Source organism: Patella vulgata, chromosome 4 (assembly GCF_932274485.2).
Source record: "Patella vulgata chromosome 4, xgPatVulg1.2, whole genome shotgun sequence".
NCBI lineage: Eukaryota > Metazoa > Mollusca > Gastropoda > Patellidae > Patella > Patella vulgata.
The window spans coordinates 16,993,831-17,250,897 of record NC_065882.2 but is presented as its reverse complement, the minus strand read 5'-3'; the positions used below and the strand labels follow the sequence as shown (position 1 = coordinate 17,250,897).

At 36.5% G+C, this 257,067-nt stretch overlaps 10 protein-coding genes and 1 long non-coding RNA gene across 15 annotated transcripts; 5 read left to right on the top strand and 6 right to left on the bottom strand.

Annotated features, from left to right (window-relative positions):
* Positions 1-4,267: 4,267 nt before the first annotated feature.
* Positions 4,268-20,349, bottom strand: LOC126818579 (sacsin). Its single transcript, XM_050546041.2, has 3 exons — positions 12,400-20,349; positions 11,135-11,417; positions 4,268-6,317 (listed from the first exon to the last, which is right to left on the bottom strand). The coding sequence occupies exons 1-2, from the start codon at positions 20,344-20,346 to the stop codon at positions 11,136-11,138; spliced, it is 8,229 nt and encodes a 2,742-aa protein (XP_050401998.1). The 5' UTR covers positions 20,347-20,349; the 3' UTR covers positions 4,268-6,317; position 11,135.
* A 43,665-nt stretch (positions 20,350-64,014) lies between these two features.
* On the top strand, positions 64,015-83,619 carry LOC126818670 (replication protein A 32 kDa subunit-B). 2 transcript variants are annotated; one of them, XM_050546217.2, is made up of 8 exons: positions 64,015-64,071; positions 72,740-72,807; positions 74,531-74,635; positions 75,581-75,694; positions 76,220-76,423; positions 78,292-78,396; positions 82,843-82,937; positions 83,355-83,619. In XM_050546217.2, the coding sequence occupies exons 3-8, from the start codon at positions 74,627-74,629 to the stop codon at positions 83,434-83,436; spliced, it is 609 nt and encodes a 202-aa protein (XP_050402174.1). In that variant the 5' UTR covers positions 64,015-64,071; positions 72,740-72,807; positions 74,531-74,626; the 3' UTR covers positions 83,437-83,619. The 2 variants fall into 2 exon arrangements, with proteins under 2 accessions (XP_050402174.1, XP_050402173.1); XM_050546216.2 differs by lacking the exon at positions 64,015-64,071 and adding an exon at positions 68,486-68,652.
* Positions 83,620-84,626: 1,007 nt separating this feature from the next.
* LOC126818624 (histone acetyltransferase KAT8) lies at positions 84,627-86,268 on the bottom strand. The gene has a single exon (XM_050546141.2). The coding sequence runs from the start codon at positions 86,236-86,238 to the stop codon at positions 84,892-84,894; it is 1,347 nt and encodes a 448-aa protein (XP_050402098.1). The 5' UTR covers positions 86,239-86,268; the 3' UTR covers positions 84,627-84,891.
* Positions 86,269-86,545: 277 nt separating this feature from the next.
* On the top strand, positions 86,546-110,221 carry LOC126818604 (IQ motif and ankyrin repeat domain-containing protein 1). 2 transcript variants are annotated; one of them, XR_008787800.1, is made up of 16 exons: positions 86,546-86,801; positions 87,744-87,964; positions 88,307-88,471; positions 90,487-90,616; positions 91,265-91,389; positions 91,962-92,024; positions 92,512-92,651; positions 93,322-93,376; positions 94,876-94,968; positions 95,767-95,878; positions 96,683-96,788; positions 98,713-98,847; positions 100,255-100,383; positions 101,235-101,866; positions 109,388-109,487; positions 110,113-110,221. XR_008787800.1 is itself a non-coding variant. In XM_050546105.2 (14 exons), the coding sequence occupies exons 1-14, from the start codon at positions 86,690-86,692 to the stop codon at positions 101,392-101,394; spliced, it is 1,746 nt and encodes a 581-aa protein (XP_050402062.1). In that variant the 5' UTR covers positions 86,546-86,689; the 3' UTR covers positions 101,395-102,321. The 2 variants fall into 2 exon arrangements, 1 of the variants encoding a protein (XP_050402062.1); XM_050546105.2 differs by lacking the exons at positions 109,388-109,487; positions 110,113-110,221 and having other exon boundaries at positions 101,235-102,321.
* Positions 110,222-121,004: 10,783 nt separating this feature from the next.
* LOC130012364 (uncharacterized) lies at positions 121,005-130,260 on the top strand. 2 transcript variants are annotated; one of them, XR_008787801.1, is made up of 5 exons: positions 121,005-121,475; positions 127,172-127,271; positions 128,504-128,638; positions 129,354-129,482; positions 130,127-130,260. It is a non-coding gene; the product is annotated as an uncharacterized LOC130012364 (long non-coding RNA). The 2 variants fall into 2 exon arrangements; XR_008787802.1 differs by lacking the exon at positions 121,005-121,475 and adding an exon at positions 126,324-126,469.
* Positions 130,261-132,222: 1,962 nt separating this feature from the next.
* On the bottom strand, positions 132,223-166,666 carry LOC126818611 (uncharacterized peptidase C1-like protein F26E4.3). The gene is made up of 10 exons (XM_050546116.2): positions 165,799-166,666; positions 149,699-149,765; positions 149,042-149,152; positions 147,820-148,052; positions 146,879-147,029; positions 144,332-144,494; positions 138,157-138,202; positions 136,652-136,775; positions 134,725-134,770; positions 132,223-133,988 (listed from the first exon to the last, which is right to left on the bottom strand). The coding sequence occupies exons 1-10, from the start codon at positions 166,121-166,123 to the stop codon at positions 133,674-133,676; spliced, it is 1,581 nt and encodes a 526-aa protein (XP_050402073.1). The 5' UTR covers positions 166,124-166,666; the 3' UTR covers positions 132,223-133,673.
* Positions 166,667-174,688: 8,022 nt separating this feature from the next.
* LOC126818663 (ethylmalonyl-CoA decarboxylase) lies at positions 174,689-185,058 on the bottom strand. Its single transcript, XM_050546199.1, has 3 exons — positions 185,028-185,058; positions 183,516-183,701; positions 174,689-175,851 (listed from the first exon to the last, which is right to left on the bottom strand). The coding sequence occupies exons 1-3, from the start codon at positions 185,044-185,046 to the stop codon at positions 175,175-175,177; spliced, it is 882 nt and encodes a 293-aa protein (XP_050402156.1). The 5' UTR covers positions 185,047-185,058; the 3' UTR covers positions 174,689-175,174.
* Positions 185,059-197,281: 12,223 nt separating this feature from the next.
* On the top strand, positions 197,282-207,266 carry LOC130012465 (glyoxalase domain-containing protein 5-like). Its single transcript, XM_056100468.1, has 4 exons — positions 197,282-197,421; positions 203,635-203,778; positions 204,449-204,604; positions 206,934-207,266. Exons 1-4 carry the CDS (start codon positions 197,368-197,370, stop codon positions 207,066-207,068), a joined length of 489 nt encoding a protein of 162 aa, XP_055956443.1. The 5' UTR covers positions 197,282-197,367; the 3' UTR covers positions 207,069-207,266.
* A 451-nt stretch (positions 207,267-207,717) lies between these two features.
* Positions 207,718-217,578, bottom strand: LOC126818590 (uncharacterized). Its single transcript, XM_050546062.2, has 8 exons — positions 216,821-217,578; positions 212,065-213,163; positions 211,480-211,760; positions 211,034-211,231; positions 210,588-210,676; positions 209,746-210,274; positions 209,269-209,355; positions 207,718-208,996 (listed from the first exon to the last, which is right to left on the bottom strand). Exons 1-8 carry the CDS (start codon positions 216,975-216,977, stop codon positions 208,866-208,868), a joined length of 2,571 nt encoding a protein of 856 aa, XP_050402019.1. The 5' UTR covers positions 216,978-217,578; the 3' UTR covers positions 207,718-208,865.
* A 20-nt stretch (positions 217,579-217,598) lies between these two features.
* LOC126818585 (uncharacterized) lies at positions 217,599-226,589 on the top strand. Its single transcript, XM_050546056.2, has 6 exons — positions 217,599-218,026; positions 221,776-223,452; positions 223,662-223,750; positions 224,200-224,359; positions 224,615-224,820; positions 225,020-226,589. The coding sequence occupies exons 1-6, from the start codon at positions 217,858-217,860 to the stop codon at positions 225,752-225,754; spliced, it is 3,036 nt and encodes a 1,011-aa protein (XP_050402013.1). The 5' UTR covers positions 217,599-217,857; the 3' UTR covers positions 225,755-226,589.
* Positions 226,590-246,322: 19,733 nt separating this feature from the next.
* Positions 246,323-250,607, bottom strand: LOC126818614 (cis-aconitate decarboxylase). Of its 2 annotated transcripts, none has more exons than XM_050546122.2 (4): positions 250,182-250,607; positions 249,335-249,470; positions 248,130-248,625; positions 246,323-247,818 (listed from the first exon to the last, which is right to left on the bottom strand). In XM_050546122.2, the coding sequence occupies exons 1-4, from the start codon at positions 250,197-250,199 to the stop codon at positions 246,906-246,908; spliced, it is 1,563 nt and encodes a 520-aa protein (XP_050402079.1). In that variant the 5' UTR covers positions 250,200-250,607; the 3' UTR covers positions 246,323-246,905. The 2 variants fall into 2 exon arrangements, with proteins under 2 accessions (XP_050402079.1, XP_050402080.1); XM_050546123.2 differs by lacking the exon at positions 250,182-250,607 and adding an exon at positions 249,806-249,826.
* Positions 250,608-257,067: the final 6,460 nt, after the last annotated feature.

Genomic DNA, 257,067 nt, shown 5'->3' with positions numbered 1-257,067 from the left:
TATGAAATTCATATGCATCATTTAAATTAGTGAAATGAAGAAGCCTATTGAATGTCAGCAATTTCTGTCAATTGCTTCTAGAGTTAAGGCCCTTGTTTTACTTTGTTGAACCTTGTGAACGTTCGAACGACAAAAGTTATCATCCAATCTGTATGAAATTTATATGCATAATTTGAATTAGTAAAACGAAAAAGCCTGTGGAATTTCAACAATTTCTGTAGATTACTTCCAGAGTTACAGCCCTTGTTTTAGTTTTTAGAACTTTGTGAACCCTCAAACGACGAACATTATAATGTCATCTGTATGAAATTGTCTATTAAATTCCCCTAATTACCTACAAAAGAATAAATGTGTGACAACCCTTGTCGACCGCTCGGACGACTTAGCTGCTGTGGGCATATGTTTTGTTGCCTGTCAACCTATCTTTGACAGATATGTTTAGTGGTACATATGTGCATATGTGATGTGTACTTTTTGAACATGAATTAGCCTTTAATGACAGTTGACTGAATTTCACAATTTCTTGTGAAGCTCTAACGCCAAAAGTTATCATCCTATTGTTTTAAAATTGGTATATGTTGTTTACATTAGTTATGAAGAAGTCTATTTAATTTCAATAATTTCCGTTAATTACTTCTAGAATTATGTCCTTTGTTTCACTTTGTTGCACCTTGTGAACGCCCTAACATCAAGAGTTATCTGCTGATCTATATGAAATTTATATGTGTCATTTGAATTAGTAAAAAGAAGAACCCTATTGAATTTCAGCAATTTCCGTTAATTACATCTAGAGTTATGGTCCTTGTTTCACTTTGGTGAACCTTTTAACGTCAAAAATTATCATCCGTTCTTTGTGAAATTTATATGCATTATTTGAATTAGTGAAACGAAGAAGCCTATTGAATTTCAACAATTTCCGTTTATTACATCTATGGCCCATGTTTCACTTTGTTGAGCTTTGTGAACGCTCTAAGGCTAAAAGTTATCATTTGATCTGCATGAAATTTATATGCATCATTTAGATTAGTGAAACAGCCTATTGAATTTCAGCAATTTCCGTTAGTTACGTCTAGAGTTATGGCCCTTATTTCACTTTGTTCAACCTTCTCAATGCTCAACCGACAAATGTTATCATTCAATCTGTATGAAATTTATATGCATCATTTAGATTAGTGAAACGAAGAAGTCTATTTAATTTTAGCAATTTTCGTCATTTACTTCTAGGTTTATGGCTCTTGTTTTACTTTCTGAACCTTGTGAATGTTCGAATGACAAAAGTTTTCATCCGATCTGTATGCAATTTATATGCATTATTTAAATTTGTAAAACGAAAAGGCTGTAAAATTTCAACAAATTTTGTAAATTACTTCCAGAGTTAAGTCCCTTGTTTCGGTTTGTAGAACCTTGTGAGCCATCAGACAACGAAAATTATAATCAGATCTGTATGAAATTGTCTTGTAAATGCCCCCAATTGCCTACAAAAGAATACATATGCGACAACCCTTGTCGACCACCCGGGCGATTTAGCTGCTGTGGCTTTATGTTTCGTTGGTTGGCAACCTATCTTGATTAAAGTTAAAGTATATGTTTATATCCCAAAGATCTCGGTTTCTTTTGATATTGGCATGTATCAGACCTTAACTTCATGGATCACGGCCCCTGATTGTACAGTTTTTATCCGATTTTTATGAAACTTAAAATATATATGTTCTACCTTTCTGCCTATATTTGTTGATGCATGCAGGGTAATATGGTACATAATGATTTGTTTATATTCAAATATTTTATTTTACTAATATTCTGCTGTGATATTTATAAAATGTATTTATTCTTGTGCCTGTTATATATTCAGTCAGTTATAAATTTATAATATTCCAAGCGTCAAGTCATTCACAATTTCTTGTCAGTACAGGTCAGAGGTTTGGACATTTTTGTCATCCAAATTTTCAGGTATTGTTTATTTTGGGATAAAAAAAAAATGTATCGAAATTTAGAATTTTTATTTTTCGACTGCCATAATCGCAGAGTTATCTCTAAATTCTACTCAATATTTGTTAGTTTACTGATTCATTTACATGAAATATCCCATTGCTTAAAATGATTAGTGTTTTCATATTTCTGTTAAAGCAAAATTTTATTGTTTCATATGAAGCCTACTGTGATATTAATTGTTCCAATAAATATTTGTATCTTTATAGAAAACAGATTATTTTGGGATGATTTAAGTTCGCGTTCTCAATTTATCTACTTTGTGATGATAGATTTTTTAAATTCATGTTTTAAATTTATCTATTTTCATATCGGATTAAATGATTGATTTTTTAAAGATGCAGTATGTAAGAGCTAAATCTGCCTGTTCCTGGTTTTTACTTTGGCTTCCCTTGTTACATAAATTGTTATTTAGACATATAGAAAATGACAAGCCTATAATCAACTCTCTAGATCATCAGATGGCGCAGATGTAAATAGACTGAAATACAATTGCTATTTAATGATTTAATTTGAAAATGAAAAGCAAGGCTGTCTTAATTAACAAGTAACATTGCTGCGATAATAAACAATCCGTACCACATCATGTCAAAAATTCCAACCATGTTAATTTTGCTCAGAATAAAGTAATATGAATGAAATTTTGATAAATTATTAATTTTGAATTATCTATTTTTGAACTATTATAGCAAATGACCATGACCAGCTCTTATCTAAATCTTACATAATGTGTTTTTAATAAGGCTGGATACTTTAATACATAACCAAGATTTCAGGAGTATATTAATCATTATACTACTCAACTGATGTATTTGGATGAATTTTATGGGAAATTGCTGTGCAAGTATGTTGTAAATTATATGTTTAAACCTTGACCTGCAGTGTTATAGCCTTCACCTGTTTAATTATTACATGGTTTGTTGTAAAATATAGGCCATTTAGGTTTACACTAGATCTTTGAAAAAAATCTATTCTTATTGAATGATTAACAATGGATCGAAAAACCCAAACAATTTCATTCTTTTCATTGTCAGTGTTTGCATGTTGAAACAATATCTCTTATTTATGGTGATTTATGGTGGCTTTACAAGATTTATTTTGAGAAAAAAAGCTAAATAGGGCAGAAGACCATGCAATGCAAGTCAAACTTGGGGTAGACTGAGGTCAAGGCTATGGAAAATTCGAGTGATCATATGATAATCTACTAATCAAACCATTTTTTGTCTTTTTTTCATAGACCAGACCAAGGTATCAGATCCAAGATCTTCGACAGAATTGTCCATAACATCACATTGTGAATTGCCCATTAAAGAGTCTTATCTTCCTTAGGGACAGAGGTGGACTATTAATGTTTTTAAGTAGCAAACAGTACACTAAGTTTCATTAGTTAGAATCAAAGAAATCTTGTGCCAAAGCATCAACCAATGAAATTACTTAGCTCTGCTTAGCTTTAGCGCAAATTGTTTATCATTGAACTCAGTCAAGACATTCACCTAATGGACATCAATACCTCAATTAAAGTAGAGGTATGGTCCAATGTTTTGACCAAACAAAGTGCTTATTGCTACTTGGCCTAAACAAAAAATTCTTATCATCAAACTTAATGAAGATATTGATATAATGGATCTATACTTGAGTTTCATCACTCTCACCCAATTAGAACCAAAGTTGATGTGTTCCAAAGTCTCAACCAATCAAATGGCTTATATGTGCGTAGCCTTAGTGGAAAATGTGCATGGTTGAACACTGTCAAGGCATTCACCCAATACACACCAACACCAAGTTTGTACATTGAAGCTCAATTAAAAGAAGAGTTATTGTGTTCCAAAAAGTGTGACGAACGGACAGACCCATTTTAATAGTAGCCTGCTTAGTTTGAAAGGTGGGGGGCAAAAATATTAAGAGAGTAGTATGGGTCAGATGGATTTAATTTCGACCATGTATCAATATATGAAATCTAAAAAGAACTGAAGAGTCATAAGATTATTATCAGGGATCAATGGTTGCCATCCATTGTAATTAATAACTGTTTATTTAATTTAATAATTTTTTTCTCCTACATTCATCAAAATAACATTGAACAACCAAATGTGTCGAGCAATACTGCCGTTATCGCCTCACTCAACTCTAATCCTGTACATGTATGCATCTAAACGAGCAGAAATATTGTCACCACCCCAACCTCTCTTGCTCAAATTCCTGAGTACACTTTATTAATAATATATCTGTTTGTAAACTGGCATATTGACCAGTACAGCTTTTTCAAAATAAACATATCATAAATAGAATATGTTTTATTACTATAATAAAATATTCAAATTAACATAATAAACATCTTTATACGGAGTCCCACAAAATATATCAGTCAGCTTTAACTGGTCAATGTACATGGGTAATATTATAACCTACTTTTGCTTTTAAACAGTCAACAAGGGTTGTTGCATATTTTTTCTTTTGTCAGTAATGAAAACGCTAAACTCTAATTACAAGTAACAACCCATTCATTATTATCAGAATTTGTTTGGGTTCTAGTTCAGTATGCAAAATGTGTATTATCAAGAATTTAGCTGTTCAGTTTATCGGAAATCATTGAAAGTAAAATGGCTTCGTCAACCCATGACGCCAAACACTATATAAATTCAAAGTCAATCGGAGGATACCAGTAACTTTGGTCTCCAGAACATCCACAAGATTTTTCACAGGGGTCAAGGGCCATAACTCTGGAAGTAATTTTTGAATATCGTTGAAAATGAATAGGCTTATTCGTCATATGACTCTGTGAAATCAATCAGATTCGGTATTAACTTTATCTCCCCATGAGGGGCTCCATATTTTGCAGTAATTATCAGAAAACATTAAAAATCAACAGGATTTTTCATCTCATGACCATAAACACTTTGTTTTAATTTAAAGTCAACTGGATATTAGCTATGGTGGATGAAAGGAGTGACGACAATATATGACCACATTACCATATTTCAGTATTAGCGTACAAAGATCAGTACACAAATAATAACTTGTTAATATTTAGTCTGTAAAAGATATACAGGATGCAATTATTAACAGATTTGGATCCAATTTGGAATGATCCATCAATGGGTTATACCTATTTATATCGTTCCATGTCCACCCCCACCCGCCCCTCAACACCCCGGGGCAGAGCCACGCCCAATATTTGTGTTTTTTGCCTACAGGCTGGAATTCTGAATGGATCATCTTGAAACTTGGCATATTTATTCCTTATACTGTAAGGATAGCAACTATTTGTTTTGGTGGTGTGGTATCACACCCACTTTTTTTGTTAATTTTTTGTCTGTAAATACTCTACAGGTTGCAATTATGTTCAAATTCAGCATATCAATCATTTCAATAACAGGGTGGTACCTATTTATATTGTTCCATCCAACCCCCAGGGGCAGAGCCACATCCAATGTTTGTATTTATTGTCTACAGGCTGCAATTCTGAATGGATCATCTTAGCAATTGGCATATTTATACCATATACCGTAAAGACAGCAATTATTCATTGTGGTGCATGTCCCGACCCCCTGGGGCGTTGTCACAACCACTTGTTTGTTAATATTTAGTCTGTAAATTTGGCAAAACAAACCCAACAGTCATTGCAGCCATTTCATATTGCATTCTCTTCATTTTAAAAAGTACCATATGAACAAAACATATTTACTTTAAAATATTAAAACGTACAATTATAGATTTCAAAAAATGTAAAATTACATCAGAAATCTTATCTAAAAAAACCCCTTAAAAATCACAGTAATATAGTAATATAGGGAATACCTACTACAGACAGACTATAAAAATAGTAGAATGAACAAAACATATTTACTTTAAAATATTAAAACTTACAAATATAGATTTAAAAAAATGTAAAATTACATCAGAAATCTTGTCTAAAAAAAACCCTTAAAAATCAGAGTAATATAGTAATGTAGGGAATACCTACTACAGACAGACTATAAAAATAGTAGAATGAACAAAAGATATTTACTTTAAAATATTAAAACTTACAAATAGAGATTTCAAAAAATGTAAAATTACATCAGAAATCTTGTCTAAAAAAACCCTTAAAAATCACAGTAATATAGTAATATAGGGAATACCTACTACAGAAAGACTATAAAAATAGTAGAATGAACAAAACATATTTACTTTAAAGTATTAAAACTTACAAATATAGATTTCAAAAAATGTAAAATTACATCAGAAATCTTATCTAAAAAAAACCTTAAAAATCACAGTAATATAGATGCTCTCTGTCCTTTTGTCATTTAGATTTTACTCTGTTCTCCCCTCAAATCATCTGAAAACTAAAAGATTGTCAAAATTCAGAACTCTTACATATGCCGAATGAACATACATTAAACTGATAGTTTCCACAAACAAGATTTACAAACTCTTCTCTGTTGCCTTATTAATATTACACAAACCAGCAGCTTTTTGGTTTGGGTCTTGTTGTCTCTTATCCCCTCCTTATAATTAGTCAAACTAGGCCGCCGGCAAGTTGAGAATCATAAAAAACCAGCGGCTGCCAGGCAGGATACGCCCACGTTTTCCAAGAGATGGATAGAGAACAAACTTAACACAAACGCAATAATCCAGAAAGTTATGGTCTGAAATGCGCAAATATCAAAAGGGACTCAGATCTTTAGGATATAAAGATATGTTATAAGTTTCATCAAAATCGAATAAAAATTGTGACCTCTAGAGGGTCCACAACCTTCGTATTATATACTTTTACACAATTTGCGTACAAAGAGTGGCCATTTTCTTGCGCATTTTCGTTTCGAGTTTCCCGAAATTCGAATATAACCTTCATTATGGTGGAATGGTGATGTATTTAAACGGTTTTTAAAATTGGAAAAAAAATTGTGACCTCTAGAATCCGCAAGCTAAAAATGCAATTTTTCGAACAATCAGGGGCCCTATCCAGAAATTTACGTTCAGATATGTGTGATTATCAAAAGGAACCAAGTTGTGACCTCTATAGGGACCACAAGCTAAAATTGTGATTTTTTGTACAATCAAGGTCCATAATTCAGGAAGTTATGATCCGATATGCGCGAATATTGAAAGGAACCAAGATCTGTGGGTTATAAACATGTATATCAAGTTTCATCAAAATTTGGACCTCTAGAGGGTCCACAACCTTGATATACCAGATGTTTACACTATTTGCGTACGAGGGGTGGAGGGGAGCCATTTTGTCCGGCAATTTTGGCCCAATTCGAACTCAACAGACGCTACAGTGTAACGATGATATATTTGAACATTTTGTTTAAATCGGATAATAATTGTGACCTCTAGTGGGACCACAAGCTAAAAACGTGATTTTTCATACAATCAGGGGCCATAAATAAGGAAGTTAAGATCCGATATGCTTGAATATCAAAAGGAACCAAGATCTTTGGGATATAAACATGCATTTCAAGTTTCATCAAAAATCGGGTGAAATTGTGACCTCTAGAGTGTTCACAAGCGAAAAATGTGATTTTTTGTACAATCAGGGGCCATAATCCACGAAATTATGGTCCGATACATGCCAATATCGAAAGGATCCGAGACCTTTAGGAGATAGACCTATATTTTAAATTTCATCAAAATCGGATAAAAATTATGACCTGTAGAGTGTCCACAAACATATTGTGGATGGACAGATGGACAGGGGCGATGGCATAATACGTCCACATAAAAATATGTGAGTAGAGTGTTTACAGGGTTTTAGCAATAGTGGAAATAACTTAGGTCATTTTGTAACTAATATTAATAGATGATATTTTTCATTCAAGTAGTTATGTGTGCAACTTCACATACGGATCTCATTTTATGGAAAGTAGGGGATATTCAGAAACAATACAAAACTGCGGAAATGTACTGCTGTTTTTATTAGAGGTAACCAGTGTATGTTAACCCTTAACTGGTCGACGTCATTTTGACGTTATGACGTCAAGTGGTCAGGCTAAATAAGGGCTGACATGAAATATTTTGTATGCCTATTTCAATCAACTACTGCCGAATAATTATAAGTGATAGACTCTTGACACCAATAAACGAGCGGCTGCCAGGCAGGATACGCCCACATTTTCGAGAGATGGATAGAGAACAAGCTAAAAATAAAGTGATTTTTCGTATAATCAGGGCCCATAATTCAGGAAGTTATAGTTCGATATGTGCGAATATTGAAAAGAACCGAGATCTTTGGGTTATAAACTTACATTTCAAGTTTCAACAAAATCGGATAAAAATTGTGACCTCTATAGGGTCCACAACCTTGATATACCATATTTTTACGCTATTTGAGAACGAACGGCGGCCATCTTGTCTGTCAGTTTTGGGCCGATTTTCACGAAATTCGAACTCAGCCGTCCTTAGGGTTTAACAGTGATATAATAATACGTTTTTTATACGCCCACATTTTCATGTGGACGTATTATGCCGTCGCCCCTGTCCGTCCGTCAACAATTTGTTTGTGGACACTCTAGAGGTCACAATTCTTATCCGATTTTGACGAAACTTGAAATATAGGTTTATCTCCAAAAGATCTCGGCTGCTTCGATATTGGCATGTATCGGATCGAAACTTCATGGATTATTGCCCCTGTTAGTACGAAAAATCACGTTTTTAGCTTGTGGACCCTATAGGTCACAATTTTTATCCGATTTTGTTGAAACTTGAAATGTAAGTTTTTAACCCAAAGATCTTGGTTCGTTTCGATATTCGCGCATATCGGACTATAACTTCCTGAATTATGGCCCCTGATTGTATGAAAAATCGCATTTTTAGCTTGTGGACCCTATAGAAGTCATAATTTTTATCTGATTTAAAAACCCGTATTATTATATCACTGTTACACACTAAGGACGACTGAGTTCGAATTTCGAGAAAATCGGCCTAAAATTGACAGACAAAATGGCCGCCGTTCGTTCTCAAATAGCGTAAGAATATGGTATATCAAGGTTGTGGACCCTATAGAGATCACAATTTTGATCCGATTTTGTTGAAACTTGAAATGTAAGTTTTTACCCCAAAGATTTCGGTTCCTTTCGATATTCGCGCATATCGGACCATAACTTCCTGAATTATGGGCCCTGATTGTACGAAAAATCGCGTTTTTAGCTTATGGACCGTATAGAAGACATAATTTTTATCCGATTTAAAAAAACGTATTATTATATCACCGTTACACCCTAAGGACGACTGAGTTCGAATTTCGTGAAAATCGGCCCAAAATTGACAGACAAAATGGCCACCGTTCGTTCTCAAATAGCGTAAAAATATGGTATATCAAGGTTGTGGACCCTATAGAGGTCACAATTTTGATCCGTTTTTATTGAAACTCGAAATTTAAGTTTATAACCCAAAGATCTTGGTTCCTTTCGATATTCGCGCATATCGGACCGTAACTTCCTGAATTATGGCCCCTGATTGTACGAAAAATCGCATTTTTAGCTTGTGGACCCTATAGAGGTCATAATTTTTATCCGATTTAAAAAAAACATATTATTATATCACCGTTACACCCTAAGGACGGCTGCGTTTGAAATTCGTGAAAATCAGCCCAAAATTGACAGACAAAATGGCAGCCGTTCGTTCTCAAATAGCGTAAAAATATGGTATATCAAGGTTGTGGACCCTATAGAGGTCACAATTTTTATCCGATTTTGTTGAAACTTGAAATGTAAGTTTATAACCCAAAGATCGTGGTTCCTTACGATATTCGCGCATATCGGACCGTAACTTCCTAAATTATGGCCCCTGATTGTACGAAAAATCACGTTTTTAGCTTGTGGACCCTATAGAGGTCATAATTTTTATCCAATTTAAAAAACTGTATTATTATATCACTGTTACACCCTAAGGACGACTGAATTCGAATTTCGTGAAAATCAACCCAAAATTGACAGACAAAATGGCCGCCGTTCGTTCTCAAATAGCGTAAAAATACGGTATATCAAGGTTGTGGACCCTATAGACGTCACAATTTTTATCCGATTTTGTTGAAACTTGAAATGTAAGTTTATAACACAAAGATCTCAGTTCCTTTCGATATTCGCGCATATTGAATTGTAATTGCCTGAATTATGGCCCTTGATAGTAGGAAAAATCACTTTCTTGTTAGCTTGTTCTCTATCCATCTCTCGAAAATGTGGGCGTATCCTGCCTGGCAGCCGCTGGTTTAAATCGGATAAAAATCCAGAGTAAATCTGGACTCATCTGAAAACATTACACGCGGCCATCGTCAATTACCCCAATTTCTACGCTGCCTACACCATTGACGCCTGTTTGCCATGTGCTGGTGAGTTAATGGGGGCACAACTGACAACACGCAGTTGTCGCACATGCAACTCGAATTCCTGTAACTTGGTACAAGTTTACAGAAAACTGATTGGCCGTTTGTCCTTGATTTCGCAGGACCTGTGTACGAATGTATCGATCCTGGGCTTGTGTAGTGGCTCTAGACGACCTGAACGAGGTCTATCATCAGCATTGTGTGTTTGTGGGTACCGGTTCCACAGTCTGCTGATCACAGACTGTGACACATTAAGCATGTTGGCTACTGCTCGCTGTGTAGAACCCATTTGAAGCATGCCAATAGCATGTAGACGTTCATCATGTTGAAGACGTCTCATTGCAAATTGAACGTAACACACTAAAGCAAAGATATGCTAAACAGTAAATATTAGGCAAGAACTGATAGTAAAGCAAACATGGATAGGATAAACCAGCACGCGGTAGTTTTCATAAACCTTTCCTTCAAGTTTCAACCTGCATAGGTATTTGCATCTGAATATCCCCTACTTTTTTGAAGAGTATATTATAACCAATTATATGCATCACTAGTGGCACGGCACAGGTTGAAAATAGTATACCGTAACTCTAAGACCGGAAGCAGTAGGCCAACGCCACTTAGCTTATGTTACTCCCCGGTCCCAGCTACCCCTATACACCAAATTTCAGCCTCGGGACAGCCCTTGTGTAGTCGTCAACCCCGAACAGACAGACAGACAAACAAACAGACAAACCAAATTTTTAATGACAGTCACAAATATTAGTATAGATAGAATCTAACTCTTCCTCAATTGTTTCAAGTCAAAGTTAAAATCTGTGAAGTAATAGATGTACTCACTTTAATTGATTATTTCAGATGCTCCATTCACAATCTTTCTTGTTATTTCACAGCCTCTTTGGGAATGATCTTTGTTGTATACATCATTTGGAATTTGTGGGTAACTAAGTGTGTCTGGATATCGCATACGAGTATGATAACCAATCATATTTTGTAGTTCTAATGCAAGTGTTTTTAAGTTATCGTACGGTAAACCACAAGCAACTTGATACACATTGTGTTCATGTGTTACTTTATTTCCATCTATTGTATACAAAACAGCTTTCAGAGCTTTCTCAGCAGCCTACAAATTATAAAATGTACATACATATTCTAAAAGAATTTTATAATAAAAAAAATAATAACACAGCTCACTCTACAAAGAGTTAGCATAACCAGAGCCTTGAGCGAGAGAGGGGAAGAGGCAAGAATTCAAGGGTGGGGCTTCCCCACAACAGGCATCACTTATTGCAAGAACATGTTAGGCCCTGCTAACTACAGAAATGACTTTGGCATGGATTTCAAAGGCCCCTAATTTTATTTTGTGAGGGCACCCCAAACTATATTTAAACACAATCACAATCTAATTAGGGAAGGTGTACACACATATTTATTGCTGAATCCGTTGTTGATGACGGGTTGCCTCCATGACTACACTCATTGATAGCAAAGGTTCAAACAAATCACACTCGTAATCATTTAACATTTTATAATGCCAACTGAATAGGCACAGATGGCACATTGTACGATTTGGGCATGATAATGAAGGTATATTCGAAGTTTGGCCAAAATGCATCACAAATAAATTTTGAATTGCCACATAAGTATATTTCAGAGAGTTCACTTTTTCTCTCTGTACATTACTTCAAAGATAGGTTGCCAGGCAACAAAATATACGCCTACAGCAGCTTAATCGTCGGAGAAGTCCACAAGGGCTGTAACATATTTTTTTTTTTTTGTCTGTAATGAAAGCATTTACAAACCTGACTAAATCTAAAGTCAACAAGGTTCATTTTACAAAATAATCAACAGCAGTAAATCTCGGATATAATTAAACACTGTATAAATTTAAAGACAACTGGATATTAATTTTATGGACAGCGGGAAGGACAAACAGGAGTGACAACATTATACAACCTCAGTTCAATTTGGGCATATAAAAAGCTGTTACTATAGTTATGCTTATTGATAAAAAAATTTAAAGTGTTGTTTTCAGTTTCTGATTGAGAAACTGATGGCAACTATTAATTTTACTAATAGTGATACATGCTATCCTTTAAGCTTACCTGCTGGCATTTGTAGCATACCCAATTATGAAAATCATCACCAATATTCTGTTGAAAAAGTTCAGCTGCTTTTAAATCACTTACAGCTTGTTTCAGCCATCGGACAGCATGATCTGGCATCGGCCTCGGTTCAGTCCGAATCCAGGTATGGTGATGATCATAACTTTCATCTGACCAGTGATCTTGGAAGTTTCTGGCATAGCTCCTTCCTCTTGAATGCATGTTGTTGTAGAAATATCCATATGAATCATCATCTGAGTAATAGTTACTGGAACTTGTGTGGCCATCAGTTTCATCAACTTCATCTAATGAGAGACCATTTTTTAATCTATTCACATACATGAATATCTTTTGGGTAACTTCAGTTGCCATTTTTTGATCATGTAGATTTTTATCAGGATGCCATAGCAATATCAGCCGTTTTAGGATTGTTTTTCTTTCTATTTCTGGAAGTTTCCAAGCCTTCATCAAAGTCTTACGGATACCCTGCAATATGGTTGTGATATCTTGACTAGATTCAGCTAAATTATCTTCTTTCATTTTCTCACTTAATTCCAATGTTCTAGATTTACTTTTTCGTGTTCGATGGAACTTGTAGATCTTAAAAAAGTAAACTTCTATTACATCGTCGTCGTCACCAACATCTATGCTGAATGTAGCAAATTCCTCATCTGTTTCTGCTTTTACCTTTTTAACAATTTTGGCATATATATACATTGGTGAATATTCTACATCTTCAGAATTTGTTTCTTCAAGATCAGGATCAAAAACTTCAAAACCAACATATTCACCTTCATAAAACTCACTAAAACCATTGTTTAACAGAAAGTGAAGATCTGTTGGAATCTCAGTACCTAGTTCAGGAAATATACTGGTTGCTATTGCAGCATAATCAAAATGAATAATCTTTCTATTATTGAGAAATTCTGAAATTTCTGAGTGATTCATACCCCAGAGTTCACTAAAAAGCATGCTTTCAATTTGTATGGATATGTTGAGAATTCGTTTCAGAAGAGCAAATAATGTTTTTTTGAGTTCATAGTTTTCTACAGAGATTCCTTGATTGACGTATAAAATATAATCTTTTGTGGATTTGTTTTGTTGGCTCGACTCTACAAAGTATGCTAACTTTTTACATTCACTATTAGGTACCACCTTTCCTTGATAGATGAGTTCCATTGAGAGGCATTTAACTTCACATATCTTTATGTCTACTATGGTTTGGAGTTTCTTTTTCATGGTTTCTTCATCATCCAATGCTATTTCAGACTTATGTTGATCATGTTTCAGTAAACGCATTAAAGCATTAAGCATTTCATCATGTTTTAGCCTTTTACTCACTTCATTAGCCAGCTCACCGTATACTGCTCCTTGAATACAATCTTGATTTAGTCCTTCTTTTACTATTTTACTTAATCTCTTCATCTGGTATTCTTCTGGCCAGAAACGATGAATGCTGTTAGGATCAGGTACCTCCATTTCCAAACATTTGTATCCAATAAAAAAGTCAATACAAAGCTGTTTAGTTCGGTGATAAATAGAATTGTCATCTATAAAGACAAGCTCGGTTGAATTTGTTAGCACATTTTGTTGATTTGGTAAAAACAATATTGGTTTTTTCAACTCATATTTTTGATCTGCATGCTTTTTCCATAGAATGTTCAATTGTTTGATGCATTTTTGAACAGCGAGAGATTCATTTGGATCTAATTTCTCACCATTACAGTTTTCTTCAATGCAACACAAAACTTCAAGATATACGTCAGGAATGGCAGATTTTCTTACTCCAAGTGCCTCAAAGACATCAAAATATTTGCCATAATATATTGGGGCTTTAAATATGTGTCCATCGATAAAATAGTCTGGACTGCTTTCGAGAATAACTGAGGAAGCTGGAACAAGCAATCCATCATCTGGTAAAAATATAGTATGATAATCTTTAAGATCCGTAAGTTCCTCCCTTACCTTAGGTAACTTACCTTGTAGAAATTTATAATATGTTTCAAATAACTTCTTCTGGTTGTCTAAGCTAATTCTATTTGGAACTGATTTATCTGTCAGAGATGAACACACATTTTGCATATTTCTGATGAATGTGGTTGAATCCACTGTTTTTGATATTCCTAACAGTTTGAACCAATTAATATAACGCCCGTTCTGTCTTGCTAAATCGCAATTTTTTCTTTTCAGAACATTTTTCACCGACCAAATTAGATCAAAATGTGAGTAATCATATGAATTCTGGAATTCTATAAAATTTCTACAGCTGCCAAATTGTGAAGAAATTTTTATTCTGTAGTCATCATCTTGTAAACTCTCTTGTTCAAGAAATTTGATGCTTTTTATTCTCGTGCAGATACTTTGTACGTTATTAATAGATTTGTTATTAGTAGGTTTCATTTCAAACAGATAATTGACAAGTACTTGTGATTGATTTTTTAATTTGTCTGTTACACCATTAGAAAGTGCTACTTTGGCAATCGTTTCTGCAAAAAAGACAAAGTTTTCTTCTGACACTTTACATATCAGTCCAGCGTGAATCAAGAATTGTCTCCATGTAGGGTCATTAAATGGTGGTGGTGGAAAGTCAAGTAATTCATGCATCTCCTTGAATACTTCATTTTTATTATCATAGAAGGATGAGGCTACTCTTTTTACACTTCTGTATGAAATAAATTTGACTTCTGTTAGCATTTTAATTAATGCCTCTCTTTTGGGTTTAAAATCCTCTTCCATATTGGTCAACAGCTTGTCTCTAATGTACTTCAGATGATACAACGACTGGTCTTCATCCTTAAAGCCATTAAACCACTTAAGAATATATGTTAAGTAGAGGTCTGTTGGTGAAGTATCCTCTATTCCGATAGTTTTAAATAGATCATCAAGCTTGCTGTGGCGTTTTAAGATAATGACATTTGATACAGATGACCAGTGTTGAAGACCTTGTGAAGGTACTTGTGGTGGGGAAGAATCCAATAGTCTGATATATGTTTTTGGCATATCTAAGGTAATCAATTCACCATCATGTGTTTCATAAAGTTTTAGTTGTTTTAATTTATTCTGAAAAGCCAACATTTCTTTTTTAAACACATTAAAATATTGTAAAATGGCTTTTGCTTTTTCAGTGTCTATTGATTCTAAGCAATTACTGTTTGTGTATAATACTTCAATGATCCGTATTGGATGTTTCATATCTGCCACTATTTCACAGGCTCTGTACGTGAAGGTGGGATCCAAGATAAAATGGCGTAAGTTTGGAAACCTTAAGTTTTTGAGAATCTCCTCTGTGTTTTTTAATACAAGAATGCCAGGCATATCAAAGGAGGATAGATGTACATAGTCTATAACATGTTCAGCTTGACTCAATGGATACAACTGAAATGTGTTACTTGCAATTTCAACAGGAAGTATAGAAAAGGATTTAACTGGGTTCAAATGGTTTTCTAAAGATTTTGATCTGCAGTCATCTGCTGAGTTTAGTATATGATAGTTAAGAAACTTCCAGAGCATAACCAGCCATAGCTCACTTACAGGTTTTTCACCACTCCAAGACATCACTGTGCCCTGACCAATAAATCTATGTAATTCTGTACCATTACACCACCCCGCAAATTCTGCAATGCTCCATTGTTTAAGCGGTTGATATACTGAAACATAGTCTTCAAGAATAGGTAAAATATCTAGGGAAAGAAACCGGTTCGAATATTCAGGTAAAAGATCACAGAATTTTGATACAGTAACTATGCTATCCTCACTAAAAACAGATAGTTGATGATTTTGTTTTAGTAAAAGTGGTGCTCCATACAAGAAATCAATTGATTCGGACTCCTTTTGGCTTCTGTTTTGGGAGTATTCTTGATCAATGGCTTTCATCACAAACTCAAACACGATCTTCAAATTAGCTACTGTTTTAAATGTAGTTTGATTAATATATTCTGGCAGTTCTCCTAAAATACATCCATTGGGTTGCCCTTGATTTGCATGAGATTTTAGAAACTTCAATACCAACTCTGGACTAACAGTTTTAGCTCCTTCAATTTCTTGTCGAATCCAACTGGCTGATTTCAAAACTTTCATTCCCAGTGTGACCAAAATCTTCTCTAGTTCTTCCGGTTGATGTGTCAGTTCCATTTCTTCAGCATTTTTTGAGTGTGCTTTTTTGAAAGACAAGGCTGAAGACCTGAAAAAAGTAGCATCTTGAGTTGTTTTCTTGAGTTTATAGTATTGATGAAGTGTGTTAAAACAACCAGCAAAGTCATCATCTATCTGAACTGGTACCCAGTTAATTTCAAACCAATGAGAAATATTATCCATATCTAAAATAACAGGGAACAGGCTGAATCTATCTTTTGCTATTTTGTGATAAATAGATTCTACTAAATCTTTCCAATAAATATCACTAGCATTGCTCTTCTTCGGGAATAGAGATTCAAACTGTTGGATCATTTGAATTAAATCTGTGTTCTTCATACTGTATTCTCGAGCTGGCAAAGGATACAGTTTATATTCCTGTAGAGCAGATATGTAGGCTGGTACTATTAAAGATTTGCCAAGCTGCCAATTCCATAAAAACTGAACTGAGTTTTCACCTTTCCACAAGTTTCTCCTAGACTCATGATCCAACGCAAATTGCCCATTCACATGAACAGGTAAACCTGTGTTCACTGGAAGAGGTAAAGTACAATAAGCTTTACCTGTGATTTTGGGTTCTGGAGACAAAACAATAGCAACTCCACCTCTTGGTAGTTTTTGTACCTGTCCATTCTCATAAGCATTCTGGAGTTTTTCAGGAAATGGAGAATCTGTGAGGAATCCAGCTCGTTTTACAATCAAATAATCTTCTTTCTTCTTCATGTTATCAGTTATTTGTAATGTTATTGAAATCTCTTTTGGTGTTGTACTGAAAGCACCACCTTCCCTCTGTTTAATTTTCACTGCTATCGCTTTAAGGTAATCATTATAATCTTCCTGTTTGCTTACATCTTCACCAGACATTGTTGAAGCAACTTCATATTCAATTACCAATTCTTCTTCCATAATGGAACCGATTTTTACTTTCTTTATGTTTTCTAAAAAGATCATACAAGAAAAAACTTGATCTTTTAATAGTTCAATGACTTCTTCTATATGTTCTTTAGAGACTTCATCTGAAATTTTGGATGTTAATGCCATTTCTTCTGTGCGTAATGGTAAACGGAATAAAGTTCCCTGTGTCTTATCCCTAGTTAACATTGGTAGATAACCTGTGTGAAAGTCAGCAAATGTTTCATGCAGATCTTCTGCATCTATCATCATCCCTGGCTTCTCTGGAGTTGCCATGGAAACATATTTGCAATGTGGATCAAATACGCAGACAACCTCTCCTATTTCTCCACCTTTTGACCAAAATGATGGAGCATCCGTTATATGATATACTACATTAAATCCTACTCCATACTGACCAGTCTTTAATACATCATCTCTCTTAGTTCCTATGCCCAAATCTTGAATGCCTTTTAAATCCTGTTTTGTGAAATAGCTATCATTGTAAATACATAAAGCAGGTCCCTGCATATCACTCCATTCTTCATTTGGTAAGGACTTTGCAGGAAGATTCCTGAAATCCTTTATGAATATAACCTCTGTTGCTCCAGCATCATCAGCATTTTGGAGAATTTCCTTTAAAACTGATTCATCTCTTGGATAACTCTCAAGAATGCGGTGAATACGACTGGTTAAATCCTCATGTTGTCCAAACTGAAAGAATTTATCAGTTTTTGATAACGAATTCACAGTTTGATCACGTTTTGATTGGACTCCCATGGATCTTGCAACACATTTCGTAAACTTCTCATGTAATGGCTTGATGTTTTTTGACCTGTATTTCAGCCAGGGAGTATCATCAAACCATAAGTTTTTGATTGGAGTTAATTTGTTTTCATTATCTGGTAGTTTAATCAGTTGACTGTCAATTTTATTATCTGGTAGATTAATCAGCTGACTATTGACATTGTGTCTTAGTAGTTCTGGTAATGACTCAGTTAAATGCACCATACATGTTATTTCAGCATCAGATAGCTCTTCACTACCTTTATCATTAGACATGTTTACTAAAACCTCAAGTATTTTGGAGATGGTTAGTTTCTCTGTCACACCAATTAAACAGAAAAAGTATGAATACTTCTTATATCCTGGGCTTATTGTATATAAATATGGAGAAAGGTCACTGAGTAAATTTAGCACCATCTCTTGTGGTTTCTTCATTGTGGTGTCTTGTAGAATAACTGCTGCATTGCTTAATTTCTCTACAATGTAGGTATTGACTTCGTCATTTGTGTGTGATAAAATAAAGTCATACATTTTTAACACAGATTTTTCTAATGCATAAAACACATCACTGGATTTTGGTTCTGATGTAATATAGTCATGTGATATCTGCAATAAATTACCAACAACTGATTGAATATTTGTTTCTTGTCGAACACCTAACCATTTCAAAACCTCAATTAACCTTGGGATCCTATATTTGAAATCTTCTGTGTCAACAATTGGTAGTATACATCCTACAAGATCTATTAATTCAGGCAGATATCCTTCTGTTGCAGAGATAAATTCACTAGTATTTGTTTTCTTACACCATGCATATTTTTGACAAATAGACAGTCGAGGTAAAAATCTTAGAGAGGAAATTTTTTCTCGAACATGACCTGGACAAACTTGATATCTGCTAGATGTTTGGTCAACTCCTTGTCTGGTACAAGGTGATGATAAGTACCGAAGAAAATCGATGCATCGTTTCTTAATGTGTTCATAATCTCCAGATTCTAATACAACATATATTCTTTCAGAAAGTAGTTCCCAGTCACTAAATTCATCCACCTGCATCCCTAGTAATTCTAGCTGTTCAAGAGATTGTGAACTATTGAAACTTTCTGATAAAAGTTGAGTTTGTTCTGGAAAGCATTCTTCCGATTCAGAAAATAGTTTAGCCAGTTCTCCTTTTGGGTGTATGAGTTTGGATGGACGTGCTAGTTTACCATTTGGTTTAGTAGGAATACACTCATGGTTGGAAAAAAGTATCAATAAATCCTTGCTGCCATTATTAAGTCCATATAGAAGAATTTTATCTAAATCTTCCTTCAACCAGTAGCTATCTAATAAATGTGGAAATATAATTATGGAGTAGAACTCTTCTATTGAGATGACATACTCTTCTAAGAAGGGTAGGCATTCAGCATGCTCAAAATTCTCCCATATTGATGAAGGCAAGTCAATAGGATGAACTTGTCCTCTTTTTAAAGATTTTAAGAAGTTCTGCAAAGCTTTAAAAGCTATTGTTCCAACAGTGGTATCTTTCCTCAATTTTGGGTCTAGAAAAACAGACTGTTTCAAAGAAACAGCATGTAATTGTGGTGTTAAAAAAACATTGTAATTTCCTTCACATATAGTTAGGTATATATGATGAGATAATATTTGATCATGCTTATGTGTAGAAGTCATGGATGGCCATATATTATAGTAATCTTGGGGTTCAGGTCTTGTTTCCTGCCGAGCTATTCTGGTGAGCATGTGTATATATGATTGACTACCAGCATCTTCTAAAAGCACTTTATTCCATTGATCTTCTGCACTGTCCAATAAATCATCTTCATTTCGCCATGCTAGTTCTTTTCTGCTTGACAGAACAGCAAACGATGCATTGACATGCACTGGTAATTCTGACTTTACTGGTAAGGGAAGAAAACAAAAAAGATGTGACTCATGGTAAAATCCATGAACCTTTTGCTTATCTACTGACAAACTGTGGTTTTCTGATTGAATAGCTGTAGCAGCAACAGGAAGTAGTCCCTTAAAAGCAGGTTTCTCTGCTTCACTTAATGCTTTTCCAATCCCATAACCCCAACTAATCAAAAATGTCTTGGAGTTTTCAGTTTCTTTCGTTGACAACTGAATTCTTATTTCTTCCATGATCTGCGGAGTTGGCTTTCCTATGTCTTTCACCAATTCACTTTGCATATCTTTTAATTTTTTCAAAATAGTTGTTCCTGAATTATCAGACGATTTGGAAACAGTCATAAGTTTTGTAGGAACATCTGATCCTTCGTCTAAATGATACAATTCAACTTTAACAACTTTCTGAGTGAACATGAGCAAATTTCCAGCTCCTTCTTCAATTTTCTCTAAGAATTTCTCCATTTCTTCACTGGAATAAGAAAACTCCTTAATTTTACTTTTCAAAGCTTCAGATCTGTTACGGAGGGGAAACCCGGAAAAGAGTTCCATCATAGTTAACTTTACTCTTTGAGTCGCCAATTTTACAGTTAAAGACTCCCTCAAATGGAACAAATTGACCTTTCATCTTCTTCCGTAATCGTCTATTGTAAGGATGGTTTAGGTTAAGTCTCAACCCATTCTTCCCAAGATGACTTTCATGTGGATCGAACACTACATAAGTTTCCCCAGAAATAAAACTAGGGACATCTGTTAGATTGTATACTGAATTAAAACCTAAGCCAAATCTACCTATTTTCAAACTGTCTTCCATTTTTGTAGCTCCAGCTATCTTGGTGATATTTTCAAAGTCATCTGAAGAAAATTGAGCATCATTATATGCCCAAAATGCAGGCCCTTGACATGGTACCATTCCATCATGAAATAGGAATGTTTGTGCATTATCTAGTGTTCGTTCATCATACAGAAATTTGACAACTGTTGCTCCAGCATCATCAGCATTTTGTATAAGTTCTTTTGGTATTGTAAATCCATCGCTGTAGTCTTTTAACAAATTTTTAATTCTAGTTGTTAATGGTTCTTTTTGTCCAAAGTTCATATCTAAAATGTCTGTCTGGTCCAGGATTCTTTCACTTAGGAAAGGAACACAGAACTTTTTAGCTGTTGTCAATGAAATATTTGGGTGAACAAAGTATATTCGGTCTGCTTCATTTGCATCATCCTCATCATCGTAATATTCTTGAGAATCTTCGAACACTGTACACTCATGTGCAAACTTCAGTAACAAAATATCATCAGCCTTCGTGCGCACAGGCAGAAGGATTTCCCTAACATCTCCTGGAAAGTCTTCTGTTAAGTTGGTAAATTTATTAATAATCTCTAACACCAATGTAAGATCTTTCTGTACTTCTTTCTTGGAAAACATTATACTACCACAGTTGGAGTCGTATTTCCTCTTAATTTGATGCAACATACTCAGCATTAATTTATTTAAATCATCTTGTTGTGAAATCTTTTTACATCCAATAGACTCAAACCAGTTTGCCAATTTAATCATATGATTTGGTAAGGAATACATATAGGGTTCAAGACAAATCTCAATTTCAGGTGATTTCATTACCTGTATCCAGACTGTTTCTGACGTCTGAAATCTGGATTTTTCGCCTGTCCATACTACCTTTTTACACTTTAAATCTGCATAATCCTGGCGATCAAGATGGCGATAAATATCTTCAATTAAGGTCATGTATCTGTAAATTTCTTTATCACAATAGCTCTCTGACACATGTACAAGTTGTCTGGCTACTAAATTTGCTTCATTTGTTAATTGTTTTAACCTGAAACAAGGTGGTGTTGTTTCTCTTGCTATGTAAGCCACTGCTCCAATCAGATTGGCATCTTCAGAACTAAACATTTCACAGGGTTTTTTCAGTGTATAATGTTCTCCTTCTCCTATAAATTTCAAACTAACTGGATAATTGGTTGGACATTGAACAGCAATAGGAAAACAGGTACAGGATTCTAGAATACTTATTGTATCTGGTAGAAGTCTTGTATGATGCTTTGTAAGAAATTTAGAGAGGGCTAACGAAACTTCCAACAAGACAGAAGGATTTTGATTGTTTTCATGATATTGTCTTTCAATTTCCTTAGCAGTATGAATAATTTCAGGATCAGTCACATCTTTTTCATCTCGTAATCCAAGTTTTTTCAGGACTGTTAATTCATACTGACACTTTTTTGGAAATCTATCCTGTTCAATTTGAAACAGATTTTGGAGAAGTTCTGAGTCTGGATTAAATAAGTCAGACGGTCTCTTGTACTTCATAGACTCATTTTCAACAAATTCAATTTCTTTCGCTAAATTAACTAGACCTATTTGTGCCTCAAACAGATGGAAGTTTTTTGTAAAATATGCCATGAATTGCTTTTTTTCACTTAATGTATAAGAACTTAATGTATAAGAACAGTTTAAACGTATCAACACTTTTTCCACCATACTATCAAAAGATAACAATTTCACACCACACCTTTCCGCCACAATCTTGGTGTAATCATCTGAGCAATATATGACCTCATCTACTGGCTTAATAGGAATTTTTGGATGGGTATCTTCCTCAACATACATAACCTCAACTTTCTCTAAACATGTCTGTTTGTTAGAAATAGATGTAAATAATTCTAATTTTCTTATCAATCCTTTGACTTCAGCAATGTCTTGGACGGAACTTAATCTAATAACTAAACTGTGCTTCTCCTCATCTGTGCTGGAAAAATTAAAGTTTTCGATTATCTCTTCCAAATATTCTGAGCTTCGGGAAATCTGGTGTAGACATTCCATTAAGCCGGAATCAGTTGGATATTGTACAAACCAACCTGCAATACATTCAGTAATTGTTTGTGGTAATGTCTTAAATACTACAATTCCCAACTTCTCTAATGCCTTTGAAACCTCTGCATTTAAAGATCCAACTCCAGAATGTGATTCTAAAATGGAGATGCCATTTAAGGTCTTAATTTCCCCATTCCCATTTTCATTAATCCATGGCAATAAATATAAATGACTGACATTCTTTATAATCTGTTCCTTTTCTTCACCAAGGTTATTTATGTAATTCCAAACACACAGCAACCAATTACTAATTACTGGTGTCAATGTCTTGTCATCTTCCCAACCATTTTCTATCAAACAAACTTCTAGTAGCTCACATAAGTCTTCTGGTTGAAAAACCTTCAGTTGGAACTTTCCTTAAATACAAAGATAGGTTGAAAGACAATTAAACCTAGACATTATCCGAACACTCCAGAAAGGTATTCACATTTTTATTCTTTTGTAGGTAATGAGAGCAAGGTATAAGACACTAAAACCTAATAAGGACAAAAACAAATCAAGTAATTTCAGAAATTTGATGGTTTAGCCTTTATTTAGCCGAAGTAGAAAATACTCATGATCGAACTACGTTATAGACATTGTGAAACTATACACCAATTTTCATCACTATCATTTTATTAGAATCAATGTTTTCATGTCCCAATACATCAACCAATGAAATTGCTTATCCCTTCTTAGATTAAGCCAAAAATGCTCATCATCAAACTCAGTCAAGACATACACCTAATAAACACCTACAGCATACACAACGTCTGAACAATAGGTTGGATGACACTATGCGATACATTTGAATGTTGGGGGATAGCAATCTATATAATGTTCGGGTGCCCAATCCAGGCAAAATTTTCCCTACTGAAAGTTGAACTTGACATGGGGAATGTGCACGCTTCTGTGGCTTGTCTCAAAGTGATTTCTGGCTTGTCATGCGGTGCGATAACACTCAGCACAAGAGTCTAGGAGTCTATAAATAGCCACTGCACGTAACCTATTTTTTACTCAAAAGTGCCCAGATGTTACGGCCAACACTCGTAACCAGTTTTCAGTCTATTTTTTTATAGATGGTTAAATGGTCATAGCTTATTAAGTACCATATGACCGTTTATTTAGTGACTATAAATGAGCGAAACTGATTTAAGGCTTGGTATATATATAAATATTGTGGTGTAATTGTATTGATATTTGGGTGAACACACTAATAATGTTTCCAAGAAATTATTTACAGATTCTCCCCATAAACAAAACTCATTTCAAAAATGTATATGTTATCTAAAATAAACACTCATCCTACCTTCTTCAGATAATTTGAGTAACTTTCTCTCTAGGCCTTGTTGTAACCCCAATTCTACAAAGTGAGCTTCCATATTTGGGAACATTTTCTGTCTTATATCATCTCCACATATATAAATACGCTGAGCATTAGAATCTTGAGTGAAGGTAGTAAACGTTCCGTCTGCTAGAGGTAGAAGTTCTAAATCTTCTAATAATGTTGAGTTTTGGTCCAGGAAATGTAGAAGTAGGTTTAGTTTTTGGTCAGAGTTCATGTCTTGATATTTTCCTTGCTTAAGTAATTCCACTTTTAGTTCTTCTGAAGATGCATGCTTCAAATCTCCATGTTCTTTAAAACTTTCCACTATGTATTCCTCAACTTTAGCAATATTAATGTCATGCAATATATATATATCTTCAATTGTTGATGACAAACCTTGATCAGCAAACACTGCCTCTGTTGGACAGATCCATCTTCCCTGTCTATTTTTTGTGTAAATACAATTTAAGGAATAGAGATGCTGATATACAGGATAAATTATAGAAATCCAATCCTCACTAACTTTTGACTGATTTGGCAGCAATGCGTAAAACTGATCTTTATCAATATCATGGAGGTTTTCATCAGTAAGTTGTCTTATTACCTCTGCAAAGGCATATGGAAAAATTTCTTTTATCATGAGCTGATTCCATTGTACTGCTTTTTCTGTATGACTTCTATCATCTTTGGATTCAGATGTCCATTTCAGATGATGCCTATCCTGACTTAATGAAAAAAATCCATTTACATGGAATGGCAGACCTGTTTTATTTCCTTTTGTAAATGGTAGTGGAAGGAAACAAAAAATGTTTCCTGAAAGTACTGGTTTAGACAATCGTACACCAACACTAACATAAGGACTATTTAACCAATTGGGATTAGTTTGAAAGAAATTTTTTAATTCTGATGTACCAACATCACCATGGTAATAATCAACAACAACCCAATCTTCTTCTGTAGCCGAATGTTCCATCCATGCAAATCCTTTACAATGGACTCGAAATTTCAAACTCAGGGCCACTGCTGAAGGAGCCAGTTTTCCTTTAAAATTCTGAATTTCTTTTCTAAAATCTCTCTTTTTTGTATCAATGTTGATCATATCATCTTTATCACCTACGAAGCTGACTTCAAACAATTTCTGTAACTGGTTTTTCTTTTCAAAAAGTTTGATAGATTCAATTTGTTTTAGAAATAGAAGAATAGATGGAGCTAGCAATTTGAACCCATTAAAGATATCTTTGATTTTTCTCTCATCGTAAGTTTCACTGGACAACTCAGACACTTCAGAACGCAGTGGAAACCAAAACAGAGATCCTTGATAACCATTCTGAAATGTTTCCTCAGAAAATTCACAGATCCCATCCATCAGATTTAACATAGCCATCTGATTTTCTGGATCCACATCTCTAAGACCAAAGACTGGTGCTCTGTTTTTCTTTGCTTGAGGATTCATGACCATTACTTTTAATCCACTTACTATCACTGGATTATCTGTGGGATAAAATGAAATGAAATGAAATAAAAAATGGGGTTTAACGTCCTACTGTTCTGCTCCGAACTGGGCTAATGAAGACAGACATACACCATACAGTGTGCTATGAGGGAAATTTTGCCCTGGCAGCGGCGCTTTGGCCTACTCTTATATCGAATTCCAACTGCCAAGGGATTTTTCATGAGAACGCCAATGTGCACACAGGACCTTGGTTTTTCGTCCCATCCAATGGACTAGACAGCTGTCCACAAGCTTGATATACCAGACGTTTACACTATTTGCATACGGGGGGGGGGGGGGGGGGGGACATTTAGGCTGGCAATAATAATTGTGACCTCTAGAGGGCTCACAACCTAAAAACGTGATTTTTCGTACAATCAGGAGCCATAATTCAGGAAGTTACGCTCCAATATGCGCTAATATTGACAGGAACCAAGATCTTTGGGTTATAAACATGCATTTCAAGTTTCATCAAAATCGGGTGAAAATTGTGAGTCCACAACCTTGATATACCATATTTTTACACTATTAGCGTACAAGGGGCGGCCATTTTATCGGCAGTTTTGTCTGATTTTCACAGAATTCTAACTCAACCATCTTTACAGTGTAATGGTGATATACTAAAACGTTTTTTTAAATTGGATAAAAATTGCTACCTCTAGAGGTACCAGAAGCTTAAAACGTGATTTCCCATACAATCAAGGGCCAGGAAGTTACGATCCGATATGCACGAATTGCAAAAGAGACCAAGATCGTTGGGTTATAAACATGCATTGCAAGTTTCATAAAAATCGGATTTAAATTGTGACCTCTACAGGGTCCACAACCTTGATATACCATATTTTTATACTATTAGCGTACGAGGGGCGGCCATTTTGTCCGACAGTTTTGGTCTGATTTTCACGGAATTCGGACTCAACCATCATTACAGTGTAACGGTGATATATTCAAATGTTTTTTTAAAGTTGCAATTGCAAATTTTCAAGTTATATTTTTGAAATGTATTAAAATAAAGCCTTAATATAGATGGTATCCATAAACAGTCCTACCTTGTTAAAGAATAATCCTATTAATCCTATAATTCGCTATTGCCAGCTGAGAAATTGGCAAAAATATCATTTTTAACTTCGAATTCCAAAGTTGGAATGTGGCTGCCCCATGTTGTCAATAGCAAAACAGGGGAGGTAATTGTGTTGTTATTTCCTGTGTCATAGATTTCTAAGGGTGGGAAATAATGCCCATGATCGTATAATAGTGATTTGATAACCTATTGAGCAAAAGTCATAGAAATAATTATGTTTTGACTTTCTTAGAAAATTTGAAATTCTCGCTTTAAATCAGATAATAATTGTGACCTCTAGAGGGACCACAAGCTAAAAACGTGATTCTTCGTTCAATCAGGAGCCATAAATCAGGGAGTTATGATCTGATATGGGCAAATATCGAAAGGAACCAAAATCTTTGGGTTATAAACAAGCATATCAAGTTTCATCAATATCAGATAAAAATTGTGACCTCTAGAGTGTCCACAAGCCAAAAACGTGATTTTTCGTACAATCAGGAACTATAATCCATGAAGTTTCGATCCGATACATGCCAATATCTTTTGGAGATAAACCTATATTTCAAGTTTCGTCAAAATCGAATAAGTGGACACTCTAGAGGTCACTATTTTTATCGGATTTTGATGAAACTTAAAATATATGTTTATTTCCCAAATATAATATTTAAACATTTCTTAAATTGGGATAAAAATTGTGACCTCTAGAGGGTTCACAAGCTATAAACAGGATTTTTCATACAATCGGGGGCCATAATCTGTATCTGTAACTGAGATCCTTTGGTTATAAATATATATTTCAAGATTCGTCAAAATTGAATAAAATTGTGGCAATCTCGTGGGTTTTCTCCAGGTCCTCTTGTTTCCTAGCATTGCTAAAGACCCCTATACGCAAGCTAATTATTGAAATAAAATTGAACCATGTGTTACTCCCCAAATTACCTAGTTTGTGTTGAGTTGACGTAAAACCCCATCTCTATCTCACTCTGAATAAAATTGTGACCTCTAAAGAGTCAACAAGCTGAAAACATGATTTTTCGTACAATCAGGGGTAATAATTTATGAAGTTACAGTCTGATACATGCCAATGTTGAGATCTTTGAGATATAAACTATTATAAACCTACATTGTAAGTTTCGTCAAAATCAGATAAAATTGTGAACTGCACAGTGTCTACAATCAAATGTGAACAGATACACGAATGGATGTATAGTGGCGACGACAATATAAAAAGTGACCTCTAGACCATGGGTTCCATGTTGGCCATATATGCCGGTCAAGACCTAGGGCTATGGAAAATGACCGTAACTAGATCTGACCCAACGGTCATTTTGGTGTTATAGAGTTGTATACATAGTCGTCAACAGATTATACTGAGTATTGTGTTGATAATTAATGATGAGTGTCTGGTAGTAGAACAATAAAAGTTAATTGATATGTAGGAATCTAATCAATGCATGAAGAAGTCTATTGTTTATCAATCACGTATTGTCCACGTGTCGTAAGAATTTTCTACAACAAAGCCGTTTACCCCTGATATGAAGTATTGCTCTTTGAATCCAACCAACTGTCATATCAAATAAAAACAGCATAGAAATTACATTATTTCTCTCAACAACATACGTGTTGAGAGAAAAATGCATTTATGTTTTTTTATAGCAGTATTACGGCCTTGTGGGAATTGTAGAAATATAATCTAGAGATTAGTTAACTTGCTTACCAAAAACTTAAGAAAATTACGTACAGTAAACCTAGCATAATAAGTCTAATTCGTATAAGTTGGATCTTTGCTCAACTCCTAAGTCGGATTTTTGCTCAACTCGGATCAAAATGTTCGATCCATTTGATCTAATTCCGGCTTTTTTCCTTTGCGTAAGTCGGATCGGCAGTATGTTCACAACATGCCGTTAAAAATATGTCCCCCTGCGCCAAAAGGACTGGCATACGCCATTGAAATCCAAATACAGGGCAGCGCACAAAGTTGCGCAACTCGGCCATATAAGACAAAACGCAATTGGAATTTTTGAAAAAAAATTGATTGTAATTGAGCTAGGCAAAGCAATGATTAACTGAAGTTTCTCAACTTTTCAACGATTCTAATTTTTCCCCACCCCAGCCTACCTAAATTTCTAGTCGTCTTATATGGCCGAGCCACGTAAATCTGTACACCACCCCACATCTAGACCCCAATGGCATCCGCAAAAGCTGTTTAGCGTTTAGCAGAAGGGGACACATTTTTAATAGCATGTTGTGTTGCACATACTGACTCTAGCGAGGTAAGCAAGGTCTTATTTTCTCACTAAAATGTTCCTTTACATTGTGTACGCGTAGACTGACACACGATCATTTAGCAGTAAAAAGTTGCCCAGTAACCGAATTAATGGGAATCGATTTTATTTCGACAAGGATTCAAAAGGACGGTCCCTGAGCGTACAGGGCGATAATGAGACCTACGTTCTGAGCTGCACTAGGTCTTCGGCTAACACGGATCTTCGCGCAACTCGGATTTAATTGGTCAGTCCATTTAGATCCGACTTATACGAAGTTTACTGTATTCCAATTCCATTGTGCAGCAATATTTATAATTCCATGTGTAGCAAAAATGTCATGTATATACGGTTACTCTTATACACAACGATATTCTAGGGGGCGCTAGTGTCGTTAGCTGTGAAGTTAGTTATCCGTTAGTCATTTAGTTATATCAATAGGATTTACGTCAAAATTCCGTAAGAGATGCTCTAAACCCAATAAATGTGGAATATATGCCGTGGATAATTATATATTTAACTTCCTTTCAAAGTTATTGTATTACAACTCAAAATTATCCAGGTCAGCGTGTTTTCTATAGAACACATGGTAATTATGTGTTAGCTACTGAAATGGTTTTTCTATATGGCCAATTGAGCTATTTCGTTATTTAAGTAGCAAAACAGAATATTTAATGAATAAATAATTATCATAGGCCTTACTAATATTTCTATTTTTAAGTCCAATATATATTTTTTTGTGTACCCCATCACGTGAATTCACAATACCCTACCATGAATAAAAAACATGAAATATGAATTTACTTTGAAAAGTTTTCGTGCGTTATCAAAAATGACTGGCAGTGAAAATTTTTGAAGTCGAATTCCTGCTCTAGACCTTTTCATACATTCACAGGAAGCTACAGTCCAATATGTACCAAAATCCAACCTGCCCGAGATCTTTGGGATATAAACATATCAGTGATGGGATTTTGCCCGTATATTCCGGACTTGTCCGGATCTTTTTTCCAAATGCCCAAAATTGTCCGACCGGGAATGTGCCCAATCGGACATCAAGACATGGTGAATAATATTCAAAATTCCGAAATTAATATAGTTTACTGAGTGTATAAATACCACTCAACCCGATTATCGTCGATAATACGCTGGGTTTATTAGGTAATTAAGTGATCAACGTATTTATCGTGTTATACCGTCTAAACCTACCTTGATTAACTACTTAATCTGCCTTGATTGACTGACTTAATCCTTTGTCGGACAATTCATCAATCTAATCTTAAACAGAAGTCATTGCTTTCCTTTTGTCGGACTATTCATCAATTCAATAAGAATGAATATAATTTTAATCCACCTGTTTACCGCGTGGTTTCTCAATTGTCGGGCATCTTCATCGCATTGATGTGAGCCGACAGCATCTATAATAAACTAATCATAGATGTCACATATCGTAAGAGTCATTTTGTCTACGATATCTTTTACGTCTTTTAAGAATCCATATAGAAATTCTCATCCACAGTCGCACTTTCCCTTGATCTCGAGCGCGGCACGAATATTGCTTAACATAATAGTATTAGGCAGTGCTTACTATGAAGCTGTGTGATGTGAGTCACGTAGGCTATTAGTCTCTATTATCCAGAAAAATATTCTACGAATATGTTGAAGACTAGGAGTTTCTGGGTGACCGAGACTAGTACGCCGTACGCTGAAGTTGGTTGATGCTATACCGCACCCAGCAAAATAACAAAAAGGGGAGGAGCTACCAATAGCTATATGAGCAGAAATTCTAACGTATTTGTAGGCAGGAATTAAGAAGCATGTCAATCATTCTGCTGTGTTGCCTATAATGCCTGTCACTCTGTTGTGACTATGAAAGGAATATTATGGTTGTGAATTTGATGCCGAAGCAGGATCGGCAAGCTTTCATTCAACATATTACGAAAATGCTTAATTTTGTAGGACATTTACTGACATAAATTTAAATGCCGTATGGGAATTAAGTGTGAAAAATAGCGAGGTCACCAATTTTTATTACGTACAGGATTTGAATATTTTGTTGACATGTGATTTTTAATTGTGGTATGAATTGAATACTGTACGGGAATTAAATATGAAAAACAGCGAGGTTCACCTATTTTTATTATGTACGGGATTTGAATATTTTGACATGTGACTTTTAATTGTGGTACGAATTCGTCTGCTTAAATAACGATAAGAGTTATGCCCCTTTATTTTCGGTAAAATGTCCGACAAGAAAAATTTTGAAATCCCATCACTGAAACATATATATTATGCTTTATCTAAATCGAACAACAATTGTGACCTTTAGAGTGTCCACAAACAAATATGAACAGACATCCAGATGGACAGGGACGACGACATAATACCTCTAGTCGTCCATATGCAAATGTGGTATTAATACAGTGGCACTTACCAGTTATATGGAATACTGATTTAAAACCTAATCCATATCGTCCAATTTTTAGTGGATCATTTTCTTTTGGACTACATTGAAGAGATGCAATACCTTTCCAGTCAGCATTACTAAACATTCCATCATTCATAACACATAATGCAGGTCCCTTTATAAATAAATTTAAAGAGCACATAATGGTAAGGTTGTACAGCATACAAGCATAAACTATGGATCCTGTAATTTTCCCACATTGTGCCAACTAGGGTTGCGCGATAATGAAAATCAGCGGTTGCCATGCAAGGTACACCCACATTTTGCAAGAGATGGATAGAGAAGAAGCTAAATAAAATACGCAATGTTTCGTACAATCAGGGGCTATAATCCAGTAAGTTATGGTCTGAAATGTCAACAAAAATTTTCCGACTATCTCCCCATTGAAGATGAAGTCAGATTTTCAACTTCTTTCATTTTGCCTTATTTGAAAATATTTGTCAATACGAGTAGTCTATCAACTTTTTTGAGAAATCTCATCAAAAAATTCACTGGAAGTGCCATCATTTTGAAAATGTAAGTCAATCTTCAAAATCCTACTCGTCCTACAATTTTGATCCAAGTTTCAATATCGTTATATTTTTGGAAAGCATTCACAAGTCGATATTAGACCTAGATTTTTTTTAAAGTGACGTTATAGAATTGAAGTTTTTTTTTAAAAAAAAAAGTGTAAGACTCTGAATCTGAAATCAGGTAAAATATCAATGACAAACGATAAATTGAGTCATTTGGTGCATATTCTGAAAGTTTGCTCAAAATTAGTTTATAAACAATGGTTTTGTGCAACGTTTAAAAAAAGATTAATTTGATAGATTATGGCACAGCACCTTAAATATTGGTTATGTTTAATTTAAACATTTACCAAAATATGTTTTTTTGGCTTTTACACTGAAAATAAAACATTTGATATGTAATTGTTTGCCATTGAATTTATATAACACATCTTTTGTCTACATGACATGTTCATTGAATACCATAAAAACTATAGCTTTCCTGTGGCGTTGTTTTAAACTACCAGCGGCTGCCAGGCAGTATACGCCCACATTTTCGAGAGATGGATAGAGAACAAGCTAAAAAGAAAGTGATTTTTCGTACAATCAAGCCATATTTCAGGAAGTTACAGTCCGATATGTGCGAATATCGAAAGGAACGGAGATCTTTGGGTTATAAACTTACATATCAAGTTTCAACAAAATCGGATAAAACATTGTGACCTCTTTAGGGTCCACAACCTTGAGATACCATATTTTTACGCTATTTGAGAATGAAGGACGGCCATTTTGTCTGTCAGTTTTGGGCCGATTTTCACGAAATTCGAACTCAGTCGTCCTTAGGGTGTAACGGTGATATAATAATATGTTTGTTTAAATTAGATAAAAATTATGACCTCTATAAGGTCCACAAGCTAAAAACGTGATTTTTCGTACAATCAGGGGCCATAATTCAGGAAGTTACGGTCCGAAATGCGCGAATATCAAACGGAACCATGATCTTTGGGTTATAAACTTACATTTTAAGTTTCAACAAAATCGGATAAAAATTGTGACCTCTATAGGGTCCACAACCTTGATATACCATATTTTTACGCTATTTGAGAACGAACGGCGGCCATTTTGTCTGTCAGTTTTGGGCCGATTTTCATGAAATTCGAACTCAGCCATCCTTAGGGTTTAACAATGATATAATAATACGTTTTTTTAAATTGGATAAAAATTATGACCTCTATAGGGTCCACAAGCTAAAAACGCGATTTTTTGTACAATCAGGGGCCATAATTCAGGAAGTTACGTTCCGATAGGCGCGAATATCGAAAGGATCCGAGATCTTTCGGTTATAACCATACATTTCAAGTTTAAACTAAATCGGATAAAAATTGTGACCTCTACAGTGTTCACAAGATAAAAACGTGATTTTTCGTACAATCAGGGGCCATAATCCATGAAGTTACAGTCCGATACATGCCAATATCGAAAGGATTCGAGATCTTAGGGTGATAAACCTATATTTCAAGTTTCATTGAAATTGGATAAAAATTGTGACCTGTAGACTGTTCACAAACAATTGTGGATGGACAGGGGCGACGACAATATACGTCCACATGAAAATGTGGGCGTATAAAAATGATTGTATCATAGTTTGTAGATTTGCAGGTGTTGTTAAAAACATTTGGGCCTTTTTGAAAATCTAATCTTACTTTTTTTTTTTATACGCCCACATTTTAATGTGGACGTATATTGTCGTCGCCCCTGTCTGTCCGTCCATCCGTCCACAATTGTTTGTGAAACTTGAAATATAGGTTTATCGTCCTAAGATCTCGGTTCCTTTCGATATTGGGATGTATCAAACTGTAACTTCATGGATTATGGCCCTTGATTGTACGAAAAATCACGTTTTTATCTGATTTTTGAGAGGGATTTCAAGCAAACTTTTGAAAGATAAATTAGTTTTTAGTCCAAAAATATAATAAAATCAGACAATTTGTAAGAGGGCTGGCATATTTACATGTTCAAGAGACAACACAGGTATTGTATTTACCTTCATAGCATATAAAATTGGTGAATTCTTCCATTTAACCTTTTTTGGTGTGTGATGTTTCTGTACAAATACAAACTTCATTCTTGTTGCACCACCATCTTCTGCATTCTGAATCAATTCCTTTATAATCAGAAAATTTCTTTTATTTAAACGACTGCAATGTGCTACTATAATTACACCAAGTTTCATCAATCTTCGTCAATTAGAATCAAAGTTATTAGGTCCCAATATATTGACCAATGAAATTGTTAAACTCTGCGGAAAATGTAGAAAATTGAAATGAGTCAAGACATTCACCTAATAAACATCTACACCAAGTTTGAACAGTCTACCTCAGTTGTGTCCCAAAACACAATAGGCGGGGAAGACACATATTCAAAATGTAACTATATATTTCTCGAAATTTCTTTCATTTGGACAAAAAGGACCTCCTATTTTTTTGTCTACAAAAATTGCAAACTATGGTCTGTTTGATCTCTTGCATTCCCAAGCATAAACCAGTAATTTGTTTTCTCTACTCAATTACTGATCTACATGATCGGCATAAATAGTCTCACTTCACCATAATTAGTGTTGTCTGTGAAACATGTGAATCTTGTTCTTCTTTGTATACATAAGCTGCTGAACTGAATCCGAATACACTGTAAGATTATCTACCGTTAATATATTAATTTTTTTTTTTAATCAACTGATAAATAATCAATTTCAGTACATTTTGGCATAGATTAAGCCATAAAAAAATTATATAATGTCAAAAAAAAAAAGCAAATGATGATCCAATGCTTTAATTACATAACAAATAAATTTAAACAACCTGGCTTGTTGTGCCTATAACAGACACATGAGAAACCAAGTATTCATCTATTAATAAACAAGCCAACACTGAGGCTGATTTCCCCCCGCCGAATTCCCAAAATAAATAGATGACACATAATATTAATCGCACATTTATTTTTTTCAAAAGTATCAAGCAATCAAACTGATTATCAACTATACACTAAGTTTCATCACTCTCTATCAGATAGAATTCTCATCTTCAAGCACCATCAAGGCATTCACCTAATAAACACCTACACCAAGTGTGAACAATCTAGCTAAATTAGAATGAGAGTTATTATGTTCCAAAGTCTCGACCAATCAAATTGCTTATCCCTCTGCTTACCCTGAGCAGAATATGCTCATTATCGAACTTAGTCAAGGCATTGATGTAATAAATCTATACACCAAATTTCAACACTCTCACAAAGTTATCGTGTTTCAAAGCATCAACCAATCAAATTGCTTATCTCTGCTTACCTTCAGCAGAAAATCCTCATCTTCGAACTCCATCAAGGCATTGACCTAATAAACACCTACACAGACAGACAGACGGACGAACCTATTTTAATAGTCCCCTGCTTTCTTCGAAAGGCGGGGGACAATAGATCTGTAGTTACCTTCAATATCTGATCATCTGAATACTGTTCTAATAAACTGATCTATGAGACTGGGTGTTATGAAGTCATTATTTGCTGAAATATCTTTAAAAGAGAGAGAGAAATGGAGTTTTACTGTCCACTCGACACAAACTAGGATTTCCATGAGTAACGTAAGGTTTAATTTTATTTCAATAATTTGCTTGGGCATAGAGGTCTTTAGCAGTAGGAGGAAACTGGAGGACCCGGGCAGAAAACCCACAAGGTTGGACAGGCTAGAGTTGTCACGTACAACCGGGGAATCAACACCATGACAGACCTTATGATACAGCGCACATGCGCTAACCATTCGGCCATCCAACCACCTAATTTAACCAGCGGTTGCCAGGCAAGATATGTCAACATTTTGCAAGAGATGGATAGAGAATAAGTTAAAAACACGACTTTTCGTACAATCAAGGGCCATAATTCAGGAAGTTATGATCTGATATGCGAAAAAATATCGACAGGAACCAAGATCTTTGGGTTGTAAACATGGGTTATAAACAACGAAATCGGATTAAAATTGTCGCCTCTATAGGGTCCACAACCTTGATATACCAAATATTTACACTATTTGCATGTAAATAGTCATCTCTAACACATAAACAGGGGTCATGAGAGTCCTGAATGGAAGGTCATGGGACACTGAATATAGAAAGGTTTCATCCTCTCATGACCACAAGCTTCACGGTAAATTTGAAATTTATTCATTAAAAACTATAAGCTATTACGCGTTCACAAGGTTTTCGGCAAAAAGGTGGGGGGGGGTCATATGCTTATGACTCCAATGCTTGAACCAAATTCATAAAAGATAGGTTGCCAGGCAATGAAACATACACCCACAGCAGCTAAGTCGTCCGAGCAGTTAACAAGAGTTGTCGCATATTTTTTCTATTGTCGGTAATGAAACATTTATAATACACTAAAATCTGATTAAAAGTAACAAATCATTAAGTAATTATCAGAAAATCATTTGAATTTGTTTGGCTTTTATTTCTGCCCCATGCTAACGTTTAATATACGAAACATTTAATATCATGGATTTAGCTGTTCAAGTTATAAAAATTCATCGAAAATCAATATACTTCTTTGTCTCAAGACCCTTAATCTCAATCTAAAGTCAATCGGATGATAACAAGATTTTTCAAAGTGATCAAGGTCCATAACTCTGGAAGTAATTATCTGAAATCACTGACAATCACTGGGCTTCTGCATCTCACAACCTTAAATACTGTGTATAAATCTGAAGCCAATTGGATATTAACTTTAGCCTCTTGAGCATCCACAAGATATTTCAAAGTGATCAAGGGTCATAACTCTGGCAGTAATTATCGGATATCAGTAAAAATCAAAAGGATTCTTCGTCTCATGGCCTTGAACATTGTGTATAAATCTTAAGTCAATCGGATATTAACTTTAGTCTCTAGAGCGTCCACAAGATATTTCAAAGTGATCAAGGGCCATAACTCTGGCAGTGATTATCAAATATCAGTGAAAATCAATAGGCTTCTTCTTCTCATGACCTTAAACCTGGTGTATAAATTTAAAGTCAATCGGATATTAACTTTAGCCTCTAGAGCGTCTACAAGATATTTCAAAGTGATCAAGGGCCATAACTCTGGCAGTAATTATCAGATATCATTGAAAATCAATTGATGTGATGAATATACCAACCAAATTGCTAATGTCTGCTTATCCTAATCTGAAAATGCTCATCTTTGAACTTCATCAAGGCATTCACCAAATCAACGCCTACACCAAGTTTGAACATTCTACCTCAATTTGAAGAAGAGTTATTGTGTTCAAAAGTCTTGACCAATCAAATTGCTTATCGCCCTGCTTACCCTGAGCAGAAAATGCTCATTATCAAACTAAGTCAAGGTAATGATGTAATGAAACTATGCTCCAAATTTCATCACTCTCACTTAATTAGAACTAAAGTTATTGTGTCCCAACCAATCAAATTCAAATTGAATATCTCTGCTTACCCTAAGCAGAAAATGCTCAACTCCATCAAGGCATTGGCCTGCTAAACACCTTTACCAAGTTTGAACATTCTAGCTCAATTAGAAGGAAAGTTATTGTGTCCCAAAAAGTGTGATGGACAGAACAGACAGATGGACGGACGGACATGGGTGGACGTCCGGACACAGACAGAGAAAAACAGACAGACAGACAAACCCATTTTAATAGTCCCCTGCTTTCTTCGAAAGGCGGGGGACAATAAAACTCACATGTTTATATTTTCTTCAAAAAAAATATGTTTATTTGTGTCAATTATTTCCAAAAATGACTGTCGCTTTTTGATATTGTTTTCAGATTGCTTTGATAAATAAGAAAAATATTGAAATTACAGGATGTAGTGTTGTTTAGGCAACAAGTAAGGTTCCAGGTGCAGAACTTGATAATAAAAACGTACATACTAAAAGTAATCTACATTACCTATACATAAGAATGTCTAGGATTAACAAAAATCTTAAACAACGTTAAACAACAGAATTAAAATTATATTCGCATCAGATAAGGTCATCATTACACCCACTGGATGTATGGTCGTACACTCTAACTTGATAAAGGTTGGCTTAAATCGTTGTGTTAAGGGTGTAAGCTATGTTACCATCATAACACATTTATAAGTGTTGTGTCGAATGCAAACGTCACTTTTATTAGTTGTGATTCCTCTATAGTCAGGTATTCTTGGAAACTCGACAAAAGCAAAATCGGTAATCTACATAATGTAAGCTACGTTACCTCACATTACATTACATTCTGTTCACGCAAAGTGACCCCCCCTTTTGACATTAATGCTTTAAAGGTTAAATCGTCCTAGATGCTATATTGACCTTATTTTTAAAAGAGGAGAACTTCTCTATAAACCAAATTTTTGTAATTTTCAAGGTAAGATATTTCAACTTATAAAATAGACACAGAATCAACCAAATCCAACAATATCAATTCCATTTATACATTTGTTATCATGTATTACATATGTCAAAAAAGTGATCCTGACAAAATTTGTTACTAACTTACCGCTAAGTTAGCTGACTTTCTAATGGAAAATTTCTCAAGGGAAGATATGAGAAGCAATTTTTGGACATTTATATGATCGTATTGATCCAATCTATATGTCCATTGGAATTAAATATCATAATGTTAAACAAATAATAAATATAACTCACTTCAAAAAAATATTTGTTTTGAAGGCTAAAAATACAGTTTTTGCCATGATGACATTACTTCCGATGATAATGAAAATCTTAAATTACTTTTATGAAATCATAAATGACATTAAAAATCACATGGTGAAAATTTTATGAAAATAATCGAATAATAATTGACACTTTTATGGACCAAAAACCATGAGAAATGATATGTAGAAAATCGTCTATTTATCCGCAACTGTACAAGTTAGAAACTATTTTGTGATATCTATATGACAGTATGAATTCTACTGACATGTTGATTTTAAATCAAAGTTAAATTTTTTAATACATATTTAAAAAGTGTTAGTTGAAAAAATTATTGATTTTAAAGGTTAAAAATACAGTTTTTGACAAAATGGTGTCACTTCCGGTGACAGTGAAAATGATAAATTGGTTTGACCCAATCAAAAGTGACATTAGGCATCAAATGGTGTCACTTTTACGAAAATCTAATAAAAATTGATTCTTTTACAGACAAAATAACATGAAAAGAGACTCATGCAAAATTACTTATTTCTCGACAACTGCTCATATTACAAACTAATTTTCACATACATTGTCTGTGTATGGATTAATGCTACAAATTTATGAAAGTTGCAAAGAAATATTTTTAAATATGAAAAGCCTTTAAACCGAAATGGCACAAAAGCAAAACCGAAATTAAAAAAGCTGAGTTCTACTTCTTTTTGCGCCTTTTGTAGTGGCATTTTAGAATGTAATACTATTGTTGCAACCATATTTTATCTTTAACTAATTATTAGGTTCACACTTTCTATAGAGTCAAATCTCACGTAGTCAAATTAATTTGAGTGATGTATTGATGTATAAAAAACAGTGATATTTTGTTGAAGTTCATACCAATGTCAGAATATCCATCAAATACCATCTTGTCTATGACATGTTTGGCAGACCAAATAAGGTAATGTTCTCCTCCCAGTCTTTGGTGTATGGGCATCTTTATTCCATATCTGGGAAGGAAATTAACACCAAGGTCAGTCTATGACGAAAAGAAATTAGGGGGTTTATAAAAGAGGGTGTTGAGGAAAAGTCATCAGAGCTCACCCACACTTTCCGAGCAGTCATCAAGATATATACAAGTTATTGAGAAAAGGAACAATGGTGCAAAACGTTTTTTCTAATAAAGTTGTAGGAACGAACTAACATGTAGTTATATTTACGATTACAAAGGAAATGCAAAACAAAGAAGTCCAGTATTACTACATTGACTGTTGGCGAAAAATGGGTTGACTTTGCTAACATTTTATTTATTGTGGATGAGCTGATTCCAATTGGCAAAACAAGAGTTGTCGCATATTTTTAATTTTGTCGGTAATGAAACATTTATAATACACTATAATCTGATGAAGAGTAACAACTCATTAAGTAATTATCAGAAAATCATTAGAATTTGTTTGGCCCATACTAACGTTTAGTATACAAAACATTTAATATCATGGATTTAGTTGTTCAAGTTATCAAAAATCATTGAAAATCAATATACTTGTTCGTCTCAAGACCTTAAACTCTGTGTATCAATCTGTAGTCAATCAAAACGATTATATATAGGCGTAAACACAGTGTATGAATATGAAATAAATCAGATCATAACTATGGTCTCTTGAGCGTCCACAAGATTTTTCAAAGTGTTCAAGTACGGTAATTCCAAAGAGTTCTTAAAATTGAAAGATTAATGTTTCTTGTTACGTTCTTTATTGAATTTAGCAATTTAAGTTACATTATTAAAATCTCTAAAAAAAAACATGTTGCAATTAAATTTGTATTAATTAAATTTGATAAGTCTGTCTGTCCATTCATTTTATGCATTATCAATTTGTTTCTGTTCACATTTTTGGACTGTGTTTTATCTCTACGTAATATACGTTACGCTTTGGTGAAATTTACGTTACCATCTGTATAAGTTTCCCTGATGAATATAAATAGAATATTGTTTTTTTTAAAAGATTTAGTATTGAAAGAATATACCACGGGTAGTTTAAATCAATATTAAATTGTTTGTAAACCAGAATCTTTTTTGAATTACTTAGAATATTTCAGTGGCTTGAAATTTATCTGCTGCGCCAGTTGGTATACTGTATGTTTGTAGTGATGTAAGCGATCCGTTAACAGGAGTTGTCTCCCTTAAACCTTCTCTTCTCCCTCTCCACCATTTTTACGAAATGTAAACATGTTTTGTAAGATGTCATAAATATACCATCTTTATCCGTTGGGTGTTGTTGCTTATAGTTTATGTGTGGTACTGCTGACTGGCGTGGTGGCTGGAGTGATTTTGCCATACCTACGAGCTCCCGGAAATTCTCTTTGTTAATGAAACAACAAAAACAATCCAAGTCTGAACAGTCCTACACATCGTCATTTTTGACATAAGCGACCCGGTTTCTCCTCTAGCTGTGAATACACCCAGCGTTTCACCATCATACAACAAGATGGCTAATAATCGTGCTCCGAAACAGTGGACACTAACCAAACATGAAACAATCACGTCATATGAAGCATGGCGACAAAACTTACAGTACACGTTATCTCTAGATCCAAAATTTGCCGCATATCTCATCGATGGTGTCACATGGGGTAAGGCGTCTAATAATACTCCCTTGCGGGGCTTCCGTGATGATGGTCGTGATGTTCCAGAGAATAACTGACGTACTGCACAACAGAAAGTGACCCACCTCGAGTTGATGCTCGGACAAATCGCTAATTTTTGTCCCATTATTTCCCGTAATACAATTGTTAAAAACTCGACTTCTGTATCAGCTATTTGGCAAGCTATTCGCCTACATTATGGCTTCCAATCTACAGGCAGTCATTTCCTGGACTTTAATTCTATTCATCTCCAACCAGATGAGCGACCTGTCGAGGACCTTTTCCAACGATTAATGTCCTTTATTGAAGACAATCTACTTAAACGTAATGGTCACATTTCTCACCATGGTGAAGATCCTACAGTCGACGAAGAATTAACACCATCTTTAGAGAACATAGTTGTACTAACTTGGCTTCAACGTATACATCCAGACTTACCACAGTTGGTGAAGCAACGATATGGTAACGAATTGCGCTCTCGCACACTAGCATCTCTTAAACCTGAGATCTCTCTAGCTCTTGACTCGCTGTTAGATGAAGTACACGCCTTGGTCGATGCTAAAGTGCTACGATCAGCTACTAGCAAATTACTCAAAAGCGCTATACCCCAGATCCTGCTAAGAGTGACAGATTAAAGCCTAGATCAGGCCCTCTCTGCACACAAGCCAATCGCCCAAAGACCCAACATTACCTTAGTACCTGCCCTTTCTTACCTGCAGATGACAAAAAATTTCTCAATCGTGCCCGTCAAACTACTTGCCTGGATGATGGTGATCTCGACTTAACCGATGGTTTACCTACACACCCGGAGTACGATGATACATCAACGACCCATCATGTTTCCGCTTGTCGTGTTAGTACCAAACAGTCCCCTCATTTCAAAGCGTTTTATAAACATCATCTTGTGCAGCTTACTTTAGATACAGGTGCCGAAACTAATATGATCAAGGCCGCTGTTGCAAAGTATATCGCCGCTACTATATCGACCAGTTCTCAACGTGCTCTTCAGGCCGATGCTATCACACCGTTAGCTGTGATTGGGGAAACACACCTCACCCTTTCACGGAATGCTGTGGACTTATCCTTAGATGCTCTTGTTGTGGAAGACTTGGACGTTGAAATTTTAGCTGGTACACCATTCATGACTGTAAACGATGTATCTGTTCGCCCAGCCAAGCATCAAGTTACAATCAAAGACTCAGATACTATTGTATATGGGTCATCAAAGGCACCATCTCAGTACCATTCCATCCGGCGTACACAGGCTTCTGTTATTCGCTCTCCAGCTTCAGCGACAATTATTTGGCCTGGTGATTACCTGGAAGTTTCTGCTCCACCCGACTTTCACCCTGACTGTATCTTGGCTGTCGAAGCTCGTTCCGATTGCCCAAGCTCACATATTATGAAACTCTCCCAGATGTGGCCACAGCCCTCCATCTTAAAGTCTATTGCTGGTAAGGTGAGAATACCTAACACCACAGATCAACCCAGAACCATTCAGCGCAATGAACACTTCTGTCAGGTTCGACTGGTCACTGATTTCCCAACAAATGCTGATCACTGTGATACTCCAGCACCAAGTTCTGTTCCCTATAAGCTTGGTCCAGGCTTATTTTATTCTGATAAAGTAGCTCTCGATTTCGATCTTATATTATCGTCAACAACTAGAGAAGCTTTCAAAAACTTACTCCGTCAGTACGATACTGTATTTGATCCGGATATATCTGGTTACAACGGTGCAGTTGGTCCCTTTAAAGCCACTGTCAACATGGGTCCAGTTCAGCCTCCCCAACGCAAAGGTCGTGTACCCCAGTACTCAAGGGACAAACTTGTTGAACTTCAAACACGCTTTGATGAATTAGAAACAGCAGGCGTATTTAAACGTCCAGAAGATATCAACATCACTGCTGAGTACCTTAATCCCTTCTTCCTCGTTAAGAAGCCATCTGGAGGTTTCCGCTTAGTCACTGCCTTCGCTGACGTTGGAAGATATAGTAAACCACAGCCTTCACTTTTGCCTGATGTTGATTGCATCTTACGTACCATTGCTTGTTGGCAGTACATTATTGTTTCGGATCTGACAAGTGCCTTCTACCAGATTCCTTTGTCCAGAGATTCCATGAAATATTGTGGTGTAGCAACGCCCTTTCGTGGGGTACGTGTTTACACACGCTCTGCCATGGGTATGCCCGGTTCGGAAACAGCCCTTGAAGAACTGATGTGCCGTGTTTTGGGTGACCAACTACAGGCTGGCACAATTGCTAAGCTTGCTGATGATCTGTACATAGGAGGTAATTCACCAGAGGAGCTTATGACTAATTTTACGGAGACGTTGAATGCATTACGCACATGTAACCTCAAGTTATCGCCTTTGAAAACTGTCATTTGTCCGAAAACCACTACCATTTTAGGTTGGGTATGGTCACAAGGTTCCATCCATGCCAGCCCTCATCGCATATCTGCTCTTTCAACATACTCACCACCAGACACCGTTCGTGGTCTCCGATCATTTATAGGGGCTTATAAGGTTTTAGCACGTGTCTTACCTCACTGTTTTGACTTGATAAATCCATTGGATATGGTCATTGCTGGGCAACAATCAAAAGACAAGGTCAACTGGACAGACGAGCTACATCATTCCTTCTCTCATGCCAAGAAGTCTCTCATCACCAATACCGCCATATTCCTACCCAGACCATCAGACCTACTGTGGATTGTCACCGATGGTTCAGTTACAAGGCATGGCATTGGAGCAACACTTTATGTTAGCCGCAACAACAAAATATCCCTTGCGGGATTCTTTAGCTCCAAACTACGCCAACATCAGGAAACGTGGTTACCGTGTGAAATCGAAGCATTGTGTATTGCTGCAGCCATTAAACACTTTAGCCCTTTCATAATACAGTCTCACCACCAGACCTGTGTTCTCACCGACAGTAAACCATGTGTCCAGGCTATATCCAAGCTTTGTCACGGTGAATTTTCTTCCAGTCCACGTGTTACTTCCTTTTTGTCAATAGTAAGCAGATATCAGATAAGTGTCCGTCATTTAGCAGGCCAGGCAAATATCCCATCTGATTTTGCAAGTCGTAATGCTCCAGATTGTCAGGAACCGAATTGTCAGATTTGTAACTTCAACTTACAAGGTGAAAACATCAGAATGTTATATCGTACCCAACTACTTTGTTGAAAACAACTGCTTTCCCTTACGTCACAATGGAAACAGTAATGACTTTGATGAATTGGATGAAGTCCCTACACAGATAGAATGCGATACGAATACGCTCACAGAGCCCGAGGAACCACCTGCTCTACCAGTGATACAACCTGTATTAATCACCCCGGCTTCCCCATTGAAGTCTGATTCGAGCTTATCCACATTAGTGTCACCGTCATCATCATCATCCGCCCAGCCGACAGTCAATACGTCCACAGACTCCCGACCTACACGTGTACACAAGCAACCAACATATTTACAGGACTATATGACGTAAAATTCTCAGTCGTCACATTGTGTTCACCGGATCATATTAAAGCTATGGCTTAAACTCTATTTTATATGACATTCAGTTTAGACTTAATCTTTGTATTTCCATGTTATTTCCTTTCAAAAAAAAAAAAGAGAAGTTACGCCAGTTGGTATACTGTATGTTTGTAGTGATGTAAGCGATCCGTTAACAGGAGTTGTCTCCCTTAAACCTTCTCTTCTCCCTCTCCACCATTTTTACGAAATGTAAACATGTTTTGTAAGATATTCTATTCTTTAAATGGCATTTAGTAATTGGGACATAATCAAATAACACACTATTTATGGATAACAATTACTGTGGTTTATTTCACTGCGACGTTTCAACAAGATTTCACAAGTCATTATCAAGCATATAACACAAATAAATAAAATGAAAACAAAATAGCTATATATATATATACACGAGCAGTGCGAACCCTCCAATGGGATGCAAAATCAGCAAGCATGAACAACTGTCCCAAGCCGTTAAATAAACAATGTACATAGATGGTTATAAACTGTAATTGGTATAGATAAGTGCAAGAATGAAGCCAAAAGATCAAACAATTATTAGCAGGTATAATGAGTCACGAGCAACTGGTCCTGACTGTAAAAACATATTAAATAAATCTCTCTCTCTCTCTCTCTCTATATATATATATATACAGTAATTAGTTATAGATGAAAGTAATAATACCAGATACCTTGTGGAAGACCTACTCAATGATACCTCAACCTACCGACGCCTTAGGAAAGACCCTACCAATAACCATGTTAAAGATTATGCTAAGCTTTTGAAATCACTCTGTGAAGAGGAGAAGATCACCGACAACATCCATAACAGACTGAAACCAGACCACCCCTGTTCACCATACGCTAGAGCATCAATAAAGATCCACAAAGACCCAATTAAAGCCAGACTCCTGATATGCTCCATAGACTCAGTTTATTACAATACTGCCAAGTATCTTTCAAAATTACTCTCACCACTAGGGAAAATGGCAGATTCGTTCATTAAAGACTCCACTGAATTTTGCGCCCAACTCAAAGAGATAAGAAACCCAGGGAAAATGCTCTCGTACGATGTTATTGATCTATTTACCAATGTGCCAAGAGAAGATGCCCTTAAAGTCCTAGAAACCCGCATCCGCCAACTCTCTACGCCACTGGAAACATCTTTACAAGTCGATACCATCATCTGTCTAATCAAGCAATGCCTGGAATCTACATACTTCACATGGGGAGACAACTATTACCAACAGATCCATGGGTTACCAATGGGCAGTCCCTTATCCCCCCTGATAGCAGAAATTTTCATGACGTCACTGGAAGAAATAGCCATTGAAACCGCACCATTCCAACCCTTATTCTGGTCTCGTAAGGTTGACGACGTATTTGTCATGATTAAAGAACAAGATGATGCGGGTATCCTACTACACCATTTGAACAACCAACACCCAAGGATCAAGTTCACCATGGAGAATGAAACCAGCAACAGTCTTCCTTTCCTAGACATACTAGTTAAAAGAAAGGACTCTAAAATAATTACCTCAGTATACAGAAAGCCAACCCACACGGACCAGTATATTCATTATAAATCAAACCACCCTAACAGCACTAAGGCAGCCGTCGTCGCCACCCTAACAAAAAGAGCCAAAAACATTTGTGACCCTGAAACACTCCCCCACGAAGTACAACACCTTACAGACGTTTTCACCAAACACAATGGGTATCCGCTACAGATGGTCAAAAAGATTATTAATTCCACACTATCCGACCTACCAAAACCAGATAAACTAAAACCTGATAAAGCCCCTATACGAGTGTTTATACCCTTCCACGGAAACATCTCCCACCAAATTAGAAGATTATTAAAACAAGAAGCGCAGATAGAAACCACATATCTCAAAGGCAAGACAACCAAGGATTTAATAAAAGCAAATGGTAAGATAACCCCCACCAAACCCATCTCCCCAAAAGGGTGTGTTTACCAAGTCATCTGCAGCTGTGGGGAATCATACATTGGAGAATCGAAGAGGCCCTTAGACATCAGAATCAAAGAACACATGTCGAAAACACCCACCAACCAATCTGCCATTGCCGAACACCTATTTGAAAACCCGCGCCACCGAGTGAACTGGACTAACGTCAAAAAGTTAGCTGTTAATTGCCACAACAAACGAAACCGAAGAACCCATGAAGCTATTAATATACGCAGGCATGAACCAAAACTAAACAGGGACCCAGGAATTTACATTCCAAGAGCGTATGATCGCATCATTAAAATGTAGTTTACATCGTCTCTGAACTATCCTTTAATTTTAACATTTGGATTGCTTTTAACTTTGTACATCTCCTCAAATCAATTACAATTTGCTTTACTGCATACTGCCTTCACTGTTAGGATTAACTGCTTATGGCTTCAGTTTCACCCCCCATAATACTTGTCCTTTCATCTTTTATTATTACTTTCATCTATAACTAATTACTGTATATATATATATATATAGAGAGAGAGAGAGAGAGAGAGAGAGAGAGATTTATTTAATATGTTTTTACAGTCAGGACCAGTTGCTCGTGACTCATTATACCTGCTAATAATTGTTTGATCTTTTGGCTTCATTCTTGCACTTATCTATACCAATTACAGTTTATAACCATCTATGTACATTGTTCATTTAACGGCTTGGGACAGTTGTTCATGCTTGCTGATTTTGCATCCCATTGGAGGGTTCGCACTGCTCGTGTATATATATATAGCTATTTTGTTTTCATTTTATTTATTTGTGTTATATGCTTGATAACGACTTGTGAAATCTTGTTGAAACGTCGCAGTGAAATAAACCACAGTAATTGTTATCCATAAATAGTGTGTTATTTGATGTTTTGTAAGATGTCATAAATATACCATCTTTATCCGTTGGGTGTTGTTGCTTATAGTTTATGTGTGGTACTGCTGACTGGCGCTGCTTGAAATGAAAGAGTGACAAAGGGGATTATTAAGAATAAATCATTAGCAACATAGCTCCAGATGAAAATAATGTTTGAAAACTCGTATCTTAAAAAGTATATGTATCCCAGTGTTGAAAATTCACACTTTTACACAGTAAATAATCATTCATACATAAAAGATCTCAATTTTTATTTTTTGTTCTTAGTGGTTTTATTGGGTCTATTCAGAGAATAGGGGTATAGCTAGATTAAAGTGTTATGGTGACCCATGACTTTCAGAGAAATTAAGGTAATATCAAAATGGATTCATTTGCCTGTCGATGTTAAAAAGTTAAAACACAACATATATACGAAGTAGCCAAAGGCTTGGGACGAAGGATGACAACAAAAGCTGTTACCTTCTGTAAGCTTTTCAAATGAAAATCCTTTAGAGGATACTTCGTTATCACCAATTTTCCCAGAATTCACGGCTGTTTCTAAAATTTGACGCAGTTCATGTTCACTTTTTTTACCAACAGATATCATATGAAATGTGACTTCAACACAGCCCTTCCTACAAAACATGAATAATATACACGAAAGATGATTCCAAAATAGCCCTTCCTACAAACCATGAATAAATGAAATAAAAGATAGGTTCCCAGGCAACGAAACATACGACCACAGCAGCTAAAACGTCCGTGTGGTCGACAAGGGTTGTCACATGTTTATTCTTTTGTAGGCAAGTGGAGGCATTTACAAGACAATTTCATACAGATCAGATTATAATTTTTGTCGTTTGAGGGTTCACAAGGTTCTACAAACTGAAATAAGGGCCTTAACTCTAGAAGTATTTTACAGAAAATTTTGAAATTTAGACAGGCTTTTTTGTTTTACTAATTTAAATAATGCATATAAATTTCATACATACCGGATGATAACTTTTGTCATTCAAATGATCACAAGGTTCATAATGTAAAACAAGGGCCATAAATATAGAAATAATTGATGGAAATTGCTGAAATTCAATAGACCTCCATTTCACAAATTTAAATGATGCATATAAATTTCACACATATCGGATGATAACTTTCATCAATTGAGCATTAACAAGGTGGAACAAAGTAAAACAAGGGCCATAACTCTAGAGGTAATTATTGTAAATTACTTAAATTCAATAGGCTTTGTGATTTCACTAATCTAAATGATGCAGATAAATTTCATACATTATTGCGTGCACAAGGTTCAACAAAGTAAAACAAGGGCCATAACTCTAGCCGTAATAAATAGAAATTGCTGAAATTCAATAGCATTCTTCTTTTTACTAATTTAAATGAAGCATATAAATTTCATACAGATCGGCAGATAATAATAGATGTTAGAGCATTCACAAGGTTCAACAAAGTGAAAAAAGGGCCTTAACTCTAGATGTAATAAACAGAAGTTATCAAAATTAAATAGGCTTCTTCATCTTACTAATGTAAACAACATATATCAATTTTAAAACAATCGGATGATAACTTATAGCGTTAGAGCGTTCACAACAAATTATGGACGACCAACGGATATACGGATGGGGTGACGGCAATATACATCCACATTTCCATGTGAGCGTATAAAAATGGCTTCAACACAGCCCTTTCAAAGATAGGTTGCCAGCCAATGAAACATACACCCACAGCAGCTAAATCGTTCGAGCGGTCAACAAGGGTTGTCGCATATTTATTCCTTTGTAGGTAATTGGGGGCCTTTACATGACAGTTCCATACAGATCAGATTATAATTTTTGTCGTTTGAGGGTTTACAAGGTTCTACAAACTGAAACAAGGGTCCCAACTCTGGAAGTAATCTACAGAAATTATTGAAATTTGACAGGCTTTTTCGTTTTATTAATTTAAATAATGCATATAAATTTCAGACAGATCACATGATCACTTTTGTCATTCAAACGTTCACAAGGTTCACAATCGTCATAACTCTAGAAATTATTGACTGAAATTGATGAAATTCAATAGACCTCTAGTTTCACAAATTTAAATGATGCATATAAATTTCATACATATCGGATGATAACTCTAGAAGTAATAAACTGAAATTGCTGAAATTCAATAGGATTCTTCTCTTGACTAATTTAAATGACACATGTAAATTTTATACAGATCGGCAGAGCATTAGAGCATTCCCATGGTGCAACAAAGTGAAACAAGGGTCATAACTGTAGAAATAATTGACGGAAATTGCTGAAATTCAATAGGATTCTTCTCTTGACTAATTCAAATGGCACATATAAATTTCATACAGATCGGCAGTTAACTTTAGAAGTTCGAGTGTTCACAATGTGCAACAAAGTGAAACAAGGACCATAACTCTAGAAATAATAAACGGAAATTGCTGAAATTCAATAGGATTCTTCTCTTGACTAATTTAAATGACACCTGTAAATTTCATACAAACCGGCAGAGCGTTAGAGCGTTCCCATGGTGCAACAAAGTGAAACAAGGGCCATAACTCTAGAAGTAATTGACGGAAATTGCTGAAATTCAATAGACTTCTTCGTTTCACTAATTTAAATCATGCATATTAATTTCACAAAGATTGGGTGATAACTTTTGGCGTTAGAGCATTCACAAGGTTCAATAATTTAAATCATGCATATAAATTTCACAAAGATTGGGTGATAACTTTTGGCGTTAGAGCGTTCAATGTGGGCGTATAAAAAAGCATGGATAAATGTAATGAACAGAGATGGGGTTTAACGTCCTACTATTCTGTTCTGACTAGGCTTATGAAGACAGACTACGTTATACAGTGTGCTATGAGGGAAATTATGGCCAGGCAGCGGCACTAAGGCCTACTCTAATATCAAGCTCCAACTGTCAAGGGTTCTTTTATGTGCACGGCAATGTGTACACAGCACCTCGGTTTTTCGTCCCATACGACTATACGTTGTCCAAAACATGAATAATATACATGAGTTCAACAATGTTAAATTTTACGGAGTAAATCTAATGATGCAAGAAATGGCAGTGGTTATTCATCTATACTCACCTTAGCTTTTTAACTACGACTAATTCAGTAGATTCTGGATACTGTAACTCTATATCACATTCAATCATTTCAATAAATTCTTTATGCTTTGGATTGTTGTAATCTATAAATTCAAATAATTTCTGTCCGGGGTATTTTATGGTGAATTTATATACCTCTGTAAAATAATTCATTGTTAATCAATCTCCAATCCCCCCAAAAACATTATAATTCAGTACAAGACAAGGGGTAGGGTCGCCTGTCCAACCTCCTGGGTTTTCTCCAAGTCCTCCGGTTTCCTCCCACTGCTAAAGACCTCTACGCGCAAGTGAATTATTGAAATAAAAATTGAACCAAGTTAATCCCGAAATGACTTAGTTTGTGTTGAGTGGACGTTAAACCCCATTTCTCTCTCTCTCTCTGGTCATTATAATTCAAGATACACTTGGTCAGAGTTAAATCTGTCCATTTCAGGTGTTTTTAGGGGCTTCAAAATTATTATCTAAGCATTTATTCACATGACAAGCCCATATTCAATTCCTTAGGCCATTGAATGACCATGATACTATACATTAAATTACCGACCCTTGCTGCAAGCGGGAAGAGTCTAGACTACATAGCATCACTTGATCTAAAACACTGGAGTTAGTAAGCAAAGTGCACGATCTGCTAAAATGTCAAGAACAACGTGGAACGGGAAAGTAAACCCTTTGCAAATACATTTCTGAAGGCATTTAGATAAATTGTTCACCCCCAAGAAATTGACCAATATTGGACCTGGTGTAAATATTGAAACTTTGAGTGTAACAGATTGAAAACGGTTTGCGACCGACATAAACTTTGATACTGAAGAGGCCAAAGAAAATTTTGAATATAGAAGTTAGAAGAGAGGATTATTTGCCATTAGTTATTGTGGCCTTGTTGTTGTAATATGGAACAGCAAGTAGTAAAGTTAATGATTTCTTTAATAATTTGGGGGATTACCGACCAGTGTGGAAGAGCATTAAAAGGCTTACCGGTGAGGAAGCAAGGGCTTACCTATGTGGAAGCAAATTAAGGGTGCTTACCAGTGTGGAAGCAAACAATCCAACACTGAGGCTGATGTACCCCGCCGAAATCCAGAAATAAATAGATAACACATATTAATTATTTGCAGGTTTATCTTTTTCAAAAGTATTGAGCAATCAAACTGATTATCAACTATACACTAAGTTTCATCACTCTCTATCAGATAGAATCAAAGTCGAAGAAATTGCTTAGCTTTAGCGTGAAATGTTAATCATTGAACTCAGTCAAGACATTCACCTAATGAAAATCAACAACAAGTTTAAACATTCTACCTTAATTAGGAGAGTTATTGTGTTTCAAAGTCTCGACCAATCAAATTGCTTATTGCTCTGCTTACCCTCAGCAGAAAATGTTCTTTATCGAACTCAGTTATGGTATTGATGTGATGAAACTATATACACCAAATTTCATCACTCTCACTTAATTAGAACTAAAGTTATTGTGTCCCAAAGCATGAACCAATCAAATTGCTTATCTTGGCAGAAAAATCTCATTTCCAAACTCCATCAAGGCAGTCACCTAATAAACACCTACACTAAGTGTGAATATTGTTGCTCAATAGTTATGGTGTTCCAAAGTCTCGACCAATCAAATTGCTTATTGCTCTGCTTACCCTGATATTGAACTTAGTCAAGGTATTGAAAACTATACACCAAGTTTGATCACTCCACTTAATCAGAACTAAAGTTATCGTGTCCCAAAGCATCAACCAATCAAATTGCTTACCCTACACAGAAAATGCTTATCATCGAATTCCATCAAGGCATCGACCTAATAAACACCTACACCAAGTTTGAACATTGTTGCTCAATTAGAAGGAAAGTTATTCTGTCCCAAAAAGTGTGACGGACAGATAGACAGATGGACAGACAGACAGACAAACCCATTTTAATAGTCCCCTGCTTTCTTGGAAGCGAATAGTGGAGATTGCCGGTGTGAAATCAAAGAAAGGGGGCAAAGCAATTTGTGTTTACTGTAGTCATCTGAAAGAGGCATTAAAATTTAGCTATTCCTCTAAAATCATTGGGGTTAACAATTTATTGGGACTGCAACCACAAAGATACTCCAAAACGTGACCTGAATGTATAAAATTTCAAAGTTATTATGTAGGCCTACAGAATAATTGGCCAAAATGGGTTAAAAGGGAAATATGTGGTGGGATGAAGTGTGTTATGGGGCAAAGTGTGTGTTGTGGGTTGAGTTAGTAATGAGTGTTTCAGATTAAGTAAATATGCTAATAAAGTTCATATTTTTGTCATTGTCTTAGTTTTGATATTCGTAAACTGATTCTGGAGGGGAAGTACTGTGCCTGCAATATTTACATCTATAGGCAAGATGGTAATTCAGAGGAAATATACTATGTGGATTAGACAATTCCTGTCACACATGTATCTTCATGTATCTGTTTATTATTGTAGCAATGATACTTGACAATCAAGATTATTTATGTTATTTCTCGTCAGAACTTAAAACATGCACAACTTCGCTCAGAATAAAGTAATTTGTCCGACATTTTCAATTCATTTCATTATAAATTTTTAATCTTTTATAGCAAGAACGGACATCACTTTATCTAAATATTGCATGTCATTTCGAGAATGACAGGGTACAATTTTATTTAACAATTTGCTTAATAAATCTTAAAGATTTCCACCCTCGATGTCCTCTTTTTCATATTTTATGACATTAGATTTACTTTACACATAAAATATCATTTCAAAAGTCATGTTGCCCGTAAATAACGTTAATTCTTACAGTTTGATAATAACATTAACTTCATTTCTTGTAACCGAACAAAATAATTTGAGTAGCTGATAATAGAGTGATTGCTTACCACTCTCTGGTTCAAGTTTTTTTATAACATATCTATATCCAGATGTCTCTAAAACCTTTAAGAATATTTTATATGCCTTGTGTCCTCTATTCATTAACATATAGAGCATCTTTTCATTCTTCTGGTGCCTATTTGGTAAAACATCTATTTCTTCAACATCTCTCTTATCAAGCACATATTTTGAATACAGAGGTGTTTTTAAATCAATGGGATCTAATTCTTTCATGAGAAATTCCATATTACTCCGTATCCTTGAATGATCCCATGGTGCCATTGTTCCTTTTTGCTCTATCAGAGGAATTGCATCAATTATCTGACATTCATCAGTGCCTGTGTGTAAAAAAACATATTGAGTAATCATAGTAATGTGTGATGTCATAAATTCCATACATGTAGATATACATACCACCACGAATTGGCTGAACTCCATTTAGCGAGGGAACCACTGTGGCTCAGTGAGCAAGGCACTGACTCGCTGAACTGAAGGTTCTTGGTTCAGTCCTAATTCTAGACCAGAAGGTTAACCCAACATTTTCCAGAGTGGATTCCCCTTGTCAATGGTACGGCTGCCCTGGCATATCTTCCTTCATGGCACATTACAGTCGTTGATAGTTTGCCAGGCAACGAAACATACGCCAACAGCAGCTAAGTCGTCCGGGGAGTCATGTCAGAAATAACATTTACAACACACTAAAGTCTGATTACAAGTAACAACCCATTTGGCTTCTAGTTCTACCCTATTCTAACATTTAGCATACAAAACATTTAATATCAATTTCCATAATCATTGGAAATCATTGAAAATTGACAGGCTTATGACCTTATAAACACTGTGTATAAATTTAAAGTCAATCGGATATTAAACTGGAGCCTCTAGAGCATTCACAATACATTTTCAATATCGTCATACTTTTGGAAAGTATTCACAATTCTCAAGCAATCAGCACGTTTAGAATTCTGATATTTGACCTAGATTTTTTAAAGTAAGGTCACAAAAATGAAGGTTTTGTTTTAAAGGCTGTGAGACTTTGAAATCGGGTAAAATGTCAATGATAAACGATAAATTGAGTCATTTGGAACATATTCTGAAAACTTATCAAAATCAGTTTATAAACAAAGGTTCTGTACAACAAACAAGCCAATAGTGAGGCTGGTGTCCCCCGCCCAAATCTCAAAATAAATAGATGACACATATTAATTAATCAAATATTTATGTTTTTCAAAAGTATCAAGCAATATCAAACTGATTATCAACTATACACTAAGTTTCATCACTCTCTATCAGATAGAATCAAAGTTATCTTGTCCCAAAGCTGACGAAGCCCACACACGAGCGTCAAAGTAGGGAGTCCTCCCCCAGAAAATTTTGAAAAATAGACTGCCGGAAATGCTGTTTCAATTTCTGATAGAAAACCATGTGACTGCTACTGGATAAAACCATTTCCGAAGATCTACCTTGAACGGAAGTAGCCGAATTGTCGAAAACCGGAAGTCAGCCGTAGTTTTGAAAATTCTTTAGCTATCACCAAAAAAATTACACTTTTGGATAGCTTGTCTCAGGGTCTAAAAGATAGCAGTTGAAAATTTTGAAATTTCATTGCTGTCTATTTTAGTACAATTTTTTCCAATTTTTAAAATTTGACCTACATTTTTATATAATAAGTCCATTTATATCGCGCTAATTCCACATATAGTCGTGCTCATAGCGCTACAAAAAACACATAATCACTTTTGAAAATATTTTTCAAATAAGTATGTTTTCAATCTGGATTTAAAGGAGTCTAATGATGGACTGGATCAAAGATTTTCAGGTAGCGAGTTCCACATATTGGCAGCAACAACACTAAATGAGCGAGCTCCAAAGGAGCTTAGTTTATATTTTGGGACGACAAGGTTGTTCTTAGTACTTGATCTTAGATTTATTGATGGCATGTAAGGTACCACCAGTTCTTTCAGATAAGATGGCATTTCACAGTATATGCATTGATATGTGAGAGATATCAATTTAAAGTCAATTCTTGCTTGCACTGGAAGCCAGTGAAGTGACCTAAGTGCAGGGTGATACAGTCTCTCAAAGGAGTTTGTGTTACGATCCGCGCTGCCTTGTTTTGTATGCGCTGCAGTTTATAAATTGACGTTTTATTAATTCCGGCAAGTAAACTATTGCAGTAGTCCAAACAGGAAAATACAAGAGAACGGACTAGTGTTGCCGTGGCAGAAGGAGTAATTAGATTTCGGATGGAACCAATATTGCGGAGATGGAACACACATTTTGAACGAACGTCGTCAATCTGTTTATTCATAGACAAAGCTGGATCAAGAATCACTCCCAGATTTTTCACTGAGGATGAAATACAGATGCTGGAGTCAGCAATTTTAATGGGGCTGGTATTGTAATAAGACAATTTTGTTGTTGTTCCAAATGTTATGGCCTCAGTCTTGTTTTCATTTAGCTTGAGCATATTTGAATTCATCCAAGTCTTGATCTTGTGGGAACACTCTTCCAGTTGAGATAGTGTTAGGTTGAATGCAGATTTATTGGGTGGAAAACTATATAGTAACTGGGTATCGTCAGCGTACAGATGGTGTTTCGCTTGTTCATTACTTAAGAGGTTGCCTAACTGTGTAGTATACAGAGTAAACAGAATGGGACCAAGGACGGAACCCTGTGGTACACCACATGTTAATTCAGCTTCTGAGGAGTGAGATGCACGGATAACAACGGATTGATATTGGTCAGTTAAATAAGAGGCGAACCATGAGAGAACTGTACTTTCAACACCAAAGTCGAGGACGAGGCGATTTAAGAGCAGTTTGTGATCAATTGTGTCAAACGCAGCGGAGAGGTCTAACAGTAGCAACAGAGATATGTCACTAAGAACACGAATCAGAGCAGTTTCTGTACTGTGTTTAGGTCTGTAAGCAGACTGGTACCTGTGCAAAAGGTTATTTGAGTTTAAATGCTGTAACAGTTGACATTTAATCACCTTTTCAAGGACTTTTGAAAGATTGGAAACAGGACGGTAGTTTTGAAGGGTATTTGCATCAAGTGAGGGTTTTTTCAGGAGAGGTTTTACAACCGCTTGTTTAAAACATCTTGGAACTCTTACTGTTGACAGACTCAAATTTATAATATCAGTGATAATCGGAGATAAGATAGGCAAGAGTTGCAAAAATAAATTGGCAGGTAATGGATCAAGCTCACAGGACGTAGACTTAGATTCACGAATAATATTTTGAATTTCAAGTTCGGTAACGTTCTTGAATGTTGATATTTTCATGCCATTGTATTCTGGTGATGCTACAGGAGACGTTGATGTTCTGAGACTGTTGCGAATGGTATCAATCTTATTAATGAAGAAATTACTGAAATCATTTGCGAGCACTACATCATCTTTACAAACTGGAAGGACAGCATCTGAACCTTTTCCAAGTAAGGAGTAGATGAAAGAAAACAAGGCCTTGGGGTTTCTGGAGTTTTGTTCAATCTTTTCATTACAATATTTAGATTTGGTATTTTTAATCAGAACATTGACCTCATTTCGGGCGCTTTTATAGATTTGTCGATGGACTTCAAGGTGCGTCTTACGCCATCGTCTTTCAGTAACTCGTCTTTTGTTTTTAGCCTCAAGAATATCTGTTGAGTACGACAGACACTTCGGTTTCTGGCGTATTTGTTTAGTGACAGCAGAAGCATGTCGATCGAGCAGGTTGATAAGAGTTTCATGAAACAAATCAGCAAGATTATCAATGTCACTTGGTCTATTTGTGAAGATTTCAGAATTTTTAAAGTCTGTAGCAAATGATTTTAAATCTATGTTTTTAACATTTCGACAAACAACGGCTCTAAAAGCATTTGGTGCTTTCTGGAAATCTAAAGACAGAATTATCCAGTAATGATCAGAAATTTGAAAATCCACAACTTCTAAAGTTTTTATGACATTCTCTGACGGCGAGTGATAATCCAATCCAAAATGTCACCAGATTTTTGAGTAGCACAAGACGCATTTTGGTATAGGTTATTGCTCTGCAATAGACTGATTATCCACTTTACGTCAGATTTTTCAGGGCAGTCAAAATGGAAATTGAAATCACCTGTTATTAGTAATTTCCCTTTATGAATGCTGACATTTTCAATGTAGTCTGTAAATTCCTCACGAAATATAGAAACTGTAAGCTTGTTTGCTTTTGAAGGAGGAGGTCTGTAGATGCAATTTATTTTCAGAGTAGAATTTCCAAGGGTTATAGTGCATTGTAAAAGTTCAAAAGAAACATAACAATGTCGAGTTGTCGGGAAAGATAAAGACAAAGCCTCTTTGTACAGAACAGCTATTCCACCGCCCGAACCTTGTGGCCTTGGGATATGTGTACACCGATATCCAGGCGGCGTTAATTCAGCAATAGTTGGGTCATCATGTGGTTTTAACCAAGTCTCAGTTATGAACAGCAAATCTAGGTTTTGTTCAAGGATTTCGTCTGCAATGATTAATGACTTGTTTTTAGCGGATTGTGCATTCCATACAGTTAATTTCAAACTATAATCATTAGCTTTAGGGTGAACAGAGATAAGATTCTCAGACCTTTTACAAAAACTATTTATTTCATCAATAGTAGGTAATTAATAATTCTGATTTGTAGTTAACACTTGAATGTGTTTTTGTTTTTCTTGAGCCAGATGAACAACCACGTCTTGTTGGTTTGTTTTTAGCAATGTTCAGAGTTCTGAGTAATTTATACAGGCCAGGTTTCAGGTTGTCATCACTAAACGGTTGTAGAAGAGTGAGTTCACTTCTATCATAAGATATCACACCATGATGTAAACTCATTAGAAAGGATACAAATAACAATGAGAAGATAATCATTAGTCAGTTTAGGTTTTCTTAGTAACATTGACCAAAAACAATAGTGAACACAAAATCACTAAGCTAATTCACATTTGAAATTCATACTTGAAATTTTCGAATATGAATAATCCACAAATGTCTATGGAAGATAAAGTTAATCCAAGATGATCCTTGACACTTCACTAATGCATATGTAAAATGTCAATATTGTAGCTACGCTATAATCCATGAAAACTGGAGAAATATCAGAGAGCTCTAACTGTGTGCTGCTTGTCAGGCACACTACACTCGGCGATATACCAGAAGTCAATCAGATATCAGCAATATCAGTTTTGTTAGAGTTATCGCTCCTTATTTTTTTTTAATTTTCTAACCCTTGTTTTTTTTTTTTTTAAATTCCCAATTGTGATTTCTGACACTTCTAGAACACAGAGTTATATGCCCAAACCATCGGATAAAGTTATCTTGACAGTGACCCGTAAACCGGAAGTACTCGAAATGATGTCTGATATTTTGTAAAAAACACAAAAAAAGGATACTTTTGGGAAAATGTGATTACACTGTGGGATATTGCCGGGTCAAAAATAATTAAAGTCTCGCTTGGCTGCTGTTGAATGAACTACCATATGATACCCAATTAATACCGATTTGATGTTATGGGAGACAAAAGTGGTCTGCCGACAATCAAGTATTTTCCGATTTGGGATCTTTTTAGATGGTTTTATCTCGAAATCTTAGCCTACGATTTTTTTCTTAAACTTTCTCTATTGAGAGTCCCTTCGGTAATCATGTGTACGAAACATGTCAGTGGATAAAATCAACTAAAGTGTTGTTGGATAGTCCCAAGGATGGACTATCATATGGTATCCAATTGATGCCAATTCGACGGTTACAAAATAAATTATAGCAAGCCGAAAATCTTGTATTTTCCATAGTGGAGCCTTTTGAGACGCTTTTATCTTGAAAAGTACACCTATTTTTTTCTTAAATATCTGTTACTGAGAGTGCTATCGGTGGTCTAGGGTGTGCATCCAAAAGTAAAAGCCTATAAATGGTGTAAATGGCCCAAAAAGGACCTGAATTTTTGAAAAATGTTGAAAAATCATTAAATTACTGAAAAAGATCTTTTATTTTTCATTTTTTTTGAAAACTGCTAAATGGATGTTTCTGAAACTTCTGGTAGAAGTTAAGTGCCCAAACCATTTATTAAAACTGTCTCGATAATGATCCGTAAACCAGAAATAGTAAAACAAATAGTGAATATGATAGTGATAATATAGTATAGCATAAGACCAGAAAGGAGTGGAAGAACTATGACATTATGGAATCAAGCGCGGTAGGCGTTAAAAATTTTCAGAAAGCGATAAGATAGTATAAGACCTAAGACTGATGACAATGGAATCGAACTCCCTAGGCGCAAAATATATTCAGACAGCAACGTATAAAAACTGGGCTTTTAATTCTTTTTTAATTGGTCTCATGGGGCGTCCACTCCCCCTTAAATCTGCGCTTGGTAAGACCAAAGTTCAATTAGTTTATTGGAAGCTTTACATTAGGTAGGCCTACATAATTCAACTATTTAAAGTATTTCACTTTAAATATACATTTATCATTTATACACAGTTTCTATATAATATCCTATATCTTATTACAGAGCATAAGGTATTTCACCTTAATCAAGCCTCTCTGGCTAATTCATTAAAGATAGGTTGCCAGGCAACAAAACTTACACCCACAGCAGCTAAATCGTCCGAGCAGTCAACAAGTTTTGTCACATAATTTTACTTTTTCGGTAATGAAACATTTATAATACACTAAAATCTGATTAAGAGTAACAACTCACGAAGTAATTATCAGAAAACCATTAGAATTTGATTGGTTTTTATAAAGTTCTGTCCCATGCTAACATTTAGTTAATATCATGGATTTAGCTGTTCAAGTCATAAAAATTCAGTGAAAATCAATATACTTGTTCGTCTCAAGATCTTAAACTCTGTGTATCAATCGCTTAATGCAAGTACCTTTAAACCTGCTGCGAAGGAAATTCAAGATATTTTGAAGGACCAAATTGTAAATAATTATTTCACAGAACACAACATTAGATGGATATATAATCTAATGAGCGGCTTGTAAGATCCATCAAAGAGTGCCTGAGGAAAGTCTTGGCTCAAGCCAAATTAACATATGATGAACTTCACACATCAATAAGTTGAGATGATCTTGAATTCTAGACTGAAAAATCTCTTACACCTCCTCATCTCATTTGCGGTCGCAGAAATCTGCCTGATAAGTCTGATACAGATGCATTTGACCCACAGTCTACTCCTGAAGCCTTAACTAAGCTTATGAAACATGTTAAAATGGTAATGGACCAATTCTGGAACAGATGTCGGAAGGAGTATCTTATGGAATTAAGAAATTCTCATGGTCATAATCATGGAAAGTCATCTGAGGGTGCACAAGATGTTTCGGAAGGAGATATTGTTCTTGTACATGACAATCAACATCCTCGTGGATTCTGGAAACTCAGAATGATACAGGGCCTCATAACAAGTAAGGATGGAAAAGTAAGAGGAGCAATGGTTGTATTAAACCTCTTAATCGTAAGCCTATGGTTCTTCAACGACCTCTAAAATTATTATACCCCCTGGAAGTTACCTCTAATCTAATGGATAAAGGTCTGATAAATGACGATACAGAACCTACAGATCCTGATAACCTTGAAACAATTGTATCTGACAAGAATATGGAAAAGTTACAAGATGGAACAAATCGTGGACCATAGCGAATAGCAGCTACTGAAGGGGAGCGTCTTAGAAGACACATGGATAGCTGAATTAACGAACTCTTAATTGAATGTTTAATGTATTTATTGTTTACTATTATCGACACTTGTTTAATTGTATTGACTTCATTTCAAAGTCAATAGGCGGGGGAGTGTTTGTGATCCTAAAGTACAAGTCCATATTTTAGACTGTTAATATTTGTGTTTATTTAGAGAGATTGGGTAATCTAAGCTTGAGATTATGTGTTGTTACAAGACATCGGGGTGCGACAGCACAAGCGCTTGTCTAAACTCTAATTGTAATATTACGGAATTAAATCTGGAATTTTGAACCTAACGAAACGTGTTTTTGAATGTATTTGTTCAGTCTGTACATGTATATTACTTTTAAGTTTTTCAATTATTTCCTTCTGATGTTTTATTGTTTCTAGCGCAGCAGCAAGTTCTCCATTTTCTGGTTCGTCAAGAACTTGATTTTTTTGTGGTAAAGTCATTTGTGGCGATATCTAGGGTATTTGACCAGTTTCTATTTTCTGCTTTTCACTACTTTTGCCAATGAGTGATTCCATAGATTTCCTTGTCTTGTTTTGTGTATTATCTTCCCTTGCATTTTTAACCGATCCAAGTCCAGATTCCATATCAATTGGTTTATGATGTTTTGAAACTGACTGTGTCATTACAAATGGTACTAGGTCTGTGTCTGCACTAATGTTATCACTGACTGACTGCATTTTATGATTGTATTTTATGATTGTGATTGATTCTCGAAAAAGTCTTTTAATGGAGTGTCTTGAAATTGATTAATCCCAACTTTTGATCATTTTTTTTTCATATGAATATATTGCAGATTGAAAGGTGTAACAGTAGATTTAACAAAAGAAGATCCTGTGTTTTGTTTCCAATATGTATTCTCTTGCCAAGGGTTAATTTGAAACTAAGAGAATGTAGAAAAATCATTCATGTGAGCCGTATGTAGAGGTTGAAAACCACGAAAAGAATGAAAGATGATTGTTAAAAAGATCATTTAAAGGGAGAGAGAGAGAGAAATGGGGTTTAACGTCCACTCGACACAAACTAGGTCATTTCGGGACTAACATATGGTTAACTTTTATTTATATAATTCGCTTGTGCGTAGGGGTCTTTAGTAGTGGGAGGAAACCGGAGGCCCCGGAGAACACCCACGAGGTTGGACAGGCGACCCTACTCCTTGCCACGTACAACCGGGGATTCGAAACCACGCCAGTCGACTCAATGACAGACTTTATGATACAGCGCGCGCACGCTAACCATTCAGCCATCCAACCCCCCATCATTTAAAGGAGGCAAGTCGCTAACTCAATATCATCCACAGTCTTTGACATTGCAAACACGACTTAATGGTCAATTTAAATCAACATGTTGTTATCTTACCTCGAAGAACGAGGCCAGACATATTCCACAATTCATTTCAAACGGTGACATCATATTCTGATCTGGAGAGCATGCACAATAAATACTATCGGTGTAGACTGGTATAAACAGACACTAGAGATTGCCATTCAATTGAGACTTCTGGCGTATTTCACCGAACATAACTGATTTGAAATTAGAGTAAAAATGGAATTATTGAATGTAAATCAGTTTATATACATTCACATTACATTATTATATGTGTTGCAACCAATTTGTGTCAGTTTCTAGGTGTCAAATATTAGCGATTTATTTAGCTCCTTTAACAAATATTTACAAGAAAGAGAAAGAGGGATCCGATCTGTTCTAAATCATAGCTCACTCTAAATTCGATATATAGTTCTACAAAATATATATATAATAAACAATTATTATATAATCAATCAAATATTGATTCCAATATGAGCTCTAAAACCATAGTTGGTTTGTAAAGAGTTAATGACCAGTTGTTTCCATTGTTAGACGATGCTTAGTCTAAATCATTGGCTGGATTAATAAGCTCTCCTGAAATTTAGACAAAAAGGTCCTGTAGCCCAGGGGTTGATTGACAAAGAATTAGTCAAGAGTTTTACTATAAATGTTTTATAACTCATGCCAGTGTCTGTTTAATATAACATGAATCTTACGGGAGAAATAAATCTTACAGGTAAATAAAATAAATTTAAAATACATTAAAGCTGGCAAAGATATATGTTTACCCAAATGAGAAATGTGACATAGGTTTTTAACACATGAAACTCATATGACTTGTGGTTCATATTACTATGTTAATAAGCGGTTGCCATGCAAGATACACTCACATTTTGAAAGAGATGGACAGAAAACAAGCTAAAACAACGATTTTTAACACGTAACTCATATGACTTATGATGTCCTTCATATTACTATGTTAACAAGCGGTTGCCATACAAGATACGCTCACATTTTGAAAGAGACAGACAGAAAACAAGCTTAAACAACGATTTTTCGAACAATCAATTAAGGGCCCAAATTCAGAATTCTACGTACGGTCCTACATTAGTCAAAAGGAATCAAGATATTTGAGTTATAAACCTAGCTATAATATATGTTTTAAGTTTCGTAAGTGTACTCAAGGAGACGCCATTATAGACACATTAAGCAAACAACAAAATGGTCGCTAAGGAACAAATCACTTTTGTCAACAAATGGGTTGTCGAGGGGCCATGTTAAACGACTTATAACTGAACCGATGTGTCATTAAAGTTTAAACTGTTTCGGTGAGTCCATAACAACAGTTTTACACTAATAAAGTAATGTCTTACACATTTGGTGATCTAAATAAAATACACATATTTGATGTCTAATCTTACCTCACATCGCACTTTTTGTCATTATTTTTACCTGGAACTGGGATTCGTCAAAACTGTTCAAAGCGTACTTTCGCTTTCAATCGAGGTTTACAATAGCACGTGGTCGTGTTATCTGCTTGACCTAGTTAGGCTTATTGGACATTTGACATTATTCACTATGCTTTTTCTTTAATCTATTATCGCACGTGGTCGTGTTATCTGCTTGACCTAGTTAGGCTTATTGGACATTTTACATTATTCACTATATTTTTTCTTTAATCTACATATGTATACATTTCTATAAAATTATCCCATAATTAGGCTACAATATTAGATTTTGGAGGCTGTGCTATATAGCCTATAGCCTTTTCTATGCTAATTTTGTGACAACTTTTGGCGCGAAATGGTAATAGCTACAACCGTCAGGTCTTTTTGTTCAGCATGGGAAAATAAGAGTCACAGTGTGAGTTTTGTTCGGTGAAAAAGCCTATATTATACAATGCAGTTTTATATAGAAATTCTATGGAAGGCATGTCCGATTTATGATTCAATAATGTATATAATGAACGCTGGTAAATATATACAAGATGTTGCAACGTTCGTATATGAAATGTTTAAAAATAGACATTATACCATTTGCTATCTAATATATACCTTATAATACAAGCATTATAAATATAATTTAATATACTTTTAGAAAACTCTATAAACCTTATTGAATGTTCTGTTATGTTGTATTGTAATTTGTATTGTATGCTTTACAATGCAGTTGTGTAATATAGCATTATTATTATTATTATTATTATTATTATCATTATTCCACAGTTTCTATAGCGAAGGCCTAAATACTATAGTATTTCCTATTATAAAGATTGTTGGGGAAATTTATATTTGAAAATATTAAAGTATTATGTAGATTTTTATAGAGCTTTCAGTGGGAAAATTTACACTTATGATAAGGCAGGATTACAGTAGTATTCTATAGTTTGGGAAGCCATATCGTGATCGTTATAATTTAAAAAATTATCGACCTGTTTCGAATTTCTCTTTTTTTTTTTCAAATCTGCTGGAAAGGGGGATCGCCGTTCAACTCAAGGAACATTTACTGTCTGAACCGTGGTAAATTATAAACGGATTTCGTCGATTGTGAACAAACTATTGAATAATTGTTATTAAAAACTTGCCTGTGTTTGAAATCACCTCCGGTTGAATAAAATCCATTGCACAATTGAATATCCCAACGAAAAAAAAAGTTCTCTGTTGTAAAGTCAATGTTTTTGCTTGTATTTTCGACTAAGTTCATCATAACATTGCACATGTCACGTGATGAGCTGAACCATCTCAATATGTTGAAGGGGACAATGGTTGACAAATTTTGACAATCACGTGTGCTGCAATTACAACAACGCGCGACCTTTCCGATCGTTTGAGTTTGGGCAACAAAAATGACAATTGAAGACAATAAAATTAATTTGGAAACAATTGATTGTCAGTCTACTAAATTTTTATTCACAATGAATACTAGTATATCACCGATTACACAAATACGCGTAAATATTGCTTTTCACATCACCATCACCTCATAATTGTAAAAACCCTGTGTTAGTGTGTATTATATATATTTTAATAAATTATATTAGGCCCTACATCCCTGTCAAGTATTTGCAACTCTGTGGTTAACATTTATAAATAAACATACTTTATTTCATAAACTATGAAAAAAGGCCACCGCTTCTCAATAATTTATATATATAATTATGATTAAATTATTTTTGGGGGGTTTATTCGATAGATACTGAAATCGAAACATTGTTGATAAGAACAGTTCGGGGTGACTAAACATCGTTTATCGTCTTTATAAAAATGTATTTAAAACAAAAAAATCACTTGTCAAAAGAGGTATTGCAGATTGCATGTATTATTGGGTCTTGTGTGTTAATTATGCAGACCGTGGGAAAAACTCGTACAACTTTCGCGCTAAATTTAACCATTTTCACTGCATCAGTAGTAGTAGTTAGTTGTATTTTACGTCCGCTTCCACCGAGGTGATATCGCAGACAACTGCATCAGTGTAGTATACAATAACTTATATGGCATGGGACCGTTTACGGTAATAGAATTCAAAGCGTTGATTGGCTGAGGCATGATCGCGATCTACGAAATGCCATCTGAAAATTCCATGCTCTGTGGATTTCAAAATGGAGAAGTACTTGTGATTAATATAGGCCTATAGTTAATAACTGAGAGTACAATCGTATGGATACATTGCCCTGTGAATTTCAAAACGAACCCGGTATTTTCGGAAATTAATTGTGTTACCGAGACGCAAAATTCTGAACAGCTTTTGCACAATGGAAATAATATTCGAAGAGAAATAGAAAGACATGAAACTATCTGTCGATAATTAAACCGATGTGCGCTATGATTTGTTGTTGATTATAATTTTTAGTATTTATATAAAAAAAATAATAATAACGTTATACCTATTCAATGATTCAGTGACCTCGGCTATTAATTTTGCCGATGCAAATGTATTGCGGCTACAGTCGATTGCCGAGGTTAATTGACAGGACTGCTTATGTTCATCGGGAAATATTAAAGGAATGTCGTTCTTTTTTGTTCATCACCTGTGTTCAGAAGAAATAATCCCACCCAACTCTCTAACCAAATAAATAATACAAGACGGAAACAAAATAATGGACTACGGCGTATTTATGTTTGTAAACTCCCAAACTCATTGTCCGAGGGCAATAACTTATTCATACACAAAATTTGAATTGTCGTAAAAGAGCCAAACACCGCTACGATAGACAAGCCTTGCTGAGACCCCCTTATACGAAATGATCTGTCCCGATAAGTGACGTAATTAGCTTCCATTTTGATTTCTCGATGTCAAAGTATGTGATGAGTTCAATTTTACAAGAGAGAACTTTTTTATTCGCTGGGATATTTAGTTGTACAATGGATTTTATTTAACCGGAGGTAATTTCAAACACACGGGTAAGTTTATAATAACCATAGTGAAGTAGTTTGTTCATAATCGAAGAAATCCATTTATAATTTACGATGGTTCAGACAGTGGCACATTGTAATCTACTTTAACTATTTCAGTCAGCCTACAGAGAAGGACATAGTACCGAAACTTCATTAACACGCGTACACAATGACGTTTTGCAGAGTATAGATAAGAAACACACAGTTCTGTTTGTGCTGCTTGATTTGTCTGCAGCGCTTGACACGATTGACCACAGCATCCTTTTGCATCGTCCCAAATACAGATTGCTTCTGTTAGTAGTCAAGTAGTATGTGTACAAACAGTAAATCTAAACCCAGCCGTGTGCGATATGGTGTCCCTCGGGGCTCGGTTCTTGGTCCGCTCTTGTTTTCGGTCTCCACTCTTCCACTAGGAGACATTATCAGGCAGTTTGACACCAATTTTCATTTGTTTGCTGTTGATACCCAATTGTACGTCGCAGGACCTCCGTGTGCCATTCAGAATAAGCAACCCGCCATTGAAAAGTGTATATAAAAAATAAGTGAATGAGTGTGTGAAATTTTTAAAAAAAAATTAAACACATGCAAAACTGAATTTTTGACTCTTGGTTCAAAGAGGGTACTTTTATCACTACCGGGCCCGTAGCCAGCTCATATAATTTGGTGGGACTACAGAATGTTTTGGAGGGGCTGAGGATGTGGCCGGCTAAGAACGCTCCTAAGAAATCATTATTGTTGGCAAAATATTTTGGGGGGCTAATTCGATTTTTTTTGGGGGGGGGGGGCTACGGGCCCGATCACTACAAAGCAACACTCGATCTTGTTGGTAATGATATTATTACATCTTCAGATTCCGCTAGAAACCTTGGTGTAATTTTAAACAGCACTATATGGACATGGCACAACATATATTTCTTCAATCTGCAAATCTTCCTTCTATCAACTCTACAGGATCAACAGAATTCGTAAATACCTAGATACATATACAACTAGAACCATTGTAAACGCTCTGACCACAAATCGCCTGGACTTTTAAAAATAATGTTATTTTGAAAGACATGTAGTTAGATATTGTTATGCATCACAATGACAATGTGAAATATTTGTTGTAACTTCCATACTCATGCTTGTACATGTAGTTGTGAATAAACTGTTATTATTATATATAAAAAATATGTTTTAGAAATTAGAATTTAATTTGGCGGAGGAAAAAATGTTGGTGCTAATGCACTTTAATACACCTAGTACTTGCCGTGGTCCTAGAGACTTGAAATTTGCTGAGGGCATTAGCGCATTTTTGTCAAAGGGAGACAATTCTTTCTTCTTTTTTTTTACCTCAAATTTCATTGGACGACGTCACAAAAACTCCCGCCATGTTCTTTCTGAATTGTTATTGAACTTGTTGAATTTTGCACTGACGATTAATTACTTATTAGATCTACCGTCAGAACTTTATTTTAATATTATTCAAGTTTTTCTATTCACAAGGGAACATGTGGAACAATCAAGGTGGAGGTAAGAGTTACATGCCAGTTTGAGTTTTTGATCCGGTGAACTTGCCATATAATATAATGATTGATAATAATATATAAAATACTATAAGGTACAACAAAGGTTTTGATTTTATAGTTTGGTTTCGCTAAAAAGATGATAAATTACAAATAAATTAAAATAAACAAAAATGTGATGATTACGGTTTAGCCCATGTATGGCTTCAGACAAAAAGAATCTGTTTCCAGGGACATGAAATACTCTCAATAGACTATAGAGTAAACCAAGGAATAGTTCAGCTCTGAACGTAGGTCTCATTTTACACTCGACCTTTACGTTCAGGGACTGTCCTATTGAATCCTTGTCGAAAATCTAATCGCTTCCCAGTCACTTTTACTGGGCAACTTTTTACTGCTAAATGGTCGCGTGTCAGTCCCTGTGAACGCCTGAACAATATAAATGAACATCTTAGTGAGAAAATAAGGCCTTGCTTACCTGGCTAGAGTCAGTATGAGCGACACAACATGCTGTTAAAAAATATGTCTCCGTCTTCTAACCGACTTGGCGGACAACATTGAAAGGGTAACGCACAAATTTAAGAACTCGGCCATATAAGATGAAACGAAATTTAGGTAAGCCTGGTGTGAAAAAATTGGGATTTTTGAAAGAATTTGATTGTAAATTTAGCTAGGCAAAGCAATAAATCACTGAAGATTCTCAACTTTTCAAAGATTTCATTTTTTTTCCTCCCAGGCTTACCTAAATTTCGTTTCATCTTATATGGCAGAGTTCTTAAATTTGTGCGTTACCCTTTCAATGTTGTCCGCCAAGTCGGTTAGAAGACGGAGACATATTTTTTAACAGCATGTTCAATGATGTCCGCCAAGTCGGTTAGAAGACGGAGACGTATTTAGATTTTCGACAAGGATTCAATAGGACAGTCCCTGAACGTAGAGGTCGAGTGTAAAATGAGACCTCCGTTCAGAGCTTAACTATTCCTTGGTTCAGGACAGTCCCTGAACGTAGAGTAATGAGACCTACGTTCAGAGCTGAACTAACCAAGGAAGGACTCAAAAGTTACGGAAATTCGAAATAGGCCTATACCGAATTGATCGATTTGAAGGTTCCAGAATTTAATCATCTAAATCAATCGAAAATTTTTTAATGTCATTGCACCTCTGACCATATGATACTGTGTGGAATGTTCATCTTGCTGAAACGTTTGATTATCTGACGATTATGTTCAGACCATTCTACTGAAGTTAAACAAACCATGTCTTTTTTCAGGATTGGTGAAAAAAACAAAGTATTCACTAATTCAGTCAGTGCCACCTCACTTAATTGCATTCCCGTAAATTTGGAATGTGGTAAATTGACAAATGAACAACCACATAGACTTCCAAATAAAATCATCACCACTAATTAAATACACTAAACCTACTGATTCAGCCGTGAGCATGTCATGTTTGGGAGCAGGTCTTTTCATCCCAAAACTGTTTCACCCGGGCTGTTTCATCCCATAAATGTAAGTTTGTTTCATCATGTAAGGTTGTTTCATCCCATCAATAAAATCATCACTAATTAACACGTTCGCTGCCGACCCCAGTTTGAAGTGCGCGCCACATCAGCTGACCATTTCCAGTATTAACTCATATGCCAGCATACGACTCGGAGTGTGGCGCTGGCTAATGGCCATTTTTACCGCATGCCGACATACGACTCGTAGTGTGGCACTGGCCAATGCCGATTTCTACGAGATGCCGAGATACGACTCGTAGCACGGCACTGACATTGAATAGCTATATTATCGGTACTATTACAATAGCAGGACCAAAGTGAGTTAGCTATGTTAATTCCTTCAATAAGAAGTGGTGTCGGGGGGGTATTGAACCAGTAAGCATACATTGCCTCGTGTACAACACACACCAATACTTATAGATGACTGGAGCGATAGTTTAGAAGGGATTTCACAAGATTTCACTGTGCTGGTTTAACCATAAGGCAAATAAGGCACGTGCCTTAGGGCCAGCCAAAAATCCAGACCACAAAATAATAAAGTAAAACTTTTTTGATTATTATCAGGTGGTGACAAAAATGCTTGCCTTTATTTTTATGTAAATAAATTGAACCCTTCTTCATCTACGCGTTGTCCTTAAAAGCTTTCCATACTCGGGCAAAGGGTTGATATATGATGTTTCGTCCATTTATACACGTGAGGTTTGTTTACATTTGTTGTGGGAAAGAATCTCGTATGTAATTTCATATTTATTTGTAATAAATTTTCTGTTGCTAAATTCAACTTAATTCCTTTTGTCAATGAGCCCAATATATCTGTATTTTCAGGCCACCTATCAAAATGTGCCTTGGGGCCAGCAGAGTCATAATCCGGCACTGGATTTCACATTTGTTTTATTACATAGTGGGAAGGGAGTTGTAGAAAGCCTCAAATCGAGTCACAATCTTTAAAATCACCACATTGGTGTAGCACGCCACCCCAGTAGTTGCAGGAGAGGTTTTTTTATTAGGTGCGGAAAACGATTCGCGCTGTTATTGACCTTACCGCATATTCATCCATTTGGCATCACTAATGGGATTGAGGCCTATATAGATAATTAAAAATAGGTCCAGTATTGCCTTCAATTATGAACACGCTCAAAAAGTCCCATAAGCCCCCATCCCCCGTCTCTTATTTTGTTTTACAAATAATTCCGGAATCAATAAAATGGTATCAGTAGGATATAAATTGTGACTACTGGACAATTGTACTGGCATCAGTTCATTTGTATAGACAAAAATCAAGTTGGTCAAACAAATAAAAATTGAGTTATTGAATAGGTATTTTTATTGCAATGTCACACTCAGTCTGCCGTCTGTAATTGGCCAAGTTAGCCCTACATCATAACCTGAGACCTCCAGCAAACGTTCTTTTTCAGTGCCGCATCATATTATATAATACGGTTCATCACCATTGCCGAGGATTTATATTAATATACCAAGTCAATAATGTTTACTACGGGTATACTCGTTGCGGCACAGACACGGTAACCATGACTACGAGTATACTCGTAGTCGGCAGTCAACGTGTTAAAAACGGGTGCAGGCTGTTTTGTAAAAAGCGATTGAAAAATATTTATTCTGGTATTGATTATAGAGCCCATTCTGCTGGGTGAGTTGTGTTTATTGACAATGAGTTGTGATTTTGACGAAAGTACGAAACGGCTCATGTGCATGTAAAAGTTCTCTTGAAATTAACCAAGGTACGAAACGGCTCATGTGAGGTATGAATGAACTAAGTACTAAACAGCTGACATCCTTAAAAACACTAGCCTACTGATTCAGCTGTGAGCATGTCATGATTGGGAGCAGGTCTTTTCATCCTCAAACTGTTTCATCCAAAATTTACATGGGTCGCCGTTTCATCCCCGTATTATAAGGTGGTTTCATCCCATAGATTAAATTATATGAATTTTTAATATTTAATTATCTAGAAATAATAATTACAGCATATTTTTTCATATTTATTCACTTTATCCCATTGTGTCAATACAAATTGCCCGATTTTATGAGTTTGCTGTGTTTCCATTCCGTATCAAATATATAATGGTGATGTTCCTTGACCATTACTTCATTTATTTGAAATTCAGTGAATAATTTTATGGTAAAGATCTGAAATATTTTGTAAATAATTTTCCATCAGTAAATAAATTATTTTCAATAAGTATAATTCTCACATATTATATGAAAATTCATTTACTGACATGTCAGTGATCTCAGTGGTTTGGTTAATACTCCCACCTGCTCCCACGGTTATTATTAATCCATAACAATTAAGTCTTTTTAACAATAGATAATTAATTATATGTTTATTTAACAATAGATAAGTTAGTTAGATGTACAACTCAGTTAATTAATAAAACAAATGGGTTAATTAATAAAACAAATGGGATGAAACAGCCCTATCAAATAATAGGTTGGGATGAAACAGCCCGGGGTGAAGCGGTTTGGGGATGATTGATACAGTGCCGGTCAACAGATTTGATGATTTAGTGTTGTTTTTTTCTTTGAAGAATTTTGATGACAGTATTTATAATTATTTTATGAAATATTGCAGGTTTTGATGGAGGAGGTTTTCAGTCACCAGGCGGTTTTGGCACTCCTCAGCAGTCACAAGAAAAAAAGGTGTGTTAATATTCAACAGTTTAAATCAGTGTAAAGTAAAAATGTCATTTTGCCAAAAATCTGAGATGTGTTATAGGAAACACAGTGTGGGTATATCGTGAGTGTGTGTAATCTTCATATTCCTGAAGCAATGGCAGAGCGTGTCTCATCGTCCAATCAATTCTCTCCTGAGTAAAATATAATGAATTTTCATGACCTGTTTAAAACAGAATCCTAGTGTTTGTTAGTGCCGATTTCCAGAAAATTTTTACCCTATGATGCATCGGGAACAAACATCGATACTCGCAGATGTAAATTTGGCTGAAACTCGCTATTGAAACGAAAATTCTTTTGACTCAATCTCCGATATAAATTCTATAAACGACACGTGTATGGTACCAATTATTACTGCCCACCGGTAAATATTCAATAATATTTATCCTTTTTTGTAAAGAAAATCCATGAATTATTTATTTTGTCATAAAAGCACATGTCGTATTACTATCCAGTTTGTAAATCACAAACATGACAGCCCTTCTCTTTGATTTGCCGTGTGGTCCAAGAGAAGGTAAAAAGATTCCACGTGCGCAGCGATTACCAAATGTTTACACTGTAGCCATTTTGGATAGCCTCGTTTATCACACAATTAGTTTCTCTGCAACATTCTCTGCAATGTACTAGTTAATTGAGCGTAATACATTTCGTGCATTCTGATGTAATGTAGCCACTTTGTCACCAGACACTTTACTGTAAAATTTAGAGCTCTGGTTAATCCCATTTGATTTTGTTAAGTCGTTATGTACTGGTTGTTGATCGGATTGTTAACCAGTCATAATTTGGGACAGAAATTTGCGCTGAGTATGGCAGTGTTTGAGTGGGATTAGGTCTAATCAAACTAAACACTGCAAGGAGTTTGTATAATCTTAGGCATTTATTTTTTTTCAAGCGGTATAATTTTATTATGTACAATGAAGAATGACTATAACATGGCTGGCAGAGTAGTATTAAGTTAGTAAATAAATACCCTCTAGCTCTAATCAATATTATCTTCTTTAAGCGGCATGCAGCAATTGACAGAAAACAAAAACATGCATGTAATATGGAACACGATTGCTATATTTTGATTAAAGCGTAATTTCGTTGAGGGTTCTCACAATGTTTTCATTTACCTGATAATGATTATAATACATGTATATAGAAGGTTTATATACAAAAACAAGTAACAACTAATTAACCAGATTATCTTTTATTTAATTAGTGGGCATATCTTGGATTTATATGAAATTCCATGAAGAATAACTGTGGACAAGCAACCAGATTAGACTTGATTAAATTTGTCTTCATCTTCAACCCACATTCTTGTATAATCAGACCCAGCTAAAAAACAAAATACAAATAACCACTTGGTGGAAAACTGCCTCTGGTAATAAATTTATTGGCTTTCACCTAAATTCGCCTATTTATAAAAGTTGGGAGAGTAACCGTTCACTTGTCTCATCATGTTACAAGTCAATGGCTAGTATAAAAATGGTATGCTTTGTGGGCCGAGATTATTGCCCTGATTACTCACATTCAGATAATGTCAAAGTTGGACTAGTATACCACCTACAATGCAAGAGGAAAAATGAAACACTTGATTTTACATGTAAAACCTGCTACAAAAACTCTTGGTATGACTACAATCTACTGTGGATATTTGTCTATTTTGAATGGACTAGTTTGTATTTGGGAATTTATTTTTCAGGGTCGTTCAAGGGCTCAGAATGTTTTACCATGTACAGTAGCACAGGTTTTTAATGCAACACATTCTGACGAAAAATTTTATTCAGATGAAACGGAAATGTTACAGGTTTGTCATATTCATGTTTTTCTTTAAAATGGCTATGGATTTAATAAACATAGAAATATATATACTTTATTCATAGACAATTGCATGTAAAAGTTGAAAAGAGATTTCTTAAAAATATATGACAATATCAAAGGAGATCCGTATCTGCTTTAGTGGGACTTTGGAACCATTCCAGTGGATCGTTTAATCGATGTATCACGATTCACCTAATCACGATTTGCGCATTTAATCACGGGATGCTGAATCAATGTATCACGATTCTTATTTACGCTTTTTTTGTCACTTCAGTAAGTAACCTGTCACTCTTAATTATCCACGTCACACATTGCTCATAGGTAGACACTCTTAAATTGATTCTTTTTTACGCTTTCTTTGTCGCTTCAGTAAGTAACCTGTCACTCTTAATTATCCATGTCACACATTGCTCATAGGTACACACTCTTAAATTGATCCGGTCCTCTATCCTGTACCACGCGCTGTATCATACAGTCTGTCATTGAGTCAACTGTCGGGGTTTTTATTCCCCGGTTGTACGTGACAAGTAGTAGGGTCGCCTGTCCAACCTCGTGGGTTTTCTCCAGGTCCTCCAGTTTCCTCCCACTACTAAAGACCCCTACGCGCAAGCGAATTATTGAAATAAAAATGAACTATGTGTTAGTCCCGAAATGACCTAGTTTGTGTTGAGTGGACGTTAAACGCCATTTCTCTCTCTCTCTCTCTGTACCACAGACAGCACCCAGAGCTTCCTAGTTAGTGAGTTAGCACCTACTGAGCCACCATTGTTCAAATTTCTTCCAATAGTCTTGAATAACTATTTAAATTCAAATATCTGTGTGAGCGTTATTTCACTAAAACTAGATCTGATTTAGTCGTGGCGGGATGCTACTTGATGATCATTTATTTATAATTAATGAAGAATTTAAAACTATTTGTTTATATGTGTAGGTTACAATAGTTGGGTTAGTGAGAGCAGTAAAAGAAACACAAACAAGATTAGATTACGAGATAGATGATATGACTGGACCACCTATTGAAGTAAAACAGTTTGTTGATAATGATGTAGGTATATTTATATTATTTATGACCGACAATTCACTGCAGCTTTAAGCCTAGCTCACAAACTGCCATAAGTGTTTTGACACGCATGGGTAGTAGGGTTTGGTAGCTCGCAGGCCAGCTACAAGAAAACTGGGTGAAAATTTTGTATGTGCAGGACCAAAAGTATCTGCGGCCAGTCTGCGATCTTCTATGGTTCCGAACACGTGCAAGTGACGCCTCAATCCCGGGCACAAGTTTACTGCCCATAGTAGCATGTATGGCGGGTTGTGAGCTAGGCTTTACAAGTAAGCCAACAATACATGAGTACAGCACATACAGTGTAATACATGTATGTAGAAGTTTTTTTCTGGGCAGCAGAACTGTCAAGGGTTCTTTTACATGTACATGTACGTCAGTGTCTACACTGGACCTTGGTTTTTTGTACCATCTGAACAACTAGACACTAAACTTGGCAGGCACACCACAGCCAAGATTTTTGATTTGATTTCCACTGTATTTTGAAATTTTGATAACTTTTATCTGTAGGAAAGTCTTCCAGCAGAAGAAAGGGTGCCATCAATGAGAGAAAATACCTATGTTCGTATTTGTGGTCATGTAAGATCGTTTGGTGGTAAAAGAAGTGTTGTAGCCTATAATATGAGTCCTATTACTGATATGAATGAGCTGACTTGTCACATGCTAGAAATTATACACAGTCATGCATTTAATGCTTCGTCTGGCCAAAACACGGTAAGTTGTTAGTAGTGATAATCAATAGATTTAGCATTACGGTGGAATGATCATACAGGATCATTAAAATATGTCGGATTACACAGCATGATGGAATACTCAATATTGGAAGTATTATTGTACCATTGAATACCGAAAGTATAATCTTCTTCGCGGTTGTATACCGATGTTGTATTTGGTGGCAAAAATTTAATATTTATGTTGCTATAGAGCTTGCATTTTTATCACACAATGGTCGGTCTGATAATGCTCTAAAAAGATAAGGATGTAAACAGTTAACTGGTCATGGTTCGGTTGCACTGTTGAACCGGTTAAAAAAATTACTAATCGTTTTTCGTTTTCATGTGATATCCGACCTTTAAACCCAGGAATGGTAGCTACAACATTGTTTCCTTTTATTAAAGACCACATAAATACTTTAAATAGCACTTGCAGGGCTGTCGGTAATTTTTCACAGTTGATTAGCAGCACTGCTAATCAAAAAGTCCAATTTTGCCAAATTTGATTAGCAAATTTAAAAATTGATTAGCAGTTTTTCAGTTTCAACGTAAAACACCTAAATAACAAGATATTACTTTAATTCATAACAAATATGATTAGATTCCATTCTGACTATTCTTTAAATTCTTAGATTTTTTAGCACTGCCACAAGTACTTGTGACAGTAGGTGAATGTGATGTAGACATTTAGTTAGGTCTTATGTCTGAGGCCAATTCTTGACAGTGACTTCCGAAGCTCCACTCATTTTAATTGTTATTTTTTGTCACGTTAGAAATCTTCGTTAGAAAACAATTTGTCTGCTTTTTATCGTGTATTAGTAGTATTACTATTTTTGTTCAATCGGGCGCACCTCGATTAACTAGACACACGCGATATAAACAATAATATTTTACGGGAATTTTTACTTTGATTTATCATTTTACAATACGTTAACATGTATTTATTTTTTTATATTTTATTTACAATGCGTGGGGGATACACTGGATTTATTTCTTTCAAAATGAATATGATATAATTACTTGATGTCTCGCAATGTGAGTGGTACTACTTGATTCCTATTTCCGGTTTAATAGTCCCTATTCATAGAGTTATGTCCCTGTGTTATATAGTATTGTGTCTGGGGTAGTTTGAGAAGAAAATGTCACGCGGAGAATTCAGTTTTGTTTATAAAATTTTATTCAACATTTTATACACATTGGAAGTGTTGAGTAAGCCTTCTAGTCTTCAAAATGTGGATTATTCTTGTGTCAATATCCAAAATGACAGGCATATTAATGATTCGCAGTAACTGCGAATCAAAAACGTTAGATTTTAATTTTTGGTTAGCAACGGACAAAATATGTATCGCAAATTGCGCTGCGATACTGGTTGTCGGCAGCCCTGAGCACTTGTCATTTGTAATAAGTCTCAAGAAGTTATTGTCTTTAAATTCCTGCTCGAAGTTTTATACACATTATTAGCACTCGCTGCCAAGTATTAAATAGCCTCCACTGAATGACAAATTAATTGTTTTACTGTATTTATTAACCTCGTCACTCCCTAAACAAGCTCTCAAATGGAAATAAATTTGGTATGATGAAATAATATTAACCAGATTTCAACTGGTCTATACGTGACATGTCAGAGTACCGTGCAAGATGAAGAAATGAAACATCAAGGATTGTGCCTTACAAAACCTAAATTTGTGCCTAACAATGTCAAAAAGTATTTATGAAATAAAATGCAGTAGAAAGGTTGTCATGTAGCCTATTAAACAAAATCTGCTGTAATGAAATGCAGTGGAAAGGTTGTCCAGTAGCCAATTAAATACAATCTATTATGAAATGATATAAAAATTGATGTAATTGTTAGGTGGGTTTTCTTTTCAGAATCAGACAAGTTATGGGGGTGATAATAATATGTCAATGAATCAAGGATCATACAATAGTGGTGATGGTGGAAATATATTAGGATTAACTCCTTTACAAAATCAGGTAATTTATATAGCACTACTTGATACTAATGGAATAATTCTTAAATCCTTCACAAATACCGTTTGAGTCGGACTTATCTTTGCTTACCTTATTAGATTAATAGTGTTCTTTTGTATATATATATACTATTCAAAAAAAGTAGGGGATATTTGATTTTTAAGTGTTATTAAAGTCACCTAATGAAACTGACGAAGAAACAAATGACAAAATGAAATGAAGTTCACATTCATCGATTTATTCCAAATGATCGTTAGACTAAGTAAGGCACAGACTGACCATTATAAGGGTAAAATGATACCCGGGGTCAAACAGCAAAGTTACCACAGCATCACAACCAATTCAGTAACGGGTAAATCCTCCTCTGTTTGCCAACCAAGCATTGATCCGACGTGGCATACTCCTAATGAGACGTCTAAGGTCATTTTGGTCCAGATTGTCCCATTCCTGTTGCAACGCAGCAGCAAGTTATTGGACATTGGCAGGACGTTGTTGACGTTGACGTAACCTCTGTCCAAGCATGTCCCAGACATGCTCGATGGGGGAGAGGTCGGGACTCAGTGCTGGCCAAGGTAATGTGGTGATGTTCTGTTGTTGGAGGTAACCTGTAACGATCCTGGCCCTGTGACATCTTGCGTTGTCATCCTGGAAGATGAAACGACGGCCATGACGTCGTGCGAACGGCACAACATGGACTGCCAAGATGTTGTCCCGGTAGTACTGGCCTGTAACACGCCCTGCAACAACATGTAAAGCCGTTCTTCCAGCAACAGTGATGCCTCCCCACACCATAACAGAACCACCCCCAAATCGATCATGTCTGATGACGTTAACGTCTTGGAAGCGCTCGTTTCGACGACGCCACACCCTCCTACGTCTGTCCAAAAAATCAACAGTGAACCTTGACTCATCTGAAAACATCACATTGCTCCAGCGTCGATTATCCCAGTGTTGACGATCCCTACACCAACGACGTCTTGCCTGAATGTGATGATCTCTCAAACAAGGGATCACGCGAGGACGTCGGGCGCGAAGGTGACCCCTATGCAGTCGATTCCGAATCGTCTGGCCACTCACTCTCACACCAGTGTCTGTTTGAAGACGAGCGCTGATCTGATTTGCTGTGATGACACGATTTCTCAAGGCCAAGGTACGGATAAATCGATCCTGGGCTTGAGTTGTCGCCCTTGGTCGACCTGAGCGTGGTCTGTCCTGTACAGATTGTGTATCACGGTATCTGGACCATAGCCTGCTTATGACAGACTGAGAAACATTCATCGTCCGAGCCACAACCGCCTGTGTTGTGCCGATCTGTAGCATGCCAAGGACACGTAACCTTTCATTTTGGGTAAGCCGACGCATATCAAAATTTGTTTTCTGGTCACTAAAACAATTAAACTGATGTTTCCACCCTGGAATTCAATGCCACAATGACTGTAACATTCAAAGTCAGAGTCGTGCAAATCTTGGGTTGGACCCCCATGATGATCCCAAGCATCACCTGCATTCCATGCGGTAGCTATTGGTGCGTTTGGGCGTCACATGTAACTGGAAATGTTTCTTCTGTTAGGTTCTATAGTGACTTTTTTCATAGTCATTTGCATATTTTAGTATTATGCCCCCAAAATCAAATATCCCCTACTTTTTTTGAATAGTATATATCTCTCTTTAGTAAAAATGGTGTTTATTTTATTATCTCACTTGATTAACTCAAATATTGGGAGGTCAGAAATGTATGCTACTTTTGGTTTCGGAAAAGTTGCTTCCCTCCATTTTCCATCCTCGGTTACCCAGTGTACTCATTCCATTCTACTCCACTATACCCTGGGTTAATCCATAGGGTTTCCGCGATTTCGAATTATCTGCCCTGGCCTAGAATGTAGCTACAGTCTACAAACCAATCAGAAAACAGTTTACAAACCAATCGTTTCGCCTTTGTTTTTATAAGGGTAGATAACCAAATTCATGTCCATTTACTGAATGATTTATGTAAATATTGAATATATTTATAATTTATTTATAATTAATTGTATTATCAAAATCTGTAGTATGTGTTGTTGATTTCAAATATGTATAACATCTATATGTTTGACTTTTGTTATTATTATTACTGTTCGTTTTTTGTGTGAAATATGTCATTTTGTTATGTTTATTATTATTGAACCACTACTTGGCAATTTGATTCACAATAACTTGTCTATGATATCACGTGGACATAAAATTCCGGAAAGAAGGAACGATTCTAAATAAAACTAATGACCCTACATTATTATATGAACGTCTGGTCTTCATTAACATAATATATAATTGGTTGTCAATAATTACACATTAAGAATAGGCCAACTCCTAACATTGTCCGATGAGAGTTACTTACCTTTGCCAACTTCCTTTTCAAATAACAATTTATGGGATTGGTCGATAAAAATAGCACAATCATCAAGGGCGAATCACTTGAAAACATGTCTCCCCCATAGATTAACCCAGGGTATAGTGGAGTAGAACGGAATGAGTACACTGGGTAACCGAGGATGTCCATTTTCAGGAGGTCTGACATTTACGTTTAGAATAAATATTTCTGTAAAAAAATCTGCGTAATTATAGCGTGGCAACCAATTTAAAGTGATGAATCCCCATGAGATGAAGGGAAAGACTTATTAGCAATTGAAGAAAATTTTAAAAGACCTCTACAAAAATAAGAGAGCAATAGCCATTGTTTATCTCTAGTAGTAAGGGGCAGGCCTGTAGGGCAATTATTTCTACTCTGCCAATACCAATATTCTTTCTATATAATTATAATCAATAAATGTTTTTTTCAAATCCTGTGATTTTTGTAGAGGTTCATTTCACACAAATATTGTTCATTGTAGTATGCTGTTTTCATTGATTTATTTATATGTCTATGACTTTAAATTTATACACAGTGTTTAAGGTCATGGGACGAAGAAGCCTATTGATTTTCAACGATTTCCGATAATTACTGCCAGAGTTATGGCTCTTGATCACTTCAAAAATCTTGTGGACGCTTCAGAGGTCAAAGTTAATATCCGATTGACTTTAAATTTATACACAGTGTTTAAGGTCATGAGATGAGGAATCCTTTTGATTTTCAGCGATTTCCGATAATTACTGCCAGAGTTATGGCCCTTGATCACTTAAAAAAATCTTGTGGACGCTCTAGAGGTCAAAGTTAATATCCGATTGACTTTAAATTTATACACAGTGTTTAAGGTAATGAGACGATGAAGCCTATTGATTTTCAGTGATTTCAGATAATTACTGCCAGAGTTATGGCCCTTGATCACTTCAAAAAATCTTGTGGATGCTCTACAGGCCAAAGTTAATATCCGATTGACTGTAAATTTATACACAGTGTTTAAGGTCATGAGACAAAGAAGCCTATTGATTTTCAGCGATTTCCGATAATTACTGCCAGAGTTATGGCCCTTGATCACTTAAAAAAATCTTGTGGACGCTCTATAGGTCAAAGTTAATATCCGATTGACTTTAAATTTATACACAGTGTTTAAGGTAATGAGACGAAGAAGCCTATTGATTTTCAGCGATTTTCGATAATTACTTCCGGGGTTGACTTCAGATTGATACACAGAGTTTAAGAGCTTGAGACGAACAAGTATATTGATTTTCAATGAATTTTTATGACTTGAACAGCTTAATCCATGATATTAAAAGTTTTGTATACCAACGTTAGCATGGGGCAGAACTTTATAAAAACGAAACAAATTCTAATGGTTTTCTGATAATTACTTCAACAGTTGTTACTCTTAATCAGATTTTAGTGTATTATAAATGTTTCATTACCGAAAGAAGTAAAAATATGCGACAACACTTGTTGACTGCCCGGACGATTTAGCTGCTGTGGGCGTATGTTTCGTTGCCTGGCAACCTATCTTTCACATATCAATATTAAATAAACACGGAGTGAACATATCCATATTCTATTATATTGCAATACACAAGTATTATACAATACATTCTGTATTTAGTTAAGCACGTATTTGATGTTGGACTGTCTTATTATATCAGTAAATATCATGTTTTAATAAAAACAAATATATAGTACTAGCAGATGACCCGGCGCTGCATGGGTTGAAAGTAGTATAACTCGGAAAACGGAAGTCCAACGCCACCTAGCCCATGTTACTGCCCTATACATCAAATTTCACCCTCGGGACAGCCCTAGTGTAGCCCCTGAACAGACAAACAATCGACAGTCACTAACATTAGTATAGATTAGAATGGACAATATAGAAACGTTTTTCTCAAAATTTGCGTTAATGTCAATAATTATAATGTTTTTGAAAATCTTATTTAGAGAATGGATTTTCCACCGCTTTATTGCCATATCGAATGACTGAATAAAAATCATGTTGTCATGTATTGATTTATCAAAATATTTTATTTGATTGAAAATTCTAATTTTATTTGTAGATTCATCAAGTTATCAAGAATAATCCATCAGATACAGGAGCGAGTGTTGTTTCAGTCTGTCAAACATTACGAGGAATACCAGAGAAAGCAATCAAGTAAGTGTTAATTTAATTTAGTTGTCATGAGGTGCTATATCACAAACGGTAGCTGATTTGACATTTGATCTAGTATATCAGCCCCATTAGCAACTTTTAAATCAATTAGCAGCTCAAAGTTATTTATAATGCGCACAATTATGGCCATTTTAATATAAACCCTATTGAAAACGACATGATGTGGTGTTTGACATTGAAATGGCTTATCACTGTCCTGTATTCAACTGCGACTTATACCCAATGGTCAAAGAAATTTTAAATTCTGCATTTCAACTTTAAATCCACTTGGACTTCTAACCCATACCTGTTTTTGTCTTGTATTCGGCATTGACTTTTATACAACGGTCGGAAAGTTATAAAATTCAGCATTTCAACTTTATGATTCTTTTTAAATTAATATTTTTATCTTTTTTCTAGGGATGCAATCGACTTTCTGAGCAGTGAAGGACATATTTATTCTACAATAGATGAAGATCATTACAAAGCAACTGATGGTTGAACTTATTTCAAATGTGAATCATTAAATCGTTGTAAATAAACAATCACAGAGACAGTTTTAAATAAACCCCCCAAACTAGAAAGTATAGTTTGGAATATACATGATGTTATGTAATGTGAGAATAAGACATTCAATTATAAACATACACTTGTTATAAAATATCAGTAAAGATATGTACATATATATCATAGCCTCTGTTATTTTTGTTCCCAATCTTATCAAGGAAAGAAGGGGACTATTCAATTCACTCATCTGTCTGTCACCCCTCCCATTTTATTGGAAGACTGTCACCCTCAAGTAATACTTTCCAACAGATCTGCTTTGAGGAACTTATTATAGTATGAATTAAGTGTGCCCAGTATTTCGGACCTAAACATGAGTTCCATTCCCAAGAACATCTGGATTTTTAATGTACCAGTAGATGAAAATACAGCTACATGTATCCTGCCAAATGATCCTCCCACATGTAACCTTAGTAAATAAAAGATGTTTTGTCCCAGAATGATGCGCTTATGATATATTAAGTGCCACCCCATTTTGTAATATGAACATGACCTATGTATGTAGTTTGTTCAATGGTGGCCCACTAAACGTATGAATGGATTTATTTCCCCAGCCTTACAGTCTTGAGAAATAAAAGGTTATTTGATATTAATAAGAGTTCATCAACAGAATAACTAATTTCTTTGATCCATATGATTAACCAATAAAAAAAATATTTGTGTTTGGTGAGGTATGTAATGATGAATATTGACAATTCTGTCCAGCCAGTCCAGGGGAGAAAACTCCATTTTGAACTATTTGTTCACACAAACTATCAGGGTTCTATTTATCTTGTATTTGGTGCAGTATTTAATGATAAAATCATTAATGCTTTATGAAGCGGTAACAATGGTTTAAAGAATTTGAGGTAGAACTGTTTCATTTCAGGAACTCTATTACATGTACCTCTCTTTTCTCCAAAGATTGTGAAATGGGAAAATAAAGCACCCTCTGGTTCATGATGTATTATTGCAGCTCCTGTCAATATGGACCAAAAAGGCCTTAACATTTTAATCATTTATGGGAAATATCTCCTAGTTTGTGAGTCATTCATTTCCAATGTGCATCATCTATGACATAGAACCAACCCCTTGCTATGTACATGTAATACCCGGACTATTATGATTACATATTAACAACATAGGAAGTATTTTTGCACAATTTATTTTCAACTTAACAAAAGATGCACAAACTCTACTAAAGCAATGCATATTATTTATATTTACATTGTGTTAACAGACAGAAAGTCAATATACATCAACAGTACAGACTTGCTTAATTCTTACATGTACATGAATAGGAGTATAGTGGCTGCTCATACAGATTCTACTGTATTGTCCGATTGCTGTCCAATATTGTGTATCTACACGATCATACATTAACAATACATTTGTAATTTCAAAGGTTTCATATTCACTTTTTCATCATTTTAAATCCCCTCCTCGGTGGCTCCCATCTTAGACAAGAAACATCCACGGTTATAGGGGGCTTTTTATACTGAGCACTCTTTAGATGTTCCTCAACTAACTTGGGTGTTACACAGATCACATGTTGTCCTTTCCAGTATTTCACCATATTCAATGACTGTAATGTGCTAATGATATCATTTTGTGTAATGCTTGTCATTCGACTCAAATCTCGGATTGTCAAAGTTCCTCTAAAGTCTCGTAATATTTCCAGTAGCACCCACGACCAATAACTTCTGTAGCTCAGTTTGCCCAAGTCAGATAAGGGTTTTTCAGGCGAGCCCACGCTTCCATCTATCTTAGAGATTTCGTAACTGAGAGCAATTATGAATTTCCCATATCCTTTACGCTGAAATGGGGGTAGTGTAAGAATACAGGCAACGTTATTACCATCTGGCGACTCTTTCTCTTTTGAGAAGTAACCAACCAAATGACAGCCCGCTCTGTCAACTTCTGTCAAAATATAAAACAAAAAAGGTTCAACATCAAAATACAATGTCTTATGATCAAGAAACAGCTTAGCAAGCAAACACAGATTTTGACAGTAAATCTTCGCATCTTTTCCATCAACTTCAAAAACTGATATAGTTCCACGTCTGTAAACTTCCTTTCCTGGTGGATGTCTTTGGAAACATTGTGTCTGGTGATATCTGTAAGATTTTTCCAGGCGCATATATTTCAAACAATATTCACAGATCCACAACTTGCTCTGCTTTCCATATTCTTCTGGATATGGTGAAAAATACCAGGCATCTATTTCATACTTCCCAATTTGGATCTTGTCAATATATTTGACCTTTGTTATAGCTTCATGCTCCTTCTCCAAAGCAGCGGTAGTTGGGTCCATTTCAGCATAAGTTTTCTGAATGTGGTTAATTTCGTCATGTTTACGTTTTTGATTCCTTGTAATTTTCCTGTCAGTACCATCGGTTAGATCTGTCAAGGATATGGTTAATTCCTTTACTTTGGATTGTTGGTCTTCAATCTTACTGGAAAGATCAAATCTATCAATCTCAACCCATTCATCGAGACGCCGATTGAAGCCGTCATAATGAACGTAAAATTCAGGTTTCACTCCTGGACCGGAGTGATCACTTTGTCTCGTTTGAACAACTTCAGCAGCGTGCCAAGTGTCATCAGATCTTTTGATCATAAAGCGGTCCCCGATATCTGGCAGAACATCACTTCCTGAGTTAGTCGTATTTTTCTCATCCATCTTAGATATTGCTGGGTTCCGAATTTGTTGATTTACTGACGCAGTTTTAGTCAACACAATTGAGTCGTCGGCCATCATTGGCGCAATTGAAGTTTAACCAATGAAAACAGAGCCCTGCATAAACCCCGTAACGCAAATTAGTCTCGATCGTTTAGACTTTGGCTAACTTCAAGCGTAAACTAGAGTTCGTAGGTGTCAATTATGCAGCAACGATGATACTGTATGTTTTGGCCGATATTAAGTCATAATAAACTAACTACTAGCTATTTGACCTACTTAGTATTCCTCGTATTGATGTGACGAGTATTTGTTCCCAATTATCTATTTCATTACAATATTTTGGGGGGATTTGTTCCCCCTTCTTTTTCTCCAATGAGACGAGGGCATGCTTATGAATCGCTAGGTGCGGGACTATCTTGTTTACAACATGGCGTCATTTTTAATTTTCACAGGTATATGCATTACCTGCATCAATAAATTGTTCAAATAATACTATTTTAATACATGTACAGTTACTGCCAGCTTTAAAATGCCACCCAAAAAAACCGTTCCCGCAAAGGGTGTTGCAAAAACGCAGAGTAAAACTGCGACAATTCCGAATAAAGCGGGCAATAAAGCTAAGTCTACAGCAACTCCTGCAGGTATGTACGTACGGTATTGTATTGTAAATAGTTCCTGGCTTGATTGAATGGTCTCTGATCGGACAATGTCCGCAGACCGTTCCTATCCGTCCCTATATAGCTGTAATATGAAAATACCGCCCTTCCCCACTTCTGTTCTAAGGCTAATTTGGAATCCTTACACTACAGACTAGAATTCTTCAGTGTTCGCCAAAACTTAAATGGAATCATTTCTCGCCACATCTCAGATCATCTGACACAAATTTATAAAAATTCAACACTAGTTTCAAATAGAATTTTGTGATTAAAAACTTACACAAAATATGTTTGAATTGATCAGCAATTACCAGACTTTAACATGTGCCGACTGCATGTTTTTTTTTAAAATTTCAAAACTCTACTTGAAAATAGTGTGTGTCAGTCGTGGCGAGAAATGATTTCTTTTGGCGAACAATAAAAGAATTACAGTGAAAAATAGTTGGTAAGGATTCCAAAATAGCCTTAGAACAGAGGTGGAGAAGAGCAATATATTCATATTGCAACTATATAGGGATGGATAGGAAAGGTCAGTGGTCATCGTCAGATCAGTGACCGTTACTAAAGGAACTAGTAAATGTGTTGTCGTTAATTGTTTTGCCTTTGACAATGGCAGTAATAAACTGGGAATCACAGATGTTGAGAGGAAATTTCTTGTTGCTAAATCACTCTGAAATCATTAATTGATGAACTGTGTAAATTTAAGAGAGTTGTGATAGGGATATGATAAAAGAAATAGAAAGATTCTGACAATCAGTTTTGAACCAGGGTGACTGGAAAGTGGTGAATTAAATCTGTAAATGATTGGTGTCTGCTATAGGAAATGTTTTGACAATCTAATGTTTAGTTTAATAACAGAGAAATCAGTTTGGATTTAAATGAACTTATTTTTCATAGCATTTTGAAAATTTTATGTTTCGATTGCAGCGCCAAAGAAAAATACAACAACCGCTGGTAAAGGAAAACCAGTAACAAGTAAAAACAGTACTAATGTTGCAAAGCCAAAAGAAAAAGTATGGACAAAGGAAGATGAAGCTGCATGTAAAATACAATCTAAAGTTCGACAATTTTTGGGAAAGAAAGCTTTGCAAAGAAAACTTAAAGAAAAAGAAGAATATGAAGAGTTAATGGTTAGACTTGAAAAGGAGGTACAGTACTATCATATGCAAATAATAGTTCATGTCCCTTTCTTTGATAATTGAAGAACTAGAAATACTTCATAATTGAGCAATAAACAATTCCAAACTACTTTGACCGTTAAACTTAGTGTGAGCTCCTGCAGCATTTGATTTTCATTTCAGTATTTTAAAGAAAAAGAAATTAACATTAACATCAACATAAGATAAACTCACCAGTTTGACCAAATTTCCAGACTGTCTGAATTGATGTTTCGAAATTTCAATATATGTTTGAATTAAATCTTGATATTATTTGGGTATCACATATTCTTTTGGTAGAATTAGTTTTAAACCATGTTTTATTTATCTCAGGCATTTGTACAAATGGTGAAAATGCAACAAGAAGAAATTGATAGACAGATGAAAAAAGAAGACGAAGAAAGAAAAAGAAAGAAAGAAGAAGCTAAAAGAAAGAAGAGAATGTTAGAAGCAGCTTATGATGGTGATATTGATGCTATAGAAGCTATTCTACAAGAGGTGAAGATTGTTTTAATTGTACATATAATAATTAATGATGTGTCATGCACCAGAAAGGATGTCCAGAACACTGGTATAATACTACTATAGGGCCTATATACTGTAGAGGTTACCTAAGTTCTGTATAAGATGCTCTGGTTAATGTATTGAAGTCGTTAGCTAGTACCAGTGACAACGAGAACTAGGTTAACAAGGATAAGTCTGGTAGTTTGAATTGGGCAATGACATCATAGTCTGATAATCCAAATATGGTAATCCCATGCTTTAGACACGTGGGCAACTATCCTCCTTCGACCTTGTGCCCATATTAGTACAATGGGTTTAAATCCAGGGTAGCGTCTGTGCAGCTGACCAATCCGATGACTCGTGCACGTATCCTCTTTATATAAGAAGAGCAGGGTTAACTTTCCCTTCAGACATCATTAAGAGATCCTAGAGAAGATATCATTCAGAGTTCCTAGGGGAATATCATACCCATAGCCTCCTCGGCTGAGAGGCTGAGAAACACCACCGCAAAACACAAGCTAGGGGATAGAGAACTTATATATAAAATGTCATAGCTGTGTGTGTAGTTTCCTGTATATAACCGTTGTATTATGGATGTTATAAAGATATAAAAACATAGTTAACCAAGAAAGTGTTCCAGAGTCAATTGACTTTTGCAGTTTATATACAGCGTGAACATCTTGACTAGATAAGTGCCACCCTAGTGTCACGGGCCGTATACACAAGGTGGAAGTAATTCATAATTCATCTATTTAACGACACCGTAGTGTCACACTGGGTTCGTCACTGAGACGGCATAAAGATATGATATGTAAGTGTCATTTGACCTCATTGTCAAGTACCGTGAACGACTAATAAATTATGGCACTTAGCAATTCTAGATCTAGTTTTGTATGAAAGGATATGGAAATAAATGATTATTTGAATGAAATTAAATAATCGCAATGAACAAGCATATATTTTTAGTAAAGAAATACAATTACAATATACTGGTGCTGGTGCTGATATATGTGAATGGGTCCAAATAAAACTGGTGGGTTGAGTAGACAAATGGTTTAGAGCATTGATTCAAGTGGCATGATTTTGATTCCCCCACTTGTACGGACAAGGAGTAGGAATGCATATACAAGCTTGTGGGTTTTCTTCAGGCCTTCAGGTTTTCTCCCATTGTGTAACACTATATGTTAATCTCAAAATGACTTAGTTTGTGTTGAGTGGATGTTAAACGCCATTTCTCTCTCTATCCAAGTAAACTCAAGCTATGGTATCTTCATCACCAAAGTTCTTGACTGATGCATTATATAAGATTTAGATAAAGAGCTGACAGTTCTCGCTTTAAAAGTTAAAAAATAGATAATGAAAAGGGAATATGTTGAAAATTTCAGTCAAATTCATTCATTCTGAGCCGAGTTATTGTCGATTGTAGAACAGTGTAGTCACGATTGTCATTGCTACCTTTATTACAATAATAAACAGAGTGTCATTTATCCATATTTAAATTAAATTATTAACTGCCAATCATATTTAAATCTGTTGAAAATCAAGAGCATCCGATGACATCTAGAGCTGATTATGGTCTTGGCAAGTTAATAAATGTCTAATTAATAATTTATATAACATTTAAGGCCTAAAGAAATAGGCAGATTTAGTTTTTGAATAATGCATCTTTAAATGTAGCTCACACCTCTCCTACAAAATACATGTAGAATAATTGCTAAAGAAATATGTGTTTGTAATACTTCCCCCCCCCCCCCAAAAAAAAAAATGGTATGTAAGTCACAGATATTGTGAAGATAATGTCTTTTCCAATATTTGAAATTTTCGTCAACGTTTATCAATAGTCCAGACTGCAATCTCTAGATCATTCTGATTGCCTGTCTACTTTGATCTACCTCATTTAATGGCTATAGTGGAGCAACTTGAAATTGTATTGTAAACATGTAACTGTGAGTCTGGCTGTTTTTTTAAATATATCTATTGTGCAGTGTTGTTGTTTTTTTTATCAATAGGTAAAAGATCTGGATGATAAAAATAATATAGGACATGATGTAATTGGTAAAGCAATCAGAAATAAACATCTGCAAGCCATGATTGAATGTGAAGATGCAAATGAAAATACTCCACTATCAGAAGCTGCTAGTAAGTTTGACACTATGTTTTTATAGGGGCCTGGGGGGTCCACGGTGGTTTGGTGGGTAGAACATTGGCTTGTTAACCTGGATGTCCTGTGTTTGATCCCAGCATTGGCGGAGAAAGTTCATTGGGATTTTCCGGCATGGTTCTCCCCCTTGTCAGTGATGTAGGAAGGAGGACCTGGCAAGGGACGACGTAGAGTCGTTCAGATAGGATGAAAAACCAAGGTCCTTCTGTACACATTGACAACCATGTAAAAGCCCACGACAGTTGGAATTCGAAATAAGAGTAGTCCGCAGCGCCGCTGTCCAGGCAAAATTTCCCTCATAGCATACTGCATGGCCTATGCAGTATGGCCGAAACATGTGCACATTAGATCATAAGGTCTGCAATTGACTCAAGTGCCTTTGTTTCTCTATATATTTTTTTTTGCTGTTCAGATACTGGACAATTTAGCTGCTGTGGGCTGGCAACCTATCTTTAGTTTAGTACTATCCAATCTTACACCACAAAAAAGGAGATAAACTGATATTCTGACAAACCCTATTTGGTGGTAGCTTAATATCCGAAAACACAGGTATTATTTTATTTGGCCTTTTATATTATACAAAACATGCTACTATATGTTATGAAATTGTTTTAAATACTTTATAGGTGGAGGACATACAGAAACTATCAAATTTCTGTTAGATCGTGAAGCTGACCCTAATACTAAAGGTCAATTTCAAAGAACGCCATTATATAGAGCGGCTTTTGCTGGTCATTTGGAACCATGCCAGGTAGATTAAACATTTTGTAGTTGTGTTGACAGTATTTTGCGGCAATCATTTACATGTCTGGATTTTTTTATATATGTTGCATGCTTTGCCTATGATTTGGGGGGAGGTTTCCCTTTTTTTCTCAGTGCTAAAATTATGAAATAAGTATTTACCATGTGTTAATCTCAAAATGATCTTGCAGGGTTGAGTCTATGGATATTAAATCCTATGTCTGTATCTCCCCTCTCCTAATATTAAAAAGGAATTTCAATTGTAGAATGTATTATTGTCTAGTTCTTCAGATGGTAATCTGAAAATGATCTAGCTGGGTTGAGTGACTTGTGTCCATGGATATTAAATTCTATTTCTGTATCTCCCCTCTCTTAATGTTAAAAAGGAATTTTAATCGTGGAATGTATGTTGTCTAGTTCTTCAGATGGTAATAAAACACAATAATAAGTGTTTACATTTGCAATGCATGTAAATGGTCACAGTAAAATTCTTCCATATCACAAGAGAATAATTTAGTCTCAAAATGACCTATATATAATGTCGACAACCAATAAAATTTCTGATTAATTTTTAATCTACAGATTTTACTACAGAATGGAGCAGATCCACGACTATATGCTTCTGATGGACAGACACCAGAACAGGTACCCATATTTATTTATTCTAAATTATATTGTTATCTATCTTTCACAGAAATTTATAATACTTTGATGATAAAATTTAAAGTTTCATTTCACAATATGCCGGTATTTCAATAAAAATGTAGAAGTCAAGTCTATTTAAAACCCCTAGGGGCTTGCTTACATATTGTCCTGTGTCTAGTCCCTTGCATGGGATGAAAGACCAAAATCTTGTGTCAGTTGCAATCAAAAATAAGATCTGACTGTAGTTTTGCTGTCCAAGCAAAATTTCACTTATAGCACATTGTATGGCATATTCCCGTCTTCATGAGCTCAGTTGGTGCAAAAAAATGGGACTTGAAACCCTATTATATTTAATTTACTTATATTTCATTAAATATTCAACAATGGAATTAATTAAATATATATTTATAGTTCGTAATACCTAGGTCCTTTGAACATGATGCCTGCAAAACAACCCTAACTCAATCAGTCTGTAAATGTGTTTTAGGTTGCGTCACTACAAGCTATACAGGTAATGTTAGAAGGTTGGGATATATCTCAAACAGAATCATTGTTACACAGAATCGAAGCTTATAAAGAAAAACGACAAGAAGAAAATAGAGTGCGCAGAGAAGCTGAACAAAACAAGTAATTTTAAACATTTTTTTTCATTGGGATTTGGGAAGTTACTAACTAATGTTTTGACTATTGAGACTGTTACTGGGTACATCTTTTTATATTGTATCCCTGAAAAGATTTAAGAAGCAATGCTGAAGCCTTTAAATTATTGCTAAGTTTTTCAGGATTTTCCGACGTGGTTTCCCCTTGTCAGTGCTGCAAGACAGAGGGCCCGACTAGAACAGCTGTCTGGTCGTTTAAATGGGATGAAAAACCGAGGTCCTGTGTATACATTGGTGTGCATGTAAAAGATCCATTGGCAGTAGTAATTTGATATAAGAGTAGGCCATAGTGCCACTGCCCATGCAAAATTTCCCTCATAGTACACAGTATGGCGTATGCTTGTCTTCATTATCCCAGTTGGAGCAGAACAGTAGGACGTTAAACCCCATGTCTGCAAGACCACAACCAATCTAATGGACATCTTTTGGTCTCCTCCACCCACTTCCCTATTATTGTATTCTTTTCAGCTTCTGATAAGTGTATGAAAAAAATGATGAATAAACTGGCTGCTTCAATCATTTGCAAAGCCAAATTTACTGTTTTGTGTACAGTATAAATTATGTTGTAATGTCCAAATATTGGTTGATTATAATTGTGGCCATATCAGATGATTCAATATTTTATTATTATATTGTAGACTTGAAGGACAGATAGAAACTGCTAAAAAAGAATATGAAACAAAACAGAAACAGGTAGGTTGTGTGAAATTATATAAGTAAGTAAGTAAGTAAATTTATTGCATAAAAATGCACACGAGGAGCAGCATACAATAACAAAAATTATATTAATACAATACAAGAAATATACATGTAACAAATAGATCTATAAATAGATAATCTCTGTATTTTATTTTTTACAGTTTTTTTTATACGCCCACATTGTACGAAAAATCACGTTTTTAGCTTGTGGACCCTATGGAGGTCACAATTTTTATCCGATTTTGTTGAAACTTGAAATGTAGGTTTATAACCTAGACATCTTGGTTCCTTTCGATATTTGCGCAAGCGTAACTTCCTAAATTATGGCCCCTGATTGTACGAAAAATCACGTTTTTAGCTTGTGGACCCTATAGAGGTCATAATTTTTATCCGATTTAAAAAAACGTGTTAATATATCACCGTTACACCGTTCATTCTCAAATAGCATAAAAATATGGTATATCAAGGTTGTGGACCCTATAGAGGTCACAATTTTAATCCGATTTTGTTGAAACTTGAAATGTAAGTTTATAACACAAAGATCTCGGTTTCTTTCGATATTTGCTCACATCGGACCGTAACTTCCTGAATTATGGCCCCTAATTGTACGAAAAATCGTGTTTTTAATTTGTGGACCCTATAGAGGTCAAAATTTTTATCCGATTTAAAAAAAAACGTATTATTATATCACTGTTACACCCTAAGGATGGCTGAGTTCGAATTTTGTGAAAATCGGCCCTCGCTCTCCAATAGCATAAAAATATGGTATATCAAACTTGTGGACCCTATAGAGGTCACAATTTTTATCCGATTTTGTTGAAACTTCAAATGTAAGTTTATAACCCAAAGATCTTGGTTTCTATCGATATTTGCGCATATCGAATTGTAGGCGTATCCTGCCTGGCAGCAGCTGGTTTACAGTTTTTTTGGGTTTTTTTTACAGTGTTTTTTACTTTTTATTATATCATTATATTTCAATTTAGACCATTTATTTGCCTCCTGTTAAATACAACATGTTGGGACATTTTTTTCCTTTTCTAGTAAATACAGCATATTGTAACTTTTCTAGTAAATACAACATAATTATTGTAACTTTTCTAGTAAATACAACATATTGTAACCGAATAAATACAACATATATTGTGAATTTTGGAAGCTAGTTTGGCTTAATAAGGCCGTGGCTTGCTACTCAGGATGTTTCATGTTCGCTCCCGATGTTGGCCAAGAAAGTTCCTGTCGATCATCTGGCATGCTTTCCCCTTGTCAGCGGTGCAAGACAGATGGCATGGCAAGGAACAGTGTCTAGTTGTTCGAATGGGATGGAAACCCATGATAGGAGGCTAAAGTGTAGCTGTCCGGTCACTGCATGGCTTATGCACATATTCCATTGCTCAGTCAGTGCAGAAAAGTAGGACTTTAAACCACATTTAATTTCATTTATTGTGAATTTTGTACCTTTTTTAGTTTATTGTAACTTTTTTTTATCTTTTAAGTTAAACACAGCTTATTGTGAGTTAAATAAAAGAATATTAGAACATGATTTGGCGTCTGCTTCAGGTTTTGATCGTCCAGAGTTAACCTTACAGGTAGGCCTAATTATATTATTCATATGACTTAGATTGACTTGAAAACAAATTTTGATTTAAATGTGCCCTGTATATTTGTAAAATCTGTATTGACTTCCAGTGATTTCATTTTAAATTATTTTCATCCTCTAGGTGTGTGTATTGCAGTCCATTGCAGTGTGTATTGCAATATATTGTGATATGTGATATAACCCTGTGTTTTGTGATACACATTGCAATATATATGTGGTGAAATCTATGTCTTTAACACTTAAGTTTGACGTCATAACATCATAAAAACCACATCATAATGGTAATCCATAATTAGCAGAACATTTTTGTGTAGGCCTAGACAATATCACTGTTTTATCAAAATTATTCAAGAAGAAACAGTACGATTTTATTGTCAAGATGTCAAACAAGAAGTAAACAAATGAGTGAAAGCCGTCTGTTTATAAGGGAAGTAACTCTTATTATGCTAGGAACGTTGCATTCGGTTTTGTCGATAAAAGTCGCCGCGGGTACTTAACAGTAACGTCATAATAGGTGTCGACAAAAGTCGACTTGGTTCAGCTAAGAGTTAAGGAAAACCTTATTTTTATCAGCCATGTCATCCTAAAATAAAGTGCATTTTGATACAATGAAATCATTTTAAAATAATCAATACACCAAATTCTGTCTTGTGATGCGAAGTTGCGGTAGATCTGTATTGCAATATTTCAATATATCAATTTTTTTATGACAGCCGTATCATACACCACTGAACTTGATTGGTCGTAAAAACATACTTCACAAGAAATTATGTAATTTTTATTCCAGGCAATTCACGATGCCGAGTTAGATTTAGAGGTGATAAAAATGGACACAGAAAAGGCAAAAGAAAAACTATCTCAGGCCAGATTAAAATTACGAGAACAGCAGAAACAAAGTGGTAAGTCTTTTGTCCCACCCTTTAACTTGATGTTTAAATCAAAGTAATTAACTTGGAGTAGTAGTGGTTGAGTGGTCTGATGCATGCACTTTAGATCATAAGAGAGAATTCAGTTCCAGAATGGTTAATCAAGTATCCCCCATAGAGTCAGGTGACATGGTTTTGATCTCAAGTTTGTATGTGACAAAGAGTAAAGGTTGTCTGCCCCATCCCTTGGGTTCTCTCCCGACTATTCCCAAAAGGTGTTGAGTAATTAACAACACTGCCCTGGAAAGTAAACAGTTGTAAACCTAACAATCATTATATAATCCAGACCGACTATTTTAAATCTTCTTTGATTGGTATTTTCTTTGATTGGCTTTTAGTAATTGAACATATTAACACAATTTACAATTTTATGGATATACAATTACTGAGTTTAATACTAAGCAATGTTTCATCTTGATAAAGACGTACGAGAGTATCCTCGTCGAAATGTCGCTTAGTATTAAATTCAGTAATTGTGTATCCATAAAATTGTACCTTGTGTTGACCATTTTAAACTATGCGACAATAGAAACCCACTAGTTTTTGATGATTCTCAACGAATTTGAACAATTTGCCAACAGTGGTTTGAAACTAAACATTAAATATAGAAGCTCCTGCTACATGATACCTGATTTGTAGTAAAAGACCCCTATAGACTGTTTCATTGAGAATTCAAGTTGGATATAATGCAAATTTGAACTGAAAAAAATAAAAACATGCTGTGGGTGTGGTTGAAAAGAAAATTAAATAAACCTTGCTCTGAATTTAATTTTTCAGTTGATGGAGATTTAGATGATAACCTGCCGGGTGTCAAGGTCATGATTCGAGAATTGGATGAAGTTTTAATTAGAGATGTCGGCAATAAGATAAAAGATTCTGGAAAGTAAGTCGACTTCGAGTAATTATCATCTAGACCTCCCGGTAGGATTTTATTTGTATATTAACCACAGAACACTTAGGCTGGTGTTTTGTGTGAATTTTTTTGCATTAGCTTTAATTCAGTAGATCTGGGCATTGTTTCTCAAAATCTTAACTAATGATAAAATCCAAATTTTAGTAGATACTTCAATTTTGATTGGCTAAGCACTAAAATCAATCTAATATTATCCAATCAAATTACTAAAATTTGGATTTTATCTTAATTAAAATTTCGTGTAACAGGCCCCTGTATTTTAAAGTTAAAAGAGTAATTTCAGTGATTAACAGTTTACAATTTTAAGAATTGTTCTATAGCTGTGCAGGATGGGAGATCCTGGCAAGTAAAATCATCTAGTCATTTATTCAGTTCTGTGTATTGAAATGAAATGAAATAGGGTTTAACTCATACTCTTCTGCTCCGACTGGTCTAATGAAGTGTGCTATGAGGGAAATTTTGCCTGGGCAATGGCACTATGGCCTACTTTAATATCAAATTCCAACTGCAAAGGGATCTTTTACATGCACGCCAATGTATACACCGAACCTTGGCTTTTCGTCCTGCACCACTGCCAAGGTAAAAACCACGTCGAAAGATCCTGATGAACCAGTTCTGTGTATACTATTGCCAATGGTCCATTGGATGCATGTTAAAGATCCCCTTTATATTGGAAAATGAAAGAATAGTAGGCTATAACTCTGCTATCAGGGCAGATTTCCCCTCTTAGCACACTGTATGATGTACGAGGGCAGGCTGAAAAGTTCTAAAGTCTGAAAGGATCGATCAATTGGGTTGAAACAAACTTTTGTCACCAACAAGTACAATCATTGAATGAATCAAAGAACTGCAACTGTAGTGTTATTATTGTCTTCGTACCAGACTATCTTGTGAACCTACCCATTGAAATCACCAGAAATGGACAAAATTGGCTATAGGGCAGTCATCAAATACCAGCAACTGAAAGGACTGACCCCAACACAGATGCATGCTGACATGATGCCCCTTCCTTTTAAACAGTCCAGAAGTGGGCTGCAGAATTTAAGTGTGGAAGATCAACAGCAACCATTCAAGAAAACATTACCCGGGTGCATGTTGATGGCTGATCGATGATTGACCACTCGACATATTGCCAGTATTGTGGGCATCTCTCAAGAGTGGGTTGAGCACATTATCGCCACATTGTAACCATGGATGAGACCTGGATTCATCACTTTCAACCAGAATTCAAAATTCAGTCAGTTTTTATACCTGACCGTCATCCAGGCCTTGTAACATTGTTGGCAAAGGTGTGTACACCTTGAAGGGGACCATGTAGAAAAATGTATGGAAACATCGACTTTGTACAGGTCTTTCACAGATAGGCTTAGAACTGTTCAGCCAGCCCTTGTATGTCTGGGGGGGGGTTAGGCTTAGAACTGTTCAGCCAGCCCTTGTATGTTTGGGGGGTTAGGCTTAGAACTGTTCAGCCAGCCCTTGTATGCCCAGGGGGTTGGGTGGCTGAATGGTTAAAGTGTGCGCGTAGCATCATTAGGTCTGTCATTGAGTCAAGTGGCATGGTTTCGATTCCCAGCCTGTACATGACAAGGAGTAGGGTTGCCTGTCCAACCTCATGGGCTTTCTCCGGGTCATTCGGTTTCCTCCCTGTGCTACGTGCAAGCAAATTAATGAAATAAAATTGAACCATATGTTAGTCCTGAAATGACCAAGTTTGTGTTGAGTGGATGTTAAACCCCATTTCTCCCTCTCTCTCTCTCTCCCTTGTATGTCCATCTTGTCTATCTTTATTAGCCCAGTTTTTCCAGAAAGTAGGATGTTAAACCCCATTTCATTTCATTTCTTTTTAGCTTTAGTATTATAGCTGCTACAAGTACATATTGTTCTTTTATTTCAGGTGGCCTTTTATTATTGATACCAGTGGACAGGCCGCTATATTTTTACGTTATAGAGATACAAATATGCTAAATGCTTTAAGACCAGTTGACATGGAACCAGAGACTATCAGGATGGCTTTACTTGGTGCTATTAGGTATGTTTCAAGATGGTCCTTTATAGTGTTGAAACTACTATTCGGATATCCGTTAACGGATACAAAATAAGGGTTATCCAAATCATTTTACTATCCGTTTACTATTCGTTACAATATATTCTGACATTCCCTATGCTCTATATTTAGCCATTTTTACATCTGATTACTTTGAAATTTTCCCCAATGCTATTGATCACGTACGCAGCTTTGAGCATAAATGTTAATATCACACGTATTATTTAGCGATAGTATTAACTAATAAAAATATTAATGCAGTGCAACGAAAACAGTAGTCTAAATAAAAAAAATATTCATTCATTCCTCGCGCTGGTTTACGCTAGATAGAAGCTACTTCTTGGGTTTACGGGATACAAGTTAACACTGTGTTTAGACTTCCCGCACTGTAATTTATTCATAACGACCTAGATCACGTATATTCTCACTTACTGATTGGTTCAATAGCAGTAGATTATCAGAATGAGGCAAACGACCTTGGCGGAAAAAATGTTAGATGTTTTTATTTTACTTTCTTCATTCGTGTTGATTGAGCAAAAATGATAAGTGGGAGGGCCGCGGATTACAGGAGTAGTTATACACAAATTTATTCACCGCGTTGATTTTTTTGGATATCATGAATAGTCTTAATAATTGCGGCTAAAGGTAGGCATGTTTTTTTCTTCGCGGCTCAAACAATTTGCAAACCGAAAGTAAGATTTCATACTCGGCATACGCAGACACTCATAAACATTGAAATAAGTAAGAAATTATGAGTATATGAACTTTCGATGTGATTTTGTTCAAGAATTTCATGTTTCCGAATTATCCGACGAAACGTATTCGGATAGCAAACAAAAGTATTTGGATCACAAATCTCTATCCGATTTTCAACACTAGTCCTTTAACTGTGTTTACCATTATGAAATTATATAATTTTAATGCTCTTTGTAATGAAATTTTATAATTTTAATGCTCTTTACTTTAGTTTTGACCCAAATCAATTGTTTATATCGAGATATCATCAGAAGATATGGTGCTTTGATTTACTGATGACCAATTAAAGATATAGTCCCCTTAACTTAATAAGGTCATTTAGATCTGAAAGTATATTATTTGTAGACATAATTATAGACAAAAACTGCCTTTTAAGTCAACCAGAAATGAAATAAGTTAATTGTTACAGAGTGTCAACCAGTGAATCTGCCGTTGATATCATGCATGTATTACTCATATGTTGCCAGTGACAACAGCGCTCCTACATATGTTGATGGCTACCTTGATCTTTGCAGATAACTAAAAAGTTTCCCTTGAAGTATTTGTAAAGATGTTAAGTCTTTTCCTGGTAGTTTGGATGGGGCTTCAAATGATTGTTATTTATTTAGGATCAAGACTACATTTTCTATTTTGTAGATTTGGTAAACCGTTTATAATAGATATGATGGAAGTAGATATGTTTGAAGTTTGTGTAGATAGATTTGATGAAATACAGAAAGGATTAATGGATGCTTTATTAGATAAAAGTTTATTAGAGGCGGAGAAGTAAGTAAAGAGAGATACTTTGGCTGATTAGATTAACTTAGTCTGCAATATTGTCTCAACGTTATGCCAGGTAGACAGAATCATTAACTAAGACCACTTGAAAAACTTCTTTTTTTTTTTTAATATAAGCACTGAATTGAACGCTTTCTCAGCCAGAGCATTAACACAAATTATGGCAATGATTAAATTTTACGAATTTTGGCAATACCATTGCCAAAAAATCTATTTCATCATCCAAGAAGAATCTTAAGGATTTTTCATACTTGTCAGCGCTGCAGGATGAGTTGGAAAGTGTGCCAAGTTGTTTGTCGGATGGGATAAAAAAGCGAAGGCCATCCATGTACAAAATATGTTTGTCGGATGGGACAAAAGAAAAAATGATGTCCACCCATGTAAACAATATGCAGGAAAGTGTACCAATTGATGTCCAACCATGTACACAATATGCAGGCACCTAAAAGAAACCCTTTAAAGTGGTCAGAAACACTCCTGTCCTCCTTGTACCAAAGTATTATGTTGATTAGATCTTAAACCTCATGGGGGGTTGGATGGCACGCTGTATCATAAAGTCTGTCATTGAGTTATCTGGCGTGGTTTCGATTCCCCGGTTGTACGTGAATAGGAGTAGGGTCGGCTGTCCAACCTCATGGGTTTTCTCTGGTTCCTCCGGTTTCCTCCCACTGCTAGAGACCCCTACGCGCAAGCGAATTGTTGAAATAAAATTGAACCATGTGTTAGTCCCAAAATGACCTAGTTTGTGTCGAGTGGACGTTAAACCCCATTGCTCTCTCTCTTGCTCCATTTTCTCTAATTCTAATTACCATATAAATAGTTATTATCTATATTTTCAGGTTCATGTCCTTAACCAAAGAAACCGATGGTGCAGAATATCAACCAACTCGTCATTTTATGGCCGATAATTTCAAATTCTTCTTTATTACCTCAAATTCTTATCCTAATGATGGCTTACTTAATAGGACATACCCAATCAGAATAATTCTACCAAAATAAATTGAGGTGTTCTGGTGGTTTAACCATGTGAGATTAACAAGGGTGAAACAAAGTGAACAATGTGCATAAGGGAAATTCCCCTATTGGTTTTCTCTGATTAGGATTCCAGTGCATCAATTTGTTAAAAACTAAATTTCCACATATAAAAGAGCCAAAACTGCTTTCGTTGATACATAATATGTTGAATTGGGTTCCGATGTGATATATCATTCTGACAGATTTACCTAATGTGGGTTTGTTAAGAAATTTTAGTTAGGATTTGGATTAAACTGTAAAACCCAAAATCAGTTATACCTAATAATATTACCTTTATCTGTTGATCGAAAATAAACTTAAAATATAGATGTACTACAACCTGCCAAACAAAACCACAGATTAAATTTAATTAAATCAATAATTAGTTGTTTTTTCCCCCCAAATCAAAGAGGTTGTATCATTTTAAATGTGTTAATAGTGGATTTTATTGGGAAAGGTGTGGAATGTTTTAAGTGTTTTATTAATTTACTCTATGAACATTGTTTTATGAAGTGTTATTAAGGCTAATATATAAAGGCATTATGTTAATCCTGCCAAACATAATCTGTGATATTTATTATTAATATATTGTTAATCTATTGATTGCATTATTATTGTCATTTGTCATATTATATTATGTTGATATATACTCATAGAAATAGGAAATATATTAATCTAACTTATCCCATTACTGTTAATGATTTTATGTCAATTCATTATTTCATATTCTTCTAAAGTAACCGTGCAATTTATGGTTTATTTGAAATGCCGGAAGCAATAGTAAACATGCTTTAATGAGCTGATAATACCTCGAAACATTGTTACAGTAACATGGATGGACTTGTCGGATGTAATATTTTTTTTCTTTTTCTATGTTGTAGCTATAGAGAGAAACATTTTTAATTTGATATCACCTTGATACTTGTACGATGTATTGTGATATTTAAAATATTAACAATCAGAACTCTTAGTTCTATTTATGACCCTTTCAGATAGGGGGAGTTGGGTGGCCGAATGGTTAGCACGTGCGTGCTGTATCATAAGGCCTGTCATTGAGTCAACTGGCGTGGTTTCGAATCCCCGATTGTATGTGACGAGGAGTAGGGTCGCCTGTCCAGCCTTGTTGGTTTTCTCCGGGTTCTCCGGTTTCCTCCCACTGCTAAAGACCCCTACGCGCAAGCGAATTATTGAAATAAAATTAAACCATATGTTAGTCCCGAAATGACCTAGTTTGTGTCGAGTGGACGTTAAACCCCATTTCTCTCTCTCTCTCCCTTTCAGATAGGTGTCCATGAAAGGGTACAATATATTATTTGGGGATTGACATCCATATTTTTATTTCAATAAATTGCATGCGCGTATAGATCTTTAGCAGTGGGAGGAATCCAGTAGGATCCTGAGAAAATCCACAAGCTTTGTCAGGCGACCCTAATCCTTGTCAAGATTGGAACCAACCCACTTGATTCAGTGACATATCTTATGGTCTAAAGCGCAAGCATTAAACTACTCGACCACCCAGTCCTCCTATATATTATTGGTAGCACATGATACTAGGGCATCGGTACCACTGCAATATAGGTCCACATTTCTGCTTTAGAATGAAATATGAAATGGCTGCAATGACTGTAATATGACAAGAGGCAAAGAAGGCTAGGCGTTGGATTTGTTTTGCAATATTTACAGACTAAATATTAACAAAAAAGTGGGTGTCTTTGCAGTATAAGGAATAAATATGCAAAGTTCCAAGATGATCCATTCTGACTTGCAGTCTGTAGACGATAAACACAACAATTGGGCGTGACTCTGCCCCTCGGGGTTGGACATGGAATAAAAAAGATGGTGTGACACTGCCCCAGGGGGTCGGGGCATGCACCAAATTAAATAGTTGCTGTCTTTACGGTATAAGGAATAAATATGCAAAGTTCCAAGATGATCCATTCAGAATTACAACCTATAAATAAACGATAAACATAAAAATTGGGCGTAGCTCTCTCCCTTGGGGGTGGATATGGAACAATATAAATAGGTTCATCCCTATGATTGATCATGCCGAATTGGATCCAAATCTGTTATTACATGTAATTCCAACATGCAGATTATTTACAGACAAAATATTAACAAAATGTAGGTGTGGCACCTCTCAAGGGGCGTGGACCATGCACCAAAATCAATAGTTGCCCTCCTTAGGATATAAGAAATAAGTATACCAAGTTCCAAGATAATTCATTATTCTGGCCTTAGGGCTAAACACAAAAATTCAGGCGATTGGGACATGTACAAAACCAATAGTTGCACCCTTAAGCTTTAAGGAATACATATACCAAGCTGCAAGACAATCCATTCACAATTGCGGCCTGCATACGATAAACACAAAAAAATGGGCGTGGGTCTGCCCCTGTGGGCCGGGACATGCACCAGAATCGATAATTGCCGTCCGTAGGCTATAAGGCATACATATGCCAAGTTCCGAGACGATCCATTAAGAATTATGGTCTGTAGACAACCCACAGACACACAAAGAAAAAATGGGCGCAGCTCTGCCCCTGCGTTTAAACATGCATTATGCAAGAGCTAAATCTGCCTATTGCAGGTCTTTCTTTAGGCCTAAAATGTTTTCTAAAGTATTAATTAGACATTAATTAACTAATCCAGGCCTTAATCAACTCTCGATGGCATCAGATTTCTCCGATATTAAATAGATTAGAATAGTTCAGCGATACTTTGATTTAATCAAATATGGAGGACCGAGACTTAGCTTCGATCAACCAGTACGGTGGTTGAAATTATTGCACACACGTCTGTCAAACCTTCAAAGGCTTTGTCAAAGGCTAATATCTTCGCTTGCAATAGAGTAATTTGAATGAAATTTTCAAATTATTCATTTTACATCATCTACTTTCGAACTATTATAGCAAGAATGGCTAGTTCTTTATCTAAATCTTACATAAAGTTTCTAAAGGATCTGTTAAGAATGTTGGCCTGTTGGTGACACATATACAATATTGGGCTCGGCTCTGTCCTAGGGGGTCGGGCATGCACCAAAAATAATTTAGGTCATTCCTAGGGTATAAGGAATAAGTGTGACAAGTTTTCAAGACGATTCATTAGGAATTGCGGCCTATAGGCGACACGCAAAGCGAAAATGGGCGTGGTTCTGCCCCTACACTGGTATGGCAAGACCATCAGACGCCCCAACCGTCCCATACCAAGTTATTTTTTATACGCCCACATTTTCATGTGGACGTATTATGTCGTCGCCCCTGTCCGTCCGGACGTCCGTCCGTCCGTCCACAATTGTTTGTGGACTCTCTACAGGTCACAATTCTTATCCGATTTTGACGAAACTTGAAATATAGGTTTATCCCCAAAAGATCTCGGCTGCTTTCGATATTGGCATGTATCGGATCGAAACTTCATGGATTATGGCCCCTGATTGTACGAAAAATCACGTTTTTAGCTTGTGGACCTTATAGAGGTCACAATTTTTATCCGATTTTTTTAAAACTTGAAATGTAAGTTTATAACCCAAAGATCTCAGTTCCTTTCGATATTCGCGCATATCGGATCGTATTATTATATCACCGTTACACCCTAAGGACGACTGAGTTCGAATTTCGTGGAAATCGGCCCAAAATTGACAGCAAAATGGCCGCCGTTCGTTCTCAAATAGCGTAAAAATATGGTATATCAAGGTTGTGGACCCTATAGAGGTCACAATTTTTATCCGATTGTGTTGAAAATTGAAATGTAAGTTTATAACCCAAAGATCTCGGTTCCTTTCGATATTCGCGCATATCGGACTGTAACTTCCTGAATTATGGCCCCTGATTATACGAAAAATCACGTTTTTAGCTTGTGGAACCTATAGAGGTCATAATTTTTATCCGATTTAAAAAAAACCCGTATTATTATATCACCGTTACACCCTAAGGAAGGTTGAGTTCAAATTTCGTGAAAATCGGCCAAAAATTGACAGACAAAATGGCCGCCGTTCGTTCTCAAATAGCGTAAAAATATGATATATCAAGGTTGTGGACCCTATAGAGGTCACAATTTTTATCCGATTTTGTTGAAACTTATAATGTAAGTTTATAACCCAAAGATCTCAGTTCCTTTTGATATTCGCGCATATCGGACCGTAACTTCCTGAATTATGGCCCCTGATTGTACGGAAAATCGCCTTTTTAGCTTGTGGACCCTATAGAGGTCATAATTTTTATCCGATTTAAAAAATCGTATTATTATATCACCGTTACACCCTAAGGACGACTGAGTTCGAATTTCGTGAAATTCAGCCCAAAACTGACAGACAAAATGGCCGCCCTTCGTTCTCAAATAGCGTAAAAAATATGGTATATCAAGGTTGTGGACCCAATAGAGGTCACAATTTTTATCCGATTTTGTTGAAACTTGAAATGTAAGTTTATAACCTAAAGATCACGGTTCCTGTCGATATTTGCGCATATCGGACCATAACTTTCGGAATTATGGCCCCTGATTGTACGAAAAATCGCGTTTTTAGCTTGTGGACCCTAAAGAGGTCATGATTTTTATCCGATTTTAAAAAAACGTATTATTATATCACCGTTACACCCTAAGGACGACTGAGTTCGAATTTCGTGAAAATCGGCCCAAAATTGGCAGACAAAATGGCCGCCGTTCGTTCTCAAATAGCGTAAGAATATGGTTTATCAAGGTTGTGGACCCTATAGAGGTCACAATTTTTATCCGATTTTGGTGAAACTTGAAATGTAAGTTTATAACCCAAAGATCTCGGATCCTTTCGATATTCACGCATATCGGACCGTAACTTCCTGAATTATGGCCCCTGATTGTATGAAAAATCGAGTTTTTAGCTTGTGGACCCTGTAGAGGTCATAATTTTTATCCGATTTAAAAAAAAACTTATTATTATATCACCGTTACACCCTAAGGACGACTGAGTTCGAATTTCGTGAAAATCGGCCCAAAATTGACAGACAAAATGGCTGCCGTTCGTTCTCAAATAGCGTAAAAATATGGTATATCAAGGTTGTGGACCCTATAGAGGTCACAATTTTTATCCGATTTTGTTGAAACTTGAAATGTAAGTTTATAACCCAAAGATCTCAGTTCCTTTCGATATTTGCGCATATCGAATTGTAATTTCCTGAATTATGGCCCTTGATTGTAGGAAAAATCACTTTCTTGTTAGCTTGTTCTCTATCCATCTCTCGAAAATGTGGGCGTATCATGCCTGGCAGCCGCTGGTTAGGAAATATCTTTAACCCACTAACTGTATTTGTGAATGCAATAATCTATATATGTATCATGCCACAGGCATTTGAAGGGATTAAAATAAAATTTGTAACAACTGTTTGACTTTATATTACAGTATTAATACTGAAATATATAGTCAAACATTTGTAACAAATTTTATTTTAATCCCTTCAAGTGCCTGTGTATCATGCTTATAATCTGAATTAAAAACTGTCTGTAACCAACAGCCTAAGGTATAGCCCCACTAAGGTCTGAATCATCCCACATACCTCGCTAGCCTGGAGTTCGGGTGTTCGATTCCCGCATTGGCCGAGAAAGTTCAATCAGATTTTCCGGTGTGGTTTCCCATCGTCAGTGATGTTGGATGGAGGGCCTGACAAGGACAGCTGTCTAGTCGTTCGGATGGGACGAAAAACCGAGGTCCCGTGTGCACATTGGCGTGCACGTAAAAGATCCCTTGGCAGTTGGAATTCGATATAAGAGTAGGCCGTAGCGCCGCTGCCCGGGCAAAATTTCCCTCATAGCACACTGTATGGCGTATGCCCGTCTTGATTAGTCCAGGTTAGGAACAGAACAGTAGGACGTGAAAGCCCATTTCATTTCATTTTATTTCACCTAACTAAGAAAATAGACATTGCAGGAACATTACATGAGGTGAAAAAACCCAAAAAAAACCCGCATGGATATAGAGCCGACTGCACGAATTAGATACATAAAACTGAGAAAACTAAAATGGCCCCCAACTTAATGGTATTTCATCAGGGCTGGGTAACTGTTCCCTGGCCTTAACATTTGTCACCATATTCTCGTGAGAATGCCTTTAATTTGGTTAAAATACTGGATTTGAAATCTATTCTTATAACCAAACGTTCAGAGAGAGAGAGAGAGAAATGGGGTTTAACGTCCACTCGACACAAACTAGGTCATTTCGGGACTAACACATGGTTCAATTTTATTTCAATAATTCGCTTTCGCGTAGGGGTCTTTAGCAGTGAGAGGAAACCGGAGAAAACCCACGAGGTTGGACAGGCGACCCTACTCCTTGTCACGTACAACCGGGGATTCGAAACCCCGCTAGTTGATTCAATGACAGACCGTATGATACAGCGCAGCGCGCACGTGCTAACCATTCGGCCCCCCTCCCACGACCCCCTCCCACGACCCCCCCCCCCACACACACACCAAACGTTCAATGTTTGTTGTACTTTGAATGTGATATCATTTATTGGAATCTGATATCATTTAAACAATGCTCGAATTTGCCATACGGTATAAATATTCACACAAAATTGTAATACGTCTAGTCAACCATGAATAATCTTTACTAGGGGATTTTTTATATTAAGCTAATGATTGATATGATTAAGACCTTATAAGTATATAGACTCCCGGTTATTTATAATCAGTATTAAGCCAACTCGATCACTTTAGATTATTATGACGTTAGAACCGTCTCTTTGACAACGGGGCATGTTTTATTGTGACCAGTATAAGATCAAAAATAATCATACACATGCATAAAGGCCAGTTTATGTGTAGATCATTGTGAGAGTGGCCATTACTAAACAATAATCTACAAATTCGATTTTTGGGAGACTAGGACCGTGATTCATTGAGAAGGAACGCAAATATTTCAATATGGCTACAGGTCTGATTTTATTTATCTTGTTTGTGTTTTGGATGGATAAGTGTATTTGTAAATATAAAGGAAATAGGGTTTAACGTCCCCTTTTTTTTGCACCAGACCGGTAACGGTTACTGATCACCGAATTGTGATAAACTCATTGTTTTTATTTTGGAGATTTCCCTTTCTAAAATGTCCCCCTACTTGTAGTGTCCATAAAGTCTGTCTAATTTTGGTTCCATAACTAATAGCTGTGGCAGATGTCTACACGAGGCAGGATATACTTACTTAATTCAGGAACACTAACCGCCTCTGATTTACAATGGGCCAAATTTGTATATGTCTTTGTTGTATTGGAAGCATAGTAACAGGATGGGTAAGGCACGTGCTTACTAATCAGCAGGTCCCGGGTTTGATCCTGTTTGTATGATTGCCCAGTCTCATTTCCCGTTGTCGGTGGTGCGGGATGGAATGCCTGGTAAGATGGAGTTTCTAGTTGTTCGGGTGGGACGATTATCCGTGGTCCAGTGTATACCATTGGCAAAACGTTAAAAAATCAACGGCCAGTTGGAAATTGACGAATAGACCCAATCTGTTTCACAGAGAATTACGAGTAGTAATATCTCTGTCAAAGATGACTGCCTTAACACGTGCCGTCACAGCACGCGGGGTCAATCATTGACTGAATGGCGCGTGCATTGTTTACATTAAGACGTTACTGCTTCGGCCGAATGCTGCCTTTTAGTCATTTTAATAACCATTTACACTAAATAGGAAATAATTTTTACCTACAAATACGTCAAACGCCTTTATTTATTTTTCCAATACATAAAAAAAATGTTTTAGAATTTAATTTGTCGCAGGAAAAATTTAATATTTTTGGCTCATTAAGTTGCATATCGATGTCATCCTTATCAGTGATTGTAGCGGCCTAGCGAAAATTCACTGCTGATCAGTGTGGAGTAGACCATGACGCCGCAGTCGGGACAAAATGTCCATCATAGCACGTTTTCTCGTTTTTATTTAGCCCGCTTAGTACTTAGAAAAGTATGGAAATCAGACATGACATTATACATTTGTTCCATATTCTTTAAGGTGAAGACGTCGATAACCTGCCTGGAATTAAGATCCAACTGAAAGAAATAGGTAAAGTTGTAATGGACGATGTCCACGATAAGGTTAAAGAATCTGGAAAGTAAGTTTCATTCATAACATTTCAGTTTGAGAATATATATTTTGCCTGCAAGAGTAAACTCAGGAATAATGTAATTTTGTACAAATATAAGCAATCTTCCGTTGCAGTTCACACTAATGGCAATGCTGGATAGCGCGACTTGTGAGAGAGAGAGAGAAATGGGGTTTAACGTCCACTCGACACAAACTAGGTCATTTCGGGACTAACATATGGTTTAATTTTATTTCAATAATTCGCTTGCGCATAGGGGTCTTTAGCAGTGGGAGGAAACCGGAGGACCCGGAGAAAACCCACGCGGTTGGATAGGCGATCCTACTCCTTGTCACGTACAACCGGGGATTCGAAACCACGCCAGTCGACTCAATGACAGACTTTATGATACAGCGCGCGCGCACGCTAACCATTCAGCCATCCAACCCCCCCCCCCCAGCGCGACTTGTGCTGAGAATGAGTCCCGAGAATGGACAGTTGGTTTTGATCCGTGATGCCTTCTGCAATTTCCACTGAATTTTTCTACGTCACAGATAGTAGTGATGTACATGTGGTTCCACATCCTCCGTGAATCTTGTGGATATAGTACAAGAAGGACAAGACAAAGCAAATGTGTGTTTTATTTCTCTTTTAGGTGGCCCTTTGTTGTTGATACTGTCGGGCAGGTGTCCACATTTTTAAAGTACCGAGATACAAATATGATTAATTGTCTGGAGAAACACGACATGCAACCAGAAACTATCAGGATGGCGTTAATTGGTGCCATGAAGTATGTATATATACATTGCTTTTAAAGTCATTAAAATACCCCAAACCGATTACTTTTAAAGGAGCTAAATCGCTAATATTTGTACTTAGAAATTGACACAAATGGGTCGCAACGCATGTAATAATGTAATTTGAATGTAAATAAACTGATTTACATTCAGTCGTTTCCGTTTTTACTCTAATTTCAAATCTAAATTCGTGTACCAATGGTACAATGTTTATTTTGTCTTTTAATATCATCTAGCTGGCGGACAGGCAGACGGACAGACAGCTAAGCTCAGCCCCCCCCCCCACCACCATCCCAATAATAAAAAAGATGGTTTGGGCAAATTAAGACTTTATTGAAACAAGGCAAAATTGCATGCTGAGCAATAAAGGCAAAAATAATGAAACGATTTGTAATAATAAAATCCCAAAGCCGTTGCCTTATATATTGAATATCAGAGCCCCATCTTTTCAATGTTGATTTAAGTGTGCCGCGGAATTTCGAACAGCACACTAAGAAAATGCGGAAAACCACATGATCCCAATTGAGTATTCCTAGCTGTGGTGTTTTTCTTGATTTAATTTGAGTCATTCTATGTGTCTATGACTAGTCCTTGTCTACGGTTGTATGCCGTCTGACTAGCCATGTTTTTATTTTGCAAAATTCAAATATTTTTCATATATGTTTAGCCAGGTGTGCCGCTATTTTTTCATGTGTTCCAAGGTGTGCCGTTGGCAAAACAGGCTGAGAACCACTGATTTAAATTAACAAATAATTTGTGTCAACAATATCGAAGACTGTGGAAGATATCAGTTACACTTAAACAAAATCAATTTGGTTCACGGCAAATAAAAATGATGGTTGTTTTGTTACATAGGCAGAAGTATCGATAGATGGAATATTCAATTTGTCATCTCATTGTAAATATTGAACTGAAATGAACCTTTGTAAATAATGAACTGAACCATTTTTGGACTGATATACCTAATAGAGATTCAACTGTCACAATATTGTAGTTTTGAATAGCAATGTGCTTTTTGTTTAAGGTTTGGTAAACCATTTATACTAGATATGAATGAGGTGGATATGTTTCAATCATGTGTTGACGTATTTGATGAAATACAAAAAGGGTTAATGGATGCTCTTCTGGACAAAAGTATTTTTAAGGACGAGAAGTAAGTGACATTCAATGAGCAATTCATCCCCATCCCACCCCCGCCCCTACCCTGCCTCAATTTGTAGTACTGTGAGAAATGTTTTCTGCCCTCCACTACTTCCCATTGCAGTGCCGTTAGAAATGTCCCCCCTTCCTCTGATACCTCCCACTGTAGTGCCGTTAGAAATGTTCCCCCTTCCTCTGATACCTCCGACTGTAGTGCTGTGAGAAATGTCCTCCCTTTCTCTACTACTCCCCATTGTAGTACTGTGAGAAATGATCTCCCCCTTCTCTGCTACTTCCCATTGTAGTACTTTGAGAAATGTTCCCCTCCCTGCCATTGTAGTACTGTGAGAAATATTCTCCCCTACCTCTGCTACCTCCCATTGTAGTGCTGTGTGAAATGTTCTCCCTTCCTCTGCCACCTCCCATTGTAGTGCTGTGAGAAATATCCTCCATTCCCCTACTACTTCCCATGGTAGTACTGTGAAAAATGGTCCCCCCGCCCACTACTTCCCGTCGTAGTACTGTGAGAAATGTTCTCTCCTACCTCTACTGCCTCCCAATATTTCCTATTGCTTTCGTCACTTCTGTTTCTTGAAATCTTCATTACCCAACTATCGTAGCAATGATTTCCGTGTTAAAATTATATTTGGAACGTATTTAACCAGTTCTATCACATATGTGATAATGGCTGACACCAATATTGTTCTTTAAAATACTGGGCCCTTATTCACGAAAACTTAAACTAAGATACAATCGAATTTAAGAAATACTGCAATTCGATTGGCTGACCAGTAAAATCAATTTGCATATATCCAATTTGCATTTTCGATTGTATCTTAGTTTAAGTTTTCGTGAATAAGGGCCCAGGTCCTATTTCGTGCTGGAGTAAAAACGAGATTGATTCCCCTTGTCTAACGTTCGATCCGTCTGCATGTTGCAATTCAAACTGAACTAAATCCAAAATTAATTCCTCTTTACTTCCATGTAATGGTGTTTGTATTGATATATTTACAGGTATTTATCTTTGGTTAAAGACACGGACGGGGCTGATTATGATCCAGGAAGAGCTGCCTATATGGTGGAAAATTTCAAATTAGTCTTTTTGACTACACATTCTCGTCCTAATGAAAACCTGTTAAAGAGAACCTATCCTATCAGCATTATCTAGACACGGGCATTACCCAGAGTCATTGTATAGAAAGGTTATCAGAATGAGACTGGTGGAGTTTTTGTGGATAACCCCACCCATTTTCACTGTCGATATGATCCAACAACAGCCGCTGTCAGGATTTAAAGTTAAACATTAGGAGTCCTTTGAATTAGAAACCGACAATGACGGATAAATAAACTATTTGTGTTTGTGTTTTGAATAAAGAGTGATCAATTGTTTTTCATTGGTTTCTGGGAGATTCGTTTTTTTTAGGTTATTTTTTGGCCGAACTTTTTATTAGTAAAATTGGTTATTATTAATCTTGCCAATTTAAGATCGTTTAATACTTTGTAATATCTGCTGCTTTATATAATAATTACCAGCAGAATACTCGACTTCGCCCTGTGCCCAAATTCGCGGGGGTGGGGGGGGGGGGGGCAAATTCGCCTGGGGTCCAAATTCGATGGCCTAAAACATTCATGGGGTCATGCTGGTTAATTTGATAACACATATTATTATGGTTGGGTGGATCGCAACGACGAAGCACGAAGCTAATTCGTCCGAGGTCCAAATTCGCCCGGGGCCCAAATTCGATAAACTAAAACATTTACGGTGTCGAGTTGGTTAATTTGATACCACATTATGTGGGCGTGGATCGCGGCGAGGAAGCGTGATTGGCAAACATATACACACAGAGACATCTTTGATTTTACCTGTATTTATATAGAAGATTTGCCACATATATTCTTACGGTCTGTTGTTTGCGGACGAAGTTAAATATTTCAATGCTTGGAATCTGGACATATGATATAGGAAGTCAGGCCCGTAGCCACGGGGGTGGAGGGGGAGGGGCTATGGCGGGGCTTAGCCCCCCCCCCCCAAATCAAATTAGCCCTTCCCCCCCAAATATTTCGCCAACAATAATGATTTCTTTGGAGCGTTCTTAGCCGGCCACATCCTCAGCCCCTCCAAAAAATTCCGTAGCCCCACCAAATTTTATGAGGTGGGTACGGGCCCGTAGGAAGTGATGTCACAGTACATGGGCAAATCTTGTTCGATCTTAGTGTTGACCGAATAAGTTCATCTGGATTTTCCGGCGTGGTTTTCCTAGTCGTTCGAATGGGACGAAAAGCCGAGACCCCGTGTATGCATTGGCGTGTACGTAAAAGAAACCTTGGTAGTTGGAACTCGAAATAACTCGCTGTCCGCGCAAAATGTTCCTCATAGCACACTGTATGGCGTATGCCCATTTTCATTAGCCCAGTCGACGCAGCAGAGTAGGAAGTTAAACCCCATTTCATTTCATTACATCTACATGGCGTTTATATTCAGTCATGGCTACATAATTTAAAGTCCCCAGAAATGATGTGAAATTATAAAACAAAACATTAAACATACATTATGCAGGAGCTAAATCTGTCTATTACAGGTCTTTCTTTAGGCCTGAAATGTTATCTAAATTATTAATTAGACATTAATTAACCTATCCAGACCATAATCAACTCTAGATGGCATAGCTAGCTGCGATCTTTAGTGGATTATGAGCCGATTTACTGTATAACTTTCCTTCACGATTTAACGATTAAATGGATAATCGAGACTATGCTGTTTATCGTACTGACTTTAGTAATGGCGATCACGGCTAGGCGGAAATTTCAACCGCTTAGTTCTCGGTTCACAGTGGATCAATTTGAATGAAATTTTCAGCAAACTGCTTTTACATTATCTAGTTTTTAACTATTATAGTGGAAACTGCCAACTCGTTATCGAATCTCCCATAATGTATCTTTAATAATTTGGTGGCTTTTATGATTCTAATATTCTGTTTTTCTGGAATATGTGAGCTAGACCATATATATTCGTCTAAAAAAACTTTTGTACCATCATCTGGATACAGCGGACATAATTTTGATTCCACCAACCCAGTCAACAAACATACTTTAAGAAACAATTTATTACTAAAAACGAAATGCGAGATACACAAAAATTCTATCTATAAAGAATATCTTTGGTAGATTAAATATATATTAACATAAATATATAAAATCGTTGTCTTCCAAACTTGTATTTTTATCATTAAATGTATACTTTAAAGGCTCAATACCACTCTTGTTGTAACTGAATAATATGTCCCAATCTTTATTCTGGTCAACAAATTGTACTATTTTACAATATTCCAATTAATTGATGATATAAATTTCATCTTAACACACCTAATTTAAAAAATTGGAAAAATTCAACTAAATGATTTGAAAAGCCTGACGTAAAGCTTTTCAAATTTTACTTGGATTTAAAAATATTTTTGAACCCTCTGGACAAGTAAAATAGGATTTAATGGATAATTTATACAACAGGTAGGACACTAACACATCTAGTACTTAGAATAATGCTATTTTTTTTATTTTCTGGAGCTGTGAAGCCAGCAAGAGTGTTATTGTCCCTTTAATATCGTGTTGCACACTTTTGTCACTATATTTGCATTGTAAGTTTGTATTCGCGTCTATACGATTAGATGTACCCAAATATCTCACGAAACTTTATCGATAATGCTCGTTTTGCCGAAAATCACTGAGTATGATACTAAAAAAACAACACAAAGTGCCACACCTTTGTGGATATTAAGTTTATTTGGTTTCTTGTAGTAAAATGAAAACTGGTCGACCATCTTACTTTAGTCACGTGTTTTATGTTTAAAACAATATCTTGTGAACAACATCGTATTCGATCGTTTTCTGTCGTCATTTGAATAAATTTTCGTTTAAATAAAAGATAATTCTCTTTGAAAATAGCACGTGTAAATTTCATTCTTGTATCCTTATGAATTAATTTCTTTATAATTTTACACGGGTTTTGATTGAAAAACAAATATCATGCCCAACAACGTAATCAATCATTTTTTGTTGCCCTAAGAATAAAACGTCATTTAATAAAAGACGTGTTTCCTGAAAAATAACAGTTTTACTTTCTTTCTATTGCCCAAAGAATGAATGTAGTTAAAATTATACACTGAGTTTTACTTGAAAAAATAATATCATTCGATCTCTGTCTGTTGCCCTATGAATAATATGTCGTAAATAAAAGACACTTTTCCTGAAAAATATCGTGTTTTAGTTTCTTCTTTTCCTCTAAAACTAATCTCGTTGAAATTATTCAAGTTTTGCTTGAAAAAAATAATAACTTTCTGCAGCCCTATGAATAAATTGTCGTGTAATAAAGTGAGTTTTAATTTCTTTCTTTTGCCTTATAAATTGACGTCGTTAAAATTATACATAAATGCTATAACCTATAAAAGTATTTACAAATACGACTATTACAATACTTTGAATTAATAACAAATATAATCTATATAAGTAAACTAATGCTGCAATATATGCAATGTATATTATAATATAGAATAACAATATAAAAGACTAGATATTCAATAACAATTAACTACTTTCGCTTTTCATTTGTTTCCGTTTTCGTCGGTTTTTCTTACTCTTATTCTTTTTCTTTCCTCCACGATTTTTTCTGTTACGTCGCTTACGACCCGATCTCCGTGGATGGCGGAGATTTCGAAGATTCTTTTCACCTCGCAGACGACGTCGTTGAGTTCTGCTGAGCAGACGCCTGAGAGCAGCGTCACCAGAAATCTTACCCCAAACACCGACAATGTACTTTTCAATTTCACATTCGTTAGATCCTCTCAGTATGTTAAAGTAGCCATCTTTACCCCACTTGGTACCCCAGGAATTAGCACAGATCTGTAATCAGCAAAATTAATTTGATTAAAGTGAATATGCCTATATAATGTTATGCTATCATTGTATAGATCCTAATCTGATTAAACCACAGATCCTATTTCGTTTCGTTTAGTATAGTTCAAAATTTCGTTTTACTTGTCTTTACTACACTAGGATCTGGAAGAGTTGTTATATTACCGGCGTTCTGATTGCAGTGAGGGATTAGCCAATCAAACGACCTGTTACGGCGAGTTCTTAGCGTGCGATGCACGAGAAGGCGGGTAAAGCACTAGAAACGTCAACGCTGATTGATTAATCAATGTCTGACCCCTGAAGAGACCGTCCAGTACAACTGGCCAGATCTCCATGTAGTGTAGGCCATCGAAAGTATAAATAAACGAAACGAAATATAGATCTGTATTTTAATCAGATTGTATAGATCCCCAAAAGCCCATCATTCTGAATTTGGTATCCGTACTACACAATAGGTCGCAAAATATGTGAACTATATGAACAATTGCGGAGATAATTATGGTTTAACGAGGGTGTCTTATGTAGCATTTTGTACTGGCAACTTCCAGGTTGAAAATATAGACCTATTTAATCCACCATCATAACCGTAGGATACATTTTATGCAGCAAAATACTTGTTTTGCAGTAGGCGAATATAATTGTTGTTAAATCAATTATTAAAATTTTTAGAATTTTACACTTGAATTATATTTCCAACATGACAAGGTGAGATAATTGAAACTTACCCAGTATTTAAATATATCGCCATCTATTGTTCTGTCTACACCCCATCTATAAATTAACATAACAAATAGATTTAAATAATATATCTCCTTCAACTTTTTCATCTACACCCACATCTGTTTACATAAAAATGACATTAAGTTTTTATATTGGCACATCAGAGGTAAAGAAACCATATTGCGGGCCTCCTGGTCAGAAGAACAGCAGGAGTATTGGGGATCGACCGTAGGTCGCGAGTAAAGCCACCGAGAGTAAGCCCTTGTATGTTTGGGGGTTTAGGCTTAGAACTGTTCAGCCAGCCCTTGTATGCCCAGGGGGTTGGGTGGCTGAATGGTTAAAGTGTGCGCGTAGCACCATTAGGTCTGTCATTGAGTCAAGTGGCATGGTTTCGATTCCCAGCCTGTACATGACAAGGAGTAGGGTTGCCTGTCCAACCTCATGGGCTTTCTCCGGGTCATCCGGTTTCCTCCCTGTGCTACGCGCAAGCAAATTAATGAAATAAAATTGAACCATATGTTAGTCCCGAAATGACCAAGTTTGTGTTGAGTGGATGTTAAACCCCATTTCTCCCTCTCTCTCTCTCTCCCTTGTATGTCCATCTTGTCTATCTTTATTAGCCCAGTTTTTCCAGAAAGTAGGATGTTAAACCCCATTTCATTTCATTTCTTTTTAGCTTTAGTATTATAGCTGCTACAAGTACATATTGTTCTTTTATTTCAGGTGGCCTTTTATTATTGATACCAGTGGACAGGCCGCTATATTTTTACGTTATAGAGATACAAATATGCTAAATGCTTTAAGACCAGTTGACATGGAACCAGAGACTATCAGGATGGCTTTACTTGGTGCTATTAGGTATGTTTCAAGATGGTCCTTTATAGTGTTGAAACTACTATTCGGATATCCGTTAACGGATACAAAATAAGGGTTATCCAAATCATTTTACTATCCGTTTACTATTCGTTACAATATATTCTGACATTCCCTATGCTCTATATTTAGCCATTTTTACATCTGATTACTTTGAAATTTTCCCCAATGCTATTGATCACGTACGCAGCTTTGAGCATAAATGTTAATATCACACGTATTATTTAGCGATAGTATTAACTAATAAAAATATTAATGCAGTGCAACGAAAACAGTAGTCTAAATAAAAAAAATATTCATTCATTCCTCGCGCTGGTTTACGCTAGATAGAAGCTACTTCTTGGGTTTGGAGGCAGACCACCATTAAATTTCATCTTGTTCGTCTACTTATAGCAATTCTCTCTCTCTCTCTTTTCTCCCCTTTTGCATGCCCATTTGTGTTGATTTTTTGGTCTAGAATGGACGAAGATGGTTTGAATTAACATTTTCTGCCAGGTTTTGGTAAATATTCATGATTTTGAGGCGGAAGGATAAGAGGGTTATCAGGTTAGCTACGGCGATATGTACGGCAACTAGTTACATGTTTTTAGTATGCTTCTTCAAGTTTGTGTATCTCAAAATTTTGGTGGTCAACCTCATACAAATTTTAGTGCAAAGACATGACCATTTGTTCCTCTGTCTGTAGTGAAAAGCATTCAGCCCAACGAAAATTTGGGGAAAAGTTGGAGGTGGGCAAAGAGGCCAGAATTAACATTGAAGTCAATGGGGAAATTAATGGTGGTCTGCCTCCGTTTACGGGATACAAGTTAACACTGTGTTTAGACTTCCCTCACTGTAATTTATTCATAACGACCTAGGTCACGTATATTCTCACTTACTGATTGGTTCAATAGCAGTAGATTATCAGAATGAGGCAAACGACCTTGGCGGAATAAATGTTAAATGTTTTTATTTTACTTTCTTCATTCGTGTTGATTGAGCAAAAATGATAAGTGGGAGGGCCGCGGATTACAGGAGTAGTTATACACAAATTTATTCACCGCGTTGATTTTTTTGGATATCATGAATAGTCTTAATAATTGCGGCTAAAGGTAGGTCGTTTTTTTCTTCGCGGCTCAAACAATTTGCAAATCGAAAGTAAGATTTCATACTCGGCATACGCAGACACTCATAAACATTGAAATAAGTAAGAAATTATGAGTATATGAACTTTTGATGTGATTTTGTTCAAGAATTTCATGTTTCCGAATTATCCGACGAAACGTATTCGGATAGCAAACAAAAGTATTTGGATCACAAATCTCTATCCGATTTTCAACACTAGTCCTTTAACTGTGTTTACCATTATGAAATTATATAATTTTAATGCTCTTTACTTTGCTTTTGTAATGAAATTTTATAATTTTAATGCTCTTTACTTTGCTTTTGACCCAAATCAATTGTTTATATCGAGATATCATCAGAAGATATGGTGCTTTGATTTACTGATGACCAATTAAAGATATAGTCCCCTTAACTTAATAAGGTCATTTAGATCTGAAAGTATATTATTTGTAGACATAATTATAGACAAAAACTGCCTTTTAAGTCAACCAGAAATGAAATAAGTTAATTGTTACAGAGTGTCAACCAGTGAATCTGCCGTTGATATCATGCATGTATTACTCATATGTTGCCAGTGACAACAGCGCTCCTACATATGTTGATGGCTACCTTGATCTTTGCAGATAACTAAAAAGTTTCCCTTGAAGTATTTGTAAAGATGTTATGTCTTTTCCTGGTAGTTTGGATGGGGCTTCAAATGATTGTTATTTATTTAGGATCAAGACTACATTTTCTATTTTGTAGATTTGGTAAACCGTTTATAATAGATATGATGGAAGTAGATATGTTTGAAGTTTGTGTAGATAGATTTGATGAAATACAGAAAGGATTAATGGATGCTTTATTAGATAAAAGTTTATTAGAGGGGGAGAAGTAAGTAAAGAGAGATACTTTGTTTTTTTTTAAATATAAGCACTGTACTGAAGGCTTTCTCAGCCAGAGCATTGAAGCAAATTATGGCAGAGATTAAATTGTACAAATTGTTGTTTCAATACCACTGCCAATAAATCTATCTCATCATACACAGTTCCAGGATTGATTCCTGGTTTCGTCCAAGAAGAATCTTAAGGATTTTTCATATTTGTCAGCGCTGCAGGATGACATGGAAAGTGTGCCAAGTTGTTTGTCGGATGGGATAAAAAAGCGATGGCCATCCATGTACACAATATACAGGAGAGTGTGCCAAGTTGTTTGTCGGATGGGACAAAAAGAATGATGTGCAACCATGTACACAATATGCAGGCACCTAAAAGAACCCTTGAAAGTGGTCAGAAACACTCCTGTCCTCCTTGTACCAAAGTATTATGTTGATTAGATCTTAAATCTCATGGGGGGGGGGGGGGGGTTGGATGGCTGAATGGTTAGCGTGTGCGCGCTGTATCATAAAGTTTGTCATTGGGTCAACTGGCGTGGTTTTGATTCCCTGGTTGTACGTGACAAGGAGTAGAGTCGCCTGTCCAACCTCGTGGGTTTTCTCCGGGTCCTCCGGTTTCCTCCCACGCACGCGAATTGTTGAAATAAAACTGAACCATGTGTTAGTCCCAAAATGACCTATTTTTTGTCGAGTGGACATTAAACCCCATTTCTCTCTCTCTCTTAAATCTCATTTCATTTTTTTTCTGCTTAATGTTGATTACAGATCTGGAATTAATTCAAGTGCAAGATTAAGCCCACAATTCTAGTGGATTTGCTCCTCGTTCTCTGACCCCCATCCGCATCTCCAATAATTCAGGAGTTGTGCATGTGGATTTGAATAATGAAATAAAGATTATTATATGTTACTATAGAAATGACTTGGTTCCATTTTCTCTAATTACCATATAAATAAATAGTTATTATCTATATTTTCAGGTTCATGTCTTTAACCAAAGAAACCGATGGTGCAGAATATCAACCAACTCGTCATTTTATGGCCGATAATTTCAAATTCTTCTTCATTACCTCAAATTCGTATCCTAATGATGGCTTACTTAATAGGACATACCCAATCAGAATAATTCTACCAAAATAAATTGAGGTATTCTTGTGGTTTTACCATGTGAGATTAACAAGGGTGATAGTTAACAATGTGCATAAGGGAAATTCCCCTGTTGGTTTTCTCTGATTAGGATTCCAGTGCATCAATTTGTTAAAAACTAAATTTCCACATATAAAAGAGCCAAAACTGCTTTCGTTGATACATAATATGTTGAATTGGGTTCCGATGTGATATATCATTCTGACAGATTTACCTAATGTGGGTTTGTTAAGAAATTTTAGTTAGGATTTGGATTAAACTGTAAAACCCAAAATCAGTTATACCTAATAATATTACCTTTATCTGTTGATCGAAAATAAACTTAAAATATAGATGTACTACAACCTGCCAAACAAAACCACAGATTAAATTTAATTAAATCAATAATTAGTTGTTTTTTCCCCCCAAATCAAAGAGGTTGTATCATTTTAAATGTGTTAATAGTGGATTTTATTGGGAAAGGTGTGGAATGTTTTAAGTGTTTTATTAATTTACTCTATGAACATTGTTTTATGAAGTGTTATTAAGGCTAATATATAAAGGCATTATGTTAATCCTGCCAAACATAATCTGTGATATTTATTATTAATATATTGTTAATCTATTGATTGCATTATTATTGTCATTTGTCATATTATATTATGTTGATATATACTCATAGAAATAGGAAATATATTAATCTAACTTATCCCATTACTGTTAATGATTTTTCGTCAATTCATTATTTCATATTCTTCTAAAGTAACCGTGCAATTTATGGTTTATTTGAAATGCCGGAAGCAATAGTAAACATGCTTTAATGAGCTGATAATACCTCGAAACATTGTTACAGTAACATGGATGGACTTGTCGGATGTAATATTTTTTTTCTTTTTCTATGTTGTAGCTATAGAGAGAAACATTTTTAATTTGATATCACCTTGATACTTGTACGATGTATTGTGATATTTAAAATATTAACAATCAGAACTCTTAGTTCTATTTATGACCCTTTCAGATAGGGGGGGTTGGGTGGCCGAATGGTTAGCACGTGCGTGCTGTATCATAAGGCCTGTCATTGAGTCAACTGGCGTGGTTTCGAATCCCCGATTGTACGTGACGAGGAGTAGGGTCACCTGTGCAGCCTTGTTGGTTTTCTCAGGGTCCTCTGGTTTCCCCCCACTGCTAAAGACCCCTACGCGCAAGCGAATTATTGAAATAAAATTAAACCATATGTTAGTCCCGAAATGACCTAGTTTGTGTCGAGTGGACGTTAAACCCCATTTCTCTCTCTCTCTCTCCCTTTCAGATAGGTGTCCATGAAAGGGTACAATATATTATTTGGGGATTGACATCCATATTTTTATTTCAATAAATTGCATGCGCGTATAGATCTTTAGCAGTGGGAGGAATCCAGTAGGATCCTGAGAAAACCCACAAGCTTTGGCAGGCGACCCTAATCCTTGTCAAGATTGGAATCAAAACCAACCCACTTGATTCAGTGACATATCTTATGGTCTAAAGCGCAAGCATTAAACTACTCGACCACCCAGTCCTCCTATATATTATTGGTAGCACATGATACTAGAGCATCGGTACCACTGCAATATAAGTCCACATTTCTGCTTTAGAATGAAATATGAAATGGCTGCAATGGCTGTAATATGACAGGAGGCAAAGAAGGCTAGGCGTTGGATTTGTTTTGCCAAATTTACAGACTAAATATTAACAAAAAAGTGGGCGTGATACCGACCCATGGGGTCGGGACATGCACCAAAATAAATAGTTGCTGTCTTTGCAGTATAAGGAATAAATATGCAAAGTTCCAAGATGATCCATTCTGACTTGCAGTCTGTAGACGATAAACACAACAATTGGGCGTGACTCTGCCCCTCGGGGTTGGACATGGAATAAAAAAGATGGTGTGACACTGCCCCAGGGGGTCGGGGCATGCACCAAATTAAATAGTTGCTGTCTTTACGGTATAAGGAATAAATATGCAAAGTTCCAAGATGATCCATTCAGAATTACAACGATAAATAAACGATAAACATAAAAATTGGGCGTGGCTCTCTCCCTTGGGGGTGGATATGGAACAATATAAATAGGTTCATCCCTATGATTGATCATGCCGAATTGGATCCAAATCTGTTATTACATGTAATTCCAACATGCAGATTATTTACAGACAAAATATTAACAAAATGTAGGTGTGGCACCTATCAAGGGGCGCAGACCATGCACCAAAATCAATAGTTGCCCTCCTTAGGGTATAAGAAATAAGTATACCAAGTTCCAAGATAATTCATTATTCTGGCCTTAGGGCTAAACACAAAAATTCAGGCGATTGGGACATGTACAAAACCAATAGTTGCACCCTTAGGCTATAAGGAATACATATACCAAGCTGCAAGACAATCCATTCACAATTGCGGCCTGCATACGATAAACACAAAAAAATGGGCGTGGCTCTGCCCTTGTGGGCCGGGACATGCACCAGAATCGATAATTGCCGTCCGTAGGCTATAAGGCATACATATGCCAAGTTCCGAGACGATCCATTAAGAATTATGGTCTGTAGACAACCCACATACACACAAAGAAAAAATGGGCGCAGCTCTGCCCCTGCGCTTAAACATGCATTATGCAAGAGCTAAATCTGCCTATTGCAGGTCTTTCTTTAGGCCTAAAATGTTTTCAAAAGTATTAATTAGACATTAATTAACTAATCCAGGCCTTAATCAACTCTCGATGGCATCAGATTTCTCCGATATTAAATAGATTAGAATAGTTCAGCGATACTTTGATTTAATCAAATAATATGGAGGACAGAGACTTAGCTTCGATCAACCAGTACGGTGGTTGAAATTATTGCACACACGTCTGTCAAACCTTCAAAGGCTTTGTCAAAGGCTAATATCTTCGCTTGCAATAGAGTAATTTGAATGAAATTTTCAAATTATTCATTTTACATCATCTACTTTCGAACTATTATAGCAAGAATGGCTAGTTCTTTATCTAAATCTTACATAAAGTTTCTAAAGGATCTGTTAAGAATGTTGGCCTGTTGGTGACACATATAATTTAGGTCATTCCTAGGGTATAAGGAATAAGTGTGACAAGTTTTCAAGACGATTCATTAAGAATTGCGGCCTATAGGCGACACAGCGACACTGGTATGGCAAGACCATCAGACGCCCCAACCGTCCCATACCAAGTTATTTTTTATACGCCCACATTTTCATGTGGACGTATTATGCCGTCGCCCCTGTCCGTCCGGACGTCCGTCCGTCCGTCCGTCCACAATTGTTTGTGGACTCTCTACAGGTCACAATTCTTATCCGATTTTGACGAAACTTGAAATATAGGTTTATCCCCAAAAGATCTCGGCTGCTTTCGATATTGGCATGTATCGGATCGAAACTTCATGGATTATGGCCCCTGATTGTACGAAAAATCACGTTTTTAGCTTGTGGACCCTATAGAGGTCACAATTTTTATCCGATTTTGTTGAAACTTGAAATGTAAGTTTATAACCCAAAGATCTCAGTTCCTTTCGATATTCGCGCATATCGGACCGTAACTTCCTGAATTATGGCCCCTGATTGTACGAAAAATCACGTTTTTAGCTTGTGCACCCTATAGAGGTCATAATTTTTATCCGATTAAACAAAAACGTATTATTATATCACCGTTACACCCTAAGGGAGGTTGAGTTCGAATTTCGTGGAAATCGGCCCAAAATTGACAGCAAAATGGCCGCCGTTCGTTCTCAAATAGCGTAAAAATATGGTATATCAAGGTTGTGGACCCTATAGAGGTCACAATTTTTATCCGATTTTGTTGAAAATTGACATGTAAGTTTATAACCCTAAGATCTCAGTTCCTTTCGATATTTGCGCATATCGGACCGTAACTTCCTGAATTATGGCCCCTGATTGTACGGAAAATCGCGTTTTTAGCTTGTGGACCCTATAGAGGTCATAATTTTTATCCGATTTAAAAAATCGTATTATTATATCAACGTTACACCCTAAGGACGGCTGAGTTCGAATTTCGTGAAATTCAGCCCAAAACTGACAGACAAAATGGCCGCCCTTCGTTCTCAAATAGCGTAAAAAATGTGGTATATCAAGGTTGTGGACCCTATAGAGGTCACAATTTTTATCCGATTTTGGATGGAGGGCCTGACAAGGACAGCTGTCTAGTCGTTCGGATGGGACGAAAAACCGAGATCCCGTGTGCACATTGGCGTGCACGTAAAAGATCCCATGGCAGTTGGAATTCGATATAAGAGTAGGCCGTAGCGCTGCTGCCCGGGCAAAATTTCCCTCATAGCACACTGTATGGCGTATGCCCGTCTTGATTAGCCCAGGTTAGGAACAGAACAGTAGGACGTGAAAGCCCATTTCATTTCATTTTATTTCACCTAAGAAAATAGACATTGCAGGAACATTACATGAGGTGAACCCCCCCCCCCCCCCAAAAAAAAAAAAACCCGCATGGATATAGAGCCGACTGCACGAATTAGATACATAAAACTGAGAAAACTAAAATGGCCCCCAACTTAATGGTATTTCATCAGGGCTGGGTAACTGTTCCCTGGCCTTAACATTTATCACTATATTCTCGTGAGAATGCCTTTAATTTGGTTAAAATACTGGTTATGAAATCTATTCTTATAACCAAACGTTCAGAGAGAGAGAGAGAGAAATGGGGTTTAACGTCCACTCGACACAAACTAGGTCATTTCGGGACTAACACATGGTTCAATTTTATTTCAATAATTCGCTTTCGCGTAGGGGTCTTTAGCAGTGGGAGGAAACCGGAGAAAACCCACGAGGTTGGACAGGCGACCCTACTCTTTGTCACGTACAACCGGGGATTCGAAACCCCGCCAGTTGATTCAATGACAGACCGTATGATACAGCGCAGCGCGCACGTGCTAACCATTCGGCCCACCTCCCACGACCCCCGACCCCCGACCCCCCCCCCCCCCACACACACACACCAAACGTTCAATGTTTGTTGTACTTTGAATGTGATATCATTTATTGGAATCTGATATCATTTAAACAATGCTCGAATTTGCCATACGGTATAAATATTCACACAAAATTGTAATACGTCTAGTCAACCATGAATAATCTTTACTAGGGGATTTTTTATATTAAGCTAATGATTGATATGATTTAGAACTTATAAGTATATAAACTCCCGGTTATTTATAATCAGTATTAAGCCAACTCGATCACTGTAGATTATTATGACGTTAGAACCGTCTCTTTGACAACGGGGCATGTTTTATTGTGACCAGTATAAGATCAAAAATAATCATACACATGCATAAAGGCCAGTTTATGTGTAGATCATTGTGAGAGTGGCCATTACTAAACAATAATCTACAAATTTGATTTTTGGGAGACTAGGACGGTGATCCATAGAGAAGGAACGCAAATATTTCAATATGGCTACAGGTCTGATTTTATTTATCTTGTTTGTGTTTTGGATGGGAAGTGTATTTGTTAATATAAAGGAAATAGGGTTTAACGTCCCATTTTTTCGCACCAGACCGGTAACGGTTACTGATCACCGAATTGTGATAAACTCATTGTTTTTATTTTGGAGATTTCCCTTTCTAAAATGTCCCCCTTCTTGTAGTGTCCATAAAGTCTGTCTAGTTTTGGTTCCATAACTAATAGCTGTGGCAGATGTCTACACGAGGCAGGATATACTTACTTAATTCAGGAACACTAACCGCCTCTGATTTACAATGGGCCACATTTGTATATGTCTTTGTTGTATTTGGAAGTATAGTGACTGGATGAGTAAGGTACTGGCTTACTAATCAGCAGGTCCCGGGTTTGATCCTGTTTCGTATGATTGTCCAGTCTGATTTCCCGTTGTGGGTGGTGCTGGATGGATTGCCTGGTAAGATGGAGTTTCTAGTTGTTCGGGTGGGACGATCATCCGTGGTCCAGTGTATACCATTGGCAAAACGTTAAAAAATCAACGGCCAGTTGGAAATTAACGAGTAGACCATGACGCCGCTGTCGGGGCAAAATACCCATCATAGCACGCTTTAGGGCGTTTTCCTGTTTTTATTTAGCCCGGTTGGTACTGCAGAAAAGTATGGAAATTACACATGACATTATTTCATTTGTTCCATATTCTTTAAGGTGAAGACGTCGATAACCTGCCTGGAATTAAGATCCAACTGAAAGAAATAGGCAAAGTTATAATGGACGATGTCCACGATAAGGTTAAAGAATCTGGAAAGTAAGTTTCATTCATAACATTTCAGTTTGACAATACATGTATATATTTTGCCTGCAAGAGTAAACTCAGGAATAATGTGATTTTGTACATATATAAACCGTACCCGTAGTCCTAAGCAATCTCCCAAACAGAGTTGTCTTCCCTTGCAGTTCACATTAATGGCAATGCTGGATAGTGCGACTTGTGCTGAGAATGAGTCCTGAGAATGGACAGTTGGTTTTGATCCGTGATTATGGTGGCTGAAAGCGTCCATTTAGATCGGCGTGTTTCTAGATACAACTCGAGAGTCGCCGTTAAGCCACGCGCCGAAAAAGTCGCCGAAAAAATCGGCGCCCTTTTCGGCGCCTTTTTCGGCGACTTGCTTAACGGCGACTCTCGCCTCGGAAGTTTATAGTTAGTTGCATGCGCAATGGCTACATTTTACTTCTTGTATATAAAATGGAGGAGCTTTTGGATGAGTTAGGACTTGTAGGCTAGCCTACTTTCTGCCACAGATGGAGCAAAATGTGGCAAACTCTTGCACAAAAGCATGTATGAGGTTTACCATGAAAATCTTGAAATACACAAGCTGGAAGTAGGGACAAGTAAACATGCAATTTTCGGCCCTACATTTCAACCTAACCGACCTCTCAAAATCATGAATATTCACCAAAACCTAGCAGAAAATGTATTTTCAAACCCATTTCTTCGATTCTACACCAAAAATCGCCATGCAAAAGGGGGGAAAGGGAGAGAAAGACTAAAAATAACTTTCGCCCTACATTACGGCGTAGAAATATTTGGTGATCTGTGTGCGTAAAATGTAGCCATTGCGCATGTAACTAACTATAAACTTCCGAGGCGAGAGTCGCCGTTAAGCAAGTCGCCGAAAAAAGCGCCGATTTTTTCGGCGACTTTTTCGGCGCGTGGCTTAACGGCGACTCTCGTGTTGTGAAAGTCGCGGGTCGCCGATAAGGTAGTACGACGAAAAAGTCGCCGATCGGCGCCTTTTTCGTCGTGCTGGCTTAACGGCGACTCTCGCGTTGTATCTAGAAACCCGCCGATCTAAATGGACGCTTTCAGCCACCATACGTGATGCCTGCTGCAATTTCCACTGAATTTGTCTACGTCACAGATAGTAGTGATGTACATATGGGTCCACATCAACCCCGAATCTTGTGGATATAAATAAATGTACATGTATGGAACAAGGACAAGACAAATCATTATGTGTGTTTTATATTCTCTTTTAGGTGGCCCTTTGTTGTTGATACTGTCGGGCAGGCGTCCACATTTTTAAAGTACCGAGATACAAATATGATTAATTGTCTGGAGAAACACGACATGCAACCAGAGACTATCAGGATGGCGTTGATTGGTGCCATGAAGTATGTATATGTATAAAAGACCACAAACCGATTAGTTTCAAACTGCAGTCTGATACGTCTGTTAAAAGCCATCGAGACTTGCTGTATTCTTTTGTCAGCGAACGAACTTGGCTTTCCTTCCATCGAAAATCTCTTAATGGACGTAAAGTAATAATGCATAATTTGCATATTTCGGAAAATATCACATTTCTCACGGCTTAATTCACGCTAATATACACCAATATTGATAATTTAACATTTAATTAAGAACAAAATCAATTCGGTTCACGGCAAATACAAATGATGGGTGTTTTGTTACATAGGGAGGAGCATCGATAGATGGAATTTCCAATTTGTCATCTCTTTGTAAATATTGAACTGAAATGACCCATTTTTGGACTGATATACCTAATAGAAAGAGAGAGAGAAATGGGGTTTAACGTCCACTCGACACAAAGTAGGTCATTTCGGGACTAATATATGGTTTAATTTTATTTACATAATTCGCTTGCGCGTAGGGGTCTTTAGCAGTGGGAGGAAACCGGAGGACCCGGAGAAAACCCACGAGGTTGGATAGGCGACCCTACTCCTTGCCACGTACAACCGGGGATTCAATGACAGACATTATGATACAGCGCGTGCACGCTAACCATTCAGCCATCCAACCCCCCTACCTAATAGAGATTCAACTATCACAATATTGTAGTTTGGAATAGCAATGTACTTTTTGTTTAAGGTTTGGTAAACCATTTATACTAGATATGAATGAGGTGGATATGTTTCAAGTCTGTGTTGACGCATTTGATGAAATACAGAAAGGGTTAATGGATGCTCTGCTGGACAAAAGTATTTTTAAGGACGAGAAGTAAGTAACATTCAATGAAGAATGCCCTCCACCATCTACTGCCTCGTATTGTGGTACTGTGAGAAATGTTCTCCCTTCCTCTGCTACCTCCCATTGTAGTGCTGTGAGAAATGGGCTCCCTTCCTGTACTACTTCCCATCTATCCCTTCCTCGCTAGATAAGAGAAAACGAGAAAAATACACGTAGAAATAGTCCGTACATTCCCTTGTTTTTATTCATTCTATACTTAATAAAACATGGTAATGCACTAATTTTTCTATTTTTTTCGTTTTCTCTAGTGAAAGACAATTATTTTTTTAAATTGTCAGATATCCTCCCTATGGCTCATATAACAACTTTTGGTCTTCATAGGAATTATTAGGGAGCAGAAATTCGTCCATGTACCTGTAATCACTCGTCACTTCAGTCAGTTATATAGAAGGATAACTGGTGTTTTCCTATTGCTTTCGTCACATATGTGATAATGGCTGACACCATTATTGTCCTTTAAAATACAGATTCTATTTCGTGCTGGTGTGAAAATGAGATTGATTCCCCTTGTCTAACGTTCGATCCGTCTGCATGTTGCGATTCAAACTGAAGTAAATCCAAAATTAAATCCTCTTTCCTTCCATGTAATGGTGTTTGGATTGATACATTTACAGGTATCTATCTTTGGTTAAAGACACGGACGGGGCTGATTATGATCCAGGAAGAGCACCCTATATGGTGGAAAATTTCAAATTAGTCTTTTTGACTACACATTCTCGTCCTAATGAAAACCTGTTAAAGAGAACCTATCCTATCAGCATTATCTAGACACGGGCATTACCCAGAGTCATTGTATAGAAAGGTTATTAGAATGAGACTGGTGGAGTTTTTGTGGATCACCCCCACCATTTTCACTGTCGATATGATCCAACAACAGCCGCTGTCAGGATTTAAAGGGAAACATTAGGAGTCCTTTGAATTAGAAACCGACAATGACGGATAAATAAACTATTTGTGTTTGTGTTTTGAATAAAGAGTGATCAATTGTTTTTCCTTGGTTTCTGGGAGATTCGTTTTTTTTAGGTTATTTTTTGGCCGAACTTTTTATTAGTAAAATTGGTTATTATTAATCTTGCCAATTTAAGATCGTTTAATACTTTGTAATATCTGCTGCTTTATATAATAATTACCAGCAGGATACTCGACTTCGCCCTGTGCCCAAATTCGCGGGGGTGGGGGTGTGGGCAAATTCGCCTGGGGTCCAAATTCGATGGCCTAAAACATTCATGGGGTCATGCTGGTTAATTTGATAACACATATTATTATGTTTGGGTGGATCGCAACGACGAAGCACGAAGCTAATTCGTCCGAGGTCCAAATTCGCCCGGGGCCCAAATTCGATAAATTAAAACATTTACGGTGTCGAGTTGGTTAATTTGATACCACATTATGTGGGCGTGGATCGCGGCGAGGAAGCGTGATTGGCAAACATATACACACAGAGATATCTTTGATTTTACATGTATTTATATAGAAGATTTACCACATATATTCTTACGGTCAGTTGTTTGCAGACGAAGTTAAATATTTCAATGCTTGGAATCTGGACATATGATATAGGAAGTCAGGCCCGTAGCCACGGGGGTGGAGGGGGGAGGGGCTATGGCGGGGCTTAGCCCCCCCCCCCCCCCCAAATCAAATTAGCCCTTCCCCCCCAAATATTTCGCCAACAATAATGATTTCTTTGGAGCGTTCTTAGCCGGCCACATCCTCAGCCCCTCCAAAAAATTTTATGAGGTGGGTACGGGCCCGTAGGAAGTGATGTCACAGTACATGGGCAAATCTTGTTCGATCTTAGTGTTGACCGAATAAGTTCATCTGGATTTTCCGGCGTGGTTTTCCTAGTCGTTCGAATGGGACGAAAAGCCGAGACCCCGTGTATGCATTGGCGTGTACGTAAAAGAAACCTTGGTAGTTGGAACTCGAAATAACTCGCTGTCCGCGCAAAATGTTCCTCATAGCACACTGTATGGCGTATGCCCCTTTTCATTAGCCCAGTCGGAGAAGCAGAGTAGGAAGTTAAACCCCATTTCATTTCATTACATCTACATGGCGTTTATATTCAGTCATGGCTACATAATTTAAAGTCCCCAGAAATGATGTGGAATTATAAAACAAAACATTAAACATACATTATGCAAGAGCTAAATCTGTCTATTGCAGGTCTTTCTTTAGGCCTGAAATGTTATCTAAATTATTAATTAGACATAAATTAACCTATCCAGACCATAATCAACTCTAGATGGCATAGCTAGCTGTGACCTTTAGTGGATTATGAGCCGATTTACTGTATAACTTTCCTTCACGATTTAACGATTAAATGGATAATCGAGACTATGCTGTTTATCGTACTGACTTTAGTAATGGTGATCGAGGCTAGGCGGAAATTTCAACCGCTTAGTTCTCGGTTCACAGTGGATCAATTTGAATGAAATTTTCAGCAAACTGCTTTTACATTATCTAGTTTTTAACTATTATAGTGGAAACTGCCAACTCGTTATCGAATCTCCCATAATGTATCTTTAATAATTTGGTGGCTTTTATGATTCTAATATTCTGTTTTTCTGGAATATGTGAGCTAGACCATATATATTCGTCTACAAAAACTTTTGTACCATCATCTGGATACAGCGGACATAATTTTGATTCCACCAACCCAGCCAACAAACATACTTTAAGAAACAATTTATTACTAAAAACGAAATGCGAGATACACAAAAATTCTATCTATAAAGAATATCTTTGGTAGATTAAATATATATTAACATAAATATATAAAATCGTTGTCTTCCAAACTTGTATTTTTATCATTAAATGTATACTTTAAAGGCTCAATACCACTCTTGTTGTAACTGAATAATATGTCCCAATCTTTATTCTGGTCAACAAATTGTACTATTTTACAATATTCCAATTAATTAATGATATAAATTTCATCTTAACACACCTAATTTAAAAAATTGGAAAAATTCAACTAAATGATTTGAAAAGCCTGACGTAAAGCTTTTCAAATTTTACTTGGATTTAAAAATATTTTTGAACCCTCTGGACAAGTAAAATAGGATTTAATGGATAATTTATACAACAGGTAGGACACTAACACATCTAGTACTTAGAATAAGGCTATTTTTTTATTTTCTGGAGCTGTGAAGCCAGCAAGAGTGTTATTGTCCCTTTAATATCGTGTTGCACACTTTTGTCACTATATTTGCATTGTAAGTTTGTATTCGCGTCTATACGATTAGATGTACCCAAATATCTCACGAAACTTTATCGATAATGCTCGTTTTGCCGAAAATCACTGAGTATGATACTAAAAAAACAACACAAAGTGCCACACCTTTGTGGATATTAAGTTTATTTGGTTTCTTGTAGTAAAATGAAAACTGGTCGACCATCTTACTTTAGTCACGTGTTTTATGTTTAAAACAATATCTTGTGAACAACATCGTATTCGATCGTTTTCTGTCGTCATTTGAATAAATTTTCGTTTAAATAAAAGATAATTCTCTTGGAAAATAGCACGTGTAAATTTCATTCTTGTATCCTTATGAATTAATTTCTTTATAATTTTACACGGGTTTTGATTGAAAAACAAATATCATGCCCAACAACGTAATCAATCATTTTTTGTTGCCCTAAGAATAAAACGTCATTTAATAAAAGACGTGTTTCCTGAAAAATAACAGTTTTACTTTCTTTCTATTGCCCAAAGAATGAATGTAGTTAAAATTATACACTGAGTTTTACTTGAAAAAATAATATCATTCGATCTCTGTCTGTTGCCCTATGAATAATATGTCGTAAATATAAGACACTTTTCCTGAAAAATATCGTGTTTTAGTTTCTTCTTTTCCTCTAAAACTAATCTCGTTAAAATTATTCAAGTTTTGCTTGAAAAAAATAATAACTTTCTGCAGCCCTATGAATAAATTGTCGTGTAATAAAGTGAGTTTTAATTTCTTTCTTTTGCCTTATAAATTGACGTCGTTATAATTATACATAAATGCTATAACCTATAAAAGTATTTACAAATACGACTATTACAATACTTTGAATTAATAACAAATATAATCTATATAAGTAAACTAATGCTGCAATATATGCAATGTATATTATAATAAAGAATAACAATATAAAAGACTAGATATACAATAACAATTAACTACTTTCGCTTTTCATTTGTTTCCGTTTTCGTCGGTTTTTCTTACTCTTATTCTTTTTCTTTCCTCCACGATTTTTTCTGTTACGTCGCTTCCGACCCGATCTCCGTGGATGGCGGAGATTTCGAAGATTCTTTTCACCTCGCAGACGACGTCGTTGAGTTCTGCTGAGCAGACGCCTGAGAGCAGCGTCACCAGAAATCTTACCCCAAACACCGACAATGTACTTTTCAATTTCACATTCGTTAGATCCTCTCAGTATGTTAAAGTAGCCATCTTTACCCCACTTGGTACCCCAGGAATTAGCACAGATCTGTAATCAGCAAAATTTCATTTGATTAAAGTGAATATGCCTATATAATGTTATGCTATCATTGTATAGATCCTAATCTGATTAAACCACAGATCCTATTTCGTTTCGTTTAGTATAGTTCAAAATTTCGTTTTACTTGTCTTTACTACACTAGGATCTGGAAGAGTTGTTATATTACCGGCGTTCTGATTGCAGTGAGGGATTAGCCAATCAAACGACCTGTTACGGCGAGTTCTTAGCGTGCGATGCACGAGACGGTGGGTAAAGCACTAGAAACGTCAACGCTGATTGATTAATCAATGTCTGACCCCTGAAGAGACCGTCCAGTACAACTGGCCAGATCTCCATGTAGTGTAGGCCATCGAAAGTATAAATAAACGAAACGAAATATAGATCTGTATTTTAATCAGATTGTATAGATCCCCAAAAGCCCATCATTCTGAATTTGGTATCCGTACCACACAATAGGTCGCAAAATATGTGAACTATGAACAATTGCGGAGATAATTATGGTTTAACGAGGGTGTCTTATGTAGCATTTTGTACTGTCAAATTCCAGGTTGAAAATATAGACCTATTTAATCCACCATCATAACCGTAGGATACATTTTATGCAGCAAAATACTTGTTTTGCAATAGGTGAATATAATTGTTGTTAAATCAATTATTAAAATTTTTAGAATTTGACACTTGAATTATATTTCCAACATGACAAGGTGAGATAATTGAAACTTACCCAGTATTTAAATATATCGCCATCTATTGTTCTGTCTACACCCCATCTATAAATTAACATAACAAATAGATTTAAATAATATATCTCCTTCAACTTTTTCATCTACACCCACATCTGTTTACATAAAAATGACATTAAGTTTTTATATTGGCACATTAGAAGTAAAGAAACCAAATTGCGGGCCTCCTGGTCAGAAGAACAGCAGGAGTATTGGGGATCGACCGTAGGTCGCGAGTAAAGCCACCGAGAGTAAGACCTCAAAACAGCAAATTTCCACTCTTTTACTGTTGTTGAAATAGTTTACAATTCTACCACCATTTTGTAGCCATCAGTTCAAAGATCCTTTCTGGGTCTAGGGAGCGAAGCCCCGAAATCTTTTTGCAGTTTTTATTGGATATTATTCTAAAAATTGAATAAATTCTGTTTCCAATAAACAACTAATATTTTGACCGTCAGTATCTCTCGCAAAGCTTCTTAAGGAAGGACCCTTTTTGTGTCAATGGTGCGAAGACCCCAAAATTTTACTCGATAATAAACAGTAATTTGAGTCTTGTTTTTCGAGAATTCTAGTGAAAACGTTGCTCTGTAATCAACAGCAATTGTATTCCATAGAATTGTTTCCTGTGCATGGGTGACTGTATTCCAGTTTACTCCAACTGTGATAAGACGTCTGTGGTTGGGATAATGCATTTATATGCCTAAGGTAATAACAATTTTTTTTAAAGGGAGATAATAAATCTTGGCTTGCACCTTATACCGATAGTGTCAGATTTTAGGTTTATAAAAGTGGGTTTAAATATACAAATTGAATGCAAAAATGGTGAGAAATAGCCTAAATAGCTTATTTAAAATGTCCAGCTCATTATATTGAGACTTTCTGAATTTATCTCTTGATTTGTTTATCGTATTTACGTAACTCATTTAAAGATACCTTCCCGCGTACAACCTGTGTGCTTCGATGATATATTTTGACTAAAAACATATTCAAATTATTTAATCAATCAAAAATTTGCTTCCAATCTCTCTCAAAACTGTATATTCGTGAGAAGATATCCTAAGCTAGAAGGCATGTTTGTGTCCTAACTTGATTTAGGGAGGGCCCCTTTTTCAGAATGTATTTGTCATTACTTATTGTCCATTTACCAAACATATTGAGGCCTAAGTAAATTCTTGAATTATTTTGTGCCAACTTCTTTTTCCGACCGTTAATTGAAGAGTCTGTTATACGTTTACTCCCCCAAATGTTCCCAAAACCGCCTAACCATTCGATCAGGCCTAAGTAAATTCTTGAATTATTTTGTGCCAACTTCTTTTTCCGACCGTTAATTGCAGAGTCTGTTATACGTTTACTCCCCCAAATGTTCCCAAAACCGCCTAACCATTCGATCAAGAAATATCAACCGCTCCCTAGGTCAAGCTGACAGACAATAAGTCGTCGGGTTGCCAGTTAGTGATACCCTGATATTTTTGCCCAATACTTGCCCCATTAGTCTCGGTCACCCAGAACCTCCTAGTCTTCAACGATGATAGAGACTATTTCCCCATGGGTGTTTTTCGGGTAATCAAGTTTATATCTAGTAAGATTGGGCGTCTTTACTTTCCATATATACTAAATTTGCCATACTTTTATTGGAAATAACGGCCCGATAAATACTTTCGTGGGAATGTATCTTTAGGGAATTCCAAGGACCTTCAGATAAATGTACATGACTACGATAAAGGTTTCTAATATATAAATGTCATCCACGCTATATTAAGCCGCTCGGGACACGAGAATTTGGCCCGACTCCTTTAAAATTCATAAGTTTCTATACCGTCACAGTTTTTGGACATAATTCCACATGTTCAATTCATAATAAGGTTCCAAAATAAAGTCGAATATTTTATTTATTAATATTAACGTGAAGACACATATGGTTTAACTTACCCAACTATTCGAACGGAGTGATATCCTGTGTTACTTTGTTCGGGGTCATCATCTAAGGTCAGATTGGAATATCGATAAATACCACTTTTATACATATAAAAATCTTGTTTCACAATAAATGTCGCTGAAAACAAAGAAAAATAAATGGAATGAAATTTTATGAAATGGGGTTTAACGTCATACTTTTCTGTTCCATCTGGGCTAATAAAGACGGACATACGCCATGCAGGGAAATTTTGAATGGACGGTGGCACTGCGACCTACTCTTATTTCCATTTTAACTGGTAAGGGTTCCTTTACGTCCACGCCAACGTATACATGGAACCTCATACATGCACAATAACATGCAAAATATACGCCCATCCGATAACTTTATAACGCCACTATTGCTATATCAAAAGGTTCACTTCAAAGGTCCAAAAAGCAAAGCTAGTCAATTCTGATTCGACCCCACCCCACCCCCACCCCCATCACATACACACATACAATTGATCATTTTATTATCTTGTCGAATAGCTCAATATTCTATATTTGTTTGTTGTTTGTTTTTTTTAACAGTGGGGATAATTTTTAGGGTGTGGAAGGGATTGAGCATCATGACAGTACCCTAGTAGCTCTCAAGATCCGCCGCATTTTAAATAGGATTACAGCACGTATGAAGTGAATTAAAATCGCATTAAGGTTGTTCTTATTATCGGGGAGGAAGCCATAAAGACGGGACTAAGTTGATATTAAAGTGGACCTTTCCTGTGTAATCTATGACTTGAATAACTTAGCACACAACTTATTATAGCTACTCCAAGATTAAATAGATTAACACTATATATTTCATGGGTTACGATCTTAAGACACACAATGGGGATTGCTATCTATCAGACAATCGATGTCAAGGTCCGGGGATTCTGCTCAGTGGGGCAAGAAGGGAATAAAAGCATCAGTTCTGTGTATGATTAATCTTTTTTTTTAATGTACACATTTTAGATAACAGATTTACTGTATGCACTGAGGAAGCAAAAAAAAAACCAACAAAAAACAAAAAAAAGGAGTGTTGGACGCCACCACAATACAATCCCCCTGCCTAACACCTTCTCTGACCCAAGTACCTATTTAAACCAAAAACGGAATCTATCAGCGATTTAATATCACGACTCCCCGACTCTATTATGATGAAGATAGAAATATAAATGTATACAATGTAGTTTGAAATGAAATGAAATGAAATGGGGTTTAACGCCCTACTGTTCTGCTCCTAAACTGGGCTATTGAAGACGGGCATACGCCATACAGTGTGCTATGAGGGAAATTTTGCCTGGGCAGCGGCACTACCGTCTACTCTTATATAGAATTTCAACTCCCAAGGGATCCTTTACGTGCACGCCGATGTGTACACGGGACCTCGGCTTTTCGTCCCATCCGAACGACTAGACAGCTGTCCTTGTCAGGCCCTCCGCCCTGCATCACTGACAAGGGGAAACCACGACAATGTAGTTTTTTAGTGTACCTACCCTGAACAGGTCCGTTATCCATTATCTCTTTCATAATTTCTCTCTCCTATAATAGAACATACAGATATCATTTCAATATTTAAATCTCTTTTGAAATATATTTTGTCAAATATACGCTTCAAAAAAAGTAGGGGATATTGAAATGCAAATACCTATGCAGGTTGTGATATGATAAATAGTCATGGACACTTGATATGCTTTAAGAGTATGTTCACAGATGAAGAACCACTGAGCTGCACATGCGACACGCAATAGCGCTATACACGTGGGAGGGGTTCATTGTCAAATTTGACACTTCAAGGAAGGATTGATGAAAACTGCCGCGTGCTGGTTTATCTATATTCCATGTTTGCTTTCCTATCGGTTCTTGCATAAGATTTACTGTTTACCGTATCTTTGCTTTAGTGTGTTACGTTTAATTTGATCGGGAGACGTGTTCGTCGACGTCAACGTCAACCGACAACACTGCAAGAATTGGTCGCGGCTCTGCAAGAGGAGTGGGTCATAATTGCCCCAAATCGTGATTGGACGGTTGATTAGGAGCATGCCACGACGAATTGATGAATGTCTGAGGATTGGTGGAGCAATTACTCATTATTAAGACAAAAATCAAAAACGTCCATTTTCACTTTTGACTGTGTATCTCTTTGCGAGTGAAATGGGGCCATATGAACCGTTTATGTTCATGTGTAGACAATTGGCTTGTTATTAACATACACTGGTTAACTCTAATAAAAACAGCAGTGCATTTCCGCAGTTTTGTATTGTTTCTGAATATCCTCTACCTTTTTTGAAGAGTATATATTCATGTATGAACAAACGTAACACCCCTCAAAACATTAAATATATCGGTTATTAATCAGATGGAAGGAAAGTCGTTTATAACCCAACAATGGCGTTACAAGTAAATCGTGTCTTACTTACATCTAAAAATGATAAGAGTGGGATATGGCGGATCGTCTTAATTCCAGTGCGCATTTGTGACACGCCTAACTCGTGGGACCCGTTTCACGAAACGTAAGAAATGTTGCATTTTGCGTGTAGGTAAGTTTCGTGTGTACTTTGTGAAACGGGACCTATGGTACATTAATTGTCTTAATAGTATTAACTAGCTGGATACCCAGCTTCATCCGGGCCCCAATCTGTGACCTTGACCTTCATAAATTCTGGCCATGCTGGTTAATCCTGGCCATGCTGGTTAATTTGATACCACATATTATTTCGTTCTGACTTTACACTTCAATGTAAAACGATCTAAGAAATAAAACGAAAAGAATTGGCGTCTGATTTTAATCTTTTTGCATAACTTAACATCACAGACAACGTTCTAAAAAACGGCAATAACAATGAAGATAAGGTCCATGGATAAACCAAAAAATTAAAAATTCAACATAATTTACCGAAAAGACTATATACCGGGGAGTTATCTGAAATCACCAAATATGATACAAAAATAATAATAAAATTGGCGGGAAACTTTTAGTGTCGGGTGAGAGTTCATATAGGCGATGGTGGGATTAGGACAAAAGATGGTCTGGATAACAAACACCACTGTGAAGACAATAGATAATATAAAGTTACAGCTCACAGGGGCGGGTAATTATAGATAGATGATACTACAACACAGGGGTATTATACCATTCTCTACCACTGGTCCACTGATCCGTTGTTCACTAACTGATTTAAGTTTTGCCATCTGGTAAACGGATGAAGACTTAGTAATGTTTTCTTCCTTCAGGGAGGTTACCGATATATTACCCAAGCCTTTAGCGATGTGTAAAATGTTACAATATGTTGTTTATTGTCTGATGTAATACGTGAAACCAGCCAGCGTCTGCCTGTGTTTATTTGTTTACCTTAAGCCACGCCTAAAACCAACCAGGTTGAGAATTCTTGGTCAGAGCAAGTCCCAAGATAGATCTCCAAATTGATAGGAAGGTTTAATTTATTCTGTTCAAATGACGACGCGGTGCTACGCGGGATACATTCTGCACACATAGAACTATCTACTTTAAGAATAAATTCCTTGGCCGCCATATTAAAAAATTCGTATACTTTTTTTTGTATACTATTTGACATCTGTCATACACACAAAGAGACAAATTAAACCTTTCCAGTTCTATTAAATGGAAGCCGAATAAATAATTATCAAAATTTTCGAAATATACTTGGTGTTTTCGACAAAACTCGGCAATTTCGGAAATGTCGGTCAACTAACGCCGTGAATGTTCTCTGTGGTGGTGCTAATCGTAGATAGACAGCGTAACGTTCGTATGATGCAGGTACATATAATATCCTTACGCCTATATCTATGTATTATTACCCACCACTTTGCAGACGAAATTAAATCCCCTTTTTAGACAATAAATTACGTTTTGTTGTTAAACTTCTATGCTCGAAATTAACGCATTAACTTTTCAGTTTCTGTCTTAGAAAAATTCCTGATAGCATAAATACAATACGATGTTCTAGTTCGTAAAACTATTTTTGCATTTTTTTTCAAATTACACGCTAAGACTGGAAGTGTAAAGGAATACATATTCTTCTTCAACTAAACAAGGGAACATCAAACAGAAACTAACTGAACAGTGTAAATAAAGAAATTAACAACAACTGGCAAGTTTGGAATCATTTATTGAAATTCTAAACATGCTTCATGAGAACTGGGAATCATGAGATGTTTTATCACCGCACAAGAAACAATAAAATTGTTTTTCAATAGAATAAAGAAGGCAGTCCGGGGGTTCTGTTTAGACTTTTTAAAACGCAAAATGCTGGCAGAGCGTAATTTGTAATATTTAAAACCATGCAAGCTGACAGAACTTAATAAACTTGCCATATAACCCGAACAGAAACATGTGCTCAGTATTAACATTTCATTTTAATGGCATCAAGGACCTTGGCTTTAGTACAGATTTCTTTTACTTTATAATGATGCGGTGTAAGTGAACCCTTTTAGTTGATGGAATCACAAAATAGCATTGACATAGGCACTGAAAATACGCTCATGAACAAATCAACTAAGTTGTCACAAACTCTTGAAGTGCAGAGCGAATACAGGGCTTTGGTGACAGGGAGTAAGGGTAATACCCCCTCCCCCTCTTCTCCCCTACTTCTCATGTACGCTACACCCATTGGTTATTGTAGCAATAGTTTAGACGTAGATTTCAATAACCGGGGATATCTGTTAAAAGGTAATCTTTGGGTAAGGGCATTAACAGGGACACCATTTTGATTTGTAAATTCTTCTCTGACGTCTGTTCCATTTTAGTTGCTTTCCCTTTTTGTTGGAATTTTAGGAAAGTTGACCTGAAACATTTGCATGCAATAGGAAAAATCTCTCTCATGGAACACTACATTGCCTATACCCTCCTTCATTAATCAGATATAAAATCCGATTTCATTTCATTCCATTTACAAGGTAAGTATGCAGTATACATAAATCTACGTGTATAAATAGACAACAATCTTGAACAACTTCTTTAATACGCCTAATATTCGCCGGTCTACCTTTCTATTTGTTCTGCACCTGTACAGAGAGCATCGCGAAGAATTGAATCAATTTATGCAGTGTAAGCAAATGTGTTACAATGTGGAAGAATGGCAACTTGTCTGTTCGAATAAACTACTACTAAGCTGTTTACATGTGAAAGATCATAAAATGCCACAGGTGATAGACGAATCGTTTTTTATATCCATCTTCCCTTGTTTCTTACAATTCTTCAGCCTGTGGTGTAATAATAAACTAACGTTGTTTTAACTCTTGTGTCTTATTTGAAAAAGTCTCAGAGAAACAATGTGCATTGACGAGTTCATATTAAAGAACGTTACCCTTCAAATTCACTATAATAACCTAGATGTTCTAACATTCCATACATTCACGATAGAAACTTTCTGGTGTTAATGTATTGTCAGTTTATGACATTTATGGTTAATTTCTTAAGACGAATATATAGGGTTGAATATAGTTCCATTTTACCAAAATTCGAACAGAGCCGCGACAATCAAGACAGAAGCCCCATTCCATAAGAAGTCGTTGTTTCCCTGCAAAAACCCCGTTAAAAAAACATTGTAAATGAAAGGTGAGCGCTTTTGTTTGGATCATTTGGAACCCCGGCTTATTTTATTTGAGGCACAGTCCCAAGATCAACTGATCAATCATTCTAGTCGGGTATCTTAGAGATATTTACATCAAACAGTTGTCTCAAATATTCCAAGAGACACCCTTTTCTAGTGATAGTATCTAATAGTGTACTAGTAGCTTACGATCACACAGAATTGTTGGGCGTTATTTAAGGTCACCGGATCAGGTTATTCAAATTATGATTCTCGTCCTCTGGCGTAAAAAACAAACATGGATGGGTAGTTTTCATGTCTGCTAATACATCCACATGCAGCAAGATCATCCACGCTAGCCCCAAAATCAATGACAATAAATCCAATTCAGCAATTTTTTTTTAAATCCAGAGAACTTTGTAATGTATCGTACTCACAAGTTGAACGGAGAAATAACTCTGTAAAATGTGTTGACAATCTGAAAATTCGATAGGTATTGGGATCAAAACTCACAAGATAACATAGATTTGAAACTAAACGGAAGATTTGTGATCCGCGATTTGTGATCACAGTCTCGACCGGGTTCTTCCTTAAGACTCAATGAACAATCCCTGCATCTTTGAAAACAAGTATGAGCGTGTCATGGACCAAAAACTGTGTATGGCGTCATCGAAACCATCTTGGAATTGTGAACTCATCAAAAATCGAAATCGGCGCGCAACTGTCCAACGAATAAGTATACATTGCTCCCAAGAAGAACAACAAGAACAGGATGAGTTCCTGGTCCAAAAATATCTGTTAAAAACATTAACCCGTAGGTGCTCTCAAGAAATTGTGGACAGATACCGGATGATAGACAACAATACACATTCAATGTAGTCATGTAAAAGTTTGTAAACCCACTTAACTTTGGTTTCCTATTAGCCCATATATCAGTTAATGTGAAGGGAAATGTGGTCTAGTAGTTAAACCCGTGCGCGTGAAATCGCAGGGTCTGTTATAGAGTCAAGTGGCCTAGTTTCGATTCTCCGCTTGAACGAGACGCGGAGTAGGGTCACCTGTCTAACTTCGTGGTTTTTCTCCGGGTTTTCGGTTTCTCCGGAATAGTTTGTGTCGAGTAGACGTTAATCTCTCTCTCTCTCTCTCTCTCTGTGAATGTGAATTCAGTACATCGATGCTCCAGCAGCTCCACTACCTTCGCAGACTTGAGAAATGTTCGACTACTTTATATAGACAGGGGAACAACTTGTCCTTATCTGAGTACATGCAACGTTATCAGACACATAAGTATTTCAATCATTTTATCTAGTAACACATGTATTTAGCTGCCTGCAGATTATTTCTGTTTGAGACGTGCCAAATTGCTGTGGTGAACCCGGACAGTGAAAATACCATCTTGATGTGCATGCTGTTTAGTGTCTGCGAAAGCATATTTTACGTAGACATTACTGCAACCTGTATATCTGTCATCATGGCGACTGGTAATACTCAGACTTCGGGTACGTGATATGTTAGGAGGGAATAATAACACACATTTCACGGTTGTATTTGTTATATAAAACTTTCAATTTGTTTAAATCAAGAAAAATAATAACTCTTATTGCGAGAATAAACATGGAAAAATGGAGATTGTATTTAATTTTCTAGCTATAAGTATTTCGTGGTTAGTTCTGAGTGGGTGCATCTGGAAGTAAGCCACTCTGTTTCTTGATACATAAAACACAACATTCATGATTAGAGTAATTCAGTTCTGAATATTTTAAAGATCGGAATTCCAAAGAAACCCTAAACAGTTTTTTTTTAAAATAAAGTTCATCAATTTTCTTTATCCCGAGAGGGTTGTGAGGTTGAGTGGCCTAACGCGTGCGCTGTAGATCACACGATCTGTTATTGAGTCAAGTGGCGTGGTTTCGATCCCACACTTGTATGTGACAAGGAGTTAGGTCGTCTGTCCAACCTATTTGGTTTTCTCTGGGTTCCTCCGGCTTTCTCCTACGGCTAAATTCCCATACGTTAGTCTTGAAATGACCTAGTTTATGTCGATTGGACGTAAAACCTCAAAACCTGTGTTGGGCCACTAAAAAACTAAGGTAAGTATATAAAAGTCAAAATTACTTACAATTGGGGCAATTCTGTATGGTGGTGTTGCCCTATAACGTCGGCTGTCTTTATAAGCAATCTTACTTGGACACGTTCCATTCTTTTGTTTTTTCAATATCAAACACACACCTGGATCATTGTTAAATCCACTTGTATATGGGTAGCATTCTTCAGTTACAACTCTGAAAATAACATGGTAAAATACGGGTCAATTTCCTATGGAGGTCCTCAGGGGTCTATTTTCGGGCCATTTCTGTTCATTCTATGCTTCAAACAGTTTGGAAAACTAATCCACCAGCACTGACCTTATTGTATTATTCTTTACGATGGGGCAAAATATGAATTAGATACCGATAAAAGAAAAAAGATGCTGATGTTTTTTTCTTTGTATATTAAAATTGTGAACGTGCATAGGTTGATCACAGTTGTAATGCCAAGAAATTACAGCTAAATACCAAAAAAGCTGATGACATCTTACGTTAGAGATGGAAGTGGCAGCTACGTTTTCATTAGCAATGGATGCATATCTGTGTTAATCTTACCGCCATTTTACTATGTTTGTTAGGCACAATATCCCAGGCTAAAATGTACATCCACGAACATCGAGGCTAAGATAGTATCTAACCACGGTCTTTTGTTTTAATCGGCTGAATTACTATCTTTTTAGTATATTTTTCAATCCAAATTGTTTTAAATTAAATTTTAGAAAGGAAACTGTGTATCGGACCCATTGCGTCTTTAAGTCAAATTTTAAAATAAAATTGCTAACATTTTCATTTCAATTTATCAACCTATATTGTCCCATATTTCAAACTTTGATTAAATAATTGCCAGTCGGTATAACTGTTGGATGGGTTCATTTTATAATTTTATTCAAAATGTCAACCTTTTAGATTTATCGGAGATGTCATTTTGAATAATGCAATCAGTTTAACAAGTTAACATTTACATTTTTAATTGAATAATATATGACGCGGTTTGTCACACTTTAAACCGGAACCCGGTAATATCGCATTTAATAGCACGAATGATGTGTCAAAGTAGCTTGAATTTATGTCGGTGCTATGCAGTGCAAAAAGAACAGTTGTTTTCTTTGGTGTTTCTATTTTATTTTTTTAGAAATATATTACATGTATACGAAAAAACGAGTTCGATTGGTGTAGACTTGGTTTAGACATTTCTGTGCACGTTAAAGACTCCTTGGCATTTGGGTTAGGCGAAGGTCTCAACTTGCTTTGTACACGTAACATTAGAAAATAAAATTACCATATATTAGTCTCAAAGGTATTACTTTGAGAAGACTTTAACCCCATTCCATCCCATGTAGATGTGGCCTACCCTAATTTTTCCAAATAAACAAAATCTAGAAGCGATATTAAAAATTATAAAAAGCATACTTCATCTTGTAGACAAAGTCCGTCACTAATGATAGTAAACTGGAGTAAATAAATTATAATAACGGACATTGTTCTATAAACAAAATGACTGAGCTACTTCAGGTTTTAATACTTTAAATACAAAACAGATTGTATTGTGCTTCAGGCTTATCTTTCTTCATTTATTTTTATTTTCTCTCACACAAGAGCTGAAGATAGTGTGAGATTTACTGTGGATTTTTAGATGTTAATAGCGTGTGACGAAACATCAATTCGAAAGAGAATGGGTGTATAAATTGTCTCAAATCGATATTGGCTAACCCTGTTAATAGCGGATCTGAACAACCACACTGATGCTTATCGTGTTAGCTAGAAGGCCTTGTAACATTTTTCTTTTTCTAAGACTTTCATATTCCCAGATTTGAACAACCCAATTGATGTTTATTGTGTTAGCTAGAAGACTTTTCCAGACCACCTCCATTCCCAGCTCTGAACAATCACACTGGCTCTGTAATATATACAGATTGCCAGCTATCCTACATCTGAACAATCAAATTGATGTTTAATGTTTGAACAAGAAGAATTTGTAACATTTCCAGATTCCCTCCTATCCTAGATCTGTACAATCAAATTGGTGTAACATATACAGATTCACCCCTATCCTACATCTGTACAATCAAATTGGTGTTTAATGTTTCAGCAAGAAGAGAGAGAGAGGGAGAGAGAGAGAGAGAGAGAGAGAGAGAGAGAGAGAGTGGGGGTTTAACGTCCACTCGACACATACTAGGTCATTTCGGGACTAACTTATGGTTCAATTTTATTGCCATAATTCGCTTGCTCATAGGGGTCTTTAGCAGTGGGAGGAAACCGGAGCCTCCGGAGAAAACCCACAAGGTTGGACAGGCGACCCTACTCCTTGTCACTTCCGCAAGAAGACTTTGTAGTATTTTCAGATTCACCCCATTCCGTTCTGGGGGTTTATAGGTACGTCACAGAAAATTCATTTTCAGATGACGGATGACCATTATATGTTAACGCCCATTACTTCAAGATGGCAGAATTGTCAACGAAACAGTAGTTGGGAATTTTTAAAAACAACGAAATCTGAGTTACTTTGCTATAAATAGTGACAATTGTCGTATACGAGACAGGGTATGTTACTACTTTACTAGTATATAAATAATACCTACCCAACTTTTCTAAGATACCACCAAGCTCTGTCTAGGTTACCACCTTTACAACCCTTCTGTTTGCCAATATTACATGATATCATATGTTGAGATGATAACTCGTCTTTTATAGCACCTTCTGATTCTATAGCTAAACGATCGGATGCCACGGCTGAAATAAAACCATAAATAATTCATATACTTATATCCTCTTTTAAAGCCTTGCAGAGATTTCGGGAATTCTCCATCAAACTAACCCTAATCATAACCCCTGCTTGATTATGATGTGTAATATGGTCATTGTCCATTGCCCTAGCTTCAAATTTTTGCTACCGGGGTGATTTATTAATGACAGAATATGACAATTTGTTGGATTATCCTAATTTGGAAGTAATACATATTTTGGAAGATAAAGCTACCAGTAAATTTAAGACCTAAAATGTGTTGTTTCGCATAGGAGTGGATAATGGTTCAGGAACATCTCATGTCTTCATTAACGTGAATTAAATATAAATTTAAAAAAACATATAATTTCAATTCGTGTATTTTTCTGATGATAAGATATTTCACACATGCATTTAATTGTGGTGGTTTTCTTTCATCACGTACCAGTAGATGTGGGCCTTTAACCGAAGCTTAAATTAAAATGTATGGCTCCAACTATAAGAGTTAATATGCTTTTTTACAAAATCAACCGTTTTTAAAAAGCTATAACTTCTCAACGCTCATTAACAAACGTTCCACCAGATGTCGGTATTTAAAATAAGCTTAGAATTAATATTAATCTCTTTAACTAATGCAGTTAACATACGTTTAAAAAACATAAACCGTTTTAATCTAGCTACATGTTAAATGCATGTTTGTCATCGTTCATTAAGAAACGTTAATTAAATTCTTAGAATGTTTTGCACGTATCTGTGTTATATCATTTAAATACAGATATGCCAATTAAGAAATCTTACCGGTAGTTGAGAAAGCCCATGATGCACCACAGTTACCCTGATCTCTTACAGGATTAATAAGACCCTTCCATTTGACACGCGCATCGAATGATTCCGGAAGTACTTCATCTAGTTGAACTCTGAGTGATGTCATCCTGGCAACTTTACTATCTAAAGGAAATGTTCCTAGTCGATAGTTTACGCCGTCATTCAACGTCATCCCCCAGAAATCAGAATAGTTTCCAGCATTCCAACTGAAAGTCATAAAACATACTAAAATATAATGTAACGTTTAACAGAAAAGGTGGATGTCCAGAACAATCAGACGGGGTAGTCAGTCGAGCGGTCAGGCGGGGTAGTCAGTCGACCTGTCAGAGCACTGGATTATTGACTAGAATTACAATTTGAAGGACTATATCCTTTAAGCCCATGATCTTCATTTATTTATTTTTTTTTTTTTTAAAGAAAGATGAATATCGAAAGGGAATATTGGTCCAAAAGTGGTTTATTATCGTTCAGCTTTTATAAATGAAATGAAATGTGGTTTAACGTCCTACTGTTTTGCTCCTACTGGGCTAATGAAGACGGGCGTACGCCATGCAGTGTGCTATGAGGGAAATTTTGCCCAGACAGCGGCGCTATGGCCTACTCTTATTTCGAATTCCAACTGTCAAGGGTTCTTTTACGAGCACGCCGGAAAATCCCGATAAACTTTCGCGGCCAACGCAAGGATCGAAAACGGGACCTCTGGGTTAGCGAGCCAATGTCCTCCCCACTGAGCCACCGTGTCTCTTCAGCTTTTATAAAGTTATGATATATGGCAAATTTTACAACATTTGGCATCCTTTGCAATTGATCTAAGGTAACTTATGTAACTTATAAGTATTGGGTAAACTCTTTTGCTGGCCTCTTTTCACTCCGATTAATCTCAAACCGGTAGACTATCTATTGTTGATATTTTCGTGTTAGTAAATAAGTAATTTCAGAACATTATAGCGTGGTATAAGCCGTAAAAAATTAGATATTGTCCGAAAAATGCATGATCGGCATCTACGGTTCCCATAAGCCCGCCATTTACCAAGCTGACATAAATTATTCCTTTAAACCGTGAAAAATTAGATATTGTCCGAAAAATACACGACCGGCATCTACGGTTCCCATAAGCCCGCAAATTACCAAGCTGACATAAATTATTCCTGGATAACAAATCCTCAATATTAAAATAACAAGTGTTTCTATTTACCTGAGAAAGCCTTCATTGACGTCACGTATAAGATCAGGTTGTAACATACAGACATGATTGGTACAATTCCATTCATATCTTGCATAAGGATTAGTTAAATATAAACATTTACTGAAAAATACAACAATAAATACAACATTACCTAAGATGTTCTGTAAGAACCATATATAATTAATATAAATTTACATAATTCTTGATAGCATAACGGCTAACTGGTTTAATGAAATGTTATGTCGTTTACAAATCTTTTCAACTTAAATACAAAAAATTGATGAAGTGGTGTGAATTGTGAAAAATTTTCAAACCGGTGTTTGAATTACTTAAATTGATAATAAGGCGATGGGCCGCAGTCCATCCCAAGAGATGAATCCACGGTGGCTCGTGGTCTTAAAGTATTGAAACTAATTGCAACAGGTGTTGTATATGACACCGTGGTTTAGAATCCCAAGAAGAGGATGTTGTATAGCTTACAAAAAAATGTCGCATGAACCAATTTCTGTTTTGTTCAAATGCAGATTTGGAACAATAATATGACCTTCTTCAGTTTTGAGATTTGAACTACGTGGAGTTTCCACATGTACGAAATGTGTCAATTTGGGTCGACATCATATTGAGAAATAAATACAGAACTATATAGTTCAGTCAATCCTGACCTACCATTTATTGCAGTTGTCTTCTAAAACAGAGCCTGGATTATACGCTATACCATCTTTTATACAACTAGCTGTAACAAATACAAATGCAGTTTTTATATACAACTTAAAATAAAGAACTAGTTGTAAATTTTATACGTACTCTGTGTAGGCGTCTTTCTTCGGAGAGATATAACTGAAATTAAATGAAATGGGTTTTCACGTCTCCGATTGGCTAATGAAGGCCTACTCTTATATCGCATTCCAACGGCCAGGGGTTCTTTTACGTGGACGCCAATGTGTACACGGGGCCTATTTTTTTCGTCCAAACCGAACGACTATACGTTGCCAAGTTCTCTTCCCTGTACCATTAGCAAGGGGGTAACCACGCCTTAAAATCCAACACGGGATCTCCAGTTTAGTGAACCAACGCCCTACTCGCTGAGCCACCATGGCTCCTAAACCAACGAAAATGTCGTAAATTGTAAACGACCGCGTCGTAGACGTCTTTTGCAGAGATATATAACAGTTTCTGCCGAATTTTGTACAGAGAAACAATTCTGATTCAATTTAATTTAATTTTATTTATTCTATTTTTAGAGTTAAATGGTGATCACCTAACGTTAAAATTAAGAACCACGTGATATATTTTTAATGAGTCCAGTGATATCTGGTTTACTGTGTATTTAAACTATTCAATCCTTTACATTGCACGCCTGTCAACCTGTTTATTTGTATTAATGACCACTTGACCAGTTACTGATAATTAAGCAAGGGCGGTCATTGTTTGTCATGTCACGCTTTCAACTGGACGGAACATAATAAATGGCCATCCACATCGTGGCTTTGTATATACTGACCGTGTATATTATAGTTTCTATAGAATGTTACAATATTATAATATATACCAACCCCGCCTGTTATTGTAATATACATCTATTAACTTTACATACCTCATGCCTATTGTATATCACAATTAAAAGAACTTTTATATTTTATCTTGATATCAAACAGGCTGACATTTGATTCATAGACCACAGTCCATCCAACTGTCATCAAATTAAAACCAGTCAGTCCATAACTCGTGGATTAAAGGTAATCTCGTGTCACTTTAATTCACAGAGGGTCAGTTATAAATATTTTGATAAAAAATAACAAATAGACGAGTCAAGAATATTGAAACATTTTGATTTTTAGAGGCGCCCCAACAAGAATAAGACAGCGATGCTTTGGTATCTAGAGCGCTATACGACACATATTCGCTTATCAGAATCTATTTCGTCCGGGCAATTACGAGCTAAACAACTCTACAAATTTCAAAATTTCGGATGACAATTGAAGCAGGTAATATGCTAACAATGTATCGTAATAAAGGGGAATAACCCTGCACTCTATTATTGAAAAGCATTGAAAATCGATAGGATTTTTCCTTGAAATAGGCAAAGCTTTGTAAATCTCAGAATGAGGTCAATAATTGCAGTATATATAGTCCTAGCAAGCATTCATATTAAAGGGGAATAACTTTAGAGGTGATCATCGAAAAATGTTGAATGGGATTCTTCATTGAATTAATCCATATCAATTGTAAAAAAGATAAATGGATTAATGCAGCAGACGAACGCAACTAACTGACTTCAAAATTTATTCACTACAAAAAAAAAATGCCGTAGAAAAGGCGGGTGGTCCCATGGTCTACATTTAGTTATACAGAGACCTTTTTTGAAAAACAAAAACAAGACCCGTGCTCACAAATATTAATTGTGGTTAATTTGTGAAATGAATGACATTGTCAAGTAGAATAAACACAAGGGTGTAATATTGGATGTTTTAGGCAACCTTTATAGTAAATTCAATAAAATGAAATGTATCCTAACAAACGCCCTGAATCTATATTGTTTCATATTCCGTGATACTGCATTTCAATAAGCTACTAATAAGACACCCACAATTCACCAACAAAATGTTTGTAATGATACTACATTATAAAAAAAAGTGAGCACAGCCATATTGGAATTGTGATGTCATATCAAAAATGGAAATTCAATAAGCTACTGATAAGACACACACAATTCACCAACAAAATATTTTTAATGATGCTACATTATAAAAAATATTAGCACAGCCATATTGGAATTGTGACGTCATATCAAAAATCGAAATTCATCAATCAATGCACAATTATTGTCAAAGCGAAAAACATTGCAAGTTTCGTGTCGATCGTACTTGATTTGTCAAATGCCCCCTTGTCCTAGACTTTGTGTTCATAAGCCTAAAGCTAGGATACCCTTAGTAAACCATTTGTCCTTAAACATCAGATTATATTTATTACGTCTTTTATGATGGAATAGGAAGCGTTAGTCCAAATGAATTGACTTTTCTGCACCAGAAGGGCTAATGAAGACGGATGACTCCACCTAAAGACCGGACCAACAGACCAATCTTCTTACTGACATTATGAAGTCGGTATATTTGGGTTCGTTCCCTTTTAATGTCAGAATGCTAAGAATGGTTAACATGACAGATGAAAGGGTCCTTCAAGTCCAGCGGTCCAAATTGTTTGTTAATTTTGTGAAGTGATACAATGAGTTACAAGGGTTTTTTGTTGAGTGATACAGTGTAAATGTGAGTTATTAGAGTTTCACGAGATTGTAATCTGATATGTAAATAGTATATAAGTTGATGTAAGACAGTAAGTATATCTGATCATCTAATCTGTTAATCCACCTCCATAGATCTATAACATACCACACGTATTCGCCATTAGACTTAAACTCCACTCGGACATTACTCGCTTTATTTACGCGACGGTACGTGGTTAGTGGACAATAACTAAAATGACCACTTTTCTATCCCAACTATTTGGTAAACAAATGGCATAGAAATTCTCAGAACATTTCATATAATATTGTGTCATTCGGTACCGGGTACGAAATCGTCTTAATTGTAAAGGCGTTGCATACAAGTAATAAGAACGATGAACCACGCCCATGCCAGTATCAAAATAAAAAATATGAGTAGTTGTACTAAAAGGTTAGTAAATCCAAGTGGTTTAACACGTGCGCTTTAGATTAAAAGGTCTCACTTAAATGTCATGAAATCGAAGAGTCATTAAGAAAAGTATATTCCAACAAACGAATTCTATTCCGAGATTTTTGTTTTGTTTTCTGTTGGCTTTTGAAAATAAAATGATTAAATTTGATTAACCTTATCGAGATCAAAGCCGAACAGAAATTGAAACGTGAACAAGTCAAAGAGCTAATACAATAATGATACTGTTTTATTTGGGAGTACACCTCTAATGACGCAAGCGTGTCAAGATAGAAAGACAAAGTAAATATTAGGTCCCGTTTCAACAAATGTCACACAAAGTCCTTTGCATTCAGTTGTTACAGTTAAAAGTCACGAATATTAATGACAAGTTGGCTTCTGATGTAAATTACGGTAAAGTACTGCTTATTTCAAAAGTCATGGAACCGTCGTATTCGAGCGGTTATGGAGTTAGGTAAAGTATGTCCAGTTGTTCGGATGGGACGAAAAGAAGAATAGTAGTCATGGCTCGAATTGGACACAGAATAAAAAAATACCATATGCAAGTCTCAAAAAGACAAGTACTGGGTTGACGAGACGTTAAACACACATCCATTACATTCAATAAAAAAGCAATGAAAAGCAGAGTTTACAATGAATTTTATTAATCCCGATATTTTTTTGGAGAATAAAACAGCTTAATTTTGTGTTAAAATGCCTCAAAACCCTCTACCTACGGGCCGAGCAACTAACTCAATATTTGTGATACGTTTGCAAACAACTTAAACCCGTCAGTCTTCATCTGGAGATGGAGACCAGTGTCCCAAACTGTATTATACGGCGTCTGGATAAAATCAGACCTTTTTTTTATAAAAATAATGTCTAGGTGACATTTACCGTCCGCTATCAAGTACAGCACATGGGTCATTCACTGTATAGACCTCTCAAGAAACTGGAATCGATTACCAGGTCACCCAACGAAAAAATTGACCCGAAATCTTAAAAGGGTTACGGGTCCGGATAAGCAGTTTTGACGTTCACGTCCAAACGACTCAATATTTTGAGCTGAAATTTTGAGACAAGGTCAATACACCATTCCTATATAGTTTGGTGCTTAAATTTCATACTTAATCGGGATAGTCCCTTAAGTTTATGTACGATATGCTCATAAATCATCCCTTAATAAAAACGGTTATTGCATGTATTTTAGTGTTTTAATTAAAAAAAAACCCAATATAACAAATTTGTGATTTGTTAACTTGATGGCTTTCCCGGTATAATAATGCATCATTTCAGATATGCAATGCATGTAATAATTTCACTGCAAAGGTCAAAGTCTATGACGGTTATTGTCATTGACACCTCTTTGAAAATTATAATTTACTGTACTTTTATATAACTTGGAAAAAAATAAAAAAGAATGTTGATTTCATAATTTATTTGTCTACTGTCTAGACACTGGGGCGTACAATGACAATATTAGCGTGTCAATGCTGCTGTTGCAATTGATAATGATGATGTTGGTGACGATGATGATGATGATTATGATGATGGAGATCTCCAGATAAATAGTCCCAATAAATAGATTTAAAATATTGTTTATGGTCACAATTTGTACAAACTCCGGAAAGCGATTGGGAATAAATCTGTTTGGTTAATCTACTCAGAAAAATGCCGATAATGTCATTTAAGAATGTGAAGAGAGGATTCTATTTATTATTGAATGTGTTGTAACCAGGTTTAATTTGAGATATGTGTTACTTTATGACAAATGACCTTTCGGTTGAAAAAATGCGCCTCTGCTGTTCCACCTACTGATGAAGCTTAGCCCCCTAGCTCATCACCGCCTGCCTTACACACGTGTTAAAATATGACGTGTACAGGTTTCTGCCATACGGACCTAGCCCATATTGAGCTGTTGTGTTTCCACTAAGAGATTTCTGGTATGTTTGTTACAAAATGTTATCGAACATAGCTTTGATAACCCTTGAGAAACTTCTCATACTTGTCGAGTTTAAAAGAAGTAGAATAGTGAGTAGGTATATAAAAGGGTAAATGCCTGAAGGTAATTTCTATGAGTGAGAACAACTGTCTTACATTTGTGAGTACCATTATAGTATATAGTCTGTACAACTTCTGATATTGCCTAACAAACCCAATGAAACGTTTCTAATAGTTTATTGAATTTCTCTTTTGACCACATGAATAATAATAAAAATACAGTATTACATGAACAAAAATCCAAAAACCATTACACGATTTGAATTACCTTAACAAGACCAGTTGTGAATTTGTATACTATTTATATTTGAAAGGACCAATAGACATATTTAAATAGAGAAAAAAACCATTATAGACATAATAATATGTATACTAACTGAAAGGTGAATACTTTTCTTAGCGGAGCATGTTGGAGCTCTCGATAATTATACTATTTCCAGTTATTGCGTTCTATTTAGGATTGGGTATTCGCGCTGATGTCGCCCAGTAGACATTACACCACTAACTAAATGCCCAACAAAAATCAAAGAAAACAAACCACAAAACAAGACAACTTAGTCTTCGTGTCAGCCATACGAAAATTACGCTGTCTGTCTACAATTAACTTGGCTTGAAAACAGACACGAAGCTGATTGGCCGACATTTTGGTTCCTTAATCGACGATTTTAGTCGAAAACACTAAGTATGCTTCGAGAATTTTGAGAAGTGTTTATTCTGCTTCCATTTAAAAAAATCGAAAATGTCTACTTAGTATTTTTGTGTATGAAATATGTAAAATGGAGCAGAACCATATTATACAAATTTTTAAATATGGCGGCCATTCAGGGCAGAGTTTTATTCTCAAAGTAGATAGTTCTCTGTGTGGAGAATGGGAGTCAGCCACTATAGAGATGATCAGGGCAAGTAGAATTCGTAATTTTAGTTCCTGTTCGTTATAGTTCATCATAGTACATTCGCTACATAATGGAAATGGATATCCACGTTTATACACCATAGGAAAAAGCGAAAGTTCAATATTTTTACCTGTGGGTGGTTACTTAGTGTAAACTAAGAATTATTTACTTATGATTTGGCTGTTTTTATTACTGATAACATCACCTTTCTATATTCTATTACGTTTTATTTATATGATATTTACCATCTAGTCTCCTCCGGTGATGTAGGCTATTGTTTTCACTAAGACTTAGTCACAAAATCCAGTCATCGTCATTTGAGCATATAGTCCAGATGTCCTGCACATTACACTTACAGCCTTGAGTTTTTTAAATTAAAAGTTAAAAAAGACATATTTCTAAAAATGTGCCAGGAAACGGAAGCCTATTTACAAAATTGAAATTAGCATGCAGACCTTGCTGTGCTCTTAAGATTTCTGCACACTACACATTTAACATCGAAGTATAGCAAAGCATGACATACTTACGACTAAACGTGATAAACTAACAACGTAAAAGACCAATAGAATGCTACAACCAAGGAATTAGAGAGAGAGAGAGAGAGAGAGAGAGAGAGAGAGAGGGGTTTAGCGGAGAGAGAGAAAGAGAGATCGAGAGTTAGTGAGAGATAGAGACCAATAAAATGCTACAACCAAGGAATTAGAGAGAGAGAGAGAGAAACCAATAAAATGCTACAACCAAGGAATTAGAGAGAGAGAGAGAGAGAGAGAGAGAGGGTTTAGCGGAGAGAGAGAAAGTTTAATGTCCACCCGATACAAACTAGGTCATTTCGGGACTAACATATGGTTCAATTTTATTTCATTAATTCGCTTGCGCGTAGGGGTTAGACAGGCGATCCTACTCCTTGTCACGTACAACCGGGAAATCGAACCAAGGAATTAAAGTGTATTATCAGATGAATTACACCCCATTGAATTTAAAAGCTTAAACATTGCCAGAATAAAAATAATATCATCGATTTCGCTTTACGGATTGCCGGCGATTACCGCAGGAAGATAGACTCCACAATGATGACGATGATGTATTCAGTATTAAGTCCAGATGCTATAGCTGTCTATAGTGAGGCAAGATGTTTTTATGGTAGTTTCGGCTTCTGAGATCGAATTGCATGATCTGTAATGACGAATCGCTTGCATATGACGAGGTATGCTGACTCGTTCACCTACGGGGTTCACAAAGTGAGGGTTCAATCGTATTAAATAGTATCACATTAAACGATTTTACCCAACACGTATATAGGTCGTACTGGGCTTGTTTATGTTGTCTGCAGACGATGCTAAATGTTGGGAAATTTTCAATTTAGCAGATCTTTGTACATAAGGAATTCAATCTGATTAAAACACAGATCCTATTTCGTTTCGTTTTTTATAGATCAAAATTTCGTTTTACTTATCTTAACTATACTAGGGTCTGGAAGAATTGTTATATAACCCACGCTCTGGTTGATGTAAAGGATTAGCCAATGAAACGATCTGCTGCCGCGAGTTCTTGGCCTGTGGTGCACGGAACTGTGTGTACCCCACTAGAAACATCAACGCCGATTTGTTAATCAAATGTCTGGCGTCATAGGGCCAGATCTTCATGAACTGGAGCTCATCGAAAGTATAAAAAAACGAAACGAAATATAGATCTGTATTTGAATCAGATTGATACGGAATTAAAACATTTTCACAAAATCCCTCAATTTATAATCAGCGGCTTTAATGTATGTATTGTACACATCGGATTCGGCTGATCCGCCATGTATGTGGTCCTGTTAAATACTCTTTTTTTTCATTTCCGAAACCTTAGAAGATCTCCAGTTATTATTGGGTTTTATTTGGATTGCCAAGCAATTAGAAGTTCACCAACATATCTCCCCTACGAGTGATACACCCAAAAGTTAGTTACTGTAAGATCACTATACTATTTTGAAGTTAGGTTAAATATCATTTGCATCTTGCAGATAAAACAGCCAAATGTTATATCTATATATAAAGGGATGATGTTATATATACATCCATACAATATGACTCTTAACTATAGTAAACACACATACATAGTCTAGACAATGAGAGTTATTGACCCGAGTTGAATACTTACATATAGATAGAATAGATAACACGTGTCTCCTACCTTATTCTATCATTTAAACTCCAAATAAAGTTACTTCCTAATTATCGCATAGGTGCACCACGGTGGCTCAGTGAGTATGACGTCAATTCACTAACCAGGTGGTCCCGGGTTCGACCCCAGAGTTGGCCGAGAAAGTTCCTCGAGTAATTCCCAGTAACCGGGTTCGACTCAAGAGTTAATCGAGAAAGTTTCTCGGGTATTCCCCAGTCTGGTTGCTCTTGTAAGTGTTGGGATAACTGGACTTTAATAATATGTTTGCATTTTAAACTTTCTCTAGATCTGGGATAATGTGGGACTGGATAATCGAGTCTAATTATTATGCATTAGATAAAATGAAATAAAATGTTGTTTAACTTCCTACTGTTCTGCTCCAACTGGGCTAATGAAGACGGGCATGCGCCATACAGTGTACTATGAGTGACATTTTGCCCGGACAGCGTTGCTATGGCCTACTCTTATATCATATCACAACTGCCTAGGGATCTTTTACGTGCGCGCCAATGTGTACACGGGACCTCGGTTTTATGTGCCATCCAAAAGACTAGACAGCAGTCCCTGTCAGAACTACAAGGGGAAACCACGCTGGTAAATCCCGATGAACTTTTTCGGACAACACCAGGGGGAGAACCCGCGACCTCATGGCTAGCGACTCAGCGTCTTACTCCCTTTATGCATAAAAGGCAAACTGTCCAAACTAATAGGTTATCTTTCAATCAAATATGTAAATTTAAAACAATTAGTCTACTATGCCACAGCACGCTCGTGCGATATATAAATACGGAAGTCTCGTCAGTAGGCTACAATCTGTAATAAACCCGGCAAATAGATTAGATTCTACAAAATTTTGTTCACTGAAATTCTTCTCTTACGATTCATTTAGCATCTGGAACCAATGAAATTATATTTGGTGTAATGTTTTACCAATCTAAAACATCGAATTTTTGTGACAATGAGTATGATCGCCTGTCTAACCTCGTGACATGACCATTAAGAAGTTGAATCGACATTAAACCTCATCTTTTGGTCATGTTAGGATATATTAAGAACAACATTACTACAAACGTTCGCTAGCTAATCGACACCAATAAGCCTACCCTGTCTCTAGCACGATATCAGTCATTATTTAGAATTGAAACAATGGTTTGGACCAGGATTTCACAATCTGATTAAAACACAGATCCAATTTCGTTTCGTTTTTATAGTTCAAAATTTCGATTTTACTTGTCTGTAGTGTTGGCCATCGAAAGTATAAAAACGAAACGAAATATAGATCTATATTTTAATTAGATTGAGGATTTCAGGAACCGAAATCTACTGGGTAACAGGAGCTGTTAGCGGTTTTAGCTTATCTAATCGTAGTCCTAATTTAAACCCATACCAATAATTTCTTGGTCATAACAAAAACATAAAAACATGGTTGACAGAATTTTATTTGTGTATGGAATAGGACTAATTGGGTGTTTTAGCGGTTAAATTTACAAATGCTTCAGGTAACGCGGTGTGGGGTTGGAGGTAAAATGTGGCCCCGATGAAAAATACAAGGTCAAAGTTACACGTGATTATATCTTTGTTTACTTTATTTTATAAAGATACATTCTGCTCTGATTTATGACAAGATTTAAAGAGACATGTCGCAGGTTCAATGACAGTTTTATGAAGAGTAAAATGATTTACCTTATATAGACTAACGATAATAAACTACATATTAACCACTCTCATCCAGACATTGTTTATGAAGTGTGTACAGGTTGAAGTCCCGGGGAATAAATTATAAAAACACGACAGCATCCGGTTCTGCTGCAATCTGTGAGCTACATGTTAAATGGTGAAATAAATTCCAAGGATTATTTATGCCACAATCTGGTTAAATGGTGAAATAAATTCCTAAGAGTTTTTATGATTCAGCCTGGAGATTAAGCAAGGTTCCATCTTGCCATCAGGCATTTTCCAGATCAGACGCAGATCCGGCAAATTTGATGGTGAAAAAGGGGGAGAGGGGGGGGGGGAAATTCTTGAGATCCTTCTGAATGAGAATGTATTTTGCTAATAGATATATATATGGATGAAGATGCTACTCAAGAACTGTTTAAAGACCAAACACCGGTCGCCATTTCCTTTCCATATACCCATCGCAACTTTCATAAAGACATACTGTTAGTCTAAAATATAATCCAAACCATAGTTATGTGCAGGTTGTGATCATCAAAATATTACAAATCTGATTTGATGATCAGTTCAGTAGTAGATTTCTCATAGCAAGCATTCTTATTCTAATACATCAACATATACGAATAATCATGAACGAGTACCATATTGACTCAGTGGGTAAGGCGCTGACTCATTAACCAGGGGCGTGGTTCGAACCCATGTTGACTAAGAAAGTTCCCCGGTATTTTTCAAGGTGGTTTCTCCCTGGCATCTACATAATCGGATCGGACAAAAATCAAAGGTCCCTTGTACACGTTGGCGTGCATGTAAAAGAACTCTTGACAGTTGAATTTCGAAATAAGAGTAGGCCGTAGCATCGCTGTTCGGGCGAAATCCTCCCTCCCCATCCCCAACGCACAATGCATTGTGTTCGCCCGTATCAAGCATGATACATTTTCAAAACTGAGAAAGTCAATATCGTTTAAGTGTATCGTGATTTAATGTAAGACCGCCGGCCGGATGCACAAGGTTCTACTGTGTATGTATAGAGTTAGTGGTAAATATGGATAATCTCGGCTACAGGTTCCCCTAGAAAAATGTCCCCAAAGGAAATTTCTTGTTCCCCCATATGTGGATAAAATAAACAAAATAGAACATAAATAAACTTTTGGTTCATAAAGACGCCAATTCAGAAGTTAATCTAGAGACAAAGGGAAATTGTTTTAACTTTTTCCTCCAGATAGAATGGTTTCATCATGGCTGGCCAGGATTTTTATGTATATTGGCCAGTCTAAACACTAATATATAGACTCAATACGAACTGTATATAGAATAGAACTGGATAAAAATATCGGCAACATATGGAGGATATAAAGAGTTAAAGGTATGGAAACCAATACATGCCGGTTTTACAAACTGAATTAGAAATGAAATGGGGTTTAACGTCTTACTTTTCGGCAATGAGAGAAAGAGAGAAATGGTTTTTAACGTCCACTCGACACAAACTAGGTCATTTCGGGACCAACATATGGTTTAATTTTATTTCAATAATTCGCTTGCGCGTAGGGGTCTTTAGCAGTGGGAAGAAACCAGAGGACCCGGAGAAAACCCACGAGGCTGGACAGGCGACCCTACTCCTTATCACGTACAATCGGGGATTCGAAACCACGCCAGATGACTCAATGACAGGCCTTATGATACAGCACGCACGTGCTAACCATTCGGCCATCCAACCCCCTTTTTCGGCAAGGAAGACGGATAAACGTCATGCAATGTGTAATGTGGGAAATTACAGTTAATGGAAAAGACACTCATTATGTTTTAGTAACAAAAACGACCTTGTTACGTTAAAAACACCGCCATTCCCTCCCCGCACCCCTATCCCCTGTCTGTATTTTCAGACATCAAATTATTTACCTGCAAAAATTATATTTTTAATTAGTTTAAATTGTAGAAAAAACGAAAATACTTCAAATGCTCGACCAAACAGGTGGTTCCTACATGTCAAAAGTATGCACTTTCAAAATGTAAAGAATGTTAATATTATGGTAGTTCGTTAATGTTTTTACTATTATTATGTAATTAATTACATAAGAAATGGGCTGACTCGACGAAAAAGATAGTATACTCGTTATTACTTACTTGTCTAAGACACTGAAAGATGGCAGTATGGAATCAATAGAAACCGGGGCCCTTATTCACGAAAACTTAAACTAAGCTACAATCGAAATTTTAAGAAATACTGCAATTCGATTTGCTGACCAATATGCAAATTGGATATATGCAAATTGATTTTACTGGTCAGCCAATCGAATTGCAGTATTTCTTAAAATTTCGATTTTATCTTAGTTTAAGTTTTCGTGAATAAGGGCCCAGTGTACACTTCAAATGGCCATAACATAAGTTATAAATAATTGATCGATTTGAATAATTTGTACCAAAATGAGTTTATTTTAATAAAAGCCGTGTTGATTGTGTATGGTCTTAAAGTAGCTAAGTCCGTAACCCAATATCATCCAAAATCTTCGACATTGAAAGCACAATTTTTTTTGCAATTTATATCAGTATTGGTGTGGTGATCTTACCTTGAAAATTTGGGTTTCTCATATCGAATATTTCAGACAAAATAAACATTTTACCATTGGTACACGAGTCGTGTACCATCATGCGTTTCAGTGCAATTTTAACAAGGTGCTCAAAGAATGAGGCGAGACATATATTCCACATTTCATATCAAACGGTAATACCATATTCTTATTTGTAGAGCATGCACAATAAATACTATCGATGTTGACTGGAATAACCAGACGCTAGAAACTGACTTTCGGTTGAGACTTCTGGCGTATATCGATCGCCGAACATAACTGATGACAATTCACAGTAAAATAGAAACGATTGAATGTAAAACAGTTTATATAAATTCCTATTATATTATTATATGTGTTGCGACCCATTTGTGCCAATACTAGCTCCAAAATATTACCGATTTAGCTCCTTTAAATAATATATCCACCCTGTGTTTGGAGTAAGATTGGGCTTTAAGAACCAAATATCGGTGAAGTGATTGAACTATTTCTGTACTACCAGCGTCATGCTTAGAGGTTTTGTTTTTTAGCGTTTAGCATTTCCTTTGACACAGAAGCCAGCAACTACATCAGACATTGCGGGTTAATTTGGTTAAATGTCATACAATTAAGATAAAAGATCTTCTTACCAAGACTTGAATATATGACATTATTCTGGGAAGTTAATATTATCCGTTATCTCGGGGTTGTTCTAGTTGATATGTCTTATGTTGAGGATGCTGCGTAATAGGGTGGGGTTGATAACGCTAATAGGCAATGATGGAACCGGATGGATATACCAGAATAGAAGAAAGATAGGTAATATGCGCATCGGGCGGAATGTCAAAGTGGGTTACAGCCACCATCATTCCATAGCATGTCATTTTAAGGTATTTTTGGCAAAGATTGGAATTCTATCATTAATTAGCTAGAATATTTCTCGATTTGAGAATTCTCTTTGAAGAGATAACGTCCACGGGGTGGGCCGACAGTAGAACAAATTCAACATTTTGGGATTCAATGAAAGGATGCTGGCGCCGCCGCTGTCTTGGCAAACTTCTTGGCATTTTAAAATCATAATGACCAAGCTAATGCATTGACGAGAAGTTACACTTCTTCCCCCTTCCAGCGTTTCAAAGCAAAACTTGAGGAGCGAAAGTGATGTTGTACGTTCATAGCCCAAGCGCACATAGCTCATAGGTACATTTCTCCATTTCTCCATATATGTGCCAAGTACCTTCTTGGCCCACGTCGGGTTTCAGACTCGACTGTACGTTCTAGTCGTGAGTCAAGTGTCATAACACGCCCTCTCATTAGAGACTCACATAGAGGTTCCCTAGAGGTTGTTTTAGTAAGTTCTACGCAATACTTCGTTTCTTCAAAACGTAATTTGTCAAAAGAAAAACAAACCAAAAATAACGACCGGGGCGGGGGAGTGGGACGAAGTTGCCTTTAAAATGGATATTGCTATTCAAATTCTCAGTCATATAACACATAGTATATTGATGCAGCACAACGCGAATCAAGTTATAAGCCCCAACCACAAGAACAACAAGCAATCGACCAACTTCAGCAGGAAACTTTATAATTACAGATTAGATGAATTGATATCAATTTTCAGGACTGTTTCCTTTGTTTTCTATTTCGATCGTATTTCGTGTACCTTAATGCCACACCCGTTAGAGCTAATATATAATTGTGTATGTAAAAGACACGAGAGTTAAGTATTTTTGTGTGAATTTGACTGACACATATATCTATATGATGAAGCTTATAGCTCGAGATGACAGTCCGAGTGTCAATACACAGAGTAACATAAAGTTTGTTGTAAGATTAGCATCTCCAACCATCAAAGAGTATCTCTAGCTTAAAGAAAACAGTTTACAGTATGTTCTTTATGTGTTTCAACTCCCCTCCCCTCTAACATTAGAACATGGCGAACACAATCAAACACACCTGCATTAAACAACCCAATATGGCTGTTAAATTGGTTGAGTAGAAGAGAAGAAAGAATTAAACTGTAGTGTGTGTGCACATTTGATGATGCCGCTACCTCAGTAGTTAAGATAAGCCTACGAAAATACGGCGCGAAAATAAATACGTGTTGCTTTCCATTGAGTATAAGGGTCTATCTTAGAAATGATAACACTACTCTTATGCCATTTCACTATTAGATGGCTAGCTGGACGATAAGTAGGCCTATTGCACGTTTTTTTAAAACAATGATTTGTTCTTTATCAAATTGCCCAAATGCTCTTCAGAATGAAGAATAGTGTCCCATTGAGACAGAAAAGCCAAATAGTTCGATGCATGCTCTCCAAGAATGAGTCATAAATTGCCTCGTGGTCAGTAACTGCTTCGGCATGTAAACTCGGAGCAAATGAGCTCAAGAAGCAGAATCACAGTTGAAACATTCATCCGTGTTTAGAAGTGGTTTTAGTTTAATACATATCCTATAAAGATAACACCACGTCTTCAGAACAAAATATCTCGTTACTCTTGATCATGTCACAGATATCGATCATTCGGCAATTTAACTTTGTCTATATTCAGGGTAGGATCAATCTAGTATGATACTCGTATCATATGCACAGGGGGCCAACCTCAAATTGGGGGGGGGGGGAGTGCAGAGGCTAATTGCCCGAAATTTTCCTTGTCACCGCGAATCGTGATAGTGGGAACCTAGCATTAAGACAGTTGTAACACGTAACTGGTTTTCACGAATATAATGAATAGTCAGACCCTTTATGCTCCTTCAGCCGTCACATTGTGTAAAAATAAAATATATAGGGGATATTGAAATGCAAATATCTATGCAGGTTGTGATATGATAAATAGTCACCGGTGTCCTCTTACCAAGATAATTAATATATCTAGACGTATCAGATAAATTTATACATAAAATAATCCAGTGATGCATAGAGGCATACAGACTCAATGAATGTTATTTGAGGCGGGGCGGAACCTGAAATTTGGGGTCACAAACGGCGGTGTAGGCCGCTCCCACATCCACACAAAGAAAATTTGGAAAAGTTGACAGCCGCAAACGCACTTTTCTGCTATTCCAGTCAGTGGATATAGCAGCCTTACCCGAACCCCAAATCCCAAACCAATCAATCGTCGCGGGGTATGGTGGCGTTGCGCTCCTCAAAAAAAATTTGAAAATTTAACCGCCGCAAATGATTTTTTCTGTTATTCTATAGCCCGTGAATTACGCAGCATCAAAAATTTCAATCGCTTTGTAACCGAAACCCCACTCTCTTTATGCCGACCTGGATTATAACCATCCAGTCAGACTGTTAAGCTGCATTCACAAATAATAGTCGATACCCGAACAATGTCGCACAGACAAAAAGTTTTAATCCATAGTCAATTCAGTAAAAATTCGTGTTTTATCGGATATCGGGCACTCTATTTTGCCAACTAGATGAAATAACAATTTTTGTTTTCACTCTACCCGTCTGCCCGAAAAGTCAGATTGCCCGAAAGTTACGGGGGCAGCTCTATAAGGAGCCACGCTAGCTCTGTTGTTATGACACGAATGGTCCTGGGTTAGCTTTGGAGAAAACCCGACGTGCACGTTAAAGACTCATTTACAGTTGGAATTATGAAGACTATGCGGAAACGCAGCTGTCTGGGCAAACAAAATTTTCCGCATAGCGAATTATTGAAATAAAATTGAACCATGTGTTAGTCCCGAAATGACCTAGTTTGTGTCGAGTGGACGTTAAACCCCATTTCTCTCTCTCTCTCTCTCTCTCTCTCTCTCTCTCTCTCCTCTTCAGTAGATAGGAGTTAAGATGATTATTTCTACTCACCTAAAACATTTACTGGTGGTCTGCTAGTTGTAGCTAAAGTAGTTACTGGCCAGGGTGTCGGGCGAGTTACACCCAAACATAGATTCCAGAAATCCGGGCAACAATCCTCGGCAGTTTCATTACAAAATATATCACAGTAACACACAGTTCCCAATATAGGTACAGTACATTTATCATCCCGTCCGGGACAACATTGTTCTACGGGTCTAGTAGCGCACCAGGGTCCCTCTAAATCCGGTCCCCATTCCAAAAAATTTCCGCCACTTAAAGGTAAAATTACTACTAAAACTATACTACATATCAGAATGGTCCGTATTTTTCCCATCTTAGTTCACGTTATATGCTGAGTAAGCACATACAACTTAACAGGGTTGAATTCGCATGGTTCCACAACGGACACCCGCATGTATGTAGATTTTCAACTCAGCGTAATTTATATACAATACATCCAATTAAAGCCGTTTTTCAGCGGAAAAAATATAAGTTCACAAATACAAGAGCCGATTTCCTCACAATGACTCAAAATTACAAGCGTTTGGTTTGTTTTTTTCCTTGCCCACTCGTGAACGATAATGATTCATTAATACCACCTTGTGTTTTTGGAACCGGGATATACTATAACACCCCCACAATTTTTTTAAACCATATATCACGAGTTAATACACTCCAGTACTCCACACATTTCGTTATTCACCATCGTTATCGAGTTCCGTGTTAGAATAGTATTCATGCACTCAAAATTCAGCAAAAAACGTTTTATGTTCAGTCAAATTGTTTTTTCAAAACGACATTTTGATATTAGAATCTCTATTCAAATGGCCACCTCCAACACGTGATGGTAAAAAGTCTAATAATGGACCGACCAAGCGTGAACGTATATGGGTAAATGTATATATGTATGTAGATATCGTCTGCTATATACCTGACAATGGGCGGACCGTGGACCAGTATATATCAGCGATTGAGTACAGTGTGTTTGTACATTTGTATATTTTTACATAGCCTGTTAGAAAATGTTCTATAATTTCTACTATACAAAAGACCACAAAAAAAATCTTTTTATTCAGCTTGGATTAAAATGACAAACAGACCTCGAAGTCCAAGGCAAGAAATTGCATAGAATGCATTAAAAGCTTTTGAATTGAAATGTTTAATCTGCCTATAGACCGGGTTTTATTGCATTGCACTTGAAGTGGGGTTCCTTGACAGCATTACATATACTCTTTATTACGCACGTTTGGAATAAAACTACACGCTTTTTTTTTAAGTCTTTTTGTTGGTTTCCATATTTGTATTTCATTTCATTACAGCCTGACACGGTGTACCTCCATTCACTCGGTGACGCTGATGAGAAGATTACCGAGTGCACCTGAATGCAATCTAAATGATGTGTATGAAATATTAGCGATGAAATGAAGGAAATCCTCCATTTTATTTGCATAAATTACGATCGCAATGTTAAGGGTATAATTTGCAAAAGCAGCGGCCTTTCCGACCTCAGGTGTGCTTTCCATCCAACTAACTATAGATACACTGGCTATTTATCTATTAGCCGTTCTCTATGGTTGCGCGTGTAATGCTAGGGGGGATTTTGGCCAGGCTGTGGCGTTTCAGCCTACTCTTCGTCGATTTTTGTCTGTCAAGGATTCACCCTAGAGTGTATACGAGTAGACTTCTTTTTTTATCCTATCCGAATGACTTGGCAAAACTTTCCTTACCAGCACCGCAAAAGCCAATGGTTCTTTTCCGTGAACGTTCCGTTCAGTCCACACAATTTTACAGGAGCCTTGTGACACGGACCCCAATTCCCTTTTCACACGACACAAATACCATGACCCCCTTTTTTTTAACAGAGAGTGAGATATAAGGGAAAGAAAGATAATTATGTTTGAAGTGTTATCTGTCTACAAGCATATATAGATAATGGTTGTCTATATATTAATATACTAACATATATTCTATATAGATAACGTACCTATGTATATTATATGGTACCGGTGTGTCAAAATAACAAAATATGTACGAAATTTATTGGTCATTTTAATATTAATAATGGTATTCGGCGTGCTTGCTGGCATTTATATTTTAGGGGTCAATTTCGGAAGTAAAATTGCTGCTGGTTAGAACGTTACCTCGGGGCAAATGGTCACTTGCCAAAATAAAAAATAGATTGCGGCTTGTTAGATCCCTACTACGACCACCACCATTAGCACAGAGTGGTGGTGGTGGTGGTGGGGGGGGGGGGGGTGACCGAATGGTTTAACGCATGTGCGTAGATCACCAATCTGATTAAAATACAGATTTATATTTCGTTTCGTTTTTTTTTATACTTTCGATGGCCTACACTACATGAAGATCTGACCGGTTGTAGTAAAAGGTCGCGTCAGAGGTCCTACGAACGGCTTTTGACCCTTTGACGTAAAGACATTGAATAATCAATCAGCGTTGACGTTTCTAGTGGTTTACCCACAGTTCCATACATCGCACGCCAAGAAGTCGCCGTAACAGATGGTTTCATTGGCTTATTCCTCACGCCATCCAGAACGCAGGTTATATAACAACTCTTCCAGATTCTAGTGTAGTACAGATAAATAAAACGAACTTTTTAACAATAAAAAACGAAACGAAACAGAATGTGTGTTGTATAATCAGATTGTAAGCTCACAAGGTTACTTGTACGGTTGCCTGTCTAACCTCGTGGGTCCCCCGGTTTCCTCTCACTGCTAAAGACCCCTACGCGCAAGAGAATTATTAAAATGAAATTGTACCATATTATGTTAGTTCCGAAATTACCTACTCTCTCTCTACCCCTCTCTCTCTCTCTCTCTCTCTCTCTCTCTCTTATATAGTGGGTCGAGCCCATGTAAAGCAATAGTAGGTGAAAGACAAACATGACCAAACCATGTGTACTTGTATGTAACACAAGAAGATGATCAGGAGATTGAAGTGACAGTTTAAACAACAGGGGTAAAGATGTACTCAATGTTTACACGTGAACAAACTACAAACCACCATATTGTTACATTCACAATTCAGTATCATTTACAACTTTAAACTATATTTCATTATTAGTCATTTAAAGTGGCGGTGTTTCTTCTTCTTCTTTGTCCTCTACTGGAACTTTACGTCCGCTTCAAACTAGAGTGATATCGTATAAAAGAAGTGGTGGAGTAAAGAAGGTGGCTTTAAATGAAATGAAGGAGGACAATACGTCATGCGCAGTGCTATGGAGGGCAGTGGCTTATTTTTTCTTTTTTTTTTTTTTTTTTTTACAGAAATAAAGTCCGTCTACTCTTTCTTTAATCAATCAAATATGACCGACAAACGCTTAAAAGTATAAAAGTACAGAGCTTACAGAGTCCCCCCACCCCAACCTCCCGCCGAACCTTTATTATGCCATAAGACCAAGCCAAAGGCTGCACTAGCAAGGATCACAATCCTTTCCGGAAAGGCTGGATCTGCCCCTGATCAATGCGATATGATATCATCGTCAATTTTACTTTTCTCGGTAAGAATTCGTATCATTTTCTGTATCGGATAGCCTCGCCATTCTGACGTCTCTAAAACTACGTTATACTAAACAACACAACATCATAATATGTATACTATTAGTTATAGTAAACCAAATATTATATGATTGTATCTTTTAGGGTGTTGGACTACATTAAAACCATTCTGGTAGTAATACAACAATCATACCACGACCATACAATACCTTTCTATGAAACAGTTGGGTTAAACGGAAACCATCTAGATTTACCATTCAAGTACTATGACGAAACATTTGAGCGGCGTGTTCCTAATCTAAGCCATGCCTGTATTTGATTATTGAAGGTGAATCTACACGTTCCACCTGTAAATAGTAAAGTATTATTTAGATTTTCCTTACAATAAAACAGGTAACAATTTTAGGTTGTATATAAAACATACCCAAAGATCTTGATCTTACCAACGAACCATTTACCGTAATAGGTTTTGAATAGGTAGGTAAAATACTCCAAATGCCCGATAATCTACATGTATAACAAATATTCCAAAAAAATTCAAATGAATGAGAAGTGATATCAAGTGTTTTAGTAAAAGCAGGTCTGTCACGTGCACAACACTTGTCACAGGTAAAACTCAACCCTAGGTGTGTGATAATTTACATGTATAACATATATTCCCAAAAATTCAAATGAATGAGAAGTGATATCAAGTAAAAGTGGGTCAACCGCGTGCACAAGGGTGATAATGCAAGAAAGAGGCTTGCATTTTCTATTGCTTATAGTAACCCCATTTCATCTCTGTAGATTTATAACAATTAGCAAATCATATTTTACCAGTTATGCAGCAACGTGTTATTATTTTTCTATGGTTATTTTTCATGTGTAACCGTCTATGTGTTGTTTAGTAATTATTGTGATGGGTGGGGCCACTTTCATTTCATTAGTGTAAATTTATAACAATTAGCTAATGATATTTTGCCAGTTATGCAGCAATGTGTTATTATTTTTATCTGGTTATTTTTCATGTGTAACCGTCTATATGTTGTTTTGTAATTATTGTGATGGGTGGGGCCACTTCCACAGAGAGAGACGTTTTGAAATGTCAACAATTTAAATAGAAAAAATGCTTCCGTAGCGTAGTGGTGTCCAGCATCTTTTTTGTACGTCTGTTGTAATTATAACCATATATTAAAAATATATTTTAGTAAAACAACCCTAAGTTTTTTTCACAGAGCAAGGGTGGATACAGCGGGTGTGTGGACTAGGAAGTCCGGATAATACAAAAATGAAATGAAATGAAATGGAATGGGGTTTAACGTCCCACTGTTCTGCCCCGACTGGGTTAATGAAGACAGGTATACGCCAACTGCCAAGGGATCTTTTACGTGCACGCCAATGTGTACACGGGACCTGGGTTTCTCGTCCTATCCGAACGACTAGACAGCTTTCCTTGTCAGGCCCTCCGCCCTGCACCACTGACAAGGGGAAACCACGCCGGAAAATCCCGATGAACCTTCTCGGCCAATACCAGGATCGAACCCGCGACCTCCAGGCTAACGAGCCAGCGTCTTACCTACTTAGCCACCGTGACCACCCCAACACCCACACCCCATAGACCAACACCGACCCCCTACACACCGTTATATGATTGTAAACTAAAAGTACGCTATTGCCTAAACATAGTGAATGAGAAGTCCAAGATTTTAATGAACTAGGAAGGTGCAAATTAGAAATATAGGGGGAGGGTGTACCTCCACGAGCCTGTTAAATATATCTATCCTTTACGCTTAGTCCCTCCTGCAAAACAAACTCTACATCTGAGTTTATAATACTGGCAACACGACATACCTATACTAAAATAAAGTTATTTCAGCATTTATCTACAGTAACTATATTTTACTGACGAATTTGATCTCTTGTCATTTTTCTTATTTCCGCTCAGTATGGGTTGTACGACTACTGTCTATATCATAATTCAATACATCTCTCTACAGACTACATAGTGATAAGTCAATTGGTGTAACCTATTAAACCCATAGAAAGGAAATACAATTGTAAATAACTTTAATTTCACTGATCAATGTAGACCGACAAAAATTTATAAATTGATCCAAGAATGCGAAAAATGTATGAAATATTAAGATTGACAAGCGAAGAAATGTTTACCTAGCAGATCTTATATATTTAGTAGGTCCTATAACATGTTTTCTTTTGAAATGGTTTTGACGTCAAATAAAACAAGAGACCCAAGGGCCATTCACCTAAAGCCCGTTTGAAGAGAGGGGGGGGGGGCACTTATCCAGGGGCCCTGAGTCTAGAGGGGCCCGGAGGTATGCCGAATAATGTTTTAAAAAAATTTGTTGGTATAAATTAATGAAGAAAATATACTGTTTCTTGATCGTAAAGTAGAAGAAAACCAATGACTTTTCTGAATATGTGTATACCTAGAGCCGTTTGTAGGTCTGGAATCGGATTCTGTCAGTCCACTTGTTTTGAAAAAATTGTTGAATTTAAAATTATAAACCACATGCCCGGACCTTCACGCCGTGGGACCCCGGTCCGTCCTAGTTCCATTTGAGGCTTTCGCCACCGTCAGGTATCAGGGCCCCGACTGGTAATCAGGGCCTAGTCCGGGCCTGGAGAACGCTACAATATGGTGAGCGCGCCAGTGTAATCATGCATGCGATTATCGATCGCTTGTGTAGCTGTTATCCGATCATTAAAATTGAAATGAAAAATAAACTTTTACTTCAGTCTTCGTTTCGTTAAGCGCTAAAAATCGCGATGTTTTTCGATATTTTTGCCAATTGCGGACCTTTGCTGACCAATGACAGCGTGATTCGTCACTAATATGTCCGGGATAAGCTTATTACCCATTCGGTCGTCGGTCTCGCAATTTTAAGCATTGAAAATAGCTTGTCACGTACTGTTAATTTTCATGAGGCTATTAATGAGTTCGCTTCCAGGTATGCGCGGAAAGTTCCGTTTTAAACAAGGTCAACATGATTTCGGGTATTGACAAAAAATAAACGAATAATATATGTGACGAAAATGTTTCCTTTTTGATATTTTGACATCTCATGGTCACGATTTTTGTTTGCCTGATTAAAATTTCCTGTCAAAATCGTGTACATCTGATTATCATTAAATCGGTAATGCTAAGTTTCCACTGTCGTGCAATGCGTTACGATAGGATTGTTCCTGTTGAGTCCACAATCTGGTACATGCAGATACGTCCGGTACGACTGACCTTAATTTATAATAAGACCTGATTTGATAGGATCACCACAATTACTCCATCATTAAAACCACGATAGTGGGAACCTAGAATTAAACTTAAACGTATAGTGCATATATTTGGTATGTCATATTATGTTGTATTAAACCTCAATTTCTGGGTTTTAGCAAAGTGACCGCCAGTTACCCATATACGCCAAAATGACGTGTCTTGAAAGACAGTCAAGTTCCCCCTGCCTGTCCCTCCATGGACAAAGGCATAATACCGCGAAACGTGAATATCTAAGAGGATATTTCTTACGGCCAACTTCAAGTTTGGTCAATGGTCACGAGATGTAAACAGAGCTAGCGCTATCCCAACCCTAATCCTAACCCTGGATCTAGCCCTAACGCTTACCCTAACTCTAACATACAATCTAGCCCTAAGAGAACCATTCCCTGCTGACGACATAAACGATCCTGTGCCATCTATAAGTGTTGGTTAAAATCTTTTTTTATCCGACTGAATCCTTAAGTCAGGGGAATATCTACCTGTAATATTTTGGCTTTGTTTTCTTAATAAAATGTTATATAATAAATCTGAGGACATTTTAGTTTCATTGAATCGAGAAAAATAAACTAATCAGTCTGGGGACATTTTAGTTTTATTAAATTGTGAAGCTGAGGGTCTTTAGCAGTAGGAGGAAACCGAGGGAACTGGAGAAAGCCCACGAGGCTGGACAGGCGACCCTAGTCCTTGTCACGTACAACCGAGGAATCGAAACCATGCCAGTTGACTTAATGATAGACCTTATGATACAACAAACACGCGCTAACTATTCGGCCATCTAACCCCTCGCTTTAACATACAATGCCACAACAATATTTGAACCTCTTACATAATACATAAAATGGCGCTTCCTTGGCAAAATTATAAATCCATCAGCTTGATTTCCAAAAAAGTATTACTCTTATTGGGTCAACTTGAACCTTTCAAGGTCATCCAAAACTGGGTATGTGTTTTATAGCTACTATTATTAAAGTCTGTGAGTAAATATTTTAAAATTAACTTCAAATGTTTTAAGATAATAAGTATGTTTAGACCGTACTACACGACATAACATAATCTGTATGTGTAACCCAGATGGGAGGTCCGCGTGGTAATTAGAACAACGAAAGGAATAATATTGGTCTACAATTTAAATTGGTGGTATTGTTATACATTCTTTGTGTGTTTAAGTTCTTAAAAAATATGAGACGTCTGCTGCCCCAAATATAGCATTTCATTGGATTTTCTCACAATTTGTACGAAACAAACGAATATCTTTTTTTTTCTGGTTTAATTTGGTGTATTAATATTGTTATTGCATCTCCACCCTTTATAGCACTTATAGTTTATTTAACGTTCACCGTTCGGAAATAACAGCGGATACAGAACTGAAATATATAAATGCTTCAAGACAATTGAGTCAAGGAGTTTTTGACAAAGCACAGGAATGAAGTCAAGAAAAGGTCGTGGGTGAACAGAAATTATTTATTCAGATAACATGGAATTTAGTGTAAGTCGCACGGCTGGCATTGAAAAACATCAAACATGCAACTGTAACATCGTGCCAGACGAGTGAATTCTGTTTTGTTCTTGACTTGATACAGAAGGCAAGGCGCCGGGGACATAATTTGGGAAAAGGTGTTGATAAACACCTGGAGAGTGAGTTCTCGTATTCTAAACAACCAATAACCTGGTGTAGCTACAGTTTTGCTATTGTGAGAGTTGGGGTCAACAAACTTAAACATACATTATGCAAGAGCTAAATCTGTCTATTGCAGGTCTTTCTTTAGACCTGAAATGTTATCTAAATTATTAATTAGACATTAATTGACCTAACCAGACCATAATCAACTCTAGATGGCATCGCTAGCCTGCGATCTTTAATGGATTATGAGCCGATTTACTGCATAACTTTCCTTCACGATTTAACGATTAAATGGATAATCGAGACTATGTTGTTTATCGTACTGACTTCAGTAATGATGATCAAGGCTAGCCGGAAATTTCAACCGCTTAGTACTCGTTTCATTTTGGATCAATTTGAATGAAATTTTCAGCAAATTGCCTTTTTAATCTGCCAATTTAAGAATTCCATGGTTTCAACAATCTAAATAAGATTAAATAACAATTTTGTTTCGTTTTATTTTTATTTAAGACTTTTTACAACCCAGACCTCTCAAAATAAGAGTTGCATTTTCCAAAAACAACAGTCTGATGAAAATTAGGTATTTTGCTTCGTTTCGTTTTGTTTCAGTTGTTGTGTCCACATTGGCATGTAGGTAAAAGTTGAAATTCGAAATAAGAGTAGGCCGTAGGGCCGCTGTCCGTGCAAAATTTCCCTTACAGCCCACCGTAGTCTAGTTGGTGCAGAAAAGTTTTACGTTTTTAAAAAACCCATTTCATTTTTGTCAAGCCCATTCATATAACACATACATTTGAAGCAACGATTCTAATATCATATCATACTATAATATTTGCACAGTTACATAAGAAATGCAATAATATATTTGTAACAATATAAATACTGCACATGTGGGCGTATTAAAATTATTATTATTATTATTTACAATAATTTATTGATCAGTCTATATCACTTTGACTTTGCAACTAAACTTTTTTTTTGTCAGTTATGTTTTAAGTTTTTACTGACGGCAGCTTTCTGGGCTGGTCCACCCCAAAGCTCTGAAAATAAAATTCTTTCTTGAGCTAAAGAAGCCTCGATGTCCATTTCAGCAGCGGCTAGGGTAACCTGTTTAACACGGCGAATCATTTCGGTGTCCCAAGAACAATAGTTTTTGATCAACCACGACTTTGTATTGTCTAGAGAATCCGTATTTGGAATTACCAAATCTGCTAATCCGATTGTTTTGGCATCATTACAATCAAGACTTCTACCTGAACACAATATATCTAAAGCTTTACGTTGTCCAAGAATTCTAGTAAGTCGGGTTCCACCACTGAAACCCGTTATAACACCCATTTTGATGTTTACGAAACCAATTCGGGCGGATTCGGTCATGGTACGAAAATCACACGCGGTGGTCAGCTCTGCACCCCCTCCAAAAGCCCCGCCTTGAACCAATGCTACACTAATCAACGGTAGTTGATGCAGTCGAGACAAGGTATCGTGCATAAAACAAGACATTTGGAATCCAAGTTCCGGAGTCAATACTTTCTTGACGAAATCCAAATCTCCCCCGGAGCAAAAACTTCCCTCTGCGCCGGTAAGTATTAAACCCTTTCCATCACTCCATGTTTCTAATTCAGTAATGTTGTCGGCTAGTTCCACCATCATCTTACCTGAATTTGAAAAAAAAAGATAAAATATTATAGTATTGGTAATATGAAAGTCCGACATTTAAAATTCCTCATTTCGTGCGGATAATCGAGGCTTTGTTTATTATCTTAACAACGGTAGCAATGACAATCGAGGCTACATTGTTCTTCTAACGACGATAACTCGGCTCAATCGAATGAAGTAATTTGGCTGAAATTTTTAACATATTCCCTTTTCATTATCTATCTTTTAACTATTATAGCCAGCTCTTTATCTAATCTTACATAATGCCCCTTTAAATCAAGTAGGTTTGACATCAAAAGTTAATGGTGGCCGAGAAAGTTCCTCGGAATTTTCCGGCGTGGTTGCTCCTTGAAAGTGATGCAGGGCGGGCGGCCTGGCAAGGAACAACGTCTAGTCGTTCGGATGGGACGGAAACTCGAGGTCCCGTGTACACGTTGGCATGAACATAAAATAACCATTGACAGTTGGAATTCGAAATAAGCGTAAGCCATGGCGCCGTTGCATGGAGTAGTGCCGTCTTCATTATTTCGATTGGTGCAGAAAAGTAGGACGTTAAGCCAAAGTTCTTTTCATTTCTGTACTCAAAAAGTATAAGGTGAGAAATAAGATATTCTTTTGCACCTTAAAGATAAGTTATATCCACCATCTAATGAAAACAATATGAGGAAATGTGTGTAGTATATCAAAAATACATCAAGGCCAGATCAAGTATCATATTTTATATTTCTTGACCAAACACCTGATGTCCAGCTGATGTTTCGTTCCTGGTTTTTGTTTAAAATTTCGCCTTGACATGTATTCCTGGTGGGCATTGTAGACTATACATCAAAACCAAGCTTCGCCGCTTCTTGAATGAGTTCAACACGAAGTTACAACTAAGATAAAATCCAAATTTTAGTAATTTGATTGGATAATATTAGATTGATTTAAGTGCTTAGCCAATCAAGATTGAAGTATCTACTAAAATATGGATTTTATTTTTAGTTAAACATACATTATGCCTAAATCTGCCTATTGCAGGTCTTTCTTTAGGCCTGAAATGTTATCTAAATTATTAATTAGACATTAATTAACGTATCCAGACCGTAATCAACTCTCGATGTCAACGCTAGCCCGCAGTGTTTACTGGATTAGGATTCCATTTGCTGCTCCACTTTCATTCTTAATTTAATAATGAAATAGATAATCGAGACTATGTTTTTTATAGTACCGACTTTAGTAATGATGATCGAGGCTAGGCCGAAAATTCAATCGCTAAAATCTCGATTCAGAGTGGATTAATTTGACTGAAATTTTCAAAAAACTCCCTTTACATTATCTAGTTTATTGTGAGAACTTCCAGCTCTTTATCCAATCTCCCATAATGTATCTTTAAGATTTCGAGGGGGCGCCGGCCCAGACAAAGAAAAAGCTATTTTTACCGAATTGGGGGTTAGTTTGGGATGTCTACAAAATCGCTATTACAAAACGACAGGACACTGTGTTGTTGCCCTTTTCCTTATGTGTTCGTTCTATAGACTAGATCCCATATCGGGATTCCAACCTTATAAAGACACTGTCCGCGGGCGTATATTAGTAAACCCTTAAACCTGCTGTTTTTATATATAAACAAACTGGATTTCAATAGGGCTGGGCCCTGTTTCTCGAAATCTTAACTAAAGATAAAATCCAAATTTTAATAGAAACTTCAATATTGATTGGCTAAGCACTAAAATCAATCTAATATTATCCAAACAAATAACTAAAATTTGAATTTTATCGAAGTTGAAATTTCGTGAAACAGGTCCCAGGTGTTTAAAGATATGGCAATCATGGCCGCCGCATATTAATAAGTCTACTTGAGGAATACCAACCCTAACTAATTTTAAAAGGGTAAAAGGTAAATTGGACCCTAGACGAGTATTCTAAAATGGGTTAGGTTTTAGAATTTGGGTTGGTATTCCGCAAGTAGACTCTTTAATATGCGGCGAGTCTGTTGGACTCAACTTGGGTCCAATTTACCGCTGACCGCCGGAAATCAGACACCGACACAGCAGGGCACTTTGTAACACGTGTGATATTAATAATCGTTCGTTTCGTCATTGACAATTCCCAAATTTCGGGTAATTTGTGTAATCTTGCCCACACCTCGCTCGTAATAGCAATCACAGAGATATTCTTACCCCCGGTATTCGAGGTGTGACCACTTACTGTTTTTCTTCAGCACATGCGTCCATCCTTAAAACAACATAACTACCATTCATACCACAGCTCGTGTGGGGATTGGAAATGTGTGAAATCAAGCTAGTTTTATTTCATGTTGAAGTGTATGGACGGTGTTAAGGGAGGTTTACCCTTACTCCATTCCTTCCTAAAGAGAAAACACATGTTTCTGTTGACTGATAACTAAAATAATTTACATGAAAGGTTGTCAACAATGCAGCTGACTTATATATTGAAAAAAGACCATTAGTGCATAACTTCATAACATAAAAAAACCAACATGGACGGGCAAGAACATAATACGTCCAGGAGAAAATGTGGGCTTATAAAAGTCCTTTCGATCTGAATTGAAATAGGTTTTAGCGCCCTACTTTTCTGCACCGATTGGACTAATGAAGACGGGCATACGTCATGCAATGTGTTATGAGCGCCATTTTGCCCGGACAGCGTCGCTACGGCCTACTTTTATATCGAATTCCAACTGTCAAGGGTTCTTTTACGTGCACGTCCTGTATAACTAACAAGGGGAAACGAAGCCGGAAAATTGCAGCCATTTTGGAAAATGACGACTATTTCAAAAATTCAAGTGGCTTATAAATGACCCGATATGGACACCCAATTGCAGTGCTTGTACCCAGATTTGAAAGTTTTTACACGTAGCTGCTCCACAAATAAATTCATCAATATTATTTTAACATTAGATACGCAACTTCTTCACATAGATAAAAAAAAAAAGCAGACTCAGCGACAGGCGTATTGAATTCGAGCCACTGTTATTGTTAAAGTCTCTGGGGGATTGGGGAATCTCTCGCAAACTACAATATTGTGAAAGTTGAATCTCTATAGGGCATATCTATCCAAAAATGGTTCGATTCCGTTCAGTATTTAACAAAGTTACGCTAATTCGACAATCTGATTAAAACACGGATCCAATTTCGTTTCGTTTTTATACTTCAAAATTTCGATTTTACTTGTCTTTGCAACTACATGTAGTGTAGGCCACCGAAAATATAAAAAACGAAACGAAATATAGATCTATATTTTAATTAGATTGGCTAATTCGATAGAATCCAAGATTATCCACAGTTGACATTTTGATTTTGTTTTCTTAAAGATACATTCTGTAAGATAATGTAAAATGAAAATATTGAAAATTTCATCCTAATTACTCTATTGCGAGGGAAGATATTAGCCTTTGAAGGTTTGACAAGACTTGTGCAATAATTTCAACCACCGTACTGGTTGTTCGAAGCTAAGTCTCGCTTCTCCATTTTTAGCTTAAATCAAAATATGGCTAAACTGTTTAATATCGGAGAAATCCGATGCCATCGAGAGTTGATTATGGCCTGGAAAAGTTAATTAATGTCTAATTAATAATTTAGATAACATTTTAGGCCTAAAGAAAGAACTACAATAGGCAGATTTAGCTCTTGCATAGTGTATGTTTAATTAAATGTTAAAGAACTTTGGGTATACATGTATTTTAGCGTGGATTAAAAACTGGATATTTTCCGAAAAAAGCAAATGACGCACTTAGACTTTAATCAATTTGAATTTATTTTAGCTCTGATTCAGCCGTGATAAATTAGCATTTGTCCGAAAAATGCAAATGACGATCAGTAGTTTCAACTGGTTCCCAATACATTTGACAACGTGAGAACAAAGAAGATTTGCTCTCTGCCCTTCTCTGAAGTTTGTGAGAAACTCGCCATTTTGTTTCATGAAACATTTAACTCAGCTTATATCAATAAAGTCTTTGAAATATTTTGCCCCTGGGTATCTTCTGCCACACACATACTTGAGGACAAAGGTTTTATGTATATAGATTAAACCAATATCGGTCAAATTATACTTATATATTTCATATGTTGAATGGTAAATAACAGGGCATCATCTGGGGTATATGGTTCACATATTTCATTGAAAAACTGTTGATATAACATTATTAGACCTAGCATGTCTTGTTTACAATCTACAATTGAAAATTCCACGTGGAAAAAACATCATGTATATTTTAAATAAAACAGGGCGATCATATTTAAGACATTAGAACCCCCTGACATTTACAAGGGGAGAACATGTTATAGATATATTTTATTAAATTGTTTAAATTACAGATGATCAGTTCACTGTTTGTGTTTAAATAAAAGGTTACGTAATGGCAGATGTATGTTTTGTATTAAATGTATCCTGTCAAAATGGATTTGAGTAAGAAATGGTTGTAAATGCGTTTCCTTTCCACCTAAAAATAATACATTTTACTTTCTCAATATCTCGGACGGAGTGTTGGTGAACACACCACACCCCTGTGTAATAAATACTAAGGATTTATCTCAAAAGTTCATTCCGAGAGAGAGAGAGAGAGAGAGAGAGAGAGCGAGAGAGAGTTGGGGAGGGGTGTTTGGCAGCGGGAGGACCCGGAGAAAACCCACAAGCAACCATACAACTTATCACGTACAAGCGAGGAACTGAATCCAAGCAACATAACTCACTGACAGACATGAGCATTCGGCCACCCAACCCTCCAAAAAAGGGGAGGGGTGCTCCTAATGTTATGCTATTAAACATTTTCTAAAGCTGAAGTATGCTGCTTCAGATATTACCTGCATAAGATAATACGACTGAATTGAAATCCTAACGTCACAACATACCGGGTCTCTGGTGTTTTTCCAGATAAACTGATTTCTAGTTAATTGGGTATTGGTGAAACTTTTACTTGGAGAAATTAAGGTTCGGTCCAGGGACCATTTGGGGTAGATGATGGACCTAAATTTCATTCTGAGGTTAAGAAATAATTATGTTAGTAACCGCGTAAACTGAACATTTAACTACAACTACGCACACTGACAAAAGATGATTCCAACGTCAGGCTATAATATTAACCAAAGCCCTGTATCTATATACGGCTTCAATATTAACTATAAAGATTTCTTTTGCTAAGGCATACCTTTTTTTGACTGCAGATGAATACAACTTAGAGTATGCAGATGGAATATAACGGGTTTGAAAATTTTCCACTGTACAGTTAGCAACTGACGGTGGTGGCAAGGGAATTTTATTTACATATAGGTAGTTTCCTGTGTATTTTTTCATCCATACACACACACGCCTTATAACATTCACTCTCCACCAGAAATTGAAATGGAAATTTTAATATTTATTACACACAGACCGGGGCTTGCCAGCTTCCCTTCCCTAGCTTTATGCACCCAGCATCTAGCTATCAAAGGCATTCCAATATGTTAAATATTAAATAATCTCCCATTTTTCTTTAAATCCAGTTAGAATTGTGTTCACAAGCTTTAATGGGAGGTAACTCCGCGATTTGATATACAATTCGGTATCAAAATTTGAACACCCAAACAAAAGACATGGGCGTTAAAGGGTAAAAGTAAACGAGGTGATATCTCTGAGATATACATCTTAGGGATTCTTGCATGAACCTAAAATGAACAATCCCTCGGTGAGCAAGATGCTGGTTCGCTAACCTGGAGGCCCCGTGTTCGATCCCTGCGTTAGCAGAGAAAGTTCATCTAGATTTTCCGGCGTGGTTCCCTATTGTAAATGGTGCAGAATGGATGGCCTGGCAAAGGACAACGTATAGTCTTTCGTTTGGGACGAAAATCCGAGGTCCCGTGTACACATTGATGTGCACGTAAAACAACCTTGAGAGTTGGGCAAAATTTCCCCCATAGCACATTGCATGGAGAGAGAGAGAGAGAGTAATGGGGTTTAACGTCCACTCGACACAAACTAGGTCATTTCGGGACTAACATATGGTTTAATTTTATTTCAATAATTCGCTTGCGCGTAGGTGTCTTTAGCAGTGGGAGGAAACCGGAGGACCCGGAGAGGCTGGACAGGCGACCCTACTACTTGTCACGTACAACCGGGGATTCGAAACCACGCCAGTTGACTCAATGACAGGCCTTATGATACAGCACGCACGTGCTAACCATTCGGCCATCCACCCCCCTCACATTGCATGGCGTATGCCCGTATTCATTAGCCCAGGCGGTGCAGACAAAGTAGGACGTTAAACCTCATTTATTTTTTTTTATTTTTTACATTTTCATATATGATTTGCACATATCAAACCATTTGTCGCAACGGTTGCGTTAAAAAGTCTATTTATTTCATAACGGTCGACGTGTTTCTTCTACGTTGAACATTATAGTTTTTACAACGAACTACATATGAAAGTAAGTAAAATTGCAATACAGTATCTTATTACAAAACGTGAGTATTAGTAGTGTCTCATCTGTTTATAGAATGTGATGTCAAAATATGGTGCCCTATGATATCACAACCTCCAGATATATATTTATTTTTCCCATGTCACATATGCTTTATGGTCGCGATAAAAAGCCACAGGAGAACAAAGGTATTTTTAAAATTTACAATATCAACAAATGGTTCCCATTATTAAATTCGTGTCAAGAAAATATGGTATATGAAAGATCTATTTTTAAGATTATAATGTTCTAGATTTCAGAATAATATCAAATGATTCGATTTACTTTATTTCGCATTTACAATACACGCGGGTTTAGAGACCATGTGGTCATATAATCAATCCGTCGACGAACAATAACTACCAATCGGCCGTATATATCTAACTAATGTATATTTATGAGATATTGCTTTAGCCCACACCAGGAGCGGTTCATATGACTGCATATATATAACGCCTATATTAAATATATAATGACAATCCAGTGAACGGAATTTTAAAGATATAAACCACAATTTGCTGAAAATAGGGTGGTCTATCGGATTTTATATTTGAGGCATAATTCACCCTCGCAAAATGATATACCCCTTTTTCTCATGTATTTTAGCTTCTTGGTAATTGTTATGAGAAAAAAAGGTAAAAAAATTTAGTGTAATTAAAGAATTTGTGATTAATATACTACCATGTGAAAGCAATCTGACCAAAATACAGATCTATATTTCGTTTCGTTTTTTTATACTTTCGATGGCCTACACTACATGAAGATCTGACAAGTTGTATGCGAAGGTCGTGTCAGGGGTCGTACGAGCGGCTTTGGACCCTATGATGTCAGACATTGATTAATCAATCAGCGTTGGCGTTTCTAGTGGTTTACCCACAGTTCCGTGCATGGTACGCCAAGAAGTCGCCGTAACAGACTGTTTCATTGGCTTATCCCTTACTTCAACCAAAACGCCGGTAATATAACAACTCTTCCAGATCCTAGTGTAGTAAAGACAAGTAAAACGAAATTTTGAACTATAAAAAACGAAACGAAATAGGATCTGTGTTTTAATCAGATTGATGTGCAAGGTAGTCTACTTTTCATAGCGGTATCCCGGTTTGATTCGGTACTCGGTTAGACTCAGTGAAATAGCCCGCATTTACGTATCTATTTTCATAAAGAACCCATTTTATAACAGTCAAGAATTTATTTATCATACTGCTTCACTTTATGGAAAAACTTACCGGTAAGTGCATTCTTTTTTCCTGTATTATTGAGTGATATTGTAGCTATACCAGTCGTGGTGTCTTTAACCAAATCTACGGTACCGCCATTATACTTTATTAACAAATCTCTTGCATCTCTCAGGTTTGAATTTAAAGATGATAATCCACGGTATGATATAAAACGTGGAACCCATGAACAGCTAGCTGTAAATAATTACATCAATGGTTTTTGTATTAGAATAGTATTTAACAAATTTTCTTGGGACTATTGAAAAATTATGTAAAAAAAATAATCATTCAAAGATCTCTTTTTCAGCTTTAGTTCAAGCGACTAGGGTGGGGCCACAGTGGCTAATGGGTACGACGCTGGCTCGCTAGCCTACGAGGTTGCGTGTTCGTTCCCTGCATTGACCTAGAAAGTTCATCGGGATTTTCCGGCGTGGTTTCCCCTTACCAGTGGGGCAGAACGAAGGACCCGATAAGGGGCTTCGGATGGTACGAAAAATCGAGGACCCCAGTGTACTTTGAAATGCCCGTAAAAGATCACTTGGCAGTTGGAATTCGATATAAGAGTAGGCCACGATGCCGCTGCCCGGACAAAATTTCCCTCATAGCACACTGTATGCCCGTCCTCATTATCCCAGTAGGACCAGAACAGTAGGACGTTAAACCCTATTTCATTTCATTTCAAGCGACTATGACATATTCAAAACTTTGGTTTATATTTTGTACATGCACTCTTAATACATGTACATTTCATCCACTTTTTATGTATTTTTCATCCATAATGTATAATTTACATGCTGCCCGAAAAGAGTGTTTTATGTAATAAATATCTTATCTTTTAACTTATTTGATATCTTATATATTATAGATCACAAATAATTCATGTGGTCTTTTGTATCAAAATTTTAAAAATAATTAAAACGTTATGCCAAAGACCAAACAAATCCCGGAATAAATTGTAATATCCAAGGGTTGGATGCGGAATGCCCAGCTTCTGATTAAGCTATTATGTTTAAGATCAGATAACATTTATATCATGGGTATGGTCTAACGTGTGGTTTCGATCACAAATCTCGTCGGCTTTCTGCGGGCCATTCGCTCTCCTTCTAATGCTAATCCTTGTAACTTATATCCGCGCAAGCGAATTGATAAAATAAAATGAAATATTTTAGTCTCGAAATTTAAAATCATCTCTCTCCTCACTTCATATCATATCTTATGGTCGGGCAAAATTTAATGATAATCCACTAAATTAAACAGATTGCCAACTTTTTATTGCGTGTCGTTTCTTCAGTTCCCGGATGAATTCTTTGTTGCGCAGTAGTGTCAGAGTTACCTCCCATTATACAAATACATATATAAATAAAAGATAAACTTTTTCGTGGTCTACTGACAAATATTTCAATAAAATGGACTGCTTATATTCTTAAAATTGGCTGGGTACTAATGTTACTTACCTATCAATGTAAATCAATTTATTTTGCAGATATTGAAATTCGGCTAAAGAAATAAAATTTATCTTACTTTTTACGTAGGCCGCCATCTTCTATGTTTCGTCCAAATTTTGGATCGACTTTTAACTGAACCACACCACACTTTCTTAATCTTAGTCTTCCTTAGGTAAACTATTTCAGTAACCCATGGTAATTTGTAAGCTTTTGTTTTCCCAATCATATACTTTTTCAAGGTGAGTTTTATTTTATATTACATAAATAGTTTGATTCAGAAATGTAATTGCCTGAAGCTGGGAGAAAAAATGTCACTCCTATTACTATACTGAAAGTTTGAACTTCCATTGTTAATGAATGAGCACATAACATTAACAATCCATCTTTGCAAATTTTAACACAGAAGTCTCTATGGTTGGTTAAGTGATGGTCACTTTGGCCGTTTATAGTGATGGATGTCTTGCATGAGACAGGGTATGCTTACTATTTCTAGACCACCTACTGGTACTTGTAAAAAAAAGAAAAGTAATATCGGGTTCTTAACGCAGTGGAGCCTATGTAATGTAACTTAACTGCATGACAGGTGACCCATCTCTGGATTCAGGTAACTTATGCCAATGCACAATAATTCCATGACATTTCTCATTCTATTTGATCATTTGTTATCTGTAAAATCAACAGATTACATTTAGTTCAGTGATGGACAAGATATCTTTATATATTGAGATTTACCTGCTCATTTGCAGCAAAAAAGGCTGCAAAGAGATAATGACTGGATTATCAGATGATGTGTAACAAATGGACCAACGTTGGGAGAAATTAGTTTTGTCATCAGTGGCCTTTGGGAAGTTCAAGGTGTAATTGTGCAGATAACCATTCAGTGGCAGATGCAGAATATTTCGTGAAAGCAAGAGGGGGGGTGTCAGCTAAGAAAACTGAATAATCCAGGTGTCATTGGTGGTGTATGGTGCATATCTGGACCTGAATAACAATCAATTTCATCAGCTACATCACAACCAACAAAAGGCTTAAATTTACACGTTTGATAAAACACGTTTCAGATTCTCTTTAACAGAGTTTTAAGTTTCTTATTTCTGTATACACCAATTTACATCTAGGTTTTTTCTACTGTCATTTTGAGATGAAGCCAGTTACTTTTTATTTTGTAGGGGAAAGTTATCTATGACAGCAGTGTTTCAGAATTCTCTTTTACAGATTTTTCAGTTTCTTTTACAAATTCGCCAATTCAAATCAAGTTTTTTCATGATATTTGAATAACTGATCACAGGTCCCATGTCAGTCCTCACTCCTCAAGTCTACTGGTTATATGAGCAAACCAAGAGAAGAGATTCTCCAGGACAGAAGTGTTTCAGAATTCTTTTTGCAGGTTTTTAAATTTCTTTTTTTAATTTTTATGTAAGTCGGCCACGTACCATGTCCGCCCTACAATGTTGTTACTATTTGAAAAGGTCAACATTACTCCAGGAACACCAGTGGCACAAATTTCAGAATCTTCCTTGTTTAGAGAGAAAACAAACATAAAGCAAATAATAAAATCAATACACATTAGAAAATTTATTTAGCCAGGAATATCTATGATACAGCTGTTGGAATGCTCCTTTGAAGAACACCCCCAAAAAGATAATAATTAGCAAGATATATTGCTCAAACTTGTCAGACAGGTTTATGTGCTACGAAATAAGCTCATAAAGTAAGTCATAAGACAATAAATAAAACAATTATCCACTATTTATAAAACACTTTTACAAACAGACACAAAAGAAAAACATAATAATAGTGTATCACATTACTAAATTCCTTTGAACTTTCTTTTCAAAATATGATGGGGAAGAATTTAAAAAAAAATACTATGTTTTGATAATGAATATTAAATAATGATTTATCTATCAGTTAATAATAGGTGTTTAATGATATGGGGGTTTCCCAGTATAATTTATAACCGGTATATCTACTTCACATACTACACATCTGTTGTTTATGCTTGAATGAACCATATAACATTTTAACTGATATTCTTTTTAAAAAATAAAAATCTTTTGCTTAATTTATACATCAATTACCACTTGAGTGTAAATATCTATCAAGTAATTCTCAATGAATTTCCATTTGCGTGTAAAAAAATATCAAGTAATTCTCAATGAATTCCCCCTTTGTGCATAAATTATCAAGTACTTCTCAATAAATTCTCAATTGTGGGTATATCAATCGAGTACTTCTCAATGAATTCTCAATTGTGGGTATATCAATCGAGTACTTCTCAATGAATTCAAAATTGTGTGTAATAAATCTAAAATTTTCCATTTGGTTGTAAAATTTTCAAGCAACTCACAGTGAATTTCCACTCAATTGTAAATAAATGAAGTAATTCTCAATGAATGAATTTCCACTCAATTGTAAATAAATGAAGTAATTCTCAATGAATTTCCACCTGGGTGTAAATAAATCAAGTAATTCTCAATGAATTCCTACTACAAACTTGAAACTATCCATGTGTTAATATAATAATAATAATAAATATTAATAAGTAAACTTCCTAATGGCATTTAACATGGCCCTTTATAAAGCTTAATCCCCCAAGATATTTCTAACTTGCATATATCTCAGGGACCATAGCATGATGTCTCACAAATAATAAATCTGAAATAATTGACAAAATAAATCAGTAGGACAACACATTCACTAAAAAGTTTTTTTTTTTAAAACGGGATATAAGTAATAACAAATTATATAATTGTACTTTTTAACAGTCAAGGAAATTCGCCGCCATCAGTAATTCCAGAGCAATTTCTGGTGCAATAGGGAATTCTGGTATTTCCGTAGAGCTATTTGTGTATCGAACCTTGTATGTGAAATACATGCAAACTTTCTGCAAAACATGAGATCTGAAAAACACAAAATAAAATTTCATTATTTGGAAAATTATGTTTTCATTTTAAAATAAAGTTTAATAACTGGAAAGCTGTCAAGGCCCACATATAGAAATCAAATGAAATGAAATGGGATTCAACGTCATACTGTTCTGCTCCGACTAGGCTAATGAAGACAAGCATACATCATGCAGTGCGCTATGAGGGAAATTGTGCCAGTAGAGCCACGCTACAGCCTACTTTTATTTCGAATTCACAGCCAAAGGTTCTTTTACATGCACACGGGACCAGGTTTTTCATCCCATCCAAACAACTATATGCTGTCCCTTGCCAGATGCTCCTCAACCTACACCACTGACAAGCAGGCCAACAGCCTACCCACTAATCCACTGTGGCTCCCCCTCATGAATATAGATACATGCAACATGTTGCACTCTAATCACTCAAATTTACAAACTGTATATATGAGATTACATTCTTTAAGTTGACAATGTGCCCTGGGTATATCACTAAAATATCTTAAATCCACGCTAATAATATGTACTCAGATTGATTATTTAACATTCAATTAAGAAAACAAAATCAAAACACCAATGCTAGAGAACATCCCTGCTTCGACTCAATCGGCTTTAAAACAGGCCCATCATTAAAGATACATTATGTAAGATTTATGCTATAATAGTTCGAAAATGGATAATTTAAAATGAATAGTTTGAAAATTCAATTCCAATTACTCTGTTTCAAGACAAGATATTAGCCTTTGAAGGTTTGACAAGACGTGTGCAATAATTTCAACCACCGTACTGGTTGTTCGAAGCTAAGTCTCGCTCCTCCATTTTAAGCTTAAATCAAAATATGGCTGAACTGTTCTAATCTATTTAATATCGGAGAAATCTGATGCCATCGAGAGTTGATTATGGCCTGGAGAAGTTTATTAATGTCTAATTAATAATTTAGAAAACATTTCAGGTCTAAAGAAAGACCTGCAATAGGCAGATTTAGCTCTTGCATAATATACATGTATGTTTAAATTCATGAATTTAATTAGACATATCTCTGTAAATACTGAATAATATTGAACAATTATTGAACTGAAAGAAAACTTTCCTGGTCAGTCTCTTGCAGGCACCACCCGTGATAAGTGCAGGTCGGCTTTCAGAAATCATTAAGGTTCTCGAATTAAAACTGGGTCATTTTACTCAGGGGACTACCACAGTCATAAACATTTGATAACTTGAGTACTTTGACTAGAGATTATAATCCATATATCCATTTTTATCCATATATTCATTTTTATTTTTACTATTATCAGCTACAATTGAGAGAGAGAGGGGGGGGGGGTAATTTTGGGACTGACATGCACACATAAAGATGTCCTAAAGTTTATAACAATGATTTAGCAATCTTAGTTTCAACAAAATGCTAGTTACTTCCCTTGGCCCAGTAGAAAGAATGATACCACTGCGAATACCCAGGATGGGAGAATAAGCTAGCTTTGATTATTTTCTTAATTAAATGTAAAATAATCTGAGAACAATTTAGCAAGGATTAAGCTGTGAAAAATTAGACATTGTCAAAAGAATGCAAACAACGATCAGTGGTTTTATGCTGTTTCTGATTTGTTATGTTTGTTTGGAGATGTTAGTCCACCAAACGTTACAGATAAGACGACTGTACCTGAATATGGTCGTGGCTCCTTACAATATATACTATTCAAAAAAAGTAGGGGATATTTGATTTTGGGGGCATAATACTAAAATATGCAAATGACTACGAAAAAAGTCACTGTAGAACCTAACAGAAGAAACATTTCCAGTTACATGTGACGCCCAAACGCACCAATAGCTACCGCATGGAATGCAGGTGATGCTTGGGATCATCATGGGGGTCCAACCCAAGATTTGCACGACTCTGACTTTGAATGTTACAGTCATTGTGGCATTGAATTCCAGGGTGGAAACATCAGTTTAATTGTTTTAGTGACCAGAAAACAAATTTTGATATGCGTCGGCTTACCCAAATTGAAAGGTTACGTGCCCTTGGCATGCTACAGATCGGCACAACACAGGCGGTTGTGGCGCGGACGATGAATGTTTCTCAGTCTGTCATAAGCAGGCTATGGTTCAGATACCGTGATACACAATCTGTACAGGACAGACCACGCTCAGGTCGACCAAGGGCGACAACTCAAGCCCAGGATCGATTTATCCGTACCTTGGCCTTGAGAAATCGTGTCATCACAGCAAATCAGATCAGCGCTCGTCTTCAAACAGACACTGGTGTGAGAGTGAGTGGCCAGACGATTCGGAATCGACTGCATAGGGGTCACCTTCGCGCCCGACGTCCTCGCGTGATCCCTTGTTTGAGAGATCATCACATTCAGGCAAGACGTCGTTGGTGTAGGGATCGTCAACACTGGGATAATCGACGCTGGAGCAATGTGATGTTTTCAGATGAGTCAAGGTTCACTGTTGATTTTTTGGACAGACGTAGGAGGGTGTGGCGTCGTCGAAACGAGCGCTTCCAAGACGTTAACGTCATCAGACATGATCGATTTGGGGGTGGTTCTGTTATGGTGTAGGGAGGCATCACTGTTGCTGGAAGAACGGCTTTACATGTTGTTGCAGGGCGTGTTACAGGCCAGTACTACCGGGACAACATCTTGGCAGTCCATGTTGTGCCGTTCGCACGACGTCATGGCCGCCGTTTCATCTTCCAGGATGACAACGCAAGATGTCACAGGGCCAGGATCGTTACAGGTTACCTCCAACAACAGAACATCACCACATTACCTTGGCCAGCACTGAGTCCCGACCTCTCCCCCATCGAGCATGTCTGGGACATGCTTGGACAGAGGTTACGTCAACGTCAAAAACGTCCTGCCAATGTCCAAGAACTTGCTGCTGCGTTGCAACAGGAATGGGACAATCTGGACCAAAATGACCTTAGACGTCTCATTAGGAGTATGCCACGTCGGATCAATGCTTGTTTGGCAAACAGAGGAGGATTTACCCGTTACTGACTTGGTTGTGATGCTGTGGTAACTTTGCTGTTTGACCCCGGGTATCATTTTACCCTTATAATGGTCAGTTTGTGCCTTACTTAGTCTAACGATCATTTGGAATAAATCGATGAATGTGAACTTCATTTCATTTTGTCATTTGTTTCTTCGTCAGTTTCATTAGGTGACTTTAATAACATTTAAAAATCAAATATCCCCTACTTTTTTTGAATAGTATATGATATTGACAGATGACAGAGAAATGAAATGGGGTTTAATGTCCTACTGCTCTGCCCCGACTGGGCTTATGAGGGTGGGCATCCACAATACAGTGTGCTATGACTATGAGGTAAATTTTGCTTGGACAGTGGCCTTACGGCCTACTCTTATATCGAATTCCAACTGTCAAAGGATCTTTATGTGCAAGCCAATCTGCACACAGGACCTCCGTTTTCCGTCCCACCCCAACAACTATATGTTGTGCCTTGTCAGGCCCTCTATCCTGCATCACTGACAAGGGCGAACACAGTAATCGATTACAGAACCTCCAGGTTAGCGAGACAGAGTCTCACTGAGCTAGAGTGGCTCCCCAGAGACTGCCCTTAGTTATGGTAATACTAAATTCAGTCTGTGCATGAGCTGTCAGCTGTAGTCCACACATTTAGAAACCAATGGTTGAGAAATGCTTGTCAAATCACCATTACTTGGGAAAGAGCAGTATTTTCAGAATAATTATTTATGGATTTTTGTCAATAATAAGACAACTAGAACCAGATGAGGCCCCAATTCTAAAAATTAAAGGGACTGAACGTTGAAATGATTAATACTTACGGTATTTCTCTAAAGTTAATTTCATTTGTCTCATTCTCAGAAAACTGACCTAAAAATATTGAAACAGACTTCATATAGTAATCCTAATAAAACATTGCAAGTAACTGATAAACTGTGCCACAATAAGATTAAATTATAGATCTATATTTCGTTTCCTTTTTTTATACTTTCGATGGCCTCTACTACATGAAGATCTGATCAGTTGTAGTGGGAGGTCGCATCAGAAGTCATACGAGTGGCTTTTGACACTATGACGTCTGACATTTCATTAACCAATCGGCATTAATGTCTCTAGTGGGTTACCCACAGTTACATGCAACTCACGCCAAAAATTTGCCGTAACAGACCGTTTTATTGGCTAATCCCTCACATTAACCAGTACATACATTGTGTAATACAACAACTCCTAGTGTAATAAAGACAGGTAAACCGAAATTTTGAACTATAAAAAAAAGAAACAAAATAGGATCTGTGCCAACAGGGAAATTTTCCAGACAGCAGCATTTTTACCTATATTCCTTTAATCAAACTGCCAAGGTTTATCTTTATGTGCATGAAAATGTGTACATGGGACCTTGGAACCAATGCTGTTCCTTGCCAGGTTCTCGGTCAACACCAGAATTGAACCCGAGACTTCTGGATTTGTGATCCAAACAAGGCACTGGTTCCAGAATAGGGAGGTCCATATTTTTTTTTATAGGAGTGTTAGCATTAATTGATAAACTTATGCAGCATGCAGCAATTATCTGTCCAGTCTTTATATATTGAAACCAAACATCTACATCCCTGCTTGTGCCACATGTATACAATGATATGTCAAATTAGAATATTAAATATCTCAAAATATTATACCTGGACCACTCAACATAGCTTTTATTGTTCCTGAGGTCAATGCATGGTCTCTCTTTACAATAAACTCATGACCATCTGAAGATATCAGTTTAACATACATAGCATCCGGACCCTCACACCCACCATAGATCTTCTCATCTTCCCCTTTGTCATCTTTCGAGTCCGACATTACTGACAAATATTTTGTAGAAGGACTGGGAAGCAACAACAAACTAGATAAAGAGAAAAATACACATAAAACAACTAACACATAGAAGTCAATATTTCTATTCTAATACCGTATTCAAAGTCAAAATTCGAATAGATTTCCAATAATCGATACAACTAAAATGTTGGGATGGTTTTTTTTTTCTAAGCATTATTGTATTTCTTTTAACATTAAATACCGCAGTCATCCAAGCAGTCTAAAAAAACTGATATTTTTAATCTATTATCCATGTAGATAATGGAAACATTTCTATTTCTAATAAAGACACCAAAACTGACAATCAGGACACAACATTAGGACTGGAGAATGGCAAAAATTATTCATACAGTAGCTTAGCTATATAATGAATTCACCAAGTTTGAGTAAAAGAAGATGTCTACCAGAGAGAGAGAGAAATGGGGTTTAACTTCCACTCGACACAAACAAGGTCATTTTGGGACTAACATATGGTTTAATTTTATTTCAATAATTCGCTTGTGTGTAGGGTTCTTTGGCAGTGGGGGGAAACCGGAGAAAACCCATGAGGTTGGACAGGCGACTCTACTCCCCGTCACGTACAACCCGGGATTCGATGTCCACCAGTTAAATTAACTGTAAGCGTAAGCTTATAGCTTATGAAATTGTTCCACTAGTTCAGCTAGTTGGCATAATTAATATTACTATTAATTATAGTATCCCAACAACACACAAATCACGCAGCAAACCCAAACAAACCATCCCTACTAAAGGGGGGAAAAGGGTAGAGCAGGTCAAGTTACGAAACAATATATGTTGATATCAATGACAGTACAGTACACTGCGAAACTTGTACAAATTCTAATCATGACAGTAAATTGCACAAATAAAACTTTAGAAGATCGGAATTTGAATTTAGCAGGTGAACCATTATCAATGTTTCTATAATGAATGTTACCTGAAACAAACTAATTTATCCTAGTTTACACCAAAAAGAAAGACTATTCATTTCAGCAACCAGATATAGTTTATTTCTACTTCCTTAGTCATCATAAAAAGGTCTATACTATATTTTTATTAATAGATCGTGATGAAGTAATACATACTCATGTGAAATGCAGTCAAATTATTTTGAATACTGACCAAAGAGGCTTAAACATTAAATATTAAAAATAAGATTTTTTAAAAAGGAAAAACATGATAAATCAAACAGGTTGGCATCCTTTATTTCTTGCAATAATATAATCAAATGCGTCATTTGAACGATGTCGATTGAGTTCTATTCTATGAAAATGGCTGAGCGAAACCACGTTTTGTTGTTTAGTAATATGGAAAATATGATAACATTCAGATTATAGGACACTTCAATTACATGTTATAATTGTTTATTGGTGGTCTACGAGTAAAACATTTGTTTTATATGTATACTTACTTAAAACAGAAAAGATATTTACAGGGAAAACTCCCTGACCTGTACACAAAACACAAATGTTCACAATTTGGCTTGTCCTTACCAACAAGTTGCCCGGATGTTGATCACATGACTAAATAACACGTCATTTCCGTCGAGGATTTCCCTTGTTCGAGCCGAAAAATCTTTGTTTACAAACAAACCGATGGCGATATGAATAATCTACCGCAACCGATAATTAGAAATCCCAAAGCGATTATATTCTTTTTAATAAATATTTAAATAATCGGAAGATTATCCATAAGTCGAAAATAAGTATAAAGTCTTCTAGTCTAGATTATGTTTTAATTCATATTTTTTTATTATTTTATTAAATTATCCTTTTTCAGTCTTTGATTGACGAACTTATTTTTTTCTGATAAATTATTGCTGTTCTTGCCCATTTTTACAAACTATCGCCAGTAACCCTATCTATTGTAAGGTCCATATATGATGTCATTGGTGCAGCCTATATCGTTTGTCGCAGGTTGAAAGCGCGGAAACAATTTCGATCTTGACGGGATGAGAACTTGACCGATAGCTATTATATCCATTGCCTGTGCCTGCATAGGCGTACATGAATTCGACTGGTGTGTGTGTGTGGGGGGGGGGGGGGGGGGGGTAGGTGGAGTGGTACCAGCATCTATGACGCAAAGCGTGCTTCATTTGGGGTTTTGCGCTTCCCCTCTATTTCATCCCGTGAATACAGCAACTTGAAAGTTGAAAGTGCATGGTTAATATAACCTTATTTATATGGCTTGGCAATTTGAACCCCAACCAAACAATCAATAAGACTGGTTCAGCTGCATTCACCATGACACCAGAGATTTCGGACACTTGATTTTGCCGACGAATTGATGAAACAAATAATAAATACCGGGTAATGATCGTGACCCCCCCCCCCCCCAAAAAAAAATGTGCATAAAGCATTCGCTTCTCTAGAGTAACACTAGACACTGTTTATTATACTGATTTTAAATTTTTATCCATTAGTCAATTTAAAGAAATGTACGACTCCAGAAAAATTAAAAAATTTAAAATACATATAGATAATGATCGATGCCCCCAAACTATCGCATAAGTCATTTGATTTCGGGGACTTTATCTTACCGACTATCTAAAATGCAAAAAGTTGATATTTTCCCGAAAAATCATTATATTACCCTTCAAATTATGCACGTCACTGCTATGTGTTTTTCCCCTTTTTTATACTACTGTATGAGATATTCACGTTCGTATTTAAACTAAATAACAACCAAGCAAAAGAATAAAAAATATATTTAGTACTCCCGATTTCTGCTACGGGAGCATAACAATGTACGGGAGCAAGTAAAAACAGGTTCCTAAATGCACGCATTTGAAATGATATGAGGTTTAACGTCCTACTGTCTGCACCGACTGGGCTGTAAGACGCCATCGCATACAGCGCGATTCGAGCGAAATTTTGCCAGGACAGCTGCACTACGACCTTCTCTTCTTTCGAATTCCAATGCAAAGATTCTTTTATGTACATGTTTTTCCGTGCCATCCGAACGACTATAAAGTGTCATTGCTAGGCTGTCCATCCCGCACAACTTAGGGTTAGGGTGACATTTCGATCAGCCAACACCGGGATCGATCACGTGAGCTCCATAAGGGAACCAACGTCTTACTTAATGAGCAACCGGATCCCCTTTGAAGTCACCAGACTGGGGTAAATGAAGTTCTTGCACCCTTCCAGTTTGCATCAAATTACCAAATTTATAAATAGCACATTAAACAGGTTATTGGAGCTGGTAATTCATACATCATAGTTATACTTCACACTGTACAATATCAAACAATTCTTCCGTTCTTTAAAAGCTCCTGCAGTTATCTGTTGCTGCGCTCGACAGATCACTTATAATATAGGCTTTCATGGGTAACACCATGGCTCTCGGATAATTCTTTATAGGGCCTATTTGGTAAACCATGGACCATAATATACAGTGTCAATGGGTGACCGAAACACCAAGCTCAAATATTTTCTAAGGGCTACTATTAAACAGGCCCGTAACTAGGGGGCGCAAGGTGGGGGGGGGCTCAAAAAGTGTTGCCCCCCCCCCCCCCGTGTGAAAAAATTTTCGACCATAAAAAAAGAGATATACATTGTCCATCAATATTACAGCACCCCTGAGAACACTTCCCACCCCTCGTTGCTCTGAGCTAGTTACGGCCCAGCATTTAAACCTGGAATGGTATCAGCAATCCCTTCATCATTAGCTCATAGTTGAGATGGCCTGGGCTTGGCAATGAATGCAAATGAAAGGGGGTCTGAAGGGACCCTCAGTCCTGCAAATCAGCCAAATTGGAATGGCTAATCCGACTTTGAAGCAAAATCTATATAAGAGTTGCTTCCCTTTGTCCACGTTTGTGGAGTTTTTATTTTGTCAACAGCCAAGACATGGTTAGGTATTTTACATCTGGCGAAAATTCATCTAGCATCCATGACTTACGACACGAACAGATGAAGACTGTTCTATTAGTTGAGAACATTATATTAACTGAAACATTGAGACCTGTTTTATTATGCGATAATAGCGAGTCGTTATTTTCAGTCAGACGTTGCAATTAGAAGATAAAAATAATTTGTAACAAAAGATTATTTTGTAAAATAATGAAAAGCACTGATGTTTAGCCATAATAAAAATGAAACAAAATGAAATTTAGTTTAACGCCCCACTATGAAGACAGGCATATGCAGCGTGTCACCAGGGAAGTTCGAATTCCAGCTGTCGAAGGTTCTATTACGTGCACGCAAACGCGTACACGGGACCCCAGTGTTTCGTTCCATCCGTACGATTGGTTATTGTCCCTTTCCAGAACCCCCGCCCTGTTGCAGTGACACTGCCAAGGCCATAATGTAGGTTTGCTGATGTGTACTAAGCTTATGGAGGCCAATAAAGCATTATATTTTAAGTAAATTTCACTGATTTGTTTTGAGAAGTATTTAAGTACGCAAAATAAGCCAATATTGAGACAATTTTCGTGGACATTTATTTTTGCCTGGTCCAATATTATTACATAATTAAATATCACATTGCCCAACTTTTATTTTATTTTTTAAATAAAAAAGGTTCCAAGTCAAAGGGACTCTGCAAAAATAGAACACAAACTGTTATCAGAAGGGAAATCCCAAATGTTATATTTGTTCAGAGCAGAAAGTAAACGGGAAGTAAAACAGAGTTGATGTAGTGGACAGCCAGTCAACTAATGCACGCCATGTTTCCACGTTTATTTAGCCGACAAAATCATTTATTATTCAGAGTAAGTAATTATATACACTCGTGTTGTTATAACGCAACTATCGGGTTACCAAATAGTTCAATTTGATACAAATTGACGATGGCTAAATATGATTTAGGTCATATTCAAATGCTACCTGTATAAAGCTGTGTTGTCACGTGATTTACTTGCAAACCAACAACAAAGCAAGTTAGCCGAGTATCAGGCCAAACGCAATTACTTCATAACGAAGATTAATATTAGGACTATAAAATTATTCTTATCGATAGAGTTTCATATTGAACAGCATATTTTAATTGTTCCACGTTTTTGGGTTTTTTTGGTTGTTTTTTTTTTACAATTAAAAGAAACGAAACGAAAAATGTTCTTTTATATCTAGTTATACATCTGTGTTTGATATTTTTCAATATTCTGGGTTTAACATGGGTACGTATGCAATGTGAGAGATGCATTCATGTTTGACAAGACAGTTCGAGTTAACTGCAATACGTGTCTTCTTACGTGCCTCGTCAAATTTCACACGGCACACGGGTTTTCGTAAATATATTTCTATGGTTATATGAAATGAAATGAACTGGAGGTTTAACTGTTCTGCTCCGACTGGACTACGACCTATTCTTATATCGAATTTCAAATGCCAACTGCACATCAATGTGTAGTCGGGACCTCGGTTTTTCGTTCCATCCGAAAAACTATACGTTGTCCCTTGCCAGACTCTGTGGTTATATATGCAGTGCTACGTACTCTTCATTGAATTCCAAGAGTTCTTTTACTTGCACGGGTGGGTCTCTGTATTTTGTCCAATCCGAAAGACTAGGCAGCAATTTTCCTTTTCAACCTAGCGGTCGCTACAAATTACAAGTGAAAAGCAGGCTTGAAAAAACCCATTTTTTTTCTCAGCCCACGCAAGGTTTGGTATAACGGGAAGATTCTAGTCGATAAAGTATGGAAGCCTATAACTACCATTCATAATTTCTACTTTTTTTCGCCTCTTCAGAACACGAAAGTCGAAAAGTCGAAAAGTAGAAGTTACGACAAAATGTGAGGCGACAAGACGGTATACAAGCCAAAATCAACTCGAAAATAGGAAATTAAGAAATAACACACCGCGATAATAGCGCCCCCCGTTTTTTCGACTTGCATTTTGGCTTGTATACCGTCTTGTCGACTTTCGACTTAATCATATTTTTGTATTTATTGATGTCAGTAAGAAGGCGCCAACACGCTATACAAGCCAAAATGCAACTCGAAAAGTAGAAATTAGGAAATTAACACACTGCGCTATTAGCGACCTATGATCTGTCGTACTGTCGACTTTTCTACTTTTCGCCTAGGAAGTTGTTGTAGTCTCTGCCTTGCAGGTCACATTTGAATACGCACAATTCCCGTTAACAAAAATGTTGGTGTGATAGAGTCTAGTAATGATGGCGATTATTTTATTAATATCTCGATCCCTATGTTACGGAAAATTTTATGCAGCCGTCAGTAATAATATTATAAAACTTACAATCTAAGCTTGATCGAGATAATAAAATAATCGCCATCATTACTAGACTCTATCACACAGACATTTTTGTTAACGGAAATTGCGCTATTATCGCGGTGTATTATTTCTTAATTTCCCATTTTCGAGTTGATTTTGGCTTGTATACCGTCTTGTCGCCTCACATTTTGTCGTAACTTCTACTTTTCGACTTTTCGACTTTCGTGTTCTGAAGAGGCGAAAAGTAGAAATTATGAATGGTAGTTATAGGCTTCCATAATAAAGACTATTGCATGTAAGGCGTCAAATTAGATTGGATTTGCCCACGTGGTTTCCCCTTGTCAGTGGTGTAGGACGGTGGGTATGCCAAGGATATCTGTCTAGTTGTTCGGATGGGACGAAAAACCGGGTCCCGAGTACACATTGGCGTGCACATAAAAGATTCCTAATTGGCAGTTGGAATTCGATATAAGGGTAGGCAAAATTTCCCTTATAGTACACTATATTATGGCGTATGCCCATCTTCATTAGCCCAGTCATTTCAATTCATTTTGCAAATTAGATTAGAAGGATTTGTCTTTAATGGTTCAGTATTTAAAGGGCCAATCTCAATTATATTTTGAAGAATAAAACTGCTTAAATTTATGTTAAAAGCTCTTAATATCCTCTACCGTAGGGACGAGTAACTAACTCAATATACGTGATACGTTTCCAAATAACTTAAACCAGTCAGTCTGCATCTGGAAATGGGGACTGGTGTCCCAAGCTGTATTATACGGTGTCTGGATAAAACCAGTCAGTCTGCATCTGGAAATGAGGACTGGTGTCCCAAGCTGTATTATACGGTGTCTGGATAAAACTAGACTTTTTTTTATAAAACTAATGTCTAGGTGAAATTTACCGTTCGTTATCAAGTACAGCACGTGGGTCATGCACTGTTTAGACCTGTAAAGGAACGGCGATAGATTATCAGGTTACCCAACGAAAAAAAAAAAAAAAAATGACCCGAAATCTTAAAAGGGTTTCGTGTCCGGATAAGCGGTTTTGGCGTTCACGTCCAAACAACTCAATATTTTGAGCTGAAATTTTGCGACTACCTTGTAAACATCAAAGGAATGCTAATCCAATTCCATCATCAGGTGGGGTCCTCCTTCCTTGGCTGTTTCGGCGCTAATCCACAACAACCTCCAGAGGTGCGCCGGCTCAGGTGATCAATCTGAACCTGGAACTGGATGGCCTACACGGCTCCGATGTCTCAGCTGATGTCATTGCTGTTCTTCTGTAACTGAATGCTGTTCTGTATATCTAAATCTGTCCATTATCTACACAGTAAATGTTCATTGTTCTAACACTTTGTACTTTTCCACACTTCGTCTCTTTTCCTCCAAATCCACTGTGATGCCACTTCTGCTTCTCTACACGCTTCTGTAATCAGTTTCTTCCTCTCTGCTCCTACTACTCCCAAGGTCCTAAGTGCCCGCCACATTGACTGTCCTGCAAAGCCCCTGCATCCGACTTCTATTGCCAAACACCACGTCCTCCATCCCCGCTGTTTGCAATCCTCTACTAGCTGCTGGTATTTTGCCATCTTTCTTTCATAAGCTTCCTCTATTCTGTCTTCCCATGGGACTGTCAGTTCCAGCAAGACCGCCTGCCTAGTTCCCTGTGACCAAATGACTATATCTGGTCTTAGCGATGTTGCTGCTATTTCTGCTGGGAAACTCATGCGTTGATGTATGTCTGCTGTCATCTGCCAGTCTGATGCTGTTCCAAGTATCCCTAAACCTTCTGCCTGGATGTCTTTCTTTTCTCCAGCCCTCACAAAATTTACAAATGTGATGTTCTTCTGCATCTTTCTCTTCTTTCTCCTGGTGGTATCCAACTTTGCTGCTATTGTTTTCAATACACTGTCGTGCCTCCATGTATATCTTCCATCTTTCAATGCGACTGGGCATGCTGACAACACATGCTGTAGAGATGCTGGTTTGTCTTTGCATAAGGTGCACGTTGGGTCTTCTATCAACCCCCAGGTATAGAGGTTTGATGGGCTTGGTAAAACATCATACACTGATCTTAGTAGAAAACTCAATCTGTATCCCTCCATACTCCAAATCTCGCTCCAGGTCAAAACCCTGCTTCTCGCTCCTTGCCAGTTCAACCAACTACCCTGCTGTTTCATTCCTACTGCCTTAACATTCCTACTCTCTTCTTCCATCTGTCGTATTTCCTGTTGCACCAGTTCCCTCCGTCCCTTCTCATTTGCTGTATCCCACCTTGGTTTTGTTGTCATACCAAATCCCTGTCTACCAACTGCTGTTACACCAACGATGACACTGTGCTTTAGCCTAGTCTCAGCTTCCTTAACTGCTTCCTCTGCTTTCCATTTTCTTCCTGTCCTGATCTTTACTTTGGCTCCTCTCACTTTAGCATCTTTGCTGTCTCTCAACGTCATAACCTGTCTTGTCTTTGTAACTTTATACTCTTCTGTCAATGCCTTCATTGGTAATTGTAGCTTTGTTCCTGTGCTGTACAATCCAATGCTGCTGAGACTTCTTGGCACACCCAACCATCTTCTTAGGCATGCACTGATCTTTCTCTCTAAGGCCTCAACTTTGGACAATGGGAACTCGTAAACTAGTAGTGGCCACAATATCCTTGGTAAGACCCCATGTTGATATATCCAGGCCTTATATCTTCCTGGGAGCCCACTTTTGTCTATCTTCGTCAGCCATTCTACCAATTGCACTTGAACTTCACCCATGTTTACCATATCTGCTAGTGTTGCATCAAACTTTTTACCTAGGCATTTCACTGGTTTCTCTCCAATTGTTGGTATCTTTTCACCTGCTAACTCAAATGTCTCATCTTGCACTTTGCCTTTCCTCACTATCAAACTTCTAGATTTACTTGGTTTGAACTTCATCCTGGCCCACTTAATCATCCTTTCCAATTCCTCTAAAGTCCATCTTCCCTCTATGACTGTTTTTGCTGTCACTGTCATATCATCCATAAAAGCTCTTACTGGTGGTTGCCTGACCCCTGATGACAATAATGGTCCTCTACTTGGTTTTTCTACTGATTTTACAATCAAGTTCATTGCTGCTGCAAACAGGACTACTGATACTGTACACCCCGTTAGTATTCCAACCTCAAGTCTCTGCCAAGCTGTGGTGAAGTCTCCAGCTGTGAACCTCATCTCAATCTTGTCAAAATACTTGTCAAGTATAAATACACTATTCCTCCAGGTTTTGGTGTTTAAATTTTATACGCGCACAGACTTTTATTTCTGAGACTCTGTTAAAATTGGGACGAAAGGCATAAAGTAATGATGATTCTTATAACGCGTAGGCTGAAAAAAATCTGTGACAGCCCAAGTAAAATACATCAAAGCAACGTGGTATGATGTGTGCGTATGCTCATAACTGGCAAAAAAAAAAGTTCTCTGAGGTATCTATGAATTAATTTCTATATTATCTGTGTCCCATGTAGAATTACACTGGCCTTAAATTTTACTCTGATGTATGTCGTTGAGAATTCATAAAGCGCGCGTAATTTGACCTGGAATGTACGTGATCATCCATGTAAATAAAATAATCGAGTGGAGAGACATTAATGCTAACCCCATTAGCCACTGTATTGTAGCTGACTGCAGACCTGAAAATCCGCCATTTTGAACAAAATACCTATTATGCTATAGTTTTTGCCGAAGAATCCAACTCTATTCAGCCACTTCCAACGGATTATTATGGATGAAACTTCCAACGCGCAAGAACAACTGGTAGGATGACGACAAACAAATGGGCTTAACTACTGCATTTATGAAACCCTGTAGCGCTTGCATTTTGTAAAGAAGTGTTATTGATTGTCCGGATATAATAGTCTCGAGTCACCAGCCGATTAGATTTAATACAAAAATTAACACAGATATCAATAGCAATTACGCCCCAGTCGTGGTAGTCGAATGGTTAAAGAAATGGACTCGCAACTTACATGTCTCTGGTTCCAATACTTGTGTGGGCCGGGCAGGTAAAAAGAACCCTTGGCAGTTGGAAATCAAAGAAGTGTAGAGGAAATCGCCGTTGTCCTAGCACCCCCCCCCCCCCGCCCACAATCGCAATACACACGGGGCCATAGAAATACAAATCACCAATTGTTTGTCTCAAAATGAACGAATTATTGTGTGGGCGAGATATTCAATTCGATACACGTTTTTGGGAACTCTACAAATTAAATAGTGGACTATATCCATAGTGGTTGAAATTGATTAATGGGTTATTTATAGACAGTAATTGGTTCATTAATTTTATAGAGCAATTGCTGATTAGTCTGTTATACAGTGATTTTTTCCATTTCGGTTTAGGAGCTATGGTGGCGCTCGCTAACAAACTAAGATGTCCCGGGTTCGATCCCCACCTTGGTCGAAAATGTTCCTGGAGATTTTATAGCCTAGCTTCCGCTATGGTCAGTGCTGAAAATCCTCTAGTCATTCGCGCGGGAGAAAAAAAACGAGGCCCCCTTATATTATACCATTAGCAACATATTAAAGATCCGGCGAAATTTAGGAATCGAAATAAGAGCAGATCGAAGCACCGCGGTCAGGGCAAAATCCCCCCGACCCTCTTTTACCAAACAGCATGACATATGCCAACATCAATTAGCAAGACTGGAGCATAAAGATAAGACGTTAAATCCCCATTTCATTTCCTTCTCGGTTTCCCAAGATTTTTAAACATTTATTTATATTATTTCAGAATTTGTGTGAGCAGAGTTTGAGAAGCTATCAAGATGGGTTTACGATTAGTCGATTTGATCATATTGTTATAACGGTTAAAGACATCAACAAGACAGTAGACTTCTATACACGTGTACTAGGAATGGATGTCACAACGTTTAAAGCAAGTATTCATATAATCATTTAGTGGCAGTTAGCGATTGGAAATATAATAACACTAAAAACCTCATGGGAAAGCAATCACTGGTTTATTATACAAAGGCATGGTATTTCGATAAGTAGTCTTATGTCACATTGAAAATTTACGTGTTCCGATTGAACTGTGACGTTTGGTTTATATCTCTCGACGTTTATGTCATGTGACGTCTATTTCGTAAATCCATTTGACATCTCAACCTTTTAACACACAACGCTAAACAAAACTGCGGGACAGATACGCACAGTACCCAAAATTAAGAAGCAAAAAGTGAAAATACTAAATCAAAATTGCAAGATGAACACGAAGCTATAAGCCACGAGAACGTACCGCATTTCCACAAAACAACAATTCACTTGCGCGTATGGGTCTTTAGCAGTGGGAAGAAACCGGAGGACCCGGAGAAACCCTATGAGGTTGGACAGGTGACCTACTCCTTGTCGCATACAATCGGGGAATCGAAACCAAGCCACTTGATGCCCCAATGACAGACATTATGGTTTCACGCACGTGCGTAAAACCACTAGACCACTCCCCCCAGGCCCCAACACTAAGTGGTATCCGGTTTTCTGGACACTACGTCACTTCCTAAATTAGGATGATTGTTAATATGTAAAAATTTCTCAATTTGGTACAGGGAGGAAGAAAAGCGATGACATTTGGTCAACAAAAGATTAATATTCATGAACATGGTAAAGAATTGGAACCTAAATCATTTACGCCTACTCCCGGTTCAGCTGATGTATGTTTTATAACAGAAACAAAACTAGACAAAGTTATACAACATTTAAAGGTATACATTATTTCAATGACACAGCAATACGTGCTAATTATATTGTTATTGAGGGTGGCAGAACAGAATATACTTGGTTAATACCCTGGGCCCTGTTTCTCTAAATCATAACTAAAGAAAAATCCAAAATTTAGTAGATACTTCAATTTTAATAGGCTAAGCACTAAAATCAACCTAATATTATCCAATCATATTACTAAATTTGGATTTTATCTTAATTAAAATTTCGTGAAACGGGCCCCCGGTCGTTCACGGGACCTCAGCTTTTGTTCCATCCAAACGACTAGATGCTGTTTCTTTCCAGACTGGAAAATCCCAAGTAACTTTCCCGACCCACGCCGGAATCAAACTAGGGACGTCCTCGTTAGTGAGCCATTGCCTTTACTTAATGAGCTACCGTTGCTCAACAAATGCATATCGTATATAAGGAAACGAAGAAGGTGAGCCGTGCCCTGTATGGCTTAGTTATAAATATACAATGCTTTTTATTTTACAGAGTTGTGAAGTGCCAATTTTAGAAGGACCAGTGGAACGTACAGGAGCAATAGGGCCAATAATATCCGTATATTTCAGAGATCCAGATGATAATTTATTAGAAGTTTCAAATTATCCTGATGATATTAAAAGTTAATAATATATGTTGTTAATTTTACTATACATGCTTTGTATATGAAGATATTGAAAGCTAGGGTAACCCTATGAAGATATTGAAACTCAGTATACAAGACGTAATACGGATTATAACATCTGAAGACGCCTAGCTATATCTATATAGCTGATGATTTGATGTATATCAAAATGAAGAAATAAATATGGTAGATTTCTTTAACTGGATGTGTGTATTTTCTTGTGTAGGATTTTTAAGCGTTTTATATAATAATACATACAGTTAAAATAAATAGACTATTTGCTTCATTATTGATACGCATATTAACGCGACGGTTTTTAGGATTATTCGCCGGCGTTTGGTGCATTTCAGCCCATACTCAGACGTTGACTCAGAATGAATGAAATGGGATTTAAAGTTCTACTTTTTTGCACCAACCGGCCCAGGGGCGGATTGGGACAAAAAATGAAAAAAAACCAATTTGTTCAATTCGTCTAAAAAAACCTTTTTCTGCTGAACATTATATGGGGGGGGGGGGGGTATTGGACCGGCCATGGAGCGATGATGATCATGTTGTATGTGGCTGGTGGCTAACGGGCCGCCACGCCACCACTGGAGTCTGGAATGGGCTGGTATAATAGACTTCATGAATTTCACTTTCGTCACTCTGTACCAATGTGTCTCGTGGCCTTCCATCACGGTTACTGTTAAATGTGCATTTAAAGTATTATTATTATTTCGAAGGTTCCTTTATATTTTTTGTTCCTCGTAATTATTGTTGGGAGCCGAAATTGTTAATAGTTTATTAAGAATAGATTCAAAGATCGCAATAACGCGATTTGATCACTTTAAACACAGGGAGAGTGAAATGTTTTCTTCTTCTTTTTCTTCTTCTATTAGTGTTTAACGCCTACTTCCATCGAAGGTTATATTGCAGACATGTTGTCTTATTTTTGATTATCTTAGTGCATGCGCAGATGTCTTTCTTGTGGGAGGAAACCGGAGTACCCGGAGTAAGACGCCCCTAAATATCTCCAACCCACATACACTCACAACAGGGATCGAATCCACGACCGCGAGCCAGAGGTCATCGGCCAGCTAGTGATCGAAGCGCGACACTCTAGACCACTAGATCCCCACACTTACAACAAGTTCTTGAAAGGTAGGTAATTGCTCATGTCTGTGATCGGTGCCAGTAATGTTGAAGGCTGCCCTCTCTAATCAATCTCGATCATTCTTGAGAAGTTCCAATCATGATAATGTAGAATAGAAACATTTATTACGCTCTAGGATGGTTAAGAGATTAATTCCCCTAGATCAGTTAATTAAAGAAGCATTATGTAAGAATTAGATAAAGAGCCGACAGTTCTCGCTATAACTAGATAATGGAAAGGAAATATCTTGAACATTTCTGTCAAATTACTTCATTCTGAAGGCTGTTTGGAGAATAGCGGAGTCTCAACTACCATTGCTACCGTTGCTACGATAGTAAACAAAGTCTAGATTATCCATTTTTCTAAATTCCGATGGCATCGAGAGTTGTTTATGGCCTTGGAAAATTATAAATGTCTAATTAATAATTTATATAAGGCCTCAGGAAGGCATGCAATAAGCAGATTTAGCTCTTGCATAATGTATGTTTAAAGTACTTTGGTGGCATTTCAAGGTGAGCCGTGCCCTGTATGGCTTAGTTATAAATATACAATGCTTTTTATTTTACAGAGTTGTGAAGTGCCAATTTTAGAAGGACCAGTGGAACGTACAGGAGCAATAGGGCCAATAATATCCGTATATTTCAGAGATCCAGATAATAATTTATTAGAAGTTTCAAATTATCCTGATGATATTAAAAGTTAATAATATATGTTGTTAATTTTACTATACATGCTTTGTATATGAAGATATTGAAAGCTAGGGTAACCCTATGAAGATATTGAAACTCAGTATACAAGACGTAATACGGATTATAACATCTGAAGACGCCTAGCTATATCTATATAGCTGATGATTTGATGTATATCAAAATGAAGAAATAAATATGGTAGATTTCTTTAACTGGATGTGTGTATTTTCTTGTGTAGGATTTTTAAGCGTTTTATATAATAATACATACAGTTAAAATAAATAGACTATTTGCTTCATTATTGATACGCATATTAACGCGACGGTTTTTAGGATTATTCGCCGGCGTTTGGTGCATTTCAGCCCATACTCAGACGTTGACTCAGAATGAATGAAATAGGATTTAAAGTTCTACTTTTTTGCACCAACCGGCCCAGGGGCGGATTGGGACAAAAAATGAAAAAAAACCAATTTGTTCAATTCGTTCAATAGAGTACTGAGGACCATTGATCAATATTAACAAGGAAAGAGTTGTATTTTAATTATAAAGAATAATTTATTCAACATTTATTCATCATATAATAATAATAATAATAATAATAAATAATAATAATAACTACTAATAACTTATATAAATTCATTGTAATATTTAATATAAAAATCAATTCAATTAATAATATAATAGAAATCTTTTGGTATTTTAAAAGATACAAAATTTCCAAATCAATATATTTCCCTAATATAGTCAATGTATATTTCTCCTTTATTTTAGTCAATCACAACTTTGAAAATAAAGATATTATTATTATTATTATAGATCTAGCTGAAGTTTCATTTTAAAATGTTTATAGAAAAGCTACCTTTGAAATCAGCTACAACTATTGTTTGGTGTATCATGGCACGATTGACTATTTTTGGGAAATGGCATTTCATATTTGGATAATATTTACACGTTAAATAGGGATTTCCGTGAAACGAATGTCTCTTTTGAAACATACGATACATGTACAGCATTAAAGTGTGCCATACGAAACAATGAAGATTATATATAATGAGTACTATACATACTTTTCTAAATGTTACTATTCAATTTGCTTTATTACCTATAAATATATGAGATCGTGTGCTTTTACTTTCTATTGTTTATTGGACAGAGACATAAAACAAACCAATATAAAAACAAATTCTTTTTCGAATATTCTAAATATTAAGGTCATGACCTCTTTGATTGTATGACGTGTTATGATGTGGTTTTACAGATGATAAACTCACTACATTCAAAATGCAACCCTGTTTAAATCAGATGTTAATGAAATTCCGCTTGGAACCATTAAAACGAAACGAAATAAAATATTAGTCCGTGGATTAAGTCTGATATATATAACAGACTTTGTTTTCAACAGTCGACAGTTTTAAGTCTAAAAAGAAACTAAAATTAGTAAACAGATCGAGTTCCGCTTACTCTTTCAACGTGAAATTTTAATCGTATATAGCTTGTCACACCAGTTATCAATATACCACATAGCTCAAACCAAATAAAAGAAGTCTTGTTCCTTTAAAACTGCATGCATAAATATAAACAATAGCTAGTACGAGATTTATTTATTGGTGTATGGTCTGGTAGTATTTTAAGTTGTGCTTTATACGAGTCTAACTGACTAGTAGAGAACGTATTCTGTAGAATAAAATTACTGACATGATACTAATTACTTTATAATTAATAATAAACAGCAGGTGTATTCAACACAGTTGTATTCTATTTATTTCTGATTCAATTATTAAATGCCATTGAAACAATTGATCAGACTTATATTATGACTTGGTGTATGGTACATCCACACTTAATGAATTAGATTTATTGTTCATTTCAGCCTTAGCATCTTCAAATAGTTGATCAACTCGTTCTTTGGGTGTACAGCCTATTCTGAAGTAAGTTATAACTCCTGAAAAAAAATGGATAAAACTATTTAAGAAAGAGAACAATAACCAGCAAAAGTTGTATCAGCTATTTAGAAAACCTTAGGGATCTTTAGCAGTGGACGGAACCCACCAGGTTGGGTAGACGAACCCACTCTTTGTCTTGGACATGCCTTGGGTAACGATAGACCATATGATCTAAAGCTCTTTAGACCACTCGGCCAACCAATAAACAAAATAACTGAAGAAAGGTAAGTGTTATCATTTTTTAAAATTATAATAATTTTGTTGCCCTTACCTTCATCAATTTTTAAACAGTTGACCACGGTTGATGCTACCAGTTCATTAGATTCACCATCACATATTATACCATCTAATTTATGTCCTGCAATAAATAATAATAACAAAAATAGTAAATAGAAGTGATATCGGGCACTCTAGAAACAGAACAGACTCGCTTGTTTACGACACCTCCATATCCATGGGTATGGCATTAGCTGAATGCGCCAATATAGTTGCATCTATTATTAATTGAATGGGCCAATATAGTTATCTGAATGAGCTAATATACGAGGGTCTCTTGTTTGCTGTCTGGGATAATATACTTGGATCTAAATGGGGCAATATTCTGGACCAAAGCAGCTTGGTACTCTATACTTGTGTCCAATGGTCATCAACAGGGATGCTGACAGAGTTGGGTTTTTATATTTTCATGGACATTTGTATAATCGAAAAATAGCCAGCAGCAAAATGATTTTGTGAAATCTGTTCTTACCTAAAGAGTCTATAACCATATCGTGATGAATACTATCAGCGCCACCACTGGGATTAGCCGACGTCAAAGCAATAGGACCAGAAAGGCTTACTAGATATGCTAAGACGGAACTATCGGGAACTCGTATACAGATACTCTCTTTGGTGCCAACATACTGAACTGCATCACCGAGACCAAGATTCTGCATCCATGGACCCTTGGGTACGACACAGCTGATTCCTCCTGGGTAACAACGTCTCATGAAAGCCCACAACAACGGACTGAAAACTGGATTAGATTCGACTAGCTGATCAAGATTTGACAAACAAAGGCAGATGGGCTTCTCTGGAGGGCGACCTTTAATATGGTAGATTCGTTTGATAGATTCGGGATGTTTGCAGGATGCACCTAAAGCGTACACTGTGTCAGTAGGTGTACCAACTACACCACCATCATCTAATATATCTGCTACTTTCATCAGACTCGATGTTCTCTGGGATGAGAATAAGGGACATGGTGGTTCTTGATTTTCTTCTTTGATTTCAACTTCCTAAAATACACAATATCAAGCGTTTTAGTTTTCTAAACCCACCTTTTGTTGTTTATTTCTCACAACCATTTATTTGATTGATATTTTGTTGTTTAATTCTTGCAATGTCTGTGTAGTTTGTCTTGTCCGCAGGTGTATTTTACCGGTTTTGTTTGCGCCCTCCTGCTTGAGTATAATATCATTACATATATTACATATTTTTAATTTAGAGTGTTTAGTGGATTCCTGATTAAACAAGGAAGCTGCCCATACATATTACTATTATTTAAAAATAAAAAAATAACAGTACTAAATGAAAGAAAAACACACAAACCTTTAAGATAGGTTCACCAACAGGAACGATATATTCTTGTAAAACACCATTTACAATCTCAGCAAACGCCCCGTAAAAAGCCACAACAGCTGAAAGAGAAGATAAATAATTAATATTGGCCGTGAACTTGAGTAGTAAATCTTACCATTCCTAAGAAAACAAACAGACTCAAACAAATACCTTGCAAAAATATGCAGGGCAAAACTAGCTGTGACTGTGTGGGTCATCACTTAGAGAAGGAGCAGCACATTGACCAAATTCAATACCAATTGCACTCTATTCTTCGGGACTTCATGGACGGCTTGGTGAATTAATTCGTACCATTCCGAAAATAGAACAAGTGCATTGTTAAAGCATGCAGCCTATTGCGTTCTGTTGTTCGAAAGAAAGCTCTATCGGAACATTGCGGACTTTTGGGAAATTTGGAGAAAACTGTAGGTTCTTACCTGTTAATACAGCTGTTACAAGAATCATCCAAGGTGGGTTGACGTTGAAACATTTAACTACCAGAGATATGGCACATAGTTCCATCATTAGAGAGAAGGGAATCCAGACTCTAGTGAAAGCTGCTGACAGTACCATGGAAACCGTGTGTAGACATAAGATGGCGATGGAAGCAGGTCTCAATGTAGACAGCAGGGAATCTGAAAGTTATCAAAGAACAACAACTGTTTATAATGTAGGAGGGGAGGAAAGTAACTTGATTGACGGTGATTTTGAATGTCCGGTTATCTACATACTAATATGTCTTTTAATGCAAGTCTATATGTATCTCACGGCAAGTTTATTGCCCAATTATGAAAATTTACATAAGGATATAATACTCCATTTCAAAATATGCTGTGCCGTCCCTTTACATTTTAAATACAAGATACTAGATAAATATAATTACCATCAAATAGAATTGCTGTCCATACACTCCAGAACAAAGCTAGTACAACCATGATGTAACATTTAGCAAGACTTCCAGCAGCAAAAGCAAGACGGGCAGTAAACAGATGAAGGAAGACGCCAGCTATAATAATGCCAGTTAGTGGGTAAGTTCCACTCGTAGCTTCTACTGGTGCTAGACAAGACAGAGCTAGCGCACTAGATACCAAACCTACACAATCAACTATCTTGTATGATATTTTGTCGTCATTTGTGTAATCATCATTTTTGGTTGTCCCATCTCTGTAAAAAGTAAAGATACAATACACTACTAAATGTTACCAGGTTCACTACAGGACTGATTATAGAGGCCGGAAGAGGTCATTATGAAGACCGAAGACCAAGATATATTATCACACGTCAAAGAACATTCCTGTTAAATTAGTTTTTGTAAAATAAAATATTTCATTTGCTTTCACAATGGCCTAAGTGAATATAAATCAATTGATTTAAAAACGTGCTAAAGATACAAATACCAAAATCCCCAAAACAGATTTCTACAAAAATCTAGCGGATTCATCAAGCGAAAAATAAAGCAGTTACTAACCTGAACTTGGCGAAATAGCCATTAAATAGTTGAGTTAATCTTTCTGCAGTAACTGCTTCAAGTCCCAGGAACATTATTGATTTTTCTGCAATAGAATTGGCCAAGTGCGCCATAGCTACGTATAAAGATGTTATAGCTACAACTGCAGCCGAGACACCAAATGTGTAGTTGTGTACAGCGACCGGGATCTGTTCCACCGACAGAACGCTCATGATAGTAAAGAGAAAGTTGTACAGGAAGACGACTTTGCTTTGGCATGTCGAGACCACCATTAGAATAATGAGCATACCAACCATGCCCCACTGTCCAAAATACACGATACGATCATTTGTTGGGTAGTCTAAGGTCACGAACAGTTGTATCATAGCACGGGTTGTCCAGAATACAAAATATATCACAAATTGTACGGAATGGAATAGATCATGGCGTAAGAAAGCGTAGAAACTTCCCAATATGTGACAGAAGATACCAAAAACAAACATTGGCATCGCTGGTCGAAAGTCTGAGAAATAACCTAAATGGTGGAACACGAGAACGGCAGCAGGGACAACATTTCCAATATAACCCATTCCCATTGGTTCAGCATACTTAGTGTCCTTCTTCTTTTCATGCTTCTTCTTAGTGGCAGCTTTGGTTCTGATGAGCAGGGGATCAAACGGTGCGTTACCAAAACCTGGCAATAAATACCGCTGACTGACGCCTTTGAGTGTCATGACTATCACTGCATAGGAGCTAGATAACACTATAAATATTTCGAAAGCTGCGGCTACCTTTTTGCCCCATGGATAGAATGATCCAACTCCTTCGAATATCAGAGTTAGTAATAAGGCCACGAGCACTGGTGGCATTATATAGTTGACGGTAACTGCGCACAGGCATAGGATTACGGCCACCGCCATGAATCCAATTAGCCCAGGAAGTACGCCGACCCTAAGTACTTCCGGGTCAAAGTTTGGAGTCATTATGAAATTCGCTCCCACAATTATCCACAGTGATGAAAACACCACAAAAGCTGTGCCCGTTAAATGGTCATTTCTTCTAAAACACAATAGACCAGCTATCAATTGTAGAATACCACCAATAATAATCAGATGAGTACCTGAAAAGAGAAAAGACGTTTGTACTTGGTTGTCCTAGATGTTGATGAACAGACCAGAAAATATCTCCCAGAACATTGACTGTCTACAAAGAATAGAACAACTGTGTCTCTTAGAACACCCGTTATACAACTGCCCTACAAAATATATACCAATCAAAAAAGCATTTGAATTAGAATATTGCACTGGTTTCTCTCAATAGTGCCACACACGCCCTATTTATAATGCAGACACAAAGTTCGAACAGGAATTAATACATGATGCGAGCATGGTTTCAGGCCATTTTCCGAACCAGAAATGCTGCACTTAATTATCTTGATAGCGACATACGGGCACTGTTTTTGGTGCAGACGTACAAATTAGAATTATTTTAAAAGGAATGAAGTGCTGAGAGTATAGCTGTCACATGTTTTTTGGAAAGAGATTTCATGGAATAAAATAAGGGAGGATATTTAGATTTTAGAGACTTAAATTACGAAGTCATTTAGCATGATGTGTTCGTTACACTGGGATAACGTTAAAGTGTTCAGACCACTAATGAAAGGGGTGTACTTTTGTTATTAAAGACATTCGAAAGTAGTTTTATTGTTTTGTACTTTCTAACCATTTATTCTGAGGTCGGGGGATTTCCATATCAAACTCGTTTAATGCGATTATGTGCCATCACTGTCAATGCTAATCCATCTAAAGTTTGTACTCCCGGGGTGTATTAAACAAGATTAAGACAATGTGGGTAATTTCGGATATTAAAGTGTTTTTGTTTTTTTCTTTGTTTTTTTTCGGGTTTTTTTTTTTTTTTTTTTTTTGACAACTTTCCACAAGACCACATAAAGTGTGACACGGTATTAAAATTACTTAAAAAAATTATGACACTTTATTTCGCAGTCAAGGGGAATGCCAATATTTCCGGCATTGTTGAAATACTTGTAACTGTAACTAAATCTAAATTAAATTAGGATGTAATTTCGTTTCGTTTATTTTTCTCATTTTTGTCAAGCCTGAAAGCAGCCACTGCGCATGTAACTAACTTTCATCTTCTAAGACGAGAATCGCCGTTAAGCCAGAGCGCCGAAAAGGTCGCCGAAAAGGCTGGTGTTGTATCTAGAAACACGACGATCTAAATGAACGATTTCAGCCACCATAATAAATACCCATATTTTTGCATATGTTTAATTGTGGCACAAATTGCACCACGCATTAAGAATATCCTGCGGGTCTGTTATTTTTTCAGATAATAAAAACCCCACCCACACTAGTACTAGTAACATACTTTTGGGGGTAGAGCTATGGTCAATAAGGGCGTTTAGCATATTTTGACTGAAAGGTCAGGATTAAGACGGCTTTAGAAACGTCAGAAACACAAAACATGAAAGTAGAACGCGCCATTTTCCTTGTATGTTAGCAATATTGGGTACAAAAGTGGGAAAAACGTGATTTGTGAGCATCCATTGAGAACAAGTTTAAGAATGTGCTTGTACCACAAGTAAAACATTTTACAAAGCATTATTGGGTGTGTCCGAGACGCGCTGCTTCTTTGATCTCAAAAGTGAAATATTTCTGTTCTGTTTTACTTGCTCATTGATAACGCGGAAAAATCAGTACGAATGCACTACTTCCAGCATCTATTAATAGACTACTCAATGCACGACTATTACGCCACTACTACACCACTAAAACTTAATAGAAACTATGAAAAAAATAAAATTGTGCAATTTGTTTCTATCGTCAATTAACAACTCAAATAATCCTAGTCAATTAAGTAAAAACGGGACCCAGTGATTCAAGAACGGACCAAGTACTGATTTATCAAAATAAAAAAAATGGAAGGGGGTTTTAACGTCTTACTGTTCAGCACTGACTGGGCTGAGACGGGGGAAAAAATTAAAAAGAGCACGAACGTAACAAGTCTTACAATGCATGACATTTTAAATTTCTTTGAAATCAAATATCAAAGCAAAGGTGTAAAAGTCAACCATTTTTTTTTTTTAGAAAAAACAGTGTAGACTTCCTCTCGATTTTTATTAATAGGTCGGAAGAGTTCGTTTATTTTATGTGAAAGCCCCAATGGGCCTATTTAAATTTGACAAAAAAAAGATTTGAAAAGCGTTCTCCAGACAGACAATTAAAACCAAAAACTAGGTTAGATGCGAATTCGGGCGTGATAGTTTTTTTTTTAGTTTTTTTTTTTTATGTATATATATTTTACTATATTGTGTTTGAGAATACTGCTTATTTTGTTTGTCAGAAAAACTCCTGAACTAGAATTGCAACATATGCTACAAGGTTTGGATTAGGAGTGTTAGCCTACTAAATATTTAAATTCTAACTATCATTCAAAATCTTCGAACAAAAAACTGTGAAATATGATATGGATATTTGATATTTAAGATAGCTCAAATGGCCCAAAGTGACTGTTGCCCTTAAGACCTGAGACAAATACGTTAAGCCGTCAAATATTTTAATACCTGGTAATAATAGGGAAGTACCTGCCGACATTGTGTAGTATATATTTGTTACAGGCTAAACATAATGAGTTTATGCAACTAGTTGACATCGAAGTGTAATTTGAAAGATTTAAACATAAACGATTAGGTTAAACAATCATAGTAAAATCATATAGTATATGATGATGGTAAACGTTGAAATAGAAACCAAAATATTACTGCAATTCATGATTTTTTTCTTTTTTTTAAAAATGATGTTTAACTTATATGATGTGATATGTAGCGGCGACCCCAAACGGGACTTTTCCTAAATTTAATCTTTGGGAAATACAACAAAACAAACGATTACAAAATAAGTTTAAACATTATAGAACAATTCTCTAAACTCTGAATTCCAACGTAAATTCAAACTGTTAGCTTCGTCTACCGACAACACTCTCTCACAGATGAGCTAAGCGTAAAGTGGTATCAAGAGTTCTGGAAATAGTAAGCAATTCCTGTCTCGTGCTTGCTACAGCCGCTGGTCGTTACTACACGTACAGTACCGTAGAAACGAGGTCTGTCTAAATTACTTTGTGAATCATTGTGATTTCTGATTATTTTTAATTCGGTATAAAAAGACATTATCTTTATCTTCGAACTTAATTATTCTAGGTTATATAGTTTTAATACACTTTATGTAATTATCTTATATGTATCTCATAAAATGTCGTGTAATCAGTTTCTGTCCTAGATACTTTTTATCAAATTATTTTGAAAGGAAGCAGAGAAAACACCGAAATTAAAATACATGAGTTGTATCTAGGAAGTAAACTATACAATATACAATGGTCAAAGGTAAAGTTAATCTTTGATAGTAGTAAACATTAACTACCCTCAAAGGTTAAATATTTGAAAATTGTTTTGAACCAAAAGGGGCCAATTAAAAGCAAAATACTTTTCACGAGCAGATAACAAGTATTGACAAATATAAGATCCAATTGATTAAAATTGAGCAAGTCGACTCGGAAAATTTAAAGAGAAAGTGGTATCAGGTGTTCCAAGAGTTTACACAACTAGGCCCATAATATCAATTCAAATATGCATTCACTGTTGAAAAATGGGCCGTTGGGATCAAATAATTACGATGTTTCATGATTATTGACACTTTCCCATAGTCCATATAATTTCAAAATACAAAAAAAGATATGTTAAACAATTTATATAAAATATTACCTGCAAGTACCAGAGCTGTTCCTGTCAGAGGACCTTCACAAATATTCTCGATCGCAACGATCAGAGCAGCAACAATGTTCGCAATTAAACCAAGGGCCCCGGGTTCTGCGTACAGAACTGAGGCAAAGAGTTCTGGTTGAGCGTCTAGCCACTTCATATTGGCAGCTAAAAACGGTCTCAAAATATTCTTCTTTCTAATAACAAATAATATTTAACACGACGACTTATTTTGAAAAATAAAATAAATTAATTCAGACTTGAATGTAACTACCGATATTCTAAATAAAGTTTCAGATTTGCCATGTTGATTAGAACATTCACCAAGTCTTCAATGAATTCAGCATGTTTAGATCTATATTATATAGTGTTCTATTGTCACAGTGGAGTGATTTGTAACAGGATCACCCCCTCACGATTGGGTTTAAAATAGATTTTTTTCCCATCCATTAGAAGGATTTTCCGAAAAACACATGATTCAAAAAATTAGCATAATATGAATAATACGTCATGGCTATATCAAGATATCCTGGATTGTCCTATTATTACTAATGCACTAACACTATAAATATTTTCAAGCACGGTCATGTACATCCAAACAATTGGAAAACATTAGCCTTTTCTCTGACGTCGACTTCGGACCACCATTGCGAAAAAACGATTTATTTTAACCAATCAGATGACAAGGAAGTGCGTATCAAGTAAACTTCGGCGGCACTTCTCGGAAACTGACACAAACGACCAGTGGGCGACTTCTGAGTCAGGTGTGATCGTGCGAGCCTATATTTTCTACACCAGTAGTTTTCAATAGGTATAGATATATATCTTGAGTGATAGTCATCTTGACGTATTGACATAGAGCCCGCCTCCACCAGCCCAGATCCGGTAATCCCGCCTATTTATTATAATCAACCACCAAACTTCGACTCGTTCTTGATTCAGACGACTTGACTGAAATATCACTTGAACACTAAAATATTATACAGAGTTGAAAACAGTAAAAGTTTAAGTATATTTTGTTTCGAGAATTTCGACACGACATGACTGCCATCAGTCGATCGTCCGCTACAACCGCCGGTTCCTACTGCGCCTTCGTTATATTAACGCTGGTCTGCATTTTTGACTTTTGGGCACCGGCTTCCAGACTTCCAGTGAACGTCACATATGGCATAACTTTGATACTTTTATCAATAATCAGCCTGTTATTAGGTAAGTACAAATTACCTTTTATTTACTTACTATATATGTATATAGTAAGTAATTCCAAATGATATCGTGGTTTATAATAATTAACTAACAACAGGAAAACTATTTTTTATCAGTTCGTTCATTTCCATTTTCACCGTTTTTTATATATATATATATTTACTTATTGTAAGTGTTGATATGTTTTTGGTTTTTTTGTTTTTGTTTACTTATCCTATAGTAAGTGTGTATGGTTTTTTTGTATGTTTTTTTGTATAATCCTAGCCAAACAAAATTTGGTTTCCTGTTACCGCTTCGTAATCCATTGTAACAAATACCCTTGTGGTTTCATGGTATCACTCTACACGAATACACCCCTACAAATAAATTACTTCACAGTGACCACAATAGCCAGTATTAAAACGTCCATAAATAAGCGAAGGTATTATGGTATGGCTTTAGTCAATCTAAACAGTTAGATATCCTATTATCTTTTAAGGGTGTGACAAGAACACAAAAACAAAATATAACGTCGTGATGTACAAACTTTCAAACGTGGTTAAATTAATGACCGTAGACTAGCGATTGTAGAGTTGTTATTTCATTCAGTTGTGATGTAACAACTTGAAACGTGATGAAATCGTCCCATACTATCGATAATGTAGAGGGTTGAGGAGAGAGAGGCATATTATTTTCTTTATATATTTAGCTTGGTTTGAAAATGAAGCTTATAGGACTTTGTTTATATTATGTATTCACTATTCACAAGTGTAGATTATACGGGTTATACTTTATTTCGTATTTTACTTTGAAATTATAATTGTTACCTTCTTTGAACACTATTTTCATATTCAACACCGTGTTAAAATATCGCCAAATGTTGAAAACTTTATAACCTGAATTTCAATAGATCTTTAATGGACGCCATTTTTTTTCTTGGGGGGGGGGGGCACTTTTGAGGATATTGAGCTGATAATTTTAATGTTGAAATAAGAAAAAAAAATCATTAAATGCTGTTATTTTTAGATCATTTATAACATTTGGGGATTTAACTATTTTTATTTTATTTTATTTTTTTTTTTATTATATTATTTATTTATTTATTTTTTTTTGTGTGGTCAATTATTTACAGAACAATTTTTAGTTTTAGGATTAATGTATAAAACAATCGTCAACATAAAAAAAAATTAGGTTTCAAATGAATTTCGCGGCATCAATAATTGAACAATAATATTACAATAATTGAACAATATATTCACGGTAAATAAGTACGCCCGAGCAAAAATGTGTCCTAATTATTGTTACTTTATTTGTCAAAGAATAAAGAATGTAGAGACATATAAACATGGCGATGTGAAATCAATAGAAACCAAAGTGAATTTCAAATTACCTTTACTGAAGTTCAACGATTAGAATAATTTTTGGACCAAAATGTAATTTAATAAAATACATACTCTTGATTTAACCTTTTTGGTGGGACTACAATAGGCTACTAGAAAAACGAAGGTATTCATAAAGTAATAAGAATCGTGATGTGTTAAATAATATGTATTAAACATACATTATGCAACAACTAAATTTGCCTATTGCAGGCCTTTCTTTAGGCCTGAAATGTTATATAAATTATTAATTAGACATTAATTAACTTATCCACACCATAATCAACCCTCGGTGTCATCGCTAGCCTGCGATATTTACTGGATTTGAATCCAATTTGCTGCTCAACGCTCATAAATGATCTAATCCAAAACTGGATGATCGAGGCGAGGCGAGGCCTAAAATTCAAACGCTAATATTTCGAACCATTCTGACTGAAATTTTCAGCAAATTCCCTTTACATTATCTAGTTTTGAACTATTATATTGAGAACTGCCAGCTCTTTATCTAATCTCCCATAATACCCCTTTAAGTTTGAATGATTAATAACTATAAAATTTATCAAAATGATAAAACCACCCCCCAAAAATGTAGATCAGTTCTTTTATAATACGAGGAAGTTATACTTTTTACATTTTGTTCATTGTTGACCTTTCAGTTTTTGTACAAATTAATTGTTTAAAATGAAGGTTAGGTGGCCCTTTTGTAGGTTCGTAACCCAACTAAATATAACTAAAATCACGTTACATCTGTGCTTTTTTAAACACATAAACCCACCGCATTATATAACCGTTACAAAAAAAGAAATAGTTATATCGTAATAAAACACAAAGGGTTCTATGGAAAATAAATTTTAAGGTTTGAATTTAAGCTATATTTCAACAGGGGTCGGTAGGGACAATAAAATCATAAATGGAATTTTAAACAACACTTAAAATTAGGCAACACTGTTTTTCCTTCAACAAGAATTCGTAGGGACACGAAAATCATGAATGGAAACCGCGGTAATACAAATGGTAACTGCCTTTCCTTGAAGCAACCTTCCAACAAGGTTTCATTTGCTGTTATCAAAGCACAGGAACAGGAGAATCGTCATTGGAAACCACATTAATATTCAGTTATTGTTTTTCCCGCATCGCTTATATTTTATTCCAAATACTAAATTCCGCTTATAATTATTAATCTAAAATTCGTATCACATACAAAACTATAAATTATAAAGAATTATCCAGTTAAAGGCTTGTGAGAAATTTCCTATGTTTCTTCCAAACCGTTCTTCCAACAAACCCAAAAAAACTAAACCACAGAAAAAAATTTATGGAGGTTTTTTGTAACTGTACCGAATACCTGTCATTGTCAAGATTATATATTCACCAAGAAAAAGTGACATTTAACAAAAAAAACATCACAGATCTCCCAATTCATAAAACTTCCCCCAAAATGTAATCAAACCACAAAAAAGGCGTAAAATCTAAATTTCCTCCAAAATAAACATCCGTATATATGTAAAAAAAAAAAAAAAAATACACAGTTTAAACATTTGGTAACCTATTGGATTTATAACTGAAATTCTCACAGATTAACCACATTCCTTTTACTCAAAAAATACTATAAACGTCACCTTTAAATAGGATATAATAATGAAAAGTTGTATATCGTACTATACATTTTTTAAAGCCAACTATAGTTTAAATCTTATGGTTGACATCTTAAATTGCTTATTGCGATAATCCTCTCCTCAACAGCTGAATGCATGTTGTTAATGTATTTATAGCCACAGATTAGACAAAAAAATTGTTCCCCGTTATTGTTCCGGTATTTCATTCATTTTGGGGGTTATTTCATTCAAAGCTTTTTTTTGTGTGTGTCAAATAAAAAAAAACCCCAAATAGTTAGCAGTTCTGTTTTTGTAGTCATTAAACCGTGTTATTGTAAATGACTAGTGTCGTGCCATATGTAGAACTTTTTTTTTTCATTCTGGAAAATGTGTAAACCTAATTTAGGTTATACTTTTATATTTCTCTCTTTGGTTAATTACTAATGTAATTGCATATATTAAAGTAACGATGCGTCAATTGCAGTTTTCGCTAACATATCAAATTTCTCACGCTAATATGTACTCAAATTGATTATTTAACATTTAATTAAAAAGAAAAATTTAATCAGATTTTCTGTTCGCCCACAACAAAATGGTACCAGAATTTTAACAAAGCGAGCACCATAGATCGATTAAATTTAAATTCAATATATCTTTGTGTATACTGAAGGAAATTGAACCAGTTTTGGACCGATATTCCTATTAGATATTCATCTTCACAATATTATAATGTGTAAGGAATTCATATAGCGCTAAATGACGCACCGAGCCTTTAATAAACTATTTTTATTTATTTTAGGTTTTACATCACAGGATCCCAATGAATCGGTTTTACGAGCATTCCAAATCTGTTCTGCCGCCATGTGGGGCTCCATTGGTGTTTATCATGTAACAGAGAGTCTACAACCCAGATACCTAACAGACGTCGAGGCATTATTTGGCGGCTACGGAGCGTTCCTTTTGATATTCATCCTTTTGGTCATTGGTGGTCTGCAACACAAAGCTAAATTTGCAGCAGTCCTGGCACTCGGTTACGCACTTTCCTGTGTCTTTGAACTAGCGTCTTTGTGGAAACCTCTTCGAGCAAGTGCAGCAGCTTATTATATTCTCCTGGCAGCCCTGACTCTCTACAATTCTGCTTACAATGCTCTTCAACGTTTCCGTACTGGTATTTCTTATACTGTAACATCCGACGCTCTTGATAAAAATGTATCCAAAGATTACATTATTGTATGCAATGCTATGAACACAGTAGCTTTTGCCATTTTTGCTGGTCATGTCACAGGAATCTACGATAGCGCCCACCAGGAATTCCATTGGGTCATAGTGGCTGGATTCTTTCAGTGTGTGTGCGGACTTGTTGCTGTCCGAAGAAGCAATGCTTTTAATGGTGGTTACTTTTTGATTCACGGCGTCTTTTGGTTGTCCATAGGTTATAATTTGGCTGTTGAGCACATCACGTTCGTTCGAGTTTATCCCCTAATAGCAGTTTCAGTTATTCTTTTCATCACATTCCTTTTGATTGCAGTCGTAGCATTGACTAAAGAAGTTTTCCAGGTCCTTCAAAATATTTCAATGGCAATATTCTGTATCGCTATCGCAGTAGATGGATCTAAAGGTACCTTCGTTGGAGGTACCAGTTGGGTGTCTTTGCTGCTGTCTTTATACGGTCTAATGGCTCATATAACAAGAATGAAAAATGGCTCTTTCAAGTTGCCGATAGGATCCCGATGCCTAGAAGCTGATAAATTGAAGATGTTTTTGGTAGAGAAGTGTCGATGCTGTGCTGGCTGTTTGTATGGGAAACTAAAAGAAAATGGCAAAGGCAATGCCCTCTTCTCCACCAGTCAAATGTTAGGTTATTCCAAATATTTAGATTTAGATATGGTAGGATTCGCAGTTAATGCCATCTCTGCGCTTTCGATTCTTTGGGTTCCAAAAGGTCTTGTTGTTCTTCCATGGGTTATTGTCTTTGGTGGAATTCCTCAGCTAATAGTCGGATCCGTGTCTTTTGCCAGAGGACTTACTTTTGAAAGCTGTGCATTTTTTACCTTCGGTTCTCTTTGGTTGATTTGGGGATCTGCGAGAGGACTTGGTATCCAGGAGACTGACCACAGCGTATCGGCAGCAGCTGGTTGTATAGGATTTTTAACAGTTGGTGTCTTATTGTTGGGTTTAGCTGCTGTTATCAGTATGGCTTGGTTTGTTCTAGTTATCCTATTTATCCTGGTGGTTATAAGTTTCTTGTTAAACACCCTGGGGGTTCCTGGTATTGAAGTGTACGAAGTTGTTATTAGTATAGCCTTTGCTATCGTCTGCATCTATTGCTTCTTGGCATCTGTAACTAAAGCTATCACAGGCAGAACAGTTCTTCCTACGGGCAAACCTATAGTACAAGTCAGCTATCTGCATTCAGAAGGAGAACAGGCATACTGGGCAGATGCTAGACGAGCTAGCGGAGTCAAAAATGTTGCAGGTGAGACACAAATAATAGCGATTAGCAATAAAAATAGAGAAAATCCCATCCGCAATAAATTTAAATCATATCCACCACAAAATGCACCTTAACTTAGTTTTTAATATCATCCCGTCTTCTTTGATCAATATATCACATGGAAGAAAATACTAATGTACGTAATAGATTACCTTTCTTTTAAATTGAAATATCTAATATTTTAATTTTAGCTATATTGAACCAGGGTGGTATTTGTGGAGTTCCTACCGATGTTGTATATGTTTTAGTTGCTGCCCTGAAATTCCCCAAATCCGTAGAGGTAAGTGTTATTTATCAATGAATGTGTTTTTTAAAGTTTTATCTTTAATATAAAAATGTTTCACGCCTTTCCGGATTTAAGTTGACACCTCTATGAAATTTGGTTGTCTAAACTCGTACTCGGCTTCAGAAATCAAGGTTCAAACCATAGCCCCAATTAGCTTTAAGTTATGATGGGTGTGCGGGAGGCACAGCATGTTTAATCCCAGAATAGCTGTTGTCCCGTTTTATTTGCAGTGTTTACGTAGCTAATATTTTTTTTGTTGAACTACCCAATTATGAGATATTAATGCTCTATGAATAGTTCAGTTGCTATTGATCAATTTGGACAAATTAAAAACTGTTTTGTTATTTTTGTCTAAGAGTGTCTGTGTGTCTTCTTCAGTTGGTCACTCTGTAAATATTTGTTAATGAAACTCATTTTATATTTTTAAATATATTTGATTACAGAGAGCATACGAGACCAAAAAATTAGCTGAAGACCGTCCCATGTCCATGTGGATATCGAAAAGAGAACAGCTGGAAGCAGGGAGAGAAGAATTTGGTGAACTTCTTTGGGATTTTATGAAAGAAGTTTGGCCGTCAACTATCAGCCTAGTTGTAAAGAAAGGTATGGCAATCTTTCTATCTTGCAGCAATATAAAAGGGAAGCGCAAGCGGTCAAAAAAGGCAAAAAAGAAAAATTGAATGTACGAATTTGACACTACCCAGTAATGGCAGTAATAACACGTGAATTAACCGGATAAAAATCTGAGTTTTTTATCAGATTGTAAGACAGGATACTCAAATCCGAACTCGAATTTTGAAATATGTCGAAACGTTAATGGCATAATATTTACATTTACCTCTCGTTTGTATCTTACAGGACCATGGTTACAGACTTTGGGAGTAGATTTCGCAGAAAAATACATAGGAAGACCTGATAGTATTGCTGTCAGGATGCCAGACAATACCGTTACTTCACATCTTATAGATCAAACTGGTCCGATAGCTGTTAGTTCAGCTAATCCCACTGGTGAAGCTGATACGACTCATCATTTACAAGTTCTAGCTAAACTTGGATTGAAAAACGTAAGTTGTCAATTCGATTCAAGTCTCAATAGAAAAGCCTTCCTGGTATATTCAACCTTTCAGTGGCCCAGAGCTCTAATGTGCGAGGACAGGAAGAGGATGCCTAGCATTTAGCATTTTAGTATAATCTTTAATAAAAAAAATTCTTAACATACCAATGTATTAACTGAAATAATAAGAGGTTTTTTTTATATTTTAGTGTGATGGTATTTTATGTGCTGGCCCATCTCCAGAGAATGCTGCATCCACTGTGGTTGATTGCCGAAAGATTGAAGAAGGTAAACTAGGTTTCTTCCGTATTGGTATCGTCCCCCGATCTCGAGTTGAAGAACTCTTTGAAAAGGTCCAAAGACGTCATAAAGCTAAGGCAGATATACCAGCATCTATATCTCATAGAAGTGATAATAGTAGTGATAGCGGAGTTTGTGGTTCGGATAAAAAGATTGGTACTGATGATGACCAGAGCGTTGATGATGTGGATGGTGGAAATGTTAATGAAGCGTTTGAAGATGATGGAGTTGAATTAGACAGCAATGCGGCTAACCAATCTTTTGAGTCCGGCCTCGATAAAGATTTAAGTGACGATGGTGGGGCCACTAGTCAACATTCTCAAGATGCTGCTGATACTTCTCATGGCTTCGAAGATCCTGGAGAACTAACTGAAATTTTGACCTCTTTGTCCAATCCAGAAGAAAGTCAGTCCGACATTTACATGGTAAATTCCCCAAGAACAAGTTCATCTCCTGAAGGTCAAGGTTCAGCAGCAGATAATTCTAATGAACATGTGTCACAAATCTCTGGTGGTCGTTTGCTCCAGGCAGCCCATGAAATAGGAGGACGACCTTCTCCGACATTATCAAACAAAAGTGAAACGAAAGTAAATCCCATATATCAAGAAGACGATATAAACAAAAATAATAACACTACTGGTTGATTAAAAATGAAATCTAAAAACTGACGTGCAGTCGCTATTTCATTGAAAGACATCTTACAATACAAAGTTTATGTTTAAAGTCATATTTTTTTTATAACTGTGAATTATTTATCTTTCTCGTGCACAATTCAGAATCAAAACTGATATGATAGACGGTGCAAGCAAATTGTCCAAATGAACAAAACTGTAAACGTGCGAACATGCTAACATGCCTGTCACAGATCTGCTCAGTTTTACAGTGTAGAAGACGTTTAGAAAAAACAAACTTTTTTATAAAATCCAAAAGTCTGACACAAGCATCAGTTTGTGAAGTAACCCAAAACAACTGTATAATATCAGCCAAACCCAGTTTAGATTCTTAACAGACATGGAACCCACTCTGATTCTAGCCAATCTTTAAATCTGCATCCAGATTCGTGCTTACGCCCTTTGAATTCTTAAGATTCAGAATTATTGCAATTGTGTCTGGTGCATTCAGAAATGAAATGGGGTTTAACGTACTACGTGTCTGCGCCAATGAAGACGGTGACGGATTTAGACCAAAAATTGTGTTTCTTCTGACTCGAATCTGGCAAAAGAATCTTAAGCTTAGAGTCATCTGAAGTAGTACCCTTTAAATGTTCATTTATAGAAATTTTAATATAGGAGAAATACCCAACATTACAGTAAATGTGTTCTTACATCATATATCAATGTATGTATTTATAAATATAAGTATGATGAATGAGTGAGATAAGGAATGTGTGATATGTAGTATGATATTAGTTCTTTTGCAATAAAATGTTTGATATATATATATATATAAATATTTAATAAATAAATTGTTTACATTCAACTTTAGCCAGTGCTTTCTAATTCTGAAGGGAGGTGGTGGTTGTGTGGTATGAACACTGGTTCGAATCATGGGGTGCGTGGGGAGAGAAGCATCTTCGGGATTTTCAAGCCCTGTCTCCACTTGTCAGGATTGTATGACAACACGGACCAAAGACTACTCGAAACAAGACCAGTCGGATCAGTTGATAGACCACTTCAAGTTGTCTTCTGTCTCGGACCGTGTCTTGGTCCAAGTGATCTTTGAATCTTGGTCCGAGTGATTTTCTATCTTGGTCCGAGTGGTCTTCTGTATTTGGACCGAGTGGTCTTCAGTTGATCCGAGTTGTCTGGTTACCCTTGTCATATCCGAAAGGATGACAAACCGTTGCCCCGTGTACAAATTGGCATAAAATATAAAATAAACTTTGACAGTTTGAAATCGTAAAAGAGAAGATGGAATGCCACGGTCTAAGCAACATTCTCCTGTCTGACATGTACATATAAATTACCGCATGTCTGTTTCAAAATGCCCGAATTATTGTTCTGGCGAGACCTTAAAATATATTGTTCTGTAAATTTGAAAACCTGATTAAATCTGTCGTATTGTGACTACCAATGTGTGTCCCTTGTGCGAGTGAAGTGGTTTCGATTCCAGGCGTATGTGTGTGACATGGAAAAGGATCCACCTGCCCCCGACATTTGGGTTATCCCAGGTTTCCCTCACTGCCAAAGACCACTATGCACAAGCAAATTATAGGAAAAATACATGTTAGTCATGAAATGACCCGGTTTTTGTCGATCGAGTATACATTTATCCCAGCTCCTCAAATGCCCTACCACACTGATCAGCAGTGAATTTTCGCTAGGCCGCAACAATCACTGATAAGGATGACATCGATGCGACTTAATGAGTCCCAAATATTAACTTTTTTCTTCCGTCAAATTAAATTCTAAAACATACTTTTTCATTTATTAGAAAAATAAATAAAGACGTTTGAATTATTTGTAGGTAGAAATCATTTCCTATTTAGTGTAAATGGGTATTAAAATAATTAAAATTCACCTTTTAGCCCGAATCAGTAACATCTTATGTAAACAATGCACGCGCTATTGAGCCAATGATTGACGCCGCGTGATGTGACGTCACGTGTTGAAACAGTCATCTGTTACAGAGCTATTAGAAGATCTCTGTGAAACAGATTGATGCCCTACATCGCACCTTATGGCAAAACGTTCATGTTAAGAATCTGCATCTTTGAATTGTAAAGAAGGATTTAAAGACCGTCGTACAATCTAAAGTATGAAATCTTTCTCACTGATCTATCGTGACCTCCGCACAAAGGAGTACACTGGAATGTAGATAAATGATCTATAGAATTAAACATATATCTATTGTTTTGGTACTTCCAACAAAATCGGGGGGGGGGGGGGGGGTAGCGCGTGCGCGTTGTACCATAAGGCCTGTTATTGAGTCTGTCCAACCTCGTGGGTTTTCTGTGGGGTCTCCGGTTTCCTCCCACTGCTAAAGCCCCTACGCGTAAGCGAATTTTTGAAATAAAATTGAACCATATGTTAGTTCCGAAATGACTAGATTGTGTCGAGCTGGCGTTAATTCACAACAAAATCGGGTGTTCAAACAGCAAGTCTCAACATATATAGATTAGCATGGGGCTCATTTGATTGTGGGACCCATGGCCAAGTGTCCAGCGTATCCATACGTTAAGACGGTCTTGTCGGAAGTTGGAACACTCCTTGGGTATAACATTCCGGGAAGCAATTGCATCTGCCAGACTGTTTTCATCTCTCGAATGTTGCCACACAGACGTCTGAATCGCCCTTTTAACACAAACAGAAAATGTACGAAAACCAATGACCAAAACAATGACAAATTGGGCGCATTGCCCAAAACATACGCAAGTCCAATAGACTTGCAATGTAAATTGTAAGATCTTGGGAAAAGAGAAGAGCAAAGAAAATAAATCTAGGTGATTGTGAATTATTCGCATAGTGACTTGTAAACTAACAGCATAAAGAGCAGACGTTAACTGAAAACAAGGCGGTGTGCGTGACCCGGCGAGATTGTTACGGGTTGGTGTAAAAAAATTCATTGTTGACACAGACATCTTTAAAACAAAAAGTCATTTGTCACACTTGTAAGCAAATCTGTGTCGGCATGTTATTGACAAACTGTACAGTATTGTCCAAAAGGTCAGAAGACTATCAAGACTCAAATGCCAAAACAACACTACCTCACAATTCAATACCCGTATCCGGAAACAGTTTGGTATGGATAGGTTTGATCTAATTTACTAACCTAGATCAAAACAAAACTGCAACAAATAGATGATGCAAACGTTCAACAAGAAAAATGTTTGTTGGTTTGCTAAGTATTCTAGACAGAATACCCTTCCTCGTACACGACAACTTTTATTAGCTGCTGCGATGGTTTGTATGTTGGTAGGAGATCACGGTGGCTATGTGGGTAAGACGCTGGTTCGCTAGCCTGGAAGTCGGGTGTTCGATCCCTGCATTGGCCGAGAAAGTTCATCCAGATTTGCCTGCTTGCTTCCCCCGTGTCAGTGATAATGGACGGAGGAGGGCTTGACAAGAACAGCTGTCTAGTCGTTCGGATGTGACGAAAAACCGAGGTCTCGTATACACATTGGCATGCACGTAAAATATCCCTTGACAGTTGGAATTCGAGATAAGAGTAGGCCGTAGTGCCGCTGTCCGGGCAAAATTTCCCTCATATAGCACACTGTATGGCGTATGTCCGTCTTCATAAGCCCAATTTGGAGCAAAACAGTAGGACGTTAAACCCCATTTCATTTCATTTGTATGTTGGTAGGACATAGAGTGATTCTTTTTAGTTTAAATACACAATAGAAAACGTTTAAAGATACATTATACAAGATTTAGATAAAGAGCTAACCATTCTTGCTGTAATAGCCCCAAAATAGATAATGTAAAATGAAAATATTGAAAATTTCATTCAAATTACTTCATTCTGAGCCACGTTACCACTATTTGTAGTTTTGGCAAGATGTGTGCATTGTGGTAACCAGTGTACTGGTATATTCGAGACTTCGCCTCGCTTTCCCATTTTTAAATTAAATTTTTAAATGGCGAACCATTCTCATCTAGTTAAAATCTCGAGTATCCGATGCTATCGAGAGTTGATTATGGTCTTGTTCTCTTAATAAATGTCTAATTAATAGTTTGTATAACATTTCAGACCTAAAGAAAGACCTGTAAGAGGCAGCTTTGGCGCTTGCATAATGTATGTTTAAGTGCTTCAAAATTATGAATTCACTGTCTCAGGTAAACAAAAACAATAAAACAAACTTGCGCAATATGGCAGGGATGGATAAGGTGTGACTTTTCCTGACGACCATCGCCCCTTAAATCACATGATTTGACATGACATAAAGTCAGTAAATAATATAAATATTGAAGCTACACCCAAATACAGAATAGACAAAAAAAGAGGCGAGCCACTGCATCTCCCGGATATATTTGTCCGAGAAAAAAAACACACAATCACGATGACAGACATAGAAATTGATATTTATTTGCAATAACATCATGACTTTTCTTCTATCGGATTTTATCAACAAACATTTAGAACAACAATTTTGTGGGCTAAACCTGGTTAGTCCTTGAAATGGTCCCATTGCTGATGGTAGTGGTAAATCTAACTCTAGCCACCGTAGTGGAAGGTTCTAAGGCCTTTATTTGATTACAAAGTTTGACATGAGGTCTGGGATATTACCCGACGGTTTTATAAAATCAGAAGCTCTGAGACAAGATTTCTGCACATTTAGATGCATACATGTATATGATTAGAGTAAAGTTGGGCCAAAATGGCAGAAATGCTTCGCAAGTTTGTCAATCTGATTAAAGCATAGATCCTATTTCGTTTCGTTTTTTATAGTTCAAAATTTCGTTTTACTTGTCTTCACTATACAGTGGAGGCCATCGGAATACATATATATATATATAAAAAAAAACGAAACGAAATATAGATCTGTATTTTAATCAGATTGCAAGTTTGTTTGCACCCTACAGGTACTACACATAGCTTATCAAATAATAAACTAATCCACAACCCGAGATTTGACGTGGGTAATGATTTGTGCATATAACAAATGTCGCTTCGAAAATGTAAAACGCATTGCCACACCGAAAAACTGTTCGGTGACTGTTTTAATTATTAAAACTTCATTGTTGCTGGTAAAAGCTTTTATTTCAATACAAATTATGACGATATGTGTTGAGAATTATTCGTTTGGTGCTATTTTTATTTGCACAAAGCATCAATGAATCAAAGAATTTTTAATACTATTATTGTAGTTCTATGAATCAATGTGAAGCGGGGACCAAGTCGACGCTATAATATTGTATCTAGTCCGACCGTTATATATTCGGTATGCAATACACCCTGTCTTCAACTTATATTTTCATTATTAATGGCCACCAGGGTGTCGTAATAATGTGTTTGAGGCCATTTCGCTGTACAGATCTTCGACAATGGAATCAATCTATTGGGAACACACAAACAGGCTGTCAAAAAATCAGAACAACTCTATTGGTATATCACTCGCTCTTTTTTACTATGCAAACGAAAATTCAATATTTTCTGTTGTCCAAAGTGGGTGACATATGTGGCATATTTAGTAAGAGATGGGGGATGCTTGTGTTGAGTGGACATTAAACTCACTCATACATTATGATATAGGCGCCTCTCTCTCTATCTCTGCAGTCATATACCTGTAGGCGAATAGATGTCAGCCGCCGGTCCTACACACCGGCGCCTGTAACGTGGAACGTTGATCGCAATTACTTAATTCCAACCCGTTATTATTATATCTTATGAAAGAGAATAGGTTTCAGACGAGTTATTTGCCCTTGACTTAGAATAGGAATTAGACCAGTTAGTTGATCATTTCGCTTACGAAAATGGACGTAACAGACTTTAGACATATACTTAGTCATAGCTTAATGTTATTTTTTAAATATTTTCCACGTTACCGGCGCCTGTGGTCCTACCGCGGAGTTCTCATTGGTTCCTTTCACTAAAAACGAATCAAAGATAAACTTTACCACCCACCACCCACTTTTTCGTGAAATCGATGTAAATTCCCAGAATTTTAAAACGAATTTATCTTTTATCTAGTTAGAACATTCCAATGAACAAATTATGTAACTGTGGGGTATTGCTATAAATAGATCCTGTTCATTTAGACAACTGGGAAATATAATCTGGAATTCTATCTGCACGACACTGAATAAATATTGAGGACAAGGAAGGTCAGATAATAGAATACCATACCTGTGTAGAATATTTTGGATTTTTCTTTTATAAAAAGGTCATATGTCAGTTTATGTTATAGAGTCAATGGGTTTGGGCGTGGTAGGGAATTCCCCTTTTTAAACACATTCCCCTTTTTAAACACAATTGTGTTTATTTTAACACTATTGAAGATTTATATGCGATAACTGTGACATACTTGAATAATAAATTTAAGGTAAAAGGTCCGCCAAGTGAAGTATTCAAAACAAACAACGTATGGTAATATCCAGACAATAGTCAAAGGACTTCCTAGAATGGTGGAGTGGGATTTAAATGTAATCCATTCCTTCATAACGAAGTAGTATAAAGTGCTCTTTAAAGTAAGCATACGATGCTTTGCTCGACACTATAACCACTATAATTTCATAGATTTTGAATTATAGATTAGAAAATATATATCAACAAGAAGGATCTGTACTCAGCGGTTTGGCTAATAAATGAATTTGAACCTAATTTGGGGTTAAACTCCTCTACAAAGAAGTCATTGCGGGAAGAACTTTAATTAACCTCTAGACCTATTGAAACCGTTACAGTTCACAATTGTAGGAGTTTTTTTTTATTCTGGACCAATAGGTCTGTATCGTCTCTCAGTAGGACAAACCACTTTTCACCCCACCAACACGTCGTTACTAAACACCAACAACAATGGGAGAAATACCTACATATAATAAGGAAGTTGGTACAAATTTTAAGCTAATTTACTGGAAATGGGTTAATGTGTTAAATTAGCTAAAATTTAGGTCTTTTACTAAAAATTTACATATCTTTTATTTTAACATTTTATGACCCGAACAGTGAACACCCAAGCAAATAATGTAAATTACAGTTCAAGAATAAATTGGCTTCAAAACTTATCTCATAATATACAAGTTCTTAAACGTGGCATAGTTCTCCTGGACTTCTGGATAATTTGTAGTTAGAGTTCTCTTAAAGATACATTAGTTAAGAGTTTAATAAAGAGTTGGCCATTCTTGCTATAATAATTCAAAATAGATGATAAAAAAGAAAATATTATTGAAAATTTCAGTCCAATTACTTTATTCTGAACGAGGATGTAACTGTTGGAAGTTTGGACTAGAAATAGGTATCAACTGTGTCCGCACCATCTACAAGCATTGTCGATCGTTTGATTAACAGACGATAAATCCACCCACATATTCTCGATTATCAAGTAACGTTCTCAATGGCTATGGTACCCTCGCTTGGTAGGCCTTTTAAAATCAGTTTCCGGTGGTTACGTCAGTGACTAACGGTAAAAGGTTAGCTTGGTCGGCCATTTCTTGATTTAATTTTAAATGGACGACTGTTTAAATCCAAGCTGTATCAGAGGGTCTACAGATTTGATTTTGAGTTTGTCATGTAAATAGAGGTCTAATTAGTAATTTATATAGCATCTGAAGCCTAAATAAAGACTTGTAATAGACAGATTTAGCTCTTGCATAATGCATGGTTAAGTCTTAATTCTTGGGGATCGTAGAAATCTACTCTACTAATTTTGGCAATGACAGGCGGGTGGCCTTTAATGGGTTCGAAATCACAACCATGATTTGATCGGCTTAGATACATCATGATGATTGTTTATTAATATGATTATTGGAGATTAATGTGTGGTTAAATTGTTACCTTGTTCATCCTAGGTCCCATGCATGTACGCCACAACCGGGCGAGTGGTATATGATTTTCAGACCGGAAGGTTCCGAATTGCAATCACGTGACATGGAATTTAATCCTGTCGCAGTTCTTCCAGTTCCAATAACAGGTTTAGCGAGCGGGCCGGGCGGGGGGGGGGGGGGTACTGTTATATCGATTGGTCGAGAAAGTATCGTATTCAAGTGGGGGGGGATGAATGGTTAGCACGTGCGCGCTGTATCATAAGGCCTGTCATTGAGTCAACTGGCGTAGTTTCGAAACCCGGGTTCTTCCGGTTTCCTCCCACTGCTAAAGACCCCTACGCGCAAGCGAATTATGGAAATATGTTAGTCCCGAAATGAGCTAGTTTGTGTCTAGTGGACGTTAAACCCTATCTCTCTCTCTCTCTCTATTCAGTTGGCGATTGCCTAAGTTAAAAGATATCGTCCCATCTGCAACATGGCTAATATCATCAGAGGCTTGACAGTGCTTATTCAGTAATCTTCTGGTGGCGTCTTTCTAGGTTTAGAAATATTACAATTATTCAGTTTAAGAATTATTATTTTTAAACAAGACTTTCCCTGTTCTATGTATATTCGGAAAAGCGTTTAAAATTAGAATCACTGATTAATTTAAATCACGCAAATCACACCTATATGACCACAATATCGATAAAGGTCGACCTATAACAAATCTGACACGGTTTCTAAAAATACAATAATACCTTATCAACTAATGCTTGTATATTAATGACTACAATAGTCACCAGGATGTTTGTAGATAAACAGATATTAATACTGTCCAGGAAGGGTTGTGCCCCGGGTCAGGGGTCAAAGTCTATTAATAAATGATATACATGTTTATATAGCGTGATGATAAATATAGACGGTGATTGTAAATACGGATGTTTTTCATAAATATTATAATCTGTATTTTATATATGTATCCGATATGGGGATGGGTTTGAGTTTGGATTTGTTGTTGTTGCTTGCATCAATACAACTAAGTTCAAAAGACTTGGTATACCATTTTGATATTCATCTCAATTTATTTAGATTATGAATATTTAATCATTCATATTTTTCACCCATTAATATCATATTTTATTTCCACGTCTATGAACTGTAATCACTGGCATTTTTCATTGTATTGTATAAATAAATCTAATACATTATATGTTATTCATTAGTTTCTCAGTTCATCGAGATTTTCCTTCGTTGTTTCCCCTTGTCAGTGTTGCAGAACGTAGGGTCTCACAAGGACAGCTGTCTAGTAGTTCGAATGGGGCGAAAAACCGAGGTCCCGTGTACACATTGGTGTACGTAAAAGATCCCTTGGCCGTTGGAATTCGATATAAGAGTTGGCTGTAGAGCCGATATCCGGGCAAAATTTCCTTTAGAGATCTATACAGTGCATGACCCACGTGCTGTATACTTGACAACAAAAGGTAAATTTCACCTACGCGTTATTTTTATCAGATGAAAATCTGGTTTTATCCAGACACCCTATAATACAGCTTGGGACACCGGTCTCCGTTTCCAGATGAAGACTGACGGGTTTACGTTGTTTGAAAACGTATCACGTATATGAGTTAGTTGCGCTGCCCTAAGGTAGAGGATTTTAAGGGCACAAAATTAAGCAGTTTTATTCTCCAAAATATAATCGAGATTCGTCCTTTAATATATTGCATTATATTGTATACATTAAATAAGCATTATGTAAGATTTGGTTAGAGTTGGCAATTCTTGCTAAAACAGTTCAAAAAAAAAGATAATGCAAAATGAATATATCGAAAAATTTCATATAAATTACTTTATTCTGAGCGAAGATATTAGCCTTTGAAGGTTTGACAAGATGTATGTGTACATGTACATTGATTGTAACCTCAGTACTGGTCGTTCGAAGCTACCCTCGTTTCTCTATTTTAAATTAAATCATTAAATGACTGGACCGTTCTAATCTACTTAATATCGGAGACATCCGATAGCATTAAGAGATAATGAAAAGAGAATATGCTGAAATTTTCAGTCAAAACGTATTCAAATCCACTAGATATCTTAAGCATCTAGAGTTGATTATAAGGCTTAAAGAAAGACCTGCAATAGGCAGAGTTATCTTTTAAATAATGCATGTTTAATCTTACATCTTACTGTTTAATATCTTACTTTTATTCATTAACATTTTTAATATCTTATTCTTATTTTATTCATTTATTGATATCTGACCGTTTATTTTATTCATTAAAATCTAAAATTTTATTGTGTACCTTATTTTCTTACCCTTTTTTGTATATTCTATTTGGTAATATCTTTTCTGTTTTCTTTCATTTCTTTTAATTTGAAAAGAGATATAAATTTTTAAAAAAAGTGGAAAAGAAAAAGAAATATATCAATAGTTAAAAAGAAATATATAAAATGTTAAAAAGAAATATATCATAAGGACAGAGGGGAGTGGGATCACCCTAATTAATTATGCCTAATATATAAAAAAAAAAAAGGTTAAATTACCATATTATTAAGAAGACATGCTTAAAGACTCTAACCAATGTATTTCTGTAGTAAGGGAAAATGAAATGGGGTTTAACGTACTACTGTTCTGCTCCTATACTGGGCTAATGAAGACGGGCATACGCCATACAGTGTGCTATGAGGGAAATTTTGCCCGGGCAGCGGCACTATCGCCTACTCTTATATCGAATTCCAACTGCCAAGGGATCCTTTACGTGCATTCCAATGTATACACGGGACCTCGGTTTTTCGTCTCATCCGAAGGACTAGACAGCTGTCCTTGTCAGGCCCTCCGTCCTACATCACTGACAAGGGGGAACCACGCCGGAAAATCTGGATGAACTTTATCGGACAATGCAGGGATCGAACACCCGACCTCCAGGCTAGCGAGCCAGCTTTTACCCACTTAGCCACGTGGTGATCCCCACTGTAGTAAAGGGGTATTGATTGTATGATTATTATTAAGCCTTGGTGGTGACTTCGGTCCCTGTTTTAATCTGTTATGAATAAGAGAGATAGTAAAGTCATATTCAAAGGGAAATGGGCGTTGTTATAAGTCTTAAAGATACATTATGTAAGATTAAGATATAGAGCTGACCATTCTTGTTATGATAGCTAAAAAAATAGATAATGTAAAATGAAAATATTGAAAATTTCATTCAAATTACTTCATTCTAAGCCAAGTTATCACTGTTGGTAGTTTTGACAAGATTTGTGCATAGTGGCAACCAGGGCACTGGTATATTCGAGACTTAGACTAGCTTTCCCATTTTTAAATTAAAGTTTAAAATGGCGGACCGTTGTAATCTATTTAAAATCTCGAGTATTCGATGCCATCGAGAATTGATTATGGTCTTGTTTTGTTAATAAATGTCTAATTAATAAGACCTGAAATAGGCAGATTAAGCTCTTGCATAATGTAGGTTTAATTAATGTTAAGTTTTTATTGTTAAATTGTCTTACTCATGGATGTAATATAAATGTATGGTTATTATTCATTATTGATCATTGCTTGATAAAGATATATGTAAGAGTATTGAAACGTTGCATGTAATAAACCAAGAAGCAGTAAATCCATAAAGTTGTGTTATTATGAATATTACACCTCTACTTCTAAATGTCATTTAAGGATATATAAAAGACATTTAAAATATTAATCAAAAAATAGTACTCGGAAATCCTGCACATGTCAAGGTTAACCCTCCTATTAATTATGATGTAGGGTGACCCACCATAAATAAATATCTCCAAATATCTCGACAATTACGCCACAATATTTATATATATGCCAAGCCTCAAATCAGTTTCACACAATTATAGTCACTAAATAAACGATCATGTTGTACTTAATAAGCTATGACCATTAATCATCTATAAATAATAGACTGAAAACTGGTTCCAAGTGTCGTCCATAACATCCAGACACTTTTGAGTAAAAGATAGGTTACGTGCCCTTGTTTTGAAATTAGTCTCGCTTAACCAGTCTATCGACCATTCTACGTCTGATTGACAGGTCGGGATAATCAAGACTACTTTTTTACGAAACATAACAGAAAGCTAGAACAAGAAATTGAATTTAGAAATAAGCACTTTAGACAACTCAACAATTGTTTTAAGAAACTTGTAAAAGTAAAATGAAACTACTGCTAGTATCATGTTCTTGTCTAACCCGAGTGTTTCAGAGATATTATTTGTACTAAACCAAAAGATGCGGCTCTTAACGGTACAGTTAATGATAAAGCAATTTAAAAAATAAAACAAACGTAATTTCTAAAGCTGCTGTAATAACCAAGAAGCTACATTTTACTGCTATTCAAAATCGTCAACAATAGATTTTTTACGGCTGTAATAGTTGATATATTTGTAGAGAATTGCACGTGCCATGGCTATTTAACGACTCAAAGAGAGTGCGGGGTAGTCAGAAATCAGTTCGAGACACGCAACTGAAGCGTGCACATTTAGCCGTGTCGAGACCAACTTTCTGTAGAGTGCAACGGTAACCCTATATGATGGCGTACTTTTTGTCTAATTCAATTTTTTATTTGACGTCGATTGAAATATATAATACACTATTTATATATTTTAATGGCACTATCGTAGGTTTTATGACAACACCCTTCAAGGAAGTTACCGAATCTAAACAGAAACAACGTTGGATTTGGGTGTGGAATGTTTTGAATTTCAGTTTCATTAGTAAAGCTAAAAAATTTATTAACCTGTTTGTCTGTAATCCCGGATCTTCCGGATTTTTTTAGTCTAACCAAACATAATTTTTGTATGCATAGCATGCGTATTGTTAAAATCACGAGCTGCCATTATTTATTTCGAGTAAGTGTATGTTGACGTGGAGACAAATGAGCATTGACAGATGTATTAATAAACACACTGTCTTTAACTAAGAGGCTAACCGAACTATCCGGGTTTAACTTCATAACACCCACACAGACATGTAGAGAGAGAGAGAGAGAGAGAGGGAGAGAGAGATGCGGTTTAACTAATATATGGTTTAATTTTATTTCAATAATTCGCTTGCGTGTATAGGGGTCTTTAACAGTGGGAGGAAACGGAGGACCCAGAGAAAACCCACGCCAGCTGACTGAATAACAGACCTTATGATACAACGCACACCGCTAACCATTACCCCCTTCCCTCTTAAACCATGTATAACAAAACTGAACAGACTGGTAAGTTAAAAGAAAGAAAACAAGAAGTCTCATCAATACACAGCGCCCTTGCATATTTATTTGTACAAAATAATTAAATACCAGATAATTAGCAACATGCTATTCAGAAACAATTCAAAACTGCGGAAATGCACTGCTGTTTTTATTAGAGGTAACCATTGTATGTTAATAACAGGCCAATTGCCTACACATGAACATAAACAGTTCATATGGGCGAATTATTTGACGGCCCCATTTCACTCGCAAAGAGATAAACAAATCCTCAGACATTCAGCAATTCGTCGTGGCATGCTCCTAATCAATGTAACACACTGAAGCAACGATACGCTAAACAGTAAATCTTATGCAAGAACCAATAGGAAAGCAAACAGGGATAGGATAAACCAGCAAGCGGCAGTTTTCATCAACCTTTCCTTGAAGTGTCAAATTTGACAATGAACCCCTCCCACGTGTATGGCTCTATTGCGTGTCGCATGCGCAGCTCAGTGGTTCTGTTGGGGCGATAAGTTCTTCATCTGTATACATACTCTCAAAGCATGTCAAGTGTCCATTAATATTTATCATATCACAACCTGCATAGGTATTTGTATTTCAATATTCCCTACTTTTTTGGAAGAGTATATAATACAAACTAAGATAAATATATTCATATTGATTTTATTTTTTTTATCATTAAATCCAAAAAGGCACAACTACTTTTATAGATTGATGTTTGTAGAAGGTTTTATAAAAAAAATGGAAATAAGCAAAAGAAATAATAAAATAACAGGAAATGAATTAAAATGAATTAATTACAAAGATCTGTGGGGACACTTCGTTTCGCATAATTAGATACGGGGTATTTTTTTATTGCGTCTGATTTTAAGGAAAACTTCTTATTGACCAATGATTTGATTGGTTCAATCGAGTATTTGAAGAAGGAGTTAAAATAAATATCACGGTCAGCTAAACTTTATGTATTCAGATCCTGTTTCAAACAACAAAGAAATTAAAGGGAAAGTTATGTGCGTTCTACTTAATAAAAATACGTAAAGGTTAATTAGCTACCAAGATCCAAATAAATGAAAATGTGTATGGTCTGATGTATTATATATTAGAGAAGCGGACGTTAAACCCCACCCTGGTAGTAAGCTTATCCTTAATAACAACTATCGTGTAAGCATTCAACCGTGTAAACACATTATTTGACTATATATATATTTAATATGACTCGTAAACATTGTAGAAGTGGACGTTAAACCCTACCCAAGTAGTAAGTTTCACCTTAATAACAACCTTGTAAACACATTGTTTGACTATATATAAAATATGCCTCTTGTTAATTCTTGTCTCTCTCTTTGCTCGGTTCCAACTTTTGCCCAAATTGTCGTTGGGATGAATGTCTTCCACCACAGGCGGAGCAAGACCTGACCATGTCAGACTTTTGCCCAACTTGTCGTTGGAATGAATGTTTTCCACCACAGACGGATCAAGTCCTGGCCATGTCATAGTTTGTATACGGTTGAAGACTATAAACGTGTGACTGCCCGCCGTAACACCGTAACCATCATCTTAACTCCTATATCCTTCTGACTCGAAACCATGAATATTCAAGACACCTTCTTCGTTCGTTCGTCCGTCCGTCCGTCCGTTCGTTCGTGTTGCGTAACGTGTGTTTCCACTTGAGTGATATCGCAAACAAATTTCTTTATTCTTTTCGATTCTAGACTAAAATTTCAAGACAAGTAACCTTGCAAGAAAAGGGGGGGAGGGGTGCTATTACTGAAAAGAACGTCATTCGTGGGTAACGAAACTGTGGAATCTAATGGTGGTCTGCCTAGATGCCAGTTAATTTCTACTTTGAGAAATGTTCGGTCCTATTAATCGACAAGAGCGGGGGTGGGTAATGAAGTCCAAAGTATCGTAAAAAGTGACAGACAAGGAAAGATACGATATAGATAAAAGTCCCTTTCATTTGTAAGGTCTTAAACCATTATTCTGACCATAACTTCCTGGTTTTTATTTCTTTTCGTATAAAAGATAAGTTAGTTCAATAAAATGATATCCCCGTGTTTAAATAGAAATATACTTGAAAATACTTTCGTAGTTCTGATGTGACTTAGATATATAATAATATTGATTACTCATTCGTAGTACTGATATAATAATATGGATTACTCATACGCCATTCAATCAAAACGTCCGAGTATCATTAAAGAAATGGTGTTAGGGAAGGGGAATACCCTGTCTAATATCAATCTGTCTTGACCTTTTGACCAATGTAATTTTACTCATTTTGTCGTTAAAACCACCCGACCGAACAGACTAATGTGTAGGAGATCTCGGTAAAAAATTATTACTGTTTAAAGAGTGAAAATTAAAAATATCGTATGATAAATTGTAATTTATGACTTCAAGAGAGAGAGAGAGAGAGAGAGAGAGGGGGGGGGGTTAACGTTCACCCCACATTTCGCGACTAATATATGGTTCAATTTTATTTCAATAATTCGCTTGCGCGTAAGGGTCTTTACACTGAAAAAAACCTTGTGTTGGATCTCAACACAAGGACTTGTGTTAAAAATATTCAACACATGTTTGTGTTGTATTGCATTGCAATGACACAAGTTTGTGTTCTTTTCAATGTCTTAACACAAACTTGTGTACATTTTTAAAATCTTGTGTGGTTTTTTTTCCATATAATTAATTACGTCGACATTAAAGATAACATTTATTATGTTACTTTATCACATGGTTGTTCATGGGAAACCAGCCGAATATATCGGGGACGAAATTCTGGAGGATCTAATAGAGAGGGGGTACCAAGCAACCGAGGTATATCGGTTTAAAGTGGCCGAGGGGAAGGACCAGGGAAGCGTCGCCCTAACCTTCAAGAAAGGTACAGCGCCCGAGGCACTTAAAATCGTCTACCTCAACCGACGTACTCACCCCTATGTACAGAGGGTAAGGCAGTGCGCCAACTGTCAGAAGCTGGGGCACACAGTCAAGTACTGCAAAGGAAAGATTGTGTGCGCCCAGTGTGGGGGGAGTCATGCGACGACCGACTGCAGGGCGGGCATTCAAAAAAAATGTTCGAACTGTAAAGGAGGTCACGCAACGAACTCTCCTGAATGCCCGAAAATCCAGAACACCAAGGAAACTCTAAAGATCCAGGTAAGTTTCAATGAAGCCTCATTGATGCTGAAAAAGAAGGAAGGGAGGACAAAAGATGTCAGGAATAGGGCTCCGGTTGCAAAACCAATTCCGGGGCCGATTCCATCGACATCCCAAACAACGCCGAAAAAACCCACCACGGCACCCAACCAAAAAGACAAACCAACACCAAAGAATAAGACCAAATCCAAGAAGGAAGAGGAACCGAAAACGAATGTTCATGAATCACACTTCATTCCTAAATTTAAAACGGAAAGTGGCTTCATGAACTTCATGATCGAGTTCCTCCGGGTGGCCGTGTCCAATGAGGACCAAACTACCAAGATGACAAACCTACTCGGCAAAATAAGGACACACATGGTCAACCCCGATGTCCTGTGTGTCATGATTAATTCAATCAACACGGTAAAAAAAAGATCAAGAGAAGAAGAAACCACAAAAGGCGATCAAACGGCAAACCTCGCACTCCGTAGAAGGATATCTCATGTTCGTCACTACAGCACTGGCGATATGCCCAGTTGCTTGCCGGTTTTAACACCAAAGACGAACACTAATGAGGTACCTCCTATGGAATGTGAAACGCCAATTGACCAATAAATAGACAAGACAGAGAGGCATCCATCCGGACAGTCATCATGGCGGGCCAGGTAAAAGTTCTACAACTAAACGTTAATGGACTGGCCCCCAGATGTGCTGAGCTGAGAAAATACATCACCCGCAACCCCAAAGATGTAATATGCCTCCAAGAAACCAAGCTACTACCAACCAAGAACGACATCTACTTGCCCGGATACACTTGTCAGAGAAGGGACAGACCGGGCAGCACGACACGTGGCGGTGGTCTTGCCATCTACGTCAGTGATAACTTAAATTATATTTCTGTTTCGCTGGACGTAGAGGACCCTCTAGAAGCAATGGGCATAGCCATCACATTGAGCAATAATACAAAATTGACAATAGTGAACGTCTATGTACCCCCAGATGTCACGAGAAAACCAGTTGACTTCCAGTCACTTCTCGACCAGCTTCCGCAGGGCGAATTTGTGTTTTGCGGGGATTTCAACGCAAAACATGTCCTGTGGGGGTCACCGAGGAATGACTGTCGGGGGATTAGCCTATGCTCAATAATAGAAGAGAACGACCTATGCGTACTGAACGACGAGAGCCCTACTTTTGTTGGAGGAAATGCCTCACCTTCACATCTGGATCTCACGCTCTGTACGCTTGGTATGGCAAACCGCTGCGACTGGCAAGTACACGAAGATGAAACACTTGGCAGCGACCATCTACTGATAGAACTCTGCATCCAATGTGAAACAACCAGGGAAGTCTGTAACGGGAAACCCAATTGGAAAATAAAAGAGGCTGATTGGGCTAACTTCCGTGTAGGCTGCCTTGGGTGGAAAGAAGAAGACATCATCGATGCCAACATCGACGTGTACGCAGCCAACATCACGAGTGCTAGTATAGGTGCCGCAGACAACTCCATTCCCAAGACTTCTGGAGGGCAATCAAGGATTAGAAAACCTTGGTGGTCACCAGAATGTCAGAAGGCGGTTAACGAAAGAAAGAAGGCACTACGCCTACGGAAACGCCACTACAATGAAGTCAATCACCAAAACTACCTGAAGTTGAAATACGCCGCAAGAGACACCATCCGGAAGGCACAAAGCGGACACTGGATGACATTCTGTAATGCGTTGAATCAAAACACGCAAACAGGTGCCGTCTGGAAGAAGCTGAACGCCATGAACGGGAAGCGCAGATCATTCAACATACCAAACCTAAAGAGGGGGATCACGTGGCTAAGTGGGTAAGACGCTAGCTCGCTAGCCTGGAGGTCGGGTGTTCGATCCCTGCATTGGCCGAGAAAGTTCATCCAGATTTTCCGGCGTGGTTCTCCCTTGTCAGTGATGCAGGACGGAGGGGCTGACAAGGAAAGCTGTCTAGTCGTTCGGATGGGACGAAAAACCGAGGTCCCGTGTACACATTGGCGTGCACGTAAAAGATCCCTTGACAGTTGGAATTCGATATAAGAGTAGGCCGTAGTGCCGCTGTCCGGGCAAAATTTCCCTCATAGCACACTGTATGGCGTATGTCCGTCTTCATTAGCCCAGGTTAGGAGCAGAACAGTAGGACGTTAAACTCCATTTCATTTCACCAAACCTAAAGAATGGAGATGAGTATGTTACCAACGGCAATGAAAAGGCAGATCTACTTGCAAAAGCTTTCGCTGACGCAAGCAGGGACGAAAACCAATCACCAGAGTTTCTGAAGAGAAAGGAAATCTTTTACTCACAGCACCCTTCATTAGAAATTGAACCTAATGAAGGGGCTAAACCAATCAATCTACCCTTCTCTGAGGAGGAGTTAAATCAGGCTCTTTTCCTCAAGAAGGATAGTGCGGCTGGTGAGGACAAAGTAAAGTACTCGATGCTCAAACATCTGCCTAGAAATGCCAAAAGGATACTACTAAACTTCTTCAACACATCCTGGCTGGCAGGAGAGGTACCTAAAGAATGGCGGAAAGCCAACGTCATCCCTCTTCCAAAACCAGGTAAAGAGAGAACAAAGGCAGAGTCCTATCGACCAGTAAGTTTGACATCCACACTGTGCAAAACCTTGGAAACAATGGTTAACATACGACTACAGTTCTATCTGAAGAGCAACCGACTGATCGACGAAAATCAAAGCCGGTTCAGGAAAGGGCGTTCAACAACGGTCCACTTGGTGAGACTACAGCAAGTCATGTCGCAGGCACTCCTCTCTGGGAACTCGTAGATTTAACTAAGGCTTTCGATTTAGTCTGGCTAGACGGGCTGCTCTTCAAGTTAGGACGTATTGGTATAACGGGCATAATGTTTCGGTGGATCAAAAGCTTTCTGAGCGATAGAAAGATACAGGTGAATGTTGGCAGATTCCTGAGTGCCGGCAAACATTAGAAAATGGCACGCCTCAGGGATCGGTTATCAGTCCCACTCTCTTCAATATCATGATCAACGACATACAGAAATCGTCCTACCTCGACGCCAAAACTGAGTTAGCTAAATTTGCTGATGACAGTACCATATGGAGGAAAGGGAGGAACTTCTGTGAACTACAAAAGAAAATGCAGAAGGCCTTAGACAAATTCATGGCATGGGCAAACGATTGGGGATTCAATGTCTCGGAGAAGAAAACAGTCGGTATGCTTGTAAGCAGGGATAGAGGGATAAGCAGAATAACTCTGTGTATGAATGGGAAAACAATCGAGTTTAAAGACCAAACCAAGTTCCTTGGCGTAATCTTTGACCGAAGGCTGACCTGGAAACATTCCACTGTCCAGGCAAAATTCCTATCGTGGGTATGCGTGTCTTCATTAGCCCGGTTTCTGAAGTAAAATAAAAAGCTAAACCTCGTTTCATTTCATTTGTAAACGAATCTAAAATACAAACGCGGCTGTGGTTTTGTATCGCTGTTACAGTAGAATAGATTTATTGAAGAATTTGTTTCTTTTATTAAGATGGATTAGACATAAAAATAGATATAAACCTTTATACATTATATCCTAAAATAGTATAACGTGTCTACTGTGAAGGAGTTATACCCCCTGGCTTTCTGTCCTGATGCGTTAAAGGAGCAAAGAATTTAACGTGTAGACACGTTATACTATTTTAGGATATAATGTATGGCGTATGCCCGCCTTTATAGTCCAGTTTATGAGCAGAACAGTAGGACGTTACACCCCATTACATCGAGAACGCGAGTGGATCTCACTTTTCCCACCCATCTGCACGGACTAGACGCCTATAACTGTCCTGCACTACTGACACGGTGCAACTAGACTGGACAATTCCGAGGAACTCTCTTGGCCAAGTTTCTTGAAGTCTGGAACTCCTGGTTAGTAAGCCAGTGCCATACTGGGCCACGATTTCAGAAATGTCATGGAATCGGGATTAGCCCACTACTTGTCTGTACCAGTTGGTTTCATGTATACGATACTCAGTTAGAAGAAGAGATCGAAATGGAGTTTAAAGTCGTGTTGCTCTGCACTGTATGTAATCTATACACCCACTAGGATGATGGCCATATTGCTGCTATTTATCGAAGCGTATATAGTAATAAGAGTAATGTAATATACAAATTTTGGCGGGCGGACGGTTGGGACTAATAAAGCATACAATGAATCAAAATGGGGTTAAACGCTCTACTGTTCTGCTCCGTCTGGTGGGCTAATGAAGACGGACATACGCCACACAGTGTGCTATGATAAAATATTGCCCGAACAGCGGCACTACGGCCTACTCTATATTGAATTCCAACTGTCAAAGGGTCTTTTAAGTGCATGTCAATGTGTACGGAAAACAATAGCTAGGGAAAGACTTAAGACACATCTCAGCATTTACTAAAACAACTATAACAGTCAAATTCTATTAAATTATCACATAAAATATAAAAAAATAAAAAATATTTATTTACACTTTTTACAAAATGAAACGAATTTTTATATACAAACAAGATCATGTTATTTACACATAAATATTTATGCACATATTTTCACTTTTACCAATTAATCAAATCAATTATTAAGATGTAAACTGCTATCAACGGCTGATTAATTAGTATAAAAGCGAACTGGATTAGTTTGTAAAATAAACTAAATATAAATAATGACAAATGAGAATTGACTTTAAATACATATAGATGACGTTAAGCTGCATCCGAGCAAAAATTATATGAATTTTATAATATTCAGTTGACTTACTATTAGTTTTTAACTGGATTAGTTTGTAAAATAAACTAAATATGAATAATGACAAATGAGAATTGACTTTAAATACATATAGGTGACGTTAAGCGGCATCCGAGCAAAAATTATATGAATTTTATAATATTCAGTTGACTTACTATTTGTGTTTACAGTTTATGATTAACATACACGTTATGACAAGATGATGAAGTGTGAAATCATAATAACTCAATAGAGATAATCAAAGATGAAGGTGTTAGAGATTCAGTACGGAATTCTCCCAGTTTTAATGAAATAAACTTAGGAAATTTGAAGATCGATTTCTTTTATCCATATTTCTGATTTGGTTAATGAATTCAGATTGTTTCGTGAGATGAAGTGAAGATGTGTTGGTTAAAAATTTTCCTTCCAAATCTTTCTGGGAGAGAGGGTTTCTCCAATGACCATACGGGGTATCACATCTGGATATGGCTTGCGTGCCATCTTTAAGGACAATGCGAACCTCGATGTACATATCTTTAAAGGTAGCTAGGTTATCGGATGGTGTGCTGATTTCCGCTTTCTTCAACAGATTTACCAGTTGTGGTCGAAGGCGGTGACTAGAGCGATACGAATCTGAGGTGACATGACCATCAAGAAGTGCTGTACAGACGTTGAACTGAAAGGAATGTCGAGCCTCGTGCTCAGATGAAGGTAGTGGTCGGTTGATATATTTGGATTTTGGTGCCAAAATGTCAATGGAATCAATTTGGTCTGGGTGGATCTGTTCATCAAATGGGAATACTTTATTTCTGGCACCGAGAGAAGCATCTATGGCCCAATGCATACCAAGATGAGCCGGGTATCGTTTAATGGCTACATCTTGATCATGTAGAACAAATTCTGTTCTACCGGAATGATTGATCAGGAATTCTTCAGGATTATAATCATCATAGAAAGCACCATAACCAGAGGCCATATCGAGGATATCGCTATTACCTTCGAGTCCATAATCAGCCAAGAGAGCTGCTTCCAGTCCAAATCTCGCAGCTTTTCCGGAATGAAGAGGCTTGGTTGTCGTTCCAGCATTGGCCATTGGTGCCCCAGCAAAGGATGCAGCGATAGCGAGCGCATGACGACTCTTCTTTGGACCAAGGCCTAAGAGACGAGCTGAAGCTGCAGCACTACCCATAACCCCTACAACTGCTGGTGGATGAAACCTGTAATTGAATTGTGAAAAATATAAAAATGTGTAATTTAATTTTTCAATGATTCTAACATTATCGTCACAGTTCAGAAAAACGAAATCGTACATAAACAAAATCGTGTTATATAGACAGAAGAATACAAATATTTGTGGACCAAGTTGGAAGATGTGATAGAGACTGACATTCCTAGTGGTGATGTGGTATTAGATTAAACATAAGCGGCGGTGTGTATGAAAACCGCCATCATTATTTAAATATTACAGTTAGGTTTATTAGAGTTGATCTATTAAGCACAAGTAGACAAATATATAGTGTGCACTTACCTTTGAGGAATTTCCTTTGCAATTTCTGAACAGCGAAGCAACAAGCCCTGGACTTCAATACCAACATTGTAAGCTACTAACAGATCTTGTGTGGTTGGTTCAAGAGATCCGGTCATCGTCTCCGCTAAAGCTATGATGGCAGGAAGAACAGGTCCACTAGGGTGTGTAGCCGGAAACCAGGTATCATCAAAATCCATGGCGTGGACATTAACGCCATTTATGTAAGCTGCAATTGCTGGTGAAGCCTTTTTTCCGGACACTCCCCACAGAGAGCTCTTTACCAGTTTGTCATCGTGAACAGAGTCAAAGGCACCGCTAGCGACGCATTTTGAGACTATTTCTGATATTTCAGTTTTGGCACCAAGAATTCCAACTCCAAGAGTATCCAGCATCATGCGTTTGCTTCTGGAAATTGTGACATCGGATAGGTTGTCAAAAGTGGTGTTTGCTACGATGTCTGATATCCATGACGTCACACTGACCGGGGGGAGATTTTCTATGAAAATAAAAAAGAAAACATAAATGTAGACTGGAACTCAACAAATTGCATTTTCTTTAAAACAAGTAAACTTTTTCATTATCTAATAAAGTTTCGTATTATTGAATAACGTGTGGTACATTTTTATTTCAATGATTCACTTGTACGTAGGGGGTAACGAAAGTCACGAAGAAAACTCTCCTTGGATCGAAACCATGCTACTTGACTTAGGATTTAAAACATACGCGTTCAAGCACCCCCCCCCCCCCCGCCAAACCCCAACACAGACACTTTTTATAAGGACAAGATTTATAGGACCAACACAGACACTTTTTATAAGGACAAGATTTATAGGAGCAACACGGCATACTTAAGAAGTAATAAAAATATATACAATATTAATGTAAATACTTTTAGTATGACATTAACGTAAATATGGTATAAAATAAAGCCTGTACGAAAGAGATGGCAGAACTATCATTACGTTCATGTCCTGTCATAAGACACATAAGATGAAGAACGTCATGTAAGCCTGGTCAGAACTTAAGTCAGAACAGACTGATTTCCTTTTCCATTTGGATACAAAATGTTGTTTGTTTTTTAATAAACGTATTCGTCTATATATATTAAAGCATTTAATCTGGCATATTGGAGCTTCTTTAAATTCGAACCACAGTATTTAAAATATGCTTAGCTTTGTTTTGTAATGAAAAAAATATTTGTTTACCTTTTACTGCCACTGCTCCTTGATGATATTGTCGACCGTGTATTGTTTTGTCGTCGGGTAGTGATGCGTATCGTCTGATAGATGCCGCCACTTGTCGCCTGTGTTTTCCCACACTTTTCATATTTCTTGATAATTCCTGTTCATAAATAAACCATTTAATTCTTTAATCCTTAATTAATTTTTAAAAGACGTTTAAAGTCAATTAAATTAACAAGCAACGAACAAATTGACTTATTCACGAGTTATACCAATGAAGCTATTGAATTCTAAGGCACAGTTAAAAACTACCTGAAAATTTATAGTATTTTTTATGTTTTAAATAGTAATTTAAGAACGCGATTTAAAAATATCGAAACAAATTAGTTCGAAAAAAAGTAAACAAAAATGTTAAAACTATATTTAAAAACAAAAACCTAAATTTATCATAAACACTTGACGAATATCAGTTGAGGAATAGAGTAGTGTTACTACCTTGCCGCAAGTTTTTGGTATAATACCCCCCAAATTTGTCACCCGTATTAAACAAAGCTTAGGAAAAATAAGCGATTATCACCACATGTTGTAAACGGAAATTGGTTAATATTTTAGAACAAATCCGAGGCACATAACTAAAAACTTAATCACCAAAATAACTTACATAAAAACAAAAGAGCGATTTAGCCCCATGTGTAATCCAGTTATACAACACGAGAAAATCTTAATATTTTTATATCTTATGCTTTTTAGTAAAATATAAACATACAACTGCAATAAACTAACACAATTTACTTGCACAATATACCACTACATTCAGTTTCATACCAGCAAATTGAGAAATCAAAATATAATAATATAAACTAAAGTTTACCTTAGCTACAACTTCCATTCTTTAAGATTATATGCTGCTCTTTCGTTTGGATTGTCTTTCCAATTTGAATTTTACATGGTAGCAAATGTGTTTAAATACACGCCAAAAGGGTGGGCGTCCCGGGTTTTATTTTAATGAATCCAGGATCTATCCATGGTTCGGTGACATCACTGGATATTTATAAAGAATGGATACGGAAGGAAGATTTTATAAATTTGTAAAATACATTGTCGATAATGCACAAATTATTTTTAACAATCTGAGCACGACTTCTTTAAACATTTCCCATTGGTTTAGATTTACCACGTGGTCCGTTCGTCGACAACTTGTCATTAATGAGGCGTTTACTTTTCTTGGAAAAAAATCCCTATTGTCAAGTGGCAAGAGATATCATACTATAGCTACTCGGGCTGGTTAGTTATAGTATACATCCGGAAACCCAACGAAGCGATATATAGATGTTTGTAACCTACATGGCCTTTTGTAGAACAACTTTAGATCTAAGGTCACGTTCCGCAGGTAAATTCACCTCTACCGAACTATCATAGCCAGTTAGTCATTGTATTGGCGGGTCTCATTAGAAAACTTAACACACCCAATTATTGTTTTATTTTGTAAATAAACGAGGGGACTAGAATGTTTTGTTTTGGCCACTTCCGTTACAAGGTTAATGAGTAAACAAAAAAAACTTGCTGCAGAAACTGACAAGTAATTGCCTTTAAAAAAGTGTCTGACGCATTGCCTTATAAAATCATTGGTTGGGTCTGTTCAGTTCGAACTACTGCCTTTTTAAACTTAAATATACAGTGCTAGAAAACTGCAAGAAAAAAACCTCACAGTCAAAACAAGCAATACAGAATGGAAATCACGCGGGAAAGTTTGATTTTTTTAATGAAATATATGTCCACCCATTAGAGAGTACCCAAACTATGGTAAAATCCTACCCATAAGGATGACATGTGCACAAGGCATGTCATAGTCACAGACATAAACTGTCCTAAAGTCGAGAAGTGCTGCAAGAGTTTTTTTTTTCTTTTTTCTTTTTTGAATGGTTTGATACAAGGAGATCTTCTATCGCCGCTCTTTTACATTATATGTCTTAACGTGATTGGAAGAATATTGACTAACTCAAATACATATTCGTTCAGGTGTTTTGATAAATGTAATCGGTAAATAGTCAACTAGTTGGTATTATTTGATACAGAAAAAAAAAAAATTCTACGGAGAGAGAGAGAGAGAGAGAGAGAGAGGGGTGGGTTTAACGTCAACTCGACAAAAAATCTAGGTCTTTTCTGGACTAACACAGGGTTCAATTTTATTTTAATAATTCGTTCGCATGCGCCTAGGGATCTTTAGCAGTGTGAGAAAACCGGACGACCCGGAGGAAACCCACGAGGTGGACAGGCGACCCTTCTCCTTGTCATGTACAACTAGGGAATCGAAACCACGCCAGTTGGCTCAATGCCAGACCTTATGATACAACGCACACGCGCTAACCATTCGACCATCCAACCCCCCTGAGTACTGCGAAAGATGCCCCTTATGGTATTAGCAATATTTTAATTCCAGTATAACGTTTATATTTCCAATACTAATATAATGGATTTGAAAAACTATCCTAATCTTATGTATATTCATCGGCACAACGTCGTTCCCGGACAAATACTATCGCCATCCCCGAATCAGATATTACTTTTCATTCATAGATACTTACAAACAAAAGTTCGTGACGTATTTATTTACACCTTAACTCAAGGTGACATCAACCGGATGTAAACAAACATAATTCTTTGAATCTTCCCATTTGTCACATAGAGCATCAGGCGACAATCTTAAAAATCAATCTGCTAATGTCCAGCGCAAATTAGAGCGTGACCGTGTGATTTTTTTGTGGTGTTTATCTACAAGAAAGTCATAGTAAACTGGCTATCTTTTCAACTGGTTGGCTCTAATTTGCATTGATCATGAAAAAATCACTAACCAGTATTACCCCAGAGGCCTTAGTACGAAACTTTTTATATCTTAGTAAACTTCTTTTTTTAAAACACATTTGGGTAGTATTCTTTAAATAATGATTTCGACTTAACAGAAATGAAATGAAATGAAATGGGGTTTATAACGTCCTACTGTTCTGCTTCTATACTGGGCTAATGAAGACGGGTCAACTTAACAGTAACTTCACGAAGCATAAATTGGTGTTATTTTAGTAATACCAATACGCCTTCAGCCTATGGTTTTGTAAGAAGTAGACTTAAATAGGAATGTATTGTAGGACAAAGTCGAATTTTTACTGTTTTGAATGGTATGATGCAAGGTCATTCTCTATCGCCATTCTTAAACAATATATTTCTTAACGACATAGTTAAGTCGATGACACACTCCTTGCAGTATGTTATATCATAAATCTATCGTAACACTTGTATTGTCATTTGCCCATAGTTTGCTGGTAACTTCGATAAAAATCAATCTGATTCAAATTAAGATTCGTTTCTTTGTAAACAGTGTTCAGATCAAATTCGTTGGGGCTTTGTTTTGTGGTTAATTATGGGAATTTGAAACCCCAAACGTATAGGAGTTGATCTGTTGGGCTTGGTGGTATAGTATGAACAATTAATAGAATACTAAATAGATCTGTCACTGGTAAAACACCGTTGTGATCGAAAGTAGGTTAGATGACAATGTAGTGTAAACATTAGGGGGAAAATTGAGTCGAAGATAAACTTCTGGTTTTGTGCTGTAGTTTCCTGTTCTACTAATCAGCAACAATAATCGCCAGTAACTAACAAGGGTGTTTATCTGTCAAGCTTACGATTATCCATTTTGTTTTCATTTTTTTAAATGAAATCATATAAATTTTAGATATGCTATGCATAGTAGAATATGCATATCTATAACACCTATAACATATCTCGCCTTGTCGGTTGCCTTGGGCGCTATTGACAAAAAGGCGCGCTTTGTCTGTGCGTGTCGCTGATATACGTCAGTAGGACCGGTAACTACAGTATAAAACCAGAATAATTTCAATAAATTTCTAGTATAGAATTTCATTTAACAAAACGGAAAGTTATTGTCGTTAGTTTCGGTTTCACTGGACAAAACTTGTTGCATTCCACGTCACTAATCATATAAAGATGTTATACAGAATTCATTTAAGTTTTTTTTTATTGAATAAGCTGCTACAGTTTGAACACCGTATAACGCCTACAGTAGATAATGTCTAATTCATTCATGATTTCGTTTCGGGGCAATTATAAATATTGGTATGGGTTATTCGTTTTTATGTTCATTGAATGATCCGTCCACGTGGTTTCGAATGGCATAGGGGTGCTTTGCTATTGATCTTGGTATTGAAAAGTAAACATTTACTGGGAATCGGGTTTTCCTAAAGCACACTCACATACAATTCTCCTGTTCCCCTTTCTATCTTGATTAGGGTGTGCGGGGCGGGGCGTAGAATTGATGGGTGGGGCTAGTGATTCTGGCGCGAGTGGTGCTGGGCGGAGCGAATAAATATGTTTTTTTTAGATCTTGATTTTGGAAATCCATCTCCTATATTATACATGTTTTACAGATAATAAATGTGTGTATATTCCTTGTCATGAATAGAAAATACTCAGTAAATCAGAATCCCTTCCTACTTGATTTCTTTCTAGTGACAGTATCAATTCCAAATTACTATAATAAAATGTAGTTCGGGTATATTTTTTTTAATTCATTGGAAATCGAATGTAAATATACCATATATAATACGATATTGCCACACCTAGACAGGTGTATAAATAACATAAGTACTTTTAACCTGAGAGAAACGTGAAAGCGTGTCTTCAATATACAAGTAAAAGATCAATCATTAGCTATCTGAATTTCCCATATATAGAGATAATATCAAGCGTTTTAAATGTATCGGAAATTAAATTTAAATATACTATATAATATGATATTTCCACACCTAGACGGGTATACGGGAGACGTAGTAACATCAACATAAAAGTGGTATCAAGTGTTATAAATTATACCCCGTGTCCCGTGCATGGGAGTCATATCCCTTTTTAGCTCAATGACAGACTTTGTTTATAGAAACCGCGGTTACTAGGTGGACATTGACATGGGACAGAGGCTGTCTAGTTAGTGTTGAGTAGGTGCTAACCCCACTTCTGTTTTTTGCGGTTAACTATTTGTCCTCTGGTTAGCACCTAGTGACTTCAGCTTTAAATATTGTTTAAACCAGTTTTTGAATTTCAAGTGGAAAGCGGAGCCGCGGTGGCTCGGTGTGTTAGGCGGTGGCTCGGTGTGTTAGGCACTGGCTCACTAATCAGGAGGTCGCGGGTTCGCACCCGCCCGGTGTTGGCTGAGAAAGTCCCTCAGGATTTTCGGGCGTTGTCTTCCCCCCCCCACCCCATCCCCCCATTTCACTGGTGAAGGACGGGTGACCTGGCAGGAAACTGGGACGAAAAACCGAAGCCCCGTCTACACATTGGCGTGCACGTAAAAGAACCTTTAACACTTGGAATTCGAAATAAGAGTAGGTCGTAGTGCCGCACTGTGCCGCTGTCCTGGCAAAATTTCTCTTCGTTTAAACCTGTACCAGGATCCGTCGGTGCATCAGAATTATTAAACAACTTATTGACATAAGATGGTAATCCAACTGATTGGATGAAAAAGACAACTGACGAGCAATTCAGTTCAATTGACATATCTGAATATAATGAGATTGAAGAAGGCTTTGCACTTGAAATGAAATAAAATGGAGTTTAAAAATCCTACTTTTCTGTTCCGACCGGGCTAATGAAGACGGGCGAACGCCACACAGTGTGCTAACAGTTAAATTTTGGCAGGACAACGGCATTACGAACATCTCCTGGTGAGCGAGTCTTAATCACTGAGTCACCGAGGCTTTCATTTATCAAATCAATTTGATTACCATCTTAAGTTATTGATCGGATGATTTCTGTGACATCGTTTACTATCGTCATGATGTTAAGATAACCTACTACATGGATCCTGGTACAATAAAAACAAAAATCACGTTTGTTTACTAATTTGCCATTTATCACCAGGTAGATTAGTCAAACGCGTGTTTGCTCTTTCGTATCACATGAACCAGGATCCCGTTTTTGCTTATCAGTGTATGAGTTAGACTTATACAATTTTTAAAGATGCCTTCCCATGTAGCCCACAAACTGTGTGATTTCATACTATATTTAGACTAAAAACATATTCAAACTACTTTCTCTATCAAAAGGTTGCTTAAAATCCCTCTTAAAACATTTTAATCCGAAGAAAACCATTCAATGCCGCCAGATTCAGAATTTTTTGTCTTTCTTATCTCGTAACGTCACTGAGGAAGATTCCTTTTGACAGCTTGTATCTGCCGTTAGTCGCTGTCCATTTACCATAAATATCGAAGCCTCAGTAAATTACTTGATTATCCTCTGTCAATTCTTTTGCTACCGTTTAATCTCAGAGTCTACTGGACGTTTAATTTTCTCAGTGTTCTCACAACCGTACCATTAGCCATTAGAACCGCGTCCATTCGCAGAGGCAGTCTGTGATTTAGGGATACCATCACATTTTCGTCTTGGATGCCCCATGGGTCGTTTTCGGGGAATCCAGTATTTTTCTGGTACAATTGGGTGTCTGCTTCCCATCTATATACCAAAATTGCCATAATTTTATTGAAAACTACCAAATAAATATTTTCGTGGGATTCGATTCCCAAGTTGTACATGACAAGGGGTAGGGTCGCCTGTCCAACCTCGTGGTTTTCTCTGGGTCCTCCAGTTTCCTCCCACTGCTAAAAGACCCTTACGCGCAAACGAATTATTAAAATAACATTAACCCATTTGGACCTCCCTCTCCCCCTCCCTCTCTCTCTCTCTCTCTCTCTCTCTCTCGTGGGAATGCAACATATATAATACACAAAATATTAATGATAATAATTACAACGACTAAATGAGAAAATCTAAGGAAAGTATTATAAAATTGTTGCTGAAAACGGCCATTTTGTATCACCGCTTTCAACCTCGAAAAAGGTGAAAATACGACAAAGGTACCCATGTTGTTTGAGCTATTTTTGCCTTACATTGTTCTCCCATTTTCAGACGTTCTTGGGCTGTTTCTTTGATGTGAAATGGTTTTAAAGGTTTTGGTTAAAAAAGAGAACCTTTGTGCGGGAGAAGTAAAGGGTGTGTCACATTAAACCTGAATTAAAGAATTGTGTGTGAGTTAGTTGTATTTTACGTCCGCTTTCACCGAGGTGATATCGCAGACATTAAAGAATTGACCCCAGTCTACTTTAATATCGGTGCGGAAGTTGAAGACACGAACAGCAATATATCCGCCCCTAGTTTTAATTGACACGAAATAATACAGAAGTGCAATATGTTAATTATGTGAACTCCTTAATTGGGAAGTGGTGCGGCATGTTCTAGAATGAGTAAAGGTATCCAACCTCGTGCACGAAACCTAACTGGAACGAGAAATATAGCCTGTGACTTGGCATTCCCCTAATTATTGCCCACTTAGAGCAATATCGCTTTAGCAATTATTAAAAATTCAACTAATCCCATGGAGAACGCTGTCCTTCATTGTAATCACAAGCTTCGAATGTCTCAAACTCTGGTCGTATTACCTTATTAAGAATCCACGTGACAAGGAGTAGGGTTGCCTGTCCAACCTCGTGGGTTTTCTCCGGGTCCTCCGGTTTCCTCCCACTGCTAAAGAACCCTACGCGCAAGCGAATTATTGAAATAAAATTAAACCATATGTTAGTCCTAAAATGACCTAGTTTGTGTCGAGTGGACGTTAAACACCTTTGACCTTTTTAAACTACAACAAGAACACTACACCGTCCTCCATGTTATTATCTTGGTAGAAGGTGGGTTGG

Coding starts and splice junctions, on each gene's coding strand:
- LOC126818579 (XM_050546041.2), bottom strand. CDS start 20,346: ATGGAAGAAATAAGAATTCAGTTGTCAACGAAAGAAACTGAAAACTCC. Junction 11,418..12,399: donor TATGCTACAAATGCCAGCAG/GTAAGCTTAAAG, acceptor TATAATTTGTAG/GCTGCTGAGAAAGCTCTGAA.
- LOC126818670 (XM_050546216.2), top strand. CDS start 68,631: ATGTGGAACAATCAAGGTGGAG. Junction 68,653..72,739: donor GTGGAACAATCAAGGTGGAG/GTAAGAGTTACA, acceptor GAAATATTGCAG/GTTTTGATGGAGGAGGTTTT. Junction 76,424..78,291: donor CTTCGTCTGGCCAAAACACG/GTAAGTTGTTAG, acceptor TTTTCTTTTCAG/AATCAGACAAGTTATGGGGG.
- LOC126818624 (XM_050546141.2), bottom strand. CDS start 86,238: ATGATGGCCGACGACTCAATTGTGTTGACTAAAACTGCGTCAGTAAAT.
- LOC126818604 (XM_050546105.2), top strand. CDS start 86,690: ATGCCACCCAAAAAAACCGTTCCCGCAAAGGGTGTTGCAAAAACGCAG. Junction 87,965..88,306: donor TGGTTAGACTTGAAAAGGAG/GTACAGTACTAT, acceptor TATTTATCTCAG/GCATTTGTACAAATGGTGAA. Junction 92,025..92,511: donor ATGGACAGACACCAGAACAG/GTACCCATATTT, acceptor AATGTGTTTTAG/GTTGCGTCACTACAAGCTAT.
- LOC126818611 (XM_050546116.2), bottom strand. CDS start 166,123: ATGGGAAAAATACGGACCATTCTGATATGTAGTATAGTTTTAGTAGTA. Junction 144,495..146,878: donor TGGTATCTTAGAAAAGTTGG/GTAGGTATTATT, acceptor TGTTATTTTCAG/AGTTGTAACTGAAGAATGCT. Junction 136,776..138,156: donor GGATAACGGACCTGTTCAGG/GTAGGTACACTA, acceptor CTTTGTTTTCAG/CGACATTTATTGTGAAACAA.
- LOC126818663 (XM_050546199.1), bottom strand. Junction 175,852..183,515: donor AAAAAAGAATGCACTTACCG/GTAAGTTTTTCC, acceptor TTTCAAATTCAG/GTAAGATGATGGTGGAACTA.
- LOC130012465 (XM_056100468.1), top strand. CDS start 197,368: ATGCACGCCATGTTTCCACGTTTATTTAGCCGACAAAATCATTTATTA. Junction 197,422..203,634: donor AAAATCATTTATTATTCAGA/GTAAGTAATTAT, acceptor ATATTATTTCAG/AATTTGTGTGAGCAGAGTTT. Junction 204,605..206,933: donor AAGTTATACAACATTTAAAG/GTATACATTATT, acceptor TTTATTTTACAG/AGTTGTGAAGTGCCAATTTT.
- LOC126818590 (XM_050546062.2), bottom strand. CDS start 216,977: ATGAAGTGGCTAGACGCTCAACCAGAACTCTTTGCCTCAGTTCTGTAC. Junction 211,761..212,064: donor GGCTATTTCGCCAAGTTCAG/GTTAGTAACTGC, acceptor TACTTTTTACAG/AGATGGGACAACCAAAAATG. Junction 210,677..211,033: donor TGTAACAGCTGTATTAACAG/GTAAGAACCTAC, acceptor CTTCTCTTTCAG/CTGTTGTGGCTTTTTACGGG.
- LOC126818585 (XM_050546056.2), top strand. CDS start 217,858: ATGACTGCCATCAGTCGATCGTCCGCTACAACCGCCGGTTCCTACTGC. Junction 224,360..224,614: donor CAGCCTAGTTGTAAAGAAAG/GTATGGCAATCT, acceptor TGTATCTTACAG/GACCATGGTTACAGACTTTG. Junction 224,821..225,019: donor CTAAACTTGGATTGAAAAAC/GTAAGTTGTCAA, acceptor TTTATATTTTAG/TGTGATGGTATTTTATGTGC.
- LOC126818614 (XM_050546122.2), bottom strand. Junction 248,626..249,334: donor AGGAGCAGTGGCAGTAAAAG/GTAAACAAATAT, acceptor TTATTTTCATAG/AAAATCTCCCCCCGGTCAGT. Junction 247,819..248,129: donor GCAAAGGAAATTCCTCAAAG/GTAAGTGCACAC, acceptor ATTCAATTACAG/GTTTCATCCACCAGCAGTTG.